Source organism: Theropithecus gelada, chromosome X, assembly GCF_003255815.1.
Source record: "Theropithecus gelada isolate Dixy chromosome X, Tgel_1.0, whole genome shotgun sequence".
Classification (NCBI taxonomy): domain Eukaryota; kingdom Metazoa; phylum Chordata; class Mammalia; order Primates; family Cercopithecidae; genus Theropithecus; species Theropithecus gelada.
The window spans coordinates 37,143,780-37,431,187 of record NC_037689.1 but is presented as its reverse complement, the minus strand read 5'-3'; the positions used below and the strand labels follow the sequence as shown (position 1 = coordinate 37,431,187).

At 40.5% G+C, this 287,408-nt stretch overlaps 4 protein-coding genes, 2 long non-coding RNA genes and 1 other non-coding gene across 8 annotated transcripts; 2 read left to right on the top strand and 5 right to left on the bottom strand.

Annotated features, from left to right (window-relative positions):
* Positions 1-6,576: 6,576 nt before the first annotated feature.
* Positions 6,577-70,803, bottom strand: CA5B (carbonic anhydrase 5B). Of its 2 annotated transcripts, none has more exons than XM_025372738.1 (8): positions 70,706-70,803; positions 39,730-39,923; positions 25,011-25,208; positions 17,106-17,224; positions 15,329-15,424; positions 14,100-14,162; positions 12,854-13,009; positions 6,577-6,986 (listed from the first exon to the last, which is right to left on the bottom strand). In XM_025372738.1, the coding sequence occupies exons 2-8, from the start codon at positions 39,869-39,871 to the stop codon at positions 6,807-6,809; spliced, it is 954 nt and encodes a 317-aa protein (XP_025228523.1). In that variant the 5' UTR covers positions 39,872-39,923; positions 70,706-70,803; the 3' UTR covers positions 6,577-6,806. The 2 variants fall into 2 exon arrangements, with proteins under 2 accessions (XP_025228523.1, XP_025228522.1); XM_025372737.1 differs by lacking the exon at positions 70,706-70,803 and adding an exon at positions 51,305-51,388.
* A 5,238-nt stretch (positions 70,804-76,041) lies between these two features.
* LOC112616733 lies at positions 76,042-76,181 on the bottom strand. Its single transcript, XR_003117759.1, has one exon. It is a non-coding gene; the product is annotated as a small nucleolar RNA SNORA7 (small nucleolar RNA).
* A 17,693-nt stretch (positions 76,182-93,874) lies between these two features.
* Positions 93,875-117,400, bottom strand: LOC112615415. The gene is made up of 4 exons (XR_003117352.1): positions 116,597-117,400; positions 103,328-103,525; positions 99,077-99,172; positions 93,875-94,888 (listed from the first exon to the last, which is right to left on the bottom strand). It is a non-coding gene; the product is annotated as an uncharacterized LOC112615415 (long non-coding RNA).
* Positions 117,401-127,288: 9,888 nt separating this feature from the next.
* CLTRN (collectrin, amino acid transport regulator) lies at positions 127,289-165,420 on the top strand. The gene is made up of 6 exons (XM_025372063.1): positions 127,289-127,603; positions 127,925-127,983; positions 133,218-133,303; positions 147,276-147,389; positions 152,851-153,045; positions 164,612-165,420. Exons 1-6 carry the CDS (start codon positions 127,471-127,473, stop codon positions 164,766-164,768), a joined length of 744 nt encoding a protein of 247 aa, XP_025227848.1. The 5' UTR covers positions 127,289-127,470; the 3' UTR covers positions 164,769-165,420.
* Positions 165,421-170,842: 5,422 nt separating this feature from the next.
* Positions 170,843-189,141, bottom strand: LOC112615417. The gene is made up of 2 exons (XR_003117353.1): positions 189,044-189,141; positions 170,843-171,331 (listed from the first exon to the last, which is right to left on the bottom strand). It is a non-coding gene; the product is annotated as an uncharacterized LOC112615417 (long non-coding RNA).
* Positions 189,142-189,865: 724 nt separating this feature from the next.
* ACE2 (angiotensin I converting enzyme 2) lies at positions 189,866-236,548 on the top strand. Its single transcript, XM_025372062.1, has 19 exons — positions 189,866-190,065; positions 190,691-190,979; positions 197,835-197,993; positions 200,512-200,605; positions 200,966-201,109; positions 203,356-203,468; positions 204,948-205,053; positions 207,268-207,365; positions 215,466-215,635; positions 218,864-219,090; positions 221,361-221,505; positions 223,700-223,798; positions 224,834-224,956; positions 225,362-225,534; positions 226,783-226,841; positions 229,619-229,719; positions 231,158-231,274; positions 233,334-233,528; positions 235,569-236,548. Exons 2-19 carry the CDS (start codon positions 190,794-190,796, stop codon positions 235,675-235,677), a joined length of 2,418 nt encoding a protein of 805 aa, XP_025227847.1. The 5' UTR covers positions 189,866-190,065; positions 190,691-190,793; the 3' UTR covers positions 235,678-236,548.
* A 4,099-nt stretch (positions 236,549-240,647) lies between these two features.
* Positions 240,648-286,571, bottom strand: BMX (BMX non-receptor tyrosine kinase). Its single transcript, XM_025371830.1, has 14 exons — positions 286,501-286,571; positions 275,574-275,720; positions 274,632-274,736; positions 272,543-272,624; positions 267,859-267,978; positions 266,098-266,162; positions 261,501-261,742; positions 258,647-258,724; positions 257,919-257,972; positions 254,240-254,294; positions 252,873-252,952; positions 247,970-248,124; positions 244,905-245,062; positions 240,648-240,722 (listed from the first exon to the last, which is right to left on the bottom strand). Exons 2-14 carry the CDS (start codon positions 275,709-275,711, stop codon positions 240,648-240,650), a joined length of 1,407 nt encoding a protein of 468 aa, XP_025227615.1. The 5' UTR covers positions 275,712-275,720; positions 286,501-286,571.
* Positions 286,572-287,408: the final 837 nt, after the last annotated feature.

The window sequence follows — 287,408 nt, the reverse complement described above, 5'->3', positions numbered from 1 at the left end:
TCACCAGAGGTCAGGAGTTCGTCAGCCTGGCCAACATGGTGAAACCCCATCTGTACTAAAAATACAAAATTAGCCAGGTGTGGTGGTGCATGCCTGTAGTTCTAGCTACTCTGGAGGCTGAGACAGGAGAACTGCTTGAACCCGGGAGTTGGAGGCCGCAGTGAGCCGAGATGGCACCACTGCCCTCCAGCCTGGGCAACACAGCAAGACTCCGTCTCAAAAAAACAAAACAAAATAAAGTGCAATTCGAGAGTATCAAGGAATACAGTTGTAGTGATGGGCTGGGAGGGCTAGGTTAAGGAGGAGGGCCTGATGTGCCATGTTAAGACGCTCTGTTTACATTCCGTAGAGACAACAGTGAACCGTTGAAAGCTTTTAAATAGAGGTTTATTTTGGTTGTGTTTGTGTTTTAGGTAAATTACTCTGCTTTGCAATATAAAGGATTAAAAGATAAAACTAGAATATCACAATAATCTAGGTGAGAGGTGATGAGGAATTAAACTGGGGCAGTAAGAGTAGGGATTGAGAAACTAAAAATCATCCCAACTAATAATCAGACTGTAATGTACACATACAAGGCCAGGGACAAGGCCAAGCAAAAAATGTTCCTCACAAGGATACATTACAGCTGTAAAATGACTAACAACCTCTATCTTTTGAGTGACTGAATAGATTCCTTGGCCTAGCTTTGTTCCGTTGTCCTCCAAATTAAAGTTGCTGAGATACTCAATTACTAAACTGCCTTGCTTCCCCTAATCCCTCCTTAGAATTACTCAACTGAAACCCAAACTCTGCATAAAACCTCACCCTAATCTCTCTTATACCGACACACTTGGAGCAACACATATTCCCTTCAGCCTCAAGTTGACCTTGTCCAGCTCAGTGCATCCGTTGGGTCTTGAGTAAATTCCTTAATGTCTACCCCTGTTTTCTCTTCTGTAAAAATCAAGAGAGTCATCATAGTTCCCATCTCATAACGCTTTTATTGTGAAAACTAAGATAACCCATGCTATATGCTGATACAGTGCCTAGCAATAGTGAATGCCTCCAAAACTTTAGCTGTTACATCATCATCACCATCATTATTAGTGTGAAAACTTCCTGAGGGGGTGAGGCACTGTATGCATTTCCAGTACAAGCATTCCACCTTTCATAACATCTATCATGGTTTACTACACATTGTCACTTTCACCTTTCTGCTTCTTGACTAAATCTTAAACTAAACTGTCTAGTTGGAGGTTCGGCAGTTGTATCCCCAAAGTAGAGTGCCTTGGATGGCACAGAATGTTATAGCTATGCAAGTCACCAATTTTGCTGGTCCTTGCGATGAGAATTTACGCTGAGAATTGCTGCCCATTCTGAACGCATCAGTGTTTGAGCTGTTGTAACATTTCTTATGAATCAGACCAGACTTTCACTTCAGAACAATAAATAACAATTCCTTCTAAGAAATCTCGGCTCACTGCAACCTCCGTCTCCTGGGCTCAAGCGATTCTTCTGCCTCAGCCTCCCATGTAACTGGGATTACAGGCGCGTGCCACAACCACCCGGCTAATTTTTGTATTTTTTAGTAGAGACGGGGTTTCACCATATTGGCCAGGCTGTTCTTGAACTCCTGACCTCAGGTAATCTGCCTGCCTTGGCCTCCCAAAGTGCCGGGATTACAAGCATGAGCCACTGCACCCAGCCATAGATTTTTTAGTGAGTTCGAAATGGACGTAAATTTCCTTTTATAGGAGTTAGACACTTATTTTTAACAATTAACCACTGAATTCATTTTCAGAAATAGGCCTGAATTGCTTATTAATTTCATTATAGATGTAACTCTAAAAGCCAATTCCATTTCCGAACTATAATTACCATCGTTTGAATTTAACAGAGAAAGATGTCTTCCAAGACTTCTTTTGGGTGGATGCCTGGTTTTAGAACAGCCAACTTTACCCTAACCCATGTACAAGACAGTTCTCCAGGTGGCCTTGGACTGACCCAGTTCTCCCTTCTTCCTTGCTTGGAGTTCTTAAGAATAACTGTAGAAGGCACTGAGAATGCAATGTCCTGATATGGAGGAACTGCCTGAAACAGCCTGGCCCTGTTCTTGTCCCTCCTAGGGAATGTAACATCTTGAGTTAGGGAGGAACTGTTTGAGATAGCCAGTTGTGTTCCTCTCTCTCCTTTAAAGCTTTGCCCAATGAGTTATGTGGCTCCTATGGTATATAACCCAAGGCAGGCTATGCTGCAAGTGGGGCACGTACAGTCAAGACTCCATCAGCCCTGCCCCGGGCAGCTTTCTTGATCCCTGGGGTACTGGCTCACCATGGAGCCAGGGCCTCTTTTGTCCCTTGCTTCCTGTCTGTAAGTAATACATCTGCTTCATGTAATGTATTGGGTATGAGTGTGTTCTGTCACACTGGACTCAGACAGGTTGGTAACCAGTATACACTGAACCTGTTAAAGGATATCTCAGGCCGGGCACGGTGGCTCAAGCCTGTAATCCCAGCACTTTGGGAGGCCGAGACGGGCGGATCACGAGGTCAGGAGATCGAGACCATCCTGGTTAACACGGTGAAACCCCGTCTCTACTAAAAAATACAAAAAACTAGCCGGCCGGGGTGGCGGACGCCTGTAGTCCCAGCTACTCGGGAGGCGGAGGCAGGAGAATGGCCTGAACCCGGGAGGCAGAGCTTGCAGTGAGCTGAGATCCGGCCACTGCACTCCAGCCTGGGTGACAGTGCGAGACTCCGTCTCAAAAAAAAAAAAAAAAAAAGGATATCTCATTAATTTACAGACATATATATATAGACTGAAACAATAGGAAGGAAGTCTTTCACCAACCACTAATATTGTAAAGAAAGGCTTTTATTGAGCTAGTATTATTTAATGAAGATGGGCAGCAATTTTAATACAATCTTCTTTTCCAAGACCTTTGACAGACCTTAGGCCCAATTTTCCACCTTTATGTCTAGGAAAGTGCAAGTAAAACACTTTTGAGGGCATGAAAAACACAAGCTTGTTGTTAAGGTGTATCAGTAGCCAGGGAAATCGGCCGTGCCCCTTTCAGGGTCATCTAACTAAGGCATGGAGAAAGAAACTGCCTCAAGCCAGCTTCTATCACCTCTGCAGGGAAGGTGGCCATGCAAACCAGGACATGGTTCAAAGTGAAAAAGAGTGTGGTTAATAATCACACCAGAACACCAGATATAAGAGGTAAGGGCAAGTCAGCATTCTGTACATTGCTTCTCCCTTCAATTTGGAAAACTCAGTGCAGTAGGGTTTTGCACTGATCGTTTCACGAGACAGCTAGGAGGAAAGCCTGTGTGCTCTGGAAAATGCATATCTTGTGTGTTTACCCTTTTAAAGGTAACTATACTTCGAAACAGGTGAACTGCAGAAAATTAACAAAGACTTCTCTTTTTACCATGTTTACCTTTTTAAGAATTTCACGCATTTCCGGCCAGGCGCGGTGCCTCACGCCTGTAATCCCAGCACTTTGGGAGGCTAAGGTGGGTGGATCACCTGAGGTCAGAAGTTCAAGACCAGCCTGGTCAACGCTGTGAAACCCCGTCTCTACTAAGTATACAAAAATTAGCTGGGTGTGTGGCGGACGCCTGTAATCCCAGCTACTTAGGAGGCTGAGGCAGGAGAATTGCTTGAACCTGGGAGGCAGAGGTTGCAGTGAGCTGAGATGGCGCTATAGCGCTCCAGCCTGGGCAACAAGAGCGGAAGTTCGCTCCAAAAAAAAAAAAAAAAAAAGAATTTTATGCATTTCCTAGGGCATACATGCAAAAGCCTTCACATTTCCCCCTTTTTAAAAGAGATATTTCTCAAACTTATATGTATACAGTTCAGTAGTGTTAAGTACAATCACACTTGTTTTGCAACAGATCTCTAGAATTCTTGCAACACAAGCTCTGTACCCACTAAATACAAATTCACCCTCTCCCCTTCCCCCAACCCTTGGCAACCACCTTTCTACTTTCTATTGTATGATCTTGACTACTTTGGACACTTCACATGGAGGAATCATACAGTATTTGTTCTTTTGTGGCTGGCTTATTTCACTTGGCATAATGCCTTCAAGGTTCATCCACATTGTACATTTGACAGCATTTCCTTCTTTTTAAAGGCTGAATAATATTCCATTGAACGTATATACCACATTTTCTTTATCCATTCATCAGTTGATGGACATTTGGGATGCTTCCAGAACCTCTTGGCTATTGTAAATAATGCTGCTATGAACATGGGTGTACAGATATCTCTTTGAGATCCCGCTTTGGTGGTAATTCTTATGGTAATTCTGTTTTCAGTTCTTTGGGAAACCCGTGTACTGTTTTCCATGACCACTATTTTACATTACCACCAACAGTGCACAAGAGTTTCAACTTCTCTGCATTCTCCCCAATACTTGTTATTTTTTTGTTCTTCTGATAGTGGCCAACATGATGGGCGTGAGATGATAACTCATTGTGATTTTGATTTATATTTCCCTAATAATTAGCAATGTTGAGCATATTTTCATGTTCTTATTGGCCATTTGTATATCTTCTTTGGAGAAATGTCTGTGCAAGTCCTTTGCTCATTTTTTTTTTTTTTTTTTTTTTTTTTTTTGAGACGGAGTCTCGCTCTGTCGCCCAGGCTGGAGTGCAGTGGCCGGATCTCAGCTCACTGCAAGCTCTGCCTCCCGGGTTTACGCCATTCTCCTGCCTCAGCCTCCCGAGTAGCTGGGATTACAGGCGCCCGCCACCTCGCCCGGCTAATTTTTTGTATTTTTTTAGTAGAGACAGGGTTTCACCGTGTTAGCCAGGATGGTCTCGATCTCCTGACCTCATGATCCGCCCGTCTCGGCCTCCCAAAGTGCTAGGATTACAGGCTTGAGCCACCGCGCCCGGCCCCCTTTGCCCATTTTTAAAAATTGAGTTATTTGGTTTTCTTGTTGTTGAGTTATAGAAGTTCCTCATATATTCTGGATTTGGGGTCCTTATAAGATATATGATTTGCAATTATTTTCTCTCATTCTAGAGCTTGCCTTTTCACTTTGTTGATTGCTTCCTTTGACACACAGAAATTTTTAAGTTTGATGTAGTCCCATTTCCTTCCTAACCATCTTAAGTGTACAGTCAGTAGTGTTAAGTATATTCATCCAACCCTATCTTGCAGACCAGATGACAAACATATTAATGAAAGAACTACTACCAGTCATTGATGCAACACTGAGTCTGAATATAGGCTTAGACGCATTTGGAAACATTCCAAGATATTTATAAGCAAGAGACACGGGGGCATGAATTCCTCAGAATATGTAGAATTATCTAGATTTTAGCCTATCTGACAAGTTTCTCTCCCTATTACCATAACAAAAGTTTTTTAAAGCACTGTATAAACTGAGAGATTTAAGTTAATCACCTGCCTTGCAAAGAACCTTGACTAATGAGTAAATAAAGTTCAGACAGTTGTAAAGTGAAGACAGGATAGCTCTTTCACTGTAGAAAACATTATCATTATATACTATGTAACAGTGTGCAAATAATACAAAATAATATTATAAACCATAGGCTATTAGATTACTAGTCCTTTGAAAAATATTTCTGGAAATGTACAATGAAAGAATTCTAAGTTCTAGGCACTTTAAGCATCTTTTCTCTTCTTTTCTCTTCTCTTTTTTATTAGACACGGAGTCTCACTCTGTCGCCCAGGCTAGAGTGCAGTGGTGCGATCTTGGCTCACTGCAACCATCACCTCCCGGGTTCAAGCGGTTCTCCAGCCTCAGCTTCCCGAGTAGCTGGCATTACAGGTGCCCACCACCATGCCTGGCTAATTTTTTTTATTTTTAGTAGTGACAGGGTTTCATCATGTTGGCCAGGCTGGTCTCGAACTGCTGACCTCAAGTGATCTTCCCGCCTCAGCCTCCCAAAGTGCTAGATTACAGGTGTGAGCCACTGTGCCCAGCCAAGCATTTTCTTTAAAATATTCTGCATATATTTCCTATATGATCAGACCTTTAAGTAAAATATCTGATCTTCGGAAATGCAAAGGGATTTCTGGGTATAGGAAAAGTCTTATTTTCTTATAATTACAAAATATATTTTCTACATCATAAATCGATAGTAAGCGTATCATGTCCTTGTAACAACTAAACACTGGGGCAAATATAATATACTGATTGATAAGCCCTTATGAAAGAATACACATTCATGTTATAAAATAAAATACATCTAAAACCATGGCCAATGTTCAGCCAGGAAGTACCAGTCTGGGCCAACAGGCTGTTTCTGAAAGGCCTGAGTTCTGGTCAGTGTCTGTGCCTTACTTTTGATTATAATCCCTACGTATAGTGCTATAGAACCACTAATGGATAAACATAAAAAAGATAGCTCAAAAATGTCAGACATAAAAAGATATTACAAGCCGGGCCAGGTGGCCAGCACCTGTAGCCCCAGCTACTCCAGAGGCTAAGGCAGGAGGACTGCTTGAGCCTAGGAGTTCAAGGCTGCAGTGAGCTATCACTGGGCCACTGCACTCTAGCCTGGGCAACAGAGCAAGAACTAGTCTCTTAAAGAAAAAAAAAAAAGAAAAAAAGAAAAAACAAAAAGGCATTACAATTACCAACATTTAGCTGCAAGAGAAACTTGTGTCTCTTAGCTGGTACCGAATCACTTTCCTCAAAGACCGATGAAGCACTCTCATGCTAAGAAATGCTCATCTGTAAATATTATCAAATGCAGGCACTTAGAATAGTCTAGTTAACAATTTTTAGTAAGCTAGTATATATTATAGCAAAAGCAAAATACTGCCTAGATATGAACGTTTTAGGGGGTTGCTTGGCTGGTCGCCGGCTTGGATTTCGCTCGTACATTCAGCACATAATCATGCCGGAAGGATGAACGGACAGTGCGATTCATCAGTGGCTGAAGAGGGCGGAAGTTGTCCACCATTCTTTTCTCCTTCTCCCCTTCAGAAGTGAAAAGCAGGGTTCGAAATTGCTCAAGCTAGAAATAGAAACAGAAAGCATAAATAATTTCAATAGAAAACTTGCTTTACCTCGTGAATAAATTACTTTCATTTTTACAATTCTGAGCATTCCTTGCAAATTAGATACAGAAGGAGAAGTTATTTCTGGGTAAGAATGCCTTCACCACTTGACAGGGAATAAAATGCCCAGTGGTGGTGGTGATCCTGATGGTGGTCCTGTGGGGAGGAGAGCAGCAGGAGGTGGTGAAACCAGGAGGGCCCTTGGGATCCAAAGACTTGGGGCAAAGGCCCTGTCCCCACATATTATCCATTTACCAAGGATGATGAGTTAATTCATCTCTTTCATTCTCAAGAACCTCCTCTTTAAATAAGCAAAAGAGCCAGCTTACAGAATGAGAAAGGAAAGGTCTGATGCATATACTAACAACACCAAAAAAAGGGGGTTTATAAAACAATTTAACTGAATCATTAACATAAAATAAGTATTACTGATTGCTCACTGCACCTGGGTATTGTGGGCAAAGCAATGCATATTGATGTCTTTATTTTTTCCTTTCCTTTTTTTTTTTTTTAAGACAAAGTCTTACTCTGTCACCCAGGCTAGAGTGCAGTGGTGTGATCATGGTTCACTGTAGGCTCAACCTCTGGGACTCAGGTGATCTCCCACCTCAGCCTCCCAACTAGCTGGGATTATAGGCACATGCCGCCACACCCAGCTAATTTTTAAATTTTTTGTAGAGACAGGGTCTCTCTATGTTGCCCAGGCTGGTCTTGAACTCCTGGCCTCAAGTGATCCTCCCACCTAGGTCTCCCAAAGTGCTGGGATTACAGGTGTGAGCTACCACACCAGGCTGCATGTAGGTGTCTTAACTGGAGACAGGATTCTCTATGCTGGTGCTGTCCAATAGAACTTTCTGCAATGATGGAAATGTCCTCTGCATGGTCCATTACGGTAGTCACAAGCCACATATGGCTACTGGGCACTTGAAATGTGGCCAGTGTAACTGAGGAACTGAATTTTACTTTTAATGTACTTATATTTAAATGTAAATGGTTACATGTGTCCAGTGGTTACAACATTAGACAATATAGCTCAATGCAAAAGGAGCAACCCAGAATATCAACGGCTTGTTCTCTGATGTAGCAGCAGTATCGACCAGTAGCCCCTTGGTTTCAGACCCAATTGTGTTATGACATACTTTACTTAGGCTGGGCGTGGTGGCCTACACCTGTAATCCCAGCACTTTGGGAGGCCAAGGCGGGCGGATCACCTGAGGTCAGAAGTTCAAGACCAGCCTGACCAACATGATGAAACCCTGTCTCTACTAAAATTATAAAATTAGCCGGTCGAGGTGGCGCATGCCTGTAATCCCAGCTACTGAGCCCAGGAGGCGGAGGTTGCAGTGAGCTGAGATCGCGCCACTGGATTCCCACCTGGGCAAAAAGAGCAAAACTCCATGTCAAAAAAAAAAAAAAAAAAAAAGGAAATATTTTACTTCAGGCCAGCAGGAAAATCCATTCACATTCCCCTCATTCAAACTGAGAAGACAGCCTGGGGCACAGTAGACAAGCAAGTGAAGAGTCATTTGCAACAAAGGCTTCAGGGCAAATAGAGCTGAAGAGGCAGAACTAGGACTGAAAACAAGCAATGTTTATCACACAGCGGCAAATCACACAAAAGCCCTCACTAATTAGGAAGCTGTACAAGCAGTTAATGTTTCTTTTTATTCAGCTAATTGCAGAAGATTAGAAATAGTCTAAGTATCAAAGATAAATGACATCTATCTATGAAATGAACTAGTATACAGTCCTTAAAAATACCGAAGATGTTCATTATCTATAAAATGTTCCATGCGGCCGCGTGCGGTGGCTCATGCCTGTAATCCCAGCACTTTGGGAGGCTGAGGCGGGTGGATCACGAGGTCAGGAGTTTCAGATCAGCCTGGCCAACATAGTGAAACCTCATCTCTACTAAAAATACAAAAAATTATCTGGGTGTGGTGGTGGGCGCCTGTAATTCCAGCTACTCGGGAGGCTGAGGCAGGAGAATTGCTTGAATCCGGGAGGCAGAGGTTGCAGTGAGCCGAGATCGCGTCACTACACTCCAGCCCAGGCAACAGCTAGAGATTGTCTTAAAAAAAAAAAAAAAAAAAAAAGTTCCAGGCATCACTGAGTTTGAAAAGAGCAGCAAAATGGTATGTACAGAATGATTTCATTTTCATACAAAAATTGTGTATATTTATATAGATAAAAGACCAGAAGGACTTACGTGCATCTGGATACACAAGACACCAGAAGGATTTCCCCAAACAATGATAGTGGTAAAATTATAGGCAACTAGAGTAATATTATAGATGACAGCTAGCATTGTTTTCCTTACTAAATTTTCAGGGTTAACATAAGTTTTATATTAAATTACATTCTGGAAGTAGCCAGTACAGTTAGACCAGAAAATACAAAATAAAATTTTAAATTATATAATTGAAAAATAAATTTTAAAATTTCGTTGAAATTATATTTACAAAGTCCTCACATGGGCCACTGACCCTCTGATGTATTTACTTTGTTTTTCAATGTTATGTCCATTTGTTTTTCTAGAATGAAAATAAGTTGAGGAAATATGTCAATTTTTTAATCCAAAGAATAGAAACAGACTAAATGTACAGGCCACAAAGCCTATACATTTGCAGGCATAAAAGGATTTTCCTATGCTTATCCTAGTACTTTTATGGTGGTATATATCTGGAATGTATTCTTGTGTAAGGTCTGCATGGTGGATCCAATTTTTTCCCCCAAATGCCTGCTCAATTGTTCCTCAACAGCATTTACCGAATACTCTATCTTTCCTGCCAACTGAGTTGAGATGCTATATTTATCATAAAATAAATTCTCATATGTATTTGGACATATTTCTGAAATTATTATTTTCTTCCTGTGATGGTTAATTTTATGTGTCAACTTGATTGGGCCATGGGATGCACAGACAGGTTAAATACTATGCCTACGTATGTCTATGAAGGTGTTTCTGGAGGAGACTAGGATTTGAATTGGTGGACTCAGTAAAGAGAATGGCCCTTCCCAAAGTGGATGGGAATCATCCAATAAATTGAGGGTCTGAATAGAACAAAAAGGCAGAGGAAGGTTGAATTTGCTCTGGTTGCTTGAGCTAGAACATCAATTGTCTCCTTTCTTCGGAGCTCCTGGTTCTCAGGCTTTCAGACCAAGATAGAAATCTACATTATCAGCTCTCCAGCTCTCAGGCCTTTGAACTACACCACTGTCTTTCCTGGGTCTCCAGCTTGCAGATGGCAGATTGTAAGACTTCTTAGTCTCCATAATCACATGGCCAATACCTTATGATAAAACTTTATCTATCTTTTTCTTCATTTACCTTTATAGGGTTATAGAGTTAAGGTTACTTAACCTTTATAGGGTTATTTATCTAACTTTATCAACTTTGTCTTTCTTAATTTTTTTAATCTTTATCTATATCTAGTATGGTTTGGCCCTGTGTCCCTACCCAAATCCCACGTTCAATTATAATCCCCCTGTGTCAGGGGAGGGGATCATGGAGGTGGATTTCCTCCTCACTGTTCTCATGATAGTGAAAGAGTTCTCACGAGATCTGATGGTTTAAAAGTGTGTGGCACTTCCCCCATCTCTCTCTCTCTCTCCTGCCACCACGTGAAGAAGGTCCTTGCTTCCCTTTTGCCTTCCGCCATGATTTTAAGTTTCCTGAGGCCTCCCAGTCATGCTTCCTGTTAAGCCTGTGGAACTATGAGTCAATAAAACATCCTTTCTTCATAAATTAGCCAGTCTCAGGTAGTTCTTTATAGCGGTGTGAAAATGGACTAATACAATATCTATCCTATTGGTTCTGTTTCTATGGAGAATGCTAATATACTTCCCTCGATAGATCTCTTTATCCATGTGCCAGTAACATGCTATTTAATTATTGAGGCTTTATAACCTTGTGAGTCTAATTATCCCATATTTTTCTAGAATTTTCCCTGGCTATTTATGTGTTTGTCTTTATTCATGAGTTTAGAAATAGCATATCGATTTAAAAATCCTATTGGCATGTTTATTGGGAACACATTAAATTTATGGTGAATAAACAAGTCATGGAGAATGACAACTTAGGTTGTAATTTATGACAAAAAAGGTGTCTTTATGTCTTTTGATCCTATAATGTGTTAACTTTATTAATTCAAGCCTTCTTTTGTATCGTCCAGGAACATTTTAAGTTTTCTTATTAACTTTCCTTGTTAAAATTATTCCAAAGTATTTTATATTTTTGTTTCCATTATAAATAGGAGCCCTTCTTACATTATATCTTTATATCATATCTTTTAACTGATTGTGATTTATGTATGTCAAATGTATTGATTTCTAGAAATTAATATTGTATTCCACTGATTACCAAATTATCTCTGATTTTTGTAGTAGTTTTTTATTGTTTCTCTAATTTATTTTTTATTTTCCGGTCTAACTGCACTGGCTACTTCCAGAATGAATAACTTAATATAAAACTTAATACAGTAACAATCCTTTCCATTCAAAACATATTATTTGCTTTTGAACTGAGATCAATCCCTTTTATCAAGATAGGGAAGTCTCTATTCAGCTCTGTTTTATTAAAAATTTTCAAAAACAGAATGGTGATTTTTACAAATGTCTTTTTAACTTCCATGGAAATGATAATATGATTTTTCTATTTAGATCCACTGATAGAATGAATTATATTAATATCATTCTTAACAATGAACCATTCTCGTATTACTGGACTAAAAGCTACTTGGACAAAGTGTCTATTTCTTCTGATGAATCTGCTGGATTCTGTTTCTAATACTTTCTTTTCAGCTTTTTTTTTCTTTTATATTCTTTAGAGGGGGTTCCAATCTTTGGTGAGTGTTTGTATCAGTTATGCTGGCTTCATAAAAAGAATCTGGAAGCTTTTTCTCTTATGAAAATGCTTTGTAATCAATAAAAATCCCATAAAACAAGTATGAGTAAATATTATTGTAGTTTAGTTACATTATACATTATACAGGATTTTGAGTGTTTGCATAGTAACTACTACTTAGGCTTAGTTTCTAAGGGAAAAACAGAACCCAAGTTCAAAAAACGAACTTACATTAAAGTTTCTGGACAAACACTGTTGAATTCTATATTTATTCTGAGATTCTTTTTTTTTTTTTTTTTTTGAGACGGAGTCTGGCTCTGTCGCCCAGGCTGGAGTGCAGTGGCCGGATCTCAGCTCACTGCAAGCTCCGCCTCCCGGGTTTACGCCATTCTCCTGCCTCAGCCTCCTGAGTAGCTGGGACTACAGGCGCCCGCCACCTCGCCCGGCTAGTTTTTTTGTATTTTTTTTTTTTTAGTAGAGATGGGGTTTCACCGTGTTAACCAGGATAGTCTCGATCTCCTGACCTCGTGATCCGCCCATCTCGGCCTCCCAAAGTGCTGGGATTACAGGCTTGAGCCACCGCGCCCGGCCTATTCTGAGATTCTATAGTAGAATTCCCTTAAGGATTTTAAAGACTTTTGAACACATTCATTTCCAGCCTTCACTCTTTCTTTTAAAAGGGTCTTGATTTTGTAGAGTTTAATATTTATATATAAAATACACAAGGCATAAGAAGACATATGTAATTGTCAAATATAGATGTAAAAAGCTTATGTTCTTCTGTGTTTTAACTCTTCTCTCTGGTTAATTTGAAACATCCCCAAATTCATGTCCAAACTGAGACAAGACGTTGGTACACTTCAATAGAAATGTATAAGCATTACAAGATGTTAAAACTGATGCCACAGTCTGAGCCCAGCCTTGTTTTAAATGGGCAGACAAGGATTTCCTTAGATTGAAATTGTGGAGAGAACATACCTGATCGTGATCAACCTCTACTGGTTGCTTCTTAATGATCCAGGTGACAGACTCGGAGAGGGGTGGGGTAGTCAGAGACCCTGAGTAGGTCCAGTAATCTGGGCAGGTAGGCATCAGGCAGGAAGGGTCAAATGACCCAAATTCCACAAGGGTGTCCTGGCCAAGAGAAGAGATAACTGAGTCATTATTTAGTGGTGAAAACCACTCAGGAATCGGACAACGAGGTGATGGTTCTCAGGGAGTATCTGGAGATGAGCAGTGGTCCAGAGGAGCTCCGGGCCTTTCTGGGCAGCTTCCTGAAGAATCGCTGCTTAGGATGGAATCATGTCCAGGCTTTGTTTCTGCAATTAACTGTGTATTTTTTATATTCCACAGTAGGAAAACAGCCAAAACCATTTGATCTCTCAATTCTAGTGAGGTTACATCAGGTAGTCTCCTCTGAGTTTTGTTGAGAGGTTTCAGACAGCGGCCATTGCATAAAGAAGGAGGCTTTGCATTTTCAAGAGAGGCTAACTGAGACTTGTCCTTTTAGGAAGAACTGCAGATCAGGAGGAGCCAGAAACCTGGACTGAAAGGAAAGAGAGGGAAAAAGAGGAAAATGGAGAGGCGAGGAGAGGAGAGGAGAGGAGAGGGAAAGAGGTAGGGACCAGAAGGAGAGAGTGGGGGATGGGGGGAGATAATATATGGGCTTCCAGAGAGGAAAGGAGAGGGAAAGAGGTGGGGACCAGAGGGATACAGTGGGGGATGAGAGGGAGAAGGAGAATATATGGGCCTCCACAGAGCAGCCCTTTGAGATTCTGAATATTGAAGAATTAATATTGGGGGACTAGACAAAGGCATCCGACCTGAAGGATGTGGGTCATTGTTCTTTCCAGCTGGACAAGGCAAGTTTCTGTAGAACTGCTCTCTGCTCCCTGCCTGTGGGATGACAGTTACAGACAAGAAGGCTGCTCTGGGTATGTTCACAAGGACTTAGAAGGAGCTGGTGTCAGGAACAGAGGAGGGGACAGCAATATGTTTCTGAGTCCCCAAGTCCTCAGCAGCACCGCGGCAAAACCAAAAAGCTCACTGCCTACCCACAGAATCATGACTTCTGTCCCCTGGAATCATAAATGACAATTTTCTTCTAAGACTCAATACAGTTCACGTAATTAAACTTCCCAATTCAAAGTGCCTTGGTAATGTCTCCACTCTGAGACTGAAACATAAAAGTACATTTCAAGTAATTATGGAAAACAAATAGTACCTTATGCTTTATTGACGGCAAAGTATCCACTAATTTCTGTAGCTCTTTATGATGTTTGCCTAGCTAAAGAACAACAAATAAGAAAATATTACAAACAATGGACATCTCACTGTAGAAACTAACAGAATGTGAATTAAAATTAACTAACTGGTGATTACATAAAAACAAACTGCATGACTGAAATTACACTTAAACTTGTAATTTATAATTTTATAAACATTACTGAATTAAATTAGAGAACACATGAGCAGGCTGTTTGCTGACAAGGTCAGCATGCCTGCAGAGAAAGGTGCCCCCTGCTTCGTTTAAGTATAAGTTCTTAAATTGGAATTAAAATTAAATAAAATGAAAAATGGTTCCACAATTGCAGTAGCCACATTTCAAGTGCTCAGTTGCCACATGTGGCTTGTGACCACTCTATTGGGCTGTGCATTTTTATACCATTCAAAATATATATTTTTTTTGGTGGTGCAGGGGATGGAGTCTCTCTCTGTTGCCCAGGCCGGAGTGCAGTGGCACAATCTCGGCTTACTGCAGCCTCCACCTCCCAGGCTCAAGCAATCCTCCTGCCTCAGCCTCCCGAGTAGCTGGGATTATAGGTGCACACCACCATGCCTGGCTAATTTTTGTATTTTTAGTAGAAATAGAATTTCCCCATGGAAACCAGGCTGGTCTCTAACTCCTGACCTCAAGTGATCTGCCTGCCTCAGCCTCCCAAAGTGCTGGGATTACAGGCATAAGCCACTGTGCCTGGGCCTAAAATATATTCCTAACAATCCTGTATTTCTTTTTTTTTTTTTTTTTTTTGGGACGGAGTCTCACTCTGTCACCAGGCTGGAGTGCAGTGGTACAATCTCAGCTCACTGCAACCTCCGTCTCCCAGGTTCAAGTGATTCTCCTTGCCTCAGCCTCCCAAGTAGCTGGGATTACAGGCGCCCACCACCACGCCTGGCTAATTTTTTTGTATTTTTAGTAGAGATGGGTTGTCACGATGTTGGCCAGGCTGGTCTTGAACTCCTGACCTCGTGATCCACCTGCCTCAGCCTCCCAAAGTGCTGGGATTACAGGCGTGAGCTGCCACGCCTGGTCGTACAATCCTGTATTTCAAGCACTATTTATCTTACCAATGTATGGATCCCAATATTCTTAAAGTAAATAACAATATTATAATGTTCTATTTTTCCATTCTAGAATACAACACATCATTTAAAGTTGGTGAAATGTTTTACCTTTAAAAATACTCCTATCACCACCAAACCATTTTCTTCCAGTGCTGCATCCTCAAAGTTTTCAAATTTGACTGCATTCCAATGCACTAAGTGCAGCTGAAACACCATGGAAAGAGGGTTAACCCATGACTACACAGACTCTCTCCAGAATAAACCCACAGCCTCAGTCAACCTACGACATTTAAACACATTTCTTCACCCAAAGTAAAGCCACCAAGAAAACCATATGACAACATGGTGCAAGATGAGACAGAAACAAAGATCAGGGAGAAATTTAGGCAAGAGCAGCAATTAATATTATTTTAGAATGAAGGGATTTATTTGGGGAGAAAAATAGAAAATTCATATAACAAAGTGACACTTCAGTGAGCAAATCAACATCTGTCCAGTCCCATCTTGAGTTGCATGAAATACCAATATTCAAAATCCACTTGCATCTACAGGAGGGACGACGTTTATACTGAGAGAAATAGATCCTCCATATGGAAATTACACAGGAGTTAAAGACAAACTTTTTCTTCAAGGAATAACCATTTAAAATGTGCTTTTAGGCTGGGTGTGGTGGCTCACACCTGTCATCTCAGCATTTTGGGAGGCCAAGGTGGGAGAATCACTTGAACCTAGGAGTTTGAGACCAGCCTGGACAACATAGCGAAACCCTGTCTCTACCAAAAAATTTAAAAATTAGCAGGGCAGGCCGGGCGCAGTGGCTCACGCCTGTAATCCCAGCACTTTGGGAGGCTGAGGCAGGTGGATTACGAGGTCAGGAAATTGAGACCAGCCTGGCTAACACGGTGAAACCCTGTGTCTACTAAAAATACGAAAAATTAGCCAGGCGTGGTGGTGGGCACCTGTAGTTCCAGCTACTTGGGAGGCTGAGGCAGGAGAATGGCCTGAACCTGGGAGGCGGAGCTTGCAGTGAACCGAGATCACGCCACTGCACTCCAGCCTGGGTAACACAGCGCGAGACTCCGTCTCAAAAAAAAAAAAATTAGCAGGGCATGGTGGTGTGTGCCTGTTGTCTGAGGTGGGAGGATTGCTTAAGGTTGAGGCTGCAGTGAACCGTGATTGTGCCACTGCACTCCAGCCTGGGTGACAGAGTGAGACCCTGTCTCACAAAACAAAATAAAATGAAACAAATATAAAATAAATTTTTAAATGTGCTTTTATTTTTTACATAACATTTACAACTGAATTAGGAAAAAAGTTGTAAGAAGAAATTCTATTTCCTTAAAATCTCCCTTTATTTCCCTATAAATTATTCCTCATCCACCAGTTATGAATGCATTATCACCCAGCCTCCCAAGTGAGACACCACAAAATCATGGTTAACTTTGCCTTCTCCTATCCTGAAGAGAACCCCACCTTCAAGTCCTCTTGCTTTAATTTCCGAAACGCTTGATAAATCTTGCTCCTTTTCTCTATTTCTATTGCCACAGCCTTCATTTAGGCTCCCACCACCGCAAACTTGCATTAATTCGACCTGTGGCTCCCCAATGTTCCCTGGGTTATTACTTTGGGCTACTATTTGAGTCCACCTTCGAATTCCAGAAGAATTCAGTTTCAGGATCTTAAGGTTCATTTCAACTATATTATTTGAGATGAGAGAAGTTAACATGTTTACATGTCTTAGCTGAGAATGATCAAAACTGCCTGAGAAAGCTATTTAGCATTTATAGGAATCACCTGATTCTTTCTGCTAATTTCTTACAACTAAAAGTTCAGAATTATCCCCACTTCTCTACAGTTGTCACTGTTCCTGACCTTCTCAACATACCTCTGCTGGGAAGCATTTGCTGTCCACGGTGTGCTCAGAACCCCAGGCATCGATGGCCCCCCAGTGAAAATGGAACTGCTTCAATCGGTAGTTGTGTTCCAGGGGTCCTCCCTTGATCACTAAAATGGCACATCCAACAATTCAGAGAAGAGTTATTTGTGCAGTGGGGAAATGTGGGTGAAAGGCCAAATCTCCAGTGGACCCTCCACGTGAACTGTGTTAAATGGATTACACTGAATTACATACAAGTGATTATACATTTGATTTTCATGAAGTCAATGCACGTATAAGGACAAGACCAAATAACATAAAGATTTAACTACATAACAAGCTACAAACAATTGTTAAAGGCCAATTCTTGACTTAATTTTATATCCTATATTATTGTGTCCAGTTTTCTTTTGTGTGCAATAAAATGCAAATTTCTCTCAGCATATTTATCCAACATGACTGAAATATGGGGATAAAGGGATCCTTCTTTTTTTATGCACAGACACTTTGTTTTTCAATTTTTTAAGATACTAGTGTTGCTTTCCCTTTCATTGAAATGGAATAGGAAATTTGCAAGTCAAAAACGATCACCTGGGAAATGTTGGTCAAAAGGTACAAAGTTTCAGTTAGGAAGAATATGTTTTCAAGATTTATTGCACAGCATGGTGACCATACTTGATAATAATGTATTGCACATTTCAAAATTACTAAAAGAGTAACCGTAGATTTTCTCACTACAAAAAAAAAAATGGTAAGCATGTGAGGTGATGAATATTTTCATTGCTTGATATAATCATTCCACCATGCATACATATATCAAAAGATTACATTGTACCAGGTAAATATATACAAATATGTCAACTGAAAAAACACACTGGCCGGGCCTGGTGGCTCACACCTGCAATCCCAGCACTTTGGGAGGCTGAGGTGGGTGGCTCATCTGAGGTCAGGAATTTGAGACCAGCCTGGCCAACATGGTGAAACCCCATCTCTACTAAAAATACAAAAAAAAAAAAAAAAAAAAAAAAATTAGCTGGGCGTGGTGGCCCATGCCTGTAGTCCCAGCTACTCAGGTGGCTGAGGCACAAGAATCACTTGAACCCAGGAGGCGGAGGTTGTGATGAGCCGAGATCGTGCCACTGCACACCAGCCTGAGTGACAGACCGAGACTCTGTCTCAAACACACACACACACACACACACACACACTACCAATATATTATAGGCAAAATATTGACAAGTGTTTTTTTTGTTTGTTTGTTTTGAAATGGGGTCTTACTCTGTCGCCCAGGCTGGAGTGCAGTGGCACAATGTCAGTTTACTGCAACCTCTTCCTCCTGGGCTCAAGCCATTCTCCTACCTCAGTCTCCTGAGTAGCTGGGACTACAGGTGTGCACCACCATGCCAGGCTAATTTTTTTTTTTTTTTTTTTTTTTGTAGAAATGGTGTTTTGCCATGTTGCTCAGGCTTGTCTCGAACTCCTAAGCTCAAGAGATCCACCCATCTCAGCCTCCCAAAGTGCTGGGATTACAGGCGGTTGCACCTGACCCAGATAAGACGTTTTTGGCTGGGCGCAGTGGCTCATGCCTGTAATCGCAGCTGTCAGGCTAGTTAATTGGGATGTCACTGGTAACCTCAGAAAGATTAAAGGAAAAAAGTGGGGTTGGGTGGGGCAGATGAATGCAGGAAATAAGGAAATATAGTCATCAAGAAATGGGGCAGGCCCAGCAGTGGCTCACACCTATAATCCTAGCACTCTGGGAGGCCAAGGTGGGAGGATCACTTGAGGCCAGGAGTTTGAGACCAGCCTGAAAAACATAGTGAGACCCAGTCTCTACAGAAAAAAAGGAAAGAAACAAAGAAATGGGGCAGGTAGACAGAAGATAGTGAATTGGAAAGCAGAGCAGTCATAACACATAACAAATAAATATATACTTATGTATTTGAGGTTGATATTTTCTTCTTTTATTTTTTTATTTTTTTGAGACAGAGTCTCACTCTGTTGCCCAGACTGGAGTGCAGTGGCACAATCTCGCCACACTGCAACCTCCAACTCCCAGGTTCAAGCGATTCTCCTGCCTCAGCCTCCCTGAGAAGCTGGAATTACAGATGTGTGCCACCATGCCCGACTGATTTTTGCATTTTGGTAGAGAAGGGGTTTCACCATGTTGGTCATGCTGGTCTCGAACTCCTGACCTCAAGTGATCCACCCACTTCAGCCTCCCAAAGCACTGGGATTACAGGCATAAGCCACCATGCTTGGCCTGATATTTTATTCTTTCCATGCTCTGAGAAAGGATTAAACTTGTAAAAAATTACATGACAAATATAAAACATTCAGCAGAGAGTCTGGCTGGTAGTAAGCAATCTGTAATATTCACTCCCTCCTTTTGCTTTTCAACGTGAAAGAGAAGGAGCTGACACAGCAAGAGATGGTGAAGAGAAAGGAAATACATAGAACCCATATAGATAAAAGCAAATGCAGGAAATGGACACGAGGAATGCTTCTGGGGTGATGGAAATGTTTTAAAATTAGATTATAGTGATGGTTGCACAACTCTTGTAAATTTCCTTTAAAAAGTCATTCAACTGTATGTGTGTTTTAAACTGCGTACATGTGTTTTAAACTGTGTATGTGTGTTTTAAACTGTGTACATGTGTTTTAAAGTAAATGTAGGACCAAAACAAGGAAGGAGAACTTAAAATGTTTGTGAAAGCATTCTTACTAGGTTCACTGGCACTGCCCCAGAGGAGTGTAAAGTCAGGAAAGCAGGATGAAGCAGGATGGAGCAGGAAGCACCCTGAGGAGGAGAACAAAGGCACTCACCTCTCCATCTCTTTAATGCCTGTAGACAGTGCCAATAAGAGGAATTCCAGAGGACATGATAATTGACAGGGATCATCCAGGGATAATTTAGTGCCCTTCCCCACAGTATTTCGACTCTCTTATATGCACTCATTCAAATCAGTAACAGTGTCCTACTCAGGGGAACCAAATACTAAATAACGCCCAGCAGAGGACTGCGGTATGAGATGTTCACATACCTTCTCTTATAATCCTATTAAGGTAGGTCATGTTGTCCTCTTTTTCATTCCAGAGTTTAGTAATTTGAGTCTTCTGTCTTTTATTTTTCTCTTGGTCTCCCCCAATTAAAAGTTTGTCAACTTTGTTGATCTTCCCAAAGAACCAACTTTTGATTTCATTGATCTCTGCTCGTTCTTTATTATGTCCTTCTCTCTACTTGCTTTTGGGTTTAGTTTGTTCTTCTTTTTCTAGTTTCTTAAGGTGGAAAGCTGAGATACTGACTTGAGCAAGTTCTTCTCTATTATAGGCATTTTCATCTATAAATTTCCCTCTAAGCACTGCTTTAGCTGCATCCCAAAAGGACTGGTATGATGTTTTTGTCACATACCTTCCCCAGCTCCTTTTCCTTGCACTTTATTCCAATCCTCATAAAGCACACTGTGGCAGCATCTCTTAGGGTTTTTTCTTTGAAATTTATAGACATCGATATTTATTAGGTTTTTACTTTTCTAGAATTGTTTCTTGCCTTTCTTTGTTTCTAGAATGTCTTTGCTTTCTTTCACTTTTTATTTTTTATGTTCATTCACTCTTTTTTTCCTCTTTGCATGTTATTGATTTGCAACAACATGGAGAAATAGCAATGAAGAATAAGCAGGAAATAAGAGGCAGTCACTGAAAGGTGGAGAGAGAGAGAGAGAGAGAGAGAGAAAGTTAGGCAATTACTAAAAATTGATGCTATCTTAAAGAAAATAATTATTAAAGCATAATTTAAAAGGGCTATCAGTTTTAGTTCTTTCCAACCAAACAAGAAAAATATTAGCAAACTCTCTACAATTTTTCTTGCATATTTTGTAAGTGTGTGATTGACACACCTAGGGAAGACATAGTCAAGGGGTGAATTAGTCGGTTGGGTTTGTAGGTATCTAAAAAGAAGCTATTATGACGAAAACGTGGATGACTTGCCATCTCAGATTACTCATGCAAATGGATAGATAAGAATTCTTGAGGCCTGGATTGGTGGCTCACACCTGTAATCCAAGCACTTCGGGAGGCCGAGGTGGGAGGATCACTTGATCTCAGGAATCCAAGACCAGTCTGGGCAACACAGTGAAACTCCATCTCTACAAAAAATACAAAAATTAGCCAGGGCCAGGCACAGTGGCTCACGCCTATAATCTCAGCACTTTGGGAGGCCAAGGTGGGCAGATCACTTGAGGTCAGGAGTTTGAGACCAGCCTGGCCAACATGGTGAAACCCGTCTCTACTAAAATACAAAAATTAGCCGGGCATGATGGCATGTGCCTGTAATCCCAGCTACTCAGGAGGCTGAGGTGGGAGAATTGCTTGAACTCAGGAGGTGAAGGTGGCAGTGAGCCAAGATCACACCACTGCACTCCAGCCTGGGCGACAGAGTCAGACACCATCTCAAAAAAAAAAAAAAAAAAAAAAAAAAGGCCAGGTGCAGTGGCTCACGCCTATAATCCCAGCACTTTGGGAGGCCGGGGGGTGGATCACCTGAGGTCAGGAGTTTGAGACCAGCCTGGCCAACATGGTGAAACCCTGTCTCTACTACAAATACCGAAAATTAGCAGGGTGTAGCGGCAGGCGCCTGTAATCCCAGCTACTCAGGAGGCTGAGGTGGGAGAATCACTTGAACCCGGGAGGCAGAGGTTGCAGTGAGCCGAGATCACGTCACTGCACTCCAACCTGGGCAACAAGAGCAAAACTCCATCTCAAAAACAAAAACAAACAAACAAAAAAATTAGCCAAGCGTGGTGGCACATGTAGTCCACGCTTGTAGTCCCAGCTACTCAGGAGACTGAGGTGGGAGGATTGCTTGAGTCCAGGAGGTTGAGGCTGCAGGGAGCTGCACACCAGCCTGGGCAACAGAGTGAGACCCTGCCTCAAAAAAAAAAAAAAAAAAAAAAGAATTCTAGAATCTGTTGTTCAAAAGAAAAAGACAGGACTAAAAAATAAAATAGCTATTTGCTCTAAAAGTTCTTGGGCTCAAGTCACTTGGTTAAGAAACTCATTAAGCAACTTTCTAAGACTTCCAACTCAACGAAGCAATGATATATTGGCAACAGAGAGTCCCTATACTGTCAAGGGCTTTAGAAAGCTGACCAATACAAAGGATCCCCAGAAGAAAGCAGGCTGCTAGGGCCCTAGATGGGGTTGAGAATTCAAAAGGATTGCTATGCATGCAGAGTAAATGGATCAGAGTTGGTATCCTATAGACTGGGTCTGCCCATTAGTTTACATCTGGCAGGGATAATGGTAGAGCCACAAGGGGACAAGTAGAGCTCACCAGAGTGCCAGATAGTCATCCAAAATACAGGAATTTAGCTTGTTGTTTTGAAGATTTCTGGAATCCGTATAAACAAGGTAATATTATGGGCTTCCAGTTGAGAAGGGGGCACACTCTAGAGTTTTGGGGAAATTAAGAAAGATGCGTGATGATGGGTATACTAAAAGCCCAGACTTCACCACTACACAATATATCCATGTAACAAAACTAAACTAAACTTATACCCACTAAATATATTTTAAAAGAACATACATCAATATCATTTTTCTTTCTTATCTTTTTTATTCCTCCCTTCTCTAGCTGTTCCACCAACAGACCCAGATGGCCTTAAACAATGTTTCCCAAAGCATGGTACATATACCGCTGATGGCACACGAGATGGTTTTACATGGTACAAGAAGCTTTTACTTATATAGTAAGTTACTTTAAGAGAGTTAGAAACAATATAATGAAACACATCAACCTGTGAATTCACAGATATAAAATTTAAATAAATAACTTTATGCAAAAAAAGGGGGGAAGAAAGATGCCCATGAATCTGGGAGGAAAAAGAATTTCCTACTTTGAGATATGAAAGTAAGATGTTCATGGTTTGGGGGCTGTGTCATACCATGGAGAAGAAAGGAAAGTTGGGGACATGGAGACACCTAAACTCTTAAAGACAGACTCAAATACCTTCTGAATCATAGCAGAGAAATACATCAGAAGGGAGAAAATCAGAGACAGATTAAGCCCATTGGAGGAGCAGTCTGTTTGTAGTTGGGCCAGAGTGCCAGGTCTAAGTATCAGAGCACCACTAGCAAAATACAAAGAAAATAAAGACACAATTGAGACTCAGAGCCAGAATAAATGCAAGAGTGAATATTTACTTTTTTTTTTTTTTTTTTTTTTTTTGAGACAGAGTCTCACTCTAACACCAGGCTGGTGTGCAGTGGTGCGATCTTGGCTCACTGCAAACTCCGCCTACCGGGTTCAAGTAATTCTCCTGTCTCAGCCTCCCAAGTAGCTGGGATTACAGGCATGCGCCACCACACCTGGCTAATGTTTTGTATTTCAGTAAAGACGGGGTTTCACCATGTTGCCTAGGGTGATCTCGAACTCCTGAGCTCAGGCAATCCGCCCACCTCGACCTCCCAAAGTGCTGAGATTACAGGCGTAAGTCACCGCTCCTGGCCTCATTATCATTTTTATGGACTCATTTCCTAACATTCATGAGAGAAAACAAGTTTCCTTGAGATCAAGATTTCTCAGTTTTAGCTCTATTGATACTGGAGGCTAGATAACTCTTCGTTAAGGTTATCTGGTGCACTGCAGGATCTTTAGCGGCATCCCTGACTTTGACACACTAGATGCCAATTTTGTTTCCCAAGTTGTGACAACCAAAAACGCCTTTGGATCCTGCAGTGGGGAGTGAGGGATATGGAGGGGTATGGGGGAAAGTTGGCAAAATTACCACTGGTTGATGACTACTTTAAACTATTTCGAATAATAATTATTTTGAGACTAATTTGGACTATTTGACATCATCAAATGCAGTAAAACAAACACGCAAACAACAACAAAAAAAGGGAAAATAAATCTTCACAAAATTAGCCACCTTCTATCTTCCACAGACACTAAGAAGTTTCAGGTAAACTTTGAAATCATTCACATTAGTTTATATCCAGGAAGGTTAAAGAAAGATTCAAAATCAACATAATATTTGAATTTGAAAAACTCTTTTTTTTTTCTTTTTTTGAGACGGAGTCTCGCTCTGTTGCCCAGGCTGGAGTGCAGTGGCCGGATCTCGGCTCACTGCAAGCTCCGGCTCCTGGGTTTACGCCATTCTCCTGCCTCAGCCTCCCAAGTAGCTGGGACTACAGGCGCCTGCCACCTCGCCCGGCTGGTTTTTTGTGTTTTTTAGTAGAGATGGGGTTTCACCGTGTTAGCCAGGATGGTCTCGATCTCCTGACCTCGTGATCCACCCGTCTCGGCCTCCCAGAGTGCTGGGATTACAGGCTTGAACCACTGCACCCGGCCCCGAAAAACTCTTTTAAAGTGTTCTTTTAAACTAGGTAGGTAACACTGTTTATTTAACAAAATTACCAGATCATAATTTCCATTTCTCTAATATATGACTAGTCTTTGCAACCTAATGCACACGTGACTATTCTTTTGGCCCCATTTCAAGTGTATTGTAATCTGCTAAATTAAATCTGATTAAACAGTGTTACTGTTTAATGTAAAAGTTCTCGTAAAGTCAACAAGCAAAGGAAAAAATTAGTACATATTCAATATACACATACAAAATAAATTTCTGGCAAAACTTCCATTTCACACCTATGCTCTATACCAATTGTAAATCTATACATAGAGAGAGAGATATAAATTTATTAATTAAAAATACTACCTATACTAGTTGAAGAAAATACGCATAAAAACTAGAAGGAATTTTTTTCACACATTCAAAAAGTTAAGATCAATGAGTTCCTTGCCATTGCTAACAAAGAGGTCAATACTGTCATGGCGAGAATTTGATGTGTCTGTGTTAACATGACAGTGTTTCTTTAACTTCTTACAAGACCACCAGATCTTGCCCTCACCTGATTTATCTGTAGAATCTTCAAATTCCACGAGGAAAGAGTACCCATTATTCCAGATGTGGAGGCAGGTGGCTGGGTCATAAGAGATGGTGAGCGGTTTTAAGCCGGGATCATAAACACTGTCCCTCCACCGAATGTTGATGGGTGACTGTCGATCACCCCCGGGAACCAGGTCCACGCTCTCCCAGAGTGGATGCACTAGGAGAAAGCAGGTCAGGCTATTATCAAGACTGTTGGACCGAGTATGGTGGCTCACTCCTATAATCCCAGCACTTTGGGAAGGTAAGGCGGGTGGATCACTTGAGGCCAGGAGTTCGAGACCAGCCTAGGAAACACGGTGAAACCCTGTCTCTACAAAATATACAAAAAAAATTATCCAGGCATGGTGGTACACACCTGTAGTCCTAGCTACCAGGGAGGCTAAAGTGGGAGGATTGCTTGAGCCCAGGAGGTCAAGGCTGTTGTGAGCACCACTGCACTCCAGCCTGGGCGACAGACCCAAACCATGTCTCAAAAGAAAAAAAGAAAACAAAGCCTGTCTACTGTACTTCTGGAGAACCTGTCAGGGCTAATGGAAACTAAAAGCCTTAGGAATTAGCCACTGTGATAGTTACTTTTAGGTGTTGACTTGACTAGATTAAAGAATACCTAGAAGCCTGGTAAAGCATTATTTTGGGGTGTGTCTCTGGGGGTGTTTACAGAGGAGACCAGCATGTAATTCTGAGTGGACTAGGTGGGAAAGATTCACCCTCAATGTGGGCAGTTATCATCCAAACTGCTGGGGGTCCAGAGAGAACAAAAACATGGAAAAACTGAATGTGCCCATCTATCTGCTGGATCTTGGATACACTCTTCTGCTCCTGACCTTGGGTAACAGCTACAGGCTTCCCAGCCTTTGGACTCCAGAACTAACACCAGCACCTCTCTGAGTTCTCAGGCATTTGGCCTCAGACTGATAGGTATACCGTCAGCTTCCCTGGTTCTGAGGCCTTTGCCTTGGACTGTCCCATACTACCAGTATCTCAGGGACTCTGGCTTGCAGATGGAACTTCTCAGCCTCTATAATCGTGTGAGCAATTGCCACTAATAAATTCCCGCTCATCTATCTCTCTATCTATATACCTTATTGATTCTGCTTCTGGAGAACCCTGACCAATACAGCCACTTAGGGGTTTAATCGATAGACAAAAGTAGAGGATAAAGATAGGTCAGAGAGCACCTGGCAGAGGAATAGCATCTTGGCAACTTGCAAAACCAACACATCTCAGTCTGCCTACTAAGCTCACCTAAACCAAGTGCAATCTGTGCTGTGATCACAGCATAATGCATGGAGTTTAGTGCCATGTGGAAATAGGGTATTCATAAATGAGTTTCTTTTCTTCATTGAGAATTTCCCAAGCCCCAACTCCCCAAAGTGGCTTTAAATACAAAGACAAATTAATTCAATCTTCAATAACAGATTTATTTTCAAAAAAGGAAATGGGAGAACTTTGGGAAAGGAAACATTCAATCAGTATTGTCAGTGTTTAATTGGTTGGCTGGTAGAAATCAAGGTTTGCATAGCCTGCATCCTGTAAGATGCTCGCCCCACATAACTGTGCATGCTGAGTTGAGTTCACCTCCTATGTAAGCAAACTCTGAGGACCAGGCAGCCATCCTGCAAAACCTGGGTAGAACATCGGCATTGCTAAGGTCCCTGGGGGTCGCAGTGTGTCACAGGGATGTGGAGATTATCTATTAAGGTGTACACATACAATTCATCCCCCACAGGCACTGAAGACATTGCTGATGCTGACTGTCCTCCAGAGTCAAGCACCAGGTCTCTGTAGCAAGTCCCTGATAAGTATCAGCAGACTTGCTGATAACACAGATCGGCCTGTTGAGACCCCCATGTGTGATGAGCAGAACCAATGTGTATCAGTTTGGGGTGATCCAGTTTCCTGTCCTTTACAAGTACCATGGATGGGTAGAATCAAGAACAACAGGAAAACTAGGAGAAACATGAATTGAGAGAAATCATTACCAACGACCCTCTGCATCTCGCCCTACCACTAAGAATAAGGATGAGACTGGCCGGGCGCGGTGGCTCACGCCTGTAATCCCAGCACTTTGGCAGATCACGAGGTCAGGAGATCAAGACGCGGTGAAACCCCGTCTCTATAAAAAATACAAAAAAAAAATTAGCCGGGTATGGTGGCACGCTCCTGTAGTCCCAGCTACTCGGGAGGCTGAGGCAGGAGAATTGCTTGAACCCGGGAGATGGAGGTTGCAGTGAGCCGAGATTGCGCCACTACACTCCAGCCTGAGTGACAGAGTAAGACTGTCTCAAAAAAAAAAAAAAAAAAAAAGGATGAGACTAAGGTAGTTGTTTTGTTACTCTGTCAAATCCCCCGTCAGTGGCAGCATCATCCTCCTATTTCCATAAAAAGCAGAAACCTGCCCCTGGTTTACTCTGACAGAGCAGATAATCCTCTTCCTTCGGTAATTACTGAAAGCTGGAAGTCAATCTCTCTTTTTTTTTTTTTTTAGATGGAGTCTTGCTCTGTCTCCCAGGCTGGAGTGCAGTGGCATGATCTTGGCTCACTGCAACCTCTGCCTCCTGGGTTCAAGCGATTCTCCTGCCTCAGCCTCCTGAGTAACTGGGATTACAGGCGCATGCCACCACACCCGGCTAACTTTTGTGTATTTTTAGTAGAGATGGGGTTTTGCCATGTTGGCCAGGCTGGACTTGAACTCCTGGTCTCAAGTGATCCACCCACCTCGGCCTCCCAAAGTGCTGGGATTACAGGCGTGAACCACTGTGCCTGACCGTAAATCAGTATCTTAACCTTTGTGTCTTAGTGTTTTGTTTTATTTATAAAAGTGCTCCAGCAATACAGACAAAGAGCTCTCCTGAGAGTGCCTAAATCAGTGGTTTTCAACAGAGAGAACAATTCAGTCCCCCAAAAACATTTGGCAATGTCTGGAGACATTTTCGGATGGCAAAACTGGGAGAGCGTGCTAGTGACATCTAGTGGTTAGAGGCCAGAGATGCTGCTAAACATCCTACAATGCACAGGATGGGCTCCCAGAAGAAAACCATTCTGATCCAAAAGCCTATAGTGCCAAAGTTGAGAAACCCTGGTCTAAAGATAAAAGGTGCATGCAAACTCATAATATTCTTCTCTTTCTATTTCTTCATATAATGCAGTACTCTCATTTCTGGAGAGATCTGAACCCAATGTTCTGTGTGTGTGTGTTTTTCTTTCCTTAGTATAAAACAACTTGTGAAGAACAAGAACTTTAAAGAACAAGAAGTTTCTGTTTCAGAAATCTAAAATGGAAAATGCACATGAACTGGCACATCTGAAACAGAATCTGGGCTATACTGTCATACTCTAATTAGAATGCAAATTCCTTGTGGGCAGGAGCCACATCTTCCTCCTTTTTTTTGCCCTGTGGTATCTTATTAAACATATGCCCTTCTGGAAAACATCCTATTAGGTACTATGTTCACTATCTGGGTGACAGGATCAATAGAAGCCCAACCTCATCACCATGCAATATACCCATGTAACAAATCTGCATATGTAACCCCTGAATGTAAAATAAAAATTGACATTTTTAAAAAGAAAGAAATTAACAATTTGAAAAAGCAATCATAGCAACTATGCAGCAGCCAACATCATAAAATATACAACCTCAGGGTCTAAAAATGTTTAGTAATTTTATCCAGTAAAATATCATATATTTTTCATCTTAGAGGGAAAGATGATCTTAAATTTCTGTTACATTTGGTTCTGTTATATCCACCCAAACACTTGGATTCATATGCATGATGAATAAACATCTCCTTTAAAGGCAAAAATAAAAAATAAAATAAACATATGCCCTGTAACATATCCAACTGCCATTGTTAGGGGGAAAAAAGCTCAAATTCAAATGATTTGCAAGGATTCAAACGATCTGAAAAATGATTCAAATTGTGTTAATTTTTAAACTTCTAGAAAGCCCTTGAAAGGCCCTGATTCTGTTTTTAAAGATTCCTGACAAAAAGAGACTATGCACCTTCCCCTGTGAGACACTCAGACTGTGGTTGATAATTTGAGAATTCACACTCTTCAAAGCCATTCAATGAGGGTCTCCTGTGAAGACTAGGGAAGAACTGGAGTGATTAGGTACCTAAGATGATGCCTTGGTCACCCTTCATTGTTCCCCATCTCATTCATGAAATGGGAAGTATCAACACTCACACTCATGCAAATACCAGCCCAAGAAAACTGGGCCTATTCCTGCAATTGCTCTTTAATGACCATAATGAGACGATCAATTTATACCCTTCAGTTTACAAGTTCAGCTTCCAGGTTTTCTTTCCTCCTACCCACCTCCTTCTTTACTAAACTACACCATCTAGGTTAGACCATCCAACTTACTGTGTGGGGAGGGGGTCCTTGGCCACTGTCCCCTTACTGAAGCCAATTTTTTGCCAACGGCTTGTTTTGCTAAAGATAAACTGACACTTTTGTTCTCTCCTACTCCCCTCCTTTTCCTCTATTTAAGGAAAAATCAGATCAAAACAATTTCCTGGTAGTTGCTCATATTTTACCTCAAAAATAAGAAATTATTTAAATTATTAAAAAAAAAAAATACAGGGCCGGGCGCGGTGGCTCAAGCCTGTAATCCTAGCACTTTGGGAGGCCGAGACGGGCGGATCACAAGGTCAGGAGATCGAGACCATCCTGGCTAACACGGTGAAACCCCGTCTCTACTAAAAAGTACAAAAAACTAGCCGGGTGAGGTGGCGAGCGCCTGTAGTCCCAGCTACTCGGGAGGCTGAGCCAGGAGAATGGCGTGAACCCGGGAGGCGGAGCTTGCAGTGAGCAGAGATCCGGCCACTGCACTCCAGCCTGGGTGACAGAGCGAGACTCCGTCTCCAAAAAAAAAAAAAAAAAAAAAAAAAAAAAAATACAGGTGCAAGCCACTGCTGCCTGGCTAAATTTTGAGGAGACGCCTACATTCACACCATAGCACAAATCTTCCCAGTGATGCTTCTCATCTTATTCCGTCCACAAGTATTCACCGAAAGCCAGCTGGCTCACAGAGCAGTGAGGAAGGCAGATAATTAGACACATATGCATATAATTATAACTGCACCCATGTAATAAATGTCATGAAAGAAAAATCGGAGTGCTATGATTAAAAAATTATAATATGAAGTGATCATATTATAAGAGAGTAGCCAGAGATCACTTTGTCAAGGAGGTGACAATTAAGCCCAAGACCTAAAGATAATGGGGTGATGATTAAGTGGTTTAACAGAAGCTTCATTTTCAGGTTCTTCTTGTATAGGGAAAATGAAATAAACAGACAGTGATTTTATCAACTGTGGTTTATGTTAACAAAGACACACTGTTATTAAGAAGGTGTCGACCGCGTGCGGTGGCTCGTGCCTGTAATCCTAGCACTTTGGGAGGCTGAGGCAGGCGGATCACCTGAGGTCAGGAGTTCAAGACCCGCCTGGCCAACATGGTGAAACCCCATCTCTACTAAAGATACAAAAAAATTAGCTGGATGTGGTGGTGCGTGCTTATAATCCCAGCTACTCGGTAGGTTGAGGCAGGAGAATCGCTTGAACCCGGGAGGTGGAGGTTGCAGTGAGCCGAGATTGTGTCATTGCACTCCAGCCTCGGCGACAGGGCAAGACTCCGTCTCAAAAAAAAAAAAAAAAAGGTGTCAGTAATTCGTAGTTGATGGGCAACAAAAGCCCTGCAGAAGATTCCATGTTGAGGAAGTGCTTGATTTTAGTTGTTTATATGAGTAGTCCTAGGTTTGATTTATTTTGTGCTTTAGCACTGTCTTAGTCCATTCAGCCTGCTATGACAGAATGTCATAGACTAGGTGGCTTATAAATAAGAGAAATTTATTTCTCACAGTTCTGGAGTCTGGGAAGTCCAAGATCAAGGCACCAGCAGACTGGGTGTCTGGCAAGGGCCTGCTTTCTGGTTCATAGACAGCCTCCTTGCTGTCTTCAAATGGTAGAAGGTACGAGGGGGCTCTCTGGGGTCTCTTTTATATCGGGAACTAATCCTATTCATGAGAGTTCTGCCCTCATGATCTAATCACCTCCCCAAAGCCCCAACTCTTAATATCATCACCTTGGGGGTTAGGATTTCAACATATAAATGTTAGGGGGTCATGAACATTCAGTTTGCTGCAACCACCTATTTCCCCAGCTTTGGCGCTGTCCTTTTAGCCCCTGAAACATGGAAAGCTCATTCCTGCCTTAGTCCCTTTCTTCGTGCTCCTCCTCCACAGAAATCAATTACCCTCATTTGGCTCAGGGCTAGCCCCCATTATCTTTAGGTCTTGGGCTTAATTGTCACCTCCTTGACAAAGTGATCTCTGGCTACTCTCTTATAATATGATCACTTCATTTTTTAATCATAGCACTCCGATTTTTCTTTCATGACATTTATTACATGGGTGCAGTTATAATTATATGCATATGTGTCTAATTATCTGCCTTCCTCACTGCTCTGTGAGCCACCTGACTTTCGGTGAATACTTGTGGACGGAATAAGATGAGAAGCATCACTGGGAAGATTTGTGCTATGGTGTGAATGTAGGCGTCTCCTCAAAATTAACCCAGGAAGTGGTGGCTTGCACCTGTAATCCCAACACTTTGGCAGGCCAAGGTGGGCAGATCACTTGAGGTCAGTAGTTTGAGACCAGCCTGGCCAACATGGGGAGACCCCATCTCTAGTAAAAATACAAAAAATTAGCTGGGTGTGGTGGCTCATGCCTGTAGTCCCAGCTACTTGAGAGGCTGAGGCAGGAGAATCTCTTGAACCCGGGAGGCGGAGGTTGCAGTGAGCTGAGATTGTGCCACTGCACTCCAGTCTGGGTGACAGAGCAAGATCCTGTCTCAAAAAAAACCAAAAAACCAAAAAAACAAAAAATGTACACACTGAAATCCTTTTCCCCAAGGTGATGGTATTAAGAGCTGAGGCCTTTGGGAGGTGACTATGTCACCAAGGCAGAGCCCTTATGAACAGGATGAATACCCTTATAAAAGAGGCTTGAGAAAGCTCCTGGGCTCCTTCCGCCATATGAGGATACAGCAAGAAGGCAAATTCTTTGAAGCAGAGAGAACCCTCACCAGACACTGAATCTACTGGCACCTTGGTTTTTTGGACTTCCTGGCCTCCGGAACTGTGAGCAACAAATTTCTGTTGTGTATAAATTATTCAGTCTGAGTTACTTTGTTATAGCAGCCCAAACAGAATAAGACAGTTTGTTTCTCCTTGTTGCTTTATTTCATTATTTTTCTTTAAGAATCATTCCGGTTTATCTCTTCTTCGCCTTGCTCAGCACAGCAGCCTAGTTCAGAACCCTAAACCCCAGACTTCATACAAAGCCTCTTGGTTGATTTCCTCCTCTAACTCTCCTCTACTCCTGAGTTCTGCCACTCAGCAATTTTCCTACATAACCACCTTTGTCACATTGCTCCTATGCTAAAGACAGTATATCAAGTTGTAACTTCCAAGTTCAATGCCCAGGTTTTCCTATTAGAACCCATCTCACTTACCTAATCTCATTTTCCTCATTCTTCCCAAACTCTGGTGTTCCTATGCTACTTTTCTTGTCATGTTATTCCCCTTAGCAAGCTACTCTTCTTACAACTGCCTACCTACATAAGTTTATGTCTACTTTGGTTTTTTGTTTGTTTGTTTTGTTTGTTTTTTTGAGACAGAGTCTCCTCGCTTTGTCACCCAGGCTAGAGTGCAGTGGCATGATCTCGGTTTACTGCAACCTCCGCCTCCCGGGTTCAAGCGATTCTCCTGCCTCAGCCTCCTGAGTAGCTGGGATTACGGGGCGCCCGTCACCACGCCTGGCTAATTTTTGTGTTTTTTTAAAATTGTTGTTTGTTTGTTTGTTTGTTTTTGAGATGGAGTCTCACTCTGTCGTCAGGCTGGAGTGCAGTGGCACGATCTCAGCTCACTGCAACCTCTGACTCCTGGGTTCAAGTGATTCTCCTGTCTCAGCCTCCCGAGTAGCTGGGACTACAGGCACCCACCATGACGCCCAGCTAATTTTTGTATTTTTTAGTAGAGACAGGGTTTCACCATGTTAGCCAGTATGGTCGTCTCAATCTCTTGACCTTGTGATCTGCCCGCCTTGGCCTCCCAAAGTGCTGGGATTACAGGCGTGAGCCACTGGACCCGGCCTAATTTTTGGTATTTTTAGTAGAGATGGGGTTTCACCATCTTGGCCAGGCTGGTCTCGAACTCCTGACCTCATGATCCACCCGCCTCGGCCTCCCAAAGTGCTGGGATTACAGGTGTGAGCCACCGCACCCAGCTGTCTACTTGGGTTTTTAAAAACTTTTTAAATAAAATTTTTTGTAGAGATAGGGTCTCGCTATGTTGCCCAGGCTGGTCTTGAACTCCTGGGCTCAAGCTATCTTCCTGTCTTGGCCTTCCAAAGTGCTAGGATTACAGGCATGAGCCCCCATGCCTGGCCTTTAGCCCCACTTTGGCTTGTGCTTAGAAGCCCTTCCTTTTCCTTAAGAAATCTTTTCCAGTTCAAGTCTGGAAATCTTTCCAGATTCCCAAAAGAAATCTTTTCCAATTCAAGTCTAATTTCCCTGATGACATATTCTCCAACCACTCTGAGCTTTGCTTTTTCTGAACACACACTGAATTTGCTTTCACACCATTTAGCACCCAACCATTCCTCACGTAATCTGTGTTTGCTTTATCTGCCCAAAGGGTCTGTGTCAACTCCAAGCCCATGAGGTCTGTGTACTCCACTTTTTCTAGTCTCCAGGGCTTCACTTGGTACAAGGCACAGAAGAGGTATTAAATGCTTATTTTACTGATACAGAAAACCAAACAAATTGATACCAAGGCTCTCTACCCATTACCTCACAGCCACCATCTCTCTACCAGGCAAGCTGGTTTACCCTGAACACCTCTTAGGTTCACCTAATCGTATCTATCTGTTATTCGTTTGTTCCTTAAAATTCTACTAGGTTTTCAAGGTCAGTTCAAGCCCCTTCTCTGACACTCCCACCCTAAATAAAGCATCTTTCATCTGTTCTTACTCCTCAACACCTATTATCTCTGTTCCTAAGCTCCCCAATATGGTAGCACTGTCCCTGTGTGCTAGCCTAAATTGAGATGTACTATATAAATGTACAATACCAGGAACTTCGAAGGCTCAGTACAAAATAAATATTAAAATTTCATTTATAATTCTTATATTCATTTCATGTTAAAGTGATAATATTTTAGATATATTGGGTTAAATAAAATATATTAGTCAAATTAATTTGACCTGTTTACTTGTACTTTTTAAGATGCGGTTATTACAAAATATAGAATAACTCATATTTTTATTTTATTTTATTGAAGAGATGGGGTGTTGCTATGCTGCCCAGGCAGGTCTCAAACTCCTGGCCTCAAGCGATCCTCCCCCCTTGGCCTCCCAAAGTCCTGGGCTTACAGGCATGAGCCACTGTACCTGGCCTATTAGAAAATATGGAATGACCTATATGGCTCATATTTGTGGTTTACTTTATTTATCTACCAGAAAGCATTGCCTTATACCCTCATGTACTTTTTATCTGGTTCCTTGCTATGTACTGCCCTTTTTATGAGGGATGTCTACTTCCTCATGTTGCTGAAGACGACCCATGTAGGCCTTGGCCTTAATACAGTGATGGGTGTATACACTGGGACCCTCCATATGACTTGGTTGAGGATGATCGCAGAATCACAAATTACCTTGTTAGAGCATCATCAGGGCTATAAAAGGCACTTGGATGCCGAGTCCATTAGCCACAGGATACCTCCCTGTGCAGTTATCAGCACAGGAGACTAAAGCTCACATTTCCTGATGGTCAGTTCCAGGGCTATTTGTCAGTCTCAGGCAGCTGAAGATAACCCTGAGGCCATTAATGCAATTCTAAGTGGCTCTTAATCAGCTCATTTTTTTCTCAAGGTTACTTGCATGTTAATAAAGACAATCTAGGGGCATCCTGAGTCTATATTTCAGAATTCTTTGTGAAAACACTGCAAAAGAAGCTTTTTATTACTCTCCAGGCTTTATTGTATTCTTCAAAATTAATTGGAGAAATAATAGAATAATTTTCAAACACAGTACAGTTATGATATAGATTACTGCTGTCAAATAGAACTTTCTCTCATGATAGAAATGTCCAGTATATTAACATCTAGGCATAGGTAGCTATAAAATTTTAATGAATTTAAATTTACATGTAAATACCCACATTGGGTTAGTGGCTACATTTTATACAGTGCTGGCTTCTTTAGTCCCTATTATCCTAACAGGTTTCTCTTTCTTCTACAAGTAAGGAGATCATGAATATTAAGAATCATTGGAATAACAAATCAGTATCATTTCCATTCTACCTGATATTCTTTATATTTCATTCAATTAAGAATTATTAAATGCACTTTCCTATGGTCTAAGATCTCATGCCTAAATCTTTTTATGTGACCATTAGACTAAATTTCACCAGATGATACCTAAGGGAAACTGATTTTATTTCCACATTGGATAAGAGGTATAGGCTTTTATCTTTATCTTATTATATTACAAGTCTCCAAAATTAGGACTATCAACAGTTACTGTCTGCTACCTGAGATAACAGCAAACAGCAATCTGAGTTGACAGCTAAAGATTATCTGTGGAGAGCCTTGGGAGCAAAGATATGATGAGCACAGAGCACAGGGCTGACCTCAAATGCTGCTTTCCGAATTTGCCACAACCTCCTACTTCCATTCACTCCTTATTCTGCTTTGCCTCCTCTTAAAAGGGTCAGATTTAAACATCTGAGACAGGCACTGAGCCTATGATGATGATAACAATTGTAGTACTAGAAGTAGTTCCCAACACTGAGTCCTCACTATGTGACAGCACTAGCTAAGGACTTTGCACATGCAAACCAGAAATGAAATTCTAAGCTCCCCAATGGACTGAATGGATCCCCCCTACCCTGGCCAGGGGGATCCCAAAGAAACCTGAAGAACTAGTTCAGGCCAAGAGGGAAAGAGAGGTTGGGCATGCCTCATTATACTCCCTCCCTTTAGAGTTTAGGCACAACTGACCAGCATTAACACTCAAATAGAGATCATAAGACTGACATAGAATCTTTGTAGCAATAAAATACCTACCTCCAACCTGACCCTGGTATAGCATCACATGACAGATAGAAGGCTCTGAAAGAAATCAAAGTATCCCAAAGTGCTGGGATTACAGGCGTGAGTCACTGCACCCAGCCTTATCCCAAAATATATTTCTTTGACACATTTTGAAATAGCCCTGCAAAGCCATCCCTTGTGGGATAAATGTGCATTCTGTAGAGAGCCCCTGTCCCTTTCCAGGTCTTTTCCTGATCCAGGAAAGATCTGACACCTTTTAAGGTCCCATAAGAGATGTTTCACCATTTAATCTCTCTAAACCTGCTAATGGGAGGCTTCATCTACATAACAAGAACCTTGGCTTCTACAATCCCCCTTATCTTAACTGAAGCATTTCTTTCAGTTGACTTCAACTCTTTAGGCAAAGCTTAACTTTTTCAACCAACTGCCAAACAGCCAAACAGAAAATCTTTGTTTTTTTGTCGCCTAGGCTGGAGTGCAGTGGCGCAATCTCGGCTCACTGCAAGCCCCGCCTCCCGGGTTCACGCCATTCTCCTGCCTCAGCCTCCTGAGTAGCTGGGACTACAGGCACCCGCCACTGTGCCCAGCTAATTTTTTGTATTTTTAGTAGAGACGGGGTTCCACCGTGGTCTCGATCTCCTGACCTTGTGATCTGCCCGCCTCGGCCTCCCAAAGTGCTGGGATTACAGGCGTGAGCCACCGCGCCCAGCCAACAGAAAATCTTTGAATCCACTTACTTATGACCTGTAAGCCCCTGCTTAGAGATGTCCTACCTTTCCAGGCCAAACCAAGTGTTGACGAAAAGAGTCAAACTCTGTAAATATTTGAAGAGATTTATTCTGGGCCAAATATGGGTGACTGTGGCCCGTGACACAGCTCCCACATGGACCTGAGAACATGTGCCCAAGGTGCTCAGGGTACAGCTTGTTTTTATACATTTTAGAGAGGCATGAGACATCAATCAAATACATTTAAGAAATACACTGGTTTGGTCCAGAAAGGCGGGACAGTTCAAAGCTGGGGTGGGGGTTGGGGGGGCTTCTAGGCTATAGGTAAATTTAAACATTTTCTGGTTGACAATTGGTTGAATTTGTCTAAAGACCTGGGATTGGTAGAAAGGGAATGGTTCGGGTTAAGAAAAAGATGTGGAGACCAAAGTTCTTTTGAAGTCTTATAGTGGCTGCCCTTAGAGACAATAGATGAGAAATATTTCCTATTCAGATCTTAGTTAATCTCTTTAGGATTGGGAGGGTCTGGAAAAAAAAGATCTAGCTATGTTAATAGAGATTCTTTACAGATACAATTTCCCCCCCACAAAGAACAGCTTTGCAGGGCAATTTCAAAATATGGCAAAGAAACATGTTTTGGGGTAAAATATTTCGATTTTCTTCTTTGTCTTGTAATGTTACGCCAAAGTCAGGTTGGAAAGTAAATCACGATATATGGGTTAAATAAAACCCATCTGGTAACAATTTGTGATTTGTGGGGCATGACTCCCCAGACCCCTTAGATAGGAATTTGGGCAAGATAAAAAAAATCAGAGTTTTGCCCTCACAATGTATACCTTACAGGTATTGATTTATGTCTTGCCTGTAACTTCTGTCTCCCCCATGCTGTAACCCAACCACCTTGGGCATGTGTTCTCAGGACCTCTTGAGGCTGTATCATGGGCCACGGTCACTCATATTTGGCTCAGAATGAACCTCTTCAAATATTTTAGAGTTTGGCTTTTTTCATCAACACATGTTATCTTTTCAAACCCTCAAGAATCTGGGGTCATTCTTGGTCACAAGTGTATACTGGCCTACTGTTGGGGTACCGAGCTGTGAGAAACAATGAGAACTGTCTTTACAATTGAGCAGATGAGGGTACAGAACATAGAAATAGGACCTGCTCAAAGGCCCAGAGCAGCAAAGACCACAATATTATTCTTGGGGCAAACAGGTTGGAACAGTGTAATATGCTACAAACAAAATCAAATGGTGACTGTCCCCTGTTTTTCCTAGTAACTTAGAAACAAGAACATGTCATCTGTTGTGGGAAATTCACTAAGTAAGCTGCCCCTCCCAAAGCCACTACTGTTTGTTTTTTTTGTCAGCATTAAAAGCAGCAAACTATCCTAACTACATAAGCATACCGGATTTGGATGTTTAATTTCAACTGTCAAAAAAAAAAAAAAAAACAGCAAAACTACTAATACTTTGCAATATAAACCCTAGAACACAAAGTGCCAGTGTTCAGAATAAGCCAGTCTCAGTAGGATGTGGCATATTTGTAGGAAACCACACCTAGCAACCAGAAATTTATTATGCCTCTGGCCCGTTTATTTGAAAAAGAACACAGTCAATGTTGAAGGAAACAAAATAAACTTACAGTGAAAATATATTTGTGGAGCAGTTTCAAGCCCTTGGATGTAGCTAGATTAGCACTACTAATTTACAAGCATTCCATTCTTACCCAGTCTTTTTATTATGTGCATATGGGGTCAAAGTGGAGACCCCATATGGAGAAACCTAGACCTCAGTGCAACCTAACATTTGAAAACTCTGTGCCTGTGTTTTTTAAGTAACGGAAAACATGAAAAATTCCTCCTTAATGATAATACTTAGCCATTTCGTATCTCCATTAACTCAAAGTTATCTGTCCACAAATACACACATTATCCTTTCCCATCCTCTCAACTGCCCTCTCCAGGGCAGTAACGCAGAGCATGTTTGGCAATCTGCAGACAGTTTTGGTTGTTATAGCTTCATGAGGGTGCTACTAGCAACTAGTAGGCAGAGGCCAGGAATGCTGTAAAGACCCTCCAGGACACAGGACAACCTCCCACAACACACAATGATCCATCCTCAATGTCCATCACGCCGCAGTGGAGAATCCCTGCTACATCCGGACATGGACAATGCCTTGTATTTCCAGAAGGGGAACGAGATGAGAGAGGTGTGAGGAAGACCATTTCCTGCCTCACTCAATCTTCCATCCTTACAGCAGAGCACACACTTGCAAACTGAACAGCTAGAATTAACTTTGTAATTCCTAACTCAGGACAGAATATTCCAGAACGTTGAAGCTAGTAAACTGCTTACAAACATTTACATGCAACTTCCAGAAACGTAAGGTTCCCAGAAATAATTTGTGGTTTGTGGATCAACCTTTGTTTAAAAGAAAAAAAAAAAAAAAAAGACAATTGCTACCAAGAAATAATAAACAACGGGTTCCAAAATATTAAAAACTGGGATCTGTCTCTTGTCCAGTTTCTGCATGACATCATTTTAACATGCTAAAATTAGTCAAGAAAGAACATTCTACATTTACTTTCATGAATCAATAGAGAAACAGCTATTCTCACAGTTCATAAGGCATATAATCCTACACTGAAAAGCCAAAGACAGCATAGCTGCAAATGTTTAACATGTGTGATTATTATAAAGACAAGTATTTTTGCTCTTGCACACTTGCTCCCTCTTTTCTTTTTTTCTAAGAGATGAGATTTCGCGCTGTCACTCAGGCTGGAGCCCTTTTTGTTCTCTTTAAGGAAGTAGTGTACTCACAGGCTCGGTTCCGGGTTTTGTAAGTACAAGTATAGAGGCTGCAGGGCCTCGTTGGCATGAATCTCGGAATCTGGAACTTTCTCCACAACAATTTGCCTGGAGATGCTTGAAGAATGACCCTTAGGCTGTTCATCACCACCATCTTAGCTTGAAATCTTGATCAGTTCCCAGTTAAGTTGCAGGAACCTAATAACCTAGAGGGATGAGGGCAGAGGAGGGAAGGCTATGAACAACAGAGACTTAAGATCATGGAGAAACCTCTAAGTAGGACAATATTCAGACTAGGAGTACACACCCTGAAGTGGAGGGAGGGAGGGCAGATGAGAGTTAACGGTTTATCCACTCTTGTTCCTCAAACTCATTGGTCCCCTCAGTGGAGGGCAGGGAGGGTCCTGAGGCCTGACTCACATGCTTTGCGTTTCCCTCAGGGTTGGCAAATATTAGAAGTCCAGAGAAAAGCTTCTCTTTAGCCACAAGAATGAAAAAACTGTTTACAGTACAGTTTCTTAAAATTAAAAAAAAAACAAAACATTGCTCCAGGAAATCCCAATTAATTATTATGGTATTTACATGTACGAAGAACCCCAACATTAAAGCTCCCTCCAGGCTGTCTGACTAAAAACAAACATCTGTATCTAGATTGCTTACAAAAACAAAACAAAACAAAACAAAACCCATGACAAATCCTGCCAAAATAGTCATGGGCAGTTTTGAAATCTGAGCTTAAATATAATCTATGACTCTTTGCCAATTTTTGGTGTAACACAATGGCCCTTGAACATGGGAAAACAGACAAAGTTAATCGTGAATTCTCTCTCCACCTTTCACATGGTCACAGTCAAAGTCTCAGAAGATGATGCTTTCCAAGGTATTCACTATGGTGTTCTGAAATTATGGTAATATTAACTTTGAACACTTTCCCCACCACAGTACTGCTTCATCCATTTTCCCTGAAAACTATCCCTATTCCATTCTGAAATTCTGAAAAAAAAAATCAATTTTTCTTGGTTACACATTCATTCCACTACCGATTTAGAAGTGTTTAGTCTGAGTACTTGAGACACATTCAAACAGCTGTTCAGGACACCATTTGTGCAACCATGACTGTGGTGTGGCTGCAAGGCCATGTGCTCTGGCCCTGCTAAGATCTCGGCCTCACATCCATTTGCACTCCTGCCTGCCCACCAGCTACGTGGGCTTCAGTTCTTCCAACTCCTTTCTTTCCCTCCGGCCTGTGCAGATGCTCTTTTTTGTATTTTTCATAGAGACAGGGTTTCACCATGATGGCCAGGCTGGTCTTGAACTCGTGACCTCAAGTGATCCTCCAACCTCAGCCTCCCAAAGTGCTGGGATTACAGCTGTGAGCCACTGCGTCTGGCTATCCCTGGTTAATTTTGTTTATTTTTTTTAGAGATGGGGGGGTGGGTCTCACTATATTACCTGGGTTGGTCTCGAACTCCTGGATTCAAGCAATCCTCCTGCTTAAGGGCCTCGTAAAGTGCTGGGATTACAGGTATGAGCTACTGCATCTGGCCAGGTTATAGTTTTATGTGTGTATTTGTGTATATACATTTTTGAAGGGAGTATGTATGTCAAAATGGACCTTATTTAAGAGATGCAAATGTTTGACTCAGGATTTAAAACATGGACTGGTAATAAACTTTCAAGGGATTATCTTGATAGTGCCTTGAGCTAAATAATAGTGATATAGGAGTTGAGAAGAAATTACTTAGGCAGATAGTGAGGGTACGGGAGTCCTCAGTAAGGTTTTCCTTTTAATAAAAAGCAGCCCCCAAATCATTTTCTTTTCTAACAAAGAGAAGCCTGTAAAATTGAGCTGCAGACATAGACAAGCAAGCTGGAAGCTTGCACAGGCGAATGCTGGCAGTTGTGCCAATAGAAAAATATTACCTAGGACTAGGCACTTTCAAAATGGCGGCTCCATCTTCTCTTTGCCAGCTAAGTGTACGGTAAGGAGCAGACAAGATGGCACTGGCCAAGTAGAAAGCCCCTTTGCAAAATAAGATTAGGGTGGGACGATCAGCCTTCCCACATGCTATGTAAATGTCACATCTGGTGGAACTAATCTGTGGCCCCTATGTAAATCAGACACCGCCTCCTCACGCCTGCCTATAAAATCTGCTGCAGTCCGCCACTTGTCCCTTTTTTGGACGCCTCTCTCACAAGAGAGAGAGTTGCTCTCCTCTCTCCTTTCTTCTGCCTATTAAACTTTCCTCTCCTTAACTCCATGTGTGTGTTCCAGTCATTAATCTTCTCGGGGTGAGACACCATACCCCAGAAAAAGAAGACGCGCATTAGCACCCTGTTTTCAAATAACTTCCTTAACTGAATTAACTGAGCAGACTTAAAAGAACAATAGGCCATTGGCAACTTCAATTTAGAATCTCACTCTGCTTTGTTTTTCTTAACAAAGAAAAACTTTATTACGGAAAACTTCAATTTTATACTAGCATAGTAAGAACACTATAATAAAACCACCTACGTACCTAATATTCCATTTCAACCATCTGTTCATGGCCAATCAAGTTTTATTTATACTTCTCCTACCCCCCCTGCTATTTTTCCTCCCCAGCTTATTTTGAAGCAAATTCCCAGACATCCTATCAATTTATCCCTCATTGTATTTTTGAAATCAAAGGACACTGATTTCATCTCCTCCTCAAACAATCAGCAGCAAGCCTAGCCACCTCCACCCATTCCCCTAAACTGCCTTTGAAAAACTCCTAACCTATGAGCTTTGGCGGAGATTATTTCACTACTAATTCCATCTCCCACATGGTGTGGCCGGCCTTGTGTCTACTTAAACTCTTTCTTTACTACAATGCTGAAACCGCCTTTGCAAAATTATAACTGAGGAAATTATGACAGTGAATAAAATCAGACCTAATCAACTCCATCTTGCTTCTAACCTTTAAGCTATCCTTGTTCATTCCTGGATGTAGGCCGAACTAACTTTGGGAAGGAATTCAGTTCATGGCTTGACTCTGAAACAAAATTGATAGCAGCCCTTTCCCAAAAAGACCCCCTTCTTGCCTGGGGACGAGTCTGCCTTTGCAGGACTAACAACTTAGCTAGTGGTTAGAAATTACAGTTTAGGGGTTGTGCAGCCTCTGGCTCCAAGAGTTTGAACCTCCCCAAATTGCTCCTTGGGATAACATCACTATTGTAAAACCTAAGATCAATGCTTGAGATATTTTGCAGACCCTGCACTTGATGGATCAGCTGACACCACCCAGACCCATAATCTGGCTCAATCAGTTCTGCCATCCCACCCAGGAACAAAAGACAGCAAGACAACCTCACTTCGACCCCCTATAATTCCATCTCCAACCTGAGCAATCAGCCCTCCCCACTTCTCAAGGCCTTACCCACGAAATTATCTTTAAAAACTCTGATCCCTGGATGCTCGTGGAGACTGATTTGAGTAATAATAAAACTCCGGTCTCCCACACAGTGGGCTCTGTGTGAATTACTCTTTCTCCATTGCAATTCCCCTGTCTTGGTAAATGGATTCTGTCCAGGCAGCAGTTGCAATGCCATGGTCTTTCTTTGTGCAGCAGGTAGGAAGAATCCCTTGAGCGGTTACAGTAATATGAACTGAAATGGTTAAGATTAATGCTTAAAGTACACCCTTAAATTTATGCAAGAATCTAGAACCCAAGGAGCAGGAAAAATAGTTGCTCAGTTACACTATACAAGAAGTTCAGCCGGGTGCGGTGGCTCACGCCTGTAATCCCAGCACTTTGGGAGGCTAAGGCAGGTGGATCATAAGGTCAGGAGATCGAGACCATCCTGGCCAACCTGGAGAAACCCTGTCTCTACGAAAAATAGAAGATTAGCCAGGCATGGTGGCACATGCCTGTAGTCCCAGCTACTCAGGAGGCTGAGGCAGGAGAATCACTTGAATCCGGGAGGTGTAGGCTGCAGTGAGCTGAGATTGTGCCACTGCACTCCAGCCTGGGTGACAGAGCGAGACTCCGTCTCAAAAAAAAAAAAAAAAAAAAAATTAAACAAAACAAAAGAACAAGAAGTTGACGCTTTCTGTGGCTTCAAATGGTGCAAGCTATGAAAACTCTCTGAAAAAGCTGCTAAGTGTTATATAATATAAGTTATTATTAGTCAAATTGATTTTGTTAAAATGCTACCCATAAAAGGAGAAAGCTAAGAAAATAGTCATTTTGGATGACTTTTAATATCATTTTTTGTTTTCTTTTAAAGCCAATAAATATCCACAAACAATTGCAACTAATCAGGATTCCCTCTGATAAAACTGATTTGACATTAAAATGAAATTTCAAAACCTTCTAAAAGATATAGGGAAACCTTGCGTTAACTGTGCTTCCTTTCCATTGATTTCCAGTCCTGAACTGAAGCAATGGTGAGCGATTATCTCATGTCGAGCACTGTGCTTGTATAAAGATGAAAAGATCATGCTCTTTCCCCATTCCCACAAGCTTGCAATCTACAAAGAAAACCTATTTAAACAAATACTTCTTTTTTGTTACCTTTTTAAAAATTGTGATAAAGCATACATAATAGTTATCATTTTAACCAGCTGTAAATGTACAAATTCAGTGGCATTAAATACATTCATAATGTTGTGCAATCACCACCATCTGCACCCAAAACTTTTTCATCATCCCCAACATAAACTATGTACTCACTAAAGAAGAACTTCTCCTCTACCCCTTATCCCCTGGCAATCTCTCTTTTACTTTATGTCTCTGTGTATTTATTTGCCTATTCTAGGTACCTCACATAAGTGGGATGGTAGAGCATTTGTCCTTCTGTCACTGGCTTATTTTACTTAGCATAATTAAACAGATACTTCTTTTCTTTTCTTTTACTTGAGACAGAATCTCACTCTGTCACCCAGGCTGGAGTGCAGTGGCGTGATCTCAGCTCACTGCAACCACCACCTCCCAGCTTCAAGCGATTCTCCTGCCTCAGCCTCCAGAGTAGCTGGGAATACAGGCCCCCGCCACCATGCCCGGCTAATTTCTGTATTTTTAGTAGAGACGGGGTTTCACCATGTTGGCCAGGCTGGTCTCAAACTCCTGACCTCAGGTGATCTGCCCGCCTTGGCCCCCCAAAGTGCTGGGATTACAGGCATGAGCCACCGTGCCTGGCCATAAACAAATATTTCTTAATCAAAGCTGGACACGATGACAGCCTTGATTTAGTGCAATGAGAATATATGGCCCAGGGGCTCTAAGTTTCAGGAAAGGGTGGCATCTGAAAAATGTATCGTAGGAGAGAGATAATTTAACAAGGAGGCAAACGCAGAGGGATGGACAGGGGAACCTTCCCCGATGATGAGGAGGTGGAAGGGGATGATTAGGCCCCAAGGCCGAAGAAAACAATTAGAGTCAAAATGGGCAGAACCTTAGGTTTACTCAATAAACAATTCCAGTGTCAGGGGAATATGGGCAAACAAGTGGAAAAGGCCTCCTTCCTTGCTCACAATAGAGTTAGAATGAGACATAGTAATTTTGGGGAAGATGATGGCAAGTACAATGCAAAGTCAACAGAAAGGATGTGTGGGCTCTGCCTTCAAAGGGAAGGTTGTGATAAGACGAGGCCAAGGGCATGGCCGCCAGCCAGGAGAGCGGTACAAACAGATGAGTGAACACACACCAGGCCAAGGCACAGGGCCCTGCACAAGAGGTTGTTGGGGGTGGGGGTGGGGTCTGAGGCCTATTAGCATGGCACTCAGAGAAGTCTGGGAAATGACCCTTGACTCTGCTCCACAGAGAGCCATCCGGAAAGCACTGAGGCATGGCAAGCTGGGGCTGACGGCCAGGGCCATGGTCATGCCTTGAGGACTGCCCTGCATTCTGTAATCACACTGTCTGCACAACACCGAGGCTGGAGGCCAATGGCGCCTGGCCTAGAGGAAGTTTCTCCTGTACATCCAGACTGATTCTCTAGGGCTACGGGGCAGGAAGGCTCCAGAGGGCCAGACTTCACCCTCACCTTCACCCTCTCGATCATTCTCCTCCACACTCAGTGGTAGATTGCTTGTAGTGGTCCAAAAGTCTGAATCTCTATCTGTGCCCCAGAATGGTGCTGATCTCACTGCAGGGGACCCTGACTCTGAAGATTTTCTTTTTCTCCTTTAGACAAAACAAAAACAAAAACCCACAAACCTGAAACCGGTTTTTCTGAAAGAAAGCCAAGAGTATTTCTGAACTTCCCATCATTCCAAGTCTGCTATTAATATTTGTCAACACACTGGCCAAGCAGATGCCCTGGGGATGCAGTAGGAGGTGGGGCTAGATGAGGATTTGAGATTAATTTGGGGAATATGAACTTCCGAGAGACTGGAAGGCTTTTGGATATTATTCCATGGGTACAGGAGAAAGCAGTGATGGTTTCTGATGACTCTGACGATGGAGTACAGGATGGATGGGAGCAAGTGGAGCCAGGAAAGTCAGGGAGGAGGTGATTCCTTTAACCATCCTTCATTCAATCCATCACTCTTTTATTCTTTTTGTCATTAAGATATCAATTGAACATCTATGAAGTATGAAACATGGTTCTAGGTTCATTGGGGAACAGAACAAAGCTCTTACCCTCGTGGAGCTCACATTTTAGTAGGGGATACAGGTAATAAACAACAAATGTAATAAACAAGTCAGTTGTAGAGACAATTGGAATATGTCCAGTAAAAAGCGGAGCAGGGTAAGATGAATTTGGAGTGCCAATTGAGAGAGGGTGTTATATTTTTAAATGTATTGCTCACAGGAGGCCTCGTTAAGAAGATAAAATTCGAGCAAAGGATTGGAGGAGGTAGGGGATTAGTGACATGGCTATCTAAAGGAAGGACATTTCAGGCGTGGGGAACTGCCTGGGCAAAGATCCTGAAGTGGGCGTCTGTCTGGCATATTCAAGGGATAGTAAGGAGGCCAATATGGCAGGAGTAGAGTGAACCAGGAGGAAGGCAGTAGGAGATGAGGTTCACGGGTAATGGATGACAGATCAAGACTTCTGGGCTACTGCAAGGGTTCTTTCTCTAAGTTAGGGTTTCTCAGTCTTGGCACTATTGACAGTTTTGATCAGATGACTCTTGGTTGTGGGGGAATGTCATGTGCATTGTAGGGTGTTTAGCAGCATCGCTATTGGCTAGTATCCAATAGATGCCAGTTCCACCCTATACCAGAGTTGTTACAACAAAAAAATATCTACAGACATTGCCAGATGTCCCCTGGGGGAGGGGAATAGGATTACCACAGGTTGAAAACCACTGCTCTAAGTAAAAAGGGAAGACAATGGAGGTTTCTGAGCAGAGCAGTAACATTTTACATTTACATACAGTAATTTACACTTTTAAAAGATCACTCAGGCAGGGCGTGGTGCCTCATGCCTGTAATTCCAGCACTTTGGGAGGCCGAGGCGGGAGAAGAAGATCACTGGAGGTCAGGAGTTCGCAACCAGCCTGGCCAACATGGTGAAATCACGACTCTACTAAAAATACAAAAGTTAGCCAAGTGTGGTGGTGCATGTCTGTAATCCCAGCTACTCGGGAGGTTGAGGCAGGAGAATCGCTTGAACTCGGGAGGTGGAGGTTGTAGTGAGCACTCCAGCCGGGCGTCAGAGTGACAGAGCGAGACTCCGTCTCAAAAAAAAAAAAAAAAAATCACGGCATGTCTTATTGAAAATTGCCTTGGGGAGTAGAGACCGGCAGGAACAGGAAAGAAGTAGGAAGTAGGAAAAAAGTAGGAAAACCCTTTAGGGATAATCCAAGGCTTGAACTAATCCAGAGATGTCACAGTGGACGTGGTAAGAAGTGGTTGGATTTTTGATATATCTTGAATATACAGCCCATAAGATGTGAAAGAAAGGAGTTAAGGATTACTGGAAGATTTTTGGTTTACACAACTGGAAAGATAAAGTTACCATAAACTGAGACAGGGGAGACAGTGGGAGAAACAGGTTTTCAGTGGGAAGTAAGTAGGTCAGGTTGAAGCATGTGGAGTTTGAAGTGAAACTCCAATAATCCGAGTGAGAGAATATGAAGCACTGAACTGGGCAACGACAGTCGAGTTGGACAGGGTACTTGGTATTCAAGAGACAGCCATTGTGATTTTTAAAATGTAGGGTCTGTCACTCAGTTAAAGGAGAATAAAAGGAGAACTGGAGGAAGACCTCATTTAATAGCTGGAGGGATGCTGGCAGTAGGACGAGGATGAATCCCTGTACAGAAAAATAGAACTTGTCAGGCTGGGCACAGTGGCTCACATCTGTAATCCCAGCACTTTGGGAGGCCGAGGCAGGTGGATCAAGAGGTCAGGAGTTCAAGACCAGCCTGGCCAAGATGGTGAAATGCCATCTCTACTAAAAATACAAAAATTAGCCGGGCGTGGTGGCAGGACCTGTACTCGGGAGGCTGAGGCAGAGAATTGCTTGAACCCAGGAGGTGGAGGTTGCAGTGAGCTGAGATAGTGCCACTGCACTCCATCCTGGGCAACAGAGCGAGACTGTCTCAAAAAAAAAAAAAAAAAAAAAAATAGAACCTGTCATGAGAAACAGGGAAGAGAAAGATGATGGCAGGTCATACCTCTAATCAAATTGGATGTTTTTTTTTTTTAGGTGCAGTGGCTCACGTCTGTAATCCCAGCACTTTAGGAGGCCGAGGAGGGTGGATCACTTGATGGCGGGAGTCCCAGACCAGCCTGGCCAACATAGCAAAACCCCATCTCCACTAAAAATACAAAAATTAGCCGTGCATGGTGGTGCAAGCCTATAAGCCCATCTACTCGGGAGGCTGAGGCAGGAGAATCACTTGAACCCATGAGGCGGAGGTTGCAGTGAGCCAAGATTGCGCCACTGTACTCCAGGCTAGGTGACAGGGCAAAACTCCATCTCAAAAAAAAGAAAAAGAAGAAGAACGAGATGGGGTCTCTGTCACCCACGCTGGAGTACAGTGGCATGATCTTGGCTCACTGTACCCTCCGCCTCCCACGTTCAAGTGATCCTCCCACCTTAGCCTCCCAAGTAGCTGGGACCACAGGCGTACCACCACGTCTAGCTAATTTTTGTATTTTTGGTAGAGACAAAGTTTCACCATGTTGTCCAGGCTGGTCTCGAACTCCTGGCCTCAAACGATCCACCCACCTCAGCTTCCCGAAGTGCTGGGATTACAAGCGTACAGGCGTGAGCCATGGCGCTCAGCCCGCTAATCATATTGGATTTAAGGTGTCAATGGGACAGCTGAGAGGAAAGGTCTAGGAGAGAGTTGGCAACAGAGCTCTGGTGCTCAGGAGCGGTCAGGAAGCTACAGATAGAAAGAGAATCCCCTACTCCCAGCAGTTACAGGTGTATCAAGGGAGACTCACAAAAAGGAGCCATGAAGGATGCTGAGACTGAGAACGAACAGTCAAAGGCAATCAAGGAAGGAACAGAGCTTGGAAGGTCCAGGTGAGGAGGTTCCAGGAAAATCCAAGTAAACAGAAATTCAATTTAGCTAATACTAGATTGCAATACCTATAACAACACATGAGGTTATTTTTGTTCAGGCCTAAGGTCTATCCTCTCTGTTAAATTAAAAGTTATAGTTTATTAAGAGTTGGTTATTTAAACTTACTCACTGCATTCATAAAACCCAAGTTTGTGAAACCAAAAATAATGTTTAACCATCAAACACAGCACGTAACAATCAACTAATACCATACATTACTGTATTTCATGGAGAATCTGTCCATACTTAAGTTTGTCCATAAAGATGGGTCCCTGGGCTCGATGGACTACAAGGGAGCTTTCTGTGTTATATGCTCTTTGCCATTACTGAAGATTTATGTATATCCTCGGATTTTGCTAACCTGCCGCTTAGCTGTTTTCCAGACTTAGAAATGTGTAGAAACAAAGATTCTGAAAGCCCTCAATGAATCATTCATAAATCTTGTATTTATTAAACGACAAGTGGCTTGAACTCTGCCTGATTAAGCTATTCATATGTAGGCAAAACAGAAAAAAAAAGAATGTACTCTGACTAAAGGTTACAATTACATTGGAAAAAGTTCCTTCATTCTCAACAGATTGACCCTTCCTTTGATCACCTCCTGATTTCAAAAGGAAACAAGCCTTTTTGCAATTCCCAAATTAGAGATTATGTTGCAATATCTTGACTGAGAAAGCTCAGCTTCCCCCTCTCACCCACTTCTTCCCTGGGAGCATGATCCCAGTGTGTGGTAGCCAAAGGTTTCAAAATATGTTTCTAATAATTGCCCAGTGCCACCAGTGAGATGAAATGCATTTTCCCCTTTCCGTCAAATTTCCCAAATATTCATATTCATTCATTCACTCACAATTCACTCAACCTTTACTGCGTTCCAATTGTGAGTGGTTGCAGCTTTTTGCCTGGCTCCAGGGAGAAGAGGGCAGGTGTGTACAGGCACAGAGAACGGTGCCCTTGCTGCTTTTGGCATTTCAGTGAATTCCAACCCTGGTGCTGAGGTTAAAAAAAAAATACCTGAGTAAAATATATTCCTAGAAAGCTTTATGGTTTTCCACTTCCAACATACCCAAGAAGAGTGGCCACTCCTGAGGGATGTGCAGGGACAATTCAAGGGTATGCTCTGGGGCAGCTTCTCTCACCACAGAAATAGGGCTACTTGTCTCCATACTCCAGCAAGACTTTTAAACACCAGAGTGATGGCCAGATTATCAGTAAAGGAAGAATGGGAAGCAGAAAGCAATGCGGTTTTCAGTGGTTAAGAGAGAACAAGTTCTTTTCAAACTAAGGTGTCCATATCAGCTCCCCTTATCTCTCAAACTCTCCCAGTGAAAATACACCGGAGGGAAGGGCACTGACACCGATATTAACCAATTGCCACAAGCCTCAGGGCAGAAGCATTTAACACTGAATGCCACCAGAATCACGAAAACCAACACGGTTTGTATTTGGAGGTTCCTCTCCTTCAGCTTTAGGGCTGAGCACAAAACAAAAAGGCCAGAAGGAACTGCGGAGTGAAGAAGACTCAGATTTGCCCGCATGGCACAATTGTGATGCTGATCCCCTATCTTGGGGGTGGGTGGCTGTGTCTCTCCACAGCCCCTAGCATAGTGGGCGGTGCGGATACAATGCAGATCTGAGGGAGTCCCAGTTTACTGCGCCTCGGTTTCTGGAACCGCAACCTCAGATTTGTTGCCCTTACCCCCGTCTCTAGCTATTCACAGCAGGCTGGACTTTCTGGAGTTATTTGGATTCAACCAACCTTGGCAACCCTACCTACCAAGGAACTGCCCTCGCCCACCCCCTTTTCTCTGGAACAGCTATTATCGCGTCCTGTGCAAAGAACCTTAAAGGATGATAGCCGTTTGGTAACTCCCATAGTGGAGGAAGAGGGCTGAGGTGGGGGAGTTCGATACCCCATTAGGCCCCACTCAGTACTCCGGGGCACCCTGCCGGGACCCAGACAATACTCGCAGGATCAACAGCTCTCCTAGCTCCGGAACCCGGTGCGCCGGGGCGGGGAGTGGTGGGAAGAATCTCGGCCCTGTCTGGATCGGCCTGCCCCTTGTCGCCCCACTCCTCTCGGCCACCCGTCCTTACCTGAGCGTCTCTCCAGATCACGAACCTAGCCGCTAGCTCGTCTCCGGGGATCCGCAGCCTGCACGCCAGCCCATCAGAGCTACGCCCCCTCATGCCCTGTTACGCCCCACATACCAGGGCCGCGCCCCTCAACCGAGGCCACGCCCCCACCTGGCAGATCCACGCCCCACTACATCCGCACGTACCGCCCTGGTCACGCCCGCCCAAACCGTGCCAGTCTCTGCCGTCCACCCTGGCCGCACCCCTTTAGCTACGGCCACGCCCCTCTCGCCCGGGCCACGCCCCCACCCCCCTCTCCCTCCTGACCACGCCTCTACGCTCCGCCTGGGCTCGTCCCTCTAGCCTGGGCCACGCCTCTGAGCCCCGATCTGGCCCCGCCCCCGAATCCCCCGCCGGACCAATCCTCCCTCCTCCTGCTCTCCGCTGGCCGCATTTGTGGATTGAAACTAGACCTGGGGCTTCAGAGCCTTATCTAAAAAGTGACTTTCCCTCGGTTCCTCCCATCTCCAAACACCACGACTTTATGTGCTGGGAACAGGTGACTCAGTAGGGAAACAAACAATGAACGTGTCCTTTCCCGCTAGTTTTCATGTCTAATTTACCCGAGTTTCTTTAAGCCAGTTTTTATATCCTCTGAACTCGAACTGTGGACCCGTGTTCCTTCCAGCCCAATTTTCATATCCCCTAAAGCAGAACCGTGGATGTGTTCCTTCTAGCCTCTTACCCGACCTTAAATGCTAGGCAGATGAGTGGAAAAAACAGAATTCCTCTACTTCCTGATGTCTCCTCCAGATGGCCTTTCCTAGGCACCCAGTGCCCCGTTGCTGCTGAGGGCCCGTGAAGACATCACCCCCACTTTGTGCTTTGAGATTACTCTGCTATCCTTCCCTCCATTTACAATTCTGGGTCCACGTGAAAAATGTGAAGAAGCTATAACCAGCTTTCTTCCCCTGTGTACATACATCTCTGACTCATTCATGCAAATTTCATTTATCGAGTACAAGCTCCCCTGACAAATAAGACAAACCTCAAGGAGCTTACAGTCTGAAGTTGCCCCAACTTGGGTTTGGATGAGAAAATTGGGGAAGATGTGGCAAAAGGTTAATAGGTGGAAAAGGAGTTGGTAATCTCAGGTCTTCTTGACCCCATTAGTAGGAACATTTTGGGGTAGTAAACATAGGAAGTCACTTTTATAGTATTTAGTACATTTCTTTACACAGTAAATTATCAATAAATCTTAACTGAATATCTACTCTTCCACATGTATAGAAAGATATAATTTGCCCCCTTTGTAGAAGTAAAATTTGCTACTTATATTGCTTCATATGCCAACAATAAAGATTTTATAATCACACAGTTCTTTTTTCTTCTCTTCCCACCCTCCCTTGCATTTCTGGCTTGAAGACAGTGAGAATATTCAAAATGTTGGGCTAGAAAGAACACAGATAAAAGAATAACTTTCAACAGAACACTTTCATTGTGCTCACCCTGACCCTGAGAACTCTGTCTCATTTATAAAATGTTTCAACTGTCAGTCATTTTTTGCCTGAAAAATGAATTCACAGAAATTGGTCCAAATACAGCCTATATAAATTACTGAGTTGATCTTTTTTTTTTTTTTTTTTGAGACGGAGTCTGGCTCTGTCACCCAGGCTGGAGTGCAGTGGCCGGATCTCAGTTCACTGCAAGCTCCGCCTCCCGGGTTCCCGCCATTCTCCTGCCTCAGCCTCCCGAGTAGCTGGGACTACAGGCGCCCGTCACCTCGCCCGGCTAGTTTTTTTTGTATTTTTAGTAGAGACGGGGTTTCACCGTGTTAGCCAGGATGGTCTCGATCTCCTGACCTCGTGATCCGCCTGTCTCGGCCTCCCAAAGTGCTGGGATTACAGGCTTGAGCCACCGCGCCCGGCTGAGTTGATCTTTATACAAGTAGTTCTACCTCACCTTCTTCCACAAATGATTTGAGCCAGCTTACTAAAATATAGACATTACCAGATTTAAAAAATAGGGGAAGGAACCAAGGAAAGGAGAGCTTAATGGAAGGAGAATGATATGGCCAATGATAAGATTAACATTTAAATTTGCACTCCATCAGATCCAGAACAGTTGTCAGAAGTAGGCCAGAAATTTCACCCTAACTAAGCTGTTGAATAACCATAGAAAAGAGGAAATAACAATCATTTTGAGGTTTTTACTGTTCATAAGATAAAAACTGGTTTTCTTTTTTTTTTTTTTTTGAGACACAGTTTCGCACTTGTTGCCCAGGCTGGAGTGTAATGGTGCGATCTCAGTTCACTGCAACCTCTGGCCCTCAGGTTCAAGCGATTCTCCTGCCTCAGCCTCCCGAGTAGCTGGAATTACAGGCATGCACCACCACGCCTGGCTAATTTTGTATTTTTAGTAGAGATGGGGTTTCTCCATGTTGGTCACGCTGGTCTCGAACTCCCGACCTCAGGTGATCCACCCGCCTCGGCCTCCCAAAGTGCTGAGATTACCTAACTCCTGGGCTCATGCAATCCTCCCACCTCAGCCTCCCAAAGTACTGGGATTACAGGTGTGATCTACTGTGCCTGGCGGTGTGAGCCACCGCGCCCAGCCTTTTTTTCTTTTTTTTTAAACGGAGTTTCACTCTTGTCGCCCAGGCTGGAGTGCAATGGCGCGATCTCAGCTCACTGCAACCTCTGCCTCCAGGGTTCAAGCAATTCTCCTGCCTTAGCCTCCCGTGTAGCTGGAATTACAGGCGCCCACCACCATGCCCAGCTAATTTTTGCATTTTAATAGACACGGGGTTTCACCACGTTGGCCAGGCTAGTCTCGAACTCCTGGCCTCAGGTGATCCACCTGCCTCGGCCTCCCAAAGTGCTGGGATTACAGGCGTGAGCCACCGTGCCCGGCTGTTTTGTTTTTATAGAAGTAGTTTTTCTTGAATTTTAGTCCTGAGAGAAATACAGTTTCCTCATAAAGATGATGTAGTGAGCCTAGTGGGAACTATGTGTCATAAGGAGTGACACCCAAATCCCATTAATGGAAACTGTTGGCACAATCACAAAGCACAGTGCATTAAATCAATTCTATGAATTGGCCAGGCACAGTAGATCACACCTGTAATCCCAGTACTTTGGGAGGCTGAGGTGGGAGGATTGCATAAGCCCAGGAGTTAGAGACTAGCCTGGACAACATGGTGAAACCCCATCTCTACAAAATTAGCTGAGTGTGGTAGTGTATGCCTGTAGTCCCAGCTACTCGGGAGGCTGAAGTGAGAGAATCACCTGAGCCTAGGGAGGCTGAGGCTGCAATGAGCCATGATCACACCACTGCACTACAGCCTGGGCAACAGACTGAGATCCTGTTTCAAAAAAAATAATAATTCCATGAACCATCAACATATTTCTGTTCACTTGAATACACAAGCCCTCAATGGTCTGGCTTAATCCAGGGTAGCATTTAGATCATCTTTCCTCAGGATGGCAAATAGGTTTCAACTCACATGTTAACTCTGAACTATTTGTAGTAGCTGCCTGAGTAACTATGTTGAGAAGTTTGGGGGCTTTGTCCAGGCTCAGAAAGAAAAAGTTCAGTACTCAGTTAACAATGCTGTGGGTGTAGGATAGGTAAGTGGCTGCATGCAATAACCTACCTGGTACCTCTGCTTTGTAGAAATAGAGGCCTTGCATGTAGAACTTTTGTGCAGCCACTCAAAATCAACAATTCTCGTGGCCGGGTACAGTGGCTCACACCTGTAATCCCAGCACTTTGGGAGGCTGAGGCGGGTGGATCACCTGAGGTCGGGAGTTTCAGACCAGCCTGACCAACCTGGAGAAACCCCATCTCTACGAAAAATAGAAGATTAGCCAGGCATGGTGGCACATGCCTGTAATCCCAGCTACTCGGGAGACTGAGGCAGGAGAATCGCTTGAACCCGGGAGGCAGAGGTTGCAGTGAGCCGAGATTGTGCCATTGCATTCCAGCCTGGGCAACAAGAGCGAAACTCTGTCTCAAAAAAAAAAAAAAAAAAAAATTCTCGCCACAGGGTTTTTGATAAATGTCAGAGAGTAGAGAGTTCCAGGTCCCTTTCTCACTCTGATCCACCTATACTGGTCTTCCCATGTTCATTCCTGTCTCTGAACATTTTCTTTTGTTGTTCCCATTGTTTGGACCACTCTTTACTCAGATCTTTACATGGCTGCAGTTTTCTCATTATTCAGTACTTAGCTAAAATGTCATCTCTTTAGATATGTTTTTCCTGACAACCATATCTGAAGTTGTATCCAGAGCCTCTCAATCTGCACTGTGCCCAGAGATCACCCAAAGATCATGTTACAATGCAGACTCTGACGCAGTGGTTCTGCGATGTGACTTGAGATTCTAGATTTCAAGCACGCTGCCAGGAGATGCAATCCAGAGGTTCTATAAGACACTCTGAGGCTGGGCACGGTGGCTCACGCCTGTAATCCCAGCACTTTGGGAGACCGAGGAGGGCAGATCACCTGAGGTCAGGAGTTCGAGACTGGCCTGGCCGACATGGCGAAACACCATCTCTACTAAAAATACAAAAATTAGCTGGGCGCGGTGGTGGGCGCCTGTAATCCAAGCTACTAAGGAAGATGAGGCAGGAGAATCACTTGAACCCAGGAGGCGGAGGTGGCAGTGAGCCGAGATCATGCCATTGCACTCCAGCCTGGGCGACAGAGCGAGACTTTGTCTCAAAAAAAAAAAAAAGACACTTTGAGTAACAGCTTCACCTCTCCATCTCTATTACCTATTTTATTTTCTTCATAGTGTTTCTCAGTATTTGAAATTATTTGATTATTTGTTGGTTGGTTGGTTGTTTACTATAATGTAAATTCCCTAAGAGCAGGGACTCTGACCAATTTGTCCAACTTTGTACTCCTGGCAGTTAACACAGTACCTGGGGCATCAGCAAATGCCCTTTAAATATTGCTAAAGGAATGATTTTATGATTCATTAATTCCTTTATCTGTTCAGTGACTGCTTAGTTATATGCCAGGAATTAACTATAAATGATAGAAGGTAGTGCTACTTAAGTGCTAGCCTATGAACTGCTAGATACTCTGGTTCAAGCTGAGATAAGCTTGAACTCGAATGTAAATCTGATATGTCATTAAGCACGGTGGTTATTTAGGATGCCATGTTTTTTCTTTTTTCCTTTTTTTTTTTGAGACAGAGTTTCACTCTTGTTGCCCAGGCTGGTATGCAATGGCTGATCTCGGTTCACTGCAACCTCCACCTCCCAGGTTCAAGTGATTCTCCTGCCTCAGCCTCCTGAGTAGCTGGGATTACAGGCATGCAACACCATGCCCAACTAATTTTTTGTATTTTTAGTAGAGATGGGGTTTCACCTTGTTGGCCAGGCTGGTCTTGAACACCTGACCTCAGGTGATCCACCTGCCTGGGCCTCCCAAAGTGCTGGAATTACAGACATGAGCCACCGCACCTCGCCAGGATGCCATATTTTTTCATAGCCAGGCTTTCTTGATCTGATTAGTAGGATATTTCTGGGCAGCAAACACAGGAAGCCACATTTATAGTACTTACTACAGTCTTTTACACAATCTTCACTGTTTGTACGCCCTTTTTATTTGTGTATAGAGCTACACTTTTTTCCCCCTCATAGCAGCAAGATTTGCTACATATAATTCTTCATCTGCCAGCAATAGAGATTTTACTTTCATTTTTTCAAACAGTAAAGATTTTAGAATCACATATTAGTTCCCTTCTTCTCCCACCTTCTGTTCTATTTCTGCCTTGAAGACAGTGGGAACATTCACAAAGCTGAGCTAGAAGGAGCACAGAGAAAAGAACAATTTTTCAACAAAACATTTTTATTAAGTTCACCCTGACCCTGAGAATTCTGCCTCATTTATTGAAAATGTTTCAAATGTAAGACATTTCTTGCCTGAAAACAGAAACAAAAATTGGGACCAAATATGGTTTGTATTAAGTTACTGTGTTCATTTTTATGTAGTTAGCAACAGCTTATCTTCTTCCACAAATGATTTGAGGCAGTTTACAAAATTAAAGACAATACTGGATAAAAGAAATAGCTGAAGGAACCAAGGGAAGGGAAGTTTAAAGGAAAGAGAGTAATGCAGCCAATGATAAAATAAACAAGTCACCAAGCCTGAACTTTTTCCTTCTTAGCACAGAGGAAAACGTTCTTGTTAAAGGTGGGCCAGAGATTTGACTCTAAGCTTCTGAATGCCCATAGCAAGAGAGAATGACCATCATTTTAAGGTTTACCAGTGTTAATAATACATATATGTATGTGTGTGTGTGTGTGTGTGTGTGTGTGTGTGTGTGTGTGTGTATTTGAGACAGTCTCACTCTGTTACCCAGGCTGGAGTGCAGTGGTGTCATCTTGGCTCACTGCAACCTCCTCCTCCTGGGTTCGAGGGATTGTCGAGCCTCAGCCACCTGAGCAGCTGGGACTACAAGCACATGCCACCATGCCTGGCTAATTTTTTTTTTTTTCTTTTAGTAGAGATGGGGTTTTACGATGCTGGCCAGGCTAGTCTTGAACTCCTGACCTCAGGTAATCCACCTCAGCCTCCCAAAGTGCTAGGATTACAGGTGTGAGCCACTGCACCCAGCCCAATGTTCATAAAATAAAAGCCAGAGTTTTGTTTGCTTGTTTGATTGATTTCGAGAACTACAGTTTTTCTTGATTTTCAGTGCCAAAAGAAACCCTGAATCCTCATAAAGATGAGGTTGTGAGCTAAGTGGGAAATAAGTGTCCTAAAGAATTACACACAGTTTCCTTCAATGTAAGCTATTGTTACAATCACAAAGCACAGTCCATTTAGTCAATTCTATGACTATCCAAACTTTCCCGTTCAACTCCAAAGACTGTACACACGTCAGGAATTGTTGGGAGAAAAGCTGAGTGTTGGGAGAAGCTGATGCAGGGCTTGCATGTCTGACATAATGTAAAAGAGTCTTGGAACATATCTGGGGTCCAGGGTCTAAAACCCCTTGTGGCCTTTGGAACACCAAGCTCTGTGCTAAATGGTGGAAGGCTACCCTGACGCACCATAATCTAAGCCCAGGGCATAAAACCCCTCCTGCTTGGATAGAATCCAGGACTCAGAGCATAAAACCCCTCATGGCCTCTGGAATGTGTCTAGACTTGCTGGCTCCTTGCTCCTTGCTCTCCCAGGATCGATTGTATCTTGAGTTAAAAAAACCTGCTCTCCATTATCTCAAGTAGCAGAGCGTATGCTAAACCATCACAGCTGTATGTAAATCATGTGCTTAATGCAATGCTCCCTTTCAACCCCACATTCTCACCACCTGTTTCTTTGTTTGATCGTCAATAAATAGTCTGGGCTTCCAGAGCTCGGGGCCTTCGCAGCCTCCATACTTTGCAATGGCCCCCTGGTCCCACTTTCTCTCTCAAACTGTCTTTTCTCATTCCTTGGAGTCTGCCGGACTTCGTCTCCCCCACGATCTGGTGTTGGGTCTGATCACCCCAACAGGGAATGGTCTGGATTAATCCATGGTAGCATTTAGATTATTATTCCCCAGCATGGCAAGTAGGGTTCAATTTGCATGTCAACTCTGATCCATTCATATTAGCTGCCTAAATAAACTGTGTTGTGAAGTTCTGTGGCTGAGTCCATGCTCAGAAGGAAAATGTTCTGTGATTGATTAACAATGTTTATTGTGGGTACAAGATGGGTGAGTGGCTACCTACAACAACCTATGTGACATCTTTGATTCGTAGGAATGGAGACTTTGCATGCAGGTCTTTTATAGTCCTATCAAAACAACATTTCTCATTACAGCACACTTGATAACTATCACTTGGTAGAGAATTCAAGGTCATTTTCACTGGCTAAAACCTAAGGGCAGAAATGTTGAGGTGTTGATTAATTTATATGCTTTGTATACCAACCAGGAGGAACTTAGTTTAAGGTTCTGTTATCAAAATGAGAGCATCTGAACAAAGTGGCACGTGATCTAATGCCACCTCTACCTCTTTCTTTCTTTCTTTTCTTTCTTTCTTTCTTTTTTTTTTTTTTTTTTGAGACAGTCTCGCTCTGTCGCTCAGGTTGGAGTGCAATGGCACGATCTCGGCTCACTGCAATCTCTGCCTCCTAGGTTCAAGCAATTCTTCTTCAGCCTCCCAAGTAGCTGGGATTTCAGGCATGTGTCACCACGCTTGGCTAATTTTTTTTATTTTTAGTAGAGATGGGGTTTCACCATGTTGGCCAGGCTGGTCTCCAACTCCTGACCTCAGGTGATCTGCCCGCCTCAGCCTCCCAAAGTGCTGGGATTACAGATGTGAGCCACTGTGCCCAGCCTCCTCTCTCTCTATCTCTTTCTAAAGTATGGATGGGCAAGGCTGAACACTTTAGGGTAAACTCCAACCAGGCAGCCAAATAAGTGATTAAAGACTGAAAATCCTAACTCCATGCATGGCTGCATGAGTTTTTAGCCCAGAAAAATAAGTATTATGTGCCAAGACCATGGAAAACTTTCAATATGACACCAAGAAGCAGTGTAAATAATTGAGTATCTAGGAGAAAATATCAGAAGAGTCAATACAGTCTTGCTTTCACTACATGGGACTCATTATTCCTTATTGGGAATCATTCACAGAATGAGACACAAAAAGACAGATGCTCATGCATTCCATTTAAGAAACTGTCCTTTAAATCCCCACTTTATAAATATGTTGGCAAAATGACACTCACTCAGTTTTTCTGAGTTAATTTTTCTTTCCAAACAGTAGTAATTAACATTCTCTGAAGTAGCCGAGCGCAGTGGCTCACACCTGTAATCCCAGCACTTTGGGAGGCCGAGGCAGGTGGATCATGACGTCAGGAGATCGAGACCATCCTGGCTAACATGGTGAAACCCCGTCTCTACTAAAAATACAAAAAATTAGCTGGGCGTGGTGGCAGGCGCCTGTAGTCCCAGCTACACGAGAGGCTGAGCCAGGAGGATGATGTGAACTCGGGAGGTGGAGCTTGCAGTGAGCCGAGATCGTGCCACTGCACTCCAGCCTGGGTGACAGAGGGAGACTCCATTTCAAAAACAAAACAACAACAACAAAAAAAAAAAACAAAAAAATTCTCTGAAGTAAAAAAAATTAGCTTGTGAAAAATAAGTCAAAGTTCATAACAGTTATGGCTGTTAATTCACCTACAAAATTTGGTGAGCCTTTTGAATATGCTAGTTTCATAAGATTTTCTCATCTTAAAATAGAGCATTCCAGCCTGAGCAACATGGCAAAACCTCATCTCTACAAATAATAAAAAAATTAGCCAGGCATGGTGGTGCATGCCTGCAGTCCCTGCTACTCAGGAGGCTGAGGTGGGAGGCTCGCTTGAGCCTGGGAGGCAGAGGTTTCAGTGATCCAAGATGGCGCCACTGTACTCACTTTGGGTGACAGAGTGGGACCCTGTCTTTAAAAAAAAAAAAAGACATAAAATATCAGGACGAAGACAAAAACATTCCAGGATTCTTTGTTTATGATTGACTCTGGAAGTTGGGTTTTTGTTTGGTTTTCTTTGCTGCTGTTGTTGTTTTTAATCCTAAGCTAGGAATGAGGGGGAAAAAAATCAAATATACCTCAAGACACTTCATTCCCAACAGTTTTGGGCTTCTTAGAACTCCAATTTATGATTAAGATTAGTCAATTCAGTTATATTCAACAATCAAATAATCATGGGCTATGAAAAATGCAAAAATGAACCAAATACAGTCCCTATCCTCCAGGAACTTACAATTTGTAGGACACAAATGTAAATTATGTTGGCAATAGATGCATGTACATATGTGAACAAAATGCTATGGGTGCACAGGACAAGGAAAGGATAAAAAGTTACTAGATGTGACAAGTCACTTATAAAGCTATAACTAAAGCAAAAGCAAAGAAAGGTTTCTCAAAGGAGGTGATAATCAGGATAGACCTGGAAAAATGGCAGGAAGTTTAAAGGTAAAAAACGAAAGCCCACAGGATTCAAGTTAAGGCAATCTCCTGAAAACAAATATAAAGGACAGAAGTGAGACACAGTGACTCTGACTCGCAGGGACTTGCTTATTACCTGGGTAACAAAATAATCTGTACACCAAACCCCGGTGACACACAATGTAACTATATAACAAACCTACACATATACCCCTGAACCTAAAATATTATTAAAATGGCCATACTGCCCAAAGCCATTTACAGATTCAATGCTATTCCTATCAAACTACCAATGACATTCTTCAGAGAACTAGAAAAAACTATTTTAAATTTCATATGGAACCAAAAAAGGGGCCAAATAGCCAAGGCAATTCTAAGCAAAAAGAACATTGCTGGAGGTATCATATGACCCAATTTCAAACTATACTACAGGGCTACAGTAACCAAAACAGCATGGTATTAGTACAAAAACAGATGCATAGGCCATTGGAACAGAATAGAGAGCCCAGGAATAAGGCACACTTAAAACCACCTGATCTTCAACAAAATCGACCAAAAAAAAAAAAAAAAAAAAAAAAGAAAGAAAAGAAAAGCAAAAGTATTCCCTATTCAATAAATGGTGATGGGAGATAACTGCCTAGCCATATGCAGAAGACTGAAACTGGACCCCTTCCTTATACCATATACAGAAATCAACTCAAGATGGATTAAAGACCCAAATGTAAAACTAAAACTATAAAAATCTGGAAGATAACCTAGAAAATACCATTCCGGACACAGGACCTCAAAAGATTTCATGATGAAGTCTCCAAAAGAAACTGCGACAAAATCAAAAACTGACAAATGGGACCTAATTAAACTAAAGAGCTTCTGTACACAACAGAAACTATCGACAGAGTAAACAGACAACCTACATAATGGGAGAAGATATTTGCAAACTATATCTGACAAAGATCTAATATCCAGAACCTGCGAGAAACTTAACCAAATTTACAAGCAAAAACGAAACAATCCCCCATTAAAAAGTGGGCAAAGACATGAACAGACACTTTTTTTTTTTGAGACTAAGTCTGGCTCTGCCGCCCAGGCTGGAGTGCAGTGGCCGGATCTCAGCTCACTGCAAGCTCTGTCTCCCCGGTTTACGCCATTCTCCTGCCTCAGCCTCTGGAGTAGCTGGGACCACAGGCGCCCGCCACCTCGCCCGGCTAGTTTTTTTGTGTTTTTTAGTAGAGACGGGGTTTCACCGTGTTAGCCAGGATGGTCTCGATCCCCTGACCTCGTGATCCGCCCGTCTCAGCCTCCCAAAGTGCTGGGATTACAGGCTTGAGCCACCGCGCCCGGCTGACACTTCAAAAGAAGACAAACACGTGGTCAAAGAAGCATATGAAAAAAAACTTGACATCACTAATCATTAGAGAAATGCAAATCAAAACCACAATGAGAGAACATCTCACACCTGTCAGCATCGCTATTATTAAAAAGTCAAAAAATAACAGATTCTGGTGGGGTTGTGGAGAAAAGGGAACACTTATAAGCTGCTGGTGGGAAATTAGTTCAGTCAATGTGGAAAGCAGTTTGGAGTTTTCCCGGAATAATATGTTACAATATGGGAGATTATTCTGAAACCTGGTAGGATAAGCATAGAGACTTTGGGGTGACCAAAAAATCAGAATAAATGTTGATATAAGATAGGGTCACCTCCACCAGCAGGGTCAAAGAAAGTAGTATTGAGGTTACAATCAGTTAATAGTATAGTGATGCCAGCAGCTAGGACTGAATTCGACCCAGCAATCCCATTACTGGGTATATGCCCAAAGGAATATAAATCATTCTGCCATAAAGACAGATGTACATGTATGTTCATCACAGTATTATTCACAATAGCAAAGACATGGAATCAACCTAAACGCCCATCAACAGTAGACTGGATCTTAAAAATGTGGTACATATATACAATGAAATACTATGCAGCTATAAAAAAGAATGAGATCATGTCCTTTGCAGCAACATGGATGAAGCTGGAGGCCTTATCCTAAGCAAACTAACACAGGAACAGAAAACCAAATGCTGCATGATCTCACTTACAAGTAGAAGCTAAACCTTGAGTACATATGGACACAAAGAAGGGAACAACAGACACTGGGGCCTACTTGAGGGTGGAGGGTGGGAGGAGGGTTTGGATCGGAAAACTACCTATCAGGTACAATACTTATTATCTGGGTGACAAAATAATCTGTACACCAAACCCCCAGGACATGCAATGTACCTATGTTACAAACCTGCATATGTACCCCTGAACCTGAAAGTTAAAACAAAAGAATACAAAACTATTCCCAACCTCACTAATAATTCAAATTTAAACAAAAAGAAATTAATTTTACTTATAAGATGGCTAAGATTAAGAAGGGTAATAATATCCAGTGTTGGTGAATGTGAGGATATTAGCAAAGTCATGCATTCTCATGAAAGTATAAATTGCTACAACATTTCAATAAGCTATTTAGCAGCATTTCCTAAAATAAAAGTGCACATAACAATAGGGCGACTATAGTTAACAATAATTTATTGTGTGTGTGTGTGTGTGTATATATATATATACACACATCTATATTTTTTTTGAGGCAGGGGGACAGAGTCTTGCTCTGTCGCTTAGGCTGGAGTGCAGTGGCATGATCTCAGTTCACTCTCACCTCCAGCTTCCAGGTTCAAACAATTCTCATGCCTTGGCCTCTCAAGAAGCTGGGGTTACAGGTGCATGCCAGCATGCCTGGCAAATTTTTGTGTTTTTAGTAGAGACAGGGTTTCGCCATGTTGGCCAGGCTGGTGTTGAACTCCAGGCCTCAAGTCATCCGCCTGCCTCAGCTTCCCAAAGTGCTGTGATTACAGGCATGAGCCACCGCACCTGGCCTAATTTATTGTATATTTTAATATAAAAGAGGGGAATTGGACTGTTCCTAACACAAAGAAATGATAAATTCTTGAGGTGATGGATGCCCTAATTACCCTGATTTGATCATTACGAATTGTACGCCTGTATCAAAACATCACATGTACACGATATATACAACTATTAGGTACCCACAATAAAAAAAAGTAATAAATTTTTAAAAATATGGAACAAATGATAAATGATAAGCTTATAACATATATTGTATATATATTTGACTGATCTTTCATTTTAAGCAGTATCCCATAAGTTTATTAAATGATCATCTTTAGGTTGGGCGCGGTGGCTCACGCCTGTAATCCCAGCACTCTGGGAGGCTGAGGTGGGTAAATCACAAGGTCAGGAGATCGAGACCATTCTGGCTAACATGGTGAAACCCCGTCTCTACTAAAAATTAGCCGGGCGTGGTGGTGGGCACCTGTGGTCCCAGCTACTCGGGAGACTGAGGCAAGAGAACAGCACAAACCCAGGAGGCAGAGGTTGCAGTGAGCCGAGATCGCACCACTGCACTCCAGCCTGGGCGACAGAGTGAGACTCTGTCTCAAAAAAAAAAACAAGGCCGGGCGCGGTGGCTCAAGCCTGTAATCCCAGCACTTTGGGAGGCCGAGACGGGCGGATCACGAGGTCAGGAGATCGAGACCATCCTGGCTAACCCGGTGAAACCCCGTCTCTACTAAAAAATACAAAAAAGGCCGGGCGCGGTGGCTCACGCCTGTAATCCCTGCACTTTGGGAGGCCGAGGCGGGCGGATCACGAGGTCAGGAGATCGAGACCATCCTGGCTAACAAGGTGAAACCCCGTCTCTACTAAAATACAAAAAAAATTAGCCGGGCGCGGTGGCGGGCGCCTGTAGTCCCAAGTCCCAGCTACTCGGGAGGCTGAGGCAGGAGAATGGCGCGAACCCGGGAGGCGGAGCTTGCAGTGAGCTGAGATGGTGCCACCCCACTCCAGCCTGGGGGACAGAGTGAAGGCTCCGCCTCAAAAAAAAAAAATACAAAAAAAACTAGCCGGGCGAGGTGGTGGGCGCCTGTAGTCCCAGCTACTCGGGAGGCTGAGGCAGGAGAATGGCGTAAACCCGGGAGGCGGAGCTTGCAGTGAGCTGAGATCCGGTCACTGCACTCCAGCCTGGGCGACAGAGCGAGACTCCGTCTCAAAAAAAAAAAAAAAAAAAAACAAAAACAAAAACAAACAAACAAAAAAAAAACAAAAAAAAGAAATGATAATCTTTAGAGAAACATTATTTAGGCCTTTAACTGGTAATTTCTTTCTTCTTATCAATTGGGTTAACGGAAATAACTTCAAATTTTAAAACGGGAGTTATTAAAAGGACAAAGAGAGGAAATTTGCAAATTGATGTTAGGTTGATGGTGATAATATAGGGGGAAACGTCATAAGAATAATATATCAAAATGCTGTGCTCACTGTAGAGAAAAACAGAGTTTTAAAAGAGAAAAGAGGCCAGGCGCAGTGGTTCACGCCTGTAGTCCCAGCGCTTTGGGAGGCTGAGGCAGGTGAATCACTTGAGGTCAGGAGTTCGAGACCATCCTGGCCAACATGGTGAAACCCTGTCTCTACTAAAAATACAAAAAAATTAGCTAGGTGTGGTGGCGGGCGCCTGTAGTCCCAGCTACTTGGGAGGCTGAGGCGGATAATCACTTGAACCCGGGAGGTGGAGGGTGCAGTGAACTGAGATTAGGCCACTGCACTCCAGCCTGGGCAATAAGAGTGAAACTCTGTCTCAAAAGAAAAAAAAAAGAAAAGAAAAGACTGAAGTTAAATTAAAACTTCATTTTGTACAAGCAGCGTAAAGTTTACAAGCAAACTCTTTGCATTCTTTTCAGTTTAAGATTAACATGTCCAAGTTCAGAACTCTTCAAGGTAAACTGTGCAGTACTGAGACAAGAAGCTGCTAGGCAGCAGTCAAGACTGAGTTCAAGATTGAACTCAATCATTGTCACTTCAGCAGGTATAGAGAAAATTCACTACGCCTACATCTAGGAGGTTGCCTCAGTATAGGGCTTACTTATTTATATATGTCAACAATAAAAGTAATGATGCCAATTAACCAAGGTGTCAGCACCAAAATTGTCTCTAAAACACTAGACCCTAAGTTACTATTTCTAATATTGGGAAACTAGGAAGGCATATGTGATCCATTATCCAAAATCACCATTTTTTTTTTTTTTTTTTTTTTTGAGACACTCTCACTCTGTTTCCCAGGTTGGAGTGCAGGGGCATGATCTTGGCTCACTGCAACCTCTGCCTCCCGGGTTCAAGCAACTCTTCTGCCTCAACCTCCCAAGTACCTGGGATTACAGGCACGCGCCACCACGCTTGGCTAATTTTTGTATTTTTAGTAGAGACAGAGTTTCACCATGTTGGTCAGGCTGGTCTTGAACTCCTGACCTCAAGTGATCCCCCCCGCTCCGCCCCCCATCTCCCAAAGTGCTGGGATTACAGGCATAAGCCACTGCACCTGGCCCCAAAATAATTTATACAATGAAAGTAGCAACATTAGGTTGAAACAAGGTTTCTCCACCTCAGCACTATTGTCCTTGGGGACCCAGATAATTCTTTGTGGTGGAGCTACCCTACACAATGCAGGACGTTCAGCAGTGTCCCTCGTCTCTATCCACTAGATGTCAGTAGCACCCCCATCCCTGCCCACTGCAATTGTGACAACCAAAAATGTCTCTCCAGACATTGCCAAATGTTCTCTGGGGGGCAAAACTGCCCCTGATTGAGAACCCCTGGGTTAAAGTACAATAGGGTTTGCACATGAGGCAAAAATCTTTTATCTCCACATGTATCTTAACCTGATGATAGCTTAAAGAGAATAGAACCATTTTGTTACCTCTTAATTATTCAGAAAATATTGGGCTAATTATTATAAACCTCTTGAAATTGCTTTATTATGTAGACATATCAATTTCATTGCAATTAAAATATGAAGGATTGCATTTGATTAAAAATCTACAACTTCTAGAAAATTTCTGAATGGTACTAAATGGTTTAGATGCTAGTTTTAAAAATGCACGATTTTAAAATCTTATAAAACGTTTCCATATTCAGCCATTAAAGGTTTTATTTGATTTCTTTTAATGTGTCACAGCCAGAGAAATTTCCCAAAACCCAATACAAATTTACAGAGTAATGTCACATTTGAAATGGTTTCACAATTTATAATACTAGTTTTAGGCAATATATGTTTACTACATTTCTGTGATAATGAAACAGAATACTCAGAGTCAAATTTAAAAGGAACATCAGCCCTCCCTACTTTTTGCTTTATTGCAGGTGAATGGAGCCTACATATGCCCTCATGCTTTTATGACTCTGATGAACTTCAAAAGGCATCTTGCATGAATCAAAAGAACGACATGTGTTTTATTTTCATGTGATCTCATATTTTATTTACCCCAGAGCAGTAGATCAATAGTTAAGTGCCCAGAAAGTGCTTTTCAAGAGTGTTGTGGAGTATAAAAAACACAGAGAAATCAATTTCTTTTTCCCATCTCAGGAGACTTGATGCCCTTTTGTGTGGCTCATGGCAACAGTCATCTGAACTTTTAAATCTACATGCTCTAAACTCTGAACATTTGGAAGTAAATAGTAACATATTCAGAATGATTCAAACTGCTTTATTTGTCATCATTTCCAAAGTCACTAATAAGTTATTAAGCTCCCTTATGTGAAATTGCTGAAATGAGCAGTTTATGAAGCAATTTACACAGATCTAAAGACTCTGGAAACTTGCTACTTAAAATGGGTACATGGTGGCTCACTCCTGTAATCCTAGCCCTTTGGGAGGCTGAGGCAGGCAGATCACTTGAGGTCAGGAGGTCAAGACCAGCCTGGCCAACAAGGTTAAACCCTGTCTTTACTAAAAATACAAAAATTAGCCGGGTGTGGTGGTGTGCACCTGTAGTCCCAGCTACTCAGGAGTCTGAGGCACGAGAATCGCTCGAACCCAGGAGTCCGAGGCTGCAGTGAGCCACGATTGCGCCACTACACTCCAGCCTGGGTGACGGAGCGAGACTCTGTCTCAAAAACAAAAAAAAAAAACCCACAAAAACTTGTACATCAAGACAAGCACTAAATTTGTGCAAGATTTTGAAAAGTTTAAGAAAATAAAGATAATATCTTGAAAGGCCAGAATCCTAGTATCTAGTTCCATTTTCCATTTATTTTACTGAGATCTCCATCAAGCTATTTAACAATGAATTTGTTTTCTGTACCTTCTATGTGACATGTCACCTGTGGTGTCTTCATATTTGAAATCAAGTTATTGGCAGTGTCGCAAATTTGTCATTTGAGCTTTTGTCTTTTTATTCATCTTATAGAACCTATACAAGTCATTAACTGAAATCTTGCCACTTTGGGCCGCACATTTAGCAATTTTTTTTTTGCTGTGGTCAAACAAATCTAAACATATGAGCACATCAGCCCATGGGCAAGAATTAGCTTTATCCTGATAGGAAAATCTTACTACCTTAAGAAAGTTTCCACTTCATGCCCTTTAATAGTATTAATCATATTAATATGATAGATCAGCATCGTATTAATATGATAGATCAGCTTTAAAATAATGGAAAAGTCAAGATGATGCTTTTATTTTAAAAACAGAAATTTAACAGTGCAATATTCACTCATGATTCCTTTAAAAAGAATATTGTCAACAATAGACACTGGGATGACAAGAGGAGGAGGGTGAGGGACAAGGGTCGAAAAATCACCTACTGAGTACTATGCTCACTGGGTGACAGGTTCAATCATACCCCAAACCTCAGGATCCCACAATATACCCTTGGAATAAGCCTGTACATGTGCCCCAAAAAATCTAAAATAAAAGTTGAAATTTAAAAAAAAGAAAAAAAAAGGAGAAATGCCAGAGGAAATAACAATAATAAGCGAATATTGTCAGATGCTTATTTGAAGTTATTTACAAAATATATTTGAAGATTAAAAGTAAACTGTACAGATTTCTTCCCATAAACTCTAAGATTAAATATGTATTAATGTGCTTGAGATGAATAAGAACAATATTTAAAATACGGTACATATATATTTAGAGTTAAATCTGAAAAGAACTTAGAAATTTAGAAAATACTTTTAAACGTAATAACTGGGTTACAGGAAAAAATAAGAACTGTAATTATAGACTATTCTGAAAACTAATGATAATGAGATTACTATACATCTATATTTCTTTTTTTTTTTTTTTTTTTTTGAGACTGAGTCTGGCTCTGTCGCCCAGGCTGGAGTGCGATGGCCGGATCTCAGCTCACTGCAAGCTCCGCCTCCCGGGTTCACGCCATTCTCCTGCCTCAGCCTCCCGAGTAGCTGGGACCACAGGCGCCCGCCACTTCGCCCGGCTAGTTTTTGTATTTTTTAGTAGAGACGGGGTTTCACCGTGTTAGCCAGGATGGTCTCGATCTCCTGACCTCGTGATCCGCCCGTCTCGGCCTCCCAAAGTGCTGGGATTACAGGCTTGAGCCACCGCGCCCGGCCTATACATCTATATTTCTTATGTTATATAGCCAGAGCAGTACTCAGAGCAAAATCCATAGCCACAGATGTTTTCATTACTAACTAAGACCAAAAATAAACAAGCTTATTAGTCAACTCAAGAGTTATAAACAAAACAGCAAAACAACAATAACAACAACTGGTAAACAGACTTAATCAATGAACTCAGATGAATGAATCAGGAAACAGAAAGAATAAAAGTGAAAATTAATCCAAGAGCACGTTCTTTGAAAAAATAACAAAAAACTAGCAAAACTTCTGACATGTCCAACGGGAAATTGAGAAAACATTAATGTATTCACTAGCAAATATAAAGAGAACATAGCAACAAAAACAGGTATTTTATAGAAAATATCCTATAATGCTCATGAGAATACTGAAAAATCTGAATGAATTAAAGGATTTTCTTGGAAATTGTAAAGTCTAAATGGATTTAGAAAGATTCATGAAATCTGATATAAATGACCATGGAAGAAATGGGAAGTTTTCAGAGAACTTCTCACCACAAATATGCACGATTCAGATTATTTATCCACAAAGTTTTTATTTCATATGCTTTTTAAAGTATTTCAAAACACAGAAAGTGCTAGAAATATTTCTATACCACATTCATGGTGACAATAAAAAGAAAAAATCTTCAAGAATTAGCTCCTAAAAAGAAACCTATATGCTATTCTTCATGAAAATAGAGCTAAAAATCTTAGGAAAAACCTAGCAAAATATGTCCAGTAGCTTGTTGAAAATAACTAAAATAGTCAAAATCAAATAATGAAAAATAAAAACAAAAATTAACTTATGTAAGGGTTAGATCAATGTAAAGAAATGTATCAGTATAATGTACTAAATGATTAAAAAACCCAATGATCATAATAATACATGCTGAAAAGATAGTTACATTTCAAAATCGATTATTGATTAAAATAATTTTTAGTAAACTGGAAATAAAAGGATACTTTTATCAGAAAGCAAATCATATTTAACAGTGACTCACCAGATTATGTGGAGTAGAAACAGTCCCATTACAGTAAGGAAGAAGACAAGTGTCCATGTTATCCCACCATTATGTCACTCTGTTCTGATAGTGCCACTACAATGAGACAAAACATCAACAACTAGGTATTACTATTGAAAAGCAGGAGAGAAACTTTAAAGTATATGCAGATGACATGAAATATGGGATTGCTTTCCGGGAAAATGCAAGAAAATAATCATATATCAAATTGAAAGGGGGAACTAACAACTGGCAAAGAATGTCCATGCAGCAGGGTACGGAGGCTCATGCCTGTCATCCCAGCAGTTTGGGAGGCCAGGGCAGGTGCATCACCTGAGGTCAGGAGTTCGAGACCAGACTGGCCAACACGGTAAAACTGCCATCTCTACTAAAAATACAAAAATTAGGCAGGCATGGTGGTGTGCCTGTAATCCCAGCTACTCAGGTGGCTGAGGCAGGAGAATCGCCTGAACCTGGTGGGTGGAGGTTGCAGTGAGCCGAGATCGAGCCACTGCACTCCAGCCTGGGCGACAAAGCAAGACTCTGTCTCAAAAAGAAAAAGAAAAAAAAAAAAAAAGGAAAAAAAGGAATGCCTGTGCACACATAAATTCATGCAAAAAAATTGAGAATAATGAAAATTTTGGCAAAAAAAGGGCAAAGGATCAAATAAGCAGAAAAAGAAATACAAATGACCATTCAACATATAAAAAGTTCAGTTTTACTATGAAACAAAGAATTGCAAATCGAAGCAGTATTTATATACTGCTATACCATTTGTTTTGCCAAAAGAGTTTTGAAAACCAATAAGATATGGTGCAGGACTCTGGAAAACAGACACTCATATACAGCAAATAATCTGTACACTGACATAATCCTTTTGAAAGGAAATTCACATGTACTAAAACCTTACATGTTTCTATACTTTTTGACTCCAAAATTTAAATTTACACCAAAGACATTAATAGAAGTGAATAAAAATTTGTCAGTTTCCAGAATATTTATTATAGCATTGCTTGTTGTAATTAAAATAAATTTAAAAACATATAATAGATCGAGAAAATGAATGAAATATTAGACAGTCATTAAAAGATGTGGGAATACACTCAAAGTAACACTGTGGATCGGATGCAGTGCTCAGGTCTGTAATTCCAGCAATTGAGAAGGCTGAGACAGGAAGATTGCTTGAGCTCAGGAATTCGAGACCAGCCTGGGTAACATAAGCAAGAACCCATCCATTCAAAAAAAGCTTAAAATTAGCTGGGTATGGTGGCATGTGCCTGTACTCCCAGCTATTGTGGGGGCGGAGGATGGCTGAGGCAGGAGGGTTGCTTGAACCCAGGAGGTCGAGGCTGCACTGTCCTATGATGGTGCCACTGCACTCCAGCCTGGGTGACAGAGCAAGATCCTGTCTCTATAAAAACACCACCACCACCACCACCACCACCACCAAAACAACAACAATAACAAAAAACAAAAACAAAACACAGTTAAGTTCAACAAAGAAGATGACAAAGCTGTATAATAGCATGATTCCAGTTTTGTTTTTAAGAAGAAATGTATATGTATTTACACACATACACACAAAAGAAAACACAAGGCTTAGAAAGGTACGTTCCAAATATTTAGAAAATGTTAACATTGATCATTCGTTGACGCTGGTGGAATTACAGGTGATTTTTACTTTTTTCCTTGTGCTTCTTTGTATTTTCTAAAAAGAATTTCTATTGCTCTTTTAAAAAGATGATACAACAAACATAGAGAAACCATCATTCACAAGAGATTGTCTTCTCAAATGAATGACTTACACTAAGACCCACTGTTTTGCTGTCTTCAACCCTAGTTACATAGATGACTAAGTAAAAGCCAAAGAAAGCCACTTGAATGAAGTGTAAGGCTAAAGGAAAGCTGAAGCAGATGTCTATGTCCTTAGCATAGCTTTCTTCCTTGATGCAAACAAAGTGCTTTGTTATAATCTCTATCTATGCATATTGATTTTTCCTTCCCATGATGACTTTACTTAGTTTAACATTTCCCAAGATGACTTCATCTAGTCTGGCTTTTTTATCCCCCCAGGGGTTAGTTAGGTGAGCTCTTCCTTCTGGAAATTTCCATCGCACTTAATATAGTGACATTGCTAGAATGGCTGGGCTAACTTATGGCTGCCTCTCCCTTTAGTACAGCTTTTCCTGACTCTGTGTCCTTGCAACCAAGATGAAGGAGAGAGAAAAAGCTTCCTCAGCTGGATTTAGCTGACAGACATGGGTCCTTTACAGTAAAATACCACCCTTACAAGGAGGGAGAAATGATGTGTTTCTCAAAGTGCTGCAGAAGTCTCATTGTTGATATTTTCCTCATTGTTGCTTTGAAAATCCAATATTTCTATTTAACACCAGGGTCACCCAATCTAATTCTGCCATTCATGATTTTCGAGGAACGGGGTGGAATTTGGGGACTGAATTTATGAAGAGGCAGAACGGTAGAGAGGAAAGCCCTGACATCAACCTCTGGGCGGGGCATTGATTGGCATCTGTGGAATGCCCACTGGGGAAAGATTCTTTTACACTCATTATTTTAATTCTCAGAGCATCTCTGAGGTTTTGTTGCAACTTCAGGGTTCTTTTTTAACTTTTATTTTAGGTTCAGCGGTACATGTGCAAGTGTGTTATACAGGTAAATTGTGTGTCACATGAGTTTGGCGTACAGATTTTGTCATCCAGATAATAAGCATAGTATTCGATAGGTAGTTTTTCGATCCTCTCCTTCCTCCCACCCTCTACTCTCAAGTAGGTAAGAGGAAGCTCTGAAGCTCTCCTGGGATGTTCACCCGCTGTGGTGAGAGTCAGGTGAGGCCCTTCACGGAAGGGCACCCTTTGTTTACCAGAGAGAAAGGAGTCACGTTTGTTTCCTGAATGAAGATAGTCTGTCTATGAACCAGGTATCCTAGCCCCGAAAAGGTGGACAGTGCATGCCAAGAAAACCTCTAGACAGGACTCAATTCTTCCCATGAGGCACCTAACCAGAGAATCGCAGAAGGGGCGAGGGAAGGATTCCAACTGTGAGGCAGCAGAGGAAACATTCTTTTGAGGTAGAGTCTGGGAAAAAAACAATGAATCTGTAGATTTTCATAAATAACTGACACGAGACAGGCGACTTCTATGAAAATATTAACCCAAATGATGGGTGTTAATCATTAAACCTTTTACGTGATGGATTTGTTCTTTTTCTGATATCTTAATCCGGGTCACAGAATGGCTCAGGCAGCTTTAAGTGTAGAGTGGGTTTTTCTTCCTTTTTTGTTTGCCTTTTTTTTTCTATTCCAAAAGGATGTTGTGACCTTCCTTCCTTCCTTCCTTCCTTCCTTCCTTCCTTCCTTCCTTCCTTCCTTCCTTCCTTCCTTCCTTCCTTCCTTCCTTCCTTCCTTCCTCCCTCCCTCCCTCCCCCCCCCCCTCCCTTTTCTCTCTTTCTCTCTTTCTTGACGAAGTTTCACTCTGTGGCCCAGGCTGGACTGCAGTGATGAGAACGGATTCAAGCAATTCTCCTGCCTCAACCGCCCAAGTAGCTGGGATTACAGGTGCCCGCCACCACACCTGGCTAATTTTTGTGTTTTTACTGGAGACAGGGTTTCACCATGTTGGCCAGGCTGATCTCGAACTCCTGACCTCAAGTGATCCACCTCCCAAAGTGTTGGGATTACAGGCATGAGCCACCGTGCCTGGCCAGTAACTGCTATTCAGGCAGAACTCTGTCAACCAGGTAGTTAGCCTTGAAACTTAAAAATACATTAACATGGGCCAGTAAGAGAAAAAGCTGGACAATAACCACTGTCAAAACAGCAATAAAAATAATATTAAAAAATAGCAATAAAAAACCTAACTAACTTTGCATCCAGCTCTGTTCCAAGCAAAAAGAAAAAAACATAAAAACAAACCAGTTTTCTGTTGTTTGAGTGCATCTTTGACTTAAAGGACTTGTTATTTCTCTAAATTTGCAGATGTGTTGAGGCTTGAAATTTGAGCCTGTGACTGTTTTACGAGTTTCAAAAGAAAACATTAAACCACCTAAAATGACAGAGGGTAAACTTTCAGTAAATAATTTGGAGCCATTTAGTTGTAGATCTGTTTTCTGTTCATTCCAGTTGCATAAAATATGAGGAATCACTGGGCTCTGTTTGACATATTTTGGCATTATTGCCACTTTTTCGAGTGCTCAATAGCCATCTATGTGTAGTGGCTGCCATATTGGACGGCACAGACACAGAACATTCCCATCATCACAGAATGTCCCATTGGACAACGCTGTTCTATAGCATTAATTTTGATTTTCACAGCTACCAGATTTTTGGGTTGATCAAAACCAACCCCTTGGCAAGAAATGTTTTTAGAGTGAGACAGAGCAGCTCTGGGAACTAAAATAGTAAGTGAAGTACCTGAGTGTTCATTTTGAAAGAATTGCTTCCCAATAACATTTTCGTTATTGCTGGGCCCTTCTGCATAGTTATCTTGAGTAAATCATTCCTAAAGACCTCTTTCTAATATTTTATTAAGGCAATAAGAGACTAAAATGGAAATTGTTAATACAATGGTTTTTATTAAAGTATTTATAGTACATGCTAGAAATATGAACTGATGACACAACTAGTATGTGTCACTTGGCCTGTGAAACCATATGTGGCATATAAAGATATGTTCAATTTTATACATTTATTGAGCACCTATTTTGTGTCAGATATATGCGCAACAGGTGGCTAAACTGCTATGGACAATCTTGTATATGTTTTTTCTGTATGCTTTCTTTTGGTTGGGTATTTAGGAGTAGAAATTTGGGTCGCAGAGTATACATATGTTGAGAGCTATTATCTCTTTCCTTATCCTCTTGTGAGTTCTACACCTTCTCATTAGTATATGTGCTCAATTTCACTTATGCATGGAGGCTCTCTCTTTGAAATGTTTTGAATGCCCTAGGGGAAATATGCTATGTATTTCAGTGAACAAGCTTTCAACCTGTTCACACTTGTCCAGGATAAGTTGGTTTCACTGGCAGGATACAAAACCCAATCTAGAACTACATCAATCCTGTTCTGATCTAAATAGCTTGGGGCTTTCTTTTGTGACCAAAACTGGACCTCTACCCAGCCAGCTCAAGCTCTTGGTTTTAAGAGGAATCAGTGAAAGGACAGATCAGGTTAAATCATCCCCAAGAACTGAAAAACAATTTAAATATGTGTTCTGGTGAGAGTTGTCTAGCATCTTCATTTTAAAAAATATAGTATTTCTCTTTTTCTCAGACCCACGTTAAAGAAGAATCATGGAAGGAGGGTTTCCTGTCCAGGGATTGAACATTGTTGCAGAGTTTCTTCCAATCACCAGCTATTGAGCAAGCTGGGAATGGAATGGGTACCTCTGCCAGATTTGCTTTTCATCCAGTTTCCAAAGCTGGCAGAATACTATCCACTCTCCAGATGCCCTCCTGGGAGGTAGGATCTTCATTTTTATCTGCTGCACTGAGCTCATCATTGTTACCTACACTTGAACAGGCTCATTCATCATCTCTACATTGTGTTAATAAGCCTTCCCTATCTGAACAGTGAGGATTTGGATTTTATTTGTATTTCAGCAAGTTATTCTTTTCCTATTACAGATAGTACAAGGGGACATCTAAAGCCAGTTCTGCCTTCATGCCCAAGGGAGTTGTTTCACTGCAATGTAAATTAGCTTGAAATCCATCCTGGCTGGGCACAGTGGCTCACACCTGTAATCCCAACAACACTTTGGGAGGCTGAAGCGGGAGGATCACTTGAAACCAAGAATTCAATGCCAGTCTGAGTACAAAGTGAGACCCTGTCTCTAGAAAACATTTTTTAAAAAATTAACTGGGCACGGTGGTGCGCACCTGTTGTCCCACCTACTTGGGAGGCTGAGTCGGGAGAATCACTTGAGTCGAGGAGTTCAAGGCAGCAGTGACCTATGATCATATCACTGCACTCCAGCCTGGGTGACATAGAAAAACCCTGTCTCAAAAAAACAAAGACAAAAACAAAAACAAAACCCATCCTATGAGCAAAACAGCCGTTAATGACATATGAGACATTCCTTCTAGTTTTCAGGAGTCAATGAGAATGTCTACCTTCACAGACAGTGGTGGCTTCAGATTTTCTTTGTTGATGGGTGGAGAGATTATATGGGACTTGTGTTGAAGCTACATTTTGGCAGCAAGCTCCCCTTTCACTGAGATCTCACATTTATATGGAGTGGCTATGAGAGAAGTACTGATGGAACTTATCATGGGCTAAATTCCCCCCAAACCATCCCCTGGGGCCACCACTGTCTACATACTTGCACCTTTACTTGTGTGTAGTTACATGAAAAAGTAGCAGCCAACTGCATAGGTCACAGTGACATAAATGATGGCTGTTGTTAAGCCTATGGTGCACAAAATTTCCCAAGCCAAAATTGGAACATACAAGTGACAACTTGAGTGTCCTTAGGAAATGCTCTTCATGACATCCGTAGACCAATGGAGAAATTGATGGTAAACCATGTTACAAAGGAAAAGAACTACTAACTACCTTGATAATGATATGATATGGTGGGGTGGGATGGGGGGGACTTCTTGGGTGGTCAGGAGAAGGCCTTTCTGAGGAAGTGCCATTTAAGCTGGGACTGGATTAACAAAAAGGAGCCTGCCAGGGGGAAAATGTTCCAGGCAGGAAGTGGTTCTTGGCCAGGTGCCCTGCATGGAGGGACACGCTGATCTTGCTGCCAGGCAGTATGAGTTCCAGCAATACTGGCTGTCAGGGCGATGAGTGATGAGGGCAGCTTAATGAAGCAGGATGTGTTTAGGATGCAATTCAGGTGCTGGGCTGGACTCCACATGCACTGACATAAAGGAAGCTGCACTCCTACGTGAACAGCCTTTTCCTATGGGAAAGGGCACCACATAATGCAAGATGTGATTGAAAATAACTTTGCAAAGAGACTACCTCTCTCCAGTGTGGTGGGTGGATGGAAAACACCAGTAGCTTGGCAAATGGGTAAGCTTTTAAATCTGCCTTTCAGAGGTCTTTTGGTTCCAAAGTGAGACTGAGTGAATTAAAAATTCTGGAGGGTAGCTGTTATAAGCTGAATCTTGTCCTCCACCCTCCCAAATTCATATGTTGAAGTTCTAAACCCCAGTACCTTAAAATGTGACTGTATTTGGAGATAGGGTCTTCAAAAGGGTAATAAAGGTAAAATGGGGTCATGAGGGTGAGCCTTAATCCAATCTGACTTTTGTCTTTTTAAGAAGAGGAGGTTAGGACACAGATGTGCACAGAAAAAGATCACATGAAGACAGGGAGAGAACAGCTATTACAGGGCAAAAAGAGAGGCTTCAGGAGAAACCAACTCTGCTGATATCTTGCTCTTAGACTTCCAGTTTCCAGACTATGAGAAAATTAACTTCTGTTGTTTAAGCCATCTAGTCTGTGGTATTTGTTATGGCAGCCGTAGGAAACTAACACAGTAGAATTATCCTTTCCAAAGATGGATTCAGGGGTCTTGGACATTGGCTGTTTATTTTTTTCTCATTCCTTATTCTATGAATATTTCAGAAAACTTGAAGATACTCTGAAGCTAGCGGCTGCCTCGTAGCTGAAGAAGTCTCATGGTGGAAGGCTGGCTTGAGCGCCTGTGACTGGGGAGAGAAAGGGCAGTTTTCTGAGCAGTCTGCACTTAAATATATTCCTGGGGCCAAACAGAGGTTTTGGAAGGGAACAGGATGGAGTCATTGCCTGTTAGGCCCATGTCCTTAAGTGAGACAGGGCAAAACAAGGCAGCAGAGTGAGGCTGGAGGCGTACACCCCTGGAGGCAGAGCTGAGATGGGGTGGAGGAAGTCGGTCAGAGCATGTCACCCATGTTAGGGGAAGATGCAGTGCAGAGGTCCCGGGAGGGGCCCCCGAAGGCTCCACAGGAGCATTCTGAGTGGAGAGCATCTGGACGCCCACCACCACAGAGGACCCCTCACAGCAGGGGGAACCACAAGGGCCCTGATCCAGGAAGAAGAATTTGGCCTTTCCTTATCTATCTCATGCCCCCATCATCTTGCTTTCCTGTCCCTAAGCGAGGAGAATGAAGCATTGTGGAGGGGAGCACAGGCAGGGAGGGAGTAGAGCCCGGAGCAAATGGCTGGAGCCCGCCACTCAGGTGCCTGCTTTGGCCAGAACTGCTGGAAGGAGAGCAGCTGTAGGTGAGAGGCAGGAAGGCAGCTTTGGTTAGACTGGCCTGGATGCCTTAGTAGCTGGAAGTGACAGGAAAGCCACACCATCTGCCCCAGATGCTATCAAGAGGCGAGGAGAAGGAGTGACAGAGTGCCCAAAAGGAACAGTGTGAGCAACATCAACCTCTTCCTTCACTGCTGTCCACGAGGCCAGCCTGTAGAACTATGTTGCTGTGGCTGGAGCCACAGGATCAAGTGACCTCTGCTGAAAGCCTGCTATGTGCTGGGCACTAAGAGTCAAATGAGGGCTAAGATCAGCAGTCAGCAAAGCATGGCCTGTGGGCCAAATCCAGCCTGTTGCCTGCTTTTATACAGCTCACAAGCTAACAATGATTTTTACATTTTTAAATAGGTGGAAAATGAAAAAGATTTGTGATGCCTGAAAATTATCTGCAATTCCAATTTCAGTGTCTACACACCAAGTGTCATTGGAATACAGGCTTGGTCATTTGAGTACCTATTGCTCACAGGCTGCGTTCTTGCTAGAACAGCAGAGTTGGGTAGTCCTGACAGAAAAAGCCTGAAATACTCAGCACCTGGCCCTTCAGAAAAGCTTGTTCATCCCTACAGAAGACCAGGGCCCCTGATCCTACAGGAAGTCCATCTAGTGGGGGATACCTCATGACAATAATTCATTTCCACAACAAATTATGTTTTTGAAAATCTTTAAAATGTAATGCTACATATAATTTTTAGTCCTTAGAGTGAATCTGACTTTGTCTTTCATTAAAAGTTAAGCACCTACGAATTTTACCATTGAATGAAATGAAGTAATTTATATGAAGTACTCGGAAGCATATAGAAAAAGCCATAAGTGTCACATATTATTAATCCATACGGAATTCCCATTGTGCTATTCTATAGTTGTAGAAATCAGGATGGGTTATGTAATTTGCAGGGCCCAGTGCAAAATGAAAATGGAGGACCCCTTGTTAAATCATTAAGAATTTCAAGACTACAACAGCAGAATATTAAACTATGGGTAAGACCCTCTTAAGAGCACAGGCTTGTGTAACTGCACATGTCCCATGCCCAAGAAACTGGCCCAGGTAAGAATTACATGAAGATGGACTAAATGTGACAGCAACAAGGCACTTCTTTTGAAATGATTACTTACAAATCTTTACATTAAATGGTTTTCTTGTTATTTGCTGCTTTTCCTTAAAAGTAGAATGGAAGATAGGCCGGGCGCAGTGGCTCCTGTCTGTAATCCCAGCACTTTGGGAGGCCAAGGCGGGCGGATCACCTGAGGTCAGGAGTTTGAGACCAGCCTGGCCAACACAGTGAAAACCCATCTCTACTAAAAATATATAAATTGGCTGGGCGTGGTGGTGCATGCCTGTAATCCCAGCTACTCAGGAGGCTGAGGCAGGAGATTCGCCTGAACCTGGGAGGCTGAGGTTCCAGCGAGCCAAGATCACACCTCTGCACTCCAGCCTGGGTGATAAGAGTGATACTCTGTCTCAAAAAACAAAAACCAAAAACCAAAAAAAACCAAAGTAGAATGGTAGATGAAAAAACTTAGTTGATAGAAGAATGGTCTAATATCTATAGGTTATTCTATTTGAGGTTTTCTTGGGACTCACATAGGAAATGTCAACTCTGCAGTTGTTGGTTGAAAAATTGGGTGTTTCCACTAATTATAATAAGATTTAGGCCAGATCTACTAAAACGATGTCACAAGGATTTTACAATGTTGAAAGTAATTTCTAAGGAAGCTATAAAGTTTACTCCATTTCCCAGGTCAACTGGGAAATTTTCTCTCTCCTTCCTTCTCTTATTTATCTACACCCCCTGACTATTTCTCAGGTCAACTGGGAAATTCAACTGCTTAGTTTACTCAAATGTTGGCTTTTAGATAATTTATCATTTTTAGCAAGAGAGGTAGAGGTCTAGCTCAGGCATGGCTTTCTTTTTCTGAGTTAAATGGTGTAGGATATATAATGGATTTCTTCCTCTACCTAATTATTCAAGGATGAATCTTGTGATCTAAAAAGGAACAATGTGCTGTTGTATCCACGGTAAGGGGATTAACAGTCTTGTGCTTGTAAAACAGCAGCCCAGCGCCTATTTAGTTCTTTTGATTTCCAGAAACAAGAGCCCAATTCTTACTACTCTTTAGAGGCAGTTGGCCCTGTCTAGTGCCATTGATGAAAAATGGCAGTGGAGCCAATTCTTAGACAAACCTTCAGACCAGGGCTTCCCACACTTGAGGAAGGGGAGTAAACACTTTTACCTCTTTTTCGTGATTTGCTTAAAGAAGACACTTGTGTCTGAGTTAATATAATTTCTCAGTAAAAACAACTGGTCAAAATGATTACTGAAGTGAATTCATCAGACCCATCTACATTTAACACCTTGAAAATGCAGGATTTCTATTTAGTTACACCAATGGTATTTTGGTTTATTAAAAGACATGTCCAGTTGAATAAGTGCTTGTTGATTAATTTTTCATTCTCTTAAAATCTTGGAGGACATTCAATGTAGTGACATTTTGAAGAAAGACCATGAAGTCACCAGTTGTACAAAATTTATAATTAGAAGAAATGTCTATCCTTTGATAGCTAAAGAAGTTAACTACTGAGCTGTGTTCTTCATGAGACTTCTCTTTTAGCACAAATTTTTTCTATGTTTACAATTTCTTTTGGCTACCTCAATCTACAGTATATTCAGGATTCTTCTTTCACTATAGTTTTTGTTATAATATGTCTCTGAATATTTGTATCCGGGTAGGGGAAGTTTCAAGGAAGTAATCTCTCTTCCTTCTTCCCTCTCTTATTTATTAATGCAGCTCCTACACAACTAAATGTTTGACAGGGTCTCTTGGGGAAAAATTCCAGAAACAGTGAGATGTTAACCTTTTGTCATCCATCCACTCATTTCACAGTCACTTACTGAATGGTCCACATTGGCCAAGCTTCGGGAATACAGGGGCTCACTGCACAGGAAACACTTGGGCCTCATGTTCTCATGTCCTAGGGCACAGAGAAATCTATTTCTTGCCGATGGACAAAGTATTTGATAGTCTCCCTAGTGTCCCTGCAACTGATCAAATTAAAACAGGTGCTCTTTGCTTGGAGATCATGAAGTTCAAATCAGGGCAGGGATTAGAGACCCTCCTGACAAAGAATGCAGACAAGCCATGTGAAATCTAGAAGCTCTTTTTCTTCCCCATGTCCTGGGTCTATTCTCACACAGGGCATGGAACTATGTGCAAATTCTGCCACCGTGGGGGTTACTGGCTTCCATTTTGGTATTTAATGCTCTGGTGGGCTCAAGACTCTGGTCTTGGTTTTCAAGAGTCTTAGCATCACTAAATTCCTGCATGGGATGGGGCACGGAATCTAAATGCCGCTGTAGTAGGAACTCTTTTCCTAACCATATCCCTAACCATATTGGCAAATCAAGGTTAGCTCTTAGTAAACAGTTGTGAGTGAATGAAGCATGTTTAACATCCTGGCTCTTAAATCAGCAGTCTACTGAGGTGCAGTGGATGCAAGAAAACAGTGTCCCCCCAAATCCCCCCAATTTCTTCCTCTTTTTTGCCTCAGTCCCATAGGAGGATGCTCCTATGGTAGACTTGGCACACAATGGCCAGAGTAGAAGCAGCTCCCTACTGCCTGGGTGTTAGCTCTTGCTGGACCTCGGTTTCTTACTCTTGGGGAGGCCAAGACATCAGTTAGTTTCTGAAAGCATCATCCGAGCAAGTAGGAAGCGCCAGCCCAGAGTGTGTCTCCATCTTCACATACAGCCTTTGCTGCCTTTAGAGCAGGGCTAGGCTTTCCCCTGGTCCCCTTCCCACAACGTTGCTACTGTGGGAAGTGGGCTTATTAATTCCTAGTTCAACTGCCTGTATGTGAACAAAATATAAACACATCTCTACAGGTATATTTCTATGACTGCTATTTATTGAGCCCAAGGTAACTTTTTTGTTTTCTTAAAATCCGAGATTTTACTTCTCTTGGCAGCACCATCTTGTAGGAGGGATGCTTAGTATTCTTCCATTAAAGAAGACCCTAAGCAATTAAAACCATTCACCTTTTTTCCTAATGCCAATCCTGTAAGAAATGACAGAAATGGTGCTACTGAAGGCATTAATATAGTGGATGGCATAAAAACGAACATATGAAACATGTGAATACAGAAAAAAGCTAAGTTTTGGCTCTGTCATGCAATGGACAGTGCATTGGATGTCTAGAAAAAAGCTAAGTTTTTAAAATTTTGAATAATTACTAAGACTATTCTTATAACATATGGGTGCCAATGTATTTTAAAAAATTTTTTTTGAGACAGGGTCTTATTCTGTCACCAAGGCTGGAATGCAGTGGTGCAATCATGGCTCACTATAGCCTCAACCTCCTGGATTTGAGCAATCCCACTGCCTCAGCCTCCCAAGTAGCTGGGACCATGGGTGCATGTCATCACATCCAGCTAGTTAAAAAAAAATTTTTTTGTAGAGATAGGGTCTCACCGTGTTGCCCAGGCTGGTCTCAAGCTGCTGGGCTCAAGCAATCCTCCTGCCTCAGCCTCCCAAAGTGTTGGGATTACAGGCATGAGCCACTGCACCTGGCAGGTGCCAATATCTTGCATTTGAATATATCTCATTATTTTTGAAGTATATTTCTAGCTGTTATGTCATTATCAATGATGCCAATCAGAACTTGTAATTTATCCAGTGCTTTATGTCATTATCTGTAGTTTAATTTATAGTGCCTAGGCAACTTTTTCAATAACTGCTTAGCTCTTGCTAAAATACATCTATATATCAATTTATAGACATACACATGTATTAGTCCATTCTCACACTGCTATAAAGAACTACCTGAAACTGGGTATTTTATAAAGGAAGTAGGGATGCTGGTAATTGACTCACAGTTCCGTATGGCTAGGGAAGCCTCAGGAAACTTACAATCATGGTGGAAGGCGAGAGAGAAGCAAAGCTATGTTTTTACATAGTGACAGGCAAGGGAAGGGGGAAGAGCCCCTTTTAAAACCATAGGATCTGGCTGGGCGTTTTGGCTCACACCTGTAACCTCAGCACTTTGGGAGGCCAAGGAGGGTGGAACACCTGAGGTCAGGAGTTCGAGACCAGCCTGACCAACATGGTGAAACCCTGTCTCTACTAAAAATACAGAAATTAGCCGTGCATGGTGGCGTGCACCTGTAGTCCCAGCTACTTGAGAGGCTGAGGCAGGAGATTTGCTTGAAACTGGGAGACGGAGGTTGCAGTGAGTTGAGATCATACCAACGCACTCCAGCCAAACAAACAAAAAACCAAAAACAAACAAAAAACCATCAGATCTCATGAGAACTCACTATTATGAGAATAGCATGGGGGAAACTGCCACCATAATCCAATCACCTCCCACCAGGTCTCTCCCCTGACACATGGGGATTACAATTTGCGATGAGATTTGGGTGGGAACACAAAGCCAAACCATATCAATACATATACAAATATATGTTATAATTTAAAATAATTTTAGATTCAAAAAATAGTTGCAGACATACAGAGTTCCTGTATAACAACGGTTCTGAACCTGGGGCAATTTGTGCCCTTTCCCTACCCCAGAACATTTGGAACTATACAGAGGTACTTACTGTTGGGTTTCACAATTTGGCCAGGTAGGGGGTTACGGTGAAAGGGATGTACTGCTGGCATGTGCAGGCCAGGGATGCTGGTAAACTTCCTACAAAGCATAGGATGGCTCCCTCAGCAATGAGGTAGCCCCAAATGTCAAGGTTGTGAAAGCCTGCTCTGGCCCCTTCACCCAGTTCCCCTAATGCTATTATTATACCTAACCACGATGCATCCATTACAACAGGAGATTAGATCTCCTCCTCCTTAGTCTTCCCAACTCTGTGTTTCTCAGTCTTTCCTTATTTTTCATGACCTTGGTGCTTCTGAAGAGGGTTGGCTGGGTATTTTGTAAAAGTTCTCAACTGGATATTATCTGCTGTTTTCTCATAATTTAGCCAGAACATAGGGATTATTGGGGAAGAAAATGAGGTGAAGTGCCCTTCTCAGCATATGGTGTCAGGGTTCCTGATACGCACATGACATCACTGTTAAGTTCACCTTGATCCCTTGCATCACGTGGTGCCTGCCACGTTTCCCTTTCCAAACTGTAACTGTCAGAAGGGAATCTCTAAACCCTTATATTCAGGGAAGGAGACTTAAGCTTCACTCCTGGAGGGAGGAGTGTCAAGCAGTTTATGGACTTGTGTTATCACACACTCACTATTATATTTTAATACAACAAACAGCTCAGATGTGTCTTGTGGGAAGCAGCTTTGGGGTTAATGCCCACAAAAACCTATGTCAAATGAGCAAGACAGCATTTCAAATAACTAATCATTCTGTAAACTCTAAAACTATACAAAGAATACAATTTCCAAAAGTGAAATAATTCACAAGAAGAAAGTAATATGTAGTCCAAATAAATGAATGAATAATTACCAGCTCTTGACGAGTAACTATAGATGGTTGTTAGAAAATTTTTGGCAAGAAGCAGGCAAGTGGAGTGTGAAAATAAATGTCAAAGATTTAGAAGTCTTTCTCGCCTCAGCATCCAGAAATGTCGAAGGGTTGTTTTGGAGCTATATCCATGACTGCAGAGTGCTATGGCATTTAGAGGGTGGGGATTAGAAATAATTAATGTTGTCTAAGGCTCAGGACAGTCCCACATAACAAGGAATATCCCACCCAAAATGCCAAAAGTGTCACCATTGATGCACACAGAGCCCAAGTCCCTTCTTGTACCTCATTCACATTGCGACGCCTTGTCAATCCCAGAGATGGGGGAGTGGAAAATTTCAGACTAAAAGCTAGATTTTTAGAGCTTCAGTCCAGGACTTTTTGTGTGTAACCGAAACTGTTTCCACTGAAAATGTAAGGTTTAATATTTTCAGCAACAATTTAAATCTTATGGGAATCTATTTCTAAGTAGATAAAATATCTTCATTTTATTTGTGAGGTACTCTATTAAAGTATGAGTTGCCACCAAAGAAAACACTGAAACATTTGATGAACCTGCATACATAGTAAGAGAGTGTCGTTCCATGGTAACTGGGACAAGGAGAGTATTTGGGGCCCCAGTTGGGTTGAGTTTAATGCGACCCTCCCTATTTTTCTTTATAGCACTTGCCTTCCTACCCTCCACCAGTATGCAGTGTATGCATTTACTTGTTTATCTTCTGTCTCCAACCCCTTAGACAGCAAGCTCCATGAGAAGGGAATTTGCTTTAGTTTATGGCTATATTCTATGACTCTCTAAAGGGGAATACCATGTAATTCACGTTTGAACAGTATTTAAAGAGGCTTTAGATAAAAATAACAATATGGGTAAGGTATCCAAATTACCTCTTACCTGGTTTCTGCCCTCCTCTATCATGCCAGAAATATTATCTTGTATGTTTTATGTAATTTATATGATGAAATATTTATATGAAACTTAACATAGAATATATTACATATTAACATTTCAAAATACCTCAATTTTATGAATATTTTAATTCATATTTAATGAACAATTGCTATATAAATATATAAATAAAATATAAATATGAATTAAATTATAAGCACTATAGTATGTAATAAAATATATTATTTGAATAAATGGCATTGTGCTGCACAAAATACTTCTAATCTTTTTCATTTGAAAGTACTTTTTTGAGATTTATCCTTTTTTTAAAAAAATGTAGCTCTTAGCTCAGTGGTTGCCACCAGCGGGTGACTTTGTGCTTCAGTGGATATTTGGCAACTCCTGGAGCCATTTTTGTTTGGTTGGTTGGGTTTTCTTTTTTTTCCAAGACGGAGTCTCGCTCTGTCACCCAGGCTGGAGCGCAGTGGCACAATTTCAGTTCACTGCAACCTCCGCCTCCTGGGTTCAAGTGATTTTCGTGTCTCAGCCTCTTGAGTAGCTGGGATTACAGGCATGTGCAACCACACCTGGCTAATTTTTGTATTTTTAGTAGAGACAGGGTTTCACCATGTTACACAGGCTGGTCTCGAAGTCCTAGCCTCAAGTGATCCGCCTGCCTTGGCCTCCCAAATTGCGGGGATTATAGGCCTGGAGCCATTTTTTATCGTCACAACTGCTGGTAGTCCTAATGGTCTCTGGTAGACAGATGCCAGGTTTGCTGTTAAACATCCTACAATACAGAGTATCCTCACAACACTGAGTTATTTGGCCTGATTCTGCTGATGTTGAGAAACCCCTGCACTATTTCTTTCCCTTTTTTTTTTTTTTTGAAACAGTCTTGTTCTGTCGCCCAGGCTGGAGTACGGTGGCTGATCTCAGCTCACTGCAACCTCTGCCGCCTGGACTCCAGCGAGTCTCCTACCTCAGCCTCCTGAGAAGCTGGGACTACAGGCGCACAACACCAAGACCCGGTTAATTTTTGTACTTTTTTCTGTGGAGATAGGATTTTGCCATATTGTTCAAGCTGGCCTCAAACTCCTAAACTCAAAGTGATCCACCCGCCTCAGCCTCCCAAAGGGCTGGGATTACAGTTGTGAGCCACTGCACCTGGCTTCTTTCTTTCCTTTAATCTGTGGAACAGTATTCCCTCGACAGCCTATACTATATTTACTTTATTCCTGTACCGATGAACATTTGGGTTGTTTCAATTCTCTGCTATGATGACGAGTGCCGCAAAGAACATCCTCACCAGTGTCTGTGTGTGTGTGCCACAGGGGTTCTGGTAGCTGCATTTTCTGTTCTAGGAATCACTTCCAAACGCCATTCCAGAGTGGCTGGACTCCTTGCTTCTACAGTGTCACCTGGGATTCCAATTCCATGCCTCTTTACCAGCCCTTGGTATTATTTAACTTTTAAATTGTTGCCAGTTTGAAAAGTTTAAAATAGTAGCTCATTTGTAACAATTTTGCATTTCCTGATTGCTGGTAAGACCAGACCACAGGAATCATTCACACCCCAAGCATTCTAGAAAACTGGTGAAAATGTTTTCTGTCCAGCATGCGCCACTTCATTTGGTTTGTCCCTGTGTCTTTGATACGTATTACAAAACCGCACATTTTGGGGGACTAGGCTTGCCTGTTTCTGCCACTAGAGGTCACTGATCCTCAGTGGTTCTCCACCAGTATGACTTCTGACCTCTCTACCCTCCCAGGGAGTATTTGGCAACGCCTGGAGCCATTGTTGATAGTCAGGACTGTGAGGCCAGGCATGTTGCTAAGGCCCTGCAATGCACAGGACGGCGTCCCCCTCCTCCCCTCCCCCCACCACCAAGAAAGCACCATCTGGCCCAAGTACTAGTGCCAAGCTGGAGAAACCATGGTGTCGTCTTTGAAAGAAAGCATATGACAACCTCTATAATAAAGACACCTATTATTATTAACAACAACCAATATTTTATTGCAGAAACTGGGGAAACTGGGGAGAAGCATGCCTTCTGTCCCCAGGGAGAAGGCAGGGGCGAATGGACAAGGAAAAGGGAAGGGTTTTAAGGGAGAGGAGAGGTGGGCCTGGGGCTCGCTGAGTGGTCGGCTGGAGCGGTGGCAAGTGCCCTGGTGGGGCCGGTGGCTGGTGTGGGGGTGGAACCACAGTCAGTAGGGTGAAGGTGCTGAGGGCTGGAGGCTCAGGAGGTGGTGGCAGGGGCCTGACTCTTGGGAGCTGGGCAGCAGGCTGGGTGTGCTCAGAGGCTCATGGCCGCCCTGGCGAACCTCCTTCCAGGCGCAGGCAAACCTGAGGCGTCAGGGCAGTGCTGCCCGCAGGCCCAGCGCTCCTGCGGTGACTCGGCGACCGGGCGCCTGGCAGCGGCACATCCTGCAGAATGGCAGGCGGCCGCCAGGGAGGATTGAGACAACGCTGCCTGGGAGTGGGGGCCTCTGCTCAGCGGCCTAGACCTGGGCACAAAGGAATGGGCCACTCCGTTTCTCATCACAGGCTTGAAGGCAGATGGCCTGGGCGTCGGGCTCCCTCTGCGCTCCGGCGGGGTGATTTTCACAGTCACCAGGCTGTGGACAGGCTGGGGGAGTGGCGGGCGGTCCAAAGCCACCGCTTCACGTAAGCCATGCGAGCCTCGGAGAAACCAGGCCTGATGTTTCTCCGCAGCGGCGGCCTGTTGGGAAAGCACCTCCAGGCCTGGGGGACCATCTCCGGAGGTGGATGGGGGCGGGGACCATCTCTCTCCGGATGCGGATGCGGGGGTAGTCCCAGCTGGGAGGAGCGGTGGGGAGGGGCCGGGTGCGGACCCACTGCTTCCCTTGGAAGTAGGTGACCTTGCAGTTCTCCTGGACCTGGGGGCTGAGGAAGGGCCTGGACCGCAGGGCCCAGTGCTTCTGGGCTGGGCGCAGCTTTCTGGCCCAGAGTCACCCCAGGAAGCGGCTCAGGTAGCTGCCCATGAGAGCAGGGCAGTGGGTGGGGCCTTTCAGTAGACACTGGGGTGCCAGAAATTTCCAAAATCTGCGGTCACGGTCCGAGATCAAATGTCAGTGCTCAGTGACCAGCGACCCTTGGCATCAAAATGTCGGAAAGTGCACGAGGCGCCGTGTGCTAGGTATGGTCTGGCCAGCAAGTGTCGCATGGGGCAGGCGGCCACGGCCAGGCCAGAGCTTTGCGGCGCGCAGCTGCAGAACGGGCGGGTGGTGCCCCATGCTGTCTGGCGGACCAAGGAGGTTCAAGCCTCAATCCTTCCCACTCATGGTCCCAGACCCTCAGCCCTGGGCAAAGGGGCCTGGCAGCTGCCTCTACTTTTGTACCTGACCTTTAAAGGCAGAACATAGAAGAATTTCTGCCAGGTCCTGAAAACCGGAGATACCTGTTGACAGAAGGGTGCTCTCTTTGATCAGCGTGAAAACGCTTACAATACACTTGGATGCTCTTTTAAGGAAAAACAAATCATTTACTCATATTCGTCTAGGATTGCTGTTAATATCACTTTTTGCAATTTTGCTCTTAAGAAAATGGTGAAAGCCATCAGGATTTATGTTTTAGTACCTGTAATGCTGATTTTATGTTGACCCTCATGTAATTTTCAGTGTTCATATAGCTATGTATGGATAATCTTCTCTGAACACTAATGCCATTTCTGTCCTTTCATTTCTATTGGTAATCCTGGAGTAGAGTGAGGCACACTTTCCACTAATAGCTGAAAAAATCTAACTTCGAAAACAAAGAATCCAAAGGCTGCTTAGTAACTGTAGTGCTTAAGTTTAGATTCTGTTCAAGGTGGTGTGAAGCAATTTTTTGGGGGAGGGGACACTTCCCTCAAAAGCACCTGCAGAAGGAACCTATTGACCCTCTGGAATGCCAGAATTGGGAAGAGACAAAAACGTCGCAACCAATGTGAAGATAGGGCAATAGATTTGGTCCAGACTGAGGAAGATGGGTGAATAGTAAAAACACTGAATAGAGCTTAACGAGGAAGCACCAAATGCTTTTTGAGGTCAGAGGGGGCCAAGTGTTTTGCAATGCAGGGTTGGGGTCAGCCAGTAGTTGTGGGGGAATGAGATTCCTAACACTCGTCGACGAATTCCTTTGGTTTTTTGCCTGACTCCTTATTTATGGAATGATCTCTAGGTGTATGATTTTCAAAATCTAGAGATATTCCTATGGTATAATTTTCTTCTAAAGACGGTTCTCATAATGATTGGAATGGCTTTTTATTCATATCTAAGACGTCTCAAGATAATGGCATCAGAGTGGGTATAGACTTTTTTTTTTTTTTTTGAGACTGAGTTTCGCTCTTGTCCAGGCTGCAGTGCAATGGCGCGATCTTGGCCCACTGCAACCTCCGCCTCCGAGGTTCAAGCAATTCTCCTGCCTCAGCCTCCCAAGGAGCTGGGATTACAGGCGCCCGCCACCACGCCCAGCTAATTTTTTGTATTTTTAGTAGAGACGGGGTTTTCACCATGTTGGCCAGGCTGGTCTTGAACTCCTGGTATCAGGTGATCTGCCCGCCTCAGCCTCCCAAAGTGCTGCAATTACAGGCATGAGCCACTGCACCTGGTGTGGACTTCTTTTAATGTATTTTTTCTTTCCAATGTCTATAGAATTTCCCATATCCTTTTTGCAACATAAGCCAGTGGTTGTTTATTCTGTTTGTGACTAAAGACTCTCTTGACAAACCACAATTTTGTCCTGGTGAGGTACAGGCAGTCATAAGTGAATCACCACTAAATATGCCTTCTACTGGTTAATCAAGGTGTTGATTAGTTAAAAGCTATTCTCATAGACATTGAAGATGTGTTTCTTCTTCTCATACACTAAGAGGTACAGCATTTTATTGGTTAGTTGATATTAGGGGTTAATGTATATCATTGGTGTTTTTGGTGTTCAACAAGGGGTGAGTTTGCAATTGACAGTGGAGAATGTCTGGAGACATTTTTGGTTGTCACGACCTCGGGAGGTGGTACTATGGGCATCCAGTGAGTCGAGGCAGGGATGCAACTAAACATCCTGCAATACACAGGACAGTCCCCATAACCAAGAATGATCTGCCCTGAATGTCAGTGGTGCTGAGGTTGAGACCCTGCATCCAGCTTCCTCTAACGTTATCTTATATAATCACGATGCATTCATCAAACTAAGAAATTAACATTGGGTTGATACTATTAAGTAAACTCCAGACTTTATTTAGACTGCCCCAGTGTCCTTTGTCTTCTCCAGAACCTACTCCTTCTTGGTCTCCTCCACTCTTGAGTTTTTCTGCCTTGTTTTTCATGACCTTGATGCTTTTGAAGAGGGCTGGTGAGGTATTTTGTAGAAGTCCTTTTTCAGTTTGGTTTTGTCTTTTCTCATGATTTAGATGGGGGATACAAATTTTGGAGGAGGAATGCCATAGAGGTGACTGGTATTTAGGTTGTTTGCAAACAATGGGGCAAAGAATAATTATGTATATGTATTATTGTTTAGGTCTGCAGTTTATGTGTAGGCTAAATTGCTGTTTGGTAAATTGCACTCTGATAGCTACTACAATAGTACCAACTTAGCATTTTATCTTCCTTTGACATTGTAATTAACTGTTAGTAAAACAACATACTTTTTAGTCTCTTACATCTTTATTCATGTGTCATTACCACCTACCAGTAACACATGAGGCTGCCTATGCTCCACACTTGTACAAGCACTGTGAGCAATACAATTTTGGGGTTTCTGCTAATCTGATACGTGAAAATTCGTATTTCAGTGTAGTTTCATCTTGTTTCGTCGCTTTTCATAAGGTTGAAAATTTTTTCACATGGTACTGGGCTTCTTGTTTCCTTAACTGTAAGCTGTCTGTTTATACCATTTGCTCTTGATTATCTAAAAACTGATTTCTAGAAACTCTTTATATATTAAAGCAATTAACTCTCCGTTTTGTTCACTATGATGTCTCAAACACCTAGAAGAGTAGCTGGCATACAGTAGGCATTCAATAAATAGTAGCTGAATGAGTAAACAGAGTTGCAAATGTTTTCCCTGTATGTCATCTATCTTTTGTTTATGGTGATTTTCATCAGAAAGGATTTTAAAATTTTTGTATGTAGTCTAATTGCTAGTTGTTTTCTTGATTACTTCTGGGTTTTGATTTATAGTTAGAAAAGCTTCCTCCATTTGGATGTATGAAAGAATCTTCCTACTCTCGTACTTTTATGGCATTTTTTTACCTTTAAAGTTTTGTTCCATCTGGAATATATTTTTGTCAGGATTGAACGATGGGTCCAACTTTTTCTCCTAAATGCCTGCTCGGTTGTCCCCCAATACCATTTACTGGATTTATCTTTTCCTGCATTGAGCTGAGATGCTATCTTTATCATAAAGTAAATTCTCATGTACTTGGCCATATTTCTGAACTATTTTCTTCCTTTGATTTATCTTTCTATTCATGTGCTAGTATCATAGTATTTAATTATTGTGGCTTTAAAGCCTTATGGGTCTAATCATTCCTTATTTTCTCCTTTAGAATTTTTCCAGCTATTCATGCTTATTTGCTTTTCCACATGAACTCTAGAAGTACTATATCTAGTTTTAAAATTCTGTTGGTATTTTTATTAAAACCATATTAAATTTATGGAATCACAACTTAAGGAGAATTGACATCAAAGGTGTCTTTATGATATCTTCCTATTTAAAAACAGGGCATGAATTTTATAAATTCAAGTCTTCTGCGTCCCTCAGAAATGTTTTATAGTTTTCTTGTTAACATTTTATGTTGTTTACTAACAGCATTTTAGTTTTTCAGTTTCTATTATAAATAGGTTTCCTTCTTCTGTTATGTCTTCTAATTGTTGAGTTACATGTGTCAAAGGAATTGATTTCTATAAACTGACATGGTACTCCACTAATTGCTGAATTATCTTTGTAGGAGTTTTTAAGTGTTTCTCTAATGTTCTTTATCTTTTTTGGTCTAACTTTATTGGCTCCTGCCAGAGGTTAATTCAATTAAATTTAGTTTTTAGTATGCTAATAATCATGGAGTTAATGATATCCTTTCCACATTAAACATACTATTTATTTTTGAGCTGAGATAAATCTACTTCATCCAGTTAGGGAATTCTCCATTTCTGTTTTATTAAAAAAAATTTTTTTACAGGGATGGTGGGTTTTATCTAATGTATTTTAGGAAATCTATGGAAATGATCATATAGATTTGTTGACAGGATGAAATCCATTAATCATAAGTATATCATTCTTAGTACTGAACCACCTTTGGATTACTGGAATAAACCCTACCTGGACAAAGTATGTATTTCTTCTAATGCACTACTAGATTCTATTTCTAGTATTTTCTTTAGCTTTTTTTTGTTATTGTTACATATTTTTTAGAGATATTGGCCTATTGTTATTTTTGGGGGGTAGGATGGTCTAATCTTTGATAGGTTTTGGTATCAATGTTATCCTGGCTGCATAAAAAAGAGGTTGGAAGCTGTTAGTCGATAAAAATCCAATATGAACAAGTATACGCAGTTATTATTACAGTTTAGTTTATGAATTAAACAGGATTTTGTGTGCTGATGCAGTGACCACCACTTAGATTTAGTTTCTAAGAGAAAAATAAATTCCAAGTTTCAAACAACTGACTTACATGAAAATTTCTGGATGAATATTGCTGGAGTCTGTCTTTATCCTGAGATTCTATAGCAAAACTCCCTTAAGGATTTTAAAGGGTTTTGAATACCCCCATTTCCAGCCTTCTTTTTTTTATTTAAAAGGGTATTAATTTTCATAGAGAATCTACACAATGCATTTATAATAAAAACATGTCACTTTAACTCTTCTCTCGCTGATTTGAAATACCTCTAAATTCATGTCCAAACTGAGATAAGACATTTGTACACTTCAATAAAAATGCATAAGTATTACAAGATGTTAAAACTGATGCCACATCTGAGCTCAGCTTTGTTTTAAAAGGGGAGACAAGTATTTCCTTAGATGAAAATTGTGGAGAGAATGTACCTGATCATGATCAACCTCTACTGGCTGCTTCTTAATGATCCAGGTGATGGACTCAGACAGGGCTGGACCAGGGAGATACTGGACCTACTTGGGTCCAGTAATCTAGACAGGTGGGCACCAGGCAGGAAGTGCCAAATGACCCAAATTCCATGAGAGCGTCCTGGCCAAGAGATTGGGTTACTGAGTCATTATTTAGTGGTGAAAACCATTCAGGAATCAGACGACGAGGTGATGGTTCTCAGGGAGTATGTGGAGATCAGCAGTGGTCCAGAGGAGCTCCAGGCCCTTCTGGGCAGCTACCTGAAGAATCGCTGCTTAGGATGGAATCATGCCCAGCCTTTGTTTCTGCAATTAACTGTGTATTTTTAATATTCCCCAGTGGGAAAACAACCAAAACCATTTGATCCCTCAATTCTAGTGAGGCTCCAGCAGGTAGTCTCCTCTAAGTATTGTTGGGAGGTATTAGACAGTGGCCAGCGCATAAAGAAGGAGGCTTCACTTCTTCAAGGGAGACTGAGAATTTTCCTTTTAAAATGAAATGCAGAAAAACAAATAACCCCATTAAAAAATGGGCAAAGGACATGAGCAGACACTTCTCAAGACATACAAGTGGCCAACAAACATGAAAAATGCTCATCATCACTAATCATCAGAAAAGTGCAAATCAAAACCGCAATGAGATACCATCTTACAACAGTGAGAATGGCCATTAATAAAGAGTCAAAAAACAACAGATGTTGGTGAGGCTGTGGAAAAAAGGGAATGCATATACACTGTTGGTGGGAATGTAAATTAGTTTAGCCACTGTGAAAAGTAGTTTGGAGATTTCTCAAATAACTAAAAACAGAGCTACCATTCAATGCAGCAATACCATTATTGCGTATAAACCCAAAGGAAAATAAATCATTTTGCCAAAAAGACACAGGCACTCATATGTTCACTGTCACACTATTCACAACAGCGAACACATAGAATCAACCTAGGTGCCCATCAGTGGTGGACTGGATAAAGAAAATGTGATAACATATACACTATGGAATACTACACAGCCATAAAAAAATGAAATCATGTCCTTTGCAGCAACATGGATGCAGCTGGAAGCCATCATCCTAAGCGAATTAATGCAGGAACAGAAAACCAAGTGCTGCATGTTCTTGAGAGAACTAAACATTCAGCACACAGATATAAAGATGGGAACAATAGACATTGGGGGTTACTGGAGAGAGGGGTGGGTTAAAAAACTACCCATTGGGTACTGTGCTCATTACCTGAGTGATGGAATCTGTACCCTAAACCTTAGCATCATGCAACATACTTATGTAACAAACCTGCACATGGTACCCCCTGTATCTAAAGTAAAAGTTGACAGAAACAAAAAAATGAAATGCAGATCAGGAGGAGCCAGAATTCTGTACTAAAAGGGGAGAGAGGAAGAAAGAGGGAAATGGAGAGGAAAAGAGGGGGAAAGAGGTGGGGACCAGAAGGATACAGTGGGGGAAGAAAGGGAGGAGAGAATATATGGGCCTCCAGAGCACAGCCCTTTGAGATTCTGAATATAGAAGAAATAATCTGGGGGGGCTGGACAAAGGCATCCAACCTGAAGGATGTGGGTCATTGTTCTTTCCAGCTGGACAAGGCAAGTTTCTGTAGAACTGCTCTCTGCTCCCTGCCTGTGGGTGGCAGCCACAGAAAAGAAGGCTGCTCTGGGTGTGTTCACAAGGACTTAGAAGGAGGCAGTGTCAGGAACAGAGGAGGGGACAGCAATATGTTCCTGAGTCCCCAAGTCCTCAGCAGCACTGCAGCAAAACCAGGAAGCTCATTGGCCCACCCACATGATCACCTCTGTCACCTGCAATGTGACCTAGGGCCAGGGTCATTCATAAATTACAGGTCTCCTTCTAAGGCAATGTTCAAAGAGAACTGGAATACAGCTCCCCTAGTTAAACTTCCCAATTCAAAGTGCCTTGGTAATGTCGCCACTCTTGAGATTGAAACATAAAATATATTTCAGGCAATTTAGGAAAAATACTACCCCACGCTTAGTTGATGGCATGGAATCCACCAATTTCTATAGCTCTTTATGATGTTTGCCTAGCTAAACAACAACAAATGAGAAAACATTAAAAACAACGGACATCTCACTGTAGAATTGGAATGAAATATGAATTAAAAATGACCATCTGGTGATTATCTAAAAACAAATCACAGTCTGAAACTGCTGAAACTGGCAATTTAGAATGTTATAAACGTCGCCGAATTAAACTGGACACAGAACACACGAGCAGGCTGTCTGAAGTTGTGCCTGCAGTCCACAGGGAAAGGTGCTCCTGCTCCACTCACTTCCCCCGGCCTTTCTAAGCCTTGGCCCACAGGGACCCTGGAGGCTGAAGCTCTTCAAACAGGCTACAGCACATGAAGGCCAGGCTTTCGGCACAGACCCCTAAGTCCTCAAGGGCATGTTCCAGGAGCCTCAGTATATAAAGCACGTTTTCTATTAATAGCTTTTGTATTTAATGCTTTGACAACTGGGGACACCACAAGCACTGTCCCTCCCAAGGTTGGCTAATTCCCAGAGAGAACAGACAGCTGCAAGAGCACCCTTCATGGGCAATCCAGAGCTTACAGCCCCACCATTTACTTTATCAGGCTCTTACATCAGGGCCACTGTTCTCCTGCACCAATCACCCCACGGTCAGGTATCAGCCAAGTGGGGACAGCCCCCTAGGCCACAGAACACTCTGAAACTATTCGAAGTAGCCAATCCCAAGCCTGCATACCCTGCCTTGCCTGTTCCTTCCCACTGAAAACACAATAAAAGCTCTTGCCCGCATTTTCCCCTTACTTTCTCTGCCTCTTAACCAACCCCGGTACTTCCTCATGTGGCCCTGCACGGTGTGTCATGTCTCCAGCTTCTAGGGATCTGGGAATAGGATCAACTTCTTCCTTCATGATAGTCATTCCCATGTCTGCATGTCTTACTATACCTGATTAAAACAAATCCCAGGCAATTAAAACACTCAGCCTCCAGTGCAGATTAAAGTTGGGAGCATGCAGGAAGCCTGCAGCTGCCGAACCTGCAAGAACTCAGTGGCCCCATGAGAGTGTGGCCTATGGATTTTTAACCCCAGTCCTCCATTAGCTAGCTGTGTGACCTAGCAGGAAAGCACTTAACCTCGTTGAGCTTCACTTTCTTCATCTGAAAAATGGAGACAATAATATTGCCATCAGAGAGTTCTTAGAAAGATAAACTAAGTACTTGGCAAATATGGAGTCACTTAGCACTCATAAATATTAGCTGCCTTCGTGAGGATTTCCTAGAGTTATCTGCCTTTATCTTTCTGTTTAAAATACATTCTTCTGTTTAAAATGTATTCTTTTTTATTCATTTATTTTTTGAGACAGAGTCTCACTCCGTCACCCAGGCTGGAGTGCAGTGGCGTGATCTCGGCTGACTGCAGCCCCTGCCTCCCAGGTTCAAGTGATCCTCTTGCCTCAGCCTCCTGAGTAGCTGGGACTACAGGTGCCAGCTACCACGCCCAGCTAATTTTTGTATTTTCAGTAGAGACGGGGTTTTGCCATGATGGCCAGGCTAGTCTCGAACTCCTGGACTCAAGTAATCTGCCCGCCTTGGCCTCCCCAAAGTGCTGGGACAACAGGCGTGAGCCACCACACCTGGCCTAAAATACATTTTACGTTTTAACCATTATTTATTTATTTGCCTTTATCCTTTTATATCAATGCTTAAAAATAGAAGTATGATACAAGCCACAGAGGTAATTAATTTTCTAGTAGCCACATTTAAAAAGTAAAAAGAAATAGATGAAATCCTTTTTAATAATATAATTTTACCAAATATATTCAATATATTATCACTTCAACACGTAATCAGTAAGAAAAGTTACTGAGATGGTTTATGTCTTTTCCATACTAAGTTTTAAAAATCTGTTGTGTATTTTATACTTCAGCACATCTCAATTTGGATACTACCTTTTTCCTCAAAATACTTGATCTATATTTAGATTAAAAAAAATTTATACTTGAAAACATATATATACATATCCAAATGGTTCCAAACATTCTTAAAAGTTTTTCTTCTTTTTTTCTTTGGAGACAGAGTCTCGCTCTGTCGCCCAGGCTGGGGTGCAGTGGCACGATCCTGGCTCACTACAACCTCTGCCTTGTGGGTTCAAGCAATTATTGTGCCTCAGCTTCCCAAGAAGCTGGGATTACAGGTGCCTGCCATCACGCCTGGCTAATTTTTGTATTTTTAGTAGAGACGGGGTTTCGTCATGTTGGCCAGGCTGGCTTCGAACTCCTGGCCTTAAGTGATCCGTCTGCCTCGGCCTCCCAAAGAGCTGGGATTACACGTGTGAGCCACCACGTCCGACCCAAAAGTTTTTCAATAACTGAATTGAATATCAGTTTTTTAATTGAAATTTAAGTGAATTAGAAGTAAATTAAACTTTCATTTCCTAAGTTACACCAGCCACATTTCAAGAGCTCAAATGTCACATGTGGCTTGTGACCACTCTATTGGACGGCAGTTTCATGCCATTTAAAATATATCCTTAACAATCCTCCTGTATTTCAAGCACTATTTATCTTACCAGTGTATGGATCCCAATATTCTTAAAGTAAACAACAATATTATAATGTTCTATGTTTTCATTCTAGAATACAACACATCATTTAAAGCCGGTGAGTATTTTTTACCTTTAAAAATACTCCTATCACCGCCAAACCATTTTCTTCCGGTGCTGCATCCTCAAAGTTTTCAAATTTGACTGCATTCCAATGCACTAAGTGCAGCTGAAACACCATGGAAAGAGGGTTAACACATGACTACACAGACTCTCTCCAGAATAAACCCACAGCCTCAGTCAACCTACGACATTTAAACACATTTCTTCACCCAAAGTAAAGCCACCAAGAAAAGCATATGACAATCCAAAATGAGATAGAAACAAAGACCAGGAAGAAATTTAGGCAAGAACAGCAATTAATATTTCTTTGGAATAAAAGGACTTAGGGAGTAAAAATAAAATTCATATAGCAAACTGAGTCGCATTTCAGTAAGGGATCAACATTTGCTCGTTCCCATTCTGCTTTCCATGAAATACTAACATCTAAAATCCATTTACATTTAAAGGAGAGAAAATGTTTATATTGAGAAAAATAAATTATCCTTATAGGAATCAGAAAACACTTGAAGACTGGCTGGGTGCAGTGGCTCACATGTGTAATCCCAAGACTTTGGGAGGCCAAGGTGGGTGGATCATTTGAGGTCAAGAGATTGAGACCAGCCTGGCCAACATGGTGAAACCCCATCTCTACTAAAAAAAAAAATACAAAAATCAGCAGGCGTGGTGGCGGGTGTCTGTAAACCCAGCTTCTCAGGAAGCTGAGGTGGAAGGATCGCTTGAATCTGGGAGGCAGAGGATGCAGTGAGCCAAGATCGTGCCTCTGTACGCCAGCTTAGGTGACACAGCAAGACTCCGTCTCAAAAAAAAAAAAAAAAAAAAAAAGTTGAAGACACACTTCTTTGAGAGATGACCACTTAAAATGTTCTTTTTATTGTTGATATTACATTTAAAACTAAATTACTGCCAGGTGCGTTGGCTCACGTCCGCACTTTGGGAGGCTGGGGCAAGAGCATCACCTGAGGCCAGGAGTTCAAGCCCAGCCTTGGCAACACAGTGAGACCTCGTCTCTACAAAAAATTTTAAAATGAGTTGGGTGTGGTGGTACGCAACTGTGTAGTCCCTGCTACTTGGGAAGCTGAGACGGAAGGATCACTTGGGCTAAGAAGTTCAAGGTTGCAGTGAGCTATGACTGCACCACTGCACACCAGCCTGGGTGACAAAGTGAGATCTTATTAAAAAAAAAGCAAAACCAACAAACCAAACAAAACCTAAATTACAAAAAAGTTATAAGAAGCAATTATATTTCCTTATGATCTCCCTATACTTTTGCTATGGTTTGCATATGGTCTGTTTGGTCCTGCCAGGTCTCATGTTGACACCTGCTCCCCAATGTTGGAGGTGGAGCTTCATGGGAGGTGTTTGGATCACGCAGGCAGATCCCTTATAAATAGCTTGGTGCCAATCGGGTGGAAGTGAGTTCTTACTCTTAGTTCCCAAGATAACTGATTTAGGTTTTTTCTTTTTTTGAGACAGGGTCTCACTCTGTCACCCAGGCTGGAGTACGGTGGCACAACTGTGACTAACTGCAGCCCTGAACTGCTAGGCTCAAGTGACATTCCCACCTCAGCCTCCCAAGTAGCTGGGACTACAGGCATGTGCCACCATGCCTGGCTGTTTTTTTTTTTTTTTTTAAATGTTTTTTTGTATAGACAAGGTCTCACTATATTGCCCAGACTGGTCTCCAATTCCTGGCCTCAAGCGATCCTCCCGCATTGGCCTCCCAAAGTGCTGGGATTACAGGTGTGAGCCATCGCGTCCAGTCACAGAACTGATTGCTGAGAAGAGCCTGGTACCTCCTCCTTTCCTTCTTACCATGTGATCTCTGCATGCTGGCTCCCCTTGGCCTTCCAACATGAGGAGAAACAGTTTGGGGACCTTACCAGATGCAGATGTGAGCAGCATGTTTCCTGTATAGCCTGCAGCACCATGAGTCAAGTAAACCTCTTTATAAATTACACAGTTTCAGATATTCCTTTGTGGCAACACAAATGGATTAAGATAACTTCTCTACAAATCATTCCTTGTCCACCACTCATGAACTTATTTTCTGGCATCACCATTCCCCCAAGTCTCCTAAGTGAGACGCCTCAAGGTCTTGGTTACCTTTGCTTTCTGTTCTCTGGAAGAGGATGTCACCTCCTAGTTCTGTTGCTTTTATTTCAGAAATGCTTTTTAAAAGTTGCTATTTTCTATATTTCTATTGCCTTCATTTAATCTCCAACCACCTATCACTTGGATTAATCTCAACTTGTGGCCCTGCATTGTTGCCTGGGTTAATCTAAAAACATAAAGTAACTGGCTAATTAGACAAAATCATGCTATGCCACTCTCTCGTTTACAAATAACTAGTTTCTGATGGGCCTGCCCTCCATCTACCCTATTATGCTTCGATGATCACCTCTCACTGCCTCTCCCCACAACACACATTCAACATTCTGGCCGCATCATTTTGTTTTTTGTTATTTCCTGAACATTCTATCACATCTGCCTTTGCACAACTTTCCCTCAGTCCAGAATGCCCTTCTAATCCTCTTGGCAAACTTCCATACATCCTTTAATACCTAATATAAATGGCTCCTCCTTAGTGAAATCATCATAGACTCCTCTGAGTAGTCTGTATCACACGCCTTCCTCTGTGGTCCCATAGCCCTTTCAGAAACATTTTTCAAATCACACTTGCTTTATAATTTTAATTTCAAGTATTCTTCCCTCACTAGACTTTGCCCTTCGGGTGGTTGACAATTAGTACTCCTGGCACTTCGTGCAGTGCCTTGCACATAGTTGCCACTCAGAAAATGTTGGATACATAAATAATGATAAAATTCATACATGTTATTAGGTGGCCACAAATATAAAACGTGTTTTTCTTGCCTAATTATCCTTCTGCTCTGTATTGTGATCTTATATTTTAAAATGTAATTAAATAGAATTACTATTTAATACAGAAGTTATTTGCAAAGTAAGCCAGCAGAGGAAAACTAGTACATATTCAACACATACACACACAGAAAATAGATTTCTGGTAAAGCTTTCATTTCATTTCATGCCCTTTCTTCTATACCAATTACAAAATCTGTACACAGAGATATATGTATTTGTTAATAAAAAATATTACCCATACTAGAAGGAAACGTCCATAAAAAAGAGAAGGGAATTTTTCCATACGCTGAAAAGTGAGTCCAATGATCATCCAGAAAGCCCATTCAGGGCATATACCCAAAAGAACAAAAAGAGACATTTGTACACCCATGTTCATAGCAGCGTTATTCACAAAAGCCAAAAGGTAAGGAATAGATAAACAAATGTGGTCTATCCATAATGGAGTATCATTAAGCCTTAAAAAGGAAGGAAATTCTAACACACACTACAACATGGATGAACTCTGAGGACACTATACCAAGTGAAATAAGCCAGTCACAAAAAGACAAATACTGTATGATTCCACTCATATGAGGTGCCTAGAGTAGTCCGATTCATAGAGACAGAAGGCAGAATACTGGCTGGGCATGGTGGTTCATGTCTGTGATCTTTGGGAGACCGAGGCGGGCAGATGACTTGAGGTCAGGAGTTCGAGAGCAGCCTGGCCAACATGGTAAAAACCCCCTCTACTAAAAATACAAAAGTTAGCTGGGCGTGGTGACGGGCGCCTATAATCCCAGCAACTTGGGAGGCTGAGGCAGGAGAATCACTTGAACCTGGGAGGCAGAGGTTGCAGTGAGCCAAGACTACCCCACTGTACTCCAGCCTAGGTGACAGAGCAAGAATCTGTCGAGAAAGGAGAAGGAGAAGGAGGAGGAGGAGGAGGAGGAGAAGAAGAAGAAGGAGTAGGAAAAGGAGGAGACGGAGGCGGAGGAAAAGGGGAGGGGAGGGGAAGAAGAAAGGAAAGAAAGGAAACAAAGAAGGAAAGAAAGGAAAGAAAGCCAAATACTGATTGCGAGGAGCTAGAGGGAGGGTGAATGGGGCACTACTGTTTAATGGGTAAAGTTTCAGTTTTGCAAGATGAAAGGATTTTTGGAGCTAGATGGTGGTGATGATTGTACAATAATCGAAATGTACTTAATATACTACTACTTAACTGTATTCTTATAAATGGTTAAGATGATAAATTTCATATTATGTATATTTTACCATAATTTTTTAAAAAATTTCAATGACTTCCATGCCATTGCTCACAAAGAGGTCAGAGAGAGTTTGATCTGTCCTCTGTTAATATGACACTGTTTCTTCAACTCCTTACAAGACCACCAGATCTTGCCCTCACCTGATTTATCTGTAGAATCTTCAAATTCCACGAGGAAAGAGTACCCATTATTCCAGACGTGGAGGCAGGTGGCTGGGTCATAAGAGATGGTGAGCGGTTTTAAGCCGGGATCATAAACACTGTCCCTCCACCAAATGTTGATGGGTGACTGTCGATCACCCCCGGGAACCAGGTCCACGCTCTCCCAGAGTGGATGCACTAGGAGAAAGCAGGTCAGGCTATTATCAAGACTGTCCACTATCTAGCATCATGTATGAGGCAATTCCACTTCTGGAGACCCTGTCAAGGCTAATGGGAACTAACAGCTTTAGCAATTAGCCATTCAGGGCCTTAATCAGCTGACTAAAGCAAAGGCTAAAAGACAAGCAAAGGCTAAAAGCAGAAGAACAGCATTCTGCCATCTTGAAAACCCAACTCATCTCAGTCTGCCTACTAAGCTCATCTAAACCAAGTGCAATTAGTCCTGTGATAACAGTAAAATGCATGGACATTAGTGCCATGTGGAAACAGGTATTCATAAATGAGTTTCTTTTCTTCATTGAGAATTTCCCAAGTCCCAAGCCCCCAAACTAGCTCTAAATACAAAGACAAACTAACTCGATTTTCAGTAACAGACTTATTTTCAAAAAACACACACAAAAAAATGCAGGCAGAACTTTGAGAAAGGAAATGTTCAATCAAGTATTGTCAGTGTTTAATTGGTTGGCTGGTAGAAATCAAGGCTTGCGTAGTCTGCATCCTTAAGATGCTCACCCCACATAACTGTGCATGCTGAGTTGAGTTCACCTCCTATGTAAGCAAACTCTGAGGACCAGGCAGCCATCCTGCAAAACCTGGGTAGAACATCGGCATTGCTAAGGTCCCTGGGGGTCGCAGTGTGTCACAGGGATGTGGAGATTATCTATTAAGGTGTACACATACAATTCATCCCCCACAGGCACTGAAGACATTGCTGATGCTGACTGTCCTCCAGAGTCAAGCACCAGGTCTCTGTAGCAAGTCCCTGATAAGTATCAGCAGACTTGCTGATAACACAGATCGGCCTGTTGAGACCCCCATGTGTGATGAGCAGAACCAATGTGTATCAGTTTGGGGTGGTCCAGTTTCCTGTCCTTTACAAGTACCATGGATGGGTAGAATCAAGAACAACAGGAAAACTAGGAGAAACATGAATTGAGAGAAATCATTACCAACGACCCTCTGCATCTCGCCCTACCACTAAGAATGGGTCTAAGGATTTGAGAAATAACTAGGCAGCTCCTACCCAGTCAAATCCCCCAAACATGGCAGAGACACCCTCTTCTAAAAACCAGAAACTTCCCTCTGGCTTACTCTTACAGGGGGGATAGTTCTCCTGCTTCAGTAGCAGCCCAAAGATGAAGTTTAAAATCTTAGCTTTAGCTTTATTTTTTTGTGGGGGTGGGCAAAAGTGTCCTGGCAGTACAGACATTGAGCTCTCTTGGGAGTGTCCAGACCAGTGGTCTCAACAAGGAGAGTGACTGTGGCCCCAGGGGACATTTGGCATTGTCTAGAGACATTTTTCATTGTCACAACTGGAAGAGGGTGCTACTGCCATCTAGTGGATAGATGCCAGGGATGCTGCTAAACATTCCACAAAGCACAGGAGGAAGCCACCACTGCAAAGTTACCCAGCCCCAAATGTCAACAGTGGCCCAGTTGAGAATCTCAGTCTACAGAAACTCAGAATATTCTTCTCTTTTTCCTATTTCTTCCTATAACATAGTATTCTCTTATCTCTAAAGAGATTTAAACCTAATTTAAAAAATTAAGTTCTACTTTAACTATAAAAGGTAGACATGCAGGTTTGGTATATGGAGTGACACTGAGGCTTGGGGTCCCAACGGTCCTGTCACCCCAGCCAGTGAGCATAATACCCAACAGGTTGAACCCAATGTTATTTTTCTTAGTATGAAAGAATTCCTCACAGAAGAACAATAATTTTCTGTTAAATTTAGGAGCCAAAAATTAAAAATGCATTTGAACTGGCACAATATTTCAATACTATAATTTGATCAGAATGCAGATTCCTTCTAGAAAGCCCTTAAAAGGCCGATTCTATTTTTAAAGATTCCTGACACAAAGAGACTACGCACCTTCCCCTCTAAGACACTCAGACAGTGGTTGATAATGTGAGAATTCACATTCTTCAAAGACATTCAATGAGGGTCTACTGTGAAGACTAGGGAAGAACTGGAGTGACAATCAGCTCCCTAAGATGATGCCTTGGTCACCCTTAATTGTTGCCCATCTAATTCATGAAATGGGAAGTATCAACACTCACACTCATACAAATACCAGCCCAAGAAAACTGGGCCTATTCCTGCAATTGCTCTTTAATGACCGTAACGACACGATCAATTTATGCCCTTGAGTTTACAAGTTCAGCTTCCAGAAGGTTTTCTTTCCTCCTACCCACCTCCGCCTTTTTAAACAAAGACCATCTAGGCTAGACCATCCAACCCACTGTGGGGAGAGGCAGTCCTTGGTCACTATCCCCCTATTGAAGCCAACTTTTTGCCAAGGGCTTGTTTTGCTAATGATAAACTCACACTTTTCTTTTCCTCTTCCCTCCCCTTCTACCATTTAACAAAATACAGATAGAAATGATTTCTTGGCAGTTGTCATACTTTCCCTCAAAACAGGAAGGTGATGACGAAGCATTCTAACAGAGGCTTCATTTTCAGGTTTTTCTCATGTGTAGAAAGTGAAGAGACTGTGACTATTTCAATCATGGTTTAAGTGAGCGAAGGGCACACTGTCATTAAAAAGGTGTCAATAATCTCTCACTGATGAGCAAGAAAACTCCTTTAGATTTCATGGCAAGGATGCCCTTGGTCTTAATTCTTATTTATATGCCTAGTCCTGTGTTTGACTTATTTTATGCTTGCACCACCTATTTCTGTAGCCTCCTTGTATGTCCCTGGGCTCTTCAAATGTAGAAAGCTCATTTCTGCATCAAGCCCCTTAGTTCCTGATTCTCCTCCTCTGCTGGAATCAATTTCCCCTCATTCCGCTTGGCACTGGCTCCTGTTATTGCCTTGTCACCTTCTCTCCTCTTTGACTACCCTATTATAACATGATCCCCTTGAATTTTTAATCATAGCACTCTGGTTTTGTCCTTCACAACATTATTACATGGGTATAGTTATAATTGTATGTACACGCACTTAGTTATCGGCCTCCCCCACTGCTCTGCAAGCAAGCTGGCTTTTTTTTTTTTTTTGAGACGGAGTCTCGCTCTGTCGCCCAGGCTGGAGTGCAGTGGCCCAATCTCGGCTCACTGCAAGCTCCGCCTCCTAGGTTCACGCCATTCTCCTGCCTCAGCCTCCCAAATGGCTGGGACTACAGGTGTCCGCCACCACGCCCAGTTAATTTTTTGTATTCTTAGTAGAGATGGGGTTTCACCGTGTTAGCCAGGATGGTCTCGATCTCCTGACCTCGTGATCCGCCCACCTCAGCCTCCCAAACTACTGGGATTACAGGCATGAGCCACCGCCCCTGATGCAAGCTGGCTTTCAACTGCTATGGTAGATCGAATGAATCAGATGAAGCGTATCACTGAAGAAGTTTGCTTCTTTTTGCTTTATTTCCCATTACCGCCACGGATCACATTATTTTTCTTTAATGATCATTCAGGTTTAGCTCTTCCTCACCTTGCCCAGACCACTAGCCTAGTTCTGAACCCTACACTGCAGACTTCACACAAAGCCTCTTGGTCACCTGTCCTCTTTTCTCACTTCCCTTTACCCTGAGTTCAGCCACTCAGTTTTCCCAAATTACCAGCTTCGTCAGGGTGCTCCTGTGCTGAAGACAGTACATCAAGTGGAACTTCTGTGTCCAAGGGCCTGTGTTTTTCTCTTAGAACCCTCCTCACTTATCTAATCATTCTCCTCATTCTTTCCAAACGCTGGTGTTCCCATGCTGCCCCCTTGGTCAATCCTAAACGAGTGGTGCTGTAAACTTAAAACACCCAACAGGCTTTGAAGACTTGGTGCAAGGTAAAGAATGTAAACTCATTAATAATTGTTATATGGATCACACGTTAAAGTGATAATATCCTGGATATACTGGTTTAAATAAAATGTTACTAAAATTAATTTCACCTGTTTTCTTTTCCCCTTTTCTAATATGACTATTAGAAAACTGAGAATTACATGTGGCTCAATTATATGTCTATAGGGCAATGTTGCCCTATACCCTCATGTGCTTTTTATCTGGTCCCTTGCTACGTACCACCCTTTTTATGAGGGATGTGCTATTTCCTCATGTAATTGAAGACCATCTGTGTAGGCCTTGGCCTTGTGCAGTGATGGGATACACAGGGACCCTCTGTATGACTTGGCTGAGGATAATCGCAGGATCACAAATTGCCTTGTTAGAGCATCAGGGCTGTAAAAGGCACTTGGATGCCAAGTCCATTAGCCATAGGATACACATGGAGTTATCAGCACAGGAGACTAAAAGCCCACATTTCTTGGTGGTCAGTTCCAGGGCTAATAGTCAGTCCCAGGTAGCTGAAGACAACCCTGAAGCCATTAGTACAATTCCATGGGACTCCTAACCCTCCCACTGTTTCTCAAGATCCTTTGAAAGTTAATGAAGACAATATAGCCTGAGGCATCCCAGCCTGTATCAGAGGTCTTTAGGAAGACACTGCAAAACAAGCCTGTTAAAACTCTTGTCCTCATCTGTACAAACCCCCATGACAAGTTTACCTATACAACAAACCTGCACACATACCCCTGAACTTAAAAGTTAAATTAAAAAAAAAAAAGTATTGTTCTCCAGGCTTTGGTTCTTCAAAATTAATTGGAAAAATAATAGAACTTTATAACACAGTTGAGTTCTAATATAGATCAGTGCTGTCAAATACAACTTTCTCTAAAGATGAAAATGTCCAGTATGGTAAGTTGTAGTCACGTGAGGCTATGTTAATGTGCTTAAATTTACAGGTAAATACCCATAATGGCCACATTTAATTGTGGCTACATTTTAGACAGCGCCATTCTAGTCCAACTTATCCTAAAAGGAAATGTTTCTTTTCTTTCTAAAAGCAGGGACGATCATGAACATTAAGAATCACTGGAATAATATTAAATTTGTACTATTTACATTAATCTTTATATTTCATTAAGAATTAACATTATTAATTTTCCTATGGTCTAAGATCTCATGCCTAATTTTTTCTTTTTTTTGAGACGGAGTCCTGCTCTGTCGCCCAGGTTGGAGAGCAGTGGTGCAATCTCGGGTCACTGCAACCTCCGACTCCCAGGTTCAAGAGATCCCCCTGCCTCACAGCCTCCTGAGTAGCTGGGACCACAGGCGCGTACCACCATGCCTGGCAAATTTCTTGTATTTTAGTAGAGAAGTGGTTTCACCATGTTAACCAGGATGGTCTCGATCTCCTGACCTTGCGATCTGCCCGCCTTGGCCTCCCAAAGTGCTGGGGTTACAGGTGTGAGCCACCGTGCCCGGCTACCTAAATCTTTTTATATGATTATTATGCTAAATTTCACTAGATGATACACTAAGTGAAATTGATTTTATTTTCATCTTGGATAACAGGTGTAGGCTTTTATTTTTATCTTGTTTTATTACAAGTCCCTCAAGTTAGGACTTTCAACAGTTACTGTCTGCTACTTGAGATAACAGCAAACAGCAATCTGAGTTGACAGCTAAAGATTATCTGTGGAGAGCCTTGGGAGCAAAGATATGATGAGCAGAGAACTGGGCTGATCTGAAATGCTGCTTTCCGAATTTGCCACAACCTCCTACTTTCATTCACTCCTTATTCTGCTTTGCCTCCTCTTAAAATGGTCAGATTTAAAACATCTGAGGCAGGCACTGAGCCTATGATGATGATAACAATCAAAGTACTAGAAGTAGCTGCCACAACTGAGTTTCTTTTCTTTTCTTTTTTTTTTTTGAGACAGAGTACAGGTCCCGGCTCACTGCAACTTCTGCCTCCCAGGTTCAAGTGATTCTCCTGCCTCAGCCTCCTGAGTAGCTGAGACTACAGGCATGCACCACCATGCCCAGCTAATTTTTGTATTTTTAGTAGAGACGAGGTTTCACTACGTTGGTCAGGCTGGTCTTGAACTCCTGATCTCAGCTGATCCGCCCGCCTTGGTCTCCCAAAAGTGCTGGGATGAGTCACCGTGCGCGGCCACATAACTGAGTTTCTAACCCTCAAGAATCTCGGGTTATTCTTGGTTACAAGTGTACACTAGCCTTCCACTGGGGTACTGAGCTGTCAGAAACAATGAGAATTGTGTTTACAATTCAGCAGATGAGGGTCCAGAATATAGGAATAGGACCTGCTCAAAGGCCCAGGGCAAGAAAGACCACAATATTCTTCTTGGGGCAAACAGGTTGGAACAGTGAAATATACCACAAACAAAATCAAATGGTGACTTTCACCTGTTTTTTCTAGTAACTCAGAAACAAGAACACGTCATATAATACAGCTATTAGTCAAGTGAACCCCACCTCCTCGAGGGACCACTGTTTGGTTTCTGTTGGCACTAAAAGCAGCAAACTATCCTAATGGCATAGGCTGATTGGATTTTAGGCATTTAACTCTCAACTTTCAGGAAAAAAAAGACAAACAAACTAAAGATCGAGGCAGAAACCCCACACTCACACAAAACGTTAGTAACTAGATAAATATGACTAAATTTTTTCCATGTTAAGCCTTAGAATGCAGTGCCAGGGTTTGGAATAAGCCAATCTGGGTAGGATATGGGCACACCCAGCAATCATAAATTTGTTATGACCCCAACCAACTCATCTCAAGGAGAACATAGTCAATGTTGGGATAAAACAAAATAAATTTGTAATCAAAAATTCTTTTGAAGCAGTTTCAAGTCAATGGATCCAGCTAGATCAACATTATTAATGGAATTCCTTTTCTTATGTGCACAGAGGTTCAAAAAGGGTAAACCCAAAGAGCACAATCTGAGAAACCTCAAATTCTGAAACAAGCCAGTATTTGAAAACTATGTAAATTCATTGTGAATAGTGAAAAATATATTTAAAAAACTAAAAGATATATTTAGCCAATTCATTAACCACATCTATCCACCATCACAGACATCTCTCCTATCATCTCAGTGGTTCTCTCCCAGGGTTATTTTGCCCTCCCTCCCAGGGCACATTTAGCAATGTCCTGAAACATATCTGAATGTGATCATTTGGGGAGTGCTACTGGTAAGAGATCAGGGATGCCATTCAACATCTAGTGAGCAAAGGGCAGCCCCCACACTACAGAATGATCCATCCCCAATGTCCATCGTGCTGCAGTGGAGAATCCCTGCACCATCCAGCCGCAGATAGTACCGTGTATTTCCAGGAGGGGAACAAGATGAGAAAGGCTTGAGGAAGACCATTTGCTGCATCACACGATCTTCTGTTTTTACAGCAGAGCACACCCTTGCAAATCAGTCAGCTAGAATTAATTCTGCAATTCTTAACTCTGGAGAGAATATTCTGAAGCATGAAGCCACTGAAGTGCTTGCAAACATTCATGTGCAGCTTCCAGCAATTTAAGATTCACAGAAATAATCTGCAGTTTGTGGATCAACCTTAGTAAAAAGACAACTGCTAACAATAAATAATAAAGAACAGGTTCCAGAATATCTGAAACTTTCTCCAGTTTCTGCATGACATCATTGTAACATTTTAACATTTGTCAAGAAAGAATGTTCCACATTTATTTTACTGGACAAATAGAGAAACAGTTATTCTCACAGTCCATAAGGCATATAATCTCACACTGGAATGCCAATGACATCATAGCGACAAATGCTTAACACACGTGATTTTTATAAAACCAACAAGTCTTTTCTCCTCTCTTTAATGAAATGGTGTACTCACAGGTTTATTTCTGGATTTTGTAAGTACAAGTACTGAGGCTGCAGGATGGCCTGGGCCTTGGAATCTGGAAGCTTCTCCACAGCAATTTGCATGGGGACACAGGACAAGTGACCCTCAGGCTGTTCATCACCACTATCTTTACCCTGAAACCTTGATCAGTTCCCAAATAACTTGCAGGAACCCAATAACCTAGAGGGAAGAGGGCAGAGGAGTGAAAGCTATAAACGATAGAGACTTAAGATCATGAGAAAACCTCTAAGTAGGACAATATTCAGACTAGTAATACACACCCTGAGGTGGAGGGGAGGGCAAATGGGAGTCAATTATCCACTCTTGTTCCTCAAACTCATTGGTCACCCCAAGATGACAGACCCACTTGCTTTCCCTCACATTCACTTGGTGCTCCTGCCTGCCCACCAGCCACACGGACTTTAGTTCTTCCAACTCCTGCCTTTCCCTCCAGCCTGTGCAGATGCTCTTCCTTTCCTGGACTCTCCCTCCATTTGTGCGTGTTGAATCCCTACCCCCACTTCAGGTGACTGACACCAGCATCCCTTCCTCTAAGCTCTCCCGACCACGTGCTCACCAGGTCAGCCCAGAACTGCTTTGTGGTCACAGTGCTTATCACAGTCGAATTAATACCTGACCAGGAATGTACTTTATCACCGCATCCTCTCCAGTATCTAAGCCCCATGGTGGCAGGGACCGTGTCTGCCTTGGTCAGAGCTGCATCTCTTAGGGACACAGTGCCTCATTCAAAATGGGTGCTGGGAGTACTAGTCAAGTGACCCGAGTAGGCTCCCTTGGGGACAAAGATGTTGGTCCTAACTTCAACAACTAAGAACTGTGCCATGACTGCCAGCACGCTCTGACACAGTACTAGGGGTCTTTCCTTTTCTCCAACGCCATCACCCATTTGTAGGGATGTCTATACTTTTAAAACACTTTTAAATATTTCTCCTTTGAGAAGAGGGTCTCATATCCCTAGCTAAAAGATCCAAAGGACCCCCCAAATCCTGCCTGATCTAAAAGAGGACCCTCCCGATGAACCCCATCTAGTCTCACAGGGCTGCGATTCTGCCAGTTAGCACTTTCATTTTAAAATGTATTGTCATTTCTTTTGCTCCAAGCACATTGGTGGATGCTATGATGCAAAGATGACCAAGACTTGAACTGTACGTTCCAGGTATGTAATTTCTCCCTTAGGAGTCTCTTGAAATGCACATAGTATGGGTAAGAAAAACACAGAGCAAACCAGTTCACAGCAGGGTATTTCTGCCACCTCAGATTCTGCCTTCTCTTGCCAAAAGATGGGCTCTCAGCAGTATGGCCATGCTGGGGTGGGGGTGGGGGTGGGGTAGGTGGGAATGGGTGGCAAAAGACACAAACATAGAAGTTGAGGGGCACTAAAGACACATTTCCCCTACAAATCTGAACTTTATTTCTTCATAGCATCTTTCCAAGAAGAGTGTAAGATACAAAACCCACATCATGGTCCTCAGTGATGCTGAGCAAGGAGGCAAACGTGCTTTCATCCTCCCCTCTTTGTGCACATTCACGCTAGTAACTGGCTGTGCACTAGCTCCTCTCCTCTGCACTGCTGTCCTTGACCCTGCTCCATCTAAGCTAGAGGGCAGACTACACCTACGTGAAAGGAGCGAGAATCATCTCTATGTGCACTGTGAAGTAAAGCACAGCAGGATGAGAAGCCAGTCTTTTGGCACAGTGCCATGCGCTTTGCTTTGTGTATGTGTCACTTTGCGAATGTGCGCTGAACTCAGGGAGCCAGAGATGTGCAGCCATTACATCAAAGGGGACTGGTAGGAAGTTTGTGAATCCCATAGAGGTTCCTTACCTCTAGGCTTGACTCCCTACTGGAGGTCTTCAGGCCAATGTATTAGTTTGTAAGAAAGTACCATAGACTGGGTGGCTTAAAAATTTTTGTCTCACGGTTATGGAGGCTAGAAATCTGAGGTCCAAGTTCTCTGCAGGGTTGGTTCCTTCTGAGGGCAATGAGAGCTCTATCCCAGGCCTTTCTACTTGGATGGTTAATTTTATGTGCCAACTTGGGTAGGTCATGGTACCCAGATGTTTGGTCAAATACCAGTTTAAATATCACTGTGAATGTATTTTTTAGATGAGATTAACATCTAAATCAGTAGACTTAGAATAAAGATGATTACCCTTCATGTGGGTGGGCCATACCCAATCAGTTGAAAGCCTTAAGTGAAAAAAAGACAGGTTGCCTGAGGAAGAGGAAATTCTACCTCCAGACTGCCTTTGGACTGGAGCTGTGCCATGGCACCAGTTTGTGCTCACAATCCAGTCTGAATGTGTCCCCAAAGTTCACGTTTTGGAAACTTAATCTGCAATGCAAAAGTGTTGGGAGGTGATTAAATCATGAGGGCTCTCCCCTCATGAATGGATTAATGCCATTATTAGGGGGAGCTGGTTAGTTTCTGAGGTAGTGGGTTCCTGCTAAAAGGATAAATTTGGCCTCATTACCCTCCTTCCCTCCTTCTTCACCCCCAACCTCTCCCACCCCTCACATGCACATGTTCGTGCCCTTCTGCCTTGTGCTATGGGATGACGCAAGAGAAAGCCCTCACTAGATGTTGAGCAGATGCTGGCACCATGCCCTCGGACTTCCCAGCCTCCGGAATCATGAGCCACATAAATTTCTGTTCATTAAAAATTATCCAGTGTCAGGTATTCTGTTACAGCACAAAACTGAGTAAGACAGGCTGTAGTATCAACTCTTCCCTGGTCTCCAGCCTGTTGGCCTGCACTGCAAATTTCATGAGACTACATTCACGAGCCAATTTTTAAAAATAAATCTCTCTCTCCCTAAACACACACACACACACGCGTGTGCACATGGACACACACAGGCACACCCACACATACATACACACACACACAATTGGTTTTGTTTCTCTGGAGAACACCTAATAAACCTTGCTTCTGGTAATTCCTTGGCTTGTGTCAGCATTAAGTCCAATTTTCATAAGCCATTCTCATCTTGTGTCCAAATTTCCCCTATAATTAAGGACACCAGTTATATTGGACTAGTGGCCACCCTAATGACTGTAATTACCTCTATAAAGACCCAATCTTCATATAAGGTCACATTCTGAGGTACTGGGGCTTAAGACGTAAACATATATGAATTTGAGATGGGAGAATGCAATTCAACTCGTAACAGTCAGTGACACCTAAAGTATGTCTGCGTTGCCTAAAAGGTGTTGACAATTCTCAAACCAAAGTTACAATCACTTTTGTTTCGTTTTATCTGTGTTTGGGTAAGTACAGTTTTTAGTGGGAGTGTGTATGTCAAAATGTCTAAGGAGATGAAAAATCACCTTGTTGAAGCCATATAAAAGTCTGGCTCAGGATTTAAAAGACAGACTGCCAATAAGCTTTCAATATCTTATCTTGATAGTACCTGGAGCCAGGTGAGAGCATCTGGTTTTTAAATAACTTCACTATCTGAATTCACTTAACAGGTTTAAACAGCAATAGACCATGGGTCAACTGAATTTAGAATCTGTTTTCCCCTTATTAGGGCAAACTTCAAACTTGTACAAAAAAATGGTGAGAATAAATCACCTATATATCCAATACTCTATTTCAACAATTACCAGTTTGTGGCTGGATAGGGCCTAGGAGAGCTAAGTCTTTTGTGCTATACATCCTTTGCTATCACTGATTATGCATGTATGCCTTGGATATTACTAACATGTTCTTTTTCTGTTGTTTTGCAACCTTAGAAATGTGTGAAAAAAGAAAAGATTCTAAAAGTCTTTAAATGTCATAAGTATTTATTAAATGCCTCATAGCTTGAACTCTGCCTGATTAAGCGACTTATGCAAAACAGACGGAAAAGTACTAACAAAAGGTTACATTGAAAAATTCCTTGATTGGCATCAGATTGACTCTTCATTTTCTCAACTCCTGATTTCAAAAGGAAGCCTGCCTTCTGCAATTTCCTGAAACCTAAATTAAGATATTACACTGCTATGTCTTAAGAAAGCTTAGCTTCCTCCTCTCACTCACTTCTTCCTTGAGAGCGTGATCCCAATCTGAGGTTGCCAAAGGTTTCAAAATATATTTCTTATACCTGATTTGTGTGTTGCAACTAACGTGCCCCAGTGTGGCCAGTGACATGATGAATTTCCCTCTTTCCATCAGATTTCCTTAATATTCATATGCAATCACAAGGCACTCAACCTTTATTCCATTGCAACTGTGAGCAGTGGCAGCCTTTTTGCCTGGTTCCAAAGAACAGGGCAGCTACGTATAGGCACAGAGAATGGTGTCCTTGCTGTTTTGGCCTTTCGGTTCATTCCAGCCCAGGTACTGATTTAAAATAGCCCAGAAAGTTTTTCATTTCCAAAATATTCAAGAACAGTTCAGCTTTTCACTAAGTCCCTGAAGACGGGGAGGTGCGGTGAACTTTGGTTCACCGGGGACTCTGATGCAGGCGCTGCTAATAGTGACTCCTCCGAGAGATGCGCAGGGGCAGCATTTCTTACCAGAGATTTCTGACTATTCTCCAAACTCCAGCAAGACTTTCAAAGTGCATAGTGGAAATGGTCAGATTATCAGTAAAGGAAGAAGGGGAAGCAGAAAGCAATGTGGTATTCAACGGCTAACAGAGAGCATATAAACAAATTAAGGTTTATGCATCTTCGTTAACTCATTTCCCAAGCTTTTCCAGCAAAAGTAAACGTGAGGGAAGTACACTGATATTAATACTAACGCGTTTCCAGCAGCCTCAGAGCAGCAGCATTTAACGCTGAATATCACACAGAATCTCAGTCACCAAGAATGTCTGCATTTTGGAGGTTCCTCTCCTCCGGCTCTGGGGCAGGGCACAACAGAAAAACTCAGATTTGTCCACGGGACACAACTGTGCTTTTGACCTACTCTGGGGTGGCTGTGTCTGTCCACAGCCCCTGGCATAGTCAAGTGGGAAGATCAACAATGCAGACCCGAGGGAGTCCCAGCTTGCTGATCCTCAGTTTCTGGAAATGCACTCCTCTCATCCCGCAATGTCTCTGGGAAAGCTGTTTTACTTTTTAATAGACAGAATCCTAAAAGGATGTCTGGTGATCCTCAAAGTGGAGAAAGACAGCTAGAGTGGGGAAGTGGCTACTTCCCCGACGCCAGCCTCCCACTCCCATTCCTCCGAGAAGCCCCGCCAGGACCCCGGCCAACCTCGCGGAACCAAAAGCCTCTCTGGCTCCAGAGCCGATAGCGGCACGCGGTCATGTTTGCGGCAAGTGGCAGAGTTCCTGCCCTCTCAGGCAGACCACCCCCCAATGCTGCCCACGCTCCTTACTGCCTCCCGCCCTTACCCGCACGACTTACCTGAATCAGAAACTCCACGTTCGCTCCCGGGACCAGAAGATCCAGCACGCGGCCATGTTGCCCACGCCCCCTCACGTTTAGCCACGTCCCCACGCAGCAAACGTCATTTCGTCATTCCAGGCTACGCCCCTATCAGTCCCGCCTCTGTCCCCGACCTAAGCTTAAATCTCGCCCTGACCACGCTTCCCCTGCGCCGGAGTCCACACCAGTTCTGCGCTCTGGCTACACATCTCCTGTCGCTGCCACGCGCCTGCACGCTAACTTGCCCACGCCTCTGCCCTCCGCCTGCTCCACCATGTTTGTTACGCCCGTCAGAGCAACAAGGCACGCCCACACGTAAGGACCGCGCCCCCACGTTCGAGGCACGTCTCTGCGTTCCAACTACGTCAGGTCCCTGCTTACCTTTTCGCGCCACCTCCCCTGTCCGTCACTACTCCGCTGCCTGCTTTTCCAGCTGTGGCCACTTTTCCACGCTTCAGCCAGTCTGCGCCTCTGAGCGCAGTTCGTTTCACATACCAGTGATCATCCAGTCACAACTATTCTGCCTACCCTACCTCCCTCCCTTGGGCCCACGTCCTTACTCCGCCTAAAGTATGCCGACCCTCCCGCCAACTCGAATATCTTTTTTTACACCCTTGGGACTACGCCACGCCCTTCACGTAAGGGCTAAGGACAGCTCGTTCGGGTCACGCCCGTGCGGTACGCCTGGGCCACGCCTCTTCCGCTAAGCCTTGTGCCTGCGCTCCTCACTGGCGGGGCCGTTCCCGCCGTGGCTAACCCCTTCCTTTCTCTAGGAACAGGCAAGACCCGTCTGGTCCGCGTCACATCTCTTCCTGCATTCCACACCTCTCCTTTCTGGCCAGTCCTGGCCGTCCTCCTAGGCCACGTGCCACAACCCTACGGTCCTCATTGGCCACGGGCATCCAGCGCATGCGCACTTGCCCACCTTAAGTTCTGGCCACGCCTTAGGTTCCCAGGCCACCCACTTTTGGTTCCACTTTGGTCACGCGTCTGCCGCCAGTTCCACGCCCTCTGCGCTCCTTTTAGGTGAGAGACTTGATTCCGGGAAACCACGGAGGAGTTGGAGGGGCCCACCGGTCTCTGGAGAGAACTGTCCAGGTCCTGGAACCAAATGTCCGCGGCATTTATAGAGTGAAATGAGCCTGCGGATCTCTGATCCTCTCTTAAAAAGTGACTTTCTCCATGTATTTCCCAACTCTAAACACTACAACTCGTTAAGCAAAAACCGAGTAGGAAACAGAACTGATGGGCCAGTGGTGGAGCAATGTTCCTTCTAGCTAGGTTTCATGTCCTTTAGCCCGACATGGAGATCAACTGGAACCATGTTCCTTCCAGCCCCTCAGCGAACTTTAAATGCTAGGGAGATGCATGGAGTAAGCACACTCCTCTATTTCCTGATGTGTCCTGCTGATGACTTTTCCTAGTTGCTTGGTGCTCTAATGCTGTCTAGGTCCTGTCGAGACAGCACCACATTCAGACCTCTGTTTGCAGCCCCCTGCTCCAAGATTACTCTTTTTTACTCCCTCCATGCGCAATTCTGGGTTCACAGGAAAAAAGTGAGGAGGTTATTACCAGCTTTTCTGTCCAGAAATTTCTGAACGGACATTCTTGGAGGATGGACACTTTCCATTAGCCATTCATTCATTGATTTACTCAAGACAGATTTATCAAGTATTATGTTCCAGTAAGAAATAAGACCCAAAGAGATTACATACTGAGCTTCCCCAACTCAAGTTTGGATGGCACAAGAATTGAGAAAGTTAAAGATGGTGTAATAAAGGAGTTGATAGGTGGAAAAGGACTTGTTAAGTGCTGGTTTGTTGTTCTAATTAAATTAGCAGGAGTATTTTGGGGCAGCAAACATAGCAAGCCACTTTTATAGCGGTTAGTACAGCTCCCTTCACAATAAATTCTCAATCTTCATTTAAAGTATTCCCTTTTCACTTGTATAGAGGACTACAATTTTTCCCTCCATGGCAGTGAGATTTACTATATACACTTCTACATATGCCAGCAATCAAGATTTTATGATCACATATAAAGTGTAAAAGTTCCCTTCTCTTCCCGCCTTCCATCCACTTCTGCTTTGAAAACAGTGGAAGTTTCACAATACTGAGCTACAAGGAGCACAGAGTAAAAGACAATTTTCAACAAAACATTTTTTATTAAGCTCACCCTGGCTCTGAGAACTCTATCTCATTTATATAAAATGTTTCCAATGCTAATCATTTTTTGCATGAAAAATTAAACACACCGGAAATAGGGCCAAGTGCAGCCTGTGTAAATTACTGCATTGATTTTTATAACATTATTTATAGCATTATTTTCTCCCAGATGATTTGAGGCTGCATACCAAAATATAGGCAACACTGTATAAAATAAGTATTATAGGTTAAGGAACCAGAGGAGAAATTCATGGAGGTAGAATAAATAATGTAGCCAATGGTGAGATTAACACTGATGCATACTTTCAGATCCAGAACAGTTGTTGAAGGTGGGCAAGAGATCTCACTCTAAGCTTTCATAGAAAACAGGAGATAACAAGTATTTTAAAGTTTTACAGTGTTCATAAGAACCAATCAGGATTTTGTTTGCTTTTGAGAAGCACTTTTTTTAAAAAGTAATTTTTAGCACCAAGGCAAATCCCAGTTCCTCATCATGATGACGCCGTGAGCTACGTGGGAAATAAGTGTCATATGTTGTTACACCCACATTCCCTCAGTGGAAACTTGGCATAATCACAAAACACAGGGCACTGAATCAATTTCATGAACCATCCAAAATTTCCTGTTCAACTGAGTACACAGCCCCACAATGGTCTGGTTTAATTCAGGGTAGCATTTAGATAATCTTTCCCCATAATGGCGCATAAGCTTCAGCTCACATGTCAACTCCCATTTATTCATATTAGTTGGCTGAATAGCTCAGTTGGGGTGGCTGAGTCCATGCACAGAAGGAAAAAGTTCTGAAATAGATAAAAAAAATTTTGTCATGGGTGTGGAATGAGCAAATGGCTGCAAACAACCTGTCATCTCTGATTTGCAGTAATAGGGATCTCTTGTGCACATCTTTTAGGCTGTCCACAAAATCATTTCTCATAAGACTTTTGATGAATTTCAGACAGTAGAGGGTTCAGCATCATCACTGGCCAAAACTTAGGAGCAGAAATTCTGAGATATTGATCAATTCATATGTCTTTAATATTAATGGGAGCATATAAACTAGAAGTGATGTGGTCTGATCCTGCCCCCGCCCCCAACCTTTATAGAGGTTGGCAAAAGAAGTACCTATTGTCAGGGCTAAATGTGACTGGGTGACCTCCAGCTGGCGAGCAAATCAATGATTAAGGATGGAAAATACTATTTCATAGACCATGGCTACAATACTGTTAGCCTAGTAAAAAGAGAAAATTGACTTGCGAACTCATGAGAAAACTCTTACACCTGAGCAACAGTGGAACCAGCTAAACCTGTAATAGAAATGTCTTGCTTTTACTACATGAGACCCGTTATAAAGTATTAGTCTCTGTGCACAAGATGAGACACACAGACACACCATTTAAGAAACTGTCCTTTACATTGCTACTTTAGGAGCATAAAGTTGGCAGAATTACACTCACTCAGTTGGTCTGAATTAATTTTTATTTCCAAACAGTAGTGATTAACTTTCTCTGAAGTAGAAAAATGTTAACTTGTGAAGAATAAGACAAAGTTCATAATGATTATGGCTACTGATTAACCTACAAAATTTGATGAGCTTTTCGAATATCCTTGCTTAATATGGTTTCTCATCTTAAAAAGGGGATATGATATGGGATGGAGACAAAAATATTCCACATTATAGAGTTCCTTGCTTACCAAGGATACTGGAAATTGTGTGTGTGTGTGTGTGTGTGTGTGTGTGCATAAAAGCAAGCATACTATAAGATTGTAACAGCATCTGTTCTATGTTCTAAAATTATTATTAAAATAAGCTCATTTATCTTTTTCTTAAGATGGCCAATGAAACATAATTTCCTGTTTTTTGTAGTTGTGGGCACATAGTGGGCTGCCAGTCCAACAGCCTATGATTGGTAAATAAAGGGCACATTGGAAACTCACTGTCAGGGAATGTCCTTCCCATCTCCCATTGTCTTTCTCCCTGTCATTTACAATAAAGCCATTCCCACATTGAAATCTTCATTAGCCTCTCAGGACCATTGTTGGAGAATCCAAACTCTCTGTCCTCTTAAGATCGGAGCCCAACTTGGCTTTTCAGATGCATCTACACTGATGCTCCCTCCCCCATCTTCCTCTGAACCACTCTACCAGCAAGTCCCTGCTGTTGGCCATATCCTGTATCTGTCCTTTGTGTTTGTTTTCAGATTTCCTTAACTTGGATCCGGTGGGTTTTCATGTTTTATTTACCTTTAAACATCTTGCCATTGTTCCAGGTCTGTCTTGATTATCATTGAGAAACCTTTCTTTTATTTTTCTTTTGTTACAGTTTTATAATTGACTTGTCAAATCCAGTAACTTTTTATCCTCTCTTTATCCAGTGTTCACAGCATTTTGTTCACAGCATTTTGTTCACAGTTGTACATGCATCTATTGCCATCATGATTTACTTTTGTGTCCTACAAACTTGTAAGTTCCTGAAGGGCAGAGACTATATTTGGTTCATTTTTGCATTTCTCATAGCTCATGAATATGATAGTTGAAAACTGAGTTGACTAATTTGAATCATAAACTGAAGTTCTAATAAGCTCGTGACTGGAAATTAAGTACCATGAAATGCATTGCAATGTGTATATTTTTACATTCTTAGCCTTAGAAAAACCACACACACACACACACACACACACACACACACACACACACACGTCTCCCTTTTTTCTTCTGTTCTTCCATGTGTGGGTTATTTCCATTAACCCAACTACAAGAAGAAAAGAGTTACCTAAATGATGTTTTTAAAGTTTGTGGGGGTGTTTCGCAGCATCCCTGGCCTCCACCCACTAGATGCCAGTAGAAATCCTCTCTTCTGCCGTTCATGACACCTAAAAATGTCACCAGACGTTGCCAAGTGTCTCTGGAGCACAAAATCACCCCCAGCTGAAAACCACTGAGTCAAAATAGAACTTATGCACAATAGACAAAAATAGTTTGTCTCTTCATGCATCTTAACACTAACAATTTAAAGAGAATAAAATTACTTTTGCTACCTAATTATACTGAAAACACTGTATAAATTATTAATAATACAAACACCTTGATATTGTTTATTATATATATATAGTATATCCATTTTATTACAATTTAAACAAGGAAGGATCTCATTTATTAAAATTCTACAACATTTAGAAAATCATTGAGTAGAGCCATTTAATTAAGATATTAAAACGTCCAAAGGTGTGCGTGTGTGTGTGTGTGTGTGTGTTTTTTGAGACAGAGTCTCGCTCTGTCACACAGACTGGAATGTGGTGGCACAATCATGGCTCACTGCAGCTTCAATCTCCCTGGGCTCAGGTGATCCTCCTGCCTCAGCCTCCTGAGTTGCTGGGACCACAGGTGCATGCCACCAAGCCTGGCTAATTTTTGTATTTTTTGTAGAGAGGGGGTTTCGCCATGTTGTCCAGGCCTGTCTTGAACTCTTGGACTCAAGCAGTCTACTTGCCTCCCCCTCCCAAAGTGCTGGGATTACAAGCATGAGCCACTACACCCAGTTGCAAAAGTGTGAAGTTTTAAAATCATACGAAGTTTCTATGTTCAATTATTAAAAGTTTTAATTGATTTCTTTTAATGTGTTACAGCCAGATACATTTCTGAAAATCCAATAAAAATATACAGAATAATGTCACATTTGAGATGGTTTTACAGTTTACTAATTTTAGGAGCTATGTATTTACTAAATTTCTGTTTGTGATAATGAAACAAAATAACCAGGTTCAATTTTAAAAGAAACATTTGTTATCTCCACCTCTTGCTTTATTGCAGGTGAATGGAGCCTACGTATGCTCACATATTTATACAAATCTAGTGAACTTAACAAGGGATCTTGCATGAATCAAAAGAACGACACATATGTTTTCTTTTCATGTGATCTCATATTCTATTTGCCCCAGAGCGGTAGATCAATAGTTATGTGCTCAGAAAGTGCTTTTCAAGAGTGTTGTGGAGTATAAAAAACACAGAGAAATCAATTTCGTTTTCCCATCTCAGGAGACTCAGTGCCCTTTTGTGTGGCTCATGGCAACAGTAATCTGAACTTTTAAATCTACATGCTCTAAACTCGGAACATTTGCAAGTAAATAGTAACATATTCAGAATGATTGAAACTGCTTTATTTGTCATCATTACCATGGTTACTAATAAATTATGAAGCTCCCATATGTGAAACTGCCGAAATGAAAATTTTATGAAGCAATTTACCCATATATGAAGGCTCTGGAAACTTACTACTTAAAATTTGTGCATTAAGACAAGCACTATATTTGTACAAGACTTTGAAAAGTATAAGAAAATATAGTATGTTGAGAGGCAAGAATCCTAGTATCTAGTTCTGTTTTCCATTTATTTTACTGAGATCTCCATCAAACTATTTAGCAATGAGTTTGTTACAGTATGTAACCAATATAAATAAGATTTATGAATCAAAAAACAGAAAGAATTGCAAATTATATCCAAGATCATCTTCTTTGATTAAACAAAAAATAGATAATATAATCGAAATGAGAAAATTAATACACGTATTAGAAAATATAAAGAGAACATAGCAACAAAAGTAGATATTTTGTGGGAAATATTCTATAAAGTCCATGAGAATACTAGAAAATCTTAACAGAATATTTTCTTGGAAATTGTGAACAGCCGAAATGGACTCAGAAAGAGGTATAAAACCGGAAATAAATGATCATGTAAGAAGTGAAAAATTTTTGAAGAACTCTTCCTCTAAAACACACATGGTCCAGATTCTTCATCTGTGAACTCTTTATTTCTTATACATTATACGTATTTCTAAACATAGACAATGTTAGAAATCTTTCTGTATCATTTTCAAGATGGTAAAGGCTAGGGAAAAAAAAAAACCTTCAAGAATCAGCACTTGAAAAGGAACCTACGTGATATTCTTTTAAGAAAATAAGTTTAAAAACCATAGGGGAAAAACCAGGAATTAATTCCAGCAGCATGCTAAAAATAAATTTTTAAAATGTTTTATCTAAGAATTGAATCAATGTGAGAAATGTATTAATGTAGTACACCAAATGGTAAAAATTTTAATAGTGTAAAGGCAGTTGATAAAATGCAACACCAATTACTGAGGAAAATAATTTTTTGTAATTGTAAATATAATGCTTTTAGCACATGACACATCATTTTTAAAGCCACTTGCCAGATTCCATGGAGTAGCAGCATTCCCATTAGAGTAAAGAAGACAACAATGGTGCATCTTATTCCCATCATTATATTACTTTGTTCTGATAGTGCCACTGCAATGAGAAAAAACAACATCCCACAAGAACATATAAAGAGATCCAAGGCTAAGGAAGGCACATTCTAACTATGAAAATATATTAGCATTGGTCATCCATTCTGGTAGTAGTATGGATGTTTTCTACTTTTTTTTTGCTTCTCTATATTGTCTATACAGAATTTCTATTGCTTTTTTCAATCACTTTTAAAATGAGAAAACAAATATTGAAAAATCATAATGAAATAAGAAGAGATTATCTTCCCTTTTCAGATGAATGGCTTACATTGACTAAAACTCAGTATTTCACTGTCTTCGATTCTAGTTACATAGATGACTAAAAGGTTATGAAGAAATTTGTCACTTTTAAGAAATGCAAAACTAAAGGAAAGCTGAAGCAGACTTCTATGTTTCTACTTTAGCAGCTGAGGCAGGAGGGTTGCTTGAGCCCAGGAGATTGAGGCTGCACTGACCTAAGATGGTGGCACTGCACTCCAGCCTGGGCGTCACAGCAAGATCCTGTCTCTATAAAAACAACAATAACAAACAACAACAAAACACAGTTAAGTTCAACGAAGATGACAAAGCTGCATAATAGCATGACCCCAGCTTTGTTTTTAAGAAGAAATGTACATATATTTACACACAAAAGAAAGCACAAGAAAGAAAGGTATATTCCAAATATTTAGAAAACATTAACATTGGTCATTCGTTGACACTGGTGGAATTACAGGTGATTTCTACTTTTCTCCTTGTGCTTCTTTGTATTTTCTAAAAAGAATTTCTATTGCTCTTTTAAAAAAGATGATGCAACAAACATTGAGAAACCATCATTCAAAAGAGATTGTCTTCTCAAATGAATGACTTACACTAAGACTCAGTGTTCTATTGTCTTCAACCCTAGTTACATAGATGACTAAGTAAAAGCCAAAGAAAGCCACTTGATACTTTTATGAAGTGTAAGGCTAAAGGAAAACTGAAGCAGATTTCTTATTTCTCATTTATTTGTTTATTTTTGAGATGGAGTCTTGCTCTGTTGCCCTGGCTGGAGTGCAATGGTGCAATCTCGGCTCACTGCAGCCTCCGCCTCCCGGGTTCAAGCAGTTCTCTGCCTCAGCCTCCCGAGTAGCTGGGACTACAGGCGCCTGCCACCACGCCCGGCTGATTATTTGTACTTTTAGTAGAGACGGGATTTCACCATCTTGGCCAGGCTGGTCTTGAATTGCTGACCTCATGATCCACCTGCGTTGGCCTCCCAAAGTGCTGGGATTACAGTTGTGAGCCACTGTGCCCGGCCGCTGAAGTAGATTTCTATGTCCTTAGCATATCTTTCTTCCTTGATGTAAGTAAAATGCTTTGTTATAATCTCTATGTGTATTGACTTTTCCTTCCCATGATGACTTTATCTAGTTTAACATTTCCCAAGATGACTTCATCTAGTCTAGTTTTATTTTTTTCAGATGTTAGCTAGGTGAGCTCTTCCTTCTGGAAATTTCCACTGCACCTAATACAGTGACATTTCTAGGATGGCTGCACTAAGTTGTGGCTGCCTCTCCTTTCAGTACAGCTTTTCCTGACTCCGTGTCCTTGAAACCAAGGTGAAAGAGATGAGAAAAAGCTTCCTCAGCTGAATTTAGCTGACAGACATGGGTCCTTTACAATAAAATACCACTCTTACAAGGAAGGAGAAATGATGGGTTTCTCAAAGTGCTGCAGAAGTCTCATTGTTGATATTTTCCTTATTGTTGCTTTGGAAATTCAATGTTTCTATTTAACACCAGGGTCACCCAATCTAATTCTGCCATTCATGATTTTTGAGGAACGGGGTGGAATTTGGGAACTGAATTTATGAAGAGGCAGAACGGTAGAGAGGAAAGCCCTGACATCAACCTCTGGGCGGGGCATTGATTGGCATCTGTGGAATGCCCACAGGGGAAAGATTCTTTTACACTCATTATCTTAATTTTCAGAGCATCTCTGAGGTTTTGTTGCAACTTCAGGGTTCTTTTTTAACTTTTATTTTAGGTTCAGGGGTACATGTGCAAGTGTGTTATACAGGTAAATTGTGTGGCACATGAGTTTGGTGTATAGATTATTTTGTCACCCAGATAATAAGCATAGTATTTGATAGGTAGTTTTTCGAGCCTCTCCCTCCTCCCACCCTCTACCCTCAAGTAGGTCCCTGTGTCTGTCGTTCCCTTCTTTGTGTCCATGTGTACTCAATGTTTAGCTCCCACTTATCAGTGAGACTATGTGGTATTTGGTCAATTCCAGTTTTGACCAATGATGACCAGAGACGCAGAGCAGTTGGGTGTGGTGGAGACAGGGTTCAAGTGTACGTCAACCCAGCTGGTAAAGTGACACCCATCCCACTCATCCCATTGCTGCCAATGACTTCAACGCTGGAGCCTCAGTTCCCTCCCATGTGAGATGATGATAACAACAATTGTGAAGTGTCTGAGGATTAGAGAAGTAACCCAGTGAAGGTACTTCAGAGTGGGTAACTTTTAATTACTGTTGTATTGCTGTACTGACCAATGTAGTCAGTAGCCACTTGTGCCTACTTAAATTAAATTAAACAAAAATTCCATTTCTCAGCAACACTAGCTTCATTTCCGGTGCTCAGTGGCCTCCTACCTCTACTAGTTACCATATTGGATAGCACAGATACAGAACATTCCCATCGACACAGAATGTCCCTTGGACAGTGCTGCTGTGTATCATTAACTTTGATTTAATTCAAGTGCCAGACCTCAGGGGTAGACACAATCATTCCCTATGTGTGAATGTGCAGGTACGTGTGCAGTTTTGTTATATAGGTAAATTGTGTGTCACGGGAGTTTGGCGTACAGATTTTGTCATCCAGATAATAAGCATAGTATTCGATAGGTAGTTTTTCGATCCTCTCCTTCCTCCCACCCTCTACTCTCAAGTAGGTAAGAGGAAGCTCTGAAGCTCTCCTGGGATGTTCACCCGCTGTGGTGAGAGTCAGGTGAGGCCCTTCACAGAAGGGCACCCTTTGTTTACCAGAGAGAAAGGAGTCACGTTTGTTTCCTGAATGAAGATAGTCTGTCTATGAACCAGGTATCTCAGCCTCGAAAAGGTGAGAAGTGCATGCCAAGAAAACCTCTAGACAGGACTCAATTCTTCCCATGATGCACCTAACCAGAGAATTGCAGAAGGGGTCGGGGAGGATTCCAGCTGTGAGTCAGCAAAGGAGACATTCTTTTGAGGTAGAGTCAGGGTGGGGAAAACCATTAATCTGTTTTCCAAACAAGTTTTCATAAATAACTGACAGGAGATGGGCTGTTTTTATGGAAGTATTAACCCAAATGATGGGTGTTAATCATTAAACCTTTTAGGTGGTGGCTCGCTTGTTTCTCTGATATTCTAATCCGGGTCACAGAATGGCTAAGGCAGATTTAAGTGCAGCGTGGATTTTTTTTTTTCTCACTTTGCCTTGTGTTTTCCACCCTGAAAGAATGTTGTGGCTGCTCTTTTTTCTGGTGACTGCTATTCATGCTGAACTCTGTCAACCAGGTATGTAGCCTTGAAACTTAAAAATAGATGAACAGTTTTCTACATGTTTGACAAGTCGTTGACTGAAAGAACTCTTTATTTTTCTAAATCTGCAGACATGTTGTGGCTTGAAAGTTGGGGTGGTGAGTGTTTAATGAGTTTGAAAGAAAATATTAAACCGTCTAAGATGATTTAGGTTAAACTTCCAGGAGTATTTGGGGCAGTTTAATTGTAGTTCTGTGTTCCATTAGTTTGAGTTGCATTACATATTAGGATTTTTCAGACTCTGTTTTGGCAGATCTTAATCATCATATGCTGCTCTTTCTTTTTTCTTTCTGGCAGGTGCAGCAAATGCTTTTAAAGTGAGACTTAGTATCAGAACAGCTCTGGGAAATAAAGCAGTAAGTGGAGCGCCTGAGTGTTCTTTTAAAATTTTGTTTGCTAATAACACTGTGCTTTCTCTAATAATGGGCCTGTCTGCATAGTTACCTTAATCTTGAATAAATTATTTCTAAAGACCTCAAATCTGATCTTCTCTTAAAGATAGATTATAGAATAATATGAATTTTTAATAAAGTAGGTTCGCCTAAAGTATTTAATCGGTGGTGTATGCTAGACAATATGTGAAGTTTTGTGCCACACAAAACAACTTAAAAAACCGGCATCTCAACTCGGGATAGTGAAGCCAAGTGGCCTGACTCAGTCGCTTAGGTCTAGACTGGGTCTACTCCTCACCGTTGTGGTCATTTGAATTTTGTTAGCCTCGATTTTGTACTCATTGAAAAGAAGGGATGGTTCTACCCACATAAAGTCTTTCATAGCACAAAAAATTTCCAATTCGAACATGAAGTTTCTTCAATTATTCTCAATTATCAAAGTAACATATGAAATATATGCTTATGAAATAAAAGTTTAAAAACTAGTCATAGGGCCCATGTGGCTATAGGAATGGTGAAGATCATTGAATTAAAAAGACAGTATTGTCTAATTCTAGTTTCAGTTTCCCAGTGTGGTCTGCAAAATTTTTTCCCCAATAGAAGTTGGTGTTAAGATGTCTCAGGCTGGAAACAGAAAAAAGAGTGCTAAAGAAACTTAGAGGTATTCTGTTTGCAGGCCAATTCATCAATTTGTTATTTTATTATTTACTCAATGGGTAATGATTGTTGTAACAGCCAGCATTTATTGAGAACTTATCTTACTTTCTAGCTGGGGCTCTTCTAAGCACCTTACTCCTATCAAATCATGTAGCCCTCACAACAATGCTTTGAGGAAGGTAGTAGTACAGGTGTTCGTATTCCCACTGAATGGATGGGAAAACTGAGGTTCAAAGAAATTAAGTAACATGCTCAATATTTCAAGTCATCAAGTGGCAGAAGTAAGATTTGAGCCCAGGCAGTCTGAGTGCAGAATACACTGTCTCTACTAGTGTGCATGGTTGGCCATCCCAGTATCCTCTAATAGCAGGTACCATGCTGAATGCTGGGATGTAATGGTGATTAAGGCTTGACTTTACCCTTGTGGAGCTTATAGTAGTAGTAGAATTGGTAATCTATTAAATATTCAGTAAACCAAATGCAAATGTGCAATCTTGACAAGTATTACGGGAAGAATTACAAGGGCACTTCGGCTTTGTCAAGGGCCACAATACCTGGCACTTACTGTGACATCTGAAGCATGAGTTGAAGTGAACCAGGAAATGAAAGAAGGAAAGGCAGAGGGAACAGCATGTGCAAAGGTTTATCCCAGGAAGGATCTTGGTGAGAGTAAAGGTTAGAAAGAGGGCAGAAATATCTGGAATTGGGGCAATGAGGAGGAACGTGGCAGGTGATGAGCTTAGAGAGAGAGGAGCGGGAAGGCCAAGGAATATGTGGGCTGTGTTAGGGAGTTTCGTTTTGAGATGTAGGGAGTGTTCAAGAGCATCAAATGCTGTTGAAAGGCCAAGCCAGAAAGCGACTGAAAAATGCTGATTGTGTTAGACAACGTGGAGGTCAATGGTGATTTTAGGAAGAGCTCTTTTCATGGGGTGGAGTTGCTGGAAGACAGGTAGTGGGAAGTTAAAAAATAAATGAGTGGTGAACATGTTGAAACAGATGTGTGGACAACTCCTGGGAGAATTTTGGCTGTGAAGGGCAAGAAAGAGACAGCAGTAGGTAGAAGAAAGGAAGACTGAGTAAAGTGGTTTGTTTTTGCTGTTGCTTTAATGGGAAAGTGTTGAGCTTGTTTAAAAGACAATGAAGAGACTCCAGTCAGAGTTAAATACACAGAAAGGAGGGGAACTGATATTGTTTAGATCTGAGAAGGGCAGAGGAGAAGCATTCCTAATATAAGTGACGGAAATGGCCACTGATAGGCATAGTTCTGTCTGGCACTTCAGGAGAGGAGGCGGCTAAGACATGTGTCTATGGAGGAAGTGTTGTATCTTGATGTCAAGAGGATGGGAGAGTTGAAATTGATGAGATATATCTATAAATTATGAAGCAAAACCATTTAATGAGAGTGAGGTTTGAGGGAAAACTTTGGAAAAAATGGTAAAAAAAAAAAAAAAAAAAAAAAAAAAAACGTTGACTGTCAGTTCTCTCTCTAGAGAGAGGTTTGAAATAGTTATGTGACCCAGGAGAAAGAGAACTGGTGGTGAAACCTTAGGGATTACCAGGCAATTTGGGGGTAGGTCATCATGAATTTAGAGTTAAACCAACTAACCTTGTTTTGTAATTTTCTCTAGTTATGCCAATAACTTACCTAAAATGTGGGGTTAGCCATGGTTTGAGTGTTCTTAGATGTGTGCAAAAAGCAAGGTGAGCTGGGACATTTAAGGTCCTGGCACATGTTATTGAAATGAAGAACCAAGGAATCTGAACTGGTAGATAAATATATGCAATTAACTTGTACCACTTGGTCTGTGAAGCCACATGTGAGATATAAAGATGTGTTCAATTTCACATTGAGCACCTATTATGTGTCAAGTATATGCACAACAGGTAGGTAAGCTGCTATGGACATTCTTATATATGTATTTTCCATATGCTTTCTTTTTTGGGAGTATTTACCCAGGAGTAGATTAATGGATCATAAAGTACACAAATGTTTAGCCTTAGTAACTCTTACCTTATCCTCTCTTAAGTTGTACATTTTCTCATTAGTATATGTGCCCAATTCCTTTTATAAATGGAGGCTGTCTCTTTGAAGTATTTGAATGCCCTAGGAGAAATACACTACATCCAGTGCACAAGCTTTCAATCCTTTCACACTTGCCCAAGATAAGTTGGTTCCACTGGCAGGATACCCAACCCAATCTAGAACTGCATCAGTCCTGTTCTGATCTAAATAGCTTGGAGCTTTGTTCTGTGACCAAAATTGGACTCCTACCCAGCCAGCTTAAGCTCTTGTTTTTGAGATGGACAAATGGAAGAACAGGAGATCAGGTCAAGTTGTTGCCAAGATCTGAAAAGCAACTGAAATTCCTGTCCCAGGGAGAACTGGCTAACATCTTTGTTTTCATTTTCTGCACTGAGCTTATTATTCTCGTTTGTTCTTGAGCAGGCGTATTCCTCGTGTCTGCATTCTGTTAATAAGCCTTCCCTGTCTGAATAGTGTTTCTGCACTATTTTTAATCAGATCCATTTCTTCTTCATGTTTTATTCATTTATTATTAGGTTAGATCATAGCTACTCTTATTCTGAATAAAATTAATTTTGGAAACAAATGCATTATCAAAAACAAAGAGCTATGCCATGAATCAGTTACTTTTAAACTTTCATAGTATAATATCAAACGAAAAATTCACATTGAAAGATTGAAGGAGCACTTCAAATAAGACCTAAAGTTGACATTAAAATGCAGTATTTAACATTTGCATGTGAGAAAAGTGATTTTTCCATTTCCATTTTCTGTTGTTGTTGTTGTTGGAGACAGGGTCTCACTCTGTCATCCAGGTTGGAGTGCGGTGGCATGATCTTGGCTCACTGCAACCTCCACTTCCCAGGTTCAAGCAATCTTCCTGCCTTAGCCTCCTGAGTAGCTGGGACCACAGGCACATGCCACCACGCCCGGCTAATTTTTTTTTTTTTTTTGGTAGAGATGGGGTTTCACTATGTTGCCCAGGCTAGTCTTGAGCTCCTGGGCTCAAGTGATCCACCCATCTTGACCTTCCAAAGTGTTACAGGCTTGAACTCCACTCCTGTCCCCCTTTTCTGTTCTTTATGGTAGCATCTTACAGCAGAGTTACATAAAGTGGTACTGAAGGAGAAAACGGTGAAGTGGAAGAAGCAACTGAAGAAAGTTTAAGGTTCTATGTTACAGAGACCAAGGCAGGAGGATCACTTAAGGCCACACATTTGAGACCAGCCTGGACAACACAGCAAGACCCCATCCCTCCTCCTTTCCAAAAAAAGAATATGTTATGAAAATATTTAGGAGAAAGGAAAAAGTACAGCACAGTCATAAACCTTATCCAGAGAAGGTAACTGAGTAATACATTTTTTGTTGTTGTTATTTAGGAGTCATTTGTTTTTACTTACTATCCTCACTGCCACCAAAGAGGAGAAAGGCAGTAACGGAAAAATATGTTTCCCCATCCCAGAGTGAAACTCCAATCCTGACAATGTCCTTGTGATATGCTAACCCCCACCATCACCAAGTTCTTCCCCTCAGCTTTTGCCACTTTCTCCCTTCCTGCTTCTGCTTTAGTTGCTACCTTCCTTGGTGGTCCTTAAACAGCTCAGGTTTTTTTTTTTTTTTTTTGCCTCAGGCTTTTTGCATTTGCTGCATTAAGGAGCAGAGTGAGTCAAATATACTATATTAATTTGCTAGGGTTACCATAACAGAGTAACACAGACTGGGTGCCTTACACAACAGAAGTTTATTTTCTCTCAGTTCTGGAAGTCAAGATGTCACAGGATTGGTTCCTTCTGAGGGCTGTGAGGGAAGGATCTGTTCCAGGCCTCTCTCTTTGGCCTGTATGTAGATGGCCGTCTTCTCTCTGTGTCTTCATATCATCTTCCCTCTGTGTCCAAATTTCCTCTTCTGAGGACACCAGTCATAGTGGATTAGGGCCCACTCCAACAACTTCATTTTAACTTAATCACCACTGCAAAGACCCTGTCTCCAAATAGAGTTACATTCTGAGGTATTGCAAGTTAGGACTTCAACATGACATTTTTTTGGTGAGGACAAAATTCAGCCCATAATATGCACACACATTCAAGTTTCTGGCTAAGAAAATTTTTAAAAAATTGTACTGATGTTAATAAAGGCAACTGGGAGGGAGTTTATGAGGGAAAAGAGAAAGGGAGGAAGGAAATGAAAATGGACTATATATGGCCAGGATGAAATGTCCAAATGCCCTGTTTGTTGGCTGGCTACTGATGCTGCAGGTTCTTAGGAAGATAGTGCAACAGCAGATACACCAAACTTAGAATGTCCAAGAAACCCTACCCCAAACATTATGGGGATATAATTTATCATGGTCTCCAGTATCTAATGTATGAGAAAGCAGGGTGTGTGTGTGTGTGTGTGTGTGTGTGTGTATGTGTATGTGTGTATAGAGAGAGCGAGAGGGAGGGAGAACCACTGTGGGTACAGTTAGAACCAATGGACCATATTTACCCCCATACACTTTGTTTTCCTTCTCTTTCAGTATGCCTGGGATACCAGTGAAGAATATCTCTTCAAAGCGATGGTAGCTTTCTCCATGAGAAAAGTTCCCAACAGAGAAGCAACAGAGTAAGCAAATAATGAGAAATCTTAACTGATTATTTACAGTATTATTTGAGATAGTGCATTATTTCAAACCTTGATCTTGAAAATATTAAGCTAATTTTTCGAAGAGATTCACATTTTTACTAAACTTAAAAATAACTTTTATAATCTAACTCATCTTATAGTTTATATCATGTTCCAACAATGCTCTTTGTTTAATAGGTAATATGAAGATAAATATCCTTCAAAATTGCAGGTATATATCCTAAGCTTTCTACATTTCTATTGTGTGTGTGTATATACATATATGTATATATAATTTTTCTTGCAGATAGATACCAAAGAATTTTACTCTTATTTTGAAAATAACCTAAGTGTGTATAAGTTCTTTCCACTCTTGGTATTTATCAAAGTACCTTGTTTATTTTCTTAAAAGCACTTGATATGACTTTTAATAATTTTATATGTTTGTCTTTTCTTCTGGAGGAATCTTCTCTATGATGTTTCCTTCTTTCTCTATTTGTGGTGAGGGTAACATTCCTGGTCTGTCTCTATTCCCTTCTTCACTCCTCCCCTTGAGAGGTAAATTGACTTATGTGATTGGTGAGCTGCAAGGAGAACCTGGGCATGGATTCTTTTCTCCTTATGAGGTAGCCATCCCCAAATGAGAGCAGGCATCTCTCGTACAACTCCCTAGCTAAGTACAGAACCAGGCCCTGCATGCACAGGTGCATACACCCTAAGGCTGTACTTGTGGTTTGCAGCTGAGGAGCGTTTAGATTAGTAGGTGCCATGTTATTTGGGGGGTTAAATATTGTGTGTATTACTCCAGTACAGGACAATACCTGCCTCAGTTATGCTCTACTTGAGACGATGGAGGTGAATATATTTATTTCAGGATTTTTTTTAAATTAGGAAGAAAATTTGCCCGCTGATTAAAGTCATATCCTCCAAACTAGCCTTTTATTTTGGTCTCCCATCTGTACAATGTTTTGTCTTCATTCTATAATAATTCAAGGCCCAGTATAGATGATTACTATTAATTGGTCTCCCTCACATCCATAATATCTGATGCATGGGATATGAATATAAAGAATGAAACAGAAGAGTGGAGTTTGAGGGAGCAAAATGAACACATACATATTTGTGTATACCCACATGTGTATTTTTAATATACATATTTTAAATAACATATTAACATGATTTAAAAAATGAAAAGAAGGTATATAATAAAACAAAGCCTCGCCCTAAGTTCTACTCCTGTTTTATAGATCTTAAAATTATATATATTGTACTTCATGCCATTAAACTGCAGCATTCTTTCACAACTATTTATAATAACTTTTTTCAATAAAAATAAGGTGATTACATTACAAAAAATTGAACAGAGAAAAAAATAAGAAGAAAAACCACTGGTTATCTCACAATGGTAACCCCTTAAATATTCTCTTTATATTTTCTTCTAACCCTTCTTGTAAGCAAGTTTTATACATTGCTGTGTTCATGGGACTGTTAGTTCCTTTAAATGATCACGTTTCACCTAGTACATGACTAAGTTAAATTAAGTGTTTCCATTCTTAGAAAAATTTAATTTAAATATATAACATTTCAGATTGATTCTTGGGAGTTTACCTTTAAAATATCTTCCTTCAGAATCTGGAGCATTGTAGGAGTCTGTGAATATCTGATCTAGTTTATTTGAAAGGTTGTTTGACTTACAACTGGGCACTGGGGCTGGGTGCAGTGGCTCACACCTCCAATCCCAAAACTTTGGGAGGCCGAGGCAGGTAGATCACTTGAGCACAGGAGTTCGAAACCAGCCTGGGCAACATGGGCAACCTGGTGAAACCTCGTCTCTACAAAAAATGCAAAAATTAGCTGGGCATGGTGGCACACACCTATAGTCCCAGCTACTTGGGAGACTGAGATCACTTGAGCACAGGAGTTTGAGGCTGTGGTGAACTATGATGGTGCCACTGCACTCCAGCCTGGGCGACAGAGTGAGACTCTGTCTCAAAAAAAAAAAAAAAAAAAAAAAAAAAGAAAGAAAAGAATTGGGTACACTGGATACATATTGGGTTGGTGCAAAAGTAATTGTGGTTTTTGCCATTGAAAGTAGTGGCACCTTCAACAAAAGTAGAAGCTTTTGTTGCCAGTGTCAGTTGTAAAAATCAAAACTGCAAAGCTAGACTGAGGATCAGTACACATTTTTCTGTAAAGAGTCAGGCAGTATGAGTCCTGGTGATACTGCTATCAAGGGGATGAATTGACAAGCGAGATGTGTTTAAGATGCAATTCAGCTGCTGGCCTGGATTCCACATGCACTGCCATATTGGAAGCTGCACCCCTACATGAAGAGCTATGGGAAAGGGCACCACATAATGCAAGATTGGATTGAAAATAGCTTTGCGGAGAGGCTGCTTCTCTTCAGTGTGGCAGGTGGATGGAAGACACCAGTAGCTTGGCATATGGGTTAAGTTTTAAAGCCGCCTTCCAGAAATCTTTTGGTGCCATTGTGGGCAGGCTGAAGGAGTGTGGCAAATATTCCTTTCCAGGATAGCTTCAGGATCCAAGTTTTGGGAACTGGCTGTTTATTGTCTCCCCTGCCCACCATTGTTTATCCACTAATATTGCAGAAAACTGTAAAGTACAAAGAATAAACCAAATCACATGAATTAAAAACAAAGATATTCAAGTAATTAACAGAATAATGAATAGTCTCACTTTCATCCCACCTTTTACCCAGGGCGATATCTACAACATCTCTTATATCAAGTTTGATCACCACCAATGATACAAAGTTCATTGTCTCCTGAGCATGCCTCTTCCTATTTGGAAACATACAATTGGCATATACTTACAGTAGAAGCTTGCTTGGCTCTGAAAAAGGAAGTGATGTCTTGTTGGAGAGCTGATCTGGTCCAGTTACCATTACCGCAGGCAGGCAGTGGAAGAGAAGCCAGGGATTCCCTAAGAGGATCGGAGAGGATTAGGGTGTGGGCTTGCAGAGAGGGCTGTGGCATTTCCACTCCCTTAGGACTTGAACAGGGCTGGGAATGGGTTCCTGTGCAGATTCCCCAGTGCAGCCACCCAGGATGTTGACAAGTGAGTTCATGCTGATGAGTTGGTCCCCATTCCTTACGAGTGATGATGTGTTTGGAGTGATATTCTTGTTTGCATCCCTGCCTACCTCAAGTCAGGTAGAGAAGTGCTCATAGAGGATACAGTTGTCTTTAAGAAGGGAGACTGGCATATTTTTTTCTGGAGGGATGCTCCCCAACTTACAGACATTCTCAGGACCCCCTCAAGTTGCCACTACAGTAGCAGTAGCTGGAGTTCTAGAGAATATGATGGTGTCCCTAGCAACTGAGAGTGTGCCTGGAACAGAAACTGGTGGCTACCTCTTAGCCAGAGAAGTCTCATGGTGGAAGGCTGGCTTGAGCGCCTGTAACTGGGGAGAGAAAGAGAGCAGTTTTCTGAGCAGTCTGTACTTGAATATATTCCTGGGGCCAAGCAGGGGCTTTGGAAGGGAACAGGATAGAGTCACTGCCTATTGGGCCCATGTCCTTAAGTGAGACAGGGCAAGGCAAGGCAGCAGAGTGAGGCTGGAGGCGTACACCCCTGGAGGCAGAGCTGAGATGGGGTGGAGGAAGTCGGTCAGAGCATGTCAGCCATGTCAGGGGAAGGTGCAGTGCAGAGGTCCCGGGAGGGGCCCCCGAAGGCTCCACAGGAGCATTCTGAGTGGAGAGCATCTGGACGCCCACCACCACAGAGGACCCCTCACAGCAGGGGGAACCACAAGGGCCCTGATCCAGGAAGAAGAATTTGGCCTTTCTTTATCTATCTCATGCCCCCATCATCTTGCTTTCCTGTCCCTAAGCGAGGAGAATGAAGCATGGGGGAGGGGAGCACAGGCAGGGAGGGAGTGGAGCCCGGAGCAAATGGCGGGAGCCTGCCACCCAGGTGCCTGCTCTGGCCAGAACTGCTGGAAGGAGAGCAGCTGTAGGTGAGAGGCAGGAAGGCAGCTTTGGTTAGACTGGCCTTGATGCCTTAGTAGCTGGAAGTGACAGGAAAGCCACACCATCTGCCCCAGATGCTGTCAAGAGGCGAGGAAGAAGGAGTGACAGAGTGCCCAAAAGGAACAGTGTGAGCAACATCAACCTCTTCCTTCACTGCTGTCCACGAGGCCAGCCTGTAGAACTATGTTGCTGTGGCTGGAGCCACAGGATCAAGTGACCTCTGCTGGAAGCCTGCTATGTGCTGGGCACTGAGATTCGAATGAGGGCTAAGACCAGGTCCCACACTGCGCCAGGCCCACACCCAAGAACCTAGCCCTGGTAGACATTGTAGAAAGATAGACCAAATGTGACAGCCACAAGACAACTCTTTCAAAATCATCATTCACAGTTTCTGATATTAAATGCTTTTTTTTGCTATTGCTGTATTTTTTTTAAAAGCAGAATGAGAGATAGATGGAAAAATGAAGTTAAGAGAAAGCTCTGGTTTCATTAGTTGAGGTTACTTGAGGTTTTCCTGGAACTTGGATTGAAGATGGCAACCAAGTGTTTTCAACTGTTTACAATATGATTTAGGCCAGATTTACTAAAACAGTTTCACAAGAATTTTAAAATGTTGAAAGGAATTTCTAAGGAAGCTATAATCTAATCCAAGGTTTAGTCTAATTCCCAGGTCAACTGGAAAGTTAATATGCCTAGTTTACTCAAACATCAACTTTTAGGTAATTTATCATTTTTAGCAAGAAAGGCAAAGTCTAACTCAGGCAAGTCTTTCTCTTTCTGAGTTAAATGGTGTAGGACATGTAATGGATTTCTCCTTCTGCCTAATTATTCAAGGATAAGTCTTGTGATCTAAAAAGGAACAACGTGCTGTTGTATCCACGGTAAGGGGATTAACGGTCTTGTGCTTGTAAAACAGCAGCCCAGCACCTATTTAGTCCTTTTGATTTCCAGAAACAAGAGCCAGATTCTTGCCACTCTTTGGAAGCAATTGGCCCTGTCTGGCGCCATTGATGAAAAATGGCAGTGGAGCCAATTCTTAGAGAAACCTTCAGACCAGGGCTTTCCACACTTGAGGAAAAAGAGTAAACATTTTTACCTCTTTTTCATGATTTGCTGAAAGAAGTCACTTATGTATGAATTAATATAATTTCTTGGTAAAAAAAATTGGTCAAAATGATTATTAAAGTGAATTCAAATAATTCCACCAGCCCACTGGCTGCTCTGAAAAGCCATATTTGCATTGTTTCTGGGTTTGGCTTCCAACTTGCTGCAGCCACACCCGCGCTTCTCGGACTCTGCATTATTGCCAGTCCCCAAACTCAGTTTCTTTTTAGTCCACTGCACTGGTCACTGGTGTGCCCCACCATATTAGATGCAACTGTGGACACCAGCTCCAAGATCATCACCAAGATCTTAAAAGAGAAGAAAGAAGTTGTGGAGGAGGCAGAGGAGGGAAGAGATGGTCCCGGTAATGGGAACGCTAATGAGGAAAATAGGAAGCAGGAGGCTGACAGTGAGGTAGAAGGATAGGAAGAATATGGGGGGGAAAAGAAGGAGGAAGAACGTGATGGTGAGGAACAGGATGAAGATGAAGATGAGGCAGCTGAGGCTGCTATGGGAAAATGGGCAGTTGAAGATGCTGAGGATGACAACGTTGATACCAAGAAGCAGAAGACTGATGAAGATGACTAGACTGCAAAAAAGGAAAAGTTAAAAAAAAAAAGAAAAAGAGAAAAGGCCACCGTCATCCATTCACCCTGTCTCAGAATCTAAGTGAAGTCATCTTTAAGTAGAGAGGCCTGCCGGGCAACGCCACCTTCAGGTGACAAGCACTCTTCAGCACCCAACCGAAACCACAAGAATTTGCAACAGGGGAGGAAAAAAAAGAACCAAACTTCCAAAGCCCAGCTTTTTTCCTTAAAAGTACTTCAAGATAAAAATTGGTTCCTATTTTTTATTTACACTGTTTATTTATTTATTTATTCATTTTGAGATGGAGTCTCACTCTGTCACCCAGGGTGGAGTGCAGTGGCGCTATCTTGGCTCACTGCAACCTCCACCTCCTCGGTTAAAGCAGTTCTCCCGCCTCAGCCTCCCAAGTAGCAAGGATTACAGGCGCCTGCCACAACGCCTGGCTAATTTTTGTATTTTTAGTAGAGACGGGGTTTCACCATGTTGGCCAGGCTGTCTCGAACTCCTGACCTCAGGTGATCTGCCTGCCTCAGCCTCGAGAGTCCTGGGATTACAGGCGTGAGCCACTGCGCCTGACAATACTTTTCATTTTCATTGTATATTTTTGTACATATTGTTAGGGGTCAGCCATTTTTAATGCTCTCAAATGATCAAACCAGCCGTCAGAGCTTTCTCCGTCTTACTTCTGACTTTACTTGTGGTGTGACCATGTTCATGATACGGTTCAAAATAAAAACAAACATTGAAGAAAAGCAAAACAACAACAACAAATCTTATTCCGAGTGTTCCAGTATCTTTTATTATGTATGAACTTAGTGGTACTATAAGTTTGTATGAGATGGTTAAAAAGGCCAAAGATAAAAGGTTTCTCACTCCCCTCCCTGCCTTTTTTTTTTTTTTTTTTTTTTTTGTCTGTGAAGTTGCTGTTAATTTTTTTGGCCTCTTTGATGTATGTGTGAAACAATATGATGAACAATAAATTGGAATTTTGTTTCACTGAGTTGCTCTAACAACAGCAAAAAATAATTCCATTGGACTCATTCATATTTAAAATCTTGAAAATGTAGGATTTTTATTGAGTTGTGCTAATGGCATTTCAGTTTATTTATGACATCAAAACATGCTTTAAAAAGACATGTTTAGCTCAAGAAATGCTTGTTGGTCGATCAACTTTTCATTCGGTACAAATCTTGGAGGACATTCAATGTAGTCACATTTGGAAGAAAGGCCATGGAGAAGTCACATTAGTTGCACATAATCTATAATTGGAAGAAATTTGTGTCCTTTGGTTCCTTAATACATAAATTACAGAACCATGTACAGTCATTCTTCATGTTACTTCCTTTTTAGCACCAACTTTCTGCCCTCACATTTACAGTTCTTGGCTACTTCCATCTACAGTATATTCAGGATTCTTCTTTTACCAGAGAGTTCTGTGTGCTATTTTGTTGTCTGAGTATTTGTAGGTGAGTAGACAAAGTTTTGGAAAAGTAACCTCCTTCCTTCCCTGCCTCTCTTTTCTGTTATTACAGCCCTGGACCAATTTATTTCCTCAATTTGTCTCTCTAGGAATGATGTCAGAAGCACTGAGATGTTAACCTTTTGTCATCCATCCATTTGTCTCCCCAATCACTTACTGAATGGTCCACGTGGGCCAAGCTTCAGGAATGCAGGGGCTTACAGCACAGGACAGACTTGGGCCTCATGTCCTCATGTCCCAGGGCACAGAGAAATCTGCTGTAAATGGACAAAGTATTTGATAGTCTCCCTAGTGACCCTGCAACTGATCAAATTAAAACAGGTGCTCTTTGCTTGGAGATCATGAAGTTCAAATCAGGGCAGGGATTAGAGACCCTCCTGACAAAGAATGCAGACAAGCCATGTGAAATCTAGAAGCTCTTTGTCCTCCCCATGTCCTGGGTCTATTCTCACACAGGGCATGGAACTATGTGCAAATTCTGCCACCGTGGGGGTTACTGGCTTCCACTTTGGTATTTAATGCTCTGGTGGGCTCAAGACTCCAGTCTTGGTTTTCAGAAGTCTTAGCATCACTAAATTCCTGCATGGGATGGGGCACGGAATCTAAATGCCGCTGTAGTAGGAACTCTTTTCCTAACCATATCCCTAACCATATTGGCGAATCAAGGTTAGCTCTTAGTAAACAGTTGTGAGTGAATGAAGCATGTTTAACATCCTGGCTCTTAAACCAGCGGCCTGTATATTGAGGTGCAGTGGACACAAGAAAACCGTGCCCCCCATCCCCCCAATTTCTTTCTCTTTTTCACCTCAGTCCCACAGGAGGATGCTCCTATGGTGGACTTGGCACACAATGGCCAGAGTAGAAGCAGTTCCCTGTTGCCTGGGTGTTAGCTCTTGCTGGACCTCGGTTTCTTACCCTTGGGGAGGCCAAGACATCAGTTAGTTTCTGAAAGCATCATCCGAGCAAGTAGGAAGCGCCAGCCCAGAGTGTGTCTCCATCTTCACATACAGCCTTGGCTGTCTTCAGAGCAGGGCTAGGCTTTCCCCTGGTTCCCTTCCCACAACATTGCTACTGTGGGAAGTGGGCTTATTAATTCCTAGTTCAACTGCCTGTATGTGAACAAAATATAAACACATCTGTAGAGTTATATATCTGTGGGTGACATTTGTTGAACATTAGGTTACCTTTTTGTTTGCTTAGAATCTTAAGAGGAGTTACATATTTGGGCAGAACCATCATGTACGAAGGACACAACATTCTCCTGTTGAAGAAGACCACAAACAGCCAAAACTATTTACCTTTTCTCTTTATATCAATCTTAGAGAAATGACGCTTAAGACACTAGTACGAGGGAAGTAATCATAATGAATAATTTTACATCTGAATGTATAACAGAAAGAACTTTTTAAAATTTCACGTAACTATTAATACTATCCTTTTGCTGGTGGGTACCAGTATCTTGCATTTGAATACAGCTTTCTTAATTTCAAAAAAAATTTTTAAATCTGTTATCTCCTTACCAGTGAAGCTAGTCAAGAGCATTAAAGCATTGCCTAGTTTTTATTTTTCTTGTAGATACTTTTACTGTGCCCAGGCAACTTTTAAAATAACTGCTTTGCTCTTATATGTATGTATATGTCTGTGTATTTAATTTAAAAAAAAGATTTACAAATAGTTACAAAGTTAATACAGAGAGGCCCTATGTACCAGTGGTTCTCAACACTTGATGGGGGGATTCCCCCCAATTGCTCCAAAGGATATCTGGCAATTTCTGGAGACATTTTGGTTTTCACAATTGGATATGCTACTGGCATCTAGTATATAGAGGCTAGGGATGCTGCTATATATCATACAAAACCATAGACAGTCCCTGACAACCTAGAATTATCCAGGCTAAAATGTTAATAGTGCTTGGGTTGAGAAACCCTGCTCTAACCCCATTTCCCTGATGATATCATGTTAAATAGCCACGGTAGATTTATCCCAACAAAGAAATTCACGTTGGTTCAATTTTTCAACTAATGTCCTTTTTCTATTTCAGAATCTATTTCTCCTTAGTCTGATCCACTCTGTGACACTTTCTCTGTCTTTCTTTGTTTTCATGACCTTGAAACTTTTGAAGAGATTTAGAAATGTTTCTTACTTGGTACTGACCCTCCCCGCCCTGCCACCCATGGAGTATAAGGAAATGGGATCTGTTTGGGGGTTATATCTATGACTGTAGAGTGCTGTGGCATTTAAAGGATGGGGAAGAGAGATAATCAGTGTGGCACATGGCTCAAGACAGTTCCCCATAACATTCCCACCCAAAATGCCAACAGCACACCCCCGTTGACACACTAAGAACTCAAGCCTTTCCTAGTAACTCATAGACAGTGAAATGATTGTCTCAAGACCACCACTTGGCAGGTAGTAAATTTCAAAATAAAAGCTTTGTTTTTAGAGTTTCAGTCCAGAAACTTTTTCTGTCTAACAATAACTGTCTCCATTGAAAATGTAAGGTTTAATATTTTCAGCAAAAATGTTAATCTTTTGGAAATCTTTATTTCTAAGTAGATAAAATATTTTCATTTTATTTGCTGAGGGTAATGTATTAAAGTATGAGTTGCCACCCATTGGAAACTTGAATAAATTTAAAGAACTTGAATTCATGGTATAGTTCCATAGTGATGGGGACAGAGGAAAGTATTTGGGGCCATAGTTGTGTTGATGGAGTTGTACGCCCTCCCTTTTTTTTTTTCTTTATAGTACTTACTCCACACCTCCACAGTGTATGCATTTATTTACTTGTTTATCTTTTGTCTCCACCTCCTTAGCAAGCTCCATGAGATAAAGGACTTTGTTTACAGCTGTATTCTATGGCTCTCTAATGGGGAATACCATGAAATTCATGTTTGAACAGTATTTAAAGAGGCTTCATATGGAAAGAATAATACAGACAAAGTAACCAAATGACTCTTTACCTGATTTCGACCTTTTATGCCTGAAATTCTATTTGGTATTTAATTTATATAAATGTTATGTACTATGCGTAATATTTTACCTCTTATCTTTTTCACTTGATGGTGTATTTTTGAAATTTATTCTTTTTTTTTTTTTTTTTTTGAGACGGAGTCTTGTTCTGTTGCCCCAACTGCAGTGCAGTGGCACAGTCTCGGCTCATTGCAACCTCCACCTCCTGGGTTCAAGCAATTCTCTTGCCTTAGCCTCCTGAGTAGCTGGGATTACAGGTGTGCGTCACCATGCCTAGCTAATTTTTGCATTTTTCATATAGATGGGGTTTCACCATGCTGGCCAGACTGATCTCAAACTCCTGACCTCGTGATCCGCCCCCCTCAGCCTCCCAAAGTGCTGGGATTACAGGCGTGAGCCACCGTGCAAGGCTGAGATTTATTCTTTTATTTAAAAAAATATGTAACTCTAGCTCAGTGGTTGCCACCAGGGGGTGATTTTGTCCTTCAGGGGATATTTGGGAACACCTGTAGCCATTTTTGATTGTCACTACTGGAGGTAGTCCTGATACCTGGTAGATAGAGCTCAGATTTGCTGCTAAACAACCTGGAAAGCACAGAGTATCCTCACAACATAAAATTATCTGGCATGATCATGCTGATGTTGAGAAACCCTGGGCTATTTCTTTCCTTTAATCTGTGGAACAGTATTCCCTCGACAGCCTATACTATATTTACTTTATTCCTGTACCGATGAACATTTGGGTTGTTTCAATTCTCTGCTATGATGACGAGTGCCGCAAAGAACATCCTCACCAGTGTCTGTGTGTGTGTGCCACAGGGGTTCTGGTAGCTGCATTTTCTGTTCTAGGAATCACTTCCAAACGCCATTCCAGAGTGGCTGGACTCCTTGCTTCTACAGCGTCACCTGGGATTCCAATTCCATGCGTCTTTACCAGCCCTTGGTATTATTTAACTTTTAAATTGTTGCCAGTTTGAAAAGTTTAAAATAGTAGCTCATTTGTAACAATTTTGCATTTCCTGATTGCTGGTAAGACCAGACCACATGAATCATTCACACCCCAAGCATTCTAGAAAACTGGTGAAAATGTTTTCTGTCCAGCATGCGCCACTTCATTTGGTTTGTCCCTGTGTCTTTGATACGTATTACAAAACCGCACATTTTGGGGGACTAGGCTTGCCTGTTTCTGCCACTAGAGGTCACTGATCCTCAGTGGTTCTCCACCAGTATGACTTCTGACCTCTCTACCCTCCCAGGGAGTATTTGGCAACGCCCGGAGCCATTGTTGATAGTCAGGACTGTGAGGCCAGGCATGTTGCTAAGGCCCTGCAATGCACAGGACAGCGTCCCCCTCCTCCCCTCCCCCCACCAACAAGAAAGCACCATCTGGCCCAAGTACTAGTGCCAAGCTGGAGAAACCATGGTGTTGTCTTTGAAAGAAAGCATATGACAACCTCTATAATAAAGACACCTATTATTATTAACAACAACCAATATTTTATTGCAGAAACTGGGGAAACTGGGGAGAAGCATGCCTTCTGTCCCCAGGGAGAAGGCAGGGGCGAATGGGCAAGGAAAAGGGAAGGGTTTTAAGGGAGAGGAGAGGTGGGCCTGGGGCTCGCTGAGTGGTCGGCTGGAGCGGTGGCAAGTGCCCTGGTGGGGCCGGTGGCTGGTGTGGGGGTGGAACCACAGTCAGTAGGGTGAAGGCGCTGAGGGCTGGAGGTTCAGGAGGTGGTGGCAGGGGCCTGACTCTTGGAGCTGGGCAGCAGGCTGGGTGTGCTCAGAGGCTCATGGCCACCCTGGCGAACCTCCTTCCAGGCGCAGGCAAACCTGAGGCGTCAGGGCAGTGCTGCCCGCAGGCCCAGCGCTCCTGCGGTGACTCGGCGACCGGGCGCCTGGCAGTGGCACATCCTGCAGCATGGCAGGCGGCCACCAGGGAGGATTGAGACAACGCTGCCTGGGAGTGGGGGCCTCTGCTCAGCGGCCTAGACCTGGGCACAAAGGAATGGGCCACTCCGTTTCTCATCACAGGCTTGAAGGCAGATGGCCTGGGCGTCGGGCTCCCTCTGCGCTCCGGCGGGGTGATTTTCACAGTCACCAGGCTGTGGACAGGCTGGGGGAGTGGCGGGCGGTCCAAAGCCACCGCTTCACGTAAGCCACGCGAGCCTCGGAGAAACCAGGCCTGATGTTGCTCAGCAGAGGCGGCCTGTTGGGAAAGCACCTCCAGGCCTGGGGGACCATCTCCGGAGGTGGATGGGGGCGGGGACCATCTCTCTCCGGATGCGGATGCGGGGGTAGTCTCAGCTGGGAGGAGCGGAGTGGGGAGGGGCCGGGTGCGGACCCAGTGCTTCTCTTGGAAGTAGGTGACCTTGCAGTTCTCCTGGACCTGGGGGCTGAGGAAGGGCGCAGCTTTCTGGCCCAGAGCCAGCCCGGGAAGCGGCTCAGGTAGCTGCCCATGAGAGCAGGGCAGTGGGTGGGGCCTTTCAGTAGACACTGGGGTGCCAGAAGTTTCCGAAATCTGCGGTCAGGGTCCGAGATCAAATGTCAGTGCTCAGTGACCAGTGACCCTTGGCATCAAAATGTCCGAAAGAGCAAGAGGCGCCGTGTGCTGGGTATGGTCTGGCCAGCAAGTGTCGCATGGGGCAGGCGGCCACGGCCAGGCCAGAGCTTTGCGGCGCGCAGCTGCAGAACGGGCGGGTGGTGCCCCATGCTGTCTGGCGGACCAAGGAGGTTCAAGCCTTAATCCTTCCCACTCATGGTCCCAGACCCTCAGCCCTGGGCAAAGGGGCCTGGCAGCTGCCTCTACTTTTGTACCTGACCTTTAAAGGCAGAACACAGAAGAATTTCTGCCAGGTCCTGAAAACCAGAGATACCTGTTGACAGAAGGGTGCTCTCTTTGATCAGTGTGATAATGATCACAATACACATGGATGCTCTAAACAAATCCTTTACTCGTATCAGATTCTTCTAGGATGGATGTTAATGTTACTTTTTGCAGTTTTGCTCTTAAGTAAACTGGGAAAGCCTTCAGGTTTTGTTTCAGCATTGGCAATGTTGATTTTATGTGGACTTACCTATAATTTCCAGCCTGAGTACATCCATGTATAAATTGTCTCTCTCTGAACACTGTCATTTCTCCCCTTTCACTTTTAATGGTAATACAGAGGAGAGTGAGTCACATTTCCAATTTGCAGTTGAAAAGTGTGTAACTGCCAAACAAAGAGTTCGAAGACTGCTGGTGAATTGATTATAGTGCTTAAGTTTGGAGGTTCGTTCAAGGCAATGTAAAAGAAACTGTTTTTGAGAACTTTTTCTTCAAAAGTACACACAGAAGGTGTCTTTTGTCTTGGCCCCGATGCTGGGGTGGAAGAGAGACAGTAGATGCAGACAGAGCAAGTATTGAATCATAAGGGGGCAGCAGATCCTCTCTGGGTCCGAGAGGTGAATGAATGGGCAGGGTACTAAAAAGAGTTTAATGAGAAAATACCAAAGGTTTCTATGATTCAGAGAGGGCCAAGCATTGGGGAAACAGAGGCTGACACCAACCGGTGATGGAGAATGAGATCCCTGATACTTTCCACTGACTATTATTATTTTTTGGCAGATTCCCTATTATTCCCTATAAGGAATGATCCCCAAGTATAGGATTTTGAAACAATGGGAATTTCCTTTATGATTTTCTTCTTACTGAGATCATTCTTCATAATGGTAGAAATGACTTTTTAAACATAGCTAAAATGTTTCTTAAGATAATAATAGCATCAGAGTGAATGGTTTAATACCGTTTGTTATGATATTCTTCTAATATAGTTTTTCTTTCCACTGTCTGCAGAATTTCCCATGTCCTCCTTTGCAATGTAACCCAAAGGGTATCATTCTGGTTTGTGGTTACAGACCCTTCGAAAAATCACACCCTTCCTGCTGTTGAGGTGCAAACAGCCATAAGGTAATCACCCTTAAATATGCCTTCTATTGGTCGATCAACTTGCTGATTAATTCAACTGTTTTTAAAAATAGATATTGTAGAGTTTTGTCTGTTTCACACATGAATTATTTATTAAAATGTAAAAGATTTCATTTTGTTAGTCTCTGTTAAAGATGAGTATAGATCAGTAGTTCTCATCCAGGGGCAATTTTGCCTTCAAGGAGACATTTGGCACTATCTGGAGACATTTGGCAATGTCTGGAGACATTTTTATTGTCACAGCTGGAGGGGGTGGTGGTACCACCAGCAATGAGTAAGCAGAAGTTAGGGACCCAATGGCTTACCTTTTTCAGTCAATATATAGTCTTTACTTTAAAAAGATAATTTTTTTTAAAAAAAGGTAAAATCATGACTCATGCAAACTAAACATTATTACTATCAAAAATTTTATTATCTCATTAGTTAATGAGGGCACTAGTAAGATGTTAAAACCTTTTTCAAGGAGACTTCGAGGAACCACCCATATATAGAAAGTGAGGAATGGTAAAATGCATCTACAGAAAGATGCATCAGTCTATTTTTCAGGCAGTAACCAATTATGTTCCACTAGACACAGTTCATTTGATTTTCTATGGACAAGAATCATTTATATTATGTTAGTTTTCAAGAACTTATGGATTTGCAAAATAGCTCAAAGAGCATAAGAGATGGAAATTGCCTAGAACAGTGCTCTCAGCAGGACAATCAGGAAAAAGTCCAGTACTCTGTTGTGCCCATTTCAAGTATTTTACTATTTTTCCCGGCTTCCCGACAGTTTTTTTTTTTTTTAAGATGGAGTCTTGCTCTGTCGCCCAGGCTGGAGTACAGTGGCCGGATCTCAGCTCACTGCAAGCTCCACCTCCCAGGTTTACGCCATTCTCCTGCCTCAGCCTCCCGAGTAGCTGGGACTACAGGCACCCACCACCTCGCCCGGCTAGTTTTTTTTTTTTTGTATTTTTTAGTAGAGATGGGGTTTCACTGGGTTAGGCAGGATGGTCTCGATCTCCTGACCTCGTGATCCGCCCGTCTTGGCTTCCCAAAGTGCTGGGATTACAGGCTTGAGCCACCGCGCCCGGCCTACTTCCTGATAGTTTTACTCCTTCCCTCCTTATGATCGTAAGAAACTCAAAAGTGAAATGAATTCATGACTTTCAAGAATTAATAGGATGCAACTTGTATTTCTTTCAATTACTGTGCATTTAGTATGTGTCAAAACTTCAAATACCACATTTGATTGATGTTGGGGAAAGGTCTACTCAAAAAATGAGCTCAGGAAATAAACTAGAACAAAACAAAGTAGCTCTCCCCGCAAAAGACTTACAAGTTACTGAAATACATATTATTATTTTTACCAAGGATAAATACCTACTGGAACAACTCATTAGCTCTCTGTAAAATGTTAACACTTAAGATAATGAGTGTATAATCAAATGTCAAAGGTTTTTGTGAGCATCATCTGTTTCTTTTGCTGAAGCAAAGGCACTGAGGATTTATACCAATGGGAAATGATTGAATCTTCCCTAACAAGAAACTTTGAACTAAATTGCTTCTTCACTTTTGCCACTAAAAATACTGTTAAGACTCTCACCACTTAGGGAGTAAGAATTAAAAATATCATACTTCATGTGAAAAAAGATTTTATTCGTGTCTTGTGATCTGTGAGGGCTACAAGGAAAATGAAGGCACTGGGTTAAACCAGGCCTTCAGTTGATAGAAGAAGGAAGAGTGAGTGCTTAGGGTGAAGGTCCAGGAAGTATTAATACATGAATATGTTCACAACAAAATGTCTGTTTCAAGAGTCCTAGCAAGAGAATCTGTTTAGGAAGTGGGGATAGCCAACAGAATGAGAATTTATGTTAGGGAATTAGTAGGGCACATCAGGATTGGATGAAAAGAAAGGAAACTATACTACAAAGGAAGGATAGAGTGAAAAAAGGAGATGGTGTTTAGATAGCAAATAATAGGAATTTCAAGGCTGAAGAATCTAAGTGATTGGGCAAAATAATACTAGTTCCACCTAATATTTGCATACCACTTTTTGGTTCACAAGGAATGTTCTTATGCATCTGTGGCATTTAATAATGACACCAACAATTTTTTTGTTTTCTTTTTAAGAGACAGAGTCTGGCTTTGTTGCCCAGGCTAGAGTGCAGTAGCATGATAGTAGCTCACGCAGCCTTGAACTCCTGGGGTTCAAGTGATCCTCTTGTCTCAGCCTCCTGAGTAGCTGGGACTAGGGGGATGTGCCACTATGCCTCGCTAATTTAAATTTTTTTTTTCTTTTTTTGTAGAGACAGGGTCTCGCTATGTTGTCCAGGCTGCCCTTGAACTGGCCTCAGGCAATCCTCCTGTCTCAGACTCCCAAAGTGCTGGGATTACAGGCATGAGCCACTGCACCCAACCAACACCAATAATTTTTGAGTAATTATTATTATCTTTCCTTTATAAATGAAGAAACTGAGGCTCGGGGAGATTAATTTATTTGTGAAGGCCACCATGCTAGAAAGAGAAAGAGTGAGGACTTGAACCTAGGCATGCTGCCACCACATCCAGTGATTTTTCCTGTTTTCCAGAGTACACAAAGAACTAAAACAGACATCTCAGACTTGGTTGGTCATTTTACACAAAGTGCATGGGGTAAAGGTCCAGGAAGTACATAAATTTGTTCACAAAATGTCTATTTCAAAGGTCCTAGCAGGATAAACTATTTAGGAAGTGGGAATAGCCAACAGAATGAGAATTACAGAATTCTCATTTCAAGTAAAATAGTTGAAATGGGCAAAACAGAGTACTGGACTTTTTACCAATACAGAGTATTCATGGTATGAGGTAAAGAAGTGACCAACTAATTCCAAGATGTCTGTTTTAGTACTTTTGTGAGGGCCTGGCTTAATTCAACACCACTCTTGGCTGAAAGATATACATGATGCTTGATGCCAATTGGTGATTCCAGTGGTGTAGCAGATTTAATATGTACCTGAGCTAGAACTTCCAGTCGGTCTGCGAGGTGATAGAATGCATTCCAAGCCTAGAGTAAGCAAGTAACAAAGGGTTAACCAACTAGAAGTTAGAATGAGAATGCAGAGCAACTTTTCATTTTTCTCTGAGTTATGTCTTAGCAGTGGGTTTCATTATTTTGTGGAAAAGTTTGTGCTCTCAGATGATCAATATTAGTTTATGACAAAATAAAATATTCCATTGTTGGATAAAAATCCCTTGTTGTAGATTGTCTGGCTAGGGTTCACTGTCACATCCATGAGTAATCATTTCTCAGCAGAGATATTTATTTACTAAAGGAGGTCTTTCCTGATAGCCTGGTGCTGGCCTGCAGAGATTCTCAAGCCATACTATCAGGCTGTAGACTTGAGCTGTCCAGTACCGTAGCCACCAGCCAAATGTGGTTATTAAGCACCTGAAATGTGACTAATCCAAAGTTAGGTGTGCTCACAGTGTAAAACATAAACCAAATTTCAAAGACATTGTACAAAATAAAATGTGGAGCCCCAGCCTCAGCAATATAGCGAGACCCTGTCTACACACACACACACACACACACACACACACACACAGAGCCAGGTGTGATGGCACACACCTGTAGTCCTAGCTACTCGGGAGGTTGATGCAGGAGGATTGCTTGAGCCCAGGAGTTTGAGGCTGCAAAGAGCCATGAGTGTTCCTGTCTCAAAAAACAAACAAACAAAATGCAAAGTCAACTTGATACTGATTACATGTTGAAATTATATTTTCTTGGATATATTGGACAAAAAATACATTGTTAAAATTAGTTTCATCTGTTTATTTTAGTGCAGCTACTAGAAACTTTTAAGTCACATGAAGCTCACATTATATTTCTGTTTTCCAAGGCTGCTCTAGAGGTAGACAAAGGCAGCTTGTGTAATATAAATTCAGTAAAGGTCATAAAATATCTCCAAGGACTCTCCAGTTTACAGTTAGAAATTCACTTATTTGGTTTCAATTAAATAAGTCTTTGCTACCAACCTCTCCTTAACTGCCACCACCACTAAAAATGCAGATATTTCCTAGGAAAAGTAACAATTTTCCAAGCTTTTGAACTCCTAAATCATTACTTGTCTTTAGTCCTATGGAACTACTTGCAGTTTGCTGAACAAGTCTTACTTTACCCTGTCTCCATTCCTGTGCTCACTACATACTTTGGTCTATAAACTCCTCCTTGTCTCAAAACGAGCTCAAAAATGGCCTCCAGAGCAAAGCAGCTCTGACTTCTCACAGTGGTGTACTTGGCCCTTCCCTCTGCTCACACTGTGCCCGTATTTGCCTCTTTCACAGAACATTTTGCACTGCACCGTGGTTGTGGATCTACTAATCTGTCACCTTCTAGACCGTAAGCTCCTTGATATTTTAATTTCACATTGTATCTCCAGCATCTAGCATAGTATTTGATATTTAGTAAGTTTTTGGCAAATGCTTGTTGAATTAATGAAAAAAAAGATCAAGATCAAGTTGATGAATTTGAAGCCACTCCTGGTTCATGTTTTCTTTTTAGCTTCTGGTTTTCTTTACTTCTCCTATTCATCACCCATATTTTACATGTAATTTTACTTTTGGGGGCTGTGATATTTATGTAAGCCACCTTAAATAGAGCTTCGTCATTCTAATCTAGATGCTACTCACACAGGACAGGTGAAACCCAAACTGGGGCTTAGCCCATTAGGATTCTGGGCTTTGCCCAGGAAGGAATCCAAGAGAGAGCCAGAAGTAGAAGAAAACAACTTTATTGAAGAGGCAGTATTACAGCTCCGGTGATGTTACTGCTCTGTGACTGCTCCTGCAGAGCAGGACTACCCTGTAGGCAGAGACTGGCAGCTCAGGGCAATTTTGCAGTCATATTTATACCCACTTTTAATTACATGTAGATTAAGGAGCAGTTTATGCAGAAATTTATAGGGAAGGGTAATAACTTTGGGGTCATCACGTCATTGCCATGGAAAGGGGTGGTAACTCCCAGGTGTTGCCATGGCAATGGTAAACTGACATGGCACACTGGTGGGCGTGTCTGATGGAAAGCTGCTTCCCCCCACCCCCCAGCTCTGTTTTAGTTCATCCTCAATTTGGTCCAGGGTCAGAGCCCTACCTCCAGAGACGAATCCCTCCTCCTACCTTACTGCCTCTCAGGAAGTAAAACATGGTGGACAGAGCTCAAAGCTCAGGACTTCGGGACATTCACAACAATGGGGGCAGCAGTGGATACATGGGCATCCCTCTGGCAGCTAGCGTTGTAACTTAAGAGAAACGGTGGCATGATTGCCCTCAGCAAACTTTCCAGTCAACTTGAAGTCTCCTGCCAAGAGGATGCTTTGTTTATAGAGATGTTTATAATCATGGAGAAACAGGTTTGTACTTTGTCTTAATAGTTTTTTTGTGTGTCTTATTTTGTTTATTTTTAATTATCATTGCATTTTAGAATGAACAAGAACCGAATCAACGGTGCTTTCTTTCTAAATGACCAAACTCTGGAATTTTTGAAAATCCCTTCCACACTTGCACCACCCATGGACCCATCTGTGCCCATCTGGATTATTATATTTGGTGTGATATTTTGCATCGTCATAGTTGCAATTACACTACTGATTTTATCAGGGATCCGGCAACGTAGAAGGTAAGATATTTAAAAGGAGTGATTGAAGGAGCATTTTCTTATTTCCTCATGACTTGGACAAATCAGGAGAAGATTTTCCTCTGGCTGAAGATGATGCCTTAAATTTGAAACTTTGAAAAAATTGGTGATTTTCAAAAATATCACTTATGCTCTTGTCTTTAGATATATTTTAGAGTCCAATGTTCCTTACTTAACTAGGCTCCTTCCACGACTACCTTTCCCTCTATTCTGTACCACATAAATGTTTCATATCCAGGCTTGATTTTAATATCTGTGTTGTGATTTTGTAAGCTGGGTATAAGGAGCTAAACAGACTTTTTGGGTAGGCAAAGTTAATCTTTGGTAGTCATCCACATCCAAATGCCAGCAGTTTCATAGTTCCATGCCTCCCTACCTTGGCTTACCTCTTGTTAGCCCAGTGCATGCGGACTACCATCTTGTCCCAGATGCTTTTGTACTATTATACTTCCCTCCCTTTGATGGACACTTATCCCTTGTGTGCCTATGATACTGAATAGAGCTCTGTTGCTCGTGGCCTTTAAATCAACTCTCAGCACCAGAATCACCTGGAATACTCGTTTAACATGTAGGTTCCTTGGCCCTACTGCAAACCCACTAAATTAGAATCTCTGAAAGGATGCATTTTAATAAATACTCAGGTTATTCTAATTCATTGAGTTTGAGAGCTTTCAATTTAATAATTTATAGGTAGAGTTTCACTTCTTGAGTTCATTTACTTAGATTCTGGGGGCACTTGCAAACTGCAATGTCTAAATTATTGATGCTGCTTCAAGAGGGAATTTAAGACCTGTGGGGAAGTTACTGAGGTAGTGGAGAAGAAGAGGAGACAGGATTTCTCAGCATGATTTTGTTAACCAGTACCTCTAATCCAGGGGGGAAGTGGGAAAAATCCTCAGCTTTTCACTAGACTTTAATGCTTGTAAACCTTTCTTTCTGATACTAAGGAAGAGGAATTCTGGTAAGTGGTAATTACAGTGACATGCATTTGAAAATAACAGGGACATGGTTTTTAAAAGTGTCGGTTCCTACATGGGACATGTGGGATGTGTTTGGCTAAGTATGTGTTTGACTAAATGCTTCTCTTGAAGTTTACTACTTTCCATATGTTTCACCTTAGTAACTAACAGAAGGTAATAATTTTAAATCTTGGGCTTTGTCATTTTATTCACAAATGATAAGTAAAACGCTATGAAATAAATATGGTTTGTGTCTAGTCCTCAAATTAAATTCAAAGATTAGGATCCAGTTACACTTACCTGATTTTCTTGATGATCTTGGCATGACATGTAATGTAAAGAGACTTGGTACACGATGTTCGTTTTGGTTTTTCTTTTGAAACTATTGAGAAATATTCTCATGCAATGCTTGAATACCTGTGTTTAATATTTTTGTTTTATATTAATCTTGAGATGCTGTGATTCTGTGTTCTAACAACTGTAACGTTAGTGAATTCACTCCATCTACTTGGTTTCTAATTTCGTCACTTGTACAATATAGTGTAGGAGTTAGAAGAATGGACTCTGGAGATAGATTGCTTAGACCCAATGTATTTATCTCTTAGATTCTGCCCTTGTATATAATCCGTTAACTGTATGGATATCAGGAAGCACAATAAGTCAGGGAAACTGAGCTTAGGAGAATATAATTTGTGGTGCTAGAGTCAAGCTGGTCAAGTTTATCTTTACTGTTTGCGAATAGGTAACTTTTCTAGAGTGACAGTGAGGCGTACTGGAAATAATTAACTTGGTGGGATAAAAAGAGTTAATACATAGAGTGCTTAGAGTGGTATCTGGCACACAGTGAGTGCTCAGTAAGTGTTAGCTGTTACTGTTATTTTATGATCTTGCCATTTGCTGGTCTTTCAGCTAGTTTGTGCTGGGATTAGCTATCTCTTTCCTTCTGAGCAGATTCTGCAGTAATATAATAATTGAGTGTGTAGCATCATAATTTGTTGCCTGGGAGAAGTGAAGCTGTTGTCACAAACTTGCCTTCACAAATTTATTTCATGTTCAAACTGGGAAAGCAGATGGACAAATCTCTTGTGTAAACCGGGAGAGCGTCGATAATTAGCAAATATAATCAGGAAAATTATGACAACCTTCTGAAGATAAATTGTTTGTTGTGTTTTAAGTTTGACACAATTTGTGGTGGGTTTCTCCTGGACAAAATGTACTTTCAAATGTGAGGAGAGGGTGCAGTCTGAAGTGGGGAGAGCCCTGAAAATTGCAGTGAAAGCCCTTTCTAATCATAGAAAAGATAGGAGTTGCCCCCAAAACCTTTAGTTTCGAGGAAGACGGTAAAAGGAATGTTCAACAATCTAACCCATACATTAGGTAATAATGAACATAGTTTTTGTGGTACAGAATCTTTTTTTTTTTTTAATTACACTTTAAGTTCTAGGGTACATGTGCGTAACGTGCAGGTTTGTTACATATGTATACTTGTGCCATGTTGCTGTGCTGCACCCATTAACTCGTCAGCGCCCATCAACTCGTCATTTACATCAGGTAAAACTCAGAATGCAATCCCTCTCCCCTCCCCCCTCCCCATAATAGGCCCCGGTGTGTGATGTTCCCCTTCCTGAGTCCAAGTGATCTCATTGTTCAGTTCCCACCTATGAGTGAGAACATGCGGTGTTTGGTTTTCTGTTCTTGCGATAGTTTGCTGAGAATGATGGTTTCCAGCTGCATCCATGTCCCTACAAAGGACACAAACTCATCCTTTTTTATGGCTGCATAGTATTCCATGGTGTATATGTGTGTGGTACAGAATCTTAAACTTAGAAGACCTGGAAGGACCATGGGATTATCTAAGTCACCATTCTGCTTCTATGGAGAAGAGTGCCAGAGTCATCTAACACACATATATATATTTAAACTTACTATTGAGGAAATTTCTCAGCAAAGCTTTAGCAATTCTGTTATCTTTGCCAATAACACCATTATATTAGTTATTCAGGGACACTGAGTGGCAAGTATGCAACCAATGGAGCCCAGACTAGGTAAACTCAAATACCAGCTATTCCCTTTACCTATATAATCTTAGTTGAGTCACCTGATTTCCAGGGATCTCAGTTTCTCCCTCTGCAACAGGGAGATGATGTTTCACAGGGCTTTCATGAGGATTGACTGACATAAATGTGTATAAAGTACCTAGGATATAGTGTGCAGTAAATAAACAGTAATTATTATTATCCAAGATCAGCTTAACCTATTGCTATGATTAAGAGGTACTGGGAAAGGATCTCTTTTCCACTAAGATATTGTGGAAAATATCTTGGTATTTTCCATCATACTGTAGAAACTTCTCCAATTCACCAACTCATTGCTTGGATTTTATTAAATGCTTGTTTTATTTTATTAAGGTGTTGTTAACAAATAAAAGTTGTATATATTTATGGTATATAAGGTGATGTTTTGATATATGTATATATTATGAAATGGCTAAATCAAATAATTAACATATTCATCACTTCACATACTTATTTTAGGGGAGGAGATCCCATACTTAATTTAGGGGGCAAGCATTTAAGATCTACTCTCTTAGCAATTTTCAAGTATGCAGTACATAATTATTAACTGTAGTCATCATGCTGTACAGTAGATTGCCCAAACTTACTCGTTTTGTCTAAGAGAAACTTTGTGTCTTTGACCAACATCTCCCCCCACCCACGCCAGCTCCTGGCAACCACCATTCTACTCTCTGCTTGTATAAATTCAACTTTTTTAGATTCTACAAATAAATGAGACCATGTGACATTTGTCTTTCTGTGCCTGGCTTACCTCATTTAGCATACTGTTCTTCAGGTTCATCCGTATTGTCACAAATGTCAGGATTTCCTTCTTTTTGAAGGCTGAATAGTATTTCATCGTACCACATTTTCTTTATCCATTCATTCATTGATGGACACTTAGGTTGATTCCATACCTTGGCTGTTGTGAATAGTGCTGGGTTGAACGTAAAAGTGCAGAAATTTCTTTGATATAATGGTTTCAATTCTTTTGGGTATATACTCAGAGTGGGATTGCTGGATCATATGGTAGTTTATTTTTTATTTTTTGAGGAACTTCCATACTGTTTTCCATAATGGCTGTACTAATTTACATTCCCTGCAGTAGTGTACCAGGGTTCCCTTTCCTCCACATCCTCACCAACGCTTGCTATGTTTTGTCTTTTTGATAATAAGTATTTTAACAGGTATGAGGTGGTATCTTATTGTGGTTTTGATTTGCATTTCCCTGGTGATAGTGGTATTGAGCATTCTTTCATGTACCTGTTGGCCATTTGTATGTCTTCTTTTGAAAATTTTCTATTCACATCCTTGCCCATTTTTAAATTGGGTTATTTGTTTTCTTGTTATTGAGTTCTTTGAGTTTCTTATGTATTTTTGGATATTAACTCCTTTGCTGTGCAGAAACGTTTTATTTTGATGTAAATTCCATTTGTCTATTTTTGAATTTGTTTTTGTGCTTTTGGGGTCATTACCCAGACCAATGTCATGGAGCTTTTCTCCTATGTTTTCTTCTAGTAGTTTTACAGTTTCAGGTCTTATGTTTAATTCTTTAATCTATTTTGAGTTGATTTTTGTATTTGGCGTGAGACAACAATCCAGTTTCATTCTTTTGCATCTAGATATCCAGTTTTCCTAACACCTTTTATTGAAGAGATTGTTCTTTCCTCATTGTGTGTTCTTGCCACCTTTGTTGAAGATCTGCTGGCCATAAATGCATGGATTTATTTCTATCCTTGCTGTTCTGTTCCATTGGTCTGTGTGTCTGTTTTGATGCCACTACCATGCTGAATAAACACTTTTTTAAAATGCAAGTAATCCTATGAGGTCTACTGGTCACCACAATAGTGGTGAATTGGTTAACCAGCTCTCTATCTAAAAAATACCCTGATTTGTAGCATTTGCCAGTTTCCCATCAAGGCTGAAAAATTCTGAATAAATACTCTGATTTGTAGCATTTGCCAATTTCCCATCAAGGCTGAAAAATTCTGAATATTTAGCAATCAGCCCTTGAAAACCCGTACCAGCCAGATGTAGCACACCATTACAGCTGCCACCTCTTTGTGAAATACCTAGAAGAGGTTGCTTCTCTATTGCCCTCTAGTTGAGAATAGCAGTTTGTGGAAATGAGAGATTCGTTGAAGGAAAAAACTTGGAAAAGTGATTTTTAAAATTTGGGACAACAATCAGGGAGCAGAACAAGTGGGAAGGCAACCAAGATGAACTGCATATACTTCACAATAATGTCTCTACTAGATTTAGTGTCTAGCCACAGCCTAGAAGTAGATATGTTAGTTATATGGTCAATTTTATTATGGTAGTGATAATAATGATGGTGATAGTGATAGTGATGGTGATGATGGTGATGGTGATGGTGATGAAGTTGATAATGTGATGTGTGTTTTAATAGAGCACTAAACTAAGACTCTTGGTTTTGGTTTCCAGTCTCAGGCTCTGGCATTTGTTAGCTGTGTCTTTGAGCAGGTCACATAAGGAAAATGATGACAATATTTTCTTAAATAGTGTAATGATGAGAAGACAAAATCAGAGAATATACCTAGTGGTTTACATGCTAGAAAGTGCTATATCTATTAAAGTTACTAGCATGATCATAAAAAGCAGTTATAAAGTGCTAATTTTATATAACCTGGAACTTTGTGGTTTATAAGGAGAGTCATGGACACAGCACAATTTCAGATTTACATGTACATACTAGAATTGATATTGAATCCAGTATATAAATAGACTGTTATAATGTTAGACCTTAGTTGGATCTAAGATCACAACTGGGTCTTAGGAAGGGACCTTAACAATGATTCAAATCCAACCCTCCAGAAACCAGAGCCCAGATAAGTAAAAATATTTTATTGTTTTATTGACCATCCATTCTGTGATAGGAGCTATAGTATGTATTGTAGATGAGACAAACATAAATAACATGGATGGTCCTTGCCTAGAAGGAGATTATAATCTTATAGTAACAAAGCCAGGTCAAAGACTTAGGACACAGAACCCTAGCTAATGCTCCCAGCTGAGTAGAGTCATTAGTAAATTTGCTTGGTTTGTTTCTAGTTATACTTCTATTCCCATAAGGTCAATAGTAAATAAAAATGCATTTGGATTTTCACAAATCTTGTTTTTCACACAAGGGGATGTGGCTCAGTCAACACTTTTATATCCTGAAACTTCACATTCTTACAAAGTCTTAATTAAATGAATAGTCTTAAAAATAGAGCTGTAAATAAAATGAGAATGTCATAGCGAATATAGCAAGTGTTTTTCTTTGTTGTTCTTAAATATACATACCTGATAAAAATCTAATGTAAGTGTGTTGAGTAAAGCCTGGGGAGAGTAAATAGAGTTCTAGGTCAACTCCTTTCACCAATCTTGTTTCATTCTGAAAGACAAGTTACTCTGCATATTTGAGTGTCAGTTCCTTCATCTGAAAAACAGGGATGAGGCACGTAGTCGTGGTTGAGTGGTTAAAACAATGGATTTGAAAAACAGTGATAATAAAATATGCATAATATCGCAGTAAGAATTAAGTGAGATGGTGTATACAAAACGCCTAGTCTGATTTCTACCATGTAATAAATACTTAATATTATCATTAGCATTATCATTGCTATTATATGGCACATGTAAAGCAACTTGCCTACAGTCACATGGTTAAAAAGTAATAGTAACAGGATTTAAAACCAGATAGGTTTGATTTCAAAGTCCATCAATCTCACTGTGCTACAGTGCCCCCTCAAATCATTCCAGTAACCCTATTTTCCCCCAGAATCATCCAGAGTGATTCTGAGGACAGTCTCAATTCCCCAGTAATTGAGTCTGTCCTGTTTGAAAATCATATTTGTCTGTCTTTTATTGTCTTTCTGGCTATGCTTGGATCTTGGCTCTTTAGCTTTATTTACTCATTTATTTATTGAGACAGAGTCTCGCTCTGTCACCCAGGCTGGAGTGCAGTGGCACGATCTTGGCTCACTGCAAGCTCCACCTCCCAGGTTCACGCCATCCTCCTGCCTTGGCCTCCCGAGTAGCTGGGACTACAGGCGCCCGCCACCACGCCTGGCTAATTTTTTTGTATTTTTAGTAGAGACAGGGTTTCACCATGTCGGCCAGGATGGTCTCGATTTCCTGACCTTGTGATCTGCCCACCTCGGCCTCCCAAAGTGCTGGGATTACAGGCGTGAGCCACCACGCCTGGCCTCTTTAGCTCTATTTTTTTTTTTTTTTTAAACGGAGTCTTGCTTTCTTGCCCAGGCTGGAGTGCATTGGTGAGAACTCTGCTTACTGCAACCTCCACCTCCCGGGTTCAAGCAATTCTGTTGCCTCAGCCTCCCGAGTAGCTGGGACTACAGGCATGTGCCACCGTGCCTGGGTAATTTTTGTATTTTTAGTAGAGATGGGGTTTCACCATATTGGCCAGCCTGGCCTCGAACTCCTGACCTCAGGTGATCCGCCCATCTCAGCCTTCCAAAGTGCTGGGATTACAGGTGTGAGCCCCCATGCCCGGCGGTCAGCTCTATTTTGTTAGAAGGGAGACAGAAATACTCTTTCTGCTTTTGGCACCTTTATTTATCTTAAAACAGAGCAAACCCTGTTCCTCAACATCCCCTAGCTCTGAGGGCCACACCTGATACTTCTTTTCTCCCCTCTTTTGCCCCTCTTCTCTCTATATTTATGAGATATATGAGAGATATTCACTCTCAGGGCTCCTAGGAGCTCGTTCCAGGTATTTTAATCAGTTTTTTCATCCTCTTCCTGAATCCCCTGACATTGCAGGAATAGCATAAGTAATTAACACTTGATTTTAGGTTTCAGGAAAAAGAACTCATGTTTTTAGCAGAACATCAAATCAGAATGATCCAGAAAGATAGTTAAGTTTTATTATTCTTAGTAAAAGCAACGCACAGGTAGTGAATCAGTTTATTACAGCAAACACTATGAAACGTGACAAAGTGATATATTACTGTTAGATAACCTTTGAGCTGCTTATCATGTCCACTAAGCAGCAAGTTCCTGACACTGCAATTTGTAAAGTCCAGCAATGCCAGGACTCTGCAACTGGATCTAAGGTTGTAAAAGAACAATATGCACCTAATTTGTCACTGAGACAGCTCAGTTTGATAAATTTCCACAGCAATTCCCCTTGGAATCTTTTTGTTTGAGATATTGTTCTTCTTCTAAAGAAGAAAAACTTGTCCTCATTTGTTTACATCTTCCTTTTTAGTTTTTCCCCATTCATTTGTGATGCCTGATGAATCATTTTTCCTTGTTGCTGGGAAGGGGGAAGCAAGATTCCTTGTAATGATCATGTATGTCTAGCTCTTTGTCATTTTTCTTCTGACTCCATAAATACTTTTTTTATTAACTGAAGAAACTGGAAAATAGGCACCGGCAGTCATTATTTCTAAGACTATTGTTGCATTGCCACCTACTTCAGAATGCTTCCTTTACTAAAATGTTTGTAATACAGGTTTCATACTTAACATATACAAATATCAGGGTAAAATTTTGCTGTCCACAATCTGTTTATTGTTGTGGAAAATTATTCACTCCGAGCCCAGTGAGGAGTGATTTTGGGGGAATTTACATGAGACAGCCATTTTTAATGATAATTTATAGACATTTGCTACTTACAGTTTCATCTTTAGAAGAAACATTCCTCTCTCTTATAAAGCATTAAAATGGGGAGAGGGAGGATAAGTGTATATGGCATTTTTCCCTTTCATTGAATTCATTTTAGGACAAGAACTGTATCTCTTCCATACACATAGTAGACACTCAAAATGTAGCTGTTAGTGAATGTTGGATAGTATGAATGGAAGTGATGTGATTGATGGTTATAGAATGTCGATGTCCTTTGCTTTCTGGAGGATGTGGAAAGTGACAATACACCTATCTACAGGAAGAGGAACCAAAGTGTTTTAATCCTCTGGTGGGTAATTTCACCTGGGAGGATCCTCTCATCACATTAAAATCTATGTCCACCCCAACCCATGCTGATTGCTGATTGCTGATGCTTGGCATGGCCAGTGCTGTGTCTTCACCCCAAGGATGGAAAAATATAGCAGCCTGTCTTTCACTAGGTCTCTAGGACCACAACTCCTGACTTTCAACCCAGCATTGGGCCAGAAGTTTTATTAATAAGTGTTTAAAATGTGGCATCTGCAATTCAGTGATTGCCTATTGTGTCTAATTGTGATATTTAATGGTGGCATATGCAATGATAAAATACTTTCAAATGATGACATTGGGATCTACAGAATGGGAATTCTACTTTATCTTTGTTTTAAATGAACAACTATTTGAAATTATTTAATAAACCATCAGCAAAGCCTAAAATACAAGAGATATAAGAAATTTCTTGTGTGTAAAATTCCCTTCCTTCCTTCCTTCCTTTCTTCCTGCCTTCCTTCCTTCCTTCCTTCCTTCCTTCCTTCCTTCCTTCCTTCCTTCCTTATTTCTTGTGGTAAAGCCCATTCAAGGTCTACCTAGGGCTACTGCCTGAGTAACTTTACCTACAACGTTAGTCCATACATACATACATCTAATTGTTCAGTCTACCATCTATCATCTGTCCATCCATCCATCCATCCATCCATCCATCCAGCCAGCCAGCCAGCCATTAATTTATCATCTAGCCAACCAGCAATTGAACTACATTCATTGATTATTTTATACATCCACCCTTTATCATTTGTTCAGCCACCCACCCATCTTCTACCCATCCATATATTTATTATCCAGCCAGTCAGCCATTAATCTACTTTCATTGATTCATCCACCCATAGAGTTGAATGCCTACTCTGTGCTGAGTCCAGATCAGCTGTTTTGCAAAACATTTTTAAATTTGGATTTTTCTGATTAAGCTCCTCATTATGAGATTCAGGTCAAAACAAATTGGAAGGGGTGGGGCTGGAACACAGGAAAAACATATATGTGATTTACTCAGTGTATCACATCAGGACAGACTTGTCAGTTTTTTTCATTGTTGGAAATTTTCACTAGATTTCTCTTTTGGCAAAATACAAGTGTCTTTTTATAATTAATATTTTGCTTATGGGGGTGATATCTTGAGACCATGTGAATATCCTGTTCTCCAACCATCCCTCACATAATGGTTTAGTATCCATTGATAATCATCATCAGAATCAATTATTATTATAGTGGTGAGTTTCTGTTCCTATTACTCTTTCTATATTCGTTGGCATTCTTCTATTAAAAAAAGGGCTTTCTCTTTTCTCTACTTTCTTCCACCATCTTCTTTAAAGCACATTCTCATGCAGGACTAATAAGAATTCCATCTCAGTCATCATTGGGGCACCTTCACCATCTCCTCACCTGTTAGAGACTCACCAAGGTCCTGAGGGACTCCCATAGTGGTGGGACTTTACCCTGGTCACCACTGCAGTGCCTAACATCTCAGCCAGATGATCTGTTCGTTTCTGCTATTTGGTATTTCCACAAATTCGTGGGACAAGAGAATCCTTTGCAAGTCCAGGAGCCTCATGCCTAACATCATTCCTCTATGGTGTCACCATGGAGTGGTGCTCCAGCATCCAACCTGTGATAAGCCTTAGGGAAACCCCTCCTTCTTTTGGTTGCCTAGAGGCACCCACCTCTCTTTTTTCTTTTACTGCATGATATCAAGCATAATTGTCTCACTGTTTTAGTCTTTCACAAAAGACAGGAAAACCCTTTGAATTTGAGTCTACAGTTTTCCACACTCCAAAGAAATATTACAGATCTGCATATTACTTGGGTTGGAGTGAGCAAGGTCTACAAAGGGTGAAACTATGAGAAACTCAAAAATTTATCCTGTCATATGGAATTTTTGGAGTGACCTAGAATTATAACTACAAGTTGTAAAGTAGTTGGGGAAAATGTGCTCTGAGTTCCGAAATTGTGACTTGCAAATTAACACAACTATTTTGTAATGAGTAGAGCCAAGCAGCAATTTCTGAAGTTTATAGTACTTATTTTCTACCAAGTAATGTTAATTTGCTTTCTGATAGCTCATTTCTATTTGTTTTTCACTCAACATTTTCAGACCATTAATTTGTCAAATCCCATGAGAGGAATTTATTACTTTTAACAATTCAATTGTTATTGAGTTGTTCTCCTAGAGATGGATTTTAAACTTGCGAATTTACTATACATTTTCTTCACATTACTTCATGCAATTTGTGTGTGTGTGAATGTCTATGTGTATATATGTACATATACACTCATATTCATTCATATACATATTCATCTATATTGATTTTAGTATTCTAAATAAGACTACTTGTTTTGATCACTATGTATATGTCATCTATACAGACTTCTCATCTTGATAGTATCTTTTCACCTCACCAACTCTTTATGGTCTTTGAAATTTGTTTGAAAATTACACAATATCATTAATTATTTCATTGTTCTAAGGTTCCTATTCCCTTCCTGTTCTCCATGTTCGTACAGAAGACCATATGCAACCATGGTTATGGTCCTTCTAGAAGCCAATCACTCTTTTTTATGTGCTTTTAGAAAGAACAAAGAACCATCTGAAGTGGATGACGCTGAAGATAAGTGTGAAAACATGAACACAATTGAAAATGGCATCCCCTGTGATCCCCTGGACATGAAGGGAGGGCACATTAATGATGCCTTCATGACAGAGGATGAGAGGCTCACCCCTCTCTGAAGGGCTGTTGTTCTGCTTCCTCAAGAAATTAAACATTTGTTTCTGTGTGACTGCTGAGCATCCTGAAATACCAAGAGCAGATCATATATTTTGTTTCACCATTCTTCTTTTGTAATAAATTTTGAATGTGCTTGAAACTGAAAAGCAATCAATTATACCCACAAACACCACTGAAATCATAAGCTATTGATGACTCAAAATATTCTAAAATATTTTTCTGACAATATAGTGTATAAATGTGGTCATGTGGTATTTGTAGTTATTGATTTAAGCATTTTTAGAAATAAGATCAGGACTATATATATATTTTCACACTTCAAAGACCTAAGGAAAAATAAATTTTCCAGTGGAGAATACATATAACATGGTGTAGAAATCATTGAAAATGGATCCTTTTTGATGATCACTTATATCACTCTGCATATGACTAAGTAAACAAAAGTGAGAAGTAATTATTGTAAATGGATGGCTAAAAATGAAAGTATTGATATACAGGGTAGAATTTTATCCTGTTATCACACCAACAGTTGCTTATATATTTTCTGAATATCAGTCCCTAATAGGATAATTCTATTTGTTGACCATTTCTACAATTTGTAAAAGTCCAATCTGTGCTAACTTAATAAAGTAATAATCATCTCTTTTTGATTGTATGACTGATTGCGATCTGAAATTTATTTTCACACTGTGGAACATAGTCTTGTTTTTATTGGTTATCTTTAGTCTGCTCTACAGCCCTAGAAATGAATTATTTTTGTTGTGTGTATCCTTGTTTGAAGACACCTTGTAGTTTTTAGGTTGATTCTATTTCCAGATAGGCCATGAATAATTCTAAATTCTAAGAACAAGGATTATACATTTATTAATGAAAATAAAATTTGCTACTCAATTTCCCACCACTATCACCCATAGTTAAAGTTACAGCAGTAGTCTCTAACTGACTTCCCTGCCTCCAGTGTGCCTCCTTGCATACAAACTCTAAGATAGGTAGCTGCATACAGCAGGTTTATTGGGGCATGTGCTCAGGAGACACATCTTTAAGAAGTGAGGAAGGCAAAGTGTGGCGGACAGATGTTAAGGTGGCTCCCATCATTCCCATCTCTTGGTATTCACGCCTTCATATAATGCCCTCCCCTTCAGTGAGTATGGTACCTGTGGCTTGCTTCTAATGAATAGAATACAATAAAGGTGATGAGATGTCACACTCCTGCAATTACTTTATATTATATCTGAGTCTGTCTTGCTAGCAGATTTGTTTCTGAGATCTTCTTGCTGTCTTGATTCACTAAGTGGCCATGTTGGGAAAGCCCATGTGACAGAAACTGTGGTCAGCTTCTAGGACAGAGGTGTCCAATCTTTTGGCTTCCCTGGGCCAAATTTGAAGAAGAAGAATTGTCTTGGGTCACACAAAATACACGAACACGATACTGATGAGCTAAACAAAATTCGCCAAAAATGTTTACGAATCTGTGTTGGGCCACATTCAAAGCTGCCCTGGGCTGCAGGCGGCCCGCAGGCCACAGGTTAGACAAGCTTGCTCTAGGAATTGCTGGTGACCTGTAGGCACCAAGGACAGCCTCCAACCAACAGCCATCAAGAAACTGGAATCCTCAGTCTTACAACAAGGAAATGAATTCTGACAACTGGAGTAAGCTTGGAAGCAGATTTTTCCCCATTCAAATCTCCAGATGAGAATGCAGTCTGACCTACGCTTTGCAGCCTGAGCAGAAGAACCAGTTAGGCTGTACCCAGACTCTTGACCATGGACACTGTGAGATGATAAACGTGTATTTTTTTAAGCTGTTAAGTTTGTGGCAGCAACAGGTAACAAATAGAGTAGGATTAGGCAGAAGGAGAAACAACCAGAAACATGGTTACAATAGAAGCCTCAGCTAATGTTTCTGGAAGCTCGGGAGCTGGGGCTATTCCTGATGAGTTAAGGGAGCAGGGCCTTTGTATCTCCACATTGACCAGGTATGCCTGTGGGTGCCTTCTGGGAGAGGGTCTATCCTTGAAAAAGGCAGTTCACTGTGGCTGGATGCAATTCCCATTGAAGGACTCAGCTGTGAGCCTTCAATAGCCAGTATTCTTAGCTGCTAGGGATGGGTGTATTGGCTTAGAAGAGGGAGCCCAGAGGTCCCCCTAGAATATCTACCGGTCGATTGTCTGTGATACAGCCTGAATGAATGCCCCAAATGTAAACCTGGTCCTGTTAATTCCTAATATAGACACTTTGAAATGGCTTATCATTATCCTTAGGCTAAAGCCACACTCCTTAACACAGGGCCTGCTAAAGTTTGACACCCCCTCCACCTCCACCTCCCTCCCTATCTTCATCTCTCACAAGTTCTCTCTCTTTTCCACCCAGTCATACATAGATCTCTCACTTCCCAGCTTTTGAACAGGCTGTTTTCTCTACCCTACCTCTCAGCCACTCTTGTACCTTGTTCTTAGGGTCTTTCTCACGTAAACATTTTGATCTCAGGAAGTCTTTGCCAGACATCCAGGATATGTGCTGCTAGAACACCCAGATAATTATACTCATCTCATTGTACTATGATTATTATTTTTAAATATGTTTTCTATGGAGGAAGGGGACCACAAAGGCAAGAGTGTTTTAGGGCCCACAGAAGTCCTAATGCAGTCTTGTCTCCATAAACATTTTTGTAACCCACTTCACTTTGCCCTTGACCTCCAACCAGATATAATTAACTATTGCTTTGTAATTTATGTCTACATATTTTTATTTGTAATGATTATAACACTTCATTTTATTTACTTGTTTATATGTTTGTATCTTCACACTAAATATAATATTCTTAGAGGTAGTGTTCAAGTCACTTAGCATAGTGCCTTGTCTGTTTCCTTATTTTCTCCCTTCCTTCTTTCTTTCCTTTATCCTACAATGTTGAGCAAAACCAAACACAATTCATGCCCTCATGAAGCTGAAAGTCTATGTAGTCAGAGCTCAATGAATGTGTGCTAATAAACAAGCGCATGAAGTGGTAGCTGTTGCAAGCTCATAGTTTTACCCCCTCTGGGAGCAAAGCCTGCCCCTCTCTCTGTAAGTGGAGAGTTTGAATATGTGGGTAGAAGATTTTTGACTTGAACACCATTTTGACTTGGGAATCATATGCTATTTAATATTAGTGGGCTTCCTTATTTTTAGAAAAGGAATGAGATTTGACCTGTTGGTTGACAAGATGTGACTTACTAAACAATTATTCTCTATCTTACGCTCTTTTGAGTGGTATACTTCAGAAGAATAATTTGACTTTGCATAGAGAAGTCTTTAACTGGTGAAACATCAGCCGAATTCCATCAGTGTGTGCTAGGACGCATAATCCAAGATATGCATTCTCAACAGGGTGTAAATTGTTCTTGGCCAGGAGAAAAAATTTGAGATATTACAGTGGTTTGCAATTATATTAATTCATTTCTGCACCGCGGTAAAGAAATACCTGAGACTGGGTAATTTATAAAGAAAAGAGGCTTAATTGGCTCACAGCTCTGCAGGCTGTAAAGGAAGCATAGCCACTTCTGCTTCTGGGGAGGCCTCAGGAAGCTTCCAATCATGGTGGAAGGCAAAGCGGGAGCCAGGTGTCTCACATGGCAGGAGCAGGAGAAAGAGAAACCAAGGGGGGAGGTGTTGCACACTTTTAAACAATCAGATCTCATGCTAACTCACTCACTATCACGAGAACAGGACCAAGAGAATGGTGCTAAATGATTCATGAGATATCCACTCTGATGTTCCAACTACCTCCCACCAGGCTTCACCTCCAACATTGGAGACTACAATTCAATATGAAATTTGATGAGGACACAGGTCCAGATGATATCAGTAGTCCTCCAAATGATCACAGTATGTAAGCAGATAAACAGTATATCTAAGATATTAAAATTTCATGGGATAACTATTAAGAAAAAGGTCTAAAAGTCCACAATAACTAAAAGAAGATTGAGAAACACTGATTCTAGATGTTTCTTATTTTGAAGGCATGAGACAAACCCATTTTGATCATGAGACCATTTTCTTCACTGTTTATTCTGGTGGGGAGGGAATTTATTCCACTGGGGGAAGGTCTGTTCCACTAAGTATCCTTATTGGAGAAGTTTTCTATGCTAGCAGAGACGTTCTGTAACCTTGACAATCAATGTAACAGCAAAATAGAGCTTATATCTCCTGCCTACTGCCTTTGACAAACACTCTGGGTAATTAGAGAGCAGTCAATCATCAACCACACCTCTCACTTTTAATTTAATGATCCTGTAATGTGCCATGAGGGAACACATTGTGAGGTGATATGTACTGGAAACAAAATGTTGTAAAGGAAGTGGAAATATAGCTGTCATTCCAGTTTCCAAGTTCCTAGCAAAAACTACTTGTTGAAACTGGAAGGACAGAAATGTCTGAAAATCAATTCACTACCGAAAGAAAATGCGCTGGGATGGTGATACCTGGACTTGCTTCACAGAAGAAATGTAAATGCAGATAACTTTTTTTTGGTGTAGTTTCATCATCTATGTTTTTCACAAGAACTAACCATTAGAAAATATAATATAAAAGAATTAAGCAAGTTATTGCATATAGAATGATAATGATCAGATTCCAGATACGAGTATCACTACACAGATTATGCACATTTATCATCATTCCTGGATGAGAAATAGGGAATAGGAGAGGACACAGATTAAAAACCAAAAAGCAAAAAGAAACGCAAAGTCCAAATTCTCAGTCCTTATTTCAATTCATGGGGTCCCTTAACATAATATTTTGTTTCCCATTTTACATCTTATTTTCCTGTATAAAATATTCTCAAGTTTAGTTACCTCAATTACATAAGCAAATGCACATTTTCTTTCCTTCCTTCTTCCCTTCCTTAAAAATGTATTGAATGTCCCACCACTTTACTGAAGACACCATGCTAGATTCAGATAATATAAATAGAGAAAGAATGTCCTATAAGGGACCAATTCATTAATTATGATAAAATTAAGTTGATTACTAAGAATATTTAAAAAAAAATTTTGGCTTGAATGAATGAATAATTTTTAGGTGTTATTTATTGAGTCATTCTGCTCTTTATTTTCATAACATTGTTCTAAAAGGACTTTTATTCTGGGCACAGAATAAGAGCCAATTTATAATACACGACATTCATCTTTTAAAAATTATTATAACACATTAGGGCCAGTAGGGGAATGCAAGTAGTTGGTGCAAGTCTTCATAGTGGTACTGGCCAGTAGGGGAGAGTTTGCCCAATAAAAAAATGACTATTGTGTCTCTAGATGTAATTTTTCCATCATTACCCCTTGATGTCACTTATATTTTTTGAAAACTGGTGAATACATAAAGTAAATATGTGTGTGGGGTGTTGGATGAAAGAAGACATTTAATCAGATCCAGAGAAGGTACATTTTTCAACTGTCTGATGTCTTGTGACCCAGTCTGGCAGTAGGATCCCAGAACAACAGAGCTAGGTCATACCCAAGACCTTTGGAAAGGGTGGAACAAGAACTCTTGGGCACGGTATAGAGTAGAGGTGAGCACTAGCCACCACAGGCAAGCAAGCCTGGAAGGTGCCATTGTCCAGTGCCTTGCTACAGTGGACAGGTGGCCCTCATTTGCAAAATTTAGCAAAAGTTTAATTATGATTCATGTCTTGATGGTTCTTGGAGTCCCCTGGACTCCATTTGTCATCCTAAGCCATTGGCTCATAGCCTGCCACATTTAATGATTTATGAAGTATTTGGCAATATTCAGTTTGTATCAAGGTTGCATTTGAAAACTTGTGAGGTAGAACCATGTAAAGTTACTGCTATGTAATCATTTTGACCCACAAAATGGCAATTTTGTATGCTTCAAGCTATTAGTTTGCTGGTCAATCCTTTGGAATTTAGGAAAGATATTTCCCCATATAAATAGATTTATGCTGATACAGCCATCAGGCCAAATCACAGTAGCATATTATCTCACAATATATCTGAAATTTTGCACATCTATACATAAAATATTAGAATGCAAACTGTTATAATGCCAGCATAATGAAAACAAGCAGAAGACAACACAATTTAATAAGAATCAGCTTTTATTATATTTTGTCAGTGCTTAAGGAAAAGCAGCGTTTTTAATTTTTAATTTTTTTCATACTCTTCTGCCAAGAATCCAGATTTTTATGGGAAAACAAGAAAGTCCATGGAACTAGTAAAGGAAACTTACAGGCATTCTGAAGACTTTTAAAGGACATTGACCCTGGTTAATTAAAAAATAGGTCTACATTTGCTATTGGCTTCACCACCATCCACTTGCTCCTCAACTCTTTGCATTCTGACTTCCATTTTCACACCTTGAGAAAACTGTTTCCTCAAAGGTCACTGTAAATTTCTGGTTGTCAAGGTCACAGCTTTTTGGTCCTTATCTCCTAAATCTCTTTGAAGCATTTTACAGCGTAGGGCACCCTGTCACCCTCTATGACAGAATCTGCTTTTTTGGCTTCTGGTATATGGCCTCATCCTTTTACTTCTTCTTCAGTGTCTCTCTCGGACCATTTCTAAAGAAGCTAGGGAAAAAGTTGAAAGAGAAAGAAAGAAACAGGTGAAAAATTATGAGTAACATTGTGTAAAGTGTAGTTGAGCTCTCAGTAGTGAAAGAAAGAACAGAATTGCATTTTGTGCATATTGAAGACAATAGAAAAAATACTTGGGGTTAATGGTTCTGTCTGCTAACTACCAAGAGCTTGATTGCTATCCAGAGAAGCTTCGAAGTAAGAGAAAAAAGTATGTAAGTAGTTATTTGAATATTAAATGACTGGTGGCTTCGCATAGTGAAAAAGAGCATGAAGACCAGAGGAAAACATATCCACAATCCCTTATATGCAACTCTAAAATCCAAAAACCTCTAAAAACTATTTGGTAGCAACACTTGACCTGAGCAGACATAATGCTCTTTATCATCTTCGTTTATTATGTGTAATGGTCTTTATTTATTGTACTAAATGAGACCATCATATTATTGAATGCAGAAATATTCAAGTGTTTGGTGATAGGATGCTATCCCAGATCCCACTGGGAGTAGATGAGTATACAGCATATGTACAACACTACCTTGCACTGCCTGAATTCTAATCCTAACACTACCATTTACTAAGTGAGTGGCCCCAGGTGAGCAAGGTTTCATAAAAGTGGAGAGAAGGCAATCCAGTGAAAAGAACTAGTTCCCATTTTATATCAATAGACATCTTTAGAAAGGAACTAATAGTTGTTCTATATGCCCAAAGAGTTATTGGGAGAATAGAATGCAATAATATTAAACCATAAAATTAGTAAAGAAAATGTGGTCTGTAAGTGAAATTTTTCTTTATTAAAATTGTTATTGAAATTATTCAACCTGAGGCCATAAAGAAGTAAGGAAAGGGTTTACTTAAGGGAAATACTTTGATATATGAATATGTAATTGTTCCTATGATGACTAAATATTTAGAAGTAGGATAACCTATCCATCTGGAAAAATGCAACCACATATTGATCTACTCTGCTAGGGAGTGTAGATAATGTATCTATCTATTTGAATTTTCAACACAAAGAAATTAAACAAGACACTGCAAAACTCTACTAGTATAGTTGCAAAAAACAAACTGCAGAGAGAGAGAGAGAGAGAGAGCATGTGCGAGAGAGATTGAAAAGCTAATTATACCAGTATTAACTTCCATCCAATCAGGTAATGATGACCATGTTTTAAAATGATTACTTTTTTTTTCTGACCATGACTATCATTGTACCAGTTGACATTTATTGAATCAACTGGCTTCCCAATCAATTCAGTTAAAAAAAGTTTATCTGATGGATGGACAAGCTATTTTGTTAAATTAACTAGTCAATATGGTAAATCTTTGTGGATTGGTCAAATTCTAATGCTACTTAGACTCTCTTGTACTGAGGATTGGTGCCTCTGACTTATCTGCCAGGTATGTGGGGGATGAGTCACCTGTTCTATTTCTTCATTGCTTGGGGCTCCTGCAAGCAAGAACTCAAAGGTCCTTGAGAAGACAGAGCCATAAGCCAGCAGGGGAACAATCTATTGCTCTGATAAGCCTTTTGGCTTTCATCTGGGACAATTCCAGGTGACGTAATGTGCTCTTGTGAGAGCTAAAGAAAATTTAAACCAATGAATATAAGAACTAAAATCTGCGTGCTCAAAAGTGGTAGAGGTTTGCCAAAGTTAATATCTCTGCCATCATTGCAAGAGCTATCAAGGCCCTTATTAAATTCCCATCACATATTATATTTATTTGCTAGATTATCATCTGCACAGCTATAAAGGGGGAATACCAAGGTTCATTTTAGTAGTGCAATGATTGCAGAAAGCCTCAGGTTACAGTTTTGAACACATTGCTTTGACACAGCACATTTCAATAGATCAGTAAACAAAACACAATTTACAAAACCTCCCCAAGGATTATGCTGGAGTCCTTTTGTGGGGAGAGAGGTGGGAAGTTGAGGGTGTTGTGGGATGTTAGAAATCAATGTACTTGACAGTTTTTTTTCATAGTTTCATAGTTCTTTTTATCTTTGTGCTAAGAATTCAAATAGATGCCTGATATATCTACCTATTCCCTTCTACCACCTTCCTGCGAGATCTATGTGTCTTACCAGAAGGATAGGTTATCTAACTTCCAAGGTTTAGTCATTGAGGATATGAATATTTATATGTAAAGTAAAATATTTTTCCTAAATAAGTCTTTTTTTTCCTGTAATTTGTGGACTCGAGTAGTTTCAATATTACTTTGTATAAATAACATAAAAATTGTGTTCACAGGTCTTATTTTATTCATTAATTCTTACTGTTTTTCATTATTTCATTTAACTCACTACAATTAGTAATACTTGCCTTATCCCTTTGGATGGAGATCCTATCTCTTAGATCTCCATCCAAAGGGATAAGGCAAGTATTACTAATTGCATTCAATGAAAGAAGAAACAGAGGCTAAGCGAATTTAAATATGTTGCCTGAAATCCTACAGCATTTAAAAATGTTCACAGGTTGTGTTATAGGATTCATAGTGATAGATTGTTTTTGTTTCTATTTGAAATTATGATTGTTCTATTTTTACCTTATGCCCATTTAAAACATACTTTGTCATTGACATGATTAGGATGCTCGTCCCTTCCAAATATCATGTTGAAATATGATCCTCAGTGTTGGAAGTGGGGCTTAGTAGGAGCTGTTTGGGTCATGGGGTCAGATCCCTCATGAATGGCTTGGTGCCTTCCCGCATGGTAATGAGTTCACGCAAGATGTGGTTATTTAAAAGAGCCTGGCACCTCTCCTCCTCCTCTTTCTTGCTCCCTCTCTTGCCATGTGACTCTCCTGCTCACCCTTCCCCTTCCACCATTTGGGTCGGGATCCAAAAAGCTTTTACTTCCTGAGATCCTGGCCAGAAGCAGATGCTGTTGCCGTGCTTGCACAGTCTGCAGAACCATGAGCCAACAAAACTTCTTTTCTTTATAAATTACCCCTCCTCAGGTATTCCTTTATAGACATACAAAATGGACTAAGGCAGTCATCAACTCCTCTTCCTGGAATAACTTGAAGATATCATCTTCACCATAACAGGTGTATACTCAATGGAGAATAAGAACTGGGATTGGAACATCTGCAAAACTTATGACTGAATAATGTGCAGTGTGGTCGCCAGAGTGAGTATTGATCCAAACCAAACACAGAACCATGGGAAATGGCATAGAGGGAAATCAGAATCTCAGACAATTTGGGTATATTTCACAACTGGACATTTTAAAATGCAGATTATAGTTGTGCTTTAGCATTTACGTAGCACTCTGGTCAATTGTTTGTTGGCTATTCCTGTGCTATACCTTGATTTAAGCCATTTGTTGTTTATGCTTTTCTTTTCTTTTTTTCTTTTCTTTCATTTTTTAAAAATTTGAGTCAGAGTTTTGCTCTGGTTGCCCAGGCTAGAGTGCAATGGTGCAATCTCAGCTCATTGCACCCGCTTCCCGGGTTCAAGTGATTCTCCTGCCTCAGCCTCCTGAGTAGCTGGGATTACAGGCACATGACACTATGCCTGGCTAATTTTTGTATTTTTAGTAGAGATGGGGTTTCACCACCTTGGCCAGGCTGGTCTTGAACTCCTGACCTCAGGTGATCCACCTGCCTCGGCCTGCCAAACTGCTGGGATTACAGGTATGAGCCACAGTGCCCAGCTATTTATGCTTTTCTTGTGAGTAACGTGGGGCATATTTCAGAGCCTCTGACAAAGACTATGTCTAGAACTACATCACTCCTTATCCTCCTGGTGTTGAGCCAGGTTTAAGTAGAGAAAGAAAGTCCTGACATATCATGTTAAAACAGAAAACCAGATCATATCATTCCTTTACTGAAACTTCTCCGTATCTCCTCATCTCTCCCAGGGTAGAAGCCAAAGTCTTTAAATGGTAACCAGACCCCACACAATCTTTTCTCAACCTCTGTGAACCCCCTACTATTTTTCATTATAAAAGTTGTCATACATAAAGAGAAGTTGGATGAATAGTACGATAAACACCCATATATCTACCAATTTGATCTAACAATTCAAAACTAACATTATGAAGGGCTTGGAGAGATTAGAGTCCTGGGAGGGTTGGGAATGAAAAGAGAGAGGACCTAACAGATCAGACTGTTGGAGATGGAATGCAAGGTGGGCTAGACTGCCTATTGAACTGAGTTGCTCACAAAGTGGGAGTGGGCATGGTGGAGGGGCGGGGGAACAGGCCACACTGGGCTGTGGTCAGGGATTATTCCCAGAGAAGCAGTTGAGTAGAGCCCTGGCAGCCCATGTCCTTGCCCTTGGTCAGGGCCACACTCAAACCCTCCCCAGCAGAGCATCTAGTCTACAAACCCTCCAGCGACGTAGATTACACAACATCCTTCAATAGTCTGCATCAATGTTTCAAACTGTGAAGTGATTCTCCCTGAAGACTAAACATGAGGTTTCACTGTGTTCTTTCAGTACATTTCGTCCTGTTCTTTTCTTGTGAGAAACAGCTATCTGGGCAATATCTCCTGTGTGTTGACGTCAACAAATTTCAAGGCAAAAGTACTCTGTCATTTTCATCTATTTTTTAAAATGATAATTATTTTCTTCTTTAATAACCTTACTAGTTCTTCTGAACCTTTACCACATCCCATGGAAAGAGGCAGGGGTTGCAATCGGAAACACACTGACAGATTAAACCCCAGTTCTCTTAGTGAATGACGTAGAGCTACTTACTAACCTTGCTGAGGATTTGAAAAATAACAACTTCCTGTAAGGTGGTTGTGAGCACTCAGTGAGGTAAGGTACATTTGTGCCCTAGACATAGTAAGTACTTGAAGTTTTAGTTATCCCCACTGTGTTGTTCTAGTCAGAGCTAATTACCTGGACTGATATTTTATGTTTTATTTATTTATTTCTGATTTCTTTTCTTTTCTTTTTTTTGAGATGGAGTCTCACTCTGTCACCCAGGCTGGAGTGCAGTGGTGCAATCTTAGCTCACTGCAACCTCCGCCTCCCAGGTTCAAGCAATTCTCGTGCCTCAGCCTCCCGAGTAGCTAGGATTACAGGTGTGTGCCACCATGCCCGGCTAATTTTTGTATTTTTAGTAGACAGGGTTTCACCATATTGGCCAGGCTGGTTTCGAACTCTTGACCTCAAGTGATCTGCCCACCTCAGCCTCCCAGAGTGCTGGGATTACAGGTGTGAGCCACCATGCCTGGCCTATTTCTGGTTTCTTCTACTTGTTATGGAGACCACAGCTTATACATGCATATACGTGTCCCAAAGGACTAGATATTTTGTGCTTGAATGCCTTGGGAGCTTTGCTACTAGGAATAGGTGATTTACTATTCTCCTTGGCCCCAACTGAGATGTGGAGAGGTGGAATCATGCACACATGTTAGTTCCTGAGAACACTATGTTCATAGCACTACATAGATCAGAGCTCCTCAATCTTGGTACTTGACATTTGGGGCCAAATAATTCTTGGTTGTGGGAGGCTGTCATGCATACTGTATAATGTTTAGTAGTATCCCTGGTCTCTACCAACTAGATGCAGTAGTACCCTGCCCTCAGTGTGACAACCAAACATGTCTCCTGGGAGACAAAATCACCCTGGTTGAGAACCACTGTTCTGTATCTCTGATACAGTGCTTTGAAGAGCACAAATTACTGCCATGCCAACTGAGGTTGTCATCTGTGAGTCTGTGATCTCTAATTACTCTCTATCCTGAATATTCTGACCCTACTGAAAAAAACATGGCCTGTTACCAAGGTAGAAGAGAGCACCAGTTGTCACCTTTCAGTGAAAATCAAGAAGAAAAATGCAGTATAAGAAATTCAAGGGCAAACTATGTTTGTAATTCATGCCAGTTTGAGGTCATCGTGGAACCAAAGATTTTTATGCTTCCTTATGCTTTAACTGTCCCTCTCTTTAATGCCTCTGATCAGAATTCTCTCAGAAAGCCCTTTCTGACTACAAAGATTCTGGGCCTGAGGACAGATTGCTAAGGTTCAAATCCGAGTCCCATTGATTTCCAGTTGTGTGACCTTGATTCTGTGCCATGGTTTCCTCATCTAAAAAATGGGAATGATGCTATTACTCACCTCATAGGGTTTTGTGAGGATTTAGTAAGGGAGCACATGTAAAGCAGTTAAACTGTTTGGCACATAATAAGCACTCAACAAAGTTTGGATATTATTATTGCGAGAAGTAGTAGTAGTCTCTATAATTCAGAGTCTCATCTCCGTCAGAAAGCCTGCCGGACTCCTTGAGCCCACTTTGACCTCTTATATCTCTGAAATCATAAAAGGTCTTACGATTTTATAGATCAAAGCTTATTCACATTATCTTTTATCTGGGCCATTTGAATAAAATGTCCCAATAGCAAAAGGATGTTTTAGCCATAAATTATGTGTTCTACATGATTTGCATTTTCTCATCCACCTCGTAAATTGAGTAAGTAGTTGTTAACACCATTTGGGGGGGGGTCTATATACCTGTACAAAATTGGATAGTGGTTTGGGGAACTCTCTCCTCTCTTATCAGAATTTCCTCCTCCTCGTCCTCTCTTATCTGGTTATTTCATATGTAGTCAGTAGGTAGAGACATCAGCATGATATTGGTACTAACGTGGAAGCTCCCCTGAAGACTGAGGCAAAATTCATAAAGATGATCTGGGAAGGTCAAAAAAGCTTTGGATGATACCAACTACCAAATCCAGTGAAAAGACTAAGCAGAGAAAGACACTCACTATGAGAGTTCCTCCAGGTATGTTCTCAAATTTCCAATTTTTATAATTGCTTCATGACTTCATCCTTGTAGAGGTTGCTCAGTCCTTGTCTGCCTTTCAACCAACGTTGAAAAACATTGCTAATCACTGAGATCTAAAAATAACATCTTGTAGCATGATGGCAATATCCAAATTTCAAGGCAACAGGGCCCCAATTCCTTTCTGTATTAAACCCAAATTAATATTATTAAGACCTACCACATTTTGACTGTCCCCAGAAAAGATGCAAGGCTTCCCTAGAATTTTCACTGTGTAATTTCTAGGCACTGAACATATTTTGCAGCCAAAGAACACTCCTGATGAGATTGAAGACAGGTTGGTGAATCTTAGGAGGGTCTTTGGTGGCAAAGAATGAAGTAGGAGTAAAGCTCTTGTACAACTTAGCTTCTAGTTTTTATATATTCATTGTGACATTACATCTATGGCATCATCAAAAACCAAGGGATTTTTATTTAAAACATGATAGACTATAAGACCTCAGAAAAGTTCTTATAATTGCAAGTGCATGTATTCATGTGGCATAAAAATTGAAGCCCTTGCCCTTTGACCTTTGACTTCCAGATTGGTCCTCTTTGCAGTTCAGATATTAAGCACCTGAAAATTTACAAAGTAACTTACCCATTCCCTATGTCTGTAATTTTTAGAAATGAGATGGTTCTATGACCTCTCATATCTTCTCCCACATCTCCCTCACTAATCACTTGCTTAGGTTCTATATACAGAGAAAACAAAGGAGTCCTTCAATCAAATAAACATTAGCATCCTTGGGCAGGGGACCAGTCTTACAGAATAATCTAGAGCAAAACGTCAAAGCCCCAATTAAGATCCCTTTTCTTACTATAGACCAGACCAGCAAGCTTCCCTCTGAGCCTCACCCTGGTCCTTCTACCTTTCCAGAGATCTGATGTCTCCAAAGTAGTTCCTAGCCTTGAAGCTTATAATTTCTCATGCACCACTGGTGTTAATAAGTTCTTATCTGGGAATATTGTGTGTCATAGAGGGGCACAAATGGAAAGAGAATTTGATACCTTGTAGAATAACTATCACATATTCTGCCATGCCATTCTGTCTTTACAATCATTATTTTTTTCTCTCTCAGGACTTTAGGCATATTATTTTTGTGATGTCCTAATGTGATAACTTGTTAACAGGTGTGGCATGTCTGAGAACTCCAAGTCATAATCATCTTATCCTAATTCTCTTGATACATTGTTTGGGAAAAAATGCATCCAAATATGGCTGCCAAAACAGCTTCTTGGTTTAGCCAGCATTCTGGCCTCTTTGCATGTGTCTGTGACTACTTGGCTATCTCATCTTTGCTGAAGTTAATGGCTGGTTATTAGGACCACACTTAATAAATGGCAGCTCCTCAAGGAATGGCATGGACTCTTGATAGCATTCTAACCTCTTGAGTTCAGAGCCCTCCAGATTGTGGAATAAATTAGCAATGCTAGAATTACCAGCCCTATGTTTTGCTGACCCACTTTAAAGAGTGTTTACATCTCCTGAATCTTGATCTACAATACTTATTTTTGTAGGCCATTTTATATTTATATCCTAGAATGCTATTATTTTATGGAATATTCCACTTTGATATCCCAATTAGAACAATATCCTACATCTCACCATCTAGGGATTCTGATAACTGCAGCTATGGGAAAATCAGTGCTAGCTTATGGCCACAGATGGGCCAGCATTGGGTAGGAGTGAAGAATTAATGTCATATTAAAATAAAAAGTAGAAGAATAAATTTCAGCATACATTTTTATAAAATAAAAATTATTAATGAAACCAACTGGAGGGATTTCCATTGCTGTTACCTCATTCCTTGACACCTACTTTCAGTCATCAATGAGCTTTGGCATCACGGTAGTTGCAACGTAAATATGGTTCTTTTCATACAATGCTGGAGTGTCTTCATTTCTCTTGTTGCCTAAAACATTAATTGTGGGCTGAGATATCTGGCTCAGGGAAAAGACTAACCAGTGTTCAACACTTGGCTTGGCTACTTAGTAAATAATAGCATGACCTTGGGAGAAGCAGCAGCTTGACTGAGGTAAATTTCATTTATGCCCTCCCCACACCCCCCCGCCTTTTTTTTTGAGATGAAGTCTCGCTCTGTCACCCAGGCTGGAGTGCAGTGGCGCGATCTTGGCTCACTGCAACCTCCACCTCCCGGGTACAAGCAATTCTTCTGCCTCAGCCTCCTGAGTAGCTGGAACTACGGGCGTGCACTACCATGCCTGGCTAATTTTTGTATGTTTAGTAGAGAAAGGGTTTCACCATATTGTCCAGGCTGGTCTCAAACTCCTGATCTCAGGTGATCCACCCACCTCAGCCTCCCAAAGTGCTGGAATTACAAGCCTGAGCCACCGCCTGGGCCTTTCATTTTCTTCATCTATAAGAAGGTAGTAACAATGCCGTTTTTACAGGGTCATTTGGTAGATTCAGTGACAACACATGTAAGGCATTTAGCCCAATGCCTGACTTATAGTAATCATGCTGTTTTTCTCTCCCATCTTTTACCATAGTAACTTGAATCATAGCTTCCAAATCTCATTTTGTTCTAGAAAATTTTTCCACCTTTTTTTCAGTTGATGCTAATCTCTATCCATCACATTCTGTGGATGGGCAAAAAAAAAAAATGAAGTATGCCATATGAAAATGAATTATGCTACACACAGGGTAGACAACTGAGCTTCTTTCCCTCTTCTTCCTCCTTACTACTGAGTTGCTGAACAATGTCTGTATTCAATAAATATTTATTGTGTGTATCTATTATGCACCAGCCACTTTTCTAAGCAGCTGAAGATACAGCAGTGAACAAAATAGAGAAAAGTTCCTGCCCTCTTGGAGCATATATTTTAGTGGAGAGAGACAGATAATAAAGGAATACATTAGTAAAACATGTCATTATCAGTACAGTGTAGCAGATGGTGGTGTCATGAAAAAAATATAGAATGGATGTGGTATAAATAGTGCCACTATATGTGTATGTTGTGGTGATAGGGAGGATAAATTTTAATTAGGTGATTGGGTAGCTTGAGCTCTACTCCTTGACTCATTAAAAAAGAGAATCATAATATTTAAAAAGCAATTCAAGTCATCAGATTGGCAGGAGGCAAAAACAGTGTTTAGTAAAATTGGGACTTTATATCCTTGACCAGCATTCCTGGGACCACTGCTGGATTTAGTAAAGCTGGCTCTATTGAGTTATTGTTCCGTTAGTTCTCTGTGAGGTCTCTTCTTCCAACTTAATAGAAGGGACTCTATGAGTGAATAGGAAGGTTGAGGTTGGAGTCTGTAACTAGCTTTGACCAAGCCCCACTGATGGCTCAGACCAGACAAATCCCTTAGAAGATGAGGAGGGAGGAATACAATGAGGTCTCGAAGATGAGCCTACTAGACCTCAAGAAGACAACTACTGTTGAACATTTCCAGTTGGATCAGAAAACATGACTCTTATACACAATCCATAGACTGAGGTGGAGGCCAAGAAAATAAAGGTGTATTTTAAGATATTTAGAGTCAATTAGGAAGCACTGACCAAAGTATAAAATTCTTCGGTCACCCTCAGACTCTAGCTGAGATGCCAGAGCTGGTTCCACAATAAGTCTTCTATGCCTTAAATGCCCACCAATGTTGCAGCCTTGACCTGGATTGGGTCTAAGCCCTTGACTTTGACTATCTGTCATGTCAGCTGACTTTCCTGAACTGGCACCTTGTCTCAATTTAACCACCCTATGCTTCTGAGATGTTTCTACTTTACCATAAACCAGTGAGGACTACGATGCTCTGGCCAAGATCCTGAAACTCCTGTTTCTCTTTCCTGTTCATTCCACAGATGGCTTTTTTTTTTTTTTTAGTCCTGGAATACATGTGCAGAACGTGCAGCTTTGTTACATAGATATACATGTTCCATGGTGGTTTGCTGCACCTATCAACCCATTACCTAGGTTTTAAGGCCCGCATGCATTACGTATTTGTCCTAATGCTCTCCCTCCCCTTACCCCCCTACCTCCCGACAGGCCCCAGAGTGTGATACTCCCCTCCCTGTGTCCATGTGTTCTCATTGTTCAACACCCACTTGTGAGTGAGAACATGTGGTGTTTTTTGTTTGTTTGTTTTGTTTTGTTTTTGTTCCTGTGTTAGTTTTCTGAGAATGATGGCTTCCAGCTTCATACATGTCCCTGCAAAGGACATGAACTCATTCTTTTTAATAGCTGCATAGTATTCCATGGTATATATGTGCCACATTTTCTTTATCCATTCTATCATTGATGGGAATTTGGGTTGGTTCCAGGTCTTTGCTATTGTGAATAGTGCTGCAATAAACATACATGTGCATGTGTCTTTATAGTAGAATGATTTATAATCCTTTGGGTATATACCCAGTAATGGGATTGCTGGGTCAAATGGTATTTCTGGTTCTAGATCCTTGAGGAATTGCCACAGTGTCTTTCACAATGGTTGAACTAATTTACACTCCCACCAACAGTGTAAAAGCATTCCTATTTCTCCACAGCCTTGCCAGCACCTGTTGTTTCCTGACTTTTTAATGATCGCCATTCTAACTGGTGTGAAATGGTATCGTATTGTGGTTTTGATTTGCATTTCTCTAATGACCAGTGATGATGAGCTTTTTTTCATATGTTTGTTGGCCACATAAATGTCTTCTTTTGAGAAGTGTCTGTTCATATCCTTTGCCCACTTTTTGATGGGGTTGTTTGTTTTTTCTTATAAATTTGTTTAAGCTCCTTGTAGATTCTGGATATTAGACCTTTGTCAGATGGATAGATTGAAAAATTTTCTCCCATTCTGTAGATTGCCTGTTCACTCTGAGGATGGTTTCTTTTGCTGTGCAGAAGCTCTTTAATTAGTTCTCATTTGTTGAGCTGGGCGTGGTGGCTCACACTTGTAATCCCAGCACTTTGGTAGGCTGAGGCGGGTGGATCACCTGAGGTCAGGAGTTTGAGACCAGCCTGGCCAACATAGTGAAACCCCATCTCTACTAAAATCATACAAAAATTAGCTGGGCGTGGTGGTGGACACCTGTAATCCCAGCTACTAGGGAGGCTGAGGCATTAGAATCGCTTGAACCTGGGAGGCGGAGGTTGCAGTGAGTCGAGATCGTGTCATTGGACTTCAGCCTGGACTTCATTCACTTCAACAAGAGTGAAACTCCATCTCAAAAAGAAAAAAAAAAATTGATCCCATTTGTCAATTTTGGCTTTTGTTGCAATTGCTTTTGGTGTTTTAGTCATGAAATATTTTGCCATGCCTAAGTCCTGAATGGTGTTGCCTAGGTTTTCTTCTAGGGTTTTTATGGTTTTGGGTTTTACATTTAAGTCTTTAATCCATCTTGAGTTAATTTTTGTAAAAGGTGTAAGGAAGGGGTCGGCTTTCTGTTTTCTGCATATGGCTAGTCAGTTTTCCCAGCACCATTTATTAAGTAGGGAATCCTTTCCCCACTGCTTGTTTTTATCAGGTTTGTCAAAGATTAGATGGTTGTAGATGTGTGGTTTTATTTCTGAGGTCTCTGTTCACAGATGGCTCTTCTAAGGAGAGTTGTTTCAAGTAACTTTCCCCCCCTCTTTATCCTTCCAATTTCCCTCCTGAGGTCTAGATTTCAATAATTTTCAGTACACTGGGATTTTGAAGATGTAAGATCTTTTCTTTTTAGTTTAGCTGAGAGACAATATTTGACTAACCATCTCTAGCTGAGAATTCTCAAATTTGTATCTCCATCCTTGACCTCTCTGCCAAACTCCAGATTTGCCTTCTCAACATCTACACTTGGGTTGCCAATAGATATAAACTTAACTAAACTTCCAGTCTTCCCTTTAAGCCTATTTTACCAGCAACCTGCTTCTAGTTGTTCAATCCAAAAATCCTGGAGTGTCTTTTACTCTTTCTTTTATAGCCTACATCCAATTCACCAGCAAATCTCGTTTGCTCTACTTTTAAAATGTATTAAAAATCCAATCACGTCTCATCAACTCTACTGTTACCAGCAAGCCACCATTATATTTCATTTGGATTATTGCGATAGCTCCCTCAGTGGTCTTTCTGCCTGTAGTCTTGCCCCATATGTGGTTTGTTTTTCGTATAGTGGCCAGAGGGATTCCTTTTTTTTTTTTTTTTGAGGCAGGGTCTCACTCCTGTCACCCAGGCTGCAGTTCCATGGTGTGATCATGGCTCGCTGCAGCCTCAACTTCCTGGTTTCACATGATCCTACCACCTCAGCCTCCCAAGTAGCTGGGACTACAGGCACATACCACCACACCTGGCTAATTTTTTGTAGTTTTAGTAGAGATGGGGTTTTGCCATGTTGCCCAGGCTGGTCTTGAACTCTTGGGTTCAAGAGACCCTCCCGCCGTGGCCTCCCAAAGTGTTGGGATTACAGGTGTGAGCCACTGTGCCTGGCCCAGGATTTCTTTTAAATGTAAGTGGTACTGTGTAACTCTTCTGTTCAAATTCTACCATGCATCCCATCTCACTTAGGATAAATGCTCATGTTTTGCTTCTAAAGCCTTAGATGTAAATTTATACTAGTGATTTCCTTGCTCTAGTGCTCCCTGATATTTTGTACAGTGTAGGTATCAAAATAAATTAGGGTTACTGTGGCAAACATTGTACTATCGTAAATTCAGGCCAGTAACAATCAGTATAACCTTCTTGGAATCCAATGTTTATTCTTACAGATTTGAACTCTGTCTATTGAAACTATTGATCAATTTGGTTAATGAAGATTATCTTTGCTGTATCTTTAGTGTTTGAAATGTTTGTTTTCTGGTGCCATAAAGAAATAGTATTTGAACATAGATTTAATTTTTTTAGTAAGGCTATTTTTATACTTTCTGTAGAAAGGGTCCACTTGCCAGTAGTTTTGTTATGAGAGTATACCGAACAAAGGAGATAGGGTTATAAATAACTTGACGCGTCTACCCTACTGTTGTGTCTGGTTTTTATTGGCTGGAACGGGACCTCACATTTTGTGTTTGTCTTGATTGGCTAGCAACTTAGAACTTTTTCGAAGAGGCAAAGGCAGAGGAGAACAAAGGAAGGAGGAAGTAACTTGTGGAATGTTGAGAAAGGTAAAAACCCCTTCAAATAAGGAACAGGAACAGGCTATGACCTAATGCTTGTTTGGAGCAGTATTAAGGATGCCAGGGCAAATATTTAGGTTAAATTGTGGGGGCTGAGAGCATAAAGTACATTGATTTTTTTTTATTATGGCTAGCAGATATTTAAGAATGTTAACACAGGTTTTTGAATGAATTTTGCTTCTAAGAGAAGTTATTATTTATTCCTAATTAGACAGGGAGGAAAGTCTTTGAAGAGGAACCTCTACTTTACTTTTTACATTTAGGAAAAAAGGGACTGCTATGCAACTAAAAATGTAAACAGGAAAGAGCTTTAGCTTTTGTTTCGGGCTGAAAGGCCAACTTGTTATTTATTTTCTGTAAAGCACTTATAAATTCACTTTGTGTGATAAACATGTGGTCAAAATCAATTGTACTGAATGTAAATAGTTCTTGACCATGCAAAGTTTTGAATTTCTCTGTGCGTTGTATTCCTGATACCCTTCCTTGTTCTGTCAGCAGTATTAATCAATAAGAAATTGAACAAAACATCCTTTCTTTTCTGATGTTTACCGAAGTTATCCACCCAACTTGGGGAACTGGAAGAGGTTTCTCCTATAGCTATTTGGCAACCTCACCATTTGTGACTCAGTTGGAAGGATATAAAAAGTTGAACAGTAAGGGAAATATGGATTTCAAAGTCTATGTACTTTGCTCTAGCAGAATAAAGACCCACCCTCAGATTTCAGCCTATGAAAAGGGAGATTTCTAGTTGAACTCCATGGTTATCTAGTTTCCATTTAGGTTTTAGCAGATAGCAGATCAGAAACAGGGAGGGGACTTGTGGAGGGCAGGGCTACTAAAAGTTGATACTGTGACTGTGAACTCAGAATGTGCAGAAACAGCAGAATTAATAGCAATAAAGCTGTTGAGCCATTTAATGTAAAGCCTTGAAGACATTGTGACATTATAGCTTAGCCAGTAAATATTATTTAAGATGATGACACTGAGTCATCTGAAAAATAACCCTAAAATAATGTCCAGGCAACATCCCGATCAGGATGGAATATATTGAAGAAAAATTTCTACCTAAAATGGTTTAAAAATGTACAACTGGTGTAATCAAAGCAGTACATTTTAATTTTGCTTATGCGGGCCTGCCTCTTCTCAGAATATGACAGATTGATGAGGACTTATTAGACATACATGAAATTAGCAGATAACTGAACCCATGACTCTGTGGAGAGAAAAGGTCTCTTAAGACATCTGGGATCAAAATGCAGCCCCATTGCCTATCAGTTGTGGAAGTTTGAATTAATCATAGGAACATTTGGTTTCCTTAATTATAAAATGGATATCACTATTTCTACCTGTAAAGTTGTTGTGAAGAGTTTATGTACCAGACCAGGTACAAATCATATGCAATCAACAGATACAACATCTGTAAATATTGAGAGGGAGTCATTTACCTTTATGACTTTCCCCTTCTTCCTCAAGATAGCGTGACAGACTCAAGTTTTCTCTTCTCTGTATGTAGGAAGTTTTATACCAGGACCTGACCATGATTGGGTGATGAAAGCACGCTGAGAGGTTCTCCATGGCTGGGCTCACGTAGACTGCTGGCTGACTCCCCTTTCCTTTCATGTATGACTACTCATCCCATTGGTGAGCTCCTCCATCCTGCTGTTTCAGCACAGACTAGCAGAATTCTCCTACAATGCAGGATCCTACAGTCCAAATAGACCTTTGAGTCAAACGCCCAGCCAATCTCTGTCTGCTGCAGTGTCTTTGAAAGATAACCTTGCAGATGGCTTGATTAAACAGTCCAGTGTGGAAGTTCCCTAATTATTACACAGCTTGTTTCATTTTCGGTGGCTTTTATTACTAGGCTTACAGCATCACTCTCTGTGTTCTTATGTATTAATTCATGTAATATGACATCCCTATGAAATGGATATAAAACTATCATTGGCTTTGAAATAAATTAGGTGCAGGGACGATATTACCTGCCTAAAGTCACACAGCTAACAAGTGGCAGAGTAAATCCACCATGCTAAGTCTTCTTCTAAATGACAGTACCATGATAGAGGAAAGCTGTCTACCCTGTCTTCTCTTCCATATCTAAACCATTCTCCAAATTATATTATTTTAGATCCATCTGCTCTCTTATTTATTTTCCTCTGGATACTCTCTTGTGTGTCTCTAAAATTGTGGTTCACAGAAATGAATGTGATAGTCTAGATTATTTTGTATCTAATACTTATATTAACAAAGTCTAATATAGTATAAGATGTACTTATAGGCCCATTACTTTTTGCTGGGCCTCCTAGTTGGATCTCGAAGCTCATACTAAGCTTTTATTCAACCAGCTAGACTGGGCTGCTACAGTAGTTCACTAACTAGTCTCCCTGCTTCCATCCTTGCCCCTTTAGTGTCTGTTCTCTAAGCAGCAGCCAAAGTGACCCTGCTAAAGCTTCTACTGGATCACTTCTCTGCTTGAAGCCTTCCAGTGTCTTCCCATGTTGCTGAGAGTAAAGCTAAAGTTTCACAGTTAATTGTTTTTAAGACTCTCCTGGTGCGACCCTAGCTTCTTCCTGGACTTCACCTCCTGCCACTTTGCCCTGCACACTGAGCTCCAGTCACAAAGATCTCTGATGTTCTTGAAATCTGCCTGCATCCTTTACACTTGCTGCTCCCTCTGTCTAGGAAAACTTCTTCACCCAGAGATCCGCACAGCTTTCATCACTTCTCTCAGGTCTCTGCTCAAATGTCATCTTCTCAGAGAGGCCCCCCTTGTAGAAAATCCCTCTCCCCACCCCATGATTCTCTATCCTCCATTTCTTACTTATAATAAGTCATGTCATTTATCACTAACTATTTTTGTCTTCCCTCTATTCTCACCTCATATAATACAATATTTATTAGCTTGTGTTCAATATCTAGAATAGTGTTTGGCATATAGTAGGTAGTCAATAAACAATTATTGAAGCAAGATTCTTGTTGTTTTGGACATGAATTGTTGTTTATCAGAGGACTGCCTAATCCTGTACTGTGTGATTGTTTCAGGGGACATTTGGATCTAGTCATGGCATTTTACGTTTTGTTAAATCCCTTATTGAAAAGGAAGATACACTATGTCTTTGGATATATTTTTTTACTATTATATTCTATCAGAGAGGAGATAGGGCAGGCAGCATCTGACTTATTCCTAGTGAATTCCTAATGGACCAGAGATATATTTTTCCAAGTGCAAACCACATTCTAAAAATTTTACTTTATAGCTTTACTAGGTGTTAAGGTCAAACTTCCCTTTACCATTATGATATCCACCCCCTCCCCCAATCTTTTTGAAACATAGAACATCTTTCCTGCGTCTTTGGTCTTCTAATTTTTTCTGATTCTCCATTTTTTTCTCAAAGACAATACTTTCCTTTAGGCCAATTGTCTTTCTGGGTCTCATCCCCTGGGTCTTCAGTGAATTCTTTCCATTCTCGGAATGGGCTCAGAGAGAATGCTTCTGGGGAACTATCAGAACATTGACATCTTCTCAAAAAAGTGTGAACAAAAATTCCAGTAATTCAGTCTGCTTGCAGTTGGCCATTCTGGGCTAGTTTTTCTACAGAATCACTGTAGACAATTCTCCCTTTTCCCTTGCTTCTCAAAGTTTCTTGGCTTCTAGCATTTTCCTGCCTCATTGCTATCCCAGGCTCCTTGTTCATTTATTCTTAGTTTTCAGATTTTATATCTTGCTTTCTCCGTTTCAGTTTGATCAAGTTAATCGTATTTTCTGCCTCAGTGAATTGAATTTGGACTACTCCCATTTTTTCCACTAAATCCACGTGTTTCATTCAGGAACTTACCTGTGTAGACATTTATTTCCGCTTTTATTACAGTCACATTTCAACTTTTTGTTCAGATACTCGTGTGCTGTCCTCTTTCTTTTCTGTTTTTTCTCCTAATATGTGCAAGAAGTGAGTGGATCTAGGCTTCCTGGAATGTGGGAGGAGCCTTTCTGAAATTTCTGCACTGATTTTTTTTTACCCTCATCTCACTTTCATTTAAAATTCTTTATTATTATTACTTATATTTGTGAACTGCTTTATTTCTTAAAAGGAGAGTATATTTTGATTCACATCAAGGGAAGTAAGAGTCCACCTCTTTTTGATGCAGCATAACTAAATCTATCATCTTCACTGAGGCACAAGGCCCTCTGTCACACTTTATCTATGCCTCCATTATTGCTTTTAGACTGTTGACCACAACTTCATTAAGAGCCTATACTGTAGAATCAGAGTACATAGATCCATGTTCTGATTCCATCATTTGTTAGCTGAGTGAGATATAGCAATTTACTTAAACTTAGTTTCATAATTCATAAAATGGTGATAAAATATTTGCCTATAGGTTTCTTGTCATGCTCAAATGAGATATTATAACACAAAGCACTTTGAATAGTTACTTATAATTGTTTTTTTCCTATTCTACAATAATACACACAACTTTGGAATAAGGAAAAGCAATGGACATTTTTTTAAAGGCTTGATTATTGCAATGTCACCTGAACCTGGAAGATTTGTTTTTCTGAGTGAAGAAATATTTTCTCTGTGTCAAAGTTTCACAATCATCGTCAAGTAGGCCCTTGAACCCTGCCATTTAAAGTGCTCCTCTCTTTGATCTGTGGCACTCATACATACACTCTAGTAATGAGGACACTGAGCTCGCGTCTGAAATTTAACAAGATAACCACTAAAATCTCTTTGAATTCTATATTGTTGTGATCCCGTGGCTACAGAGAATCAGGAATTGACATAGACACTCTTTGGATTTCATACCGTATGGAGGCTTTCTTACTTCCACGTGACCTTGACTGAGTTTTGAATAGGTAAGTGAAAGAGAAGGAGGCACTCAAAGAAGTCAGCCATAGAACCAGTGTGAGAAACAAGAAATGAGCTTTTTTGAGTTTTGCAAAGGCAGATCAGGAGAGTTGACCTGCGGAGTGGAGAGTAGTCATAATTTTTAAAAAATGGCCATGGAAATTAAAACTGATCAGAAATATGAATTCCATAAAGACAAGGGCAAAGTCTTGTATTTTGAGGGGAAAATGTTACCCAAGTAGAGAGTCTGTGAATATGATCTTGAAATAAAAATAAATGAGAGATAACTGACTATTAATGAAATTGTCTGAAAACCATACAAACACCAACATTATCTTCATGATCCCTAATTCTAGACCTCTTTGGTCACTGTAAAATTATAACATTTCCCATGTATCTTTAACAGCTTTCTAGGAAAACATTAACCAAAAGTACCGGTTTTGATTTGGCCATAAAGTGACAGGAGAGGTAAGGTTCTCTAGGATTAAAGAATAACGTTTTCTTATTTGATTTACTTTAAAAAATTATTCTGAAATCTGTTACATATCTGTCCTCTCCAGGATGAACTTTATATTGGTTCAGCAGATTGTTTACTGTGCTCTTCTTTTTCTTTTTTTGGTCTTTCCTGCTCAGTGCCCAACCCAAGTTCAAAGGCTGATAAGAGAGAAAATCTCATGAGGAGGTTTTAGTCTAGGGAAAGTCATTCAGTGGATGTGATCTTGGCTCACAGGGGACGATGTCAGGCTCTTCCTGGCTCCTTCTCAGCCTTGTTGCTGTAACTGCTGCTCAGTCCACCATTGAGGAACAGGCCAAGACATTTTTGGACAAGTTTAACCACGAAGCCGAAGACCTGTTCTATCAAAGTTCACTTGCTTCTTGGAATTATAACACCAATATTACTGAAGAGAATGTCCAAAACATGGTGAGTTCTCATAGCTCTATTGGGCTATTTGTTGCCTCTTAAAAATTAGATTACTGCCCATGAAACTGAAAAGGGAAATCAAAGAAATGCTCTGAGTTGTGAGATTGTATGTTTGCCTCCATATCCCTGATTTTGGAGTCCCAGATAACTAAACTTAATTCACCCTGGGGTTCATTCAGAAAATTGTTACAAAATAATTCACTGGTCTCAATCCAGATGCTTGGAAACAAGTGAATATTCTTTGTAAAATTACTGCCATAGTTCTCATCACAGTCAGGATTTCAAAGCATTTTCATGGAAATTCCATAAGTTATTGAGTTAATAATTTTCTTTAGTCTACAATATCAATAGGAATATCTAAAGATTCTCTACAAATGATATATTAACTGAAAAATGCAACTGGAGGCTTAGTGAAAGAACTAACCAGTAATTAAGCTAATCAGGGCTTGGGTGAGGCTGGACTTGGGAATTCCTTTTCTCTTTGTCACGGACCTCCAAGGGACTCCCAAAGGTCACAGAATCCAGGCAGAGCCCTCCAAAACAAAAACAAAACGAACAACAAAAAAACCATGATTAAACCAGTTCTGACAAATATCAGAATGCTCTGGGAAAGCCAGATGCTTTGTTAAACAAGTGCAAGGACTTAGGAATTTCTTCTCTCACAGATCCCAGAACAGTATCCTTACATATTTAAGTGCTGAGAAATCAAACAACTTTATTTAAGAAAAGGTTATATATACTGACTCACTAAATTAAACACAGCATAGTTTTATTTTAATGAGACTTTCTGATGATCAAGTTTATCTTCTTTGGGATTAACAATAAATGAACTTCTTAGAGTAAATAACTTGCTCTGTAATCCCCAGTTTTGAATATTTGCTGATGAATAACCCACTCTTAACTGAAAATAAGTAAAATATTTGAAATTACTGGCTGGGTGCGGTGGCTCACACTTGTAATCCCAGGACTTTGAGAGACCGACGTGGGTGAATCATCTGAGCTCGGGAGTTCGAGACCAGCCTGGGCAACATAGCAAAACCCTGTCTCTACAAAAAATGCAAAAATTAGTTGGATGTGGTGGCACACGCGTGTACTCCCAGCTACTCGGGAGGCTGAGGCAGGAGGATCACTTGAGTCCGTGAGGCAGAGGTTGTACTGAGCTGAAATCTTGACACTGCCTGGGAGACAGAGTGAGGCCCTATCAGAAAAAAAAAAAAGAGAGAGAGAGAGAGAGAAAGAAATTACCATTAATATTTCTAAGGCCACTTAGTGCTTCAAATCTTGGTGTTTGTGATATACTTTTTACCTCAAAGAAGGTTTGCAAAATCTGAAAAAAGTTCTTCCATAAAATAAATACTTATAATATGCCACAAAGTAAATTTTTGGCAGCTCAATATACAGACAAGTATTTGGAAAACGATTCAAACTATAACCAAAGCAGAATTTTGCCACCCAAAATATTGTTTCTAGAGGTAAACAATAACCACTTAAGCCACTGAGGTTTGTTATTTGTTATTTAGTGTTACATAACAGAAGGTTATTTGTTATGTACTAAATAACAAACAAAGTTGCTTGTTATGTAGTATTACGTAACAAAAAACAAACAGTTGTTATGTAGTATTACTGTAGCAATAAATAACTGATACAGGAATGAAAATTTGGGCTGCATGACATGTGTATGTTCATATCCTATCAGAGTGACATGATTGAGGATGATCTACCATTCCCATATTGTCCTATGGTGTAACTTTCAGAAGTCAGAATATCCTTGTCAGCCTATGGATTTGACCTAATGTGGTGATCCTTATGTCAAGCTCTGAGAATATACCTCAAAATAATAGAAGGCATCAAAACTTGATCAGTATAGTATCATAAAGCTGCTGATGTAGAAGTGTGGAGAGGTCTATCAGATAGAGATATGGGGAAAAAAAGGCTTGGTTAAAACAGGTTTCCAAAGCTCTGTCCCTTTCTCTGCCATTGTGGTATGTGTGGTTGACTCCATTTCTCATGTTTTCTTACAAGACTTTCAGGATCAAGCAATTCCTGGCCAAAAAAAAAAAAAGCAAGGATACGTTGTAGCTATTTCTTGGTGAGTTACCAGAAGCCATGAAGAGAGAGCATGAAGCCCATACTTTTTTTTTTTTTTTTGAAGGGTCTCGCTCCATTGTCCAGGCTGGAATGGAGTGGCATGATCGTGATTCATTGCAGCTTGACCTCCTGGGCTCAAATAATCCTCCCACCTCATTTAAATTTTTTTTTTTGTAGAGAAGAGACCTCACTTTGTCTCCCAGTCTGGTCTTGAACTCCTGGGCTCAAGCGATCCTCTTGCCTCAGCCTCCCAAAGTGCTGGGATGACAGGCATGAGCCACTGCACTTAGCCTATCACACTTACTCTTTGCGTGGTCTCCAGAGCTTCTTCAGCCCCCTGCTGCCAGGGCCCCTAGGGTCTTGGGCATGCCCCATTTCTGAACCTATTCCTGTCTCCAGGGATAGAGTCACAGTGAACTCAGCAGGATGATTCTAAACCGCTATTCTGTATATACCCAAGGAAATTTCATCCCTGTCTTTAATGAGTCTGTCCCATGCCCCTTAATACACATGAACACCTACCCACAGGTACAAGTCGGGGAAGATCACTGTGCAGCACATAAAATAAAATTCAGGGGTGAGCACTTTTTTTCCCATGAGATAAAATTAGGAAAAAATAAAAATGTTCATACAGGTTAAAAATTGTAAATGTTAAAATATTAAACCTCCCATCTAAAATAAAGAAAAAATAATTTCTTAAATCCCAAGCTTGAGTTATGGAATTCACATTCTTATAATTTACATTACCTATTTTGTTAAATGGAATGTGTTTTTTTTTTTTTTTTAATATGCAAGTACCTGGGCCATATTTAGAAAGTAACCAAGGCAGCTTTTGTCTTTGAACCCAATGTGGTTTTGACAGCTCTATCTGGAAATTGAGCCAGCATATGGGAGCCAAAGGCGAAGGTTTTCCTGGGAGATTTTTGGGCTCCAAGGTACTGGATAGATGCTAAAGATTCCATTCAGGTTTTCATTTTCTGTCTTCATGGAACTCTCACACCTACAGGGGAAGAAATGGTTTAGAGGTTACTAAAAGTATATAGCCTGGTTTAGGCGATAGTGAGCTATAGAAAAAGAGAAAATAAGTTGTCAATACTTTAAATCTCAAACAACTTCTTACAAAAGGATTTTAATAGTTTAAATACAATTATCACAAGTTGGGTAAAGACCACCAGACCTATGGCCTAAGAAATCATATATTTAATTTGTGCATATAGTTAGGGCCAAAAAGAGCAGAGTATCTTTTTGAATGTTTTAAAATATAATTTAGGATTTTACAGCTCCAGTCCTTGAAATTACAAAGGATCTCTTTCAAGTCGGGAAAATGCTATCCATTGCAGTTATAGATGGGGTTTAGAGAGTGTTTTAATTTCTTGTGATTATCTCAAACAATGTGTGCCTTACTCCCAAAACTCCCTTGTATGGCTACAGAAATTGTTGCAGTTTTAGTTGCTTCTCTCCTGCCTTTGCCCAGAGGTAGTATGGAATGCCATGAATTTTATCTGTAATGGTTTCTTTCAAGCCTGGGGCTATGTAAACTGCTATATATGTTTCATTCCATTCATCATTCAGCCTACATATAGCTATCAACCGCTAAATTATCTGATAGGTATGCATGAACTGACTGATTCTTTGCATAACTGCTAAGCTGTCTGTTTTATTTAGGCTTGGGAGCCGTAGGGTAAGGATATGGAATAAATTGTAAATAATATTAAAAGAATAGCTTGGCAAGGAATAATACATCCTCAGAGGCCAAAATGCAGGGCAACACAAAGTGATTTTTTTGGTGTTATAATTATAACACATGTAGGATGGTAGTGATAAATAAAATATAATTGGATAGCCTCAAAATTCCCACATATAGTATGATAAACAATGTTCTAAGACTGAGGCCTTTGGGAGGTTGTGAGTTATTTCCTGTAGATAGAGAGTAAAATTATTCCTATAATTTGGTATGAAAGTTTTACCAGAAATTTTGCTTCACAGTAAATCATCTGGATTGGGTGAAGCCAGGTGGGGATTGAGAAGTGAGTCAGGTGGGTTGCATAGATGCGTCTGTGCTGCAGACCAAATTCCTCTTCCCATAGCTCACTTCTTCCCACTCCTGCATGTTACAGAGAAGACTAGACTGTGTCAAACACAATCTGTAGGATAATAGTTCAGAGCATTAGCTTCGGAAATAAACACTGGGTTGATGCCCTGGCTCTTCTAATTTCTAGCTGTGTGACCTAGGGAAAGTTACCTGCTGTGTGCCTAATTTCCCTTATTTGCAAAGTTGAGACAATAACAACTCCCTCACAAGGTTGGTTGTTGTGAAGATTAATCAAAAAGCAGTTTCTGAGAGGTTGTGAGTGTTCAGTAAAGAGAGAAATTGCTTTCCTTTTTTTTTTTGAGACAGATTCTCATTCTGTCATTCAGGCTGGAGTGCAGTGGCACAATCATGGCTTACTGCGCCTCGACTTCCCCAGGCTCAGGCAATCTTCCCACCTCAGCCTCCTGTGTAGCTGGGACTACACGTGCGAGCCACCACACCTGGCTGATTTTTGTATTATTCGCAGAGATGGGGTCTCGCCATGTTGCCCAGACTTGTCTCAAACTTCTGGGCTCAAGCGATCTTCCGACCTCAGCCTCCCAAAGTGCTGGGATGACAGGCATGAACCACCACACACAGCCTATTTTCCATTTTCACTGCCACTGTTTTCTTTATCTCTTGTGTGGTTAATTACTGCCACTTCCGTGCACCATTTCCATCATGTCACATGCGTAGTCAAAACGCTCAGTGACTGCTTAATTCTCAGAGGGTAAAAGTGAAATTCCTTGGCCTGGAAAGTGCAATCATGCCTGAAGTTCTACCTGTGGGAGCTGTACTAGTTATCTATTGTGCAAAAAGTTACCACAAGCTTAGCAGATTAAAACAAAGCATATTTATTATCCCACAGTATCTGTGGACTAGGAGTCCAGGCACAGTTCAGCCGGATCTTCTGCTTCTAAGCCTCATTTGGTTGCATTCAAGGTGCTGGCTAGAGCTATGGTCTCTTCTGAGGCTTGATTGGTGATGGATCTACTTCCACGCCAATGCAATTACTCAGAGGCCATCTTTAATTATTTGCCATGTGGCCTTTTCCATAGGGTAGCTCACAACGTGGCATCTTGCTGCAACAAGTCAGCAAAGGAGAGAGTCTTCTATCAAGATTAAAGTTAAAATCTTATGTAACATAAACATGAACATCCTGTCACCTGTGTTGTATGCTATTGGTTGAAAGTAAATCACAAGTCTGCTCATACTTATGGGGAGGGGATCACACAAGGGTGTAACCACCAAAGGCAGAGATCATGGGAGCATTCCTAGAGTCTGTCTGCCACAGGGCCAGGATCAAATGCTGGTGGCTGATTGCCAGCTCCACTGTTTATATCTTTCAGCCCCTTTCTGTATGTATAAAAAAGGAGAGAGAGTGATTTTCTACCTCATAGTGTTGTTAAGAAAATCAAATGAGGTAAATTATTTTGCAAAGTATTGTCTACTCATCTGACTCCTACCTACTTTCAGGTCTGTCTTAAGTTGCAACTTCTGCATGAGGCCTTGGCCAAATATAGTCACCTGCATGAATTTCCTCTTTCTTGTAACAGAAACTGCTTGGCCCACTCATGATTTATACATTACTAAATACTCTTATGTTTCATTAATGAAACATTTATAATGCCTATCTTACCTGTCTGATAAAATTGAAAGCAATCTAAGGACAAGAACTTTCCCCCTATACATAAAATATAAAATAAATCATAAAATAATAATAAATAACAAATAAATAATAAAATAACTAACATTTGTTGAATGATTAGGATGTGTTAGGCACTCTTGTAAGCATTTCATTTTTTGTTACTTCTTCGAATCCTTACAACAGTCCTTTGAGGTAAGTCCTATTATTACTTCCATTTTGCAGATAAGACAACTGTGGCTCAGAGAGGCTAAGGTACTTGAGTCCAGGAGCAGAATTCTTACTTTCCTCACACATTATCTCTTTTGTGTGGTCTAGAGCAGTACACTATACCAAGTAGTTGCTCATTTTGGTCTTTGGTAAATGGAAATGAATTTGTACATTGAGAAAAAACTACACTAGAGTAGTTTGGAGAAGTTCACTTTCCAACTGATGTTCAAGATTGGGCAGCGGGAGGAGAGGGGGTGGGAAATGTGTCCTGGCATCATCACCTGCTTGATGATTTCTTTTGCTGGTAGAAAATCACCATGGCTACCAATGGCCATTTTCTGGGAAGCCTTTTTTGGGAATCCTAACTTAAGATCAAAATCCCTGGGCTAAGTTATGGCAGCTAGGAGGTTACTGTGAACTGGTTCTCATTTCTTATGGTTTCCATTGTTATTAGGGGTCTGTATTCTCATTAAGTCCACTCTGAGCTCTACTGTATTCTCCTTTTAGAGCACTCATCTTTGAATCCTTGGCCAACTCACCTACATCACAGCACTAAGGCTACAAATTCCAGGGCCCCATAATGTGGATTATCTGTGAGAATTCACTTCCAGTTCTGGGGACAGGACCCTTGGGAAAACCAGGCAATAGGCCAGAGAGAGAGAGAGAGTGGTCAAAAATGACCTGGTCACTCTTAACCTAAACCTTGATCTTTAGCGGAGTAGAGGACTAAATCACTCAGGAAATATTAAATGTTTCACCAGATATTCTTTGTACTATATCTTCTGTTTTTTCTGTTCAAGCAATGCCATTCCAACTTCAATTTTCTTTCATGTCATTTCAGAATAATGCTGGGGAAAAATGGTCTGCCTTTTTAAAAGAACAGTCCGCACTTGCCCAAATGTATCCACTGCAAGAAATTCAGAATCTCACAGTCAAGCTTCAGTTGCAGGCTCTTCAGCAAAATGGGTCTTCAGTGCTCTCAGAAGACAAGAGCAAACGGGTACGTTTGTGAACATTTTAGCATTGATCCCAAGAGTTGAAATATTTGAGAAATATTAAACATTAATATCACCCACAGCAGCTTCCTTTGTTTGAAAAGATAGTAATGCTGATGTTAGAAAAAGCTCTCTCTATCCCTAGGTAAGGTGACCATACAATTTATTATTCAAACTGGAATCGTTTTGAGAGTGAAAAATACTGGTAATAATTATATTCAAACACAGAGTTAAACTGAGATTGTCCCTGGCACTGTGGTGTGTATGGACACCCCCTAGTGTTAGGTCACCTTCCTGAAGGATCAGGCAGCCTGAAGAATACAGTTAGTTTGTGTCAGTGGTTCTCAACTGGGGATGCTTTAGCCCTCCGGGGATATTTGACAATGTCTGGAGACGTTTTTGGTTGCCACAAATACGGGATACTATTGACATCTAGTGGGTAGGGATGCTGCCGAACAGTTCACAATGTATGGGATGGCCCCCAACAACAAAGAATGATCTTGTCCACAATGTCAACAGCAAACTTTTTTTCTATAAAGGAACAGATGAGAGTAAATATTTTCGGTTTTGTGTATTTAGGTATTGTCTGTGTTACAACTAGTCAACTGTGCTGTTGTATCAGGAAATCAGCTGTAGCTAATATGTAAATGAACAAGTATGGCTGTCTTCAAATAAAACTTTACAAAAACAAGCAGCAGACAGGATTTGGTCTGCAGAACATAGTTTGCAAACCTCTGATATAGCCTATTGAAATATTTTTAATCTAAAATATTTAGCTATTTAAAAAGAAAGTCTTCTTTCTCAGTTGCTTGTCCTCTGGAACTTTGTATGTTCTAATCTGTGTATATAAAAATAAAAGTGTATCAAAAAGGCAAAGATAAAACCATGTGAAATGTATCTTTCTGCAAGTTAACATTTATTTTTCTGCATTCTTTGGATCCAATTATCCAACTAATTATCAATCCACTCTACCTTATCCATTCTGTTTCTCCATTTTTCCCCCCACAAGGACACTATGAGAAACCTTGCCTATTCACATATAGACAGCCTGGTCCAGCCTAGGTGGAACCTGGACATTTTATTTTTAAAAAAATCCCCAGATAATTCTAATGTGCAGTCAGGACCGAAAACCACTGAAATTCATGTAAGAGCTTAAAGTGTTTGGGAAGAGGAGGGACTCAAAGGTGCTTAGATTCGATGGAGAGGAAGCAGTAGAGATTGAAGAAGAGGTAGAAAGAGACCGTGAGGGGTTTTGTGCCATGGTAAGGAATTTAGGTTTATTCCTTTGGACTATGGGATTGTGTGGAAGTTTTAAGCGTAAGGTCTATTTCATGTTTTAGGATCACTCTCAAGGCAGAACCAAAGAGAAACAGATCCTTTAATCCAGTGCTTCTTAAATCAATCTGAGGGAGAGAACCATTTCCTTCCTTCCTTCCTTCCTTCCTTCCTTCCTTCCTTCCTTCCTTCTTTCCTTCCTTCCTTCTCTTCCTCCTTCCCTCTTTCTCTCCTCCCTCCCGTCTTTCCTTTCTCCCTCCTTTATTCCTTTATTTCCAATACATTGCAGATCAATACTTGCTTAAGTTCACTGATTACAAGCTTAGATGTCATGGAAATATCAAACTGTTTTCCCAAGTTTATAAACTTTTATTCTCTTAATTCCTGTACTTGTCACAGAATGGAACCAAACTATTTGCTCATGTGCACTGGTCCACGGATTACACCTGGAGTATCACTGCTTCACTCTGTCACCTTCACTTTACCTACAGGGTAAAGTTTAGCAACTTTAGTATGGCATAGATGGTCCCTCGTGATCTGGCCCCTGCTTATCTCTCCATTCTCATGTCTTTCATTTCCCTTAGTGAACACCGTCACTCCAGTTTCATTCAACATCTCACTGTCCCCTGGGAATGCCTTGTCTTTTCCAACCTCCTTCCATCTTTTAGACTCTTCCCTCTACCTCCCTTCTCTACATGACCAATGCCTACTTCTTCTCCAAGACACAGCTCTTATCTTCCCTTCTCTTTGGACCCATTCTTGAATCTCCAGGTTATTAGTTATTAATTTCTCCCTGCTTCTATACTACTGCATCACTTTTTGGTGACAGTTATAGCACTTGTCATTCTGTTATGTATTAATAGTTACTGATTTCATGGCTGCCTCACTGTCCTATGACTTTACGGTCTTTGACTTGTTCATTTCAGAACTGTCAGAGTGTAGGACATATTACAGGTTCAATAAATGCTGAACGAAACAAAAAATGCACTTCTCTGTGTTAATTCTTTGGGTTTTGGTAGATCTGGTTATTTCAATTACTCCATATATATTTATTATGTGCTCATAGCACTTTGTGCTAGTTGACAGTGGGAAAACTTAACTGGGCTATTCCTTCTCTACATGGCAAAGAAGTAAATTGCTGTATTTTGAGGAATCAAAAAATCATGTGGCCAAAAGGGTATGTTTATATTAGCATTCTCTTCAGCAAAATTTCCATTGTTAACATTGTTTATTATCTTAAATTTGCAGTTGAACACAATTCTAAATACAATGAGCACCATCTACAGTACTGGAAAAGTTTGTAACCCAAATAATCCCCAGGAATGCTTATTACTTGATCCAGGTAGGCTACTAATTTTGAGTAGTGATTATGAAATTTACTTTTCTCCCAAGTTTTAAAAATGATTGCAAATATGTGTGTTTCAACACATACATGGTCTTTTAACTTTCTTGTAAATTTTATCACATTTACTTAATTTAATCAAGTCAATAAGTAAGTTATTTCAGTGGTTTATTTTCTCTGCAGACGTATTTTGGAACTATAAGGGCAAGGAAATGAATGAATCATGAGATTTTATTTAACCACTTTATGACCTGATGTCTGCCAACCTTACTTTTAATTCTTTAAAGTTCATGTAGTTATTTACAAATAAAATTTTTACAAATGCATCTTTTCTTGTCTTTGTGTGCTTTGGGATAACAGGTTTGAATGAAATAATGGAAAAGAGTTTAGACTACAATGAGAGGCTCTGGGCTTGGGAAGGCTGGAGATCTGAGGTCGGCAAGCAGCTGAGGCCATTATATGAAGAGTATGTGGTCTTGAAAAATGAGATGGCAAGAGCAAATCGTAAGTTTGCTGATCTGTAGAGGTCCTGAAGTTCTCTGTGTGGCCGCGGGGCTATTTCTTCTGCATTACCAAGCCTGCCCTTTGATATCAGGGATACTCCTCAATTAACAATCATCTCCCGAACAATTCAGATTACCTGTTTTAAAAAGAAATTACTGGGGAAAAAGAAAAGGTGCACTGGTATTCTACAATTCAAGAAGCTCAATAATGAGACTCAACTACAAGGCCTAAAATAAATTATCCAGGAATTATGAATTATAAGTAATCTAGGAAGATCTCAGACCCCTAAAAGTTCCTGAGGGAGTCTGGGGATTAAGGGGGGATCCCATTTCTCAGGATGAGAGACAGAGTCACTGTCTTTTGTCTAAAGCCCCCACAGTTCACTTTCAAAGGTCATTTGTGTGTCTACCTTAGGGCGATACCCCAGAAAGAAAAAAAAATCAGATTAGTTTAGGCTGGAAATGTATTATTTTCTGCAGTTGTAATTATATCTCAAATTATGTGGTCATAAAAAATCTTAACATAGGAAGGGATTTCCATATCTCTTAACTTATTCTCTTCCCTGAATAGTGAGCTGAAGTCATGGAATCATTATTCACATTGTGCTTTGATGATTTACTGCCCGCTGAGGTTGAGTAAGGAAGAATTTTTTCCCCCATTTGTTGTTTTAAAATTTCCTTCACTGCCACTTAAATGCAATATTCTTAAGCCTTACGCAAGCTGGAGACAATAGCTTATCACCATTTTTAAAACAATATCCTGCATGTCCTTTCATCCAAATATTTATTTCTGTCCTCATCTTCCTGGTCATTAATTGCAAATGTGAATGTAAAAATAAAAATTATTAAATTATGTTTACAAACTTTATTAGCTAATACCCTAACACAAGCTTGTGTTTCCTGATGGTGAGATACTAAAGGAAGCACATAGAAACATGCTATTGATACATATAATTTGCAAACAAACACAGGTTCACTGTGGCAAAGTCTAAGATGAGTTGGGTCTGATCTAAAAATACAAGGCCATGAACAAAAGAAGAATTTAAAAACTTAGAGATCCAGTCACATATTTTAAAGCTAAAGATACAAACTGATGTATCAAGAGAGTACACACCCAGAATTGAGAGACTAGGAGTGTGCTTCTTTCGCTTACCAGCTGTGTGATCTTGGACAAGCGATTTAACCACTCTAAGCACAGGTTGTTAGTGGGAATATAAACTGGTGAAGCTGTTTTGGAAAAATAGTATGAGAATTCCTAAATAAATTAAAAATAGAATTACCATATGATCCAGCAATCCCTCTCCTGGGTATATACCTAAATTAGATGAAATTAATACTTCATAAGGATATCTACACTGCCATGTTCACTGCAGCATTAATCGAAATAGCCAAGATAGGGAAACAACCTAAGTGTTTGTCAAGGGGTGAATGAATAAAGAAACTGTGGTAGGTATATGGAATGGAATATTATTCAGCCTTAAAAGAGGAGATCCTGTCATTTGCCTCAACATGGATAGACCTGGAGGACATTATGCTAAGTGAAATAATCCAGACATAAAAAGAAAGATATAGCATCATCTCACTCAAACGTAGATTCTACAAAAAAATCAAATATACAGAGGTAGAGTCATCGTGATTACCAGAGGTGAGGTGGAGCGGGGTGGAATATGGGGAGAAGTGGGTTAAAGGATACAAAGTAGCAGACATGTAGGATGAACAAGTCTGAAGATCTAATGTACAACGTAAGGACTATAGTTAATAATAATGTTTTGTATTCAGGATTTTTGCAAAATGAGTAGATTTTAGCTGCTCTTCCATGGGGGGACAATGCTCAACTATGTGAGATGATAGATGTGTTAATTTTGTTTACTATAGTAACCATTTTATTATATATGTATCTCATAACATCATGGTGTACACCTTAAATATACGCAATAAAATTTATTTTAAAATAAACAGGCTGTTACTCTGCATAGTGAGAGTTATAATAATGACAATATTGTATGGTTCTTGTGTTTATTAAATAAAATAATACATTTAAACTCCTGGCACAGAGCAAGTGCTTAAACAGAGATTACTTAATGTTATTATTCGTTTGCATCCCTTTGAGTTGATGTTTATCACAATAAAAATGTGATAAGCCTTTACATTTCTTTTAACCTCCCAGCAAGGCTAATCGATGTATATTGTGCTCTCTCTCTTTCTTTCCCTTATGTTCTTCCCTTTCTCTTAAAAAAAAAAAAACAGATTATAAGGACTATGGGGATTATTGGAGAGGAGACTATGAAGTAAACGGGGTAGATGGCTATGACTACAACCGCGACCAGTTGATTGAAGATGTGGAACGTACCTTTGAAGAGGTAAGCAAGGAACTGTACACAGAAACAGCTGTGGGGCAGTGTATGGGAAAGAGGGACAGCGACTAAAGGCATTCTGGCTCATTCTTAACACATTGGTCAGCCATTCCCAGGCCTCATAAAGTTATGGAATATTAGAGTTTGAAAAGATTTTAGAGAATAATAGGACAGTCCTACAGATGATCAGAATTGCTCTGCTTTCCTCCTTCTTTCAGTCACTGACCATTAATTACCAATAGAAAGACTATAGGAATGAAATATTATAAGAAGAAATGGTCCTTTAGCTTATAAGTAGGAATGATCTTCTTGAGCTACCTGGGGCTGGCACTGTCTTCCTGTGTTAGCAGAACTATAGACTTTGCTTCCTTCCTCAGGACAATTGATACTATTACTTTAAGCTAGTCTTCATAGGGAAGAGAGAGTTTTGTGAACAGAAATGTCCCACGGATGTTTTTCCTTCATTTTGGCCCCATGCCTCCCCTTTACCTGCACCTTCAAACTTCTAATGTGAGTTACCTTGTCACAGCCATAGTTTGGCAGAGCTATCAAAAATGGAAGTAAGATAAACAACTCCCCGAAAAGGAAATGGGGAGAAGACTTGAATAAGTACATCATCAAAGAAATGACACAAATGGCAAATAAGAAAATAAAAAGTTATTAGGGAAATGCAAATTAAAGCCATGATGAAAATCCCCTCCACACCCACCAGAATAGCTATGATTAAAAAGACGGACAATACCAAATATTGGGGAAAATGTGAGACGCTGGAGCCCTCTTACACTGCGGGAAGAAATGTAAAATGGGGCAGTCACTTTGGAAAACAGTTTGGCAATTTCTTAAAAAGTTAAGCACACACTTACCATGACTCTTAAGTTTCCATGTGAAATAAATGAAAACATATATCCTTATCCATAGAAACACATATACAAATGTTCATGGCAGCAATATTCATAATAGCCCCAAACTGGAAAACTCAGCTGTCCTTCAACTAGTGAATGGATAAACAGACTCTGATATACTCAGAGTGGCCAGAGATAGGAGTGGAACTGACTACAAGAAACCTTTTGTGGTTATAGAAATGTTAAAAAACTAGATAGTGGTGATGGTTTCCCAGTAGTTTTAATTTATTGAAACTCATGGAACTACACTCTTGAAAATGGGTGAATTTTATAGTATGTAAATTATACCTCAAACTAAAACAAAGGAAGGAGGTAACAATCTTAAAAATGAATATATATTTTTTGCATCTGCTTTTATTTTGGGACCTGTGTTCTCCCAAGTATGTTTATCGACTTATGCAGTGGAGTTATCATCAATATCTAGGAAGAAGGAATACTTTTAAATTTTCCAGAAATTTGAGAGAAGAAGAATTATAATTTGGTGAAATTCTACTTGTTTAAAGAATCTCTTATTTCTAGTGTTGTTGAATGGAAATTAGAATTGGTTACTCTTGGTCTTAAACTTTCTTCCTGTGCTTTTCAGATTAAACCATTATATGAACATCTTCATGCCTATGTGAGGGCAAAGTTGATGAATGCCTACCCTTCCTATATTAGTCCAACTGGATGCCTTCCTGCTCATTTGCTTGGTAAGAAGCCCATGAATTCTTCATGTACTTGGCTCTTTGTTATTTCTAACAATAAAATTGCCTTTTTGAGTGAGCCTTAACATAAAACTTTTGAAAAATTCTGTAAGTGGTAACATTGTAGAAATCACATTTTGAAAGCATTTTCTTCAACCAAAAGTCTATTTTAAACAATTCTCTATTGTATTACTTTTTTATACATAAAGAGTTATTATTTTGGCTGCAATTCAAATGATAAAGGGGTTATTTAAGATAACTAGAGAAAGAATTACAGGCTCAAATGAGAGTGGAAATGGGAAAATAATTTTTAGCATTTAAGTTGGTTGGCTAAGCTCTTAAGGTGGAATTTGAGATTTTAGTATCATATCATCAGAGGAAAAAAGCTTGGTTGGCTGGGGGTGGTTGGGGTAACAGAAAGGTATAGCTTGGGCGAAAGCTTCCTAACTTCATTCTAGACCTCACCAATTACTTTTGCTGAAAAGTGCTTGGCTTGGAATCGCATGAGTGAAGAATGAAAGTGACCATCTTCTCCTCTCCCACCGCAGCAACTGAGGCCAAATAAAATATAAATATTTGAAAATTTCATGCCATGCATACATAGCATTTCTACTGTAGTCAAACTAAGTTGCAGGAAACTAATCTCCTTCACAGCCAAACCTTGTGTCTGTCAGCAGGAGAGAATCCAGAGAAAGGACCTGTGGAGACTTTTAACTCTAAAGTAATGTGGAAATCCTTTCTACAAAGTCAATGGCAAGCATTATTTAGTAATTCAGTTTCTGCTTAAACCTGTCTGGTGTGATGGGATAATTTCTTCATTCCAATGCAGACTAATTTACTGCTACCTGGAACCAATGTAACACAATTCTACCTTATGTGGAACTTAAGCAACACCCCTCTGATGACTTCCATTCATTAGTCTTATTTCCATGCTATGAGGTTACCCAGAATGTCAATTCCTATTCTACAAGATGACCTTCCAGATATTCATAAAGAACCATCATATAAGATACAGCATAGTACTTGGTGCAATACATTTTAGTGACTATTATTGTTATTGTCATGTTTGCACTGTTTTCTTTTGTCAAGTTAAATATCTTATACATTATCGACCATTCCTTAAAACCTCACTTTTCTATAATTGTTCTCATTTTGATGAACTGTACTTTGTCAATGTGCCTCCTCAATTATCATGCTCAGAGATAAACAGTTACTCCAGATGAGGTTTGACCAACATAAAGAAAGACATGGTACCATGACTACCTTTGTTCTAGACACTATACTTCTATTGATTTAGCTCAAGGTCACATTTATGCTTTAGAAGCCAGGCCATACTGTTTGTTGGCTCATTTTTGGTCTTTTAGATGTGCACTGTGCTTTAGCCTAATGCCACATATATGTTTTTATGATGGTTAAGTTTTTCTTTAAAATTTAAGCATAAGACTTCACATGTATCACTACTAAATTTTATCTTTTAAAATATAAGTTTATAGAGGTTTTTTTTTTGTTTTTTTTTTGTTTGTTTGTTTTTTTCAGATGGAGTCTCACTCTATCACCCAGGCTGGAGTGCAGTGGCTGATCTCAGCTCACCGCAACCTCTGCCTCCTGGGTTCAAGCGATTCTCCTGCCTCAGCCTCCCAAGTAGCTGGGATTACAGGCTCAAGCCTCCACGCCCAGCTAATTTTTGTATTTTTAGTAGAGACAGGGCTTTGCCATGTCTCTACTATGTTGGCCAGGCTGGTCTCAAACTCCTGATCTCAAGTGATCTGCCTGCCTCAGCTCTGCAAAGTTCTGGGATTACAGGAGTATTCTTCATGAAGTTTCTTGCCCCATTTCTTTGGCACCAGGATTCTGGTCCCACTCTTAGATTGACTTTTTCTAGATACATCTTCTTTTTCATGGTCTCTGGCCTTGGAATACAACTTAACATTTGTTTGAGATGTTTACAAAGTCACCAAGTTAAGTACACGAATGTAGGAATAAAAGTGGAATTTAGCCACCAGTTAGTAGAAGTTCCTGAATGATGATCTTATATGACCTCTTTTGAAGCCAACATTGGGAATTACTAACAGCTTAATTTGTAATATTTTGTACCATGGGTGGTGGATTATAGAAATCTCTTTCTAATTTACAGTATCAGTGATGGTCCATATATTTAATAAATTATGTCTACATTTCTGCTGCTTTGTCATATACTAACAGATTTTTTTTAAAAAATAGGTGATATGTGGGGTAGATTTTGGACAAATCTGTACTCTTTGACAGTTCCCTTTGGACAGAAACCAAACATAGATGTTACTGATGCAATGGTGAACCAGGTAGGAAAAAGAGCCCTTAAAAACTAAATCTAAATTCTCAACTTCATTTATTTTTATGTCATCCTTCTATTTTTATTTTTATGTGAAACCATGTAAATAAAAAATTTAAGCTAATTGAAATTTATTTCTTACATAGCTATATTTTCATGGAAAAACAGTTTACAATGGCCTCAGATACCTTGAATTGCAGGTGTAGTATTGATCTCATTGAAAGGTATTTAAAATGCAGATTACCTGAGTTTTCTGTTAAGCAGTAAGATGTAGAATTGTCAACTGGTTGGTATTACTCTTTCCAAAGTTTGTCATTGCTAAGTAACCAGCCAGTAATCTCTATGGATAGTAAAAACAAGAATATTAGGAGGGGATTTTTGCATATTAAAAATTATTAGTGTTAAAAATATTACAAGAATCTTTAAAAACAATTTTAAGTAACACCTTTATTACTACTTTGGTTTAATTATTTAAATGTGCTGGGTTCCTCAAAACACAAGTAAGTACATAGCCCACAGACCCAATAAAGCAACTACACAGTCGAGACTACAAAGCAACCAGCTAACAACAGCATGACAGGAACGCTTCACCTAACAGATTGAGAGTGGCAAATTGGAGAGAAAAACAAAACCTAACCCTCTACTGTCTTTGAGACCCATCTCATGTGTAATGACTTGGGCTCAAAGTAAAGGGATGCAGAAAGATCTATCATGCAAATAGAAAACAAAAAAGAGCAGGGGTTGCTATTCTTGTATCAGATAAAACAGACTTTAAACCAACAACAGTAAAAAAGGACAAAGAGGGTCATTACATAATGATAAAGGGTTCAATTTAACAAGAAGACTTAACTATCCTAAATATATATGTACCCAACATTGGAGTACCCAGATTCATAAACATAGCACTTTTAGACCTAGGAAAAGACTTAGACATCCAGAAAATAATAGTGGGGGACTTCATCACCCCACTGACAGTGTTATACAGATCACTGAGGCAGAAAACTAACAAAGAAATTCTGGAAATTCTGGACTTAAACTTAACACTTGACCAATTGAACCTAAGAGACATCTATAGAATATTCCACCCAACAACTATGGAATATACATTATTCTCATCTGTATACGAAACATACTCTAAGACTGGCAACATGCTCAGTCATAAAGCAAGTCTCAATACATTCAAAAAATTAAAATTATACCAAGCATATTCTCAGACTGCAGTAGAATAAAAATAGAAATCAATACCAAGAGAAACTCTCAAAACCATGAAATAACCTGGAAACTAAACAACTTATTTCTGAATGACTTTTGAGTAAACAATGAAATTAAGGCAGATATCAAAAAATTCTTTGAAACAAATGAAAACAGAGACACAGCATACCAACAGCATATCTGGGATGTGGCAAAAGCAATGTTAAGAGGAATGTTTATAGTGCTAAATGCCTACATCAAGAACCTAGAAAGATATCAAATTAATAATCTAACACCACTCTTTAAGGAACTAGGAAAACAAGAACAAACTAATTTCAAAGCTAGAAAAAAAGAGATAACTAAAATCAGGGCAGAATTAATGAAATTGAGACCTAAAAAATCATACAAAGGATCAACAAAATGAAAAGTCAGTTTTTTAAAAGGATAAACAAGATGAAAAGACCTCTAGCTAGATTAACAGAGAAAGAGAGAAGATCCAAATAAGCACAATCAGAAATGACAAAGGTGACATTGCAACTGATCCCACAGAAATACAAAGGATCCTCAGAGACTATTACAAACACCTCTATGCACACGAACTAGAAAATCTAGGGAAAACAGATGAATTCCTGGAAACACACAACCTCCCAAGACTGAATCAGGAAGAAATTGAAACCCTGAACAGACCAATAATTAGTTCTGATATTGAATCAATAATTTAAAAACTTACCAACTAAAAAAACAAAAAAAGCCCTAGACCAGATAGATTCACAGCTGAATTCTACCAGATGTAAAAAGAAAAGCTGGTACTAATTCTACTGAAACTATTCAAAAAAATTGAGGAGGAAGTTTTCCTCCCTAACTCTTCTATGTGACAAGTATCATCCTGATACCAAAATCTGGCAAAGACACATGGAAAAACAAACTACAGGCCAATATATTTGATGAATAGAGACACAAAAATCCTCAATAAAATACTAGCAAACTGAATCCAGCAGCACATCAAAAAGTTAATTCACCATAATCAAATAGGCTTTATTCCTGGGATGCAATGTTGGTTCAATATACGCAAATCAATAAATGTGATTCACCATATAAATAGAATTAAAAGCAAAAACCATATGATTATCTCAATAGATGCAGAAGAAGCATTTGATAAAATCTAACATCCTTTCATAATAAAAGTCCTCAACAAACTAGGCATTGAAGGAACATACTTCAAAATAATAAGAGCCATCTATGACAAACCCACAGCCAACATCATACTCAATCAGCAGAAGCTAGAATCATTCCCTTTGAGAACTGGAAAAAGTCAAGGATGCCCACTTCATCACCCATATTCAACATAGTACTGGAAGTTCTAGCCAGAGCAATCATTTAAGAGAAAGAAACAAAAAGCATCCAAATAAGGAAAGAGGAAGTCAAATTAGCTCTCTTTGCTGATGATATGATTCTTTACCTAGAAAACTTTAAAGACTCCTAGATGTGATAAATGACTTCAGTAAGCGGGGGCATACAAAAATGAATGCACAGAAATCAGTAGCGTTTCTATATACCAAAAACTGAGAGCCAAATCAAGAACACAATCTCATTTACAATAGCCACAAAAATTAAAACATCTATGAATACATCTAATCAAAGAGATGAAAAATCTCTACAAAGAGAAGTACAAAAAACTGCTGAAAGAAATCATAGGTGACACAAACAAATGGAAAAACATCCCATGCTCATCGATTTGGAAGAATCAGTATCATTAAAATGGCTATACTGCTTAATGCAATCTACAGATTCAATGTTATTCTTATCAAGTTATCATTATTTTTCACAGAATTGGAAAAAGCTACTCAAAAATCCATATGGAACCAAAAAAGAGCCTGAATTGCCAAAGCAATCCTAAGCAAAAAGAACAAAGCCAGAGGCATCACATTACCTGACTTCAAACTATACTACAAGGCTACAGTAACCCAAACAACATGGTACTAGTACAAAAACAGACACATAGACCAATGGAACAGAATAGAGAACCCAGAAATAAAGCCACACACTTACAGCCATCTGATCTTTGACAAAGTCAACAAAAATAAGCAATGGGGAAAGGACTCCCTATTCAATAAATGGTGCTGGGAAAACTGGCTAACCATATATGGTTATGCAGCTTCACTTTTTATTCTGCAGTGGACTTTTCCCAGGAGTATGTTACGTATGCTAAAATGTTCATTGCATTGCTTCTTACAGATTTAAAACTATTAACAAGCAAAGGTTCAGCAATGCACAAATAGCAAATTATGGTGCAATTATCTGAGGAAATTTTATAAGGCAAATAGAAGTATAATTAGGTATTCTACTCAGAAATGTAGAATTTTAGTTGAATGAACAAAAATACATAATTTATAACTATAATATCATTTCTTCAACAGAAGGGAACACAGATAATTTTTTTTTTTTTTTGAGATGGAGTCTCACTCTGTCGCCCAGGCTGGAGTGCAGTGGCGTGATCTCCGCTCACTGCAACCTCCGCTTCCCGAGTTCAAGTGATTCTCCTGCCTCAGCCTCCTAAATAGCTGGGACTACAGGTGCACACCACTATGCCCAGCTAATTTTTATTTTATTTTATTTTTTATTTTTAGTAGAGATGGGGTTTCACCATGTTGGCCAGGCTGGTGTCCAGCTCCTGACCTCGTGATCCACCCGCCTCAGCCTCCCAAAGTGCTGGGATTACAGGTGTGAGCCACCGCGCCTGGCCTGAGAATTTTTAAATTTAAATTTAAATTTTAAATTCAAGGAGTTCACGTGCAGGTTTGTTACAAGGGTATATTGTGTGATACTGACGTTTGGGCTTCTATTGGTCCTATCAACCAGATATGAACATAGTACTCAATAGGAAGGTTTTCAGACCTTGCTGCTCTTCTCTCCCTCCCTCCTTTTGTAGTCCCCAGTGTCTATTGTTCCCATCTTTATGTCTATATATACCCAAGGTTAGCTTATAAGTGAGAACATGTGATACTTGGTTTTCTGTTTCTGCATTAATTTACTTAGGATGACAGTCTTCAGCTGCATCCATGTTGCTGTAAAAGACATAATTTCATTATTTTTATGGCTGTATAGTATTCCATGGTATATATGTACCACATTTTATTTATTTATTTCTTTGGGTTGATTCCTTGTCTTTGCTATTGTGAATAGTGCTACAATAAACACCTGAGTGCAGGTGTCTTTTTGGTAGGACAATTTATTTTCCTTTGGATATATACACAGTAACGGGATTGCTGGGTCGAATGGTAGTTCTATTTTTAGTCCTTTGAGAAATCTCCAAACTGCTTTCCATAGTGGATGATCTAATTTACATTCTCACCAACAGTGCGTAAGTGTTCCCTTTTCTCAGCAGCCTCGCCAACATGTTATTTTTTGACTTTTTAATAGTGGCCACTCTGACTGGTGTGAGATGGTATCTCATTATGGGTTTTGATTTGCATTTCTCTGATGTTTTGAAAATATTTTCTCCCATTCTGTAGGTTGTCTGTTCACTGCATTCTGTAGGTTGTCTGTTTACTGCAATTCTGATTGTGCTTATTTGGATCTTCGCTCTTTCTCTGTTAATCTAGCTAGAGGTCTTTCCATCTTGTTTATCCTTTTAAAAAACTGAATTTTTATTTTGTTGAACCTTTGTATGATTTTTTAAGTCTCAGTTTCATTAATTCTGCCCTGATTTTAGTTATCTCTTTTTTTTTCTAGCTTTGGAATTAGTTTGTTCTTGTTTTTCTAGTTCCTTAAAGTGTGGTGTTATATTATTAATTTGATATCTTTCTAGGTTCTTGATGTAGGCATTTAGCACTATAAACATTCCTCTTAACATTGCTTTTGCCACATCCCAGATATGCTGTTGGTATGCTGTGTCTCTGTTTCCATTTGTTTCAAATTGCTGTACAGCAGTTTTTTAGTTTAATTAGGTCTCACTTGTCAATTTTTGTTTCTGTTGCAATTAGTTTTGAAGACTTACAAATTCTTTGCCCATGCCAATGTCCAGAAGAGTTTTTCCTAGATTTTCTTCTGGGATTTTTATAGTTTGAGGTCTTGTATTTAGGTCTTTATTCCATCTTGAGTTAATTTTTGTATATGATGATTGGTAGGACTCTAGTTTCATTCTTCTGCATCATACTTCTATTTGCTCAGGTAAATGATTTGCCCAAAGTCACAAAGACAGTCATTGGCAACTAAGGATTGAACTCAGAACTCCTAATAATTTCAGCCTGGTTTTCTATTCATTCATTCATTGTTCATTCAACAGATGTTAACTGTATTTCCTAATCTACACTGTTTTGGTATAGGTTCATTCTACTTAAGAATGTCATACTCATCAATACCGATTGCCTGACAGTAAGTCCTTAATTTTTAAACCATCTATAGGCTCATATCCTGTTTCTTATTCCCAGGGCTGGCAAAGGAGAGAAACCAGACTTGACTGGTCTTTGGGATCAGAGGAAGTTTTCTGTTACTAAAAGTGATTCATAGACTAGCTGCCAATTACACAAACTTAGCTCACCTAATGTAGGCCTTATCTCCTAAGCAGGCTTGGTCAGCTCCTGAGACTTGTTACCAGAAGAGTTTTCTGGGTGGCAGATGCCTACTGCTGCCTCTTTTTAGTCCCAGAACACTGTGAAAATTTGGACTTCATACAGATCATGAAGCCAAGGCCCAACTACCCATTGGCTGCTAGGCCACATCTGGGCCTTTTTGATTCCAAAAGCCTATGCCTTCAGGTCCACCTTATAGTTTATGTCTTCCACCAAGTCTAATACAGGGCCTTTCCCCTTGAAGGAGATCAATCAACGATTGTTGGCTTGAGTAGAAAAGTTGTGTTTTTACTTGGAATATAAAAAATAAAACCAAGAAAACATTATCAATAATCATACTCAGTCTACTGTTCACATTTTCATGTACTACCTCATTAAGTTGCTCATATATTCTACTTTTTTACTTACTATTAAATTGCATTTTATAATATCAATTAAAATTCTCAGATTAAAAAATTTTATGGATACATACTAGGTATGTGGGATACATGAGATGTTTTGATACAGGCATGCAATATATAATAATCATATCATGGAGAATGGGGGCATCCACCCCCTTAAGCATTTTTCCTTTGAGTTACAAATGATCCAATTATACTCTTTTAGTTATTTTTAAATGTACAATTAGATTATTATTAACTATAGTCACCCTGTTGTGCTATCAAATAGTACACTTTATTTTGACAGGATCTCACTCTGTCACCCGGGCTGGAGTGCAGTGGCACCGTCTCAGCTCACTGCAACCTCTACCTCCTGGGTTCAAGCAATTCTTCCACCTCAGCCTCCCAAGTAGGTGGGATTACAGGTGTGCCCCTCCATGCCTGGCTAATTTTTGTATTTTTAGTAGAGACGGGGTTTTGCCATGTTGGCCGGGTTGGTCTCGAACTCCTGGTGTCAAGCAATCTGCCCGCCTTGGCCTCCCAAAGTGCTGAGCCACCACACACAGCCTCATTCTTTCTATTTTTTTGTACCAATTAACCATCCCAACCTGCCCCTGCCACCTTCCCACTACTCTTTCCAGCCTCTGGTAACCATCCTTCCACTCTGTATGTCCATGAGTTCAATTCTTTTGGTTTTTTAGATCCCACAAATAAGTAAGAACATGTAATGTTTGTCTTTCTGTGCCTGGCTTATTTCACTTAATATAATGACCTTCAGTTCCATCTATGTTGTTGCAAATGACAGGATTTCATTTTTTTTATGGCTGAATAGTATTCCATTGTGTATGTGTACCACATTTTCTTTATCCATTCATCTATTGATGGACACTTAGGTTGTTTCCAAATCTTGGCTATTGTGAATAGTGCAACAAACATGCAAATAGTGCAACAAACATATCTGTTCAAAATACTGATTTCTTTTCTTTTGGGTATATACTTAGCAGTGGGATTGTTGGATCATATGGTAGCTCTATTTTTACTTTTCTGAGGAACCTCCAAACTGTTTTCCATAGTGGTTGTACTAACTTACATTCCTACCAACAGTGTAGGAGGGTTCCCTTTTCTCCACACCCTCACCAGCATTTGTTATTGCCTGTCTTTTGGATCTAAACCAAAACATTTTTCATAAATATAATTTGGGTGGCTGCACATTATTCTGGTTTTCAAAGGTATCATTATTTAACCATTCTGATGGTCATTTCAACTTTTTTCTCTATTAAAAGTAATTCTCAGTGTAATTGTTGAATCTAATTTCTGATAATTTTTTAGGTTAGTTCCTTAGAGGCAGCATTACTGAGACAAAGAAAAAAATTTCAAATGCTATCCATATGTGTTATCAAATTGCCTTTTGGAAAGGTTATGCCAGTGTATATATCCAACAGAAATAATGCTGCTATTTTAAAAATTACATTAGCACTTTTTCCATTTTAAAATTTTATTGTAAATTGACAATTTATTATTGTCAATTTATATATTTATGGGGTACAAGGTGATTTCATGATTTATGAATACAATGAAAAATAGTTAAATAAAGCTAATTAACATATCAATTACTTAACATACTTTTTTTTGCAGTGAGAACATTTGAAATTTACTCTCTTAGCAATTTCAAAATGTACAGTGTTCTATTATTAACTATATTTACTATGCTGTGCAATAGATCTCAAAAAAATAAAACCAACTTATTCATCCTGTTTGAGACTTTGTACGCTTTGACCGTCATCTCCCCATTGCCCCCACCCCATAGCCTCTGTAACCACCATTCTACTCTCTGCTTCTACCAGTTCCATTGTTTTAGATTCCACGCATAAGTGAGAACATGTGGTGTTTGTTTTTCTGTGCCTGGCTTATTTAATTTAAGAATGCGGTTGTTTTGATGCTGGAATTAATACTGTTCTCTTTTCCCAGGCCTGGAATGCACAGAGAATATTCAAGGAGGCCGAGAAGTTCTTTGTATCTGTTGGTCTTCCTAATATGACTCAAGGATTCTGGGAAAATTCCATGCTAACTGATCCAGGAAATGTTCAGAAAGTAGTCTGCCACCCCACAGCTTGGGACCTGGGGAAGGGCGACTTCAGGTAGTGGGGCTGATACTTACACAACTGATACTAAATGGGAGACAACAGAGGCAGGCTGAAGTTTAACTTGAATTCTTTCTCTGCTTTTCTGAGCACAGAAAAGATAAGTTAACTCTCCTTGAACTAAGGCTGGGAGTCCAGGAGAGCACATTTCGGTTTTCCCAGGAAAAGAGGATTGCCAGCAGGCTCTAACTTGAACCTTTGGACCATCTGCTTTCTTTGAAATATTATGCATCCATTGGCATTGTATGGTAATGGGGATGGTTGCATCCATATCAGGAAAGATTTGGTGCTAAGATTTTTGGAAGATGGACATGTGAATCACACATTGATCTTCCCCTCCATGTTTCACTCTTGTGAGTGAGACAGAATAGGTGAATAAATAAGCCTGGATCGAAGGGAGAAAGTGGTACATGTCGTAAGAGAGACACAGGACATGCCTTATGGAGAATCAGAAGAAAACTGACCACACTTGCAATAGGAGATAGGATCAGACCGTGCTTTACAAGTGGGATTTGAATTAGGTTTGGAAAGACAAGAAGGATTCAGATACACAGAGTTGGGAGGAGGACCCAAGCTGTGAGAACAGCAGGATCAAATACAGAGAGGCAGGACCTGACCTGTGTATTGAAGTCGGCAAGTTAGGCTAGAATGAGAAATAAGTTAAGGAGGGTTTGTGTAATGTGGCAGAATGAGCACAGGCTTCGGAATCCTAGGTGTGTCACTTAATGACTATGCAACCTTGGACAAGGTCTTTAACTTTCTTTGGTTTCGGTTTCCTTATTTTATAAAGTAGAATAGTAACTCCCAGGTTGCAGGCTTGTGAGAGCCTTAGGTTGGATTCCTTAGCTTGAAAAGGAGATCGTTTCAGAAATGCTTCATTGAGGAGAGCTCTGAGGCAGAGGGGAATGAGGGAAGCAGGCTGGGACAAAGGAGGGAGGTAAGGAAGGATGTGATCTTTACTGGAAACTCAGCCTCAGCCTTATCCCATGAAGTTCTTTGGAGCATAACTTGAGCCACAGACTAGGCCACACCTCAAGACAAGGGGACTAGCCTTTTATATTAGGCAGTCTTTGACTGTGGACTGCCCCAGAGTATGGGGGAGCATAACCCCCATTTGGTCAAAGGCAGTGAAGGGAGCAGCTGTTGGCCCTTATCAGCTGTGACTCAGGCAGCTAGGAGATGGTGGATAAAATCTCGGCAGGTCCCCACCAGCATTGACTAGGATAGGGATTGGATCTACAATCCTTTTCTGTAAAGGGCCAGAGAGTAAATAGTTTAAACTTTGCAGATCGCTGTTGCAACTACTCAGCTCTGCCCTTGTGACATGAAAGCAGCCATAGACAATACACAAACAAATGGATGTGGCTGTGTGCCAAAAAAAATTTATTTATAAAAACAGATGGTTGGCCAGCAGGCCATAGTTTACTGATGCCAGTGAGGCTTAAAAATGAGAAAGTATAAGTAAGTTTTCAAGCACAGAATCTTACATACAGTAGGCAGTAAATATATAGTAGTTATTTTTATAATTATTTCAGAAGAGAATAGAGAGAAACCAAATTAGAAAAGTAGGTTGGGGTTGTGAAAAGAAAGTAGATTTACTGAGCATAAGATGAATACATAATTGAATATTTCCTTACCTTCCCCCTTTCTCTTGCAATGCGTGGATTACCATGCCCTCCCATTATCCCCTCCAGCTCACTTTTCTCCTATAAATATTGAAGCCCTCAAAATTATTTTTGGAGAAAGGCACAAACCACAGACTGTTTCTATAAATTCTGTGTTCTTTTCTTCTGGGCATGTTCTTAACCTTGGCAAAATAAACTTGTGAATTGATTGAGACCTATCTCAAATAGTTTTTGGTTTACAGGGTCATATTGGTGTATAAAAGGTGGCTGAGTCTATTCTTGAGCAATGAGGAGGCCTCACAGGATATTGGAGGGGGTGGTGACATGATCCAAGTGGTATGAAATAAATTTGGGAACCTACTGAATAATGACCCCTACACCCACCTGAATGAAAATGCTCTTGCTAAGTTAAAAAGGACCACCATCTCATTGCCAAATGCAGTTCTTATCCCATTGGGCTATAGCAGCATTAGACAAGATTTACGAGTTGTCTTTCAAATGCTTTTTTTTTTTTTTTTTTTTTTTTTTTTTAACCAACTTCCACATTGTCATACTTTTCCAGATTTCCTTGAACCTCTCTGACTGTACTTTCTCCATCTCCTCTGAATAATCTTCCTCTCCCTACTCCTTAGGTACTTGGACCTTCTCTAGGTTTATCTTTGGTCCTCTTTTCTCGCACTCTATCCCTGCTCCATGGCCCATCATATCTACTTCCCAACTTACATGCTAATGATTCCCAAGTTTCAATTTGCAGCCCCTTCTACTATTTCTCTATCCTGGCAATACCAAACAGCTTGCAGTGTCCTGAATGCCACGTTTCCATCCCTCTGCCCCTAAGCCTTTCTCATTGAGCACTAGGAACGTCAAGTTCTGTGCCTTCTCCCGGGCAAACTCCTGCACATTGATTAAGGTCCAAATTGCTCATTGCATCCTCAGTCATGCCCTTCTTGGTGCTTCTAGAGGACTGTGCCTATGTTCACTCATTTTTATGCTCAAGGCTGTGTGTACTGATCATTTATAGAGTACTTGCCTCAGAGTTCTTGTAGCAGAGAACTCTGCTTATCTGTCTTCCTGGTAGTCTATGAGCAAGAGAACAGGATTCAGCAGTGCCTATTGCTTTATATTGAGCAACTAGTACTGTTTCTAGGACATAAAAGGTGGGTACTCAAGATTCACTGGTGAGGCCGGGCGCGGTGGCTCAAGCCTGTAATCCCAGCACTTTGGGAGGCTGAGACGGGCGGATCACGAGGTCAGGAGATCGAGACCATCCTGGCTAAAACGGTAAAACCCCGTCTCTACTAAAAAATACAAAAAACTAGCCGGGTGAGGTGGCGAGCGCCTGTAGTCCCAGCTACTTGGGAGGCTGAGGCAGGAGAATGGCCTGAACCCGGGAGGCGGAGCTTGCAGTGAGCTGAGATCCGGCCACTGCACTCCAGCCTGGGCAACAGAGCAAGACTCCGTCTCAAAAAAAAAAAAAAAGATTCACTGGTGAATAAATCTTGGAAAGATGATTCATGCTACCAAAACCTCATACAACTCCACTGTAATTGTTAAATGAAAGTCAGTGAGATTCATTTTCATCTTGTCCATTTTCATGCAGGATCATTATGTGCACAAAGGTGACAATGGACGACTTCCTGACAGCTCATCATGAGATGGGGCATATCCAATATGATATGGCATATGCTGCACAACCTTTTCTGCTAAGAAATGGAGCTAATGAAGGATTCCATGAAGCTGTTGGGGAAATCATGTCACTTTCTGCAGCCACACCTAAGCATTTAAAATCCATTGGTCTTCTGTCACCTGATTTTCAAGAAGACAATGGTATGGACATTTTCTCATGGGTTGTTTTGGAGGTTCTTTAATCTGATAGGGGCAAAGGTATCTAATATCTTATGTAGGAAATATTTACTTTTTGCGGCATAAGGTATAAGGTATTTACGGCTAACTGGAAATTACTACTGGTGAAAAATTTTAAGTATATATCAGAACATGTCAACTTTCGGTTTTGTATTATTGAAAAGGGAATAAGAGAGGTAACTGAATGAATGGACTTGGGATCCTGTGAAACATCTAACAGAAGTTTTTTTTTTTTTTTCTTAAAGATGATGAAACAGTCTCACAGAACTGAAATGGCTTGTCCAGTTAGTGTCTGCATTCTAACTAGACCCCTCTGGTTGTAGGTAAAAACTTCCCAAAACTTTAGAGTTGGAATAGATTCTAAAAACCATTCTATAGAGAAGTAAACTGAAGACAAGAGAGGGAAAGTAGCCTGAAGTCAAAATGCAATGTAGTGGCGGAACCAAAACAAGAACCTTAATCTGAAGCCTTTTCCATAATACTATGCAAAGCAAAGTATAGCTTTAAATTTTTGAATTCTTAAAGAACAGGTGGTTTAATATCAACATTAGAAGGGATTGAAACATTTTGTTCATCCTGCTGAAGCGTGAATTTCCCCTGTAACACCCCCTTAAATCTGTGCTATCCTTCAACGTTTCTGCCTGAGGCAGCCCATTTCCTTTTAGATGGCTTGGACTTGATGGAACATGACAAATGTTCAGGAGATGGAATTTCTTCAGTGAGGATGCCATGGCTTTTGCTTCTTCCTCATAAAAGGAGGACAAATAAAGCCTAATACCTTCTTCTCTTCCATGTATTCTCTCCTCTAATTTTAGTTATTTGTGACATAAAGATCAGTTCCTCTGTCTGGAGCATTTGGTCGATGAGATCAAGGTCATGAGCTCCATCCTTGAGTAGACAATTCACTTTGCCTTGATCTCTGGTTCCAGATCCTTGGTGATCCCACAAGGGCCTGGGAGTAGGCCAGCGTAAAGCCTGTCATCATGTTTGAAATAGTTACTGTAAGCATAGTCCTAGTGGCTTACAGACCAGTAGCTGCATCCTCCCATGAAGAGAGTAACCAAGGTAGTTAACAGTAACCACACTTGCTTCCTAATTTTAAAATATCATTAATTCAAGTCAATGAACAGATATTTTATTATTTTAAAATATTCCCTGACAGCAGGTAAAAATGGTTGATGACTGTTTCTTAAGATGGTATTAGATCAGTGATGAAATAATCTGTACAACAAACCCTGTGACATGAGTTTACCTATGTAACAAACCTGCACACATACCCCTGAACCTAAAATAAAAGTTTTTCTTTTTTAAAGATGGTATTAGACATGATTAAACCACTGGTTTGGAAAACTCCTGCTTTTTTTCTTGACTCTGCCCCGATTTGTGAATAATGTTAAATAAATTCCTTTATTCCTTCCATTCCTCTCTCCCTCTTTCTCTTTCTTTCTTCTTCCAAACATATTTATTGAGCACATACTGTGTGCAAGACATTTTTCTAGACACTAGAGACACAGTGATGTGAAAAGTAGGTAACATCCCCTGCTTACATTTCAATACATTTCCTTTGTACACTAGAGATGAACTCCACTGCCTCTTTATGTCACTGATAAAGGATAAAATGAAATAACATGATTTGTTAAAGCCTTTTACATTCTTGGTAAGGAAGATATCCTTATATTTAAAGTACATTGTACTTTCCACCATCCAGTGGATAGTGTCCTCCTGGGGGGCTCTTTTATTTCCCCTCCCTGATTTACAGGCTTTTCACTGAATCTGTTTAGCATTTGTTTATTTAACAAAGACTCACAGAAGGCATCACATAGCAGACGTGGGACTAGGTTATACAGTCTTAAATGAGACATTAACAGTCACTGACTTCATGGAGCTTTCCAGAATAAACAGTGTGACTGGGAAAGTGGATGAAATAGCTCTAATGAACTCTGATAAGAGGTATTTAAGGGAGGAAACCGAAACTAATGAAGAAAATGAGGATTAGAAGTAACTTTGGGTTTTTATTTACCTGTTCTGTTTCAGGGCTTCAACTTACTCCAAATCCCTTAGCTGAGAAAATAAATATATACATATTATTATGTATACTGTCAATTTTTCTCATGTATCCTTATAGTAAGTATATCTTGAGGAATAATATTTTGAGGTTAGGAAAATTATCTTTAACACAAAACATCCACTGTCATCTTTATCGTAATATTTATCAGTTTCCATTCTACTTTCAGAAACAGAAATAAACTTCCTGCTCAAACAAGCACTCACGATTGTTGGGACTCTGCCATTTACTTACATGTTAGAGAAGTGGAGGTGGATGGTCTTTAAAGGTGAAATTCCCAAAGACCAGTGGATGAAAAAGTGGTGGGAGATGAAGTAAGTCAATGAATATGTAATCAGTAAAATGTTTCTAATGAGGTTGCTGTGTATTTAAAAGCATTTGACTGGCGTGTACACACACACACACACACACACACACACACAGAGGCACACATTAACTAACTCCTTTTGGTATTTTTAGTTTGTTATATTTTATATTTTAGTCTCCATTTGGATGCCATCTCCTCAGATAAAATTTCCTTGGGTCAGGTGACACTACTTCATACTCTATATTCTTAAGTATTGGCTTACTCATTAAACCATGATATTATGTTGAAAGTGATCAATTTATCCATTTTACATACTCTTTTATCCAGCCTTTTAAACAAAATGGTGACCCCACATTTTAGGCAAAGCACTGGGGATACAATGCTAATAATTTCAGGTATGGTCCTCAACCTGAAAAAACATTTAGTTTATGGCAGGGTGTGGAAAATTAAACCACTGCAATGTGTAGTGTTGTGATGGAAGGGTACAGGGTCCGTTAATGTCCAGGGGAGATCCAAAGCCCAACTGGGGGTGTCAGATGAGGAGAGGCACTTAAGCCCTGAGAAAGATGTAGGTGTATAGGGGGAACACAGAGAATTCCAAGCTAGAGAGAATCTGACACATTTGGGCAACAGTGACCATTTCCATAGTTGTAGCACTACATTACTCATTGCTGTATCACAAGTGCCTCACACTGTGCCTGTCACATGCAACTATGAAATAAATAGGTTTTTGGATGAAGGAATTTTAAGAGAAAAAGAAAAGGAAAAAAAGAAAGGAGAGAGGGAGGGAGAGAATGGAAAAAAGAAAGAAATCTATCTTCTTTTTACCATCTTAAACCCTCGTCAATTATTTCTTTCTTTGTTTTTCTTATATTTTCTTTTTGAAGTGAAGATCTCATGTGTAACAAGCAGTTCCACATGCACAGGTTTAAAACAGTACACTTCTTCTGTCAAGATTCTCTCTGTTAACATACATCTTACGTGGGAGGAAATATGCAGCACCTATAAGAACTGTTTCTAGTATTTAAATATTACTGAAGTTGTGTCTACAGTGATCCTGCAGTTTTAAAGGAAAAATGTATTCCATTTAATCAAGGTCAAATACATGATTTTGCTACCTTTTTTTCTGGCTAGATTAATCTTTTGATCCCTCTTAGCTTATTTTAAAGGCACATGGAATCAGATCCTTAGAGTGATTCATTAATGCATCAATTGTTCCTTTGTTCAATAAATATAAATGAATTCTTTCCGCAGTGACAGGCACCATGTTTGACACTGGAATTAGAGAGAAGACCAAGACACAGCCCCACCCTCTAGGTGCTCAAGTCTCTAGGGCAAGAAGTTACTCTAGGTGAATAACAACAAAACGGGAGATAAATGGCAAAGGAGGCACAACTAGAGAAGGCTAAAGGAGATTGGGGGTTAATTCTGCCAGAAGGTGGATGGGATCAGGGCCAGGCTTCACAGAGGAGGGAACACTTGAGCTGGGTAGGCGTGGAGAGTAAGTAAGATTTCAATTTTATTAAATTCTCTCTGCCAGGAGTACATGAAGTGTGGTGCCTGAGAGGAATTATTAGGGCTTTCACTGTACACTTTTGGCCATGCAATGCACTTTATGAATTTTATTAAATTAGTCTTTTGAAGACATAGCTATTTTCCAAGGGTATATTCTGGCTGAATTAATTAAAACTAAGAGATAACCACATAATGAGCTTTACTCTGATTTTTAAAAAATTTTTATTTATTTTTTATTTTTGTAGGTGATTTTTTTTACATTGTTTCTATTTCACTCGACAACCATTTCTAATATAAATACCATTGATTGACTGGACACGGTGGCGCTTGTAATTCCAGCATTTTGGGAGGCTGAGACGGGTGGATCACTTGAGGCCAGGAGTTCGAGACCAGCCTGGCCAACATGGTGAAACCCCGTCTCTATTAAAAATACACAAATTAGTTAGATGTGGTGGTGCACACCTATAATCCCAGCTACTTGGGAGGCTGAGATGGGAGAATCGCTTGAACATGGGAGGCGGAGGTTGCAGTGAGCCAAGATCGTGCCACTGCACTACAGCCTGGATGACAGAGTAAGACTCTGTCTCAAAAAAAAAAAAAAAGATTGATGAAACTGCACTAGTTATGCCCACCTGCTTGTGATGGGTGATCCACAGCTAATATATTGTTTTCTTTTCTCCCCAAAGGCGAGAGATAGTTGGGGTGGTGGAACCTGTGCCCCATGATGAAACATACTGTGACCCCGCATCTCTGTTCCATGTTTCTAATGATTACTCATTCATTCGGTAAATTACAGTTTTCTTGTTTCTGTTTAACTTCTAGGGTTTGTGGACAGCTGTGCTAATAATGACAAAAAGTAGGGATAAATGAAGTGATAATTATAATTTTTCCACCCGTAACTACCAAGCTCAATACAGATGCTCCTTGCTTTACAATGGGGTTACGTCCCAATACACTCATCATAAGCTGAGAATACCTTAAGAATACACTGAATACGCCTAACCTATGGAACACCAAAGCATGGCCTAGTCTACCTTAAACGTGCTCAGAACACTCACATTAGCCTACTGTTGGGCAAAATTATCTAACACAAACCTTACTTTATAATAAAGTGTTCAATATCTCATGTAATTATTTAATACTGCACTGAAAGTGAAAACCTTTGGGTACTTACCATTAGCATACACAACTGAAAGCACTATTGTAAAGGCAAAAAATCGAAAGTCCAACCGTTGTAAGTTGGGGACTGTCTGTATAGATGATCGATTTCAATTCAATTTAAATTAACACAATTTATTGGGTTCAATTAAATTTGTGTGAGATCTTGTCCCTGTCATCAAGCAATCAATAGTATCACTGGGAGAAATAAAAAGTAGTTTTGTTTGTCTTCTTGTTACTGGCAGTTTACTGTGCATTGTAACAGAAAGAGAATTTTTAACTTGAAGTCCAAAAACATATGTTCTTCACCTAGTAACCCCAGTCCTTGAATTTGCTGGAGCTCAGTTTATTTGTAAAATGAAAATAATATTATTGACCTGTTATAAGGATGGATTCGCATCATTTATATGAAAGGGCTATTAATCTGTAAAACACAAAACAAATGTTAGCTAACATTTAACAGAGTAATATTGCCATGTTTATCAATGGATACATAAAATGCAACTAGGTTATGATGAGGGAAGAGTTCATGTCTGGAGAAAGAGATTCGATCAGTATCTCTTTGGTTACTTGGGCCCCATATTTAAATATATGCTCTAATCTATAACTCTAAGACAGTAAGTAAACATAGTACTGCTTTTTTGTTTTTGTCTCTTGTGCAGATATTACACAAGGACCCTTTACCAATTCCAGTTTCAAGAAGCACTTTGTCAAGCAGCTAAACACGAAGGCCCTCTGCACAAATGTGACATCTCAAACTCTACAGAAGCTGGACAGAAATTGCTGTAAGAAATACCTCAAAATGTTGAACCTCTCCTAGTATTCAATATTACTCATTTCCATGCCTAGGTTTGAATTTGATTTCTTTGTTCTAAAAAGAAAATTTTATGGCCTCAAAATGTCCTCATTTACAAACCAAACATTTAATTTGTGGTCACACAGGAACCTAGACCATACAACAATTGGATGGGCCACCTCTTTTCTCCCTATTATAACTACAGCCCTCTCTTTGTGGTAATTGGAAGGAAAGAGCGGTTGAGGGAGGAATATATCCATTAATATGCATTATTTTCTTATCTGCCAGAAGCAAATTTAGCCAAGTCAAAGAGAAGAAACCATAGATCATAGATGTAAATATATGTATAGCTGGAACCCCTCAAAAGGCCCTGAACCCCCTCTTTTTTGTGTAGCAATATGCTGAAGCTTGGAAAATCAGAACCCTGGACCCTAGCATTGGAAAATGTTGTAGGAGCAAAGAACATGAATGTAAGACCACTGCTCAACTACTTTGAGCCCTTGTTTACCTGGCTGAAAGACCAGAACAAGAATTCTTTTGTGGGATGGAGTACCGACTGGAGTCCGTGTGAGTACACCCAGTTGACAAGTTTCACACCCATTCCTTGTCTACTTCTTCTAGTCTCCTTTGGCCCCAGTCTCATGAGGACTTGTGACACAGCTGAGAATGTTTTCTTTCTCTATAGTACCTGCTTCTTTCTCTGCTGTGGCGACAGCTGCCATTTTATGGCAGAAAAATCACAACTGTCGAGCACCTATGTATGAGACATAGTGAAAGTAACTGTACAGACAAACACACACAGATGCATACACATACAAGAGTGTGTACTCTTTCAAGTCTGTTTTATTAACCTCATCTTTAAAATACATATTATAACTTTCTCCAACCAATTGTACTTGAATCCTGCTTTCCAAAGACAAATACTTTTTTTAAAAAACAATTTTAATGCTGTTATCTCTTCTTTCTGGCAGTCACTTTCATATTTCTAAATAATTTTCTTATATTGCTATTTTGTCATTGCTCAGTTTTAAACCTTCACTTTGGTCTACTCTTCCACTTCCATTTCTTGCTCTTCCAATAAGGCCTTATAATGATTTTTGGTAAAACAGTTATCAGTGTTTACATCACTATGCCTGAAGAGCCAAGTAATATACTATTTTGTGTCCTTTCTTATGTGGCTTGTTGTCTAAAAGTTTCTACCTGCCTAAATTTTTTGGCCTACCTAATTTGCTATCTACATTGTATTTGTTTTTCTCCCAAATATTTCAACATATCTATTCTTTTCAGTCTCATTTTTTTTCCCCTAAAGACTTCCCTCTTGGAATCTTACATCCTCCTGTCCCAACATTTGTTGTTCTCCTAGGTTGAATCCACTGCTTCCTAGATTCCATGTCTTCTTTCTTGGATTACCTCTTGTTTTTCTGGAGCACAGCCTCCAACTGACTGTCTAAGCAAGGGCACAACAGATCAACTGTTCTCCAAAGTGGTTTTAACCACACCCTGACTTCCATTCCTCTTCTTTTCAGCCCAGTATTATTTTCCCACCCTCACCTGTGCTTGAATTCCAAACCTCTTTTGGATTTTTTGGCTCTTTGTGGGTCTGTGCTCCCTCTGTGTACAAATTAGGTCATGGCTTCCTGTCCCTGAGAAAGCAGTTACCCCTCTCTCATCATTTCTCATTTTCCAAAAGTCTGTCGATACCTTTAAAAGATCCCTTTACTATCACTTTAGTGGGATCTTGGGAGGAAAAGGAAATAAGCACATGTGGGCAATCTGTCATCTGTAACCAGCAGTCTGCGATTTCTCTTTAATCAGATGCTGACCAAAGCATCAAAGTGAGGATAAGCCTAAAATCAGCTCTTGGAGATAAAGCAGTGAGTATTCTGGACCGTGAATTCATTATTTTTGAGTGCACAGTCTTCACATTAAATAGGACACAATAAACCCTTTTCAGGGTGATCTGAAAGAGGAGAGGCCGTGTGGTTCTTTTCAAAACTGTAAGTTCCAGATTCTGGCCTTTGGCTTTGGGTTTTTAAAGTAACACATTCCTTATTGGATACGCTATTCCTACTTTTTATTGCCTTGAAGGTGTTGTGAACTTCAATGAGAAAACATCTGTATCAATCCTTAAATATCAAATACCAATCCTTTCAATCGACTCTTGTCACCATTACTTTTATTCTAGAAAGATAACATAGTTGTATTTTGAAAGGTAGTTTGTTTTTAGAAGCAGTACAGTTAGGTTTTTTAAAATTTGTTTTGTTTTAGTCAATCATCTGTATCCTGGCTTCACTCAGGGTATGCCCCATGGACCAGCAGCATTTGAATCACCTGGAAGCTTGTTAAAAATGCATAATTTCAAGCCTAGCCCTGGACCACTTAATCAGAATCTGCATTTTAGCAAGCCTCCAGGTGATTTGTACTTACAATCAAGACTGGGAAGCTCTAATTTAGAACACTGCTTCTCAAACTTGGCTGCACAGTGGAATCACATGGGAAGTTGAAAAAATATTAATGCCTGGGTTATACACCTCCAGAGACTCTGATTGAATTGTTCTGGGGTATGGACTCAAGAGTTGGGCATCAAGAGTGTTTCAAGCTCCCCAGGTGATTCTAGTCGCAGCAAAGTTTGAGAACCACTTATTTAGAGAAATACATTTTGGGGGTAACAAAATATTTTACAGGAAATTATGTTATTTACCCCTTTATGTGAATTGTTTACTTAGCTATTGCTCTCTCCTTAACACCTGTCTCAGGTGATCCAGTCTGAGGAAGTAGTAGCTTTGATTGGGAAAGAGGAGAGGAAAGAGTAGTCTCGGGTAGATGGGGCTCAAAAGCCTGAGAGTGGGCATGACACCCTGAAGGTTTTGCAGGGTTAGAAGTCAATCCGGGACTATTGGACAAAATGGTCCAAGATGCTACAGCAAATTGTTGTCTGCATCGGACAGATCCAAAGATTGTGTTTCTACCCCCTTACCTTTCCTGAAAAGTTACACATTGTCCAAGATTCAACAACACTTTTAGTATAATTTTCATAGATAACACATCAAACCATAAATAACTCAGGAGTAAAAAGATGAACATTCAAGAAAGAAAAAATGAAAATGGAAGTGCATTTCTTTCCAATCATTAAGAGTTCAAGTTCCTATTTCTTAATAATCATTGGGTGATTTTTTTTTTTTTTTTTTTTTTTTTTTTTTTTGAGACAGAGTCTCGCTCTGTCGCCCAGGCTGGAGTGCAGTGGCGGGATCTCAGCTCACTGCAAGCTCCGCCTCCCAGGTTTACGCCATTCTCCTGCCTCAGCCTCCCGAGTAGCTGGGACTACAGGCGCCCGCCACCTCGCCCGGCTAGTTTTTTGTATTTTTAGTAGAGACCGGGTTTCACCGTGTTAGCCAGGATGGTCTCGATCTCCTGACCTCGTGATCTGCCCGTCTCGGCCTCCCAAAGTGCTGGGATTACAGGCTTGAGCCACCGCGCCCGGCCATCATTGGGTGATTGTGGGACTATTTCTCTGTCATATTTTTATTAGCTCTTCCTTGGTTTAATAAATTTTAATTAGTCTCGGCAGATCAGGACATTTTTCAATTATCTTTTTTTCTTGACGTTTATACTCATCTTCTTTCCATGCAGTGAGGGTTGGTAAATAGTGTTCAGCGGGTTTGATGCTGTAATGTTCTGAAGCCAATTCATCAAGCAACAATCTGTTTTGATGAAACGAGATCATATATTTAGTGCATATACACATCAGGGTCAGAATATCTGCTCAGTTCAAGCTATTTCATGGTGAATTCCAATCGGATCTATGGCATTATTTTGAGAACTCAGCCTTTAAAATATTTTATATTTATAGAAATAGTAGCCAGACTGTTATTAGTAACAATATTAATAATGCTACTATTAAAGGAACTCCTCCAAACCTGGGTGAAACCAAGCTGAGGTGAATGTAACAATTCTTTTGTGAAATATAATTTTTTTAAAGGGAAAGGAGAAACATACAACTAGTGCCATTCATTGATTCCTACTGCCAGCTACTGGAGGAAAGAGTGAATGCTTTAAGTCTTTAAAAGCTATGCAAACATAAGCTATTTGTTTAGCACTGGAAAACAACAAACAGAGTAGTTTGCTATTTACAAAGTGTTATTTTTTATTTGAACTTCAAGTTTTTCTTTTACACTTATAGATAAGTACATTTCTGAGAACTTAGTGTAAAAATAGTAAAAACTGATTTTGTCCACAACGTACAGACATTTTGCTGCAAAACCCACAACTTTTGTTTGACTCCCGTGGCTAAACCTACACTCAAAGTGTTAATTTCAGTTTACATCAAACTAAAGAAAAAGGACCTGTGAACCCAATGGTTCCTAAAGCATGGTCGCCTGACCAGCAGCATTACCACCACCTGGGAGTTTGTTAGGGATGTAAATTACTGGGTTTCATCTCAGGCTTCCTGAATCAGATGCTCTAGGGTTGGACCCAGCACTCAGTGTTTTAACTAACCCTTCAGGTGATATGGATGCACACTTACGCTGACGTCACTGACGTAATAAATAGCAGGAATATCTGGAATATTAAGAATAATTCTTGAGGAGTATCAGATTATAAATGTGTCTTATGAGTCCAGCTGAGCAGTGTCTTTCTTCTGAATTTGCAGTATGAATGGAATGACAATGAAATGTACCTGTTCCGATCATCTGTTGCATATGCAATGAGGAAGTACTTTTTAGAACTCAAACATCAGACAATTCTTTTTGGGTGAGTTGATTTGCTGGGTTCTCAGGTTACTCCAACTAGGATTTCTCTTGAGTCTGAGGAGATACTCTGCCTAAACATTTCTTCAAGTGAAATTGATAAAAATCTCCTAACAATTTATACTTACTTGGTGTCGTGGAATTTGGGCGACTCCATGGAGGGCTGATCGTGCCTTATTTGACTTGTAGATTGCAAGAGTATTGTTCTTACTAAACAGCTGTCACTCTCTTCTCAGAATGCTGTCACACACCCTCAGCACTGAAAGAAAAAAAGGCAGAACTTCCTGCCTTCATTGACCTATATTCTAGTATGTATGTTGTGTGTGTGTCTATGTGTGTAATATGTAAGTGAAATATAGTAGAATTAGAAGGTACTAAGTGCTAGGGAGAAAAATATAAGAGAAAAGGGTCTGGGGAGGGCTGGTGTGTGTGTGTGTGTGTGTGTGTGTGTCTGTGTCTGTGTGTGTGCTGGGCAAGGGGTATGTCAATTTTAACCAAAATGGTCAGAAAAGACGTCACTATTATTTGAACAAGTATATGAAGCAGGAGAGAGAGAACGAAAGAGAGAGAGAGAGTGAGAGAGAGCGAGAGAGAGAGAAGAATGCAGACAATGGGGAAAGTGTCTCAGCTGGGGGAAACAGCAGGTGCAGACCCTGAGGAAGGAATATCCTCGGCCTGTTAAAGGAACAGCAAGGAGGCCAGTGTAGCTGGAGCAGATTAACAGACAAGTGGAGACGTGGCCAGGATGATGTTAGGGCATACAGGAAGAAGAGAGAGACAAAAGGTCATATGGGCCTTGAGGGCCATTCTAAGGACTTTGGCTTTTTTTCTGAGTTAGATGGGTAGTCACTCAAGGGCTATGAGCCACATGATCTACCTTATTTTGTGCTAGGATCACTTGACAGCTATGAGAGCACAGTCTTGTCACATCATATGGTAGACCCCACTCATTACCTTCACCCATGGGTGCAACACGACGTTTTCTGCTGAGTAGGACCAGGCTGTGGGTGTAAATCTGTGTGTGTGGTACTGAGCCATCTCTGCCCACCACATTGTTTGCCACAATCCTGGGCCACCAATTATTCCTTGTTGATTCTCCTGCTGTTTTCAGTTTGAAAATTTTCTATCATTGAAAAAGATGTGGGTTTTATATGAAGGCAAACAAATAGTGTCAAGACTTGATATCACATTTTTATGTAATTGATTTCAGGTGCTTTGGGCAGCATTAATTTTTTTTTGACAATTACATCCTGCCATTGTTTGCCCTCCCCCATGTCTCTCTACACTGTAATCCTTTCTCTAATCTCCTTTTCACCCTCCCCCATGCCTCTCTACCCTGTGATCCTCTCTCTAATCTCCTTTTCACCAGCAGGGGAAGTCTTCATTCTCTTTATTGTGTCCTCTGTGCCACAAGTGAAGATGTTTGTTTTGTTTCTCTACAGGGAGGAGGATGTGCGAGTTGCTGATTTGAAACCAAGAATCTCCTTTAATTTCTATGTCACTGCACCTAAAAATGTGTCTGACATCATTCCTAGAACTGAAGTTGAAGAGGCCATCAGGTGACATTTTACTTTCATCTAAGGGCGAGGGGGTTAACAAATACAGCAACAATAACCAGTATTTTGTGCGTTCTTCCTGTGTGCCAAGCATTGTTCTGAGTCATTTACATGTGTTACTTCATGCTACAAACTCCATGTAATTCCAGAAGGATCCCACAGCAAGGGAATAATCTTGATTTGAGTTGCCCCAGATGTAGGCCCTTACAAAAGGAAAGGAAAACTGTAGATTACATGTTATCAAGCAAGTTACCACTACGGGCAGCTAGAGCTCAGTCCTGCTGGGAAATCTGGACAGACTGTGTAGAATGTGCACCTGAATTGTCCCATCAGAGGGCTGAGGAAGCTGGGGTACTTATTTACCACCTCCCATCAGTTATTGGCTGAGAACTGCTTCCAGGTGGCATTAATTCCCCAGCATTTCAGCCCTGCAGGCAGGGCAGATCTTGTGGTCTGAGAATGCTCTCTGGTAAAGGGGAGCAGGTGCTGGTTAAAGAAAGTCTGGCTAGAACTCATGGAAAATAGTAAGTGCAGAAGAGACATGGACAGGTATTGCCATCATTTGCTCTAGGGACTTTGATGTAGGATTCATTTAACTGCCCAAAGCCTGAAACAAGTTAGGCAAGTACAGCATTCCTTACATATTGCTTGACCTCTACGCTAGGTGAGGGACTTGCAATGAATGTTTAGAAGAAACAGTTTGTCCAATTTGCCTCAATTGTTTCCCGCAACAGACAGCAGGAGTGAAAAATGGATCGACCTTGCAGATAGTTTCCTGTCATTATAAAAAGGCATAATATACCTACTACTTCTGGGCGGCTCACTAGGTGGCCCTCTCGAGCTGCTTCGGAGTCCTGTTTAATTTTGGAAGCAGATCTAAGACCTGCTGGGCAGGGTGTGCCTAGAAAATCTGGCTTGGTTGGAATGTATGACCCAACTGTGCCCAGAGACTCACTTACTGCCTCCAGAAGACTTGTGTCTGTCTTAGGGAAAACTTCTAGCTGAGATCTTTATGAAAAAGTTCAGCCTTCCTGGATACTCAGCTGCAAGCTACAGGGGACCTCAAACTCTGTTTCCAGGATGACTCTTTTCAGATCTTTTCTGGCTGAGGTTGCCAGGGGTTACCTGACTAATTCTGCGTTGCTGTCTCTCCCTCTCTGGTGGACTCTGACCTCCTGACCTGGGCTATACCCAAGGGTAGGAAGATGAGATGCCAGACACTTTGGTCTTTGATCCCCAGAATGTTCTCCATATCACTGTTTTGTTTGTTTGTTTGTTTTTTTCTTTAAACAATCTTTATCCTTTTGCCTCCATAAAAGTCAGCCATTTCCCATCCCAGTGCTGAAGAAACTGGCAAAGGTCCCTTTCTTATGTGCCTCCCCAGTGCTACCTCCAAATGCCAATACCTTTTATTTGGAAAATATTACTATAGAGATTTGGTCATAGGACCTGATTCATTTGTATAATAGAAGAAGTATATCCAATTATCCGTTTCCATTCTTTGATATAAAGTCATCGTAGATGTATTCTGACAGAAGGGAAATTCTTGCCAAATATGCTAACTTTGCTCTTAAACACAGCAGTCACAAATGAATAAATGCCAACCATTTATACATTTCCACACTTGCAACTCAGTTTTCCAATAGAGCTGTTGATGAACCTGATCTAGGTTGCAAGGCATGAAAGATGCGTAATTGTCAAAGACTTATATATTTAATTAGACCTTATTTACTTTGCTACTGTTATGATTTTAGGTGTATATTCCTTTTTTTTTTTTTTTTTTTTTTTTGAGACGGAGTCTTGCTCTGTCGCCCAGGCTAGAGTGCACTGGCGCAATCTCGGCTCACTGCAACCTCTGCCTCCTGGGTTCAAGCGATTCTCCTACCTCAGCCTCCCAAGTAGCTGGGACTACAGGCACGTGCCACCACACCTGGCTAGGTGTATATTCTTATGATAAGTTCTATTAAATCCTTTCAGGAACAATGATATAAAGAGTAAATAACTACACGCAATTTTATTTTGTCTAAGTGTCCCCTTTGCTATGTTTTGCTTTTGCAAATAGGATCTCCAGGAGCCGTATCAATGATGCTTTCCGTCTGAATGACAACAGCCTGGAGTTTCTGGGGATAGAGCCAACACTTGCACCTCCTTACCAGTCCCCCGTTACCACATGGCTAATTGTTTTTGGAGTTGTGATGGGAGTGATAGTGGCTGGCATTGTCGTCCTGATCTTCACTGGGATCAGAGATCGAAAGAAGTAAGTGGACTTTCCTAGACTTAACTATCTGAAAATAGAAAGATTTACAGAACAGTAACTGGAAAATTTTCAGTAAGTAGTAGATTGTATAGGCCAATTACTCAGTTGGACAATTTTGCACCTAAATACTCTGATGCATTCCCTAGAAATTTACTAGATGTCATCAGCAGTTCACCTTCCTAGTAAGCCCACACAGTAAGTATCTGGCCTGGGATTTATTAGCATGCCCTAGTAAACTCCATCCCAGCCACAGTGTCATTTCCCTCCTACAAAGAGGCACTGCAAACTCAGCAGGTGTGGTTGGGCTCAGGGAATGGTTCTCACTGCTCTCACTGCTGAATCCTTTTCAGTCTAAAAGTGGGGACTAGATTGTTGGAGACTGGATCGCTGATGGGTTTGAACCGTGAAATTGTTCAAGAATGGGCTGTGAGATTTCTTTCAAACTGCTACTCTTTTTTTTTTTTTAATTTTTAATTTTTAATTTTTTTTTTTTTTTTTTTTTTTGAGACAGGATCTTTTGCTCTGTCACCCAGGCTGGAGTGCAGTGGTGCAGTCATAGTTCACTGCAGCCTCGATCTCCCAGGCTCAAGTGATTGTCCCACCTCAGCTTCCTGAGTAGCTGGGACTACCGGGGTGCGCCACCACACCCAGCTAATTTTTGTATTTTTTGTGGAGACAAGGTTTTGTCATGTTGCCCAAGCTGTTCTTGAACTCCTGAGTTCAAGCAATCCGCCTGCCTCGCCCTCCAGTGCTGGGGTTACAGGCGTGAGCCACCGTGCCCTGCCCAAACTGCTACTCTTTACTCACCTTTATTTCTCATGGGGTAGCTCAGACTCCATATCATTCTCTCAGTTCATGGTTAGGCATGCTCTAATTTGTTCCTGAACTGAATATCAAAGCTCATTGAGGATTTAAATTACTAGAGACCTGATTTCTAGTCTTGCTTTGCTACTAGATGTTTTTCTTCTGTCCTTAAGAAATTGACTCTTGCTGGGCTTATGAAATGAAGGTTAATATTTTATAGCACCTAACAAAACTCTATGCACACCTCAGGTTGTTTAAACGTATTCTTGATTGAATCTCTATATGTGCTAGTCTATTTTGCTCAATTTTCTTCACTATAGAGATTTTTCGGTTACCCACAATAGCTTCATCTAAAAAATTAGGCATAGAATGTGTAATACATTCATGTAGTTAAAATTAAAAAATACAAAGGTGAACATGAAGAGTCTTCCTTATCACCTTTTGCCTCCAAGTTCTCTTCCCAAAGCCAAACAAAATTATCAGTTCCTTGGAGACACACACACACACACACACACACACACACACACATATATATATAGAGAGAGTTATATATATATAGTCTTTTTTAATTTTTTCTCGGACATATATATATGTATCTGCTTTTTAGTATACAAATATATACTTTTTTAGTGTATATTGTGTATATGTGCATATGTATATCTTATTTTTTAGTATACAAATGTTAGCAGGCTATAAATAATGTTCTGCATATTTTGTTTTCCACTTAATGGTTTTTGAAAATTTTTGTTTATAGAGGTGTGATCCACCACACCCAGCCCACTTAATGTGTTTTAGAGATCATCACACATTCGTTGCACAAAAAACTCCTTTTTTCTGGCAGTATAATTTCCCACTTCACGAATGGATTGTAATTTTGTTAAACAGTCATCTATTGATGAACTTTTATGTTGTTTCCAAATATTTGTGTTTACTTAAAAAAGAGTTGTGATGGCTTCATATAGGTAATTTCCTGTGTGTGCCAATATACCCGTAAGGTGAATCCTAGCAGCGGGAAAGCTGCGGCAAAGCACACGTGCAATTGCTGATTTTGATAAATATTGCCACATTGCCCTCAATAGCGGCGGTACCAATGTATACTCACATCAACAGTTTATGAGACTTCCTGTTCCTCCCACCCAGCCTCCTTAACACAGAGTGCCCTCAAACTTTTTTATCTTCATCAATCCGATTGATTTTAACATGAGTATATTAAGGCAACCTTGCTCTATTTAACAGGAAAAATCAAGCAAGAAGTGAAGAAAATCCTTATGCCTCCATCGATATTAGCAAAGGAGAAAATAATCCAGGATTCCAAAACACTGATGATGTTCAGACCTCCTTTTAGAAAAATCTATGTTTTTCCTCTTGAGGTGATTTTGTTGTAGGTAAATGTTAATTTCATGGTATAGAACATATGAGATGATAAAGATATCATTAAATGTCAAAACTATGAATCTGTTCAGAAAAAAATTGTCCAAAGACAACATGGTCAAGGAGAGAGCATCTTCATTGACATTGCTTTCAGTATTTATTTCTGTCTCTGGATTTGACTTCTATTCTGTTTCCTAATAAGGATTTTGTATTAGAGTGTATTAGGGAAAGTGTGTATTTGGTCTCACAGGCTGTTCAGGGATAATCTAAATGTAAATGTCTGTTGAATTTCTGAAGTTGAAAACAAGCATATATCATGGGAGCAAGTATTGGACCTTGTATGGAATATGGATGGATCACTTGTAAGGACAGTGCCTGGGAACTGGTACAGCTGCAAGGATTGAGAATGGCATGCACTAGTTCACTTTCATTTAATCCATTGTCAAGGATGACATGCTTTCTTCACATTAACTTAATCCAAGTACTATGGTGATTTGCCTACAGTGATGTTTGGAATAGATCACGCTTTCTTCAAGGTGACAGGTCTAAAGAGAGAAGAATCCAGGGAACAGGTAGAGGACATTGCTTTTTCACTTCCAAGCTGCTTGATCAACATCTCCCTGACAACACAAAACTAGCGCCAGGGGCCTCTGTGAACTCCCAGAGCATGCCTGATAGAAACTCATTTCCACTGTTCTCTAACTGTGGAGTGAATGGAAATTCCAACTGTATGTTCACCCTTTGAAGTGGGTATCCAGTCTCTTAAATCTTTTGTATTTGCCCACAGTGTTTGAGTAGTGCTGAGCACAAAGCAGACACTCAATAAATGCTAGATTTGCACACTCCTTATGCTTACTTATGTGCTGGGGCTTCTTTACATTTTGTCTGCTTTTCACTTCTATGAACAAAGTTATCATCTGAGTGTCTGGGGCTCCTGACCTCCCAAATGTCTCGTGATATATTGCAAATTCTCAGATCGCTTTATAGTACAAAGCAATTGTAAAATTAGTCCCAAAAAAGTTGTGTACAGAGTGTATACACCACCAGGTTGGGAACCAAACCTGATGCTGCTTTTATATTTCTCACAGTCACTATCCCAGTGTGAGCACAGAATTTCTTAGATACCTGAAGATTGATTAAAACTAGATTAAGTAGATTAACATATCCAAACTCTACCCATTAACTCATTCTGTGTGGTGACCAGCATAGTGTTAGAATGACTTTGTACTTCATAAATTCTCTGTGGTAATGGTGGATCAATTAGCCAAGTCAGGGGAAGATGACTTTCATAATCTATAAAATAGCCTCAAAATAAGGATCATTTGAGGCTCTTTGATGTCTTAATTATCTGATACCCAGGTAGCAGAGATAGAGTTCTTTGTTATTTTGTGAGATACAATCAACATTTCACATCGCCATCTGCATCATCCTGCCATTCATTGGGCCCACAGCATAATTTACTCCTTGGCAAAGCAACCATTTCATAGACAGTTTCTTTCTTTTATCTTGCCTATGTCCCATCTTCTCTAATATATCATGAAAATCTTCTTTCAAGCTACTGCTATCTAAACATCCTTTGTAGTTGCCACATGGTCTTTATGAAGTTCTCAGTCCTTGTCTTGCTTCAACACAGTGCAAGAATAATTTCTGCAGGAACCACTTTCATCATCTAACACCTTCAAAAGAGCCTCCCCAGACATGGCAAAGGACCCATGTGCATGTCACATAGTGTCCAACTGTAACACAGAAAGAAAAACCTGCTTATTTCCTTAACTTAATTTTGCGGTTTTCTCTAGAACAGTCCTCACTGTGCCCACCAGGTAAAGCTTGTGGTCCTTTTCCTGTGTAGGAGCATCCTCTGAAAGGATGGAGACTCTACAAAGAGGGACCGGTGCCTGGGCCTAGGATGGAAGTTGGCAAACAATGACCCAGGGGCCAAATCCTGCCCACCACCTTTTTTGTGTTGTTCTGTTTTGTTCTGTTTTGAGACGGAGTCTCACTCTGTCACCCAGGCTGGAGTGCAGTGGCACAATCTCGGCTCACTGCAACCTCTGCCTCCCCGGTTCAAGTGATTCTCCTGCCTTAGCCTCCCGAGTAGCTGGGACTACAGGTGTGTGCCACCACACCCAGCTAATTTTTTGTAGTTTTTAGTAGAGATGGGGTTTCACCATTTGGCCAGGCTGGTCTCGAACTCCTGACCAAGGTGATCTGCCTGACTCGGCCTCCCAAAGTGCTGAGATTACAGGCGTGAGTCATTGCACCCGGCCACCCCACCACCTGTTTTTGTCTGGTCTGTGAACTAAGAGTGATTTTTACATTTTTAAGTGGTTGAAAAAAATTAAGATTTCATGATAAATGAAAATGATATGAAATTCAAATTTCAGTGTCCATAAATAAAGTTTTATTGGAACCCAGCGACACCCATTCATTTTCATATTGTCTAGAGCTGCTTTCATGCTACGGAGCAGAACTGAGTAGTTGAAGTAGAGGCAGCATGGCCCACAAAGCCCTTTACAAACAAACTTTGCCAAACCCTGGGCTATAAGGAAGCAAGGATTAAATGAAACTGCAAATGCAAAAGGGCCATTGTGGAGCTCACAGACCAGAGAAACATAGTGATCAGGCCAGAAAGGGCAGATGCTAGCTTCCTCTTCTCTGGTGTCTCTCAATGAACTATTCTTCCTCATTTGAGACCCTCCTCCCTCCACATTTAGGTAAAGATGGGGCCGTAGGTCCAATCTCTCTTCCTCATAAACCCACTCCCAAGATAGAATAAAAACTGAGAAACTCAACTTGCTAAATCTACTGTGTTGGAATCCTAATGAACTCAAGTAGATGTGAGGTGAGTTTTGCCAGACCCTCTTGACTTGGTGTTTGACTTCTGGCGGGTCAGAAAATGCTCAGGAAGACTGGGGAGCATCTGTTGGATTTTACCTAGCAAGTGACTTATTGGAACTTGCTCTGCAGCCTGCCCTTTGGGAATGTTTCTTACCACATAGTCTTCCTTTTTCTTCACTGCCAAAAGAGCGTAGGCAGACTCTTGGTTTAAGATAACAATAATAAATTCTGGATATCACCACTAAACACAGTTATACAGCATTAAAAAAATCATTATGCATGTTTGAAATACTATGAATAGTGTTCTTTTACTTGGCTCCTCCTAGCATCACTGGACTTGTTTTCTGATAAACCTCTAGTGGTACCTTAAATTGTTGCCTGACTTGATTTTTGCAGCTAGGCTTCTAAGCAGGGCTTTGGCCTCTTTTCATAGTAAACAATTCTGTATTGTTTGAATTTTTGCCACAAGCGTGTATTTTGTTATAAAGAAGATTATTTTTAAAAGGTAAATATACAAAAATAAGAAGAAGAGAGGAAAAAAATCTTCAAGAGGGAGACCAGAAAGACCCAGCTTGTGCATGAGCTCATCCTCTGAGTGGGGAAACAGTCTGTGGTGCAGGAAAGGCTGGCACCCCCATCGGACTGTGGGTCCATTGAGACAGAGGGTTTGGGTCACCTGGTCTTTCTTAAAGAACCTAGCATACAGTCAACACTACAAAAAAAAAAAAAAAAAAAAAAAAAAAAAACTACAAAAATAAAATATACAAATGCCCTAGTGATTATTTTGAGTTACATTTCATTATAAATTGAGATTTGTGTGCCTCTGTAAAAAATAGAAGACTTAACGAGTGTCAATTCTCTGTTGAAATGAAGGAATTATTAATGAAATGTCAAGAAACAAATAAGCAAGAGGGAGCATTGAAACTAGCTGGTGGCTGAAGGACAGAGTGGGATGAGCGAGGATATAAATGTCTCTGAGAGATTATTGACTGATCTCTGGAAAATAGCAGCAGGGTATAATTGGGGTGTCTCTTCATTGTAATGGTGCCCTCTACAGAATCGGTCTCTCCCTTCTTGACGTTATAGAAAAGACAAGGGAATACTCGGAAAGAGGTTAAAACCAGTGAGTTCAGTAGCAGGCCGTGACGAAGGGCATCCCCAGGTGCAGTTTTAAAGCTGAAATACTGTTTAGTAATAGGCATGAGAAGCTAAAATAGTACTTCTGTATTTTTATGTTAAGATAGCAGACTGATAACTTCAGTTTTCAAACTAGCCAGAAGCCCCAGATCCCCAAACTCAAGGATTTAAAATGATTAGAAAGCAACAATGTAATTAATTCTAGAAATCATACCTTAGCATCTTAAAAAACTTGCTTTATGTGCAACATATTTAATATATTATTTGCTATTATTTAACTTTAGTTTTATACATGACGTTAAGAGTCATTGTACTAATCTGGATATTAGGAGAGAATGGTGCCATTTGGATTGAATAATGGACCACCTAATGATACCCCACCATGTAATGTGGTCCCCTAGGGCAGTTCAGAACAACTGCTTCAGTAACATCTGGGAGTTTGCTAAAAATACAAATTCACAGGCTGCACTCAGACCTCCTCCGCCAGGTTTTATGGAGGTAGTTTCTAGGAATCTTTTCATAAACTCTGCATTTGATTATCATCATGCCTACTGAAGTTTGAAAACATTGAAATATGAAGACAAATGTCCACATTTCTGTACTTGGTAGTATATTTAATTGTTGTGACAGTGACAATATAAAGAAAAGAATGACTATCCAATAAGTAATTTTTCAATTCTGCCCAGTCTTTACACATGAATGCAGTCTCTATATTGCAATCTGAAAATGTGCTTCTGCTATAGGCTGGAAAGTGTTATATCAGGAGCAGCATAAACAAAATTACTGATTTGATCTAAATTTCAAGGAAATCTTTTGTTTCCTGCCTTGTTCATTTCTAAATAATATACAATACAGAGAACACTATTAAAAACTAGCTAAATTACATTATGCCTTGCTACTTTCCTTAAAATGAATGAAAATGCTGGCCAACATCTATATTCATTCTTATCAGCACTCCTAGTTTCTTCTTCAAGGCTTGTCTTTTTCCCGAAGTGGTTCAATGGAAGACAGGAGTTGCTGAAATGTGGGACGCTTTTCTGGAAGCTAAACAAAAACAACAAAAAAACCAGTGTTTTAGATGATGAAAGTTATGATCAAAGATAAAATATATAAAATATTTACACCTAAGTCCTAAAGCTAGCAACTTTTAAAATGTGGAAACACAATAGACATTTCAATTGAGGTCAGAAATAAGGCAAGGACGCTCACTGTAATTACCACTCTTAACGTTATGTTGAAGGTGTTAACCAATGCAAAACAATTAGAGCCCCGATAATTGGAAAAGAAAAAGTCTCTTTATTTGCAAGCATTTTAGTGTATACCTGGAAAATCTGAGAGTATCAATGTGAGAATCAACTTAAAGAATAAAGGAATTCACTAGGACAGCAGGATATAAAATTAACATACAAAATCAATAGCCTTCACATATACCTACAGTAACCACTTAGAAGTTATCATGGAAGAGAAAACCCCATTTATAAAAACAACACCACCAAAATAAAACACTAAAAAGTCTCCCCCTCTAAAATGAGGACGACTTTAAAACACTGATGAAAAATGCAAATGTAGACTTGACTATATAAAAAAGCATCCCTGGCCAGGCACAGTGGCTCATCCCTGTAATCCCAGGATGCTGAGGTGGGCGGATCACTTGAGGCCAGGAGTTCGAGACCATCCTGACCAACATGGTGAAACCCTGTCTCTACTAAAAATACAAATATTAGCCAGCTGTGGTTGTGCACAACTGTAGACCAAGTTACTTGAGAGGCTGGGACATGAAAATCACTTAAGCCTGGAAGGTGGAGGTTGCAGTAAGCCTAGATCATACCACTGCACTCCAGCCTGAGTGATAGAGCAAGACTCTGTCTAAAAAAAAACCAACCAACCAAACAAACAAACAAAAACAAAAATAAAAACTTCCTTTGTCCTAGACTAGGACAAGTCAGTATCATAAAGATGTCAAATTTTCCAACTTAAAATACAAACTAAATATAATCTCCTCAAAAATATGAATGAGTTTGTTTCAAGCTAAACAAATTGATTCTTTATAGAATTAAAAAATATGTAAAAATGGTGAAGAAATTATAAAGTAAGGTGAGCAATGAGGGCTGCTAGCCTACCTAGTATTCAGACATATTATAAAGTCTCTACAGAATCAGAGCAGCGTGGTGCTAGCATGTGAACAAAGAGACCAGAGAACAGAAGAGGAAGTCTCCAAATAGATTCAAGTACATATGGAAATTTAGTATAATATTAGGGTGGCATTTCACCACCATTAAGGTGGTATCTCATTCCTGGTGATAAGATGGTCTTTTAATAAATAGGGCTGACAACAACAGAATAGTCACATAAGATTACATATTTGGAGCCATATTTGATACCATATACCATAACAAACACAAACTATATTGGAAACATAAATAGAAAAGAATGCAATCATAAAAGTACTAGAGGAAAATCCGGGTAAAAGTCATTATAATTTGGGCATGAGAAAGCCTATCTATGACAATTTCCAGAAGCAATAAAAACAAATATTGATATATTCAGCTATATTAAGAAAAACTTCTGCATGGTCAAAAACAAACAAACAAACAAACAAAAACAAAACCCACCCACCCTCAATCAAATAAAGCTGATAACTTAAAGTATTACTCTCCCTAATTTGTAAAGAGATCTTTAAAACCTGATAGAAAAAAGAAAAAAGACATGGTCTACTAGAAAGTTCCTATTAATCACAACACTTACATCTTCCTCTCAGGACAGTCTTCAGATAACCACAGGGGAAAGAACATTATTCAAAAGTGTGGTAGAAACCTCAGTTAACAGGCAGAAGATGAAACCTTAAGAGCATAGAATACATCTACAAATTGGGGAAGAGGGTGACCCTGGCTGGCTCTTTATAAAGGACCACAGTTTCTCCCTATGGACCAATACTCTCTACAAAATCAACTGTGCCTTAATTATTATTTATTTTAAATTACATTTTTATAGAGCTAGGTAGTACCTGATGCAGAAAAGCAATCACATAAGGAAGCATTTATTTGAAGTTTAACATGAAATCATACAAATAAAATGTATATAAACAAATCCACATTGAGTCATAACACAGATAGCAAAGGACAAAGTAAAAACAAAGAAAACTAATTGGCAGCTACACACAGTTGGACACAACTGTGTCTTGTACACTAGAAAGTCTTTTACAAAGTAATCATCTTAGATCAACAGAAGACCAATCTTCAATGTCGTCCTGCAAGATGGCTTACTTTAACATCTCATCCTATTTTCTCCAATGTTCTCCTTTAGTATGGCTGGCAATTGTTTTGGTGATTGCCACCCCCTCGAGATGCCTTGCCATAAGTGCTCTGTTGGCCACTGTAGTCTGCATATCCCTGTCCATATCCATGGTTCCCATAGTCAACATTTGGGGAAGAAAAAGGTGGGGAAATCTTATATACTGTTCCAAATGCCATAGGGTGGGAAATTACAGAGTGCTCATATTCCAGGTGATAATTTAAGGCTAAGCAAAAAATATTGTTATGTGATGCAATCAGCAACTCTTCCAAAGTGGGACTCTAGGCTCCAGTACAAGAGATTAGAAACTATTTAAGTTGTGTGTGACAATTTATTCTTAGCACCAAGCATACTGCCTGGTGCATAGGTGCTTTGTAAATACATATATACACACACACACAATATTAATAACAGACAAACAGAACTGTGTACCGGGCACTGTCCTAAGGACTTTACAAAGTTAATTCATTCAATCCACACAAAAATCCTATGAGGTAAGTATTACATTACAGGTAAGTATTACAGTACAGTGAAGCATAGAGATAATAGGAGGTTTGTACAAGGTCATATAACTAGTAAGTGATCAAGACAGGATTCAACCCAGGTATTCTGATGCCAGAACCCATAGGCTTAACCATTACACCAATTTGCCTTTTACTAGTGAATGAATGAATGCAGCATTAGGCCCTTTGTCATTGAGGAAGTACCATATAATGATTATGAACATGGGCTCTTAGATTAATGTTCTCAAAAGCCTCCTTTTATCATGTTACTGCTCAAAAGTCTTCAGTGGCTCCTCAATGCCTATAACAACCAAAACTCGCACTCGTCTCCTTGTTATTCACCTTGTAGAACCTGAACCAGACCTACTCTTCCAAACTTATCTCCAGCCCTTCCAACGATAGCACCAACCTATCATGCCATGCTCGTTCCTGCCGCCACACCTTTGCTTGTGCTGTTCTCACCTGGACACCCTTTTACAATGTCTCCACTCACATACTTAGGACATTTCGTAGAGATTTCCTGCTTCAGCTCAGGTACCAATGCATTCAAGAAGCTGCTTTATCTCAGGAAGCTGGTTTCTCTTTCCTCTGAGCTCTTCTTGTGTTAGATTGATGCAAAAGTAATCACGTTTTTTGCCATTGAAAGTTATGGCAAAATCCTTGTCTTTCTAATTCTGGCACATAATTATAAACTGCTAGGTGTTTTCGGTCCCATTGTTGTGTGTGTGTGTGTGTGTGTGTGTGTGTGTGTGTGTGTGTGTGTATAAAGACTTTGAGTTCAGTAAGGGTGCATATGGAGCCTCATACTTCCTTAACAACCTCCATTAGTTCTATGAAGTTAGTGGATGCTTTGCAAATTAATCCCCTGAAACTTCAGCTCCATGTTATCCCCATAAGATACCCTTATCTTCTACCTGAATGGAATGCTTTTATTCAGTGTTTGGGAGGCAGGGGAGAGAAGACGGAATAGTGTCCATTATGTGTTCTCTACGTGTGGTTAGATGTTTTCTGCTACTCATTTTCTACTTGAGGAGCTCCATAGTGTTGCAGTTAAGAACAGGGACCCTGGCACTAGCCAGCCTACCTCTTACTAGCTGTGTGACCTTGGGCAAGTCACTTAACCTTTCTGAGTCTTTGTTTACTCTTCTGTTAGTTTTAGCAATGATAATACTTACCTCAGTGTGTTTCCTGATGCATAAGTAAGTTAATATTTATAGTGTTCTTAGAACACTGCTGGATATAAGTTGTTCAGTACATTGTTTGGCACCTGCATGTTTTAGATTACAAACATTTTAGGGCAGGGGCTGAGAGCCATTTTCTCCTGCTCTGTGCCAGGTGCTTTCCCTCAAAAAAGCTTCATCCCAGTGGTGATGCGGTAATCACCCTGGATGTGCTTGAGACCCCTTCCAGCCCACCCAGAGGATACACTTGCCTCGTGCCAGCAGCTGTACATGATCTGGTAGATGGTGTCCGATGCCAGGTGGGGCCGGTAGAGCCTGTGGCCCTGGGAGACCTTCAGAACCACCTGGGAGTTGTCATACAAGTCATAGGGCTGCTTCCCCAGGCTGAACACTTCCCACATCAGGATCCCTGCACCGCACCAAGAGGTGGCCCAGATAAAAAAGGAAGAGAGCTGTCATCAGAAGGTACAGGGTTTGTGGAGTGAGTTTCACACAACAGGTCAGGAAGGCTATGGGTCAGAGCGAGGGATCCCTGGGAAATGAGTCCCAGCGAAATGAGCAGAGCTTGGAAGGTGAGCCCGTGCCATCGCTTCTGGAGCCTGGGGTTTCTTCCCCATGTTCCCTGATACCTGTACATCTGTGCTTGCTGGAAAACGGGTGAATGGCAAGGGCAGCCACAGAGGAACCGCTTAGGGCCAAGACATAATTCTTGAGCTACTCCTGGGAAGTGGCTGAGATTTCATTCAGCCTCACACAGCCTCACTGCAGCTACCTGTGTAGTGAGCCCCTGCTCCAACCCTTATGAATGAGTGGTTGATGTCCTCACCCTTCTGTCTCTCTGCTTTGGCAGCTGCGTGCAACAATTTCATTGCACAATCAGATTACCTTTCAGTGGAAATTTCAAGAGAAAGTCATTGACAACATTCTCCTTTCTATTGCTGCAGTGGCTCCTAATCTTACATGGGTCGGGGCCCTTTTGGGAATCCGATGAAAGCCACTGGCCACCTTTTAGAAAAGTGAATACACAGCATTTTTTGTGTTCAGTTTCAGAATGTTCACAGTCCCCCAAAACTCATCCAGGAAACTGCAGTCCCCAGGTTAAGAAATCTCGGTTCTGGTCATGGTGGTCAGGAGGGTGGCATTTGGGGTCAGTTAGACATGGCCTTTGAAGTTGACTTCTGTCACTTACAGGCAGGATAAGTTTCTCAACCCCTCTCAGCCTCAGGTTCTCTGTCTATAAAGTGGGGTATTTGCACCTCATGGACTTGCTGTGAGGATGAAATAGGATAAAACACATAGAGCATTTAAAAGAGCACTGAGATGTTTCAAGTGCTCTCTAAATGGTGGCAATTGTGCTGTGCTGGCCAAGGTCAGAAAATTTCAACAATCACCTACTTTCAAATATTTATAATAAAGCAACCTTACAAATTTTATGGCTGCTTTTTTCTTTTAAAACACACAATCTAAAACAACCATCCAAAAGAATGCAGTTTCCTCATAACTTTCTCTTTGAAAGGCTACACACTTATTTCAAACTATCTGTGGGGTTCTATTTTGGGAATTGCTATCAGAGGCCTTGATTCATTTTGGGTATCCTCACTGGGATATACGGTTTAAGAATGAATTTAGTGTTTATAAACAGCTGGAAAATATCTGGGGCCAACTTCTGTGGCATACAGTAAATAATCAAGCTGGGTAATACTATTTTTTTGGTCAAAAACAAGCTGTAATTATTAAATAAGGGCACTGATTTTTTGGCATCATTTATAATTGATGCACGATTATCAAAACTATTTTTTTTTTTAAGACAGTCTCTTGCTGTGTCGCCAAGGCTGGAGTGCAGTGGCACAATCTCAGCTCATTGTAACCTCTGCCTCCCAGGTTTAAGTGATTCTCGTGACTCAGCCCCTCAAGTAGCTGGGGTTACAGGCATGCACCACCATGCCCGACTAATTTTTGTGTTTTTGGTAGAGACAAGTTTTTGCCTTGTTGGCTGGGCTGGTCTTGAACTCCTGGCCTCAAGTGATCCGCCCGCCTCAGCTTCTTGAAGTGTTGGGATTACAGGCGTGAGCCACTGCACTCAGCCTCAAAACTAATTTTGACAACAAGGTACAAAAGTTAATCAGCACAACATGGCATCAAGTATTCACCAAAATGCTATCTTTGTGATTTTTTTTTTCTTTTTCTATGTGTATTTGATTATCTTTTTTCTTTTTTTTCTTTTTTTTAACAACGAACAATGCCACTTTTACAAAGGGAATAGTTTTAAAAATTGTGTCACATAGAGAAATAAATGACTAAATTTTTCCCTTTTCAAAGGCAATCTTGTAGGTGACAAGCAGTAAATCAAATTACACTTATGAACTAAGGCATGAAATAAGTCTCAGTCACATTTGGATTACTTCTCCTGGGTCCATCTGACAGTGATTGAAAATAGCCTTGATATTCTCACAACATAGAAAAAATATCAGAAAATGTAGTCACAATTTAAGAATTGTTTCCCTTTTCTAATGACCTTTACTAAATTTTAATATAGATATTTTAGTAAAGTAAGAGTCAGCAAACTTACCCTATAAAGGGCCACATAGCATTTTAGACCTTTTGGGACATGAAGTATCTGTGGCAAGTACTCTACTCTGCTGTTGTAGCATAAAATGAGCCATAGACAATACATAAATGAATGGGCATGATTGTGTTCCAATAAAACTTTATTTACAAAAACCAACTGACCTGGTCCTGGGCTGTGGTTTGCCAATCCCAATCTAAAATATAAATTTTAACAGAGAGGAGACTGCTTGAAACTAGGCACGAATCAAGGAAAGTACCAAGTCATGTGTGGTATTTACACTAAGAATTGGTCAGTGCAGAAGGGAATGGCTATCACATTATTTTCATGCAGAAAATAGATGTCTTTTCAACTTTTTGGGCTTAGCAAAAACTCAGATTTAGCTTTCAATGACTCCTTTTAAAAAACTATTTGAAATCTTCACTGGAAAAACTTTCATCCCCTTTGATGTTTCTAAAGACAGGGTCTTAACTGTGTTGCCCCGGCTGGACTTGAACTCCTGGGCTCAAACAATCCTTCCACCTCAACCTCTGAGTAGATTTATCCCCTTTGATTTTATGAAAAAGTGCTAGCAGGATGTAAATTACAAAATGTGTAGAAGACATCCTAATACCAAACCCAAGAAAATAAATCACCTTCTTCAACCGCTTGCTTGTCTCAGGGTATATGTGTAACTTTTTAAGTGTTCAAGGGCCCTTTTAAAATGAACGTTGCTACTCTTGTGGTTTCCTGTTGTGGAAGTCAGTTTACGAAACAGGACCAGGTCGTATGTGGCCATATCCTTACCAAATGCCCATACGTCTGACTTGCTGCTGTATTTGAAGTAATGAAACACCTCTGGAGCTGACCACTTGACTGGAAACTTTGTTCCAACTGAACTGACATACTGGTCATCAAGAACATACCTGCGAGGGAAAACACATCAACACAGACCTTAAGCCGTGGTGGTACAGGCTGATAAAGGACACAGAAGCCACCCAGAGTCTCAGTCGATTGCCTCAGTTTTCTGGAACTTTTGCTTCCTTTCAATGTGTGGGCTTAGCTGGAGGCTGCTTATGATTTGTCAGCATTTAAAAAATAATATCTAACTGAATATAGCAAAACCTCAATGTAAAATGTTTGGTAAATATAGAAAAACACAGGAGAGGGTGTGGAGAAATAGGAACACTTTTACACTGTTGGTGGGATTGTAAACTAGTTCAACCATTATGGAAAACAGTATGACGATTCCTCAAGGATCTAGAACTAGAGGTACCATATGACCCAGCCATCCCACTACTGGGTATATATCCAAAGGATTATAAATCATGCTGCTATAAAGACACATGCACACGTATGTTCATTGCAGCACTATTCACAATAGCAAAGACTTGGAATCAACCCAAATGTCCATCAGTGACAGACTGGATTAAGAAAATGTGGCACATATACACCATGGAATACTATGCAGCCATAAAAAAGGATGAGTTTGTGTCCTTTGTAGGGACATGGATGCAGCTAGAAACCATCATTCTCAGCAAACTATCGCAAGAACAGAAAACCAAACACCGCATGTTCTCACTCATAGGTGGGAACTGAACAATGAGATCACTTGGACTCGGGAAGGGGAACATCCCACACCAGGGCCTATTATGGGGAGGGGGCAGGGGGGAAGGATTGCATTGAGAGTTATACCTGATATAAATGACGAGTTGATGGGTGCTGACGAGTTGATGGGTGCAGCACACCAACATGGCACAAGTATACAAGTATACATATGTAACAAACCTGCACGTTATGCACATGTACCCTAGAACTTAAAGTATAATAATAAAAAATAAAAAAATTTTAAAAATGGAAAAACACAAAAAAGCAAAAATAAAATTACTCAGAAACCCACCCTAAAGATAACCTGTAATTCTATCACTCCAAATACATTTTCGTTTGTACTTTCTGATCTTATTTCCCACATATATAAGTTGAATAAAATAGGGTTTCTGTTATATTGAGATTTGCTTTTATTTTTCCTTTAATGGTATATCATGAGCATTTCCCCATATGGTTACATTTCTACTGCAGCATCATGTTTAATGGCTGAATACTGTTCCCTCTTATTATTTCTTCTTATGGAAGGAATTAAACATAATTTGTTTAACCAGGTAAATGGCTTCTCATCTTCTGCTGTTATGAATAATGATGAACAAAAATATCCTATGGAGATATCAAAACCAAAATACATGTTAGGATGTTCACTAAACTCTTTGTTTGTAATAATGATAAAATGAAAGCAACCTTAATGTTCCCAATGTTGAGAAGTAATTAAATATATTATGGCACACTAATATAATCGAATAGCATGTAGCCATTAAAAAATGAGATGACTCTTTACCAAAATAAAAAGGTGCTCATGGTATATGGTTATGCGCAAAAGCAAGTGTGTATAATGTGATTTCACTTTTTTGTGTGTGGGAACAAATAGTAAATGTGCATATTTGTGTATATGATTGGATACACTTAAGAATGAGGTCTGAAAGGATACCCACCAAACATCTGAGCAGTGGTTACTCCTAGCACTGAAAAGGAGGGATGGATTCTGTCAGAGTAGGTAGCTAGGCAGACATGAGCAGGGCAGGAGAGGTCCCCCACCCCCAACCCAGGAATGTTAGGTGACCGTCAGGTAATAGGCAGTTGTTAACCGTCTCTCTAAAATAATAATTGGTCGCAGCTGGTGCCAGGGAAAGGCAGTCTCCCAAGAGATAGAAAATACTTGAAGCTGATGATCAACAGCTTCCTGATATGATCTCAGGAGTTGGGCAACTGGGGTCAAACATGCGCACTAAGAGGCAAAATGACGGAGTTTAACTGGTGTATGACCTTCCTCTAGGAATACCCAACTGGTAAAAGAAAAATGCCTCAAATGAGCATGAGCACAACCTAACTAAACACGCTGTGTGTGCAGCCCTTCCCAAGTGCTGGCAGGCTACTGCTCATGCAGACAGCTCACCCCAAGGGAAGAATCAGGGGAGAAAAGATGCAAATCTTGGAATTATGCCAAGGTATGAAACCCTAAGTCAAGAACCAAACAGGGCAGTTGGATCTCTCATGTTGCCCTCTTGGCCCTCTTCCAAGTGTACTTTACTTCCTTTCCTTCCTGCTCTAAAACTTTTTAATAAACTCTCACTCCTGCTCAAAAACTTGCCTCAGTCTCTCTCTCTGCCTTTTGCCCCTCAGACGAATCCTTTCCTTTGAGGAGGCAAGAATTTGAGTTGCTGCAGACCTTTATAGATTCACTGCTGCTAACAATTCTACTTTTACTTTATACACTATTGCTATTTTTCTTATCATAAGTACATATTATTTATGGTATTGATAAAAGAGAACATCATATATTTGCCCACAAAAACCACAACAAAAACAAAAACATAATGACTCTTAATTAGAGAAAATAAAACAACAGGAGTTATGGCAATTGGAATTTTGGATATAATTTACACACCAAATGTTTTAGAGATCTCACTGTAATTTAAAACAGCTGACTGGGAAGATCATTCTTCTAAATATTAACAGTAATATTAATAAACTACACTTTCATAGGATTACATACAGTACATTCCATACTTTTCTCCCCAGAACCCCTCAGTTCCCCAGACATTACCAGGCACCCAGACACTACCCTGGCACTCCTGGTTTGGGGATGCTTGTGGCTTAAACCTTCCTTCAAGCTAGTAGGAGCAAATGAAGTCACAGGCATCTAATTGATGTTGCCACAGAGCTTCATAAGCAACAGGCCTGGTACATGGCTTCCAGGATCTCTTACTCAGAGCAAGATCTCTTGTCTCCCTTTTCCAAAGCTACAGAGAACGTGACAGCATGTTCCCTGGATGCTGACATAACAGCCAATATTCCTGCTTTTAGAGTAAAGTTCCCTGGACCTGGGAGCTTCTCCCTGCTTTAAGAACCTGTCAGCAGATTATTTTTTCTTGCCCTTGAGAAAGCTACATGTTTGGAGTGTCAGTGTAGGGAACTCAGTGTATGGTGGTTGGAGTGATGGTAACTAGTACACAGCTAAAAGGACATCTTGCCAATATTTAGGGCTCCCAGAGGAATTACCGTATCTTCCATGGTATGTGCCACAGGGGTCAAAAAGCATCCCCTAACACTGAATTTTGGAGAAGACATTAAAAAAACAGATCCTCCTATGGCATTTTAGGGCCATGTTTGCTAAATATTAACCTGGCCTTGGTCAACTCTTCAGATCTCTTTTAAATGCATTATTCACCTTCAGAATTACATGTTGAGTCAGCATAACTTTATAGTTGTATCTTGTCTCAATGTCAGGGATATCTACTTACCCTCTAGACTCAACTGTGGTCATTTTGAGGGCAGGGACTATCCTATTCATATCAGTATCTCCTGCAGGACTGAGGTATTCAGTAGGCACTCAATAAATGTTGAATAGAAAGGTCTATGTATATGTCTTTATTTTCTATGTAAAACTATGAAAATTTGCTCTGAGGCTTAAATAGTATTAGGATTCAGGATAAAGGTAAAAGAAGACTTTTAAAAAACTATCGTAATCAAAATAATTGTTCCAAATCATCAAGTGGTGGTAGAATGCCCATCAAGAGAATCTCAGAGTCTAGTTTTATGCCTTACTTTGTGATGCAGAAAATCTAATGATGTGACAACAAAAATTTTCCTAGTGTGAATGCTCTACCCATTTGAACATCAGGTTTTTTTTTTTTAANTCAGAAGGAAAAAAAGAGCTAACTACCAATAAGAAAGTGGCTTGTAAAACTCTGGAGAAGGATTCTGATGATGATTTGCATGAGATGACTGTGGGGTGTCTTTTATGCCCAAGTGTTAGGGTACAGGGAGTGCAGTAGGTAGAACTACTCTTCCCCAGCAGCAACAACCACAATAATAGTAATTACTGTTAGTTTATTAAGTGCTTACTATGTGTCAGGCACTGTTCTGGATATAACATATGAATTAACTCACTCCACTCATGGAACATAACAATCATTATGTTCCCCTTTCAAATGAACAAGTTGAGGCACAGAGGCTGAGAAACTTGCCCAATGTCACAAAGCCCTGAAATAGTAGAGCCAGGAATTGGATCTAGAAATTTGGCCTCAAACAAGAACTTTTAGTCACACAAAGAGGACAGAGCCCTGGAAGGAAGCTGTGTAGAGAACACAGCGGCACTGAGTCAACCTTTCTGCTAACTCCGAACCCATTGGAAGGACTTACTGAGAACTGGACACTGGAGTAGGCATCTTTGCTCAGCAGGTGGCTAGGACTGAGAGTATAGAGTCTCCACTGCTATTTTTTTTTCTTTCTAGGCTTAGACCTAAATGAAAGGGAATCACCCAGGAGTCTCTTAATAAACATTTACTGAGGCATGCTGTGCTCTGGGTACTCTGTTACTGCCTAGGGTGGGGCAGGAGAGGATTAGCCAGAGAATGGCCTCTTGAAAGTAGTGGGGCAAGGATGGTGGGGCAGTGGGGTGAGGGTGGTGGAGGCAACTACAAATGGTCACATTCAACAGAAATACTTTGATTTGAAATTCCAGAGTTTAAAGATGATGTCTTATCCCAAAATGTGACTGTGACCAGCATATTCAAAGAATATACGCAGAAAGGTAAAAGAAATAAATCCTTATCATACTTACTTCACAGCCTTACTAAATAAGGACACTGTGTACATTCCCACTTGACTCGAATTTCTAACCATAAATGCTCCTTCTTTTCCCTAAAAAGGAAGGAAAATATAGAAGGAACAGAAAATATTTTCATTATTCTCGAAAATGATTTTGCATGGTAGGTAGTTGGAAAATAAATCTTTTTGATTGACTTTATATGTCACAAAGGGCACAGGTTTCTCACTCAATCTCTTTACAGATCTTCCCTATGTGTGTGAACACTTCCTCTCCAATTAATGTTTAACGCTATAACATACTTTTCTCGATGTTGTGCTTATGTAAGCCTAATGTTTTCATCTTTAAGAAATGCAATTTCGAACCATGTATCACCGTATCATGCCCTTGGAAGGTTTTAGAAAACCAAACATCCAGAATAAATCAGTTGTTAAAGTTCTATACTCAAGCTGTCTTTCTCAATGACTTGTGCTAATACTAAGCGATGAAGGTTCAGAAAGAGCAGATTATAAACTATGAATGTGACAAAACACCACATGAAGTCATTACATTCTCACTAGCACCCCTCAAAGAAATAAGTGTAGTGTTTAGTGTTTTTATCAGGTTAAACTATATCGAAGTGTCATTTTTAGAAATCAAAAGAGTTTGCTACTGGCATTCCATACTAATTAGTAATAAAGTCAGATAAACATATACTGTATCACATCTGCTATACTCTGGTCTAGGTGCTAATGAGCAGTGACAGAGCTCAGGTTAATGGCTACATTGACAGCCTCCAATAAATCATTTCTTTTATTCATGCTCTGAGCAGTCCCTTCCCATACTGACTCTAGGCTGAGTCATGTGACTTGCTATGACCAACGGGACCTTAGCAAACACAACAAAAGCAGAGACTTGAAAAGTGCTTGCACCGTGGGGCTCGTCCTCTTCAACCACTGCCTTGAGATCACCATGCTGTGAGGAGGCCCAAGAAAGGCACATGGAGAGGCTGCTTGGGGAAGAACTGTGGAACTCCACTTGACTGCCTCAGCTAAACCCAAGCCCCCAGTCAACCCACCACCCAAATGCAGCCACAGGTGTGCCCCTAAGCAAAACCTGCCTAAGAACTGCTGGCCCAGCTGACTCACAGAATCACGAGATATCATAAATCCCGCTGCTTCAAGCCACTAAATTTAGGAGTGGTTTATTATGCAGCAATAAATAATGGACACAGAAGTAGTGGCTAGACATGAAGAGTCGGGCAACCCACAGACTGGACAAGCCTCACTACAATGACTTGACTATATAATTAGCAGCAAGGTTTCTATGAGAAATGCATCAGCCTCTGGACCCCAAAATACAAAGAGATTCTGTGAGGCTGTTTTAAAGACAAGACTATTTACCTTTTGTCTGAGTAACTGTTCAGATTGTGATCTGGAGATGTTACCAGCAAACCAGCTGCAAAAGGAAAAAAATTTATATGTGAGAATCAATAAGTTTTAGATTGTATAGCTTGACACTCAACTTTCTAATCTGTAAAATGAGGCATTGGCTTACCTCAGGGGTTTCCAAGCCTAACTGCTCAAGAGAATCATTTGAGGAGCTTTTCAAAACTACAGATGCTTAAGTCCCCATTACCAAATTCTGATGTTGGGGTGGGGTCTGTACATCTAATTTTTAAATGGGCTGGCATTTAGGAATCTTTGGTTTTCTTCTGGGTGACTTCTAAGTTTTCCTACATTTTACCATTTTGAGTAAGGGTTAGAGATTAGACCTATGAAGAATATTCCAAGAGGAAAGTCAGGGCTGCCGAGGATGAAAGCCCTTATCTTCCAGTCATATAATTTCCTTGTAATAATATGATGATAACATCTATTTTCAGATCAAATGCTTTTACTTTATATGTGGAGCTCAACAGGCCAAGAGCTGTTTCTCATGTGAGGGCAACAATGTCTGTGGCCTTTGGGTTTTAGACAGAATGTCCTACTTAGGAAATGAGTAAAAGTAGGGCACGGGGTGGGATGTAGCATGGGTTTGGGTGAGTGGGAGGACCGACTGGCTAGAAGATAACATTTGCAGAGGAAAGAAGTACAAGAGGAGGGTGAGGGCAGAAGGGAGGAGTTGTAGGAGAAATTCAATGTAGAAGATATCTCAGAACTTGGCAGGAATAGATAGGAAGTGATTCTCTGTATAATCTCTGTATGAGTTTTGGGAAGGGATGTAAGCTGGTGGACAGTTCAATAAAATAGAAAGAGCCTTAGGCCACCCAGCTTGGAGGTCTGGGTTCTAGGCATAACTTCCCTATGTGTAATTGTATGACTTCGAACAAGCCACTTGGCCTTGTTTGACCTTGGACTTCCCTGCCCATAAAACTAGGGAGAGGGTTGATCTTGATAAGTCTGAAAGTCTCTTTCAACTCTACCATTATGGATACTGTATAACTAATACTTGAAATATTAACTGATAGGTTTTCTTATTAGTCAACATTTTAAGGTAATACTAGCTAATCAAAAGGCCCTTCAGGAGCTATGATACAGGATATGTACCTACAGGGGAATAGAAGGAAGAAAACCAGGAATCAGGAGAGAGACCTGGAGAGGCAAGGTGATATAACCTATATACCCTATACATTATACCCCCCACACACATACAAACGTTGCCTGTGTCATAATTTTGCTGAGGCCTGCCTCTTATTGTTTTAAATAATATTTTAGTATTTCAATGACAGAGCAGCAGAGTCCTAGGCATAAGGGTTTTTGTTGTTGTTGTTGTTTTGTTTTTTTTTGTTTTGACAGGATCTCACTCTGTCACATAGGCTGGAGTGCAGTGGCATGATCTCGGCTCATTACAGCTTTGACCTCCCGGGCTCAAGTGATCCTCGCACCTCAGCCTCCCAAGTAGTTGGGACTACAGGCATGGGCAACCACACCTGGCTAATTTTTGTATTTTTGTAGAGACAAAGTTTTGTCATGTTGCCCCGGCTGGTATCAAACTTCTGAGCTCAAGCGATCTACCTAGCTCGGCCTCTCAAAGTGCTGAGATTATAGGTATGTGCCACTGTGCCTGGCCTGGCCTAGTCTAGTTCATTAACACATGATTTTCTATCTAAATCTCAGTGCTTAGTGCTTCTGTCTTTAATGGAATTGACTGGAATTGCTCATGAAATTATGGCCATAAAACAAAAACTCCCATGACACCGATAGAATAGGAAGCTGGGAGAGCATCAAGCACAATGTGAGGTGACTGAGTCCCAGATCCTATAGCCCTATAATCCCGAGCTCCCTTTGGTATCTTTTTGATTTTAAGAGGACAAGTCTTCCCTGAGAATTTCCTCAATGTCTGTCTCTCACACACCACTTGCATTCAGAAAAGATGGGAATAGAGACTGTCTAAATGGTCATATCTGGGCTTACCCAATCAGAGAAAGATTTCCAACTTATTTAAATGCTAAAGACTACAATCCACAATTAGAGGTTCACTCCCATTGGTTTAAGTCTTTGTGTTTCATTAAAGTGCAATTATCTTTGGAAATGACCATGGGTTGGTCATTCTCAGTCTTTTATGCCTTAGTATGAATTACTCCGTCAATGCTTTCCTGCGAATAGATGTTAGGGAAGAAAGTAAAGCTGAAAGAGAGCTAGAAAGTGGTAAAGAGACCATGCCACAAAGAGGTGGAGGGTACAGCACATCTTCCCCAATGCAACAGGTATGGCTAGGGCCAGGCTGGGTTAGAGATGAGAGGAGGAGTGAAAACAGTAGCACGTACTTTGGAAAAGTTCCTGTTTCACATGTAACCAATAAATCAATAATACAACACTTGTACAAAAACAGAACTGGAAATATACATAATCCTAGTATCCAAGTGAATTCTGTGCCATTTGGTATCAAGTGTCTGAGAAATGCAATATGCTGTATTATTCCCACCTCTTCTTAACACTAATCTTTACATCTAGGAGACAATTATTTGTCCCTATTTATAGAATGATGGACCCTTAGATTTTGGAAGGAAACTTAGGCCAACCTCCTCAGTATATTTGGGGTGACCACACATTCTTATTTGCCCAGAAGTCCAATTTATGCCTGATGTCCAGGTGTAATTTTTATTTTAATTTTTGTGAGTACACAGCAGGTATATATATTTATGGGGTACATGAGATGTTTTGATACAGGCATGCAATGTGTAACAATCACATCATGGATTATGGGGTATCCATCCTTTCAGTCGTTTATCCTTTGAGTTACAAACAATTAATTATATTCTTTAAGCTATTTTAAGTGTATAATTAGCTGGGTGCGGTAGCTCACACCTGTAATCCCAGCACTTTGGGAGGCCAAGGGGGGTGGATCACCTGAGGTCAGGAGTTCAAGACCAGCCTGGCGAACATGGCAAAACCCTGTCTGTACTAAAAATACAAAAATTAGCTGGGCGTGGTGGCAGGCGCCTGTAATCTTAGTTACTCGGGAGACTGAGGCAGGAGAATCGCTTGAACTTAAGTGGTGGAGGTTGCAATGAGCTGAGATCGTGCCATTGCACTCCAGCCTGGGCAACAAGAGCAAAACTCTGTCTAAAACAAACAAAAAAAAAAACCAAAAAACCAAGCTCACCCTAAGAATAGAGATTTGTTGACATAAATATTGCCATGTTCAAGGTGTCATTTGTGCTACCCTGTAAAATTACTGCATCATTAATAACTTCTCCAAAAATATTACTCAATGTTAGTAAGAGCTTTCAAACACCACCTTAATTAGAGGTCTCCAGGAAAGAAATAACGAGCAGAAACATTATATGCTACATCTACAAAGACAAAGTAAAATGAAGGTGATGCTGGACATATGATAAATCCAATGAGTATTTGCAGCCAATTTAGATAATCCAGTTTTGGGGAAAATACTTTCATTGGTAACAACCCAGCTCATTGTCACCTGTCACCTAGAAAAATGACCCAGAACCTTACATGAGTTTACCCATGTAAATACAGCCTCCTGAGACAGTCTCAGTCATCTGTTTTCATGTCTTTGAGGAAAAGAGTAGAAGTATCTATGTCTAGTTTTAGAAGAACCCATAAGACTTTCCATACTCACTCATAATCATCCAGGTTTGCCTCTTCTTCAGATGAACTTGACTCAGGGAATCCCCTTAAGAAAAGTTGAGAAAAACGTAAGTGCAAAAAAGCACCAAGAAATAATCCAAGTGCCTAGCCATGCAATATCAAATCCCACCCTGATTTTATCCACCTAACATTTAGATTGTTAGGTTTCTCCTTCTGCACCTGGGAAGGTATCAACACAGCAACAGTAAAGATAGAGTCACTCAAAAGTTGGGCTTATGCCAAGTTTTGATGAAAGAATGGTTCCTTGATACAGGAGATCCCCAGGAAGCCCCCAGAGGAACTTGTATTTTTTTTCACTTTTTCCAAAGAGTGGGTTCATGAAATAGATGAAGACTCCTTTAGAGATGGGTGTAGTATAAAGTTAAAAAAAAATGGGGTTGTGTATATAGCTATTCTTATGGAAGAGTTATTCAATTCTAGGTTGCGTTTCTTCCCTCTAGAGATGCCTAGGTCAGGTATACTAATGTCCGTGCTACTACTGGTGTATGTCATGGATGCTGGCTAGGAAAAGTCAGTGCAAGAAAAACTAGAACCCAAAAGTCATCCATTCAGGGTCTAGAGAGGCAAACTACATAGACTTTTTTGCTTTATATTTACCTTAAGTACAAAGCCTAGCTGCAAAATTATTGCAAGTTTGTTAAGTTTTCCTGAAAATGGAAGCATATTCTGGATGTAGAGGAATATGTGAATTTGATTTACCATGAAATCTTTGTGGTGGTGTGATTTACATTTCTTTCTTTTTGGTTACTACTTGCAACATCTTCACTGCTGCTGCTACTGCAAAAAAGAGACATTTTGTACGTTTATAAACATATGTCTACTTATAAATTTTAAATGACAGAAGTCATTTTGTTCATATATGTTTTAGCTTTATTTGACATTTTGACCCACACATTTCACTTGTTTGGGAAATTTAAGCTAATGAGTTACTTTCACATTTTGATTCTTTCAGGCATTCCAATAAAAATAAAAAAGCAGTAGTTTGGCAACATTCCTAAACAAAAGAAAATTGTTAATAATGGCTCATAATGACCCCAAACAATGGAAAATCTGGATTAATAAATCATCTTGATTGGATTTGCCCTGATTTTCTTATAGATATGCAAGCATTCTGTCACTTATATATTTTAAAATAATTTATTTTCCTCTTTGCTAATGTGACTACAATTAAAATTCTTGAAAATGCTGATCTTTTTACTCCTTCTGGACACAGATGGATAAGCAGGATTTTCATCATCCTCTGCCATAGATCATTTTATCTCTTTTATTTGGAGTATTAAGCAGAGCATGAAGAAGTGCCTACCTCTCAAAGTCTAAAGGCTGTTTTATCTGGAATGTAGGACCTATTTCCTGTTTGCCTTCATAGTCCAGACTTTTTTTCAAAACCACAGTTCATAGAAACAAGCTTCCTTAGCAAGGAAATGCTCCCCTGGCTCTATTTCAAGGAATGCCTAGATAAAGCCCTTAAACTCTAAAATGCCAAACCTTCCCAAAGAGCCTTGCCCACTAGAATAGCTTTTATTTAGCCTTGTTGTTTCTAAAAACACTTAGAGAATGTCCATCAATAGTGCATCACTTAGGTTTACCTAATAGCTATATAATGAGTACTTTACAGACATTAAAAATAATCAGGTAATTTGCACAACAATGTAAATGTACTTAACACTACTGAACTGTATGCTCAAAAATAATTAAGATGGTAAACTTTATGTTATGTATATTTTACCAAAATTAAATGAAAATGAAATTTTAAAAGTCAGGTGTATCCTCATGTATTCAAATAGGAAAAATGCTGAAGATGTCAAGTGAAAAGAACAAATGGCAAAGACTGTATCATGAGAACTTACTTGCTTTTTATGCACATGGCCACATGTGCATAGAAAACATTTTAGGGGAATGCAAATGGAATATTCTGTAATATTTGAATGATTTAATAGGAGCATAGATTATCTTACTAAACAGAAAACAGATTAAAAAGAAGCTCAGGGGAAGATTATAAGAAGAAAGTTGATAAAAAGTATTATCCCACCATATATGAGCTGAGAATCATGGCTGCACTTTAAAAAGTCAAGCTCCATGAAGACCTTTTAGCAATTATTATAATTCACTCTCAGACACAATGCTGCTCATGCTAAGAGGTGATCAATCAATCCTTTGTTAAAATAACTAGATTCCTGAAGTTCTAGGGAAAATCCACAGTTGGGACCAAACCTAAGGAGGTGCAAATCTAAGGGAGTGTAAAAAACTCAATAATCAAGATAAATAATATTTTAATGAACAAAATATTGACATTTTAAATAAAGGTTGGATCTGGCAATTTATGAGTTGGTAGCTGGGCAGCAACCCCATGTGAATCAACAGTTCTTCCTGGTTATTTGAAAACAGGTCAGTCAGTTTCACCTCACACCTCTCTCAGTGAATCACTGGAGTTTCTGTCAGGAAGGGGACCTGGAACACCATTAACACGACTTCCACTCTCCTTGCATCTGGGTTTACTGATCGTCTCCTTCCACAAGAACGGTGGGCTACAGGCACACAAATGTAATCCCATCCCTTGGGCACCAGGATTAATACACTAGGATTCTAGTTCCACTTTGGAATGAAAGGGACCATGGCTTATTATACTGAAAAAAAAATCAAGAAGAATACACTTACATTATTTCAAATTCCGTATGGCCCTGTATTATTGAAACTTTGAGTAATTGGCTTTAGGCAAAAATGATGAGGATGGAAAGAACAAAGGAATAAAAGGACACAGGAAAAATAACTATGAAAAGAGATACATGGTGAGTGAGAGAGATGATCTGTATCCATTGTGGGGAAAGGCAGACATGACTTCCCTGCAGGGATGCTGACAACCGAGTGAGAAGATGGCAGAGAGTAGACAATGTGATAGGAAGGAGGTCTGAGACAGGAAATAAGGAAGGGAAGTCACTTGACCCTTTCCATATGGTCATCTTGCAATTCAGTTCAGCATTTATTTGGCATCGAGTGTAGGGCAAATTCAGTGCCAGACCAAGAGATATATACATACACAATTTACATGTTGCCTTCAAGGAATTTTCAATTCTGGCTTTAGATAGAATCTTTAGGCTAAAAACTGTGAGAAGACTAATCAGGTCAGGAGAGGCGAGGTTGTACATTCCAAGAAGGCAAGCCATGGCCTTGCTTGAAATGCTATTTGCCATCTGGCTAGTGACACCGAAGCACATTGCAGAAGTAAGCCCATCCTAAGCTCTTTCATATAAAGGATAGATTTCAAAGATTCTGTATTCTGGAATGTGGAGATATTTGCGGGGAGAAGGAGGAGAAAGGGAAGGGAATACAATGATCATTCATTATTGAGAGCATTAGATTGGATAATCTAAATGGAAAATTTATGCTTCTCAGCCCCAGTGGGGCCACTGCTTCCCCAGGCTTCTGGCTCAAGCACTGAACATTTTCTGAGAGGACAGCCTAAGGCCTGGATTAACAGCTTTGAGGCTGAGGTTCAGGGTAGCGGGGTAGTGTTTACTCTACATGCTGGGCAGCTGGTCTGAAAGCTGGGGATTACCTTTTCAGTTTTCTTTCTTGCCCCCAGTCAGGGTAGTCTTCTTTTGGAATATACTGCATGTTGAAGCTTGGCTGGGAGCCATAGATTTTCTTTGAGTTGCTGTCATATTGGGCTACAGTGGTACTTGAAGATGGTGGCTGGAAGCCATAGTTTTTCATTGATTCGTTGTCGTATTGGGCTGGAGTGGTACTTGAAGATGGTGCATCCATTTTGAGAACAGGAACTGCCCGAGGTATCTTCAGCTTTGGAGGGGAAGAGATTTTAACACATCACAGTGAGGCACAGATTCAGGTACTGGGAACTGATGATTAAGTATATCAGTTCTTGAAAGAAAGAGAAAGGAAAGAGGGAAGGGAGGGAGGAAGGGAGGGAGGAAGGGAGGAAGGAAAGAGGCAAGGAAAGAAGAAAGGTATGAGCAAGGATATGGAGCAACTGGAACTCATACTTTTGCTGGTTGGAGTATGAAGTGGTACAACAACATTGGAAATTTGTTTGCAGAATCTAGTAAATCTGGATGTGCATCTGGTCATACCCTATGACTCATAAATTATATGTATATATACCCAACAGTGAAACCAAAAGACCTGTAAAAGAATGTTCATAGCAGATTTTAATTAGATAAAAACTAGAAACTGCCTACATGCCCATCAAGAGAATAAAATAATAAACATGTTGTGGTTGTTGAAGGCTGAATAATGGTCTCCCGAACATGTTCATGTCCTAATTCCCAGAATCCGTGAATACCTTACATGGTAAAAGGGACTTTGCAGATTGTAATTAAGTTAAGGATTTTGAGATGGGGTGACTATTCTGGATTTTGTGGGGGTGGGCCTGATGTGGTCAAAAGGGCCCTTATAAAAGGGAGATAAGGTGGTCAGAGATTAGAGAGCTGTGAGGATGGAAGCAGAGATTAGACAGCAGAGGAGCTGCGACCTTCTGGTTCTGCAGACGGGGGAAGGAGTCAGAAACCAATGAATGTAAGTACCCCTTAGGAACTGGAAAATGCAAAGAAACAGATTTTTCCCTAAAGCTTCCAGAGGAAACACAGCTGTGCAGATCCATTTTAGACATAAGATCTTCCAAACTATAAGAGAATAAATGTTTGTTGCTTTAAGCCACTAAATTTGTATGGTAATTTGTTAGAACAGTAATAAGAAACCAAAACAGTTGTATATTCACACAACTGAATTCTATACAATGATGACAGTAAACTACAATCACATACTTAAAAAAAGGCAAATCTCATAAATTAAAGAAAAGAAGACACACAATAAATGACTATACACTTTATAATTCCATTCATATAAAAGTCAAAATCAGGCAAACAATCTATGATGTTATAAATCAGGTTAGCAACTACTTTTGGAGGGTAGTAATGACTGAAAGGGAACATCAGGGTGTCCCTAGGATTCTGTGATGTTGTGTTTCTTTATCTGAGGGTGGATTATAGAGAAGTGTTCAGTTTGTGAAAATTCATCAAGCTGAACACTTAGGATTTGTGTGCTTTTCTATGTTCATGTTATACTTCAGGTAAAAATTCACAATGTGTGTGTGTGTGTGTGTCTGTGCGTGTGTGACAGACAGAGATGCATTTAACATTTTTGTCATGCTGTATTTTACTTTTTCAGAAATTTCATTTACTTGGAGTTAAGGCTTTGACATTCTAGAAATTTTAATTATGCAGGACAGTGTTATTTATGAGCTGTGAAGTGGGCTATCTCCAAAGAAAAATGCACTGGGAAGTTCCTTAAATGGAAATCATTTAAGGAAATCTCTTAGAACAGAACAGCTAGAGAGCTGATTTTTATTTCCTCCATTCAGAAAATAAGCCCTCTACTGAACACTCTGGTAAAAAACAAAACAAAGAAAAACATACTTTACATGATACCCTCTGATCCATGGTTCATCTGGGAAGCTTATAATCAATACAGGCTTATGAACCCTTAGCCACTGATTTGCCTAACTGATAATTTTCACTACATTGGCCAAAAAAATTCCCTGCTGGAGACTAGATGCAATGGTTTCTGGCTCTTAAATTATCTTCTGCTCTTAGAGTTGTCAAAAACAAACTTTATTGGTAATTCATCCTTTTTAAAGTGCAGAATTCAGTGACTTCTGTAAATTTATCAACTTGTATAACCATCACCACAACCCAGTCTTTCCATCACTCCAGTAAGATCCCTCATACCTATTTGCAGTCAATTCCCATCCCTACTCTGGTCCCAGGCAACCACTGATCACCCTTTGTTTTTATAGATTTGCCTAATCTGGGCGTTTCTCCTAGGTGTTTTAGAGGGCCATACTTTACAAGCTTCAGGACTGAAACATATTTTCAAACCCAAACAGCAATGTTGCTAATAACAAAGTAAAAACTCCTAACCATTATAATTGTTTCCTAGGGCTTCCATGACAAATTGCTACAAGTCTGGTGGATTAGAACCACAAAAATTTATTATTTCACAGTTCTAGAGGTTAGAAGTCAAAATAAACGTTTCAGCATTGCTGTATTTACTCTGAAGCCTCTAGGAGAAAATCTTTGCTTGCCTCTTCCAGCTTCTGGTCCTTCCAAGTTGCTATGGTTTGGATATTCGACCCCTTCAAATTTTATGTTGACGTGTGATCTCCATGTTGGAGGTAGAGCTTAACGGGAGGTATTTGGGTCATAGGGGCAATCCCTCATTAATGGCCTAGTGCCATTCTCATGGTAGTGAATGAGTTCTCACGCTATGATTTTCCATGAGAGCTGGTTATTGAAAAGAGTCTGCCACCTCCCTTCCCTCTCTCTTGCTTCTTCTCTCTTACCGTGCAATTTCTGTACACACTAGCTCCCCTTCCTTCCTTAGACTGGAAGCAGTCTAAGGCCCTCATCAGATGCAGATGCCAGTGCTATGCTACTTGTACAGCCTGCAGAACGGTGAGCCAAATAAACCTCTTTTCTTTATCAATTACCCAGCCTCAGGTATTCCTTAGTAGCAACACAAATGGACTAAGAAACAGGTGTTCCTTGGCCTGTGGTAACATAACTCCAATCTCTTCCTAGGTCTTCACATGGCCTTCTCCTCTGTGTATCTCTCTGTGTCCTCTCATCTTACTAGTCATTGGATTTATGGCCCACTCTCATCTTTTGTGTGATTTCATCTTGATCTTCAACTAATTATGTCTGCAAAGATCCTAGTTCCAATAAGGTCACATTCTGAGGTTGGTTCTACATGGACATGAAATTTGGGGGACATTATTCAGTCTACTACAATCATGGATTATTTTTGTCTTTCATGTTGATTCACAAAAATTATGTTGCTTTTACTTAGAAAGAGAGAAGTAAGTGTGTGTGAATGTGTGTAGCTGAAAATAAGTACCCAAGACACCATAGATCCAATAGGCGGGTGGAGATATCCCCTTGCTTTCAGGTGAACTTCTAGAGAACCACTGGGAAGCCATTTTGTGTGTATCCTGGCATTTGAGGAGGCTCACACCTGCCTGGGAACCCTAAAAACAGGAGGCTGTGGCTATGAATCTAAGAGAGCGGAGCAAAAAGAGAGCAGTAGCCTGTACTTCAAGAAAGAGCTACATACAGCTTAATTAACCAGAGCAATCAAGGTTTTGTTTGTTTTCTTATAGGCCAACTCCACCCTTGGGAAAAAGTTGGCTGACAGCCATCTTGAAAGGTTGAGGGCTGAAAATCTGAAAATCCAAGAGCTGAGGATCAAAATCTCTCCCCTGTCATAAAACTACATATGGATCTGCCCTTCAGTAGGAAATTCCCAAAAGTCTCCCATGAGATAAAGAATCAGTGCTGGAAAACTCACTCAGATACTACCACCACATCATGACAGAAACAGCTATGTGTGTCTTTTTTTAATTAGACCTCGTCTTCCTTGGAACTAACTCTGAAAGGGCCATGAACCTCAGCCACTCCAAAATCCCTCCCCAAAAGCAGGCTGCCAGGTGATGCAGGCCCAAGCTAGGTGAAGGATGTTTAACTTGGAATGATGTTTGCAGTCATATGATAATAACATTGGGTGGAACAATTCAGAGGCTGTTCTCATGATTACAAGTAATGGGGAAATTTTTTATCATTTCAGAGTGACTGCAAAACTATGGAATCTGGCAAAGACTTTATTTGGAAGCGGGGAAGAAAGCCCACTGAATAGTTTTGAAGGGATAATGGAGGGAAAGAATTATGTTGTTTTCTGCTTTTGTCCTATAGAGTTCCATTTCAACACCAGGATACTTCCATGAAACAGTCTTGGCCATGTTGATGGTAGGGAAAGAATGACAGCTAATAACAGCTGCCTGTTATGTGTGATGCCATCTTAAGGACATCTCCCACATGTACACATTTTTTTGGTGACTATTTATGGGCTTACTGGCTAGGAAAAGACATAACAATTAAATACAAAAATATCAGATATTACAATGGTTCTATATTTGAATCCACTATTCAATACCACCCATAGCTATTGTCTGGAGCTCATGGTTTTTCTCTCTTTGCTGGGAAGTCTAAATGAATTCCACATTTTCTAGTCTTGAATCTGGCAACTCTTGATTTATTTAATATATCCTGACCATGAAAAACATTTTTAAAATATTGACTTACCACTCTGTCTGGGAAGGTAGGAACTCTGTATTTCTCTTCATTGACTGCAATATGCAGATTAGCATCTGAGCATTAAAACAAAGTAATATCAGAAGGAACTTTAAACAAAACAAAGAGAAACACTCAATGTTATGAATTAAAAGAATGAACCAGCTTGTGTGAGCAATACTCCAGATTAAGTGAATCCAGACACAACATCTGGAGTGATTCTGTAGCTTTCCTATATAAGGCCCAGCTCCTATGTAGGCCATGTATCCTGGAAAAAGGGTGGATCAAGGCATCTTGGACAAAAAGAAATAAAGACACCCAACTTTTTCTTTTAGTTGTTATGCCCATGGACTTCCTGGTAGCTCAGCAGAAGAAGCCAAGGGAATAAGTTGTACTTGGACAGATAGACAGTATTACAGCTGCTCAGGAACTGCAACACCTCTACACTCTAGTTTTCCTCAGAGGCACAGCACCTGTGGCACCCAGAACACATGCCGAGTGTCATCCAGACAGAGCCTAGGAAGGCAATCCCAAGGCAGTGCTCTCTCTGGCCTTTTTCCTGCTCCTTCCAGAAAGTTAGGGCATGGTCAAAGCTGGAATCTGACCTGCTAGGTAATGATAAAAGACCATAGACAAAACCACTGGGGAAAATGATTAACACCATAAGGAGACATTACTCCTCAGTCCCTTACAGTGGAGGGAAGGCCCATGTGCAGCCAATCTGTAGAGTTCATTAAATCACTATAATTCATGAGTATACAGAGCAATGTGATCTATTTGAGATTAATAAATATTCATTGTATAGTCTAATTAAGATGGAAAACACAATGAATACTTATTAATTGATTTTTGGGGGTAAAATGACCAGTAGTAGCATTAACATGATTGTTGGGTATCAATACCGTTATGAAGTGAATTTAAAAAATATTTTATGTGTCTGTATCTTTTCCAGTTCATGAAGTTCTATTCTGTAGCTGATCTCATTCAATTCTGTAAAGCCATTGTAATCCAGGCATATTTTGTCCAGGCTGGTAAAACTGTTACCAAAATAAGTTCTCCTATTTTGTATTTTTTGACAACTTTATGTTAAATAATTATAAACTTTAAATATATATAAGTCCCTCTTGTTTCCCTGGGAATACAACTCTGGATAGAATCTGATTTCACATAAAGCAACCCCTTCTCTCATGTCATTAAGAAATTAACACACATATACAGAATGGCAAACTGCTTTAAAAATATATTTTAAAAGTTGACCATCATTTTAGTATATATGGTGATGAAAAGTGTTACTTAAATTATATCTTTCTTTTTTTTTTTTTTTTAAAAAAAGAATGTTGTTTTTTCAATTTGTGGTTTTTGTTATTTATAAGAAGAGCGAGCTGGTTTTCTTATCAAACTGGAAACCTAGCTGTTTGAACCATGATGACATATCCAACATATTCTACCTTTTTGGAGTTTATCTTGAACCAATAAAAATTATGGGAGGAAATAACAGCTCATTGCTTGATTAATGATTAAAATTTTTAAAATGTTTCTCATGAAATGAAAGAATGGCAGACGTTAATATTGTTATTATCTTAATGGCCATGACTCAATTGACCCTAGAATGAGATTTCATTTGTCACATAGCATCTGCAAGGCTGAATTTTCATGATGCCAACCAATCTGGCACATCTTGTTTTCTGGCAAGCTCTTCTGGCCTCTGGCAGGTTTAGCCTAATGGAGCACTATCCACCCAAGGTCCAGTCCAACAGAGGAATCACACATTACATGCTTCCCAGAGGGTACATCCTGGGGCTGCTTTACAACTCTGCTGGCAACACAGGAACTTCCCGTCCACGAAGAACCCACTATGGTACTTGATCAGCAGGTGGGGGTTACCCCTTATCTCTGAGGAGCAGACAGGAAGAAAACAAGACGTTAGCAAACGTTGATCCAAGAGGAGAAACATATTCAGTAAGTGCTGTAATCACAGAACAATAAAAACCCCATTTGGCCAGCAACCAAGGTAAGAGCAAATGGTTCCAGAAGGATATAGGTCTTTCACTCAACAGTTAATAAGCCGAAAAGAAAAAAGAAAAGTCTAACCATGAGTATGTTGAGAACAACACAATAACATATCATTTTTGAAGAAAAAATAACTAGTAAAATGCATATACAGATCAGCCTGATGTTAGGATTTTAGAGATATATCTGTAAAGAAAGAGAGTGGGTTATAGCACATGGTGTTTTCTTGTGGCAGAAGGGGAAGGGTGGGGCTAAATTTTAGCAAAAAGTTCTTTAAAAAGGCCCAGATAAACATACACTTCTATCTACTTTTTATTGTGAAAATTTTCAAATGTACAGAAAAGTTGCAAGAATAAAATTAATACAATGAGCATCCATATGTCTTTTACCTAGATTCACCAATTATTAACTGATTGTCACATTTGCTTTATCACTTTCTCTCTGTACATAGGTATTATTTTTTCACTTTTAAAATCATCATTATATTGTGCTTAATAATTTATGAGAAAGTAGTAGATTGTATGACCTAAATAATGTCATCCATAAATGCTTCAGTACATAACTTATATTAACAAGGACATTCCCTTATACAAATGTAATACAGTTATCAAACTCAGGAAATTTAACACCGATACAATGTGATTATTATTACTTTTTAAAATTTTTTAATTTTTATTTTACTTTAAGTTCTGGGATACATGTGCAGAACGTGCAGGTTTGTTACATAGGGATACATATGCCATGCCGGTTTGCAGCACCCATCAACCCATCATCTAGGTTTTAAGCCCCCCATGCATTAAGTATTTGTCCTAATGCTCTCCCACCCCTTGCCCCCCATCCCCCAACAGGCCCTGGTGTGTGATGTTCCCCTCCATGTGTCCATGTGTTCTCATTGTTCAACTGTCACTTATGAGTGAGAACATGCGGTGATTGGTTTTCTGTTCCTGTGTTAGTTTGCTGAGGATGATGGCTTCTAGCTTCATCCATGTCCCTGCAAAGGACATGAACTCATTCTTTTTTCTGCCTGCATTTATTATTTAATAAATATTTCATCTTTAAAATTTTTCTAATTATTCCAATAATGGCCTTTATAATCACTCACTTTTTTTCTGATCAAGGATCCAATTCAAAATCACACATGGCACTTTGCTTCCCTTAATTTAGAACTGCTTCTCATCCCTTCCTTGACTTTTGTGACTTTGACATGCTTATACTAAGGAATGAATGGTATATGGGGCTACTTTCCTAGGAATATGTGCATATTTTAAAAAGCCACAGGAATAGGGCAATGTATAATTCAAATAAATGAAATTTTAATCTATAACAAATTAGCCTCTTTTGAAATTCAACAGAGAAACCTACAAGATCTTAGTATATTTTAAGAAGAGTATCTAGGTGAGAAGGGCTTGTTCTATGTGTGCCTTTAACTCTTTCTCTCTTGACTTAATGTTCGTCTTGAGATTTCCTTATGTTGATCCCAGGAGAGTTCTGCTTCTCCTTTACAGTCCTGACTCAAGGAAGTGTATGGAGATAATACTTACTTTACCGGGTCTTTGGGAGGCTGTTAGATAATGTATGTAAAGCAGCTAGCAGTGTTTGACCCAGAGTAAGTAGGTGTTCAATAAACAGTGGGCTTTAGTGATATCATTCCCTTAATTTAACTTAGCTCAGTTTAGCTGAAAAGCTGGCGTTTTCATGTGGCAGAAATCACAAAAGGCAAAAAGAGTTAAAATTATAAAATGTAAGTTTCTAATTCTGGTTCCAAATGGCCATTGCAATCTCTTGAGCACATTACTTGCCTTCCTACTCTCTAAGCTCCTGGCCTCCGCGTGTTGGGATTCCTATTATTTCCTTACTACATGGATTTGGTTTCCTGGGTAACTAATTCTTTTTCCAACCAAATCCAAAAGTCAACATTGCAACAATCTCACCACCTAATAATGACAATAAGAGGAACTCATATATTCATATATCTATAGGACTTTACATTTACATATTTTCCTTTACACATGTCCTCTAATTTAATCGATTCAAGAGCCTGAGGGGTAGCTATTGTTATTATACCTCTCACACAGTTAGGTAAACTGAAGTGCAGAAAGGTAGTACAATTGCTCAAGTTCACAAGCTTAATAAATAGCAGACCTGAGACTCAGCCTCAGGCTTTTTCTACTACATCACGATGTACAGGTGCCAACTCCTCTGCAAAACCCCCTTCTGTTTTAATTTTTGGAAGGAAGGGCACATTTTTTCCACATCTGGTTAGTTGAATTCAGAACCATGATAGTTGACACACACTCCACACTCCTATGTTACCACTGAATCAGCCCCAACCTTCCAAGTGTAGGTTAACATCTGGAAAATTCTGTCTTAAATGTCTACCTCAGTTTATAATGCTTGAGCCAAATAATAGACACAAAAGTCAGGAGGAGTCATTATAGTACAATGAAACTTTGTAGGGGAGAATATTTGAGCAGGAGAACCTCTTTGTTTTCCTGCAGCAGGTTGGTTGGCCAACTTGAGAGCAAATCCCATGCACCTTCTTTCTCACTATCTTCCAGCACAGAGACTGGAAAAAAAAGATACTGTCTCTAGCCTCCACATCAATGGCCATCAGATATAGTTCTGGATAATGTGACATAAGCACATAAGTTTGCAGGGAGGCTTCTGGGAAGATTTGGAATCTCTCCAGCAGCCTCTAAGGATAACAGAGCAGAAAGCTAGGAGGAGCCTGCATACCTACTGACTTCACTGAGTTGCTGCACTAGCCCTTGACTGACTGCCTACCTTTGCATTTGTTACTGTGGGAGAAGAACAAAAGTGGATTTGCTTCAGCAACTGTTTGATGTCTTTTTACCTGCAGCCCAAAGCATCACTAACTGATACAAACTACTTATTGTGCATAGAGACAAATCACTTATTGTGCATATGGCAGCTGTAGTGATGGGGACTCTCTGCAGTTTTATGAGGGGCTAGGAGATGTGTTTTTGCTTCTTTCTCTGCTCTTCCTTTACATTTCATATGTCTTCACATGAGCTGCTCAGGCACATGAGATCTAGCAGGGCATGACCAAGAGCTGCACATAGGACATAGCACCTACCGCTCAGGAAATTCCACCAAAGGAGACTAAATGGGAAGCAGAATCTTAGGGCTCCTCCTAGAAGCCCTAGTGTAACCACAGTGACTCATGTTTGTGCATAAGATATTTTAATATATTTATGAGTGCCTCATTTGTGGCTCGTGACTGCTCTAGGAGAAAAGAAATGTGATCTCCTATTTTACAGGTCAAGAAACTTAAATCCAGAGATGTTAGATGATTTTATTAGGCGACACAGCAAAGCAGGACTTTGCTGCAGGTGTATCTAACTCTAGAGTGGTTGCCTTTCTCATTTCAATGAGCTGGTGGTGGGTAGAGGGAAGCTTCTGTCCCCCAATAGACCACTTGCTACCTGCAGAATGGGTTGCTAAACGTTTTTATGCAAAGGAAAAATTAAGCCCCATGTGTGAAAAGGGTATATTTGCATCAAAGTGGAGTAACTGCGTGTAATTTGAGGTGTACCGAGCAAGAATCATCATCTAAAACATAAATAAAATAAAATAAAATAAAATAAAATCTTCCTCCATCTAGGAGCATAATACCTGAAATTTCACAACAAACGGAACAATTCATTTGAGTTAAATATTGTTTTCACACCATTACCCATCTTTAAAATACCACAGAGGGAAATACTATAGTGCCAAATCATTAACAATGATTCTCTCCCTTCTACCAAAAGTTGTTACCAGGGCGGCCTAAACATCACTGAATAAAAGCGTCAGTAAATCTTCAGTTTTGCCTAGCATTTACAATGTATTGGTTAAAAAGTCAGGTTTAGGTAATTGAGTTCTGAGTCCCTCATTACTGTATCTATGACATTGGCCATGTTTTAAAAACTTCACTTGTCTGAAAAATGGAGAATAATATTACCTCTTTCCATAGAGTTGTTAAGAGCGTTACCTAAAAAAATGTTTTACAAGTATTTGAAAAGTAGCTGGCAAAAGGTAAATGCTCAGTATAAGTATTAGATGTAACTTTCTATAAACATCAAAAGTCTGGTACCTACAGGACTTGACATATCCCCATGATGACCTAGACTTTCCCCCTGGTAAAGGCAGGCATACTGAGTGGAGAGCAGGTGGCCTGGCTTCCCCTAAGCTGCTGGGAAGGCACAATACTGGCTCTGTGCGGGACAGAGTATCCGATCCACAGGCTTCCTTATGTAACAATGCGAATGCAAAAATGAGGATGAGTCTGACACATTCCCTGGTATTAGTAGGAAAATCAGTAGATTGTCTCTTGGCATTGAGTCTTTTTACTGCCATATCTTTCCTCCACCAAGCCTCAAAAAACGACTCTCTTTTATGACATTTTTTTGACCTTTCTCTTTCAACATTTCTTTTTTTGAATTACCTTTTTGTAATGCTTTCAACCACTGACTTCGGCTCTCTTCATTTGATGCATAGACATAGAGAAGCCCATCTTTATAGACAATCTGGAAAGGAAAATATTTGGTGTGTTTATATATAATTGCACTTAATTCACTTTGGTGCACCTGCAAATTTTTTGTCATCCAAAAGAAACCTTGAGTTTGCTTATATAGTATACATCAGCTCTGGAATTAGATGGGAAAAAAATCTGCTTAAAAAAATCCTCCAGCTATCAGTTTGTTTTATCCCAGACACTCCTATACTTTGGAAAATTACAGCGATGATGCACCCAATAGTAGTAGTGAACACTGAGTTCTCATCACGGATGCCCCGGACTAGGGACATTAATATGTTAGACATTACACGTGTCTTAGGATTGTTCTGGTCCATTTGCCTACCCAGTGCATGATTTCCTTACAGCCCACTGGAAAATGTTTAACTGCTCTATCTTTAAAAATACCTTCAAGGATGGAATGTTCTTTACTATGTCATCTCTGCCAATATGCATATATTCTGATCATTATACAGTTCACACTTACTTTGAGTAAAAATATGTCTCCCTGTTACTTCCATCTGTTTAATCATGTGGCACCCCAGGAATCCCCAGAATATATTTCTATTTCTTAAGACAAATGTTTGAACATTTGAAGGTTACAATATCTTCTCCAGATCTTTCTCTAGTTTATTCAACTCTGGTTGGTAAATATACACATTTGTTAAACACTTACTAGTTGCTGGGCTCTTTCCTAGCTACTTCAGTATTTTAATCTTTTTTCAACTCTATGAGAAATGGAAGTTGAGTATGTGTTTATGGTTGCACAAGTATAAGTGGTGGGACTAGGAACTCTGTGGGGGCTCCAAAGCCTGTGATCTTTTGAGCACCCTGTGCCTCTGTGAGGTGAGTTTGCAGCATCTTCCATGAGCATGACTTCCCCTGGTTTCCCCCCATTGGGTAATTTTTTCGTGAAAAAAATGCTTATGTAGAGATGAGTTCTCACTATGTTGCCCAGGCTGGTCTTGAACTCCCAGCCTCAAGTGATCCTCCCTCTTTGGCCTCCCAAAGTGCTGGGATTACAGTCATGAGCCACTGTGCCTGGCCTGGTAATATTTTTTCCAAATGGGAAGTATGGGTTGTTAATCAACTGGATTATTGTATTTCATTTTTAGCCACAGGTTCCTAATACTAGCACAGGGTAGTCAGGCCATCTGAAAGACAATCCATCTACCTTTAGATCAGAAATGTAACTTTTTATGATATAAGAAAAGTTGGGCATGACTTAGATTAGGCCACTTCCAAAAGGTACTGTCAGCATACACTCCATACCATACCATTGTTTAAAATACTTCAGGATAAAATGAAAACTCCTTAGCATGGTCACCTCTCCAGGCTCATCTCTTTTACTGTCGCATGGACTTTTCTATTCATAGGGACTACTTAGTGCTCTCTAAACATGTCATACTATTTCACTCATCAGTGCCTTGACACCTTGACACCTGCTGCTTCTTTTGTCCCACTGTCCTTCTCATATTTGCTGGGCTGAATTTTACTTGTCCTTCCCAACTTGAGTGTCACCTCCAATAGAATATCTCTCTAGCCTCTTGGAGTGAGGAACGAAGCTTCCACATCCTGGGACTCCATGGATGCGTTCTGCTGACCTCCACCTGAACACGCACCCTCACTGCTTTGTAGTGGTCTGTGTATTAGTTTATTTTGCCACTTCCCTGTCAGTGCCTTGGGGTAGGGGCAGTGTTTCGTTCCCCATAGTATGCCTACTACTGTGTACCACATCAGAGATACTCAGCAATGTGTGTTAAAAGTGATAATCAGACCTGAGGCAGGTCAGGTCACTGCAACTTACACTCCTGCCTTGCTTCCCTTCCCTCCAGAGAAGGCAGACTGTGGACAGAATTTTAGCAAAATGCCCAACTCCCATGTGGGAATATTCCAAGCCTTGTTATTGTCTGAATAGATTATTTTGAAATATCCTTATTTTTCCTGGATATATTGAGTTTACAATAGAAAAATTAAAGGAAGAAGTATCCACCCAATGTAATGTTGTTCTTCCCTTTACCTGAAATGGGTACTGTCTCTCCACAGGCGTCTGCTCCTCGAGATTTACTTTCTCCACACATCTGATTTTCTTAATTTCGATGGATCCTTTTCTGCTGCCCCTTTTCTGAATTAAAAAACAAAATGTAAGATACCTCATGCAATACATCATGGTGCACAAGGAAAGGCATAAAGCTCAAGTCATGCTTGAGAGGGAGATTGGGGTAGCGGGTGGGCAATGGAGAGTCACTTCCCATTATCCCGTAATAGTCAAAATCCAATGACAACAGAATCTATTCCTTGAATCTGGACACAAACACATACATTCCAGTGGTTAATAATCTTGTTTGATTATCTTGAAATGTGTTTCAAATCACCTACCATGTGGTTAATATACTCAGGAAAATCAAGATTTAACTTCTGCAAAGCATCTTCATTTTGGTTCAATCTTATGACAGTATTTCAGTATTTTTACTATAGTAGAATTCTCAACTGTACAGGAATAGTCTTATTTCTAGCATTGTTTTAAGGCACTATTGCCATTTAAGGCTGGGTAATTATTTGTTGTGAGGACTGCCCTGTGCACTGCAGGATGGTTAGCTGCATTCTTGGCCTCTACTCGCTAGATGCCTTTAACACTTACTGTTCCTATCCCCCAGCTGGAACAACCCAAAATATCTCCAGTCTTTTCCCAATGTCACCTGGGGAGCAAAAATGCCCTCAGTTGAGAACCACTGTTCTAAAGTTATAATTTGCCTTAGTAAAGTTAACTAATGTTTTAAAATCCTTTATCTTGAATTCATTATACTTTCATTAAGAAAAGGTCATGTGATAAGTGGATAGAAGTGGCTCTTCACTGTGTACGCTAAGAAACCTGATATTCTTTCGTTATGATCAAGTACGTTGTGGAGACTTAGGAAAAGTAATAAATAGTATAAAAACAATGGAACACATGATGTCTCACCATTTTGTCATATTCATAGTAGGAAAGGTTTGTTTTGGTCAAAACAAAAAGCCGTTCTTTGTAATTATTTGGTGACATTTTCTTCTTTTGCTGTGACCTTTTGAGAAGAAGTTCTTCTAGAATAGATTTTGTATCCATATTATCATCCTAAACAAAATAAATAATTAAAATGAGTATTTGCAGCATCTAGGTAAGTTCTCTTTAACCTTCATATCTTTTCCTCAACTATTTCCTATTAAGGGATAATACAAATGCTAATTTTAAAAAAATGAGACTGACTTAGGATTATAGAATAAATTACACAATAGCTACAGTTTTTCTGCTGCCTTTGCTTCGGATTTTATAAATATGCTGATTTTTAAAAAACACTTTATACATTTGACTCCTCCCACTGTGGATAATAAATTCATCATCTTTGCCTCATTCTCCAGACCACCTTATCAAAATGCTCCTTACTCTTTAAACATTCTATAAGTGTTGGTTGAATCGAATTGGATATAATAAAACTTTAAAAAATTTAACTCCAGACAGCTCACAATTTATGAAGTAATGGCCAGTAATTTGACCAAATTACCCAAACCACTATAAGACACTGACATTATTGTAAATAACACCTGCAGCCCCTGATCATGACCAGATATTTAACATAAATTACACAGGTATAATTTTCAATATCTATGAGAATTTAAAATCAAAGTGAATGCCTAAGATAAGATAAAATGAGGAAAATGTATGAGGGCACAATAACAGATGCTATCAAAAGAGATTTAAAAGAACTGAAAAAATGAGTACATTTACAAAGTAAAAAGACCCTTCCTTTTTATTCCAAAATCATGTAAAACATTAAAACTTAAGCTATTTCTGAAAAATAAATGCATTCATTTTCTACTTCTACTAAGACAGTTACTTCATCCCTCAGTCTGATATCAGGTCTGATCATGAAAAGTAACAATGTTGAGCAGTAGACCAGACAGACAAACTTCCTTATGTTCTTCTTTGCTTTGCGAAATTGCATCGTTATTTGAATTCACATGCCCAATAGTTAAGATCTTTCTTTACTGATAATCTGAAGGCTTTACTCACCTTAGACTCGCTAGAGCCGAAGTATACGTGTGGTCCTTACCTTTAACTCTCAAGCTCTAAGCAGAAAGTTACTGCTTTGAGGCACCATCACTCATATTCCCTCTGGCTATGCCAGGGTCATGCATTCAAAAGAAGATATTTGCATTCCACTTATCAGTCTTGATCAGGAAGCACCCACACAGGCATTGCTCTGTCTGCATGGAGGCGGGTGCCAAGTGAACCCATCCAATCACTAGAGGGCACTTCTCACTGGCCTGGGAGTATGATGGACCCACTATGGCAGAGAGTGAAATGAAAGGGAGACTAAGAAGTACAGCCTGGCATTGAATAAACCATGGTTGACTCCAGCCTGCTTTCCTCCTAACATAGACCACACAACTCTCAAAGTGGAATTAAGAAAACCAGCTTTTATTATTTACTACATAGAACAAAAGATTATTTATTAATTCCTAAACTGTCCTCCAAGGGCATTATTTGATTTTTAGACAGAAGTAGTGGAAACCTTATCCATTCAATATAATAAAGTCTTGGTTACTTTTTGCTTGGGATATTGTTTTAGCTATTTAAAAAGGATAATTCTTTCACAAAAGTAGAATGGGTTTCTTCTGAGTACAATGGGTGCTATTTGCAATGGTCACTGGTTTCTTTGTCCAGTGATCAAAGACAGGGCAGAGATCAGGGTATAGTAGAGCCTATGGAGGTAGGTAGCATGCCTTCCTTTTATCTCTGCTTCCATTGTGAACTCTACATATCCACCTGCCCCGATAAGCTTATTTTCTACACCCAAAGTCTGTGGCCAGAAGAGAATTTGCTCAGAGACTTATAGAAACCATGAGGGTCTACTTTTTTTGAGTGAAAGCCTCCTTTGGGGAGGCAATATCACACTGCACATAGTCGTAGGGTACTTTTGCCTTTTATATTTCTATATTTTACTAATGAGGCAGAAGGAGAAAGCTGTGAAAACTCTTGCCAATTTTTTATATCCACAGCTGAAATATCATTCCTCAAAGCAGAGTGCTAATTAAATGGATCTGATTAGTTGAATAGAAAATTTACTTTTTAATTTTTTTAGATGCTGAATCAATTTGTGACATTAACAACACTGTTTTAAAAATGTAAAAATCCCGAACAACCTGCTCCTGAATGACTACTGGGTACATAACGAAATGAAGGCAGAAATAAAGATGTTCTTTGAAACCAATGAGAACAAAGATACAACATACCAGAATCTCTGGGACACATTTAAAGCAGTGTGTAGAGGGAAATTTATAGCACTAAATGCCCACAAGAGAAAGCAGGAAAGATCTAAAATTGACACTCTAACATCGCAATTAAAAGAACTAGAGAAGCAAGAGCAAACACATTCGAAAGCTAGCAGAAGGCAAGAAATAACTAAGATCAGAGCAGAACTGAAGGAGATAGAGACACAAAAAACCCTCCAAAAAATCAATGAATCTAGGAGTTGGTTTTTTGAAAAGATCAACAAAATTGACAGACCGCTAGCAAGACTAATAAAGAAGAAAAGAGAGAAGAATCAAATCGACGCAATAAAAAATGATAAAGGGGATATCACCACCAACCCCACAGAAATACAAACTACCATCAGAGAATACTATAAACACCTCTACGCAAATAAACTGGAAAATCTAGAAGAAATGGATAATTTCCTGGACACTTACACTCTTCCAAGACTAAACCAGGAAGAAGTTGAATCCCTGAATAGACCAATAGCAGGCTCTGAAATTGAGGCAATAATTAATAGCCTACCAACCAAAAAAAGTCCAGGACCAGATGGATTCACAGCTGAATTCTACCAGAGGTACAAGGAGGAGTTGGTACCATTCCTTCTGAAACTATTCCAATCAATAGAAAAAGAGGGAATCCTCCCTAACTCATTTTATGAGGCCAACATCATCCTGATACCAAAGCCTGGCAGAGACACAACAAAAAAAGAGAATTTTAGACCAATATCCCTGATGAACATCGATGCAAAAATCCTCAATAAAATACTAGCGAACCGGATTCAGCAGCACATCAAAAAGCTTATCCACCATGATCAAGTGGGCTTCATCCCTGGGATGCAAGGCTGGTTCAACATTCGCAAATCAATAAACATAATCCAGCATATAAACAGAACAAAAGACAAGAACCACATGATTATCTCAATAGATGCAGAAAAGGCTTTTGACAAAATTCAACAGCCCTTCATGCTAAAAACGCTCAATAAATTCGGTATTGATGGAACGTACCTCAAAATAATAAGAGCCATTTATGACAAACCCACAGCCAATATCATACTGAATAGGCAAAAACTGGAAAAATTCCCTTTGAAAACTGGCACAAGACAGGGATGCCCTCTCTCACCACTCCTATTCAACATAGTGTTGGAAGTTCTGGCTAGGGCAATCAGGCAAGAGAAAGAAATCAAGGGTATTCAGTTAGGAAAAGAAGAAGTCAAATTGTCCCTCTTTGCAGATGACATGATTGTATATTTAGAAAACCCCATTGTCTCAGCCCAAAATCTCCTTAAGCTGATAAGCAACTTCAGCAAAGTCTCAGGATACAAAATTAATGTGCAAAACTCACAAGCATTCTTATACACCAGTAACAGACAAACACAGAGCCAAATCATGAATGAACTTCCATTCACAATTGCTTCAAAGAGAATAAAATACCTAGGAATCCAACTTACAAGGGATGTAAAGGACCTCTTCAAGGAGAACTACAAACCACTGCTCAGTGAAATAAAAGAGGACACAAACAAATGGAAGAACATACCATGCTCATGGATAGGAAGAATTAATATCGTGAAAATGCCCATACTGCCCAAGGTAATTTATAGATTCAATGCCATCCCCATCAAGCTGCCAATGAGTTTCTTCACAGAATTGGAAAAAACTGCTTTAAAGTTCATATGGAACCAAAAAAGAGCCCACATCTCCAAGACAATCCTAAGTCAAAAGAACAAAGCTGGAGGCATCACGCTACCTGACTTCAAACTATACTACAAGGCTACAGTAACCAAAACAGCATGGTACTGGTACCAAAACAGAGATATAGACCAATGGAACAGAACAGAGTCCTCAGAAATAATACCACACATCTACAGCCATCTGATCTTTGACAAACCTGAGAAAAACAAGAAATGGGGAAAGGATTCCCTATTTAATAAATGGTGCTGGGAAAATTGGCTAGCCATAAGTAGAAAGCTGAAACTGGATCCTTTCCTTACTCCTTATACAAAAATTAATTCAAGATGGATTAGAGACTTAAATGTTAGACCTAATACCATAAAAATCCTAGAGGAAAACCTAGGTAATACCATTCAGGACATAGGCATGGGCAAAGACTTCATGTCTAAAACACCAAAAGCAACGGCAGCAAAAGCCAAAATTGACAAATGGGATCTAATTAAACTAAAGAGCTTCTGCACAGCAAAAGAAACTACCATCAGAGTGAACAGGCAACCTACAGAATGGGAGAAAATTTTTGCAATCTACTCATCTGACAAAGGGCTAATATCCAGAACCTACAAAGAACTCAAACAAATTTACAAGAAAAAAACAAACAACCCCATCAAAAAGTGGGCAAAGGATATGAACAGACAGTTCTCAAAAGAAGACATTCATACAGCCAACAGACACATGAAAAATTGCTCATCATCACTGGCCATCAGAGAAATGCAAATCAAAACCACAATGAGATACCATCTCACACCAGTTAGAATGGCGATCATTAAAAAGTCAGGAAACAACAGGTGCTGGAGAGGATGTGGAGAAATAGGAACGCTTTTACACTGTTGGTGGGATTGTAAACTAGTTCAACCATTATGGAAAACAGTATGGCGATTCCTCAAGGATCTAGAACTAGATGTACCATATGACCCAGCCATCCCATTACTGGGTATATACCCAAAGGATTATAAATCATGCTGCTATAAAGACACATGCACACGTATGTTTATTGCGGCACTATTCAGAATAGCAAAGACTTGGAATCAACCCAAATGTCCATCAGTGACAGGTTGGATTAAGAAAATGTGGCACATACACACCATGGAATACTATGCAGCCATAAAAAAGGATGAGTTTGTGTCCTTTGTAGGGACATGGATGCAGCTGGAAACCATCATTCTTAGCAAACTATCACAAGAACAGAAAACCAAACACCGCATGTTCTCACTCATAGGTGGGAACTGAACAATGAGATCACTTGGACTCGGGAAGGGGAACATCACACACCGGGGCCTATCATGGGGAAGGGGGAGGGGGGAGGGATTGCACTGGGAGTTATACCTGATGTAAATGACGAGTTGATGGGTGCTGACGAGTTGATGGGTGCAGCACACCAACATGGCACAAGTATACATATGTAACAAACCTGCACATTATGCACATGTACCCTAGAACTTAAAGTATAATAATAATAAATAAATTTTTTTAAAAAATGTAAAAATCCCAATGTCCAAGGAGCTATTCAGTCTTTCCCAGTACTACGTGCTGATATACATATTTTTCTGTCTATAGAACTTTCACACCTAGGCAGGGCACAATGTCTCATGCCTGTAATCCCAGCACATTGCACATTAGGAGGCTGAGGAGGGAGGATTGCTTGAGGTCAGGAGTTTGAGACCAGCCTGGGAAACATGGTGAGATCCTGTCCCTAGAAAATGTTTCTAACAAATTAGCAGACATGGTGGCATGCACCTGTAGTCCCAGCTACTAGGGAGGTTGAGGTGGGAGGATCACGCCAGTGCACTCCAGCCTGGGCGACAGAGTGAGACCATGTCTCCTAAAAAAAAAAAAAGAAAGAAAGAAAGAAAGAAAAAGAAAAAGAAAAGAAAAAGAAAACTTTTACGTGCATGACACTAAAGGTGAGAATTTTTGGAATTTTATATAAAAAATTAATAAGATGAGTCATAGAGACCACTGACAATTCACAAAGTTGCCACTATATAGTGAAAGGAAGAACATTGAGTAAAAAGGAAGGTATTGAGCCCTCAAGCAGCTTCTCCAGTAAACCTCCAGGGCTTTACAAGCGTTGTTACATCTGATGAAATATAACTTGTGAAATTTCAACATAATTATTCATTTCAAAATCCTGCCCTTTATACATTTTTTTGCTTTCACTTTAAGATTCATATGCAATATATGTTTATCCTATAAAGCCAAGAGCTACAGACAGGGAAAAGAAAAACACAGCACATCTCTAGATGTTTTTCTTTTCAAATATTTATGTGCATATGCTTATTTTCTCAAAGATGGGTTCACATACTGTGCACTTGAGTCTGTAATATGTTGTTCTCGCGTAACAAACACCTGAAGCTACAGATTTTTGAGGTACCCATCCAAGAGGAACAGTCCTTCAAAGCTCCACTCCCTAAGCTGGGCTACTGAGGCTTCCTAACAATCTTGAAGGACCCCGTCTTGATGACTCAAGCTTTTTTTCATTTCCGGATCAGTTTCTTCTAAGATAAAACATGTGGTTTCTACTTAGGCTTGGACTTGCCTTTCTCCTTCTATTTATTTCTGTCCCTTCCTTATACTTCTTCTTTCTCCTCTACATGGCCTAAATTCTAATTTGAAAACATTTCTATGGTCTCTCTTGATATAGAAGGATAGTTGGATAGTTGCTGATGATTAATTTTTAGAAATGCAATATCTTCCCCCCCCTCATATTTTGACAATAAATAAACAGGGCTCACTGTTAAGTCAAATGCCTGTCCAACAACTAGCAAACCCTGCTCTTCTTATGCTTATTTAAGGAAAATTCAGTTGGGAAGGTGAAACAAAAAACCTTTTATAGTAAAATGAGATCCTAAACCCAGTCAGTATTAAAAAGAAATCTATTTCCATAGAGGAGCTAGTGGGATTTGGGTGGACTCTCATATTACCACCCACATAGAATAAATAGACCTATCAATTTGCTTACCAAATAGCCCAGGCTGCCTATTTTCATAAACAGATGAAACTAGGAAGCGATTACGGCACAGAGGAGACACAAAAACCTGGCAGAAATCAATATAGTATTTCCTATAAGGAAGCCAGCAGCCATTAGATAACCTCTTACATACATAAAAGGTGTGTGTTAAATTAACATGACTTGTAATCACTATAGTTTTTTAGGATTTATAAGGAAACGATGTCATGAGAGTAAGAAGTTCAAGTCGGCAGTTCTATTTGACACGCTTGATTTTGAACCCACAGTGTGTCCAACATTGAACGACTGGTTCCAGAAATAAAGATCAGCTGTCCGTGGCCCTGAGTGATGATGAACAAGTTTGAGAGATAGGCTGCATAACTAATTAATATGCAAGATTGCTGTGGGGTGGCAAACTTGGAAGGCATGGAGGAGGTTACAGAATTGTCATTTGTAAACCGTGTCACCCTGGCCAAACTCCTCCCTTGCACTAACCTTCAGTTTTCTGATCTGTAAAATGAGATAGGTAACGACTCTCTGACTTTAAGGGAGTTAAATGAGAAACCTTGTGTGAAAGTATTTGGCACATTGTGGGTACCAACTATGTTTTAAAAAAGAAAAATGGGGAAAAACATGTAGGTGCTAGAGTAGAGTCCATTCACTTTGCTATGAAAGGTCCAAGGAAGACAAAGCTGTTTTTTTTTTTTCTTAAGATAACCAAGTAAGGTATTTTAGAAGGGAGCACATTGAAATTAGACTTTGAAGGACGAGAGTGATTTTGTGATAATGATCCTAGCCACTGCTTAAGGAGGGCTCACTATGTGCCAGGCTGTTTAGAGTTTACTGGTCACAACTCCTCCATGGGGTAGGTCATGACACCTCCACCTTATGGGGTAGGCCAGAACACACACACTCTATGGGATATTTTGGGATACTCCCAGCCCATGGGGTAGGTTGTGACACAGTCACCTTATAGAGTAAGTTGTAACATCATTCCCTGCTTATAGCTTACGGAGCTGCAATAGGTAAATAAATTGCCCAGCTCACACTGCTAGTGGGTGGAGCTGGATTTGAATCCTGGCAGTCTAACTCCACAGCCCATATTCGTGACCATGATTCTAATGCTAGAGAAGGACATGCCTGCTGTGCGACCCTCCTAAACCAGAGACTGCTCTAACCTAAATAAAGGAAGGCGGTCATAGGATGTCAAACCTTATAGGAAACTTAGAAGTCATTTTACAGATGTAACACTGAGCCCCAGCAGCCTAAGTGACTTAGCCAGTACCATTAACAAGTGATCTAAGAGGCATGGCCCTGGGAGCCAGCTTCAGGTGTCATACCTGTACAACGTCCACTCCGCCGATGGCAGTAAACAGAGTAGGAGATATCTATGTGTTCAGCCAAACATACTACTGCTTTGCTAAGGGACATAGTTTGGTGAAACTACCCATGAATTTGAGTCTTAACAGACCTGTGCAAGAGACATTTTATTGGATATATCAGAACGATGTTACCTATAATCTTTCAATAGGAATCTCCTGCTGAAAGGCAGTGTTAAATAACAAAATTTAAAGCCACATTTTGAAAATAGGTAAGAACATACAACCTCAAAAGTTGGAATAAATTCTCAGTGGTACAGAAGGGGAGCAGGAGACAGGATACCAAGGGAGATAGGGTTATCTAGTTAAATGTCCATTGGATAGTTCCCTCAACCAGGAAGTGTATTCCCTCACTGGCTCAGCGTGGTGCCTTTAAAGATTTATCCTTTAAAATTCAGAGATAAGGATAGCAATTCCTTACCCTTTGACTTGGTTTAGTTATCCTCTCTTACTTTACATGCCATGTAGCTAAAGATTTTGGGAGGTGTCAAGATGTTAAAATAATACATGTGGTGGGAAGGCAGTAGAGCAGGAAGGGTGGGAAAGAAAGGGAAGATGCTCCAAGTGGGGCAGGATCTGGAAGGGAAACTGGAGGGCCCTGTGACAAACTTGATCTTCAAATATTTGCCCAAATGCCAGGCCTGCTTATCTTCCTGCTAAATAACTGAACAAAATGTGATGGTAAGTTTAAACAAGAACAAAATGTTTGACTGATAATCAAGTAAAGTGGTTCCAAAAGTCTTATGATGCTGGCCAAAGACAAATACTGGCTTCACAGAACCTGACAGATCCTTATTTCCCATGATGTTATTCAGGAGAGGGAAAGTTAAAGTTGATCTTGGCATGATATGGACAGAAATCTTTTAACATTGACAGTCAAATTCTCAGCGTCTTGGAGCATCACACCTTAATTGATCCAAAATGAGTGTATAAAAACCAGACACTTTGGGAAGATCATTTTCTCACAAAGAAGGCAAGAATCTTAATGCTAGTCCTTTTGGAGCTAAGTTTTGCTTTAGGTGTGAGATTAATCTTCAGTGTCCCATAGAGCTTTTCTAAGTCTTTTCCTCTTTTCACTACCCTCTTTCTTTCTGCTCCCTCTCCTCTGCCTAGGGCACTCTCTCTGGGCACCTTCCTTAGGAGAAAAGCAAAAAGCAATAAATCCATGAGCTAGCATCTCATGCTGAATTAAACATGTTACACTGCTTATGTGATGCAGGTTGGCGTGAGTGAAAGCACCGAGCTGGGTTCGAATCCCTGCTCTGTCTCTGTGCAACCTGTCATGTTACTTAACCCAGCTAAACCTCAGCTTTCCCATCTGTAAAGGCAGTGAAACAATAACCACTTCGAAAGGTTAAGAGTAGTCGAGAAGATGGCAGCCTAATGCCCAACACCCTAGTAGGTGTCCTAAAAACTTATATCCCTTCTCATTGCTCCATAGGCAAAGTTTTAAAAAAGACCATAGCAAAGTTAAAAAACTAAAGACAATGAAATGATAATGATCCTTAATGATAAAATTTTACTTCCCATCCCTCTGTCCCCAGCTCCTGTGGATAGGAGATAATGGGAGGCAGGAAGACCTCCTCATGTATTGTCATGTCAACACCAGTCCATAGCAGGTTTGTAGCAGACTTTCCAGCTTGAGACAAGTTACCATAAAATGAGGTTGAACCAGCCCCTTATTGACTGTGTATCTGTGCCACATATGTCCTACAAATAAATACTTGGATGTGACTCAAAGTGTGGTCCGTGCACTTGCATCATCCGGGCGTTCATTAGACATGCAGACTCTCATTTCCCACCTGAGACCTCGCACAGCCAAATCTTCATTTTAGCAAGATCTCCAGGCGATCCATGTGCACAGGAAAGTTTGAGAAGCACTTATATGAACCACAAAGTTGTACTCCTTTACAAATCCAATGAAATCATTGTGGCCCACAAAATCTTTTAAAATTATATGGATGTGAGTACAACTGTATGGTTCACCTCCCTCCCATCTGTCTATCTCCATCTAAAATACATAAAGCACTTGATTTAGGGAGACCTCAGGAACCTAAGAGCAAATATTTGTAGCTAAAGTAACATCATAAAAACACAGGTAAAGAAGGTACAAGGAACACTTCTATGTCTCTTTGTAAGCAGTTATGAGGCCAATATGAAAAGCTGTGGAAAGGCAATACCTAAAGAAGAGGATGGAGAAAATTAGCAGAGAATACAGCACAAAGTTAGATAGAACTGGTGGTGATATGTACACAACCTGATAGCTTCCCTAACTGAGATTTTGAGCAAGGAGTGAATTTTTACAGTGAAATTATAGCAGTTTCAGCTGTTGGCCTCCAAATTACCTGGTCCCATCTAAAGTCCCAGAGGAAGCCCTAGTAATTTCATATTCAAAATGTTGTACTATTTTTCTTAAAGTGAGCTTCCCAAAGTTTGTAACTTCAGGCCCCACAACACCGGGAACCAAACCTATTTTCCCCATAGTATATGACACTGAGTAGCCACCTGCCGCTTAAACGCACCATCTCGGCTTGTTCCGTGCTTGCCTGGGTCCGCCGTGGTGGTTGGTCTGCTCTTGCAGGAACACAGCCCCAGCTGTCCTGTTTCCAGAAGCAAATTGTTTCACATTTTCCTGGCTGTCGGGTCAGAAATGGCTACATTACTCAGTGCCCCCAACACATTTATTGTCCTACAGAGCCTTACACAATCCCACAGGAAACCACGCTCAACACTTAGCCAACACTTGTTGATCTGATTGAACGCAACAAAAACGGAGACAAAAGCATACTTCATAAAGGTTAAAATTTTGATAACTATAGCTCCCGCTTTTCCCAGGCAGCTCTTGGGTACATGTGATAACCCTGCCTTTGTTTGTAGAGCTCTGTGCTGGAAAGGACAAGAAAATATCTCGGCAAAACCCGACTGCTGACGCTGACTTCTCTCACACGAGCCAGGAAACCATTAGGTAATGCCAAAGTGCACAGAGAATATGCAATGAAAACTTCAACTCAACATTTGGACAAAGGAAGGCCAGAGAATACGTAAGAACAGTTCATATGATGGAAAAGGAGCTTATTTATATATTTTAAATTATTAAGACATCCAGAAATGGAAAATAGATTGTTTTTTCTAAGGTATGGTATACCCTGATCGCAATGAAAAAGTGTGTCACTTGACATCATTATGACAGACTCACAACTTTTGGCTTCCCCCATTCCACCATTTTCTCTGGTGCATACTGACTGGCCTTTTGTAATAAATCTAAGGGCATATTTTATGTCCTGCTATGGATAGCCAAGAGAAGTAATCATCCTTTTGCCATGCATTGACACACTGTGTTTACTTATAAATTGTTGCTTACTGTAACTTATTTGTAAGTATCTATGATGTGAAGAAGTCTTGGGTTGGCAGAAGAGAGTGAAGCTACTGACTTTCAAAGAGGTGTTCTTTTGAG

What these genes read in the sequence shown, in the direction of transcription:
- CA5B (XM_025372738.1), bottom strand. Translation starts at nt 39,871, where the DNA reads ATGGTGGTGATGAACAGCCTAAGGGTCATTCTTCAAGCATCTCCAGGC. An exon ending in CAAAACCCGGAACCGAGCCT is followed by an intron (nt 25,209 to 39,729) that starts GTGAGTACACTA and finishes GCTTTCTCCTAG; the next exon opens with TGCATCCACTCTGGGAGAGC. An exon ending in TAGAGGTTGATCACGATCAG is followed by an intron (nt 6,987 to 12,853) that starts GTATGTTCTCTC and finishes TTCTATTTCTAG; the next exon opens with CTTGAGCAATTTCGAACCCT.
- ACE2 (XM_025372062.1), top strand. Translation starts at nt 190,794, where the DNA reads ATGTCAGGCTCTTCCTGGCTCCTTCTCAGCCTTGTTGCTGTAACTGCT. An exon ending in AAAAAGTGGTGGGAGATGAA is followed by an intron (nt 221,506 to 223,699) that starts GTAAGTCAATGA and finishes TTCTCCCCAAAG; the next exon opens with GCGAGAGATAGTTGGGGTGG. An exon ending in AATGATTACTCATTCATTCG is followed by an intron (nt 223,799 to 224,833) that starts GTAAATTACAGT and finishes TCTCTTGTGCAG; the next exon opens with ATATTACACAAGGACCCTTT.
- BMX (XM_025371830.1), bottom strand. Translation starts at nt 275,711, where the DNA reads ATGGATACAAAATCTATTCTAGAAGAACTTCTTCTCAAAAGGTCACAG. An exon ending in CAAGAAAGAAAACTGAAAAG is followed by an intron (nt 258,725 to 261,500) that starts GTAATCCCCAGC and finishes TCTTTTTTGCAG; the next exon opens with TAGCAGCAGCAGTGAAGATG. An exon ending in GCAAACCTGGATGATTATGA is followed by an intron (nt 254,295 to 257,918) that starts GTGAGTATGGAA and finishes TTCCTTTTGCAG; the next exon opens with CTGGTTTGCTGGTAACATCT.
- CLTRN (XM_025372063.1), top strand. Translation starts at nt 127,471, where the DNA reads ATGGCTAAGGCAGATTTAAGTGCAGCGTGGATTTTTTTTTTTCTCACT. An exon ending in CAGCTCTGGGAAATAAAGCA is followed by an intron (nt 127,984 to 133,217) that starts GTAAGTGGAGCG and finishes CTTCTCTTTCAG; the next exon opens with TATGCCTGGGATACCAGTGA. An exon ending in CCCAACAGAGAAGCAACAGA is followed by an intron (nt 133,304 to 147,275) that starts GTAAGCAAATAA and finishes CACTGTCTGCAG; the next exon opens with AATTTCCCATGTCCTCCTTT.